Raw genomic sequence first — 238,146 nt, 5'->3', positions numbered from 1 at the left:
TGTTTTTATTCAGGTGAAGTGTGTGCTTCAAGTGTGCACGTGTGGGTCCAAAGAGGCGCAGTCACGTTGACCTGCAACGTGTATGTGCGTTTATGTCGCCTTGCTGCGTGTATAAATGAATACACATGTCGTATCAAATACAACTTTATTAAACATTTTTCCTTTCATTGACATTATTATCAATATCGTAATAAAATTCCTCTAAAACAGGAGAACACCGCTATGTTGTACCAATTGGAGACTTTTACAACTCTAAAATTCTGCATGTTCAACCACAGAACATGATACCAGGAAAAATATATTTTCATATAATCATTTTTGTTTTCATATACTGTATAACTTCTATTTTACCTATAATAAAAAGGCACTTGGAAAAATTAAAATACTGACATAATATCTCACAAATGTGCAAAAAACATAACTTGGAACAGGCCTTGCATGGCCTTAGTCTTATCATTAACCCTTTGTGCAACACTGTGGCACTTCAGTCAATGGCACCCCTTTACAATGACACTGACCTAACTAGCTAACACAAATTTTGCACCCTGGATTTCAGTTCCATTTTTCATAGCATCAAATGAGGGTTACTTTAAAATCTCCAGGAGCAAGTACCGCTTTTATAATATTAACAAGAAAACAACAAAAAAAAAAGACTTTAAATTCAGACATTTTAGCAACCGAGGGTGATGTTTACAACTGTTCTTGGTTTCCAAAATGACTGATGATTGACACTCTACACCAAGAAAGGACATGGCAGCATCCCCCGTATCTGCACACGCTATGAGGGGAACAAAAGTGCAGTTTGTTACAGACTGAGCTCAAAGGGTTAATGGATCATACAGCTTATTTAATATTGAAAAGTTGTGGACCCTGGAAGGATCCGTGTCATACTGTTCAGCTTTCTGCTGCCGTGCTGAGTCTCTGTCCCTGGCTTCGACCTGCAGAGGAGAAACAGACTGACAGGGTGGTGGAGGAGGAGGAAGAGAGCCGCCGCACCTGTGGGTCTCACTGTTGCCACGGAAACCATGTCTAGCCTACTTAACACCTGTTTCTGATGACATCACATCATGAGTCGTCACCTCACAATGAGAAATTCTCTTCAATGCCCAGCCTGAACCCAGAGACAGGCCAGTGGTGTGTGTGTGTGTGCGTGTGTGTGTGTGTGCACAGTGGGCTGTGTCTGACATAATGATGACTAAGAATTACTGAGGCACAAACACAGGTTTGCAGGTCATTTCTGCAGTGAATCCTGGCAGTGCCTGTGGGCAGCCCAACACAGAGCTCGTCCTCAAAAAGAGAGGGTTATATTTATTTTTGTCTACCGTGACTGCTGCTTGTTACTTTGCCTGTTTTTCTACTGGTTTAAAAAAAAAAAAGCACCGGCTTTATGGCCGTGAGGTGGGGGAGTTGAGTCTTTTGGGTTTAATCTGTGAAAAAAGAAAAAAAAACGCTGAGGGCAGGCAGAGTTCAGTGGCCTAGTTTTCTGCAGGCTGGTATGTCTGTGAGTGGCTGCCACATTGAGCCAGTGACTTCAGAGCAGAGAAGGCCGCTAACCGGGTAGGTGGCCAGATGGAGAGCTGCTGCACAGCTATCCTCAGCCTCTTTTCCCCCCCCGCTGGCACACAGCCTCTCATGTCTCCCTATCCCTTGTCCATTCATTTATTCATTCGGCCAATCCGTTCTCTCTCTGCTCTCACTCCTTCCCATCGCTGCCCGCCATTTCACTGTCGGGTGTCACTTCTCTACGGTTTGCCTTTACTGGACGTTGGAAATTAAAATAAGAGCAAAGGAAGCAGAGTTTGCAAATTTAATTTAGTCTTGAAAATCTGGCGCAAGAACACACACTCTCCAAATGGTTCTCAGTATATCAATTAGACTGTCATGGAGGAACGCGGTGTCATTTGAGTCACAGTTTATGGCCTTGGTTTGAGCATACTGTGAGAAGTTAAATCACAGGTTAATTTCTTGTCCCCCGATTGTCTCACTTCAAGGGTTTTGCAGCACTGAACATGTAACCATATCACCAGATCAGTATTTAACAAGAAACAAGATGGAGAGTTATTAAACAGCCGTGCTACCAACTTTGGGAATCTGTACGTGGGCAAAAGCCGTGACTCATGCAATACTTACCTGATTCACCATCTAACTATAGCATATTAGCATGCTAAATCTGCTAATGGGCATTAAACAAAAAGTATACTTAAAGCTGATGGGAATGTCAGAAGTTTTACAGTAATTTGGTCATAAACTTAAGTGTTAAGATTCAACAGGAATGGAACAAGAATATTTTATATTTTTTAGATCCATTCCAATAAAAATTTCACTTAAAAACCTCATTGGTGCACTATGGAAAATTAGGGGATCACCAAAGCAGTAGGATTCATCCTCTGGGCACTATTTCTGTACTGAATTTCCAGTTAATAGTTTGGGAGATATTTCAATCTGGATCAACAGGATGGACCAGCCGTCTACTGAGCCATGCTGCTAGCGTGGATAAAAAAGCAAAATTACCGGACAGAACAAGAAAGAAATTTACATTCAGATTTAACTGAAAAGCACTAGGGAGGGAACCTCTGCCATGGAGCACCACCCGAACCCCAAAACCCTCGTCTTCTCCACAACCCCCTAAAAAGACTCATCCTCGACAGCAGAAAGCCGAGTGCAGAGCAGCCGCCGCAGAACACAAGAAGCAACTTCAACATCAGAAAAAATGTCTCGTCTGAACAACAGCAAAAGAAAAAAAAAAAAAAAGACAACAATATAAAACAGCAATAACTGATTACTTCTAAGACTGGGCAATGGAAAAGTAAGACCACCAGCATAAGCTGAGGGAGAGTGGAGAGGTGGAGGAGTCTCTTGTGTTGGGTGAGGATCCTCCCGTGCTCCTCCACCTGTGGAGACTGCAGTCAACATTATACATGCATCACAAGCCAGGAAGGACCCCACAGCAAAACTGACCCTTGCAAAAAACAAACAAAACAAAAAAAAAAAAAAAAAAAGAAACAAGAGCAAACTAGTTTTTAAAAAACCTTGACTTGGCAGTAACATTTCATAAAACATGTAAGGAATATAGTGTGTGTTAAGTGCATGTTGACTGCTTAATCGAACCATGAGAAAAGTTTTCCCAGAAGTCATATGAGTCTTCTTTTTTTTTGTCTTTTTTTTTGCCCCTTTTGGACAGAGTAAAATGAGGCAGTTTGCAACAGTGTGGCTTCCTAGTCAGTCCAGCTGTATGTGGCATTGAGTGCATCACACCCCCCTCTGTGGCACAATACACACATCACTATTTCCCCTCTTCAGGTATTTTTGGCACAGTATGGGACTCGCTGAACTGGCGACAAAACCCGACGAGACTAAGTGGGGCTTCAGCTGGACAAACAGCTGGTTTTCACAGCTGGCTTTCGGTCGGGTCACCTTCTAAAATACAAGACACTAGTGTTTATCGCCACAGTAGCCCTTTCATACACAAACTGACCGTGTTGATTCGATTACGGGAAAGCAGCTGGACAATCCAGAAGTAGAACAGTGCGGTGCTCTGAAAATGGAAGGCAGGATGTTGTGCATCGTGTCCTGCCAGAGGGGGGAGCCAGACACATCAGTGCCTTAAATTTCACTTGTGTATAAGAGGAAGTGATGATTGGTCATTGTCAGGTGATGTAACACCATTTGTCTGTGTCAAGTCCTCAGTCCTCTCTGTGCTCTAAAAGCCCCTTAGTCTGCACGCCCGGCACACATTCTTGTTGGTCACCGTCCCCAAACTGGGAATAGATTGTCAGAAGTGCTCTCTCCCAGTTTGTGTTACACTGGGGGGGGGAGCTGAGAGGTTAGCAGCAGTTTTGAGGTTTTAATACTATAACCAGTTGACACTATTAAGTGCTGTGTTTAACTGAACTGTCTTAGAGCTGAAACTGCAGCCTGTTCCTGGACAAAACCAAGACAGTTTCGAGTTCACTTGCTTTGGTGTGGCAAGCCCGTCTGAATCATATTAATCACAGCAGCCTGTGAAAAATAGGTTGTAACTTTAAAATCAGCCGTGGAGAATCGTCCTGTTTTCGTGCACGTCGTTTTGCCTAACTGTGAGTGCGTCATTCGGTTTCATGGTGTGTCTATCTCACTGCTAAGCTGGAGGCACACTGTCGATAAAGTACAGTCATATAAATACTTATCAATGAATCGGGACTTTTGTAAGAACACAGAGCACTAAGACTGTCACGTTCGTGGTCCCTGTCCACAGAACCAGCAAACAGGAATGAATAAAGTATAAAATAAAAGAGAGCAAAGAGGAGCCCATTATCAGGCCTTGTGATAGAAATACAGAGCCATACATGGTCCTGAACAGAGTTCTTGGGCCTCAGGTTTAGTTTCCCATCAATGCAAGAGGCTTGCGTTGTATACTTAATTCTTGTGAGGTGTACTGTTAGCTGTTGCTCTGCCGATCGAGGGTTTGATTTGAGTTTCTCTACAGTTTTCACCTTTTCCAACCTCCCTCTGGGTTTGATTGTGCGAGCCAGTCCCTATCACCTTTGACCGCCTGTACCCACACTACGGCGTTCACCCTCCCATCCCGACCCCCTGAGCTCTTCTGGAATGTGTGTGTGTGTGTGTATGTGTGTATGTCTGTGTGTGTGTGTGTGTGTGTGTGTGTGTCAGTTAACCACAGCTGGCTTGAGCACCACAGTGCCTGGAGGGATGACCACCCAGGACATGGGATCATGAGACCCTGTGGAGAGGTTCAGGATCCTTCCCGTCACCTCGTTCTTGGCCTCCTCCTCCCGGCCCTTCTTGGCTTGCTGGCTCTGGGCCCTGCGCTCAGATGAGGCTCCCAGCATGGGCACCATTGGCAGGCCCATGGTCGAGGAGGGGAACGCTGATGAGAGCAGGGGGGACTTGGCCAGGCTCAGCGGGGAGCTGTTGAAGGACAGGATGGGTCCCACGCTGCCTGGAGGTGAGCTGGGGCAACCCAGTGTGCTGAGGTCCAGGGGCCGAGGACTTAGAGGAGACAGTGGCAGGGCACCACCAAGACCCTGCAGAGCATGGCCTCCCAGGAGAGCAGCCGCAGCTCCTGGGATGATAATGTGGGCTGCACTCACATAGGACAGCTCTGAATCCTTCCCCACTTCGCTAGCAAGCCCACCACTTTGACTCCCCTTCAGCAAGGAGCCCACCCCACCTGGTGAGCTGTGCTCCTGAGCCACAAAGTGGCCGTGGGCCTTGATGTGCTTGCGGAGAGAGCTGGGGTCTGTGTAGCGCTTCAGGCAGCCCACCATCTTGCAGTAGTAGGGCTTGTCCACATAGTGTGTGCGTGTGTGCTTGAAGCGGTCGCTGGAGTTGGAGTAACGCTTGTTGCAACCCTCGTAAGGACAAATGTAGGGCTTTTCACCTGCAGTGAGGGGAAATGATCCAGATGTGGAGAATTCATTCACTTATAATTTTAACATACAACGCTTAAGAAAGAACATATCAGCTTTGACGTGCAAAATAAGCATTTTGTTTAAATATAACACCCTGTAAGTCTTTGTGGCAAACACATATTTGTTATTTGTGCTTCATTTCAATGCACCACCGACCTGTGTGTGACCGGTTGTGTATCTTAAGGTTCTCCAGGCGCGAGAAGCTCTTGTTGCAGGTGGGACAGCGGTGAGGCTTCTCGTTAGTGTGGGTGCGGATGTGGATGAGCATCTTGTACCTGCAGCCATAAATTCATCATCACAGCTTCCTCTTGAATCCCCGCCCCCCACACCACCATAATTAATACTGAGATTGTATGATTTTCTCACCTAGCATTGAAACCCCTCCCTTTGCGAGCACAGCCCTCCCAGTGGCAGCAGTACCCAGAATCCTTTTCAGGTTTGACATGGAAGTCATTGACATGATCCACCAGGTCTTGCAGAGAGTCAAAGAGCAGATGGCACTGGAGGAGAGTAAACATTCGACATTTCATTATCTGCTATGAAGATAAAACTTTTTTCATGACACCCTACTTTCTGGGTCCTACCTTCTTCCAGCGACAGGCCAGTTGTTCATCCGCTGAGAGGTCAGGAGAGGCTCTCTTGTCACTCGTCTGGCCAATAAACATGGAGGATGGCAGGTGAAGTCCTGCCCCAGCTCCGATTGGCACAAAGAACTGAAAGGCCTGTGAGATGTGAGAATTCTGGTAAACAAACAGAAAACAGAGATAAAAAGCAACAGGGTTACCGGTACGCTTTAGCTTGTGTGCATGTTTGCTGTGATGTTATTCAAAAGAGAATTGTACGCCTCCGAAAACCTGTCAAGTTGCAGACTCATATAATGTTCATCTTCAGCCTGGCAGCACAGATGATCTACATAACCAGCATAGTTTCAAGGTGGGAACCCAAGATTAGTGTCACCCATTCAGTATATGACATGATGTCACCCAGCTTTAGATGACTGGATGACAAAACAGGTACTGAAGTGAAGCCACTGAGAAAATATTTGATAGAGACAGAAGTCTTTTTTGTCAGTGGAGTACAGAACTGCTGATCTTCATTTTTCCTTTGAAAAATCCACTCTGCTTCTTCTCTTGTAGCCCCCCGCTGTGTGCTACAAAACCTCCCTACATCCCTGAGCTCTGCATGAGTGCTGTTAAGATTCACTGAACCTCAGCTGGGGCTCAAAGAGCTATTGCACCAGCTCACCCACACACACAAAAACACACACACACACACACGGTGTAACTTAACCCAAGCAGAAAACAGACAGGGGTCTTCATGAAAAGTGAAATTGGGAATAAAAGAGTAAGCCCGAGCTGTCTTGTGAGCGTCGGGAAGCACAAATTTAGAAAATTCCTCACAATGTCAGTCTCGTTTTCAGCTGTGTCAGAAATTTGAATGTGACAGATTTCATAAAATGACAGCAATCCCCCCGTGCTGTGGTCCGTCCCTGCATGCAAAACTATGTGAGCTGCTGAGGCTGACAGAACATGTGAGCGTGTGGAGCTGTTCTTCTATAGGAAGTGCTTATTTTCATGTGTGAGAGCGTTATCGAGGGAGGGGCGAAATCACCTCCATGGGAGATAAGGAAAGTGACTATGTGTCTAATGGTGTAGGGGGGCTATTGAGGAATTGGTGGGACGTGAGGCTGCTGAATGGTCCTGGCCTGCGTGTCTCAATTCAGTTGGGAGGGAATTGAATTAGGCGGCGTGAGGTCTGCATGGCTGTACCTTGTCTTAAATCCGATTATACACACAAGCGCACACACGTCATGCCAGTGGGGCCACTGAGTGCAACTTGCACAGACAGGGGCACTTGTTGGGGACACAAGAGATGTTTGATAAGAGCTGCCCCCCCCACCCCCACCCTTTCTCTTTCACAAACAGGCCTCCTGCCTCTTGCATAGCCTGATTCCCTTATGGAGAATGTGACACAGTTCAATGTTGTTCGTGATTTGCTGACCCCAGCAGGCTGAGTCACCCTCAACACTTTCCTGTAGACGGGAAAATGTTGGCCGCTCACTGCTGTGCTGAAACGCAGTGGTTATTCTTTCAACAACTCAGAGGTGAATAGAGAGACACTATGAGAAAACAAGGACAGGTAACAGAGGTATTTGTGTTTAAGCTCAGTCATACTCACCCCTGAGGGGACATAGTTGCCATTGGTCATTTCTGGAGAGCTGGGGGTGTGGCGAGAGGAGGGAGACATGCTCAGGTCCACCACAGGGGGGGTCGGGGTGTCTGTTCGATCATGAGGGACCACCTGCACACCTGAGAAAATGAATACACACCTGTTGAGGTGACCTCTCACCTAGGTGATCTGATACAGGGACACTGGACTTCCTCTGTACCCTCAGTTGGTCTACCTCTTTGGTCCCAACTTAAATATCTCGACTGATAGGTTGATAACGACTGTATCAATGATCGCACAGCGGTCATAGAAATTTTGTACAAATACTCTTGGTTTCTGAGAGGATGAATCTTAAATCAGTGATCTGATGCTTACTATAGTGGCACCATGAGGTTGTCTTTTTGGGTTTTGAGCCAAACTTGACCACTATTGGATGGATTTCCATGAACTTGGCTGCACATGTTCATGTCCTTCTAGTGATCTCTTGTATCTTGCACCACCATCGGGTCAAAATTTCACTTTCACTTTTACTTTTGCTTATGGCTAATGTAATTTCCATTAGCCTCGGCTGTGCTTCAGTCCCCTTCAGTCCTGGTATTATCATCCATCTTGAGTGATCAGATCACAGCTGGACAGCTCAAAGTATAACTATGAAAGCACCCAGGTCGCACTGAGGACACATTTGAGATTCCATCACTGAGACCACATATAGAGATGGTCTGGTCCACATGTGACCACATTCTTTTAGCAGTGTGTACACGAATATGTCCTGGGCCACACTGAAGCAACACCTACTCAGCTGAGGTCCTCCACAAAAAACAAGAAGAGGCCAGAAGAACAGGAAAAATGGTTCACACATTTCCATTTGGTTCACTGTGTTTAAGGCTCTCTTACCTGCCAAAGTAAGCACTACATGTTTGTGAACACGCTGTTTCAACTGCTTTCACCACTGAACTGGTGACCACAACATCCTCAGACTCCCATAAAAAAAAAATCATGCAACCTTGAGAGCTGTTGAGTGAGGAGAATTTGATAAACTTTGCGAAACGGCTACAGTAAATTCTAAATCACTTATGCCTACTTGTAAATGCAATAGAATAAGTTGTTTCTTTCCTTGGCTGTATCAGCCTGTCTGGTCCATGTCTAAAGCGCATTTTCACTGCATTTAGCAGCTGTTTGAACACACTGCGTCAACTAATTCCACTATTTACACTTTATTCATGAAAGGAGCCTAATTTCCACTGCATGGCAAGGCTCAGCTTGACTCAAGAGAGTTTGGGAAATACTACATCAGAGTGCAGGTGATGAGACGACTCTGGCTGATACATGTTGCTCTAGTGATGATTCCCTCTGACAAATCAGTAGTCTGCAGAGTTTTAGCTTCACTTTTCGGTATCAGCTCAGCTCGCTAGGAACCTTGAACAAGGTGATACGAAGAAAAAGACCGGGCACCAGGTGCTGTCCACAACTTTTGCCAATGAAGGCGAACCATGCCATGAAGTGAAAAGGGGTACATGTTGTGTTTTGTTGTTACCCACCTGTGTGTGGAGATGCTGGAGAGGCAGGCTCTATGACTGCGGTACCATCATCCGCCATGCGGAGCTGACGAGCTCGCTTGGGGTGCAGCGGGGAGAGAGGGGGCGAACGCGCTCCTCTGTCCCTCCCATTGGCCCGCCGAGGAAGCTTTAGGTCCAGGGGCTCATCCAAGGACAGCATAGCCGCAACCCGCTGACCTCCCACCTGCACAAACAGTTACAGAGGAGCAGAGTTAAGCTGAGTGGTGCTAATGAAAGATGGCTCATTTTTCATAGAATGAAATGCTGCATTACAGTGTGAAACAGCGACAGACTACAGAGGACAGATTCTCGCACCTGCAATAGTTCCCATGTGAACGTGGTTGAAAGTATCTCACATTCCCCAGTCCCACTGGGTAAGAAATACTCTATAACAATGTTAAACTGGTCACAATCGTAAACCGAAACACTGAGTAAGCCAAAGAAAAATAAACACACACGCATGCACAGAGATCTAAGTGACCCCCTCCTCTTTTTCCACACTGACCTTTACTCACACACTCTTCCTGAGGAATGTCTGCAATCCAATCCAGATGGTCACCCTCCCCGCCAGCCCTGCTTCACCCCACCCCATGGCCAGTCACTGGCCCCTGCACTCTGTCACATCACCCCACAACCCTGGCCACCCCCACCCCCACCGTGTGCACCTTCAGACCCCATGGACCTTTGAGACCCACACACAGGAACCCCCCTAGGCCTTCAGGTCCAGCTGCACCCACTCCATCCACCTCCTCCTTCCTCTAAACACACTGACCTCTGGACCCAGCCTGAGGGTTGTGGGCAGGACGCTTCATCTAGCTGTCATTTTGAGTTCTAGCTGCAGTCTTCCTCTGCCGCCAACACTGACCCAGCGTTCCTGTGTTGAACCGTGCAAGGCAAATTTAGCAAATACCTTCGTTACCAAACACCTAGATGAACCCTGTTGGTCAAGCCTGAGGCACAAGAAACAATCACAAAAGGTTGATAATACACAGAAACAATCATTTTTGAAGAATACACATTCACGCAAGGTGGATCCTTTCGACTCAAATGTAAATAAATAGTGAGACTATTCTTCTTCATCCAGCATGTCCTGATTCACACACACACAGCCAGTGCTAGTACAGTACTGCTGGTTTATAGCCAAGCTCTCCATTCAACACAATGTGTTAAGGTTCACTGCTTCTTCTCACCAGGCTTACACACACACACACACACACCTCCTCAAAGCATTTTCAGTCCACACACACACACACACATAGAGTCGCAGTGTGTCCTATATTCCTGCTTGTGTTCATATAGACCAGCTCCCAGTGTGCATGTTGAGAGTACACCATACACAGACACAGTCATACTTACCAAAACACACACACACACATTAATTATGTGTATAATTATTCAAACTGTAATTTCAACAAATTTACTCTTCCTCCCTCACACACACACGCATGCCGACACACACTTGTAAAAGCCATGGTTGGTAGTGAATGGCGGGCTTTGAGAGCGACTGGCCAGGGGCCACATGAGAAGCCCTTGTGTCTGGGAGGCACGGAGCAGAGAGGTCACCAGGTTCACCAGCCCAGCCAGGGACGACCACTAGCTCTCACACACACACACACACACACACACACACACAAACACAAACACACACACACATACAAACACAGGGGGCGGGAAGGGTACGTACTAAGTCAGCCATAGATAAGAGGATGATGATACACACATGTACCGATCCAACCATAGAAACATACTGTATGCACATGTACACAGGGCGGCATTATGTTATTATCAGCGAGATCTTTATGTGCAGATACACACTCACACACACACACATCCATTCCTTACATCCACATAAAGAATCAATCAAGGATTTGGGTTTTATCTGATCAAAGACCACACTGACAAGCACATGATCCACTGGCCAGTCTTGCTGGGCAGTTTATGTCAAAGATAATTTGAACACAAAGAGCAGGAAAACCCAAAAGAGGTATGCTTTGTGCTAGGAGAAGAGCGTTTACTGGAAAAATGTGGAAATATTAGAACATACATTTATAACACGGTCACCAACAAAAATTAAATGTATCACCACTTCAGGCTTCAAAATTACGCTGGATTTGTACCGAGAGTGAGTGAACCTATCATTTGAGTTTTAACAGCTAAAGTAGGGCCCTCTTGTGTGTCTTTTTTTTACTGTCTAAATAATCAGCCTATCCAGTTACACACATCAAACTCCAAAAAAGAGATTTATCCACATCAGTATTGTAGGTTACACCGTGACACATGCTTAATGGTGGCTTCTGTCAGTTAAACTCAGGCCAGTTGTGTAATGATAAAGGGGGGGCAGGAGGTCACTGGCAGTTGCTCTCATGATCATTTTGACCATAGAGTTGGCCATGTGGGCTAACATTGTTATTAGCTGTAAAAATAAACATGTTTAGATCTGGAAGAGCAGATATGATCTGCACTGAGAATTAGCTGTGGTTAACCCCACATCTCCGCTTCTCTCTCTTTCTTCTGGACTGGGTGGGTATGACTAACTTTCTGTAACTCCTACCACACAGGCTGCCAAGAGTTTTGGCTTCATTGTTTGGCTAAAATAGCAGAAAACCATCTTTCATCCTCCACTCTGAGTGAGTAAAAGCTCTTACCCTGAGGCACAGAACAGGAATCAGTTTAACCTTCCCACAAATCCTACTCTTATCCACTGTGGGGACAAACAGAAAACTGGCCTCCCATCAGTGCTATAATCCATGCTATAAAATGCGATGAGAAACAGATATGGAACTTTTGGATCCATACAACCGTGGAATATAAATCAATTTGGCAGACGCCACAAATCATGTGATCCTACATGTTTCGCTGTGATACCAGCAGAGAGACACTAAAGAGGTCTCCACACACACACAAAAGCTCTTTTCAGGCAGCTATTCCACGTGCAACCCATTACTATACCTCGACAATGGACTGGATAGCTCATCTATTCCAGTTTATTAAGTAGGCCTCCATAGCTACCTGACTCCCGACTGGCCGACTTCTGAAAATGTGCGCTTTTCCTCCACAAGATAAAGAACATTGTGACTATCATACAGCTTGTTGAATTTTGTAGGTGAACTTTACATATTAGACTTGCAACTGCTAATCAATCGAGCAAAATGTCAGCTATTTCAATAACGGACTGAAAATTTTCAGTGTCCTTTTGGATAATCCAATACTCATTGAACTCAGATTTCAATTTAAGCAAAAATGCCAAAAAATCAGTGGTTCCATTCAATAGTAAATTGAATATCTTTGGATTTTGGAGAGATATTTTTAAGATATCACCAAGGATTCCATGGGAACTTAATATGGTCATTTTTCAGTATTTTCTAACATTTTATTGGCCAAAACATTCATCAATTAATCTACAGAATCATCGACCAGTTAACTGATAGAGGAAATAATCGTTAATGTTAGATCCAATACACAACATAATCTTCCAAAATATTTCACAAGATTTAGTTCATCCCCACATATACCTAGGTTTCTAAATTGGGCAACTTAAGCACAAAAGGGCTGAATGAGGAATTGCACTTGAAGCCATTTAAGATTATATTTGTTCTTAAATGCCAGGCATATTTTGAGAGCAAATGGATATTTATAGTATATTTAAAGTCAAATACAGACTGACTTTGAAATTAAAAACGAATAATAACACATTGTGTTTTGTAGTCACTTATTTCTGTATCAACAAAGAACAATGACATTTTGTAAGCAGTGTTTTCCAAAAAAAAGGGAAGTTGACAGATGACTGATCATTTAACTGTGTATGAGGAAACCAGAGACAGCTTGAGACACCACCCTGATGACGGTAAGTTGGCCAAAAGCCTCTGGTGGACAAAGCATGGCACACAGGAGAGGAGTTGTGTTATGGTTTGGCTTTATATGTTTTCTGTTGTGTTTTTCTCCTTGTGCTCTCTCTGTTCCCCCTCCTTCTTCTGTTCTTTTTGCAGAGCTTGTGTGTGGCAGGGGGTGTGGCTGGCTCCTCCGTTTGGCAGCAGAGGCACACCTGAGTTCCATCAGCCTATTCCCTCCACTTTATAAGCCCGGCCTGCACTCCTGCTTGCTGTCAGATTATTCTATGCTCTACTGCTGTATGCTGTTCACCTGTGTTACCTGAACAGAGATTCTCCTGTGTTATGCTGCTGAAGATTTCTCCCTGCCAGCCAGCACCTGCTTTTGTTCTGGATTTTGTTTGTAGAGTGATTAAAAGAACCTTCTGTTCCCACTCACTAGTGTGCACGTCTCTGCTTTGGGGTCCTAGTCTTAAAAGAACTTAACGCGTTAGGTGTTTTGATGGACTCGCACTGCTCTGAATCTCACTGTGTGTGCATTCTCCAAAAACTTCTGGCAAAGAAACGTGACAATCTAAATTCACTTGAAAATCTATTGCATCTTTGAGAAACACAGCAGGTCATACGAAATCTACAACACTGTCTACACCCAAGCCAGTCCACACACGACTAATGTGTTCCCGGTGGAGTCAACAGGCTCGGCTCCTGTTGAATCAGTCCCCACTGCTGGACTTCACCTCAGCCCACCCTCAAGATTTCTTGGTGGGGAAATAGTAGAGACTAGCTGGGAAATGACTCACAGTGTGTGGATCTTGGACTGAAGTTACAGGATCTCGACTACATCCTACCAAGAGCTGTGATCGCTGAGAGGGGGTTTGTGGGAAATGTGAGACAAAGAGAAAGGGTGCCTGAGAGTGATACAGACAAGGAAGGAGCATGGTGTCGTTTGTGTGTGCAATGCCTGCGTGACATGCGAGTTTGTGCGTAAAGCTCAGTGGCGGATGGCTGTGAAGTTTGTGGAAGGGGTGTTGGCTGGCCCCCATGCAGACTTCCTTGCTAAGCCGTGGGGTCGACAGCCTCTCTGAAAGACAGCATTGTCCCTTCTCTGGGCCCTCTCCTCTCTCCCGAGCAAAGTAAACACAAGCTACAGCAGCTGAACGGTGGAGAGAGAGAGAGAGAGAGAGAGAGAGAGAGAGAAGGGAGAGGATGGAAGACCGAAGGGGCCACAGTGAGGATATACAGGGGTGAGGATGAAGGGAGGAGGAAGTGACAGAGGAAGAGAGGCCCTGAAAGAAAGGTTTGTGTGTGTCCTCTTTAGCAACCCCGATCAACTATTCCCCTGGATAACCCTTTCCCACATCCACCCCGTTTAGGACACCGCACAAGTCCCTTTGATGATGTGTGTGTGTGTGTGTGTGCGTGCACACATGGAGGTGAAAACGGGTCGAGGTTGGGGGGCGGGTGTGGGAGTTGGCTGATGGGTGAGGGAGCGCAAGGGGGGCATCAGGTCAAAGAAGGGCTATGGGCTTCAACACCTCCATGCTCTGAGTCTTGGCTCACACGGATCAGCCCTGACCCTTAACGCCGCTCTGACAGATTGATCTCCAGCCTGATCCGATCGGTTCGGTCTGCTGCGGTCTGATGGTGCCGAGACGAGAGCCAACAAAAAGCATCAACGTGTATCAAAAACTGTGCGGTGTAACATCATTATGTTACAGGGTACCAAAATCGGATTGCGTAATATTTTGTTTTTGGTGAGGGTTTTGGAGACTGAGAGAATGTGTGGCCTCCCTCTGAGGCTGGCTGTAACTTAATCTGCCTCCTGCTGTGGCCCTGGGAGGTGGTCTGTAGGAGGTAAGCCATCACTCCCTGAGGCTCTTTGCGCTCTCTTGTTCACTCTCACACAGAATTCAGAGAGAGAGAGAGAAAGAAAGTAGTGGGAACTTCTAGCGACTGATGGTACTGATGTGATTGCGAGTGTGACTATGGAAGTATGTATACAAAAACAGATGTGTTGGAGAGGTAATAACTAACATCTTTCATATCATCACAGTGAACAACTGTTAAAACTTTTGTTTGTGGTCTCAATAGGCCATCCCCTGCTGGCCTGGCCTGGACTAGACTGACCTGGCCTTGTGACCTTTCAAGCAATCGGGGTTGAGCAGAACTCTGACCAATAAACTGGCTTGCCAAATACTATAGGACTTAATTAGCTTATCACAAATTGGCTAATAAGAAACAAAAATTTGCAGTAATGAAATGACAGCCTATGTGTCTCCATTACATAGATTATCCAACTCAGAGCACTGCCAAGTTTATTTTTCAACAGCAAATTGTCTTGCTTGTCACATAGGTTGGTCATTGATCTTTAACGGACCACTTTAAAGACTCCTGATCGCAAATATTTGTTTTTGTAATGCGTTTATGACCAAAAATGACATCCAGATGCCAGATGCTATGACTTCAGAAGATTCACTCGCAATATATCGGTCATGTCAGTGACTCTGAGATTACTAAAACATTATAGTAGATTTTGTTTTGGACTTTGTTGTGAATCAATTTTCAAAATTGCGAACAAATACACAGAAGTAATTCCCTCAAGTACACCCTCTGCACCATTAAATCTCAACATCTGCAACATTGCAGCAGTCACATTTAATGACCTGGAGGTAAATATCTCTGTTTTGTAAATATGCTTCCATTAGCTTTCGTAACTCTGTGGTTTAGCACAGCATAGTCTTGCAGTTGCACCACAGGTCGTGTCTGGACCTGCTGGTTTTTCCATCCACCAGGTGGAACAGCCAGAGTCAAAGGTGACTGACTGAGGTGTGGGTGTGGCGTGAACTCTGACCCCTGGCATTTGGGTTTTACATCTGTAACTGGGCAAATCAGGAATAGACAACCTGTCACGTTTCAAGCAGTTTTAAACACACAGTACTCTGAATAATCGGATTTATATATAACAACCGCATTTCAAAGTAAAGCAATTTCCTTTTTCGGTTTCCTTCATAGCCGGATTTACATGGTGAGATTAATCAGAGAAGTATGCGATGTAGCAAGAGTCACATTTTATCACAGACAATGATAAGGACATGTTAACATCTATTTATTTATATGTTTGATGCTGATTTAGAGACAAAAAGAAAACAGGCCCAAAAATGGTCATTCCTACATTCCCACTTCTGTCATTGCTGACGTTTCTTGAGGTAATATCCAGGAGTGACCCAACCTCCACTGACACATACACACCCGAGCCACAGCCCCCGAGTACGCCCTCCACCCACGAGCCCTGATGGATCACTCAACACGCAAACACACACAGCTGAGAGATTTTTTTTTCCCCTTGCCTCTGTCCTCCTCAGCCAGCCGCCTCCTCAGACAGGAAACCTCAGTTTCCACTCCTCCTCCTCCTCCTCCTATGGGCCTCTCGTTCCCTCTTTCTCTCTCTCTCTCTCTTTATCCCTCTATTCTTTGCTTTTGTTTTTCTTTCTCCTTCACCAACTCTTTCACTTCATTCTTCTCATCCACCTCTCAGTCTTCTCTCACATGCAACTGGCTTTTAATGGTACATTAACTGCCAAATTAGCTGCTCTAGTCACACCATCTCTCCAAGATAAATTGATGTCAAAGAGTTTTCTTTTAGCCTCAGTCTAAACTTCTCTCCTTCCCCTTCCCCCCGCACACCGGATTGTACACAGTATTATGTAATAGCAGCATGCTTGGAGCCATTGGGGAAGGGCTACTGAGGAAAAAGACAGTTGTTGGCGCGCTGAAGTCACGACGGCTGCAAGACAGAGACAGAAGGACACGTGCACTCGCATGCTTCAACACAAGGAGAAATAAGCACAAGAGTGCCACTTGTTCTTTTATGGTTTTAAAACAAGAAAAGGAATCAATCTCCCGCAAGTAAGAGTGTGAGCGTGCAAAATTAAGTAATAATGATGCAAAGGAGAGGAAGGCGCGTGAGACAGGAGAAAAGAAAATGGGAGGGATAGACAGACTGAAGGAGGGAGAGAGTGCAACAGGAAGCTTCTCAGCGAGCTACCGATGGCCTCCAGCCAGAGCGTTCAGACACTGAAGAATTCCAGGCAGAGGGCAGGCAGGGAGGGAAGGTGCCAGGAGGGAGGGAGGGAGGCACAGAACGAGGAGGGCGGGACGCACTTGCGGTTTGTTGTCAAAGGGGACTGCTGCATGAGAAAGGAAGAGCACGCGCTTAAAGTGGTGTCTCTGTTGTTGAACATTAACGTTCAAACCTTCGCTTGAAGAATCGTGCAGTTGCTCTTCCTCATTCTTTTGCTTTTGTTATAAATTTTCGTTTAGTAAATGGGAATTTCATCTGTAAATCCATGCTGTGTTTTGATTTTCAAAAAAAAAATCAATAAGAAGCTGCAGCATAGGCAGACAGTAGGATTCAGTAGGGAAAAGACCTCTGATGGCAACGCAGCAGAGCTGAAACGACGATTAACTGCTCAGTGAATCAGCAGAAAATTCATGGTAAACTCAAATCAACTTTAGAGTCCAAAATCACACATCGCAACACATTGTGTAAAATGGACGACACCACCTTGATTCGAGGGAGGAAAATCCCCAACGAAACCCTTTTTACATGGAAAATAAATGAGAGAAACCAGAGGAGTGGCAGAGGACGAATTCTTCTCAGACAGACATAATATAACATGTACAGACCAACAAAATCACAGAAATAGACTGATTACAATTACAGCATTTCTGATACATGAGCATAATAAAATGACAAAATAGCAATATTTTGCTCTGTTTTATATCATTATAATCCGATATATTTATCTCTCTGCCTCTCCTTTTTTCTCTTTTTACTATTTTCTTTTGCTTTAATTAACTAAAAATTAACTGATTCTGAAAACTACTGTTAGTTGCTGCCCTACGTGCAGCATAGCAGGAATTACTTAAATGTGTTACATCATAGGCTGTCATACATACAGGCTACTGTCAGAAAGCCTTACAGGCCATAAGGCTAAACCCCAGATTATCATGCAATACAGTGACATCTGACCTGACTCTTGGCTCTTGGTGGGGTGGAGATGGAACAATGGATGGATGACAAAGGAGGCATAATCAATATAAGAAAGCGTGCCTTTAACGAATAAGAATCTTCAAATCTACATGCAAACTAAGATTTTGAGATTTGTTTCCCACCCTGTAATTCATTCAGATGGGTGTACCTCAGGGTGCAAATGTCATTAGAAAATCTTTTTGGCAATAAAAGCAACCATACAAAGTTACTTTGACAGAACAGAGGCGGGTTTAAGAGGAGAGAGTAGCTGCACATTGGCATGAGGCTAGGAAACTTCTCCCAAGCTGCAGTCGATTTATTAGACTTCCTAGTAGCTGCTATATGACATGAACATAACGTGATTGAGGGTCCACGTGCAGCAACATGTGTTTTGAGTCTCTGGTTAGCTTTTCTCCCACCTACTCTATTTCACAATCAGATGGGCAACATAAATTTTAATAAACTTGTACAGTTTTAATCTATACAGTAGTATCAGGATCAACGGTAAACACATAATCCCCAGCGGACAATGACTCAGTGTTTAAGCAGTAAACCCAACACTAATGCTTAAGGCACTTCACACAACGGTACTGTAGGCTTTAAAGAGTGGTGAGTAATCTTACAATAACGTGGGGCATTTCACAACATAGCAGTTTCATAGCGCAGCAAAGGGCGGCGGGAACCAATGAACACAGCAGGAGGCCTACCTCCATCTGTGAAAAGAGAAGAGTAAAAGTGTGTGTTTGTCTTTGGACTCAGGAGATTTGATCGACATCCCCACCCTGGCTTATTTTGACCTCCTGCAGTCAGTGAATGCATCCCCTCCAAACCCCTCACTCTGCCATACTTCCACATAAACAAAAACATGTACAGTCTCCCTCAGCTCTATTCCTCAGGCTATCTCCTCTTCCTCTCCTTTATCAACTCCTCTCACATCTCTCTCTCTCTCTCTCTTTCTGCTGCCCCCCCCCTCCTTTTCAGTCCATTCCTGTGGCCTCTCCCCACAGGCAGTGATGCAATCCTCCGACTCCTGCGTGCAATCACAGGGTCTGGAGTCGGCTCACCAGCCAAGCAGGGGCGTCACCGCACCACGCTCAGTAGGAAAGCAACAGAAGAAAAGAGGAGAGGTGGGGGAGAAAAGGAGAAATGAAGCCAATGAGAGAGGAAGAAAAAACAGTCTGAGGTTGTCAGAACTGGTGGTGGGTGAGGAAAAAATACAGCGATAAAAGTTTTACAGTTTGTGCAACAAAGTTTGAGGTAAACATGGTTTCGTTTTATGTTAATGTGGTGAAGAATGTGTGTGTGTGGGGGGGGTGTAGACTACATTGTAAGTTTTCTTAAGGTACTTGGGGAAACTTTTGAATGAATTTGTTTCTGAAGGCCCAAACAACATCAACAACACTTTGTCCTCTCATCTGCCCACAAACCAGCTGTGTCCTTTTTTGCTGCCTTTGCTGGATAGGGTCTGTGTTTCGGAAGTGATGGTTGTTTGCTACTCCCACACTAAATGCTGCCATTCCAGCTGACTCACACCAACATTAGCATTATTCTAATGTCTAGACTGGCAGTTCGAAACTCAAGTTATATTTGTGGTGGTATAACGTTGTCAGCCGTTCTGGCTTTATAGCACTCTCTCTTCAGATCTTGTACTTTTCCACACAAAACTGTCCATTTCTCTATCTTTCCTTGCTGGGGCAGTATAGATGGCATGTGATAGTGCTGTGAGTATATAATGGACATGCAATGGCACACTAAGCTCTGCATGCAAGCAAAGAGTGATCTTATCAAACACAGCACACTAAGGAAAAAGAATTTACTGAACTTTAAAAGGGCCAAGTTTAAAGCGAGTGAGACCTTGGAATAGTTGTGTTTAAATGTGCATGCATGTACACACACGCCACACACACACACACACACACACACAAGCTCGTCCCTGGTTTGCAGATCTCGTAGAGGCAGACCTCCCCTAGAGGCAGCACAATGAGCACAAGGTCAGGTTAGGAATGCAAAGCACTGGCACCTGCCTAAATCTTTAAAATACCAGGTTCACTCAGCACACATGCACACAAACAAAAGGCCACTCCCTAAAAACCGAGTGCCGGATTTAAACCTTAAGAGAAATGACTTCAGCCCAAAATGAAGCACACAGGTGAGCACCCCACCACTTGAGGTTGTATTAAAGTATATCCACCTCGTATATAGCCACAACGGCCTCAAGCTCTTTTCAGGGTTTAACTAAATGTACAAAGCAGCTGCAGTCGAACTCAACAGGAGATGTTAAATTCTGTTAAATTCTCTCACTGGTGAGAACACAGCACCAGTTCTAAGCCACTGGGTAGGAGGGAATGGGAGGAGGTCCAGAAATCCCTCTCTCTTTTCCTCCCCCCCTCTCTCCCACACAGTTACCAGCAAGCTGAGGGCAGATTAATAGGGGTGACATGCGAATGGAAACTGTGGTTCGATAAGCAGCAAACCCAGGCTATATTTCAGCACCAGCTGCTGGGCCAACATGGTCTTTCCTACCAATGACAACTTCAGGAATCAGGGAAGGAAGTATGGAGGCATACAGTAAGTACACATAAACACACAGACTGTACAGCCGCCTATGTAGAGCCATACAGACATGCATACGTGTACACACACACACACACACACACACACTTGTGCACAGCATGCTGGCTGCGTGTTATGGAGTTCAGACCAGTCCAGCGTGCTGTGGTACCGCTCCAGCTTTGGGAGGGGTGCGCCTGTCTCACAGTCATTTCCTGGACGGGAATATTATGGCACCACACGCATGAGAAACAAACCCCTTTCAACTTTACACACTGACCCCAGCTACTTTCACTCGCTTGCAACTCAGTAAGGCAGCAGGACAGAGTGAACTCCCTGGGAAGCAAGTCTCCTTATTCAATAGCCAAAGTAATATGATCCCAACAACAGCTTTATGCAACACGACCTCCGGGAGGCTGGGGGTAAGGCATGAGGTGGGGTGGTGGGCAATCTCTTTATCGCTGTCTGGGGTGGCTGAGGCCTACTGGACGCATCTAAGGGTGTCGTAACTTTCTCTACTTCTTCACCAAAGAATTCCTGAATGGACTGCCTCTCCCAGTCCCAGAGGGCTGGGTGACACCTGTGCACCAGTCATGCTGTACAAGGGGGGGGGGTACACAGAGCCAGATGTGCTCTGGACAGGGAGTGTCTGTGTGAATGAGCGTTAGCTGGCATGTGGGTCTATATGGCTGCATATGTGTGTTTACGTACAGAGAGGAGGAACAGGACAGGGGCTCGGCTTCTTCAACATACTGAAAGGGGAAGAAAACAGGAAGAGGGAGAAATACAAAACAGCAGAGAGCAATTAACAGACAAAGTGACATGTTGGGTGTTTGTGTGAGTGTGTGTGTGTATTGCAAGGACAAACACACACTGCAGGGCAATCAAGGAGTTCCTGCTTCTTTAAATTTGGGCGTGCCCCCCCCATACTGTCTGCTATACCACCATTTGAGCCCTTCTGCCTCCCTCACCAGTGATCTCACATATACTGTATGTGTACACACAAAGCTTGTGTTGTCCTTTCCTTGTGAGGCCATGCCAACTTAACGGCAGCTCTATGTTCTCCCTCTTCACATGGACCGCCTGTTTTCTCTGAGTAACCCTCCACCCCGCGCCCCCTCCCACCGCGGCTGGCAATAAGACAAGGTCAATATGACGGTCTTTTCTCTCGTCTCTTTTTCTCCCTTTATCTCCCTCCCTCTCCTTTTCTCTCTGTATTCCTGTGTTCTAGCTCAACTAAGTGACAGGCTCCACCCTACAGCTTTTATCTTTTGCGGCTCCATCCAAGAGAGAGGAACAGAAAAAGAGAGCAGAGAGACAGATGCAAAGGGACAGATGGAGGGCGACTGAGATGGCGACAGACAGAGTTGAGCATAATGCTGGAAAATGGAGTAGCACTAAACTCTCGATTTTAATTTGTTGGCTCGTCTGATGTGCGCGATCTGTTGGAAACAAGATTCAGAAAGATCTGGAGCTGATTCCTCTTTTCATTTGGCCAAACGCACCGAACAGCTAGAACTAATAAATGTGCTGTGGACAAACACAATCACAGGAAAGAATGAGCCTAAGAGAGGATCTCAATTAGTGCTAAAGGTCAGCACGATACTCATGCTCTCACACACTCCTCTGTCCTGAATCAATACTGACATTTAGAATCAATTTAGAAACAGCCAGACTCACTGTGACTGACAGCAGCGTTTATTGAGACGCAAGCAAACAAGGAGCAAGGACACTGTAATCAACTGGATGCAGTAAGAGAGAGAGACCAGCTATGTTAAGACAGTAGCTGGTCATTACTCAAGATGGACACTGAAAAGTCAATTCTTACAGCTTTCAGTACCCAAATAAAAACAGTGAGGCTGTTTCATAAAAGATCTAACCTCTAACTTAAAACATTTCCAAATTGCACGAGGCTCCCTCATAAGAAGAAGAAAAAAAAAAACAAAAAACAGCCACACTACATATGAATTGAATTAGAGCTGGCAACATCTCCACAACACCACAGAGAAGGTAAACACTTACAGGCCAAACCTTTTTTTTTTCTCTCTTTTGCTGCATGTATAAGATGGAGAATGTCTTATATAATGTAAGCGTCACTTACGAAGCTGGGGGCTCATGGAAAGTGGGAGACGAAAACACGAGGGAGGGACGAAAGGAGAGAGGGAACCGAAGCGGAGTCAAAAGCAAGGAGGAGATGGAGTCCCAGCGAGTCGCGGACGGAGGGGAACGGGGAGGGAGGAGGGGTGTGAAGGGGGCAAAGTCTGGAAGCTAGCTGACAGGACTGGATATGCCCAGACAGGGAAGCCAGGCCCAGACATGAGAGCCTTATTTGAGTTTTAGAAATACCTTACCAGTCTCTCCCTCATTCCCTTCTTTAAAACACACACACACACACACACACACACACATACACACCATCAATCCCTCTCCCCCGGCTCTCCCTTCTCAGCATGTTATTCCTCACCCGCACTTACATGCAGAGCCCCTCTTGTCCGACTCCTCCCTTTCTTTTCTCTTGAAACAAGCAAACACAAACATACATACCTCAGTCATACTGAACTGCCGTAGTGCTGCTGAGGTTATATGAGAGAATTCAGGGTGTTCGCCAAGCAAGTAAATAATAATACAAACCAGCTGTGTCTCCACTTAAACTGCATTGCTGTGAGCATATTACTGTACAGCTCGGAGCTCCTTGAACTGAGCCCACAGAAACCTAAAGGTTCCAACTAGGTCCAAGTTTACGATCATCTATAAGCGAAATATTTTTAAGTATGGTGGTGGAAACTGACCCAAAATGGACTCAACAGGCTTTCCTCTATTCCCTCTGCTCTTTCTCTGACAGCTCCTTTACATTGCTCCTATTCTTTCAAGTCTTGGCTTTATTCTTTCTTAAACTTTTCCTCATCAAGAGCGCCCTGCCCCAGACATGGTCTGCGTACTGTCTGAAGGGCTCTGCAAGCTAAAATTCTCTCACGATAGAAACACTGAGCAGAGAAGGAGCATTAAAGAGAATGAGAAGAGGTAGGGTGGGGTAGCTGGAGTGAGGCACTGAGTTGTCTGTGTTTATTTTGGAAATGCAGGCCTGCAGACTTGCAGCAGAGGAACTGACCCCTAAACTTCAGCATGGCAGATACTCGCAGAAACAGCAAGTCTCCTGTGCTCATTTGGGATGTCCCATGCAGGTGATATTAAAAAGGCGTAGACCATATATTCCCCTGAGGGCACATTTTAACCCTGCCTGGGGACCTGGGAATGGTCTGCTGCAGGAGGAAACAGTGAGGCCGTGAGGTGATTAGTGGTTACAGTTTAACTGCAGAAAAATGCACGGTCCGTGAGCCCAGCCAGCCAGGGAGCAAAGCGGTATGCGCTGGTCTCTTTTGGTTTGCAAGTTGGTGTGAGTCAAGCTCCATATATCCGCTTTGTCTGTTCTTAACGTATGGGTCCAGGAGTCTGGCCGTCACTCTACACAGCCACATCACACTGCAGGACTCCAAAGTATGAATGTGTCACCTCGAGTGCTGCACACATGGCAATGATTAGTGATAAAATATTTTGGTGAAAAAAACAAAAAAAAAACAAAACAGTGTTGGACTGTTAATGATGTCAAAGCTGTGCGAGCCATTTATTGTCAATTTCAAGTTGAACTTTCAGGTGTTGAATCAACCCTGTTTCTACAATTTACTGAGTTAAACTGTTGTTTTCAGGCTTGTGACTCCTGTGATTTCCTCTAATATACGTACATACCAATAAATATCAACAGCAATACAACCAAGAATTGACCCAGTACAGAAAGACAAAATTTATTTCAAAACAAGGAAGTGAAGATGGCAAAAAAAACATGTGAATTGTTAACTTTCACGATAGCAAATTGGTGACACTGTGGCAGAAGAACTGCTTATGAAAGGCAAATCATTCATATTAACACGAGCATTGTGACACATCCCAGTGTTTATGGGGCTGACATATAGACAAATATATTTTTCCAAGAGATTTTAAAAGATTGTATATAAATCTGACCATGAATACCATATTATACACCATGTCCTTGCTCCAGCTCATTTCACTGAAGTGACACATAGCTTCAGCTGGCTACAATCTGCATCTCCTCTGACATTTTAAGCCCAATCAAAGGTCAAGAGCTGGGATGTGCTGCTCCATTCGACGTGACATAACCTAACACTATTCACATTTCAAATGTTGAGCACCCTTAATGGATGAATCACAACACTGTCTGGCTAGAAATCTGATTAGCATTAATTGCTACAGAGTTCTTGTGCACAGAAAGGACACATCTGCCATGGGAATCTAAAATAAAGCAGCTCTTATCCCTGTGAAGATAAATGAAAGTGTGTATCAGGTGCCTTGTTTTCACTGCATGCTGCCTCATTCATTGAACGCCATAATCCTCCCTCCCCTGCTGCTGAGTTGCCTTTCAGCTTGACCGTAATCCCCAGCAGCTATGGAACCCCGCTGTGATATCAATTCAAAAACAAAAAAAATCACACTAGCTCTCCCAGTGTACTTTGTAGCCACTTGCATTTGCCCCCACCCTTTAATGGAAGCAGCCCTCCTCCCCGCTAAACTGCATGAAAAACAAAACTTTCTCTTGTCACCTTGGATTTCAGAGTGTCTTTGTGCTACCATGCTAACAACGCAAGAATCAACTGAAAATACTTCTCTTTATATCAGATGCGGTAAGCTTTATGAGTGTGGTTTAAGGAATTAAGTACAAGTGCACTGCGGGTTCCCAACATCCCTCTACCACATGCCTCGTGGTTGCTCTCTGACGCAGGAATATGCCATTAGGGTCCACCTTTTCCACCATAAAGCAGCTGCCCTCCCTCACACATTGTGGGACCTCGGGGGTATGATGTCACACAGTTGTGGTGTAGAACAAAGTCTCAAAGCACAGGAAAACTGGAGAGGAGAGGTGTCAACCACACCCATGATTTGATGACACAGACCAGCATGGTGGAAAAGCCTTCATGGTGTATCCTCTTGCATACTAACTGCAGCAGATGCAACAAGTTGGTGTCAAGCTCAGACCAAAGCTTAGAGCAAGCTGTCGCTCCATGCAGCTGTCCAAGTATCTGCATCTGGTCAAGCATGCAGTCACAATGAGAAAATGTACTGCAAAAAACGCTACCCACACAAACACACACGCGTATCCCGTAAGCCTGGAATGCCACCGCAGGGATACACAGCTGGACCCCAGCAGACATCTGGCCTTATGGTGGAGCTGAGAACCTTTTCTCTGAAGTGACTAAGTGCTGTTTAAGAGAGGCGTCGCCTGAATAACCAGTGTTGATGGATGCCTCTCCGTCTGACCCCGGCCTGCCCGTCAGATGGATGTTATGGTTGACCTGCGGCTGAACTGATCATCAGCTGATTGGAAAAACAATGCGGGGAGCAGGCTGTGGATGAGAGGAGCACCTGGGCTCACAGTTCAGAGAGGGGTTACAGATTAAATAGCAGGGGCCTGGAAGAGGGAGGGAGGAGAGGGAGTCAAAGTCCTCCCTTTGCACAGAGCCTGTGCGGCCTCTTTCACAGCTCCTCTTCCCCACATACTCTGAGAGAGGTCCAGTGGGCCCATGGCCAGATCTCCTTCAGCCTCATATGATATCTGTGTGACGGTTTCTCTCGTGCACCTATGGGTTACATCGTTTGCACAATACATCACTGGCACTTTGAAAATACAGCCATCCTCTCGTCCAAAATACTACCGCAGCCCCCTGAGTGAGCCTCGACCTGCATTGTGGCCTAATGCTTTTTAATGATCAGGCCTTATTTCACTCCAGCGCAGGGGCTTGTTAGGTCCGCCTTGGCAGGGCTCTGCTCTTTCCCCCGGCATCGTCTAGAACAATGGGCCCATGGGAGGCAGCCAATGGGGAGAAGGTCCATCCCAAACCCAGTCCCAGTGTGCACACAATTAGGCTTAGGGACAGCGGAATTGCTTAATTGGAGGAAAATAGCTCTTTATCCAGGCCTTTCTGCCTGTGCTCATCCTCGCCCTCTGCACTACATGCTTGGCCTCAACTAACTTAGAATTGGGCTAAACAGAAATTATAAAATGGCAAGAAAAAGATGTTACCAGTCCCAGTAATTATGTATTATGTGAACCACACTGAAAAGAGGTATGTGAAGATGTGCACGCCACCGTGACCAGGGACACTTAACACTTTCATGTGAAAAAGTATATCGTAAATCTGAGAATTTCCTGAATTTCTGGTGGGTGTTTACCTCATGCTTAGCCACCTTTTATTTACCAATACATCACTTGCTGAAGTGACCGTCAGCAGTCTGTAGTCCGTGGCAGTCCGTTGAACTCTTTATCAGATGTTGTGACAGAGCATCAGAGAGCTCAGTACAAGCCCAGCGTCTTACACAACAGCTGGCTGGGCTGTGATGTACGCCTCTATTAAAGAACAGGATCTGTGATACTGCTCTAAAAATGCCTCTCAGGGTTGACGTGGTGGGAGAGCAGTTTAATGGAGGAGGCACACACGCGTTAAGGGTCGCTCCCGTGGTGACAGAGTTACCCACACGGTGTCCGCGTAAATGGCACAGACGCCGGCATAAGCACGTCCGCCACGACCGGCCTTGATCATGACAGTGTGGGGAGTCCAGGCTGCAGGATACGGGAGCACCGCTGGAGAGTCTCTGAAAATAGGTCACTACCCGGTTTGAACTCGTGCAATTTCTTACATCGTAGCAGCGCACTCGGGCAAACGTGGACACACATGACAGCAGACACAACATACAGGACTGACATGCAGGGTAGGGTTTGTTCCTGTCTTACCTTACAGGGAAAAAACGCCTCTTGGATATGGCCGAGATATCTCCGACTTGGCCCCCCTCTTCCAGGTGTAAACTTCGCACGCAAAGTCCTACGGCTCAATCGGTGTCGATGTCTAATGACTCCTCGTCAATTTGTCGCTTTTTTTCTTCGATGAAAAAGAAACCTTGAGCTGACACGTCTTGAAAAAAATATTACTAGGTGTCTGGAGAGGCGGTCCGCTCAGAGACCATTGTCAGGATTATTTCTAATCATGGAAAAATCAAACATAGGCTCAAATGCCAGCGTGTGTGACAGCTGGTTGTTTAAATAAAGACTAATCTATGGAATGACAACCTGGTCTGTCGCCGTGGGATGATAATATGCTGCATGTTATCATGCCACTGGAAACCCGTCAAAAAGTGTAAACACCCAGATCCGTAGCCTTAACTGTTCCCCGCTAAGGAAAAAAAAAGAAGACCACTGGTTGTGTTGTGCATCAAAACCGCGTAGGTGATTTCTTCCTAAATTCAAAGCGCATCGCTTAATGGCAACGCTGGTCAAGCGGGGGTTTCCTATGGGTGGTCGTGGTTCTCCTGGCGGGGTGGGAGGGCAGTTCAGACCAGAGGGATGGCACGAAGTGGTGGGTAGGGTAGATAGGGCGGGTTGGCGTCGGGGTGTGGGGTAGAGGGGCGGAGGATCGTCTCCTTCTTCTTCTTCGGTGCTTTTCCAGATGACGAGGTGGGGCTGTTTGCTTTCTTTGCTCGCAGTTATCCCCGCGACTCTTCTGTGTTTTTTTCCCCCCCTCCACCTCCTCTGAGCACTCGAGGACGCGCTGAGTGTTGCTGGTAGTCTCCCCCACGACCGTCTGAAGCGCACAGACAGCCGCCCGGAGACCAGCCAGCCCGTCAGGACCAGCTCAGACTCTGCCAGCTCAGCGCATGCTTACTGCTCCGCCCCTCCACCATGGGCAGTCCCCGGCTCCTCTCCAAACTCTCCCCCTCTTCTCTCGCTCCCTCTCCCTCCCTCGTTCCCTCTGTCTGTCCTCACGGCCCTCTCTCCGCCTCAGCTCCCCTGCATCACCATGCCTTCCTGAGGGATAACTGCCCTCTGTTCCTCGCTTGTTTGTTGTCCTGTTAAATGTTGTCTTCTCGAGAGTTTTGTTGACATATCTGCTCTCAGACTAAAAACCGGTGAAAACAGTGTTATTGAAAAGTCCTGATTTCCAAAAGCCGGTGATTTTACTTCTAATGTATACTTCCACCCTCAGTAATACAACACTGACAGCTATGTACTACACTAACAATAGACACAGGGAAGATTAACGCGTCACTTAAGATAGAACAAAATAAAACAAAACAATAAATAAATTAAAACAGACACTCAAGTTTTCAGTCCCTTTGCTTAAGTCAGAATAGCAATACACACATGTTACAGTTCTATTATTATTATTACAGTTCAGTTAATATTGCTTTGAAAAATTTTCTACACTGCCGGTAATTTAAGCTAAAACAATGTTTACTATTTCACAAACCAAATCCTTGACAGAAACTCCTATTCTGGTTGTCTCTGAGATGTGAGGGACTACAAAGTGCTATAAATTACCAAAGTAACTATGTGTGAACCAATTAGTTGATTAGCCGATTAATCAGTTAATCTATTGGTCATTCAAAAGGAAATTTACGAGGCAAACATTTAGACGAAGTTTTGATAAGACACATAAGAGTCATTTACTGTTTTATGTGATAATAAATGAAACAACTTTGGGTTTTGGACTGTTGGTTGGACTAAACAAAATACTTAAGGCTGTTGCCTTGAGCTTTAGGGAATATTAACAGACGTCCTTTGATTGATTGATTATTTAATAAAATAATCAGCGAAGTCTTGTGCTTCATTGTTTTGCGAGCATCTGGAAATTGAACTTCAGTACAATATTTGAGCAAGTGTATTTTCTTGTCTCTGTCATATATATTTGGCTACATGAAGCTAACATTTAGTGCATTATCTGACCAGGTAATGAATACATGAGACGGGGGGAGGGGAAAAATTATTTATAGACAGCCATTTAGCACATTTAACAGAATTTACTCTGTTGATTTTCTGGTGGTTTCTCCTGTTTCTGTGATTCCCCACAAATAGCAAATGCAAGACTGCATTTGAAAAATAAAAAAAAGATTAGTGAACCAAGTGGTTGAATAATTCAGAAAAAAATGTTTATGCAATGTTAATGGGTTCAATTGAATGTTAGATTTTAAATATTTAATGTTACACAAAATATGAAAGCAAAATGTGAATACAGTTGGGCTGCAGGTTTTAATAGAACTATGTGACTTAAGTATAGAGTCTGAATAACACCAAAATGTACATTACACTTCAATACCACATGCTGTAATTTGGTGAACCTCATAATGTTAACTTTTTGTGGCCACGTGTCATCAAGCATTTAATGCTGTAATGATCATGACAGCGGCAGCATCTCCTCAGGTAGTGATTACTGTAGCTGGCTATTACAAAGGTATCTGCACAGGTGAGGCAAAGATTATTTTACATTTGTCATTGCTGCTTTATTAAATAGTCACAGCTGAAGAGAGAGAACGAGATACGGGAAAGGAAAGGAAAGGAAAGGAAAGGAAAGGAAAGGAAAGGAAAGGGAGGGGAGGGGATGACATGCAGCAGACAATCTGGGCGGGAGATGAACCCGGGCTGCTGTACTGGGATGTCCAAAGGGAGGAACTTTTGAGTCGAATGCCAATAAGCAGCAGGTCTCAGCTTTAACACAGCAACTGCTTTTATAAATTTTCAAGGCAACCAGCCACCAGTTTGACTAGATTGGTGTTGCACTGGTTACAAGACTGCTGTATTTCACTGTGAGGTGTTTCTGATTTGTCCACCCTGTGGCACCCTGTGTTTCAATGTTGCTGGGGTGGACAACGATGCTCCACAAGCCTGTTTGCCTTTTCATCTTGCCACCACTAGAGGGCATAAAGGGGCCTGGCAGAAGATTTAATAAAACCAGGAGATTTTTATTCATTTGTTTGAACTGGTTTTCCAAGCCTTATATTTAAATTCTAAGGGAGCATAATAAATCTGTAGCCACTCAGTATTTCTGAAATAAAGACTATAAGTCTATAAATGTACTTTCTTTCAGTAAAGATACAGATTTTTAATGTGCTTGTTTTATCCATTTAATGTTGTACATTTGTTTTGGAGGATAAATTAATGATGAATTTAATTTAAGGGGTTGAAATATTTCACTTCATTAAAACACAATCTGTATCGAGTGCAGGAACCAAAATAAAGTATTTTCATCTTGCATGCAGTATAAGTAAGTAATAAGTAATAAGTAGTCAAAGCAATCAAATTCATGAAACTGAAGCAGCCTGTATTCATTTTATAACCCAGATGAATTATAATCCACAGTACTGAACACAAAAAAGCAATGGCACAGAAATGATTATATTTTATGTTCTATAGGCCTATTTTACTTTTACATTTAATTCCATTCCATAGATTTGCAAACTGTATAATATAGTTTGTTACATTTAAAAAAAAAAAAAAAAAAGCAAAAGCTTTACACGTGCTCTAGCTTTTTATAAACGAAAATCACTGCCCCGTTTCGTTGTTTTGTTTTTGTTTTTATAAGCACAGCCTACATGAAGGTTAGACCCAGCGTTAAAGATGTTGTTTTGTAAATTCCTGACAACTTAGGGCTGCAGCTGCACCGGGAGGCTATAAGGCACATAACAGCTAACATGTGTATCCACAATACCGCTGAAGCATTTCACATATCCGGGTGCAAAAAAGAAAAAAAAAAAGAAAAAAAAGAAAAAAAAAAAGTCTGCTCGTATTTTCACGACATGCGAGTGGTAAAACACCTGGTGAAACCCTGTGTACTAAATTATATTACTGTTATGTGTCCTTCTGTGCAATCACTGGTACACCTCAAAATGGTGAACAACAACACGCAAGCCCCGCCGCGCTGTGTGTCAGCCAGCAGCCTGTCCCCAAAAGCCCTCCCCGGTGCGCTGTTGCTGTGCAGCTCTGCCAGCCGGTCAGCTGATCCCTCTTGTTCGCTTATCGCAGCTGTTGTGAGTATCCGCCCCATATAGTAGTCCCGCTCTTTATTTACTATATCAGTCTTAGCTGTCAGGGTGCAATTTACATATGGGGTTATTGCTATAATCTTATTGGTAAAAAAAAAAAAAAAATCTCCAGGCGCTGTGATTACCTGTTCACCTCTATTTGGGAATGTTTTAAAAATGTTAATGGATTACAATTACAGGCGCTATTTCCAGAATGTAGCCTGTAGGTCTATGCGATTCATAAAAGGGGGTAAAATATTTTTGATTCATATAATCGACTGGAGGTTTGAATCAACGCTATACCGAACGTTTAATCATTAATCGGCTTTTGGTCGTGATTCCTATTAAAGCCAAATAATATTCTCCTTTTACCTCCACATGTGCGTTTTCCTGTCGGTGGTCTTTCTGCGCTAAATAGCGCTTTGTTTACATGCAGTCTCCCGTCCCTGCGGAAGGAGGCTTTTGGTAGTGCAGTGTGACTCCTACCAGCTGTTTCCCGCCTTGAAAGCCATCCGATCAGCTGCACACACACACACACACACACACACACACACGGTCATGCAGAGAGAAAGCAAAGGGGAGGGAGAGAGAGAGAGAGAGAGAGAGAGAGAGAGAGAGGTAGAGCGCCACACACAACGAGGGAACCCCATCAGCTGGAAGTCGAGTAACATTACAACTCTCAGAAGCCTGAAACTACTACATTACACAGACGAGCGATTCGTATCTTCCTTGAGGATTTAACCTGCGTCGGATCACGGGATTTTTGCTCTCTAGCGTCATTTTTCTTTTATTCTACGGAGACTGCTGTTTTTTTTAGAGGGGGGGGGACCAAACTGGCGAGAGGCGAGCATGGAGTATTTCATGGTACCAGCTCAGAAGGTGCCCTCCTTGCAACATTTCAGGAAAACGGAGAAAGAAGTGATTGGAGGGCTTTGTAGGTATGTATAGGTTACATGCGCCTCATGTGGCACGCTGTTCGTATTATTATTGTTATTATTCTGAAACATCTGTTTGGAGTACACGCTCTTAACAACGGCGCTGAGACAACATGCTTGATCTGATCTGTTATTGTGTACACGACCCACTCACGGGGAGCTGCGGGCATAAATGACCAGAAAACACTGAAATTACATTGCGTCTCAGCAAGTGGGGACTCTGGCTCAGACCACAGCATCCCCGCGGTGATGTTATTTCGCCCATTTGACTGCGAAATTGATGTATTTTGTGGCTAACAAACACAAACCACGTGGTTCCGTGCACACCACGCTGCTACCTCGCTCCAGAGCGCATCCCTGCTCTATTTATCCTCAAATTACCCCCCAGTGTCACCTAAAGGTGCTGTGATTTGCCTAAGAAAAGGGGAAGGTTATACGAGCGAGAGCCATACAATCTGCGGGGGTCTATTTTTGCCGCACACACCGTGCGGGTTGCCGATTTCGCTCAGAGCAATCTGAAGTTATTGTGGGTAGTGCGGCCATGCTTGTGGCTTGTGCTTAAAGTGATGAGGGGGTCTGGCGTTTGTTTCCTGTTTATGGCGCACTGTGCTCGTCTACTCTCAGCGTGAAAATGTGTAACTGCTGTCAAAATCGCCCCCATTCGACGTGGCGAAAGTTTTGGAGGTGTTTCTGTGCGTCTAGTTCGCGCTATCGACTCGCCTCCACTGCGTCTTTTCATCCCGCACCTCTGCCATGCTGCCTGCCGCATTGTTATAATGGCGGAGGACACGAAAAGTCTGTTTGAACCATGGAGGTGGTGTCGGCGACTGTGACGACGGAGGGAGTTTATTTGGTTTATTGGAGATACATGTCTTCCATTGTGTCCGGTTAAGGGACATATGGTGTGAGCGTTGAGGTCAGAAAATTAAAAGTGTCGTTATTAATAAGGGGGTGTGTGTGTTGTGTCGCGGAAGGCCCTTCGATACGTCCGCAGCCCTGTTTGAAGAGGGAGGCGGAGGGATCCACTGCTGTGGCTGCTGCCTGCTGATTGTGACGCGTGCAGTCTGGGAAATGTAGTCCTTTTCTTATCGTTGTTATGATTTTAAATTTCTCAGTACGAGTCAGTAGAGTAGTAAATTACAGAAATTAAAATACACGGCAGAACTTATATGGCTCTATTACATAACTGTAAGTTTTACTGACATGACTTACAATTAAAATCACTGATTCCTATATTTTGAGACGCGATACTGTTATTTTAATACATTATTTAAAAAAAAATGCTCCACAAGCTAGTGGTTAGTTTCTTTTTAGTATGCTGCTTTATTGTTTTGTGTGTAAGTGTCAGTGTCAGAAAAAAGTGTGAAAATGTCTCCTTCACGATTTTCTTGTTTGACCAGCAGTCCAAAACAACAATTACATTTTCTTTCATTTACGACAAGGAAAGCAGCAAATTTTCATATTGTCATTTTCTCATCTAAATCATCTATCAGTTAATAATCAATTAATTGATCGGTTGGTTATTTAGTTGCCTTAAACTCCTGTTGTACGCTTGACCCGTTCTAATTGGGGACCAATCTGTTCCACTGTAGTGGTTTGTGTTTGTGTAAAATGGTGAAGTCCAGGCCCAGCTGGTCATGTTTTGGCAGTGGATGTGTTTGCTGGATGTGTTGCTGCAGTGTTGGTACGTGTGTGAGTGTCTGCACACACTCACACACGCACACGCACACACTCTCACTCACACACTCCTTTTCTCATCTGCGTCTGCACAATTGTTCCCAGTGTTTGCACTGAGGCAGCTGAGTCAGTACAGATAAGAGCTTGGCTAGAGAGGGTCCCAGAGTTACAGAGCTCGATACAGAGGATGCTAGAGGAAGTTCGCTTAGAATTTCCCCTCAGCTGAGTTTCAGCATATGGCATATTGTGTCTTTTCACCACAGTTTGAGGGTGGAAATATTAGCAGACTCAGTGCTGCTCGGCTTGCATTTCAGTGAATAATTCAGCCAGAGTTACCAGCAAAGGAAAAGACATCTCTTGTTTTCTTACCATATTTGTTGCTTGTAAGGCGTCCTGTGAAATGTCAGTTACTGCTTCCGTGGCAGGAAACATTCTCACTCTGTGAGACCTTTCAAAATCACAACTTGGATTGCACAGCATGCATATTAATATGCCCCCTTAACACCTGTTCAGACATGGCAGAAGAGCAGGCTCATAGCACCATTCTGTGTTTGCTCAGAGATGCGTGAGCAAGGTCGATGCAGGGCATTATGAGTTTGAACTCTTTCTCTTTTTTTATTGTTATAACAAGCGCACTGCATTTAACCTGGTATCACAACACTCGGGATGATTTAGATTCGTAAATATATTATTATTGTCCACACAGGAAAGTCATTAAAATGTGCTCTAAATACTTGTGTAAAAACAGGAATGTGTTTTGGTTTGTTCTGCTGTTTTGTCTTGATGTTATGTTAAATAGAGAAATAATTTTGCTGAAACCTCATTACAGTGGAGGTGAATGAAATCCTGACACCAGTGTTGCTTTCAATGACAGTCCATAGACTTTCTTGTCCTTTTTTGCCATTAACCTGCAACGAGATCTTAATCAGCAAGTTAGTTTTTGGTACTCCCAAGAGAATGAAATGAATGATTCAGATGTTGGGGAAATATGGTTGTGTAACATTTTTGGCTCTACGGTAAAGCTACTGCTGAGAATACATGCTTTATTTATTTATTAATACATTTCAATTTCCAACTGATTGCTTTTTTCCCCCTCTAGTCTGGCCAACATTCCTCTGACCCCAGAAACAGCCCGGGACCAAGAGAGGCGAATTCGCAGAGAGATTGCCAACAGCAACGAGCGTCGGCGTATGCAGAGCATCAATGCTGGTTTCCAGTCACTTAAAACGCTCATCCCACACAGTGATGGAGAGAAGCTCAGCAAGGTGGGTCACAAATAGGGATTTGAATTAGGCGATGAGCCTGAGATGGAGCCGTGACGGTCAGAACTCGCTCACCTTCTCAACAAACCTGTAACATTAACTTTTTCTTCTTCTATTTTTTTTTAACCCAGGCTGCCATCCTGCAGCAGACAGCCGAGTACATTTTTACTTTGGAGCAGGAGAAGACACGGCTATTGCAGCAGAACAGTCAGCTCAAACGAATCATACAGGTAAACCACCACCAAACATGAAACCATGAACACAGCCGTTAGCAGGGTTTTCTTTCTTTCTGTGTCATCATTTACAGTCTTCCTGTAGCGCAGATACCCAACTACAGTTTGTTCTCCATAGGAGTTAAGCGGTTCCTCTCCTAAGAGGAGGCGTGCAGAGGAGAAAGATGAAGGGATTGGCTCACCAGACATCCTGGAGGAGGAAAAGACTGAGGACTTGAGGAGGGAGATGATTGAGTTAAGGCAGCAGCTGGAGAAGGAGCGCTCTGTCAGGATGATGCTGGAAGATCAGGTGAGGGCCAACCACAACGTGTAACAGAATGTCAGTTTTGTAGTCCGAAGCTGCACCAGACAAACGCAGTTGCTAACATAGTTCATGAGTTGCTAACTCGCACTTTTATCCCCTGCCCCACGTGGCAGATGCGTTCCCTTGATGCTCAGCTGTACCCAGAGAAACTGAAGGCCATTGCCCAGCAGCTCCAGGATCAGCAGCCAACACAGAGCCTTGGTCATTTGCAGCAGCACAAGCATCTGGAGAGGGACCTCACTCCAGCCCACAGCCCACAGGTGGGAAATATTTGTATGAGAGGCTGACTCACCCATAAACAGTGGAATCCTTTTAGAATTAGGCTCATATGTTGATAAATTTCATGTATGAAATTTAACACAAATAGCGCTTTGTCCTTTTTAGAGCTAAATTTGACCCAGTGCTGCCTCCAGTACTATTAAGGCATGCTGTCAAATAGATGTAAAAAATTAAGCTGTCTATGGATCATGGCTCGATTTTAGAATAACCATTTCAGACAAAACATTTTCAGCTCAGTATAATTTGAAAACAAGTGTTTACTTAGACAGCTGGTAACACCTCCTCTTCCTCCCCTCTGTTTTTTTTTGTCCTGAAACACACCTGAACTAATCTCACAATGTACTGTAAATGTCACACTGACAGTCGCACATGACAGCCTCTTCTGTGTCCGGAGTTAGAGCTGTCAACAGCTAAGACACATTTAAAGAGTGTTAAATGAGCAGCTTACAGATCTCTCTGCTGCGCCCGTCTCCTGTCCTGACAGCCACAGTATCCTGTTTCTGCAGGCCAACCCTAACCGAACATGATGCCAAATCAATTGACTTGTGCGATCTTCCCATCCACTGCTTGTGGCAGCTGAAGGGATGGTAGCGAGAGATGATTGATACGCTTTGGATCAGTCATGTGACACTGACTTCCCATCCAGAGCTGAGCGATATGACCTCAAATCAACATCACTGTAAACTAACGGCTTGTTAATGGTGAATTACTCGAGATCAAAATTCAACTCAAACTCTCCTCATACATCTTGTTTTTTACCACAATGCTGGCAGCATGACAGCTAAAAGCTTAACAAGCTTCAATGTCACATTTTAACTTATATCGATTTCGGTACTTTTAAGTAAAAGGGATTAGTCACGCATCATATCTTCCATCAAAATCAGTGTAGAGAAATTTCACTAAAATGTCAACAACAAGTCCACTTAATAACTTTTTGCAGCTATTTTCATTGCATCTCACTGTTGCAGGATGTTTTCAAGTTTGAGCATTGCTGACATCAGACTTTGAAATGTGGTCAGAAGTGCTGGAAAAAGTTAATAAATGAACGTTGAATGAAGATTTTTTTGTTTCCAAGGTCCAAGAATGAGCTTTGTCTGTGGAATTTTTCTGAGGGAATTTTTGCCCATTCATGCAGTAGAACCTTTGTGAGGTGAAGCACTGATGTTGGATGAAAAAGCCTGGCTCGTAATCTCCGTTCCAGTTCATCCCAAAGGTTTTTGATGGGGTTGAGGTCAGGGTTCTGTGCGGGCCAGTCAAAGTCTTCTACACCAGACTCATTCAGCCATGTCTTTATGGACCTTGTTTTGTGCACTGGGGCACAGTCATGCTGGAATAGAAAAGGGCCTTCCCCAAACTGTTGCCTGGAAGCATAGCATTGTCCAAAATGTCTTGGTATGCTGAAGCATTAAGGTTTCCCATCACTGGAAGTAAGGTGCCCCGCTCAATCCCTGAAAAACGGCCTTATCCCAATACTTTTGTCTATATAGTGTATCTGAGTGTACTTTTAGCATTACTTGAACAGCATTCCTTTACCGTTACAACCTGTCACAGTGTAATGGTCACACAAGAATATCTTGTAATAACTGTGCCTTTCTGTCAGGTTGTGGCCCCGGCTACCCCCCCTGCACCGACGCACCATGCCACGGTCATCGTCCCTGCACCTGTCCAACCTCCCTTGCCCCATCATGTCACTGTGGTAACCATGGGCCCAACATCAGTTATCAACTCAGTGTCCACATCTCGACAGAACCTGGACACCATCGTTCAAGTAAGACTCAGAAAAAGTCAGGGAGTTACGAGGAAAATTGATTTCATATCTGAACACCAGAGGGTGCTGTTGTCGCTAACTTCTTTTACCTCCCATCCTCTTTTCTCCAGGCAATTCAGCACATTGAGGGTACCCAGGGGAAGGGTTGCGTAGGTGAGGAAGAGCAACGGAGGGCGGTCATCGTCACCTCAGGTCGTGTCCTCTCCGATGCGGCGGGCTCAGACACAGCCTCAAACAGCGACGGGCCTGACGACTGTTCACTGCCCTGAAGCTCGCCCCCGACACCTCGCACATCCTTCACTTAACAAACAAACACACACTTACACGCATACAAAAGGCCCAGGCAGATCAGGGCTACAGGAGGCGACAAACCCCCACAGCACTCTTGTTCAGTGGACATTAATAGGGCTGGTAGGCAGATTGAAGCACTCGTTTGTTTTTTGGTTATTTTTTTTCTTCAGTGCAAACTCTTACATGTTGTACCCTGAATAGGTTTACACTTAGACACTCATACTTGCAGTCTCGTCTGCGCCTTTTCTCTGCTTATCTCTAGCCCCCCCCTGCTCACTCGCTCACACAAACACACACACACACTCATATCTGTTTAGTAATCTGTAGAAAAGGTTCACTCTCTGATGTATAAATGCTGTCATACTGGATACTAGAATATCGAATGTCTGCTAAACATCACCATTGCTCACCAGGACTCTTCTTTTTATTTTGTCCCTGAAGCCATGTGACTGAGCCATGACACAGTAGACAAAGTCGATGAAGGGGCCCAGCAGTTTGGCAACCCAGCACCGAAACATTTTCCATTTCAGATGAGCATCCTTTAAATCTCCTTCTCTGAGCTGTTTGGAGAGACACTGAGCCAGCGAGACTGTCTCAAAGTTTCACCTTTTAGGCTCCGTGTTATTTTACTTTACTTATGTTTTGTTTCTTTCTCAGCCAGCTAGTTAATGTGATCGTACTGGAGGGAAGAAAAGGCTTTTTTTCGCATGAAATGAAGCGAAGCTCAGGAGGAGAGCAAGCGCTTATTGCTTCATAACACTTTTTTTTATTTGTTGGTTGGTTTGTTTGTTTGTTTGTTTGTTGGCATTTCTACTGGGCTGGGTTCCCAGTAATCCCACTTATGTATTTGGCATGTTCTTTGTTTTATTCATGGCCTGTCAAAAGAAAAAAAAAAATCAGTGCTTTGATATTTCTTGACACCCTCCTTTTGAATATAGAAGCACCTGGCTTGTTTAATAAGCTAATCTGTGGGCACTCTTGAGTGATCTCCATGTGGTGTGTGCATCCCTTTTTAGCATTTTAAATCAGCAAGGCTCGGTGGTGTCCCAGACTCTGGCAGTCTGCAAAGCACCACTTTTGCCTTGAAACTCATGCGTATGTGCGCACAGCACTCATGCATATAAATATGACTGACATACAATCATTTGTTTGCTTAATCTTAAGGGCTGGCGTTATGCGGCCCTAAACCTTGTAGTTTCTTGTCCAAATGTTGGGACATCTATCAAAGCAGAGTATACTTCAGATATTAGTGAAAGAAAGCCCAGTGAAAGTGATTGAATGTGCCATGGATGTGACTGGGTTGACCACACATGCTCTATGCATTTCCATCATTTGTGTTTTTGTCTTGTTTGGCATACTGTGCCATTTACATGTTTCTGTTTAGATTATACTTTAACTGTGCTTTTGTTTTGCCTGGAACTGTTGGTTGACAGACAGACATTAAGACATGTAGCTGAGAGAGGCAGCAGCTTGCCTTACTAATCGCCCACGGGTGCAGGGAGGCACTGTTTGAAGCCAGCCTTAATGAGGCCCTGGGTTCTGAGAGACGTACCTGAACACTTGATCTGGGCCATTTGGTGGCCGCTGGAATCCTTTCCAAACAGGCTTATAAACACCCAGGGTGTGTTAGTTATATACAGATTCCCAGTTATTTTTTTTCTACTTCGCTTATGTTTATTTTACTATGTTTGCCCCAAAAATGAACAATATACTACTTTCAGTCAAGCGCTCCTGATACACCCCCCCAAAAGTTACATGTAGATTTGCAGCTGATTTGGCCCCTTTTGTATGCACCATTAAAGCCAGATGTAAAGAAGCAAAAAACTACAAGGAAATGTTCACATTCCATTATATTTTACTTTTTTTCTTTACATCAGCCGTGTGTATTTGCAGATTACAGTTACATTTTGGGTTTTTGACTTATCACTGCTATTTTATAATTGTATGTAGTGACAAAGTCATTATTAGAATCCCCTGCATCAGTGCATACATGGAGCTTTGAACTGCTGGACAGATTAAGTGTTCATTTGAACGCACCTCATCTATTACGATTCAATTCATGGAACTGCCCTTTAAAAAATATTGATGTCAGCTGCACTGAAATGAGTGACGTGTCTGTCAAATCAAATCTTGGGACTTTTCACAATACTTAACGCTATTGGAAGGGGATTCCTGGATACTGAAATTGTGCTCTGCTTTTAGCTTTCTGTAGAGCCGTTGGTTTTTACTATGAGTATCTGCATTTGATAGTTTTCTGCTGAATCTCAGAACTGTTTTATTTCCATCTGTGTTTTACACTCTGTTGGGGGAAAGTTACGTGGACATATCAGCTTGTCAGATGAATGGGGTGGGCCTGGGGATCATTGAATGGGTTCGAGATTACAAAGCACTTACTGTACTATACTGGAGTCTGCCTCTTTCTTTTGTGTAAAGAGGCATCTCCTCAGCTGAAGCTCTTGAGGTTATGAGTAAAAACCGCACAGCTGTGTATCCCCTTTTCCTCCATGTTCAGCCCTCCTACATATTGTCCTGTTTGCCCATTTGTTTTGTTTTTTTTGCTTTTGCTTTTATGCTGTCTTTGTTTATCTTTTGTCAGTATCTCTTGTCTCCCTTCACATTTTGCTGCTCCCATCCCTTCTCCCTCACCTTTTGTCTGTTCTCCGTAACTTTTTTTGTGAGACCTGTCGATGCATATGGTCATCAAAAAGCTATTTTGTTTTGTTTTTTTTGTTTGTTTTTTAAGAGAAATGTTTTGGGGATAAAGAGGCTTGTGCCTTTGTAAAGACAGAATAATAAAGTTTGTACTTTGTTTTTTACACATTGTGTCCTGTGGGTGTGTGTGTTGTTATTTTCTTCTGTTTTTGTTTCTTCAAAACAAGTATTTCGCTCTGAAAATCGACTGCAGTATTAACAGTTCACATAACACTAAGAATAACATAACCGGCTGAATTTGCCTCCTCTCCAGCTCAAGCAGTACAGTTGATGCATGAGTTGTTGCTGGGTTTTTGAAGCCCCCTCATCTTCCGCGCTGCAGCTCATTGCTAAATTGAGAACGGCCACCTTCTCTGCAACAGTTAAAATATACACTGGGGAGAGCAGATGGCATCTCTCGCTGTCTTCCTCACAACACATTTATCCATTCCGAAGCTGTTCACCCATCACTTGTTAATTCAGAAATATTTGGGCCTACAGAGTCTCAATCATTCCTAATTTTAATACATTGCAGCAATGACTGTTAATAAGCACAAACAGTTCAGTGTTATTGGTAGTGTGTATTGGCATTTGTGTATGAAATTCTCTGGTGTGATGTGGACCAAGTAGCACACCCCATATCAGGTACACAATATGGACAAAAATATTGGGATTGGGCTGTTTATCAGGGGTTGGGCTTGGTCCCTTCCAGTGTATTTTTTTCTGGTAATGAGGTGTTATCATGACTGGGCAAAGTTTGCATTCTGATCTCAGTATTTCTAAAATCCTGGTTATGGCAGTTAATGCCGGCATTATAGCCATCCTTCCATCCATTTTCTATACTGCTTTGTCCATCAGAGTCACGGGGAGGCCGGAGCCTATCAGAGCTGACTATGGGCAGAGAGGTGGGGTACACCCCGGATTTGTCGCCTACCACAAGGTTTAAATAAAATGCAACTGTGAAGTCAGGATTTGTAGTTTCTTACTCTCTAAAAAGATGTACACTCGCTAAATTTATTAAAATATGCCTCCATGATTCCGTACTAAGGTGCAGAAACATCCCTGCCAGGGCTTGACTTTGATTTTGGTGCAATTTGATGAACTGGCTTGAGGCTTTACAAACCATCATTCATTATTAATCACTGATAGTCATTTATATGCTGTTATTTTCCATTACCAGTGATAACAACATCAAAGCTGCAGCTAACATTTTAAAGGAAAAAGACAGCGACTGATGCCAGCGCTTGTCATCTGTAATTAGCAAATAATTCATGTTCAGCAGAATTCATAAAAGCACATCAAAAGCACAGATTTTCTCGTAAACAAATCATCATGCCTCTTAGCCACATCCCACCATCAGTGAAGTTCCTCTGGGTTAAAGCGGTTTTACGCACCAAAGTGAACATGCTGCATTGTTTGGACACGCTTCCCAACTCATTTGGGATGGACGTGCTTGAGTAAGAAACTCCTGCCATATTTGGGGATTAATTTACAGTTGAGATGTTGATTCCCAAGGAATTGTGAGATTATGTTCAGCACAGTGGGTCTGCTTGAGTGTGATAAAGCAGTAATCCGCCTAGTGTTTAGCTGTGTTAGGGATTCTAGGTTGACTCTGGGGTCTTTACTGTACGTTCCAGACATACTCGCCTCTAAGCTCTCATCCCTCCCTCTCTCTCACACACACTCTCATGATTACTTCCCAACATGGCTGCCAAGTGAGCATTGTATCTTACCTACCAGAATAAAGGGCTGACAGCTCCGTCCAATGCCAGACTCTCATTTACTGCAAATGTCATCTGATCATCATTCTCTGTTTGGCAAAGCGAACGTGGCGGCTGACTGAGTAGGATGCAATTCTTTTTCATCGTTAAATTCACGAAAGTCTGTCTCCTTTTTCAGTGTGTTTGACTGAGGTAACTGTATATTGAAGGAAAACTGAATTTTCACACTTTTAGAGCGAAAAAAAACTCATTCACTTTCTTCCAGAGAGGTAAGTAAATGAGTGCATTTCTCCAAGTGTCCAACTACACGGTGGCCTTGAAAGCCTCACACGCTGCAGTCTAAGAAAACCCATGCAAATAGACAAAACACGCGAAAGCATCCTCAACAATCTGAAAACATATGCCATGCTAACATGTTGAATAAAAATGCTGAAAAGAAAAAGATGAGAAACACAACTAAATACAGAAAAAAACAACAGAAAAACAGAAAACACAATCACATGCAGATGTACAGCTGCAGCGCATTGAGCTCTCATGTCTTCTGTGGATTTTTAACCTGTTTACTTATAATTGATATAATTGCATGTTAAAGGAATTCAACACTCTGGGTGATACTCATATTTACTTTCTTTCTCAGAGTTAGATGAGAAGTTAAAGGAATTATCTTAGCTTAACTTAACGGTTGGGCAGGGCAAGCTGTGGGAAACAGCTGGCCTTGCCCTTTAATTGAATTAATTTGTCCTATTTCTTGTTTGTTTAATTGGTACACAAACAAGAAAACTTGCTTCATATTTACTGAGTGGTATCAGTCTTTAACACTTGGCAAAAAAGCCCCTCTCAGTTTGACTACTTCTTAAACCAGTTTGCCTTTTAACCCTGCATAAAATGTCCTATTCTTAAAAGAGTTAATCCTGTTAAAACATCCATCCATTTCCAGTATCCAAAACACAGGGTACTGGTGAGCAGTTGAGTGATTCAGCACTGGAGCATAGAGGCAGGTCTTACAGCACTGATGCCGAGGCTGAGGCTGCAACCTCTCTAAAAAGGAGAGTCAGCTGCTTGTACACGTTGAGTCCCTGTGGCATGCTATGACTCCTGCAATACCTCAAACACACAGATCTCCAGCCCCTCCACCAGCTGGTCCTCTCGGTGCCCCGCCTCTTCTCCGTGCATGCCCTTTAACCTTCCTGCCTTGGTATATATAGTCTGTGTAACTATCAGAGTTCTCCTGGCAGCCATCATGAAGGGTACAGTCCTGATCTGCTGTTTCCTCTCCCTGCTGCTTTTGCAGGCCACAGCAGGTAAGACCTTTGGTAAGCATTTTGGTCAAACGTCTGGTGGATTCCATTTATTTTGGGTGGTGCGCTGTGGGCACGAGATATGTTTGTGTACGAGCACTGCTGATGAATGAAATAATTATGTGGTCTAAGTTTAGAAGCTGGTTTTAATAATGTTTAATGATGTTTTGCTCTGTTGAACATACAGTGACTCTTCAGAGATTCAAAGGCTGTAATTCAAACTGTTAGAATCATCTGGAATGACCTGTTACATGGCTTCTTGTGTCCACTGTGGGGCCAGTTTGTCTAGCAGTAGCACTAGCTGATCGTGGGGACAGTGGCAGTCATGCCCAGTATAGACAGAGACAGAGACAGAAATGTAACACTGGTCTTTCTTAGCCATCTAGCAGGGCTATATAAAATCTGTCACAGTTTAAAATTAAACTCTTGATAGTCAGTGCAAAATGTCAGTGTTTTTTTTTGTTTTTTGTTTTTTTGACTTTTTAATGTTTAAAATCCAAAACAAACACCACCCCCAAAACACTTTAGATGCATGAGCAAATGTTTTGTCATGCATTTTGTTGACTTTCCGAAGACAAGGACTTGAGGATTATTCAAACTAGAGTTCAGCTTCTTCTATGGACTGACAGCATGTCAGCTGTCCTAACGCATGGCACCAGCTGATGGAAAGTCTTAGTTTAACCAAGGAGAGAACAGCCATGCGGTAGCTTGAATTGACAATTTCTACAACCACAATGATTCATTTTTTTTATTTTTCTAAAACTTTGTTTGGAAGAATAACTCCAGATATTTTCTTTTTGTAACATCTTTTAATGATAATAAGCAGCATCTTAAACTAAATGAATAAGGACAATTCCACAATAAATGTGTTTACATGGCAGTGGAGTTACATGGACTTGGTCATAGTGACAACAGCTTCGCCGAGATTACGCATTCTAAAAATGCGGGCTGGTCTCTGTGTCTGGACTGGAGCTGGTGGCATTACCCTTGTCTGTCACCCTTGTCCGTCCTTGGGGTGGCGTTCATCTCGACAGCCCGGGCCCAGGCCTCCATATTCCAGGCTGCTGTCAGGTGTCTAAGATTGGAAGGCTTCCTGAAACCCAACACTGTTCACTACAGTTCCTCCCTCCCTCTGCTTGTCTCCCCTTCTCTCCTGACTCCTCACCCCTCCCAGCCCCATGCTTCCCTTTAGATACGCTGCACAGCTGCTGTCACTCTGCACTGTCACAATCACAATTTATTCCCAGCAGTTGGCCTTATAGGGACATGCATTCTCCAGGCAGGAGGGGCTGGGCTTTAGTTGCAACTCATACCTTCATAGACCCCTTTTGCAGGCCCATACAGGTGTCTTTTGGTGGCTGCTGTCTATAAATTTACTGCTTGTGCGTATTAGTGTAGTTTTGATTCCAATAACTGCAGGTTATGGTTAATTGTGAGAATCATGAACACTTTGCTGCTCAGTGTGTAATTATCTGTGTTATTGATTGATTCAAATGCTGTCTGGAACTCCACTGAAGTTGATAATTTTGCAGGAAGGGTAATCTTCAAAAGGAATGTAAAATCGATTCACTATCATCTTATCAGAGGTTGTCTAACAGCCTGGGGCTGAGCTGATCTTTAACTCCATAAAAGGACAGACATTAAGGTTATATCCTAACATTGTAGATTTAGATTGTGTGTACATTTTGTGAGAAATACAGCTGAAAGCAGCTGACATGGTGATTTTGATGTTGTGAAATCTTAACTTCATTTCTGTCATGTGAAATTTGAAGCCATTTGATAACATCAGCTCAATTAAGTGATGGATTGTTTTGAATTGCCTAAATTTTGATGTATAGCAGTGGACTCCTCTGTGCACGGCATCGTTAAGCTCTGGTGTAATTGTGTGAACACACCTGCAGTCAAGCCTGTTCCATCTGGACTCTACCTGGAGTGATTTTCAGATATCTGAGTCTGATAATTAAATAAATATTTCCCTTATAGTCCTTTACATGCAGTTGTTAAATATCTTGCCTATTTCATTCCAAAGCAAGGAGCGGAGCAAAGCCTTGTTTTTTGTGCTGAGAATGGGTCAAGTTGTGTTACATGACCAACAGCTCACTTCCCTGCTTGTAGGTCTGACTCTGCTCAGTTATGTAGGAGTAAACACAGGCTGCTATAGTAGCTGTTGGATGATTATACACTTGCAACAAACCCTTCACTCAACTGGTCTTCTAAAGCACTGGCAGACCAAATTTGGACTGAAACTGCTTTCACTATTAATTTCACAATGTCATATGTGGCATTTGAGTGAGAAAAAAAATAGTCCTATACCTATGATGTAATGGCTGGCTTTTTAATATATAAATATATCCCACTCTCTTTAAGGACCTTCATTAGTTCTTCACACCAGTGTGTTTATACTCGAATAGCAATACTATCCTTCTTCGATACAGTAAAAATATCTTTGGCCTCTTCACTTTGCAGAGGGGAGACCTGGAAATTTAAAGGCACCTTGTGATCCCCTCTAATGGTGTGTGGCATGTCTGGGACATCCCTAAACTGGTAGTAGTAGAAGGGACACAGCAGTCATACTCGACTGGTTTACTACACACCCTCCTTAAGACAAGCCCCCCCCCCCCAGGCCCAAGGGCACCTGACGTCCTTCCCTGGCTTTCTAACAGGAGAGCAGGGACAGAGACACCAGATCAACACCTCAGCGTAAGGTGCCTTTGCCAAAGGGCCTTCCTTTGAGTCTGTCATTCAACTTCATGTCTAATTGCCAGTGATACCTTAGAGGATTTACAATCTGGATGTGGCTCACATAAGACAGTCTGTAAGGGCCAGTGGCATGCCTAAAGCCAGTGATGTTTTTGTTTGTATGTTTGTTTTGTGTTTTTACTATGAAACAAGATACAACATATTATTTTCATGTAAAGACTAGGGTTAGGGTGCTTGGAATATATACATTTAAAGGACAGAATAAACAGAGTGTAGATGTAATGAAGCCTGAATCTCAAATTAGAGGAGGGAAATCAATAAAGGATTATTTAATCTTTTTCTATGCTTGTGATTGAACTGTATTTCTTGTGTATGCCTGAGATACAAGAGCAAAGTATTGTGTATAAGACTTGTATCAGTGGTCTTGGTACAGTAGCTGTTACTTGGTTGGCCTGTATGTTACACAATCAACCCCAGAGATGTGGATGTCTCTAAATCTCCACACTGACTAATAGTCAAAGCCTTAAAATAGGAGGCAGTAATTCTGCCCCCTCCTCTGTCCATCTTCTGACCCATTGTGGGTCTATTTTTGACTCTGAGGGAGTACTAGCGCCACAAGCTGTGCCACCTGTTGCCATCCGTGGCCTCTTCTCACCACACTCTGCACAAGCCCAGCTGACCGCTATCACCACTCTAACCCTTGCTAGAGGAAGAATCATGTGCATTTTTATGCACCCCCTCCCCTCCAGCCTTCAGTTAAGGTTGCCTGAATCCTCCCATGCCCAGGATAAATCCTCTGAGTGGGGATTCCAGGCCTGCCACCCTCATCATGTTCACTTTAATTTAATTTACCTCCGCTGTACTGCAAGCGAAACATGATCCTGGGGTTCTACATGTACACAAATACCTAATATATATAGTGTGAATGCACTGTTGACTGCAGATACATTCTAGCACCCTAATTCATGTCCACATAAGAACATAATACACATTAGGGTAATCACTGTTTCGACTACTTTAAATAACATAACGTTCAGGTCAGTATGTAATTTCTGGTACTTTCAACAATACTCGTTGATGTATGTGTTATAACTCGATTTGTCTCTGTTTCATTTGAATTCATTCTCTCTAGCTTTGTATTTTCTTACTGGACAGTGATTGGCTCTGCAGTTTGTGATGTCACAAGCCACAGTGTTACATGTTCATGAGCAACTCAAATTTCAGTTAAATGTGAAGACTTCTCCAGACTCTCTGTATCTGGCGAAAGTGAAGGTGATCTTTAAGGTTGTATGTTTGCACAGAAGTTTGCCACTTACAGTAGCTCACTGACATTCTTTCTGATGATTGAATAGCCTCCACGCAGCGATCTATAGTTGATGCATGACTTGCCCTGGCTTAAATCACTAACATTCCTACTGGATGTGCTGATGCCGCCAGAATGTTTCTCCAAACTGAGGCAGGGTTGTGTGGCAACGGGCTCACTAAGGACACATGGTCTTGGGCGCAGATGTCCGGGGTTCAACTCCTCTGGCGCCTGCAGGGTTAATTTTGAATGCTGATGCAAGGCCCACCCTCCGCAGGCAACACCACCTCTCTGATCTTTGCAGACCTCCGTCCCATGGCCTCCATCAGGGATTGACTGTATTGGGAGGTGTTAACACATTCACAACAGTCAAAGCCCACTCAAGAGGCTGGTGTTAAAAGACACAACCCTTCTGAGTGATGAGTCAAGTTACAGGAGCTTGAGTAAACTTTATGTGTTGCATAGACAGGCCTGGTGCATCCAAACTGAGTCATCCTCAGAGATGTCTGAGAGGTAGCTTCTCTCACACTGACAGGAAATTCAAATCATTTTTAATCCATTGTATCTTGTGTTAAACCTTTACCCAGTGTTTATTAATATGACTTTAATTCCTTTCTCACACAATGGCCCTGTTTACACCTGACATTAACATGCATCTTCATTGTGTCTGTTGTTAAAGCTTCCTGTTGTTTCCGAGAGGACCTTCAGTGTGGCTCGTAACACATTCCCACACACTGCTATGTGGCCCGATCTACCACCACATGTGGGCTGACTGATTGGATATCAGTCGTGCCCTTAATGACTAGCGCAATAACATTTTAGCTTTTCTTGTTTTTGCGCCGTGCTGGTAGCTACATTACACAGGCTTATTTTTAGCAGGTTGACTCAGTGCTGCATTGTTCCTTAACCAGCAGTGTATGTCACTTCTGCCACACTACAACTGCTGGGGTTTTAATCAAAGTGTGAGCCGTATGTCATGGTGGGAGTTCTTTTATGGTCATTACATTGTGGTTTAGCTGTGTTAATGGTACTGAAATGCTCTTTTTGGCTTTCTGTGGTATGATGTTCTATCAAAATATTTGATTATTTCTTGAAAGGACACTTAATATCTCTGAATCAGTCTGCAGACACTTTTATTGACCCGCAGTTCATTGTATTGAATATGAATCTGTGCATACACTCAAAACCCTTACTTCAGATGTATAAACAAGTTTGCTTCAGGCTTACAAACAAACAGGCCCTCAGATGATTACTTGTCATTTGATGCAGTCAGTTTTGGCCAAAGCAACGTGCCATTCTGACTCTTGGCCAGAAACACTAGAAGTCATTGGCCACATGGCCACAGTGGCTGTACTCCAGGTTAGTGTTTGGGATACCATGACTGCACCACCCTCTTTTTCTATGTAGAGAAACAACAATAAAACTAGCCTTCAGAGCACATTAGCACGGTGGCTGAAGAAATCTGCAAATTATCAAAAATTAGGTTACCACAGTTATTATGTAACTTTGATCTAAAAAGTAACATAAATGCACACACTGCAATAGGTAGCATGTGATGAGCAAATATTTGGCAAAATGATCACTTTGATTAGACCGTTTATACCACTGTAAACATAAAAATCTCACTTAAAGATGGTCAGTGCACAGTCAGAAACACCAATCTGTGAAAGTTTGTAAAAATTGTAAAAAGTTTTTGTAAAAAACATGTAAAAATTGCAGATTTTTGACTAAAATTAAGTAGTATTTAAAAAGACTCGGGGCTTTGAAGATACTGAGAGAGGGTTTTGGAGGATTACGTTATGTTGAGTGCTTATAGGCGTTTAGTGTTTCTAACCAGAATCTGTGGCTAACTGAGACAGAACCTTTTTTGTGAGGATTGTTGATATTTATGTAAAAAATGCACAAAGGTAAGTAGCAACACTGATAGGTAGTAGTGTTAGATCGTACTGTTCACCACTATGCAGATGTGTTTATCAACTGTCACATCTGTCGGACAAGAATTGCAATTGTAGCATCATAAAAAAATCTTGTAACTTCCTCCACCTGGTGTGCTGCAACCATAAGTTTTCAATTTCAGTATTGCAAAGTGATGTGGTTTCTTGTCAGTAACCAGTTGAGATCAGAGGACAACAGCATCAACTTTTACACTGTCTGATCCTCTGTGCTCTCGCCCGTAGTCAGCTGGGACAGCCTCCAGCTCCCCCGCGACCCTTTTCTGTATCAGCATGTTTAAAAACAACCAGACCTATGTTACATTAGTGTTGATCTGTTGTGTGCAAACCCAGAGAAATTTATATATTTACTCAGGGTAACAATGCTTTTCAATTGATCATCTTTCAGGGGTTGGTGACTAAATGTAACATCTCTGAATCATGTCAAATTGATTTTCATCTACAATGGTGGCTGCTTGATAATGAAGACAATTCCCATGATCCCTGGCTACTTCACTTCCTGGCTACTACCGTCAAAGTACATCTTTTCATTGTTTTGACTGGCGTCAGAAATTACATACTGTGCATTTAACTGAGGTGCGCTGACGGGAAGTATGCAGATGATGTGTTTATATAACAAGATCAATATTAAGATTATGCCATGTTTGTTACAGAGCCTAATTTACAATTGAGTGACTGCTAATCATCCCTACAGCTGCCATCAGTGTTAATATTTTACTAACATGCTGTAAAATTCCCAAACAGCTCTATTAGGGGAGTGTCTGGTTGCTTGAATACCACGATCCATGACCCCCCCCCCAGAGTATAGAAGTGTGAACCAGGAAGACTTCCCAACTGCTCCTATATATAGCTCATAGCCGTAGCAGGTTTGCCTGAGGCAGGACTGTGTGGGAGGCGTTAGAGGGGGGGCTGCTCTGTGGCCTGGGCACACAAGGACAGTGTGATAAATCTGTGATAGGTGGGTAAATATAGAAGAGAAAAGACAGAGGATTGTCTCATTGTCTCATCAAGTCTATCACTGATGGGAACACTCGGTCCAGCTCTCCTCCCTGTCTCTTATGAAACTGGGGAAGTCTCTCTCTCTCTCTCTCTCCATCTCTATTATCTTTGCTGATATTATAAAGCCCATGGTGATGCCAAACAACGGACTGTTTATTTTCACTGTTTGCTTTCTAAATTAAGAACTGATTGTGCTAACAGCTGTGATCTAAGCAATCTGATATGTTCAAAAGCGGACATGGCACACTGGTGAGCAGATATGTTCTCTCAGATTCTCTCTCTCTCTCTCTCTCTCTCTCTCACACACACACACACACACACACACACACACACACAGATACTCAATAAGGGGACAGTCATTGAAATACCACCTGCAAGTAAGTGTATCAAATGTAATGTATGCACACTGGAAAGCCTAGACAAAGACAGACAGTTTAAAACTGGTGGATTTATGGTGCACACATGGGGTGAAGTCAGGTCTTGTTACTCCCAATGTTGTCATGCTGAAAACATGGAAAGAAAATCATTGAGGCTATGTCTGCGTTTACCTGTACTTTCTCTGTATGTTCATTATACCTGACTATTACACCAACAGAGACTTTAATGACACTGAATTCTAAATACATATACATTAATGTGGAGTTGGTCCCTGTAACAGCAGCTGTAACAGCTTCCACTCTTCTGGGAAGACTTTCCACAAGATTCTGGAGTGTTTCTGTGGGAATTTTTGCTCATTCATGCAGTAGAGCGTTTGTGAATTTGGGAACTGATGTTGGTCCAAAAGGCCTGGCTCACAATCTCCATTCCAGTTCATCCCAAAGGTGTTGGATGGGGTTGAGGTCAGCGCTCTGTGTGGACCAGTCAGGTTCTTCCACACCAAACTCATCCAACCATGTCTTTATGAACTTCGCTTTGTGCACTGAGACACAGTCATACCGGATTAAAAAAGGGCCTTCCCCAAACTGTTGCCACAATGTTGGAAACATGGCATTGCCCCAAATGTCTTGGTATTTTGAAGAATTAAGATTTTCCCTTCACAGTAAGGGGCTGAGCCTAACCCCTGAAAAACAGCCCCTTACTCACCTGAATTCAATAACAAAGAGGTCTGTTCCAATACTTTTGTCCATATCATGTATTCATGCATAATTTGTTTCATTCTTGACGGACATTTTGCAAGCAAATTTTATGAGGTGGCAGGTAGAAGGAAATGAAGACAGCAGAAAAAGAAAGTGGCTGCTGATAAAATTAACAGTCACGACTGGAACATTTGGTCATGAGACAGCTCATATCTGCTATATCTGAATTTGTATTGGAATCCATTGCAAAACTGTGCCCTAGTGTTGATTATCAAGCATCTCTGTGTCACACGTAAATGTTCAGCAGCGGTGATACGTATTGAGCAGCAGGATGTATTGACTGATGTGCAACCAGAAATAGCAGCACTGGGGGCCTCTGTAGCTTAACTTCATTGAACACATTTGACTGGCTGTCATCAACCTCACTGCGAGCTTCGTAATTAAACTGTCACTGGATTTGTTCGCACTAACTCTGGCCACCTGGGTCCACTTCCATCACTGAGTTTGTCAATGTTCTTTTTACAGATGAAGAAGAAGACTTCATCTCCGTCCTCAGAGACAGGTCTCACATTGATGAGACACTGCGACTTGCAACTGAGGAAAAAGCAAGAGACTATGCAGGTGAGGTCAAAGATGATTCAATGGATGTTTTTAGCTAAATTTTCATAATCCTTGAGTTTTTAAGCAACACATAGTCAAGGAAGGTGGTCGGTTTAAGAAACATGTCCTAGAGCAGCGATGCTGAACCAGGGAAGAGGTCACACAACAAAGATAAGGGTTCATAAGATGATTGACAATGCAATCATGGTTACATTAATAAGCAGGCAGGTTTTTGCTCACTGACCTTGTAGAAAGAACAGAGCAACTTAATGTTGGTTCTGAACCCTATCCAACACATATTGATAGGGGAAAAGACTTTGTCAATGTTTATTTCATCATGATTTAAACAAAAACGTTGTCCATTTCCACTTAAAGAGGTCATAAGGCAGACGAATCAGGGATCACAGCAGGCAAAAAATCATTGATATTTCCTCTGCTTCTTCATTGTGGCCTCTCTGTTTAAACATCTCTTTCTTACATCCTTACCATGAGTTACTCTTTTTCATCTTCTCTTCCAGCGGCTCTCGAGAGGTTGCGAAAGATCTACCACACATCCATCAAGCCGATGGAGCAGGCCTACAAGTACAATGAGCTGAGGCAGCACGAGATCTCAGGTATCACAGAGGTTTCAGCCACATCTGCGCTTTGTTCTGATTTGTGGGCTTTCTGATGTTTGGGTTGCTTTGGTGACTGATTTGTTGACTTGTTTGTCACCACACATCATCCTCACACCGTCTACCAACGCACAGGCTAACAGAAGGATTTCATTGTTTGTTATTATTTGCCTTTGGGTTCTCAGTCTTATCATTATATGAAAGTATGGTGGGTGATTTTTTTATTTTTTTATTTAAATTGAGAGGTCATTTGTAGGCTCTTTTAGGCACAGAATTGGCAATGATGTATGTATTCATATTTAGTTTTGAGCCCACACTCAGTTGTTTTTCTAACATATCTTTAGTCCAGCAAAAAGCTGTACTTTATTTGTCTAAACGACTCCGTTCGTGGTACTTTACAATATTTCTTCCCCTTTTTTTCTATTCCAATATTTCCCCAAGACTTTTTGTAATACCCCTTTTTCTTTTCTAAATGACTTTGCACTGTGCATCATTTCTTCACAGTAACACTCTGAGCTGCACATTGAACTGCCAAGAGCAAACTTTCTCCCAGTAAAATAAATCTCGCCCTCTTGTGGCCTTTCAGTCTTGGCATGCATGCAAACTTGTCAAATTCCATTTGCATCATGTCTCTAAATTAACATTTCCAATGTCCATATAGACAAAAAGATTCATCTTATCACCTCAACACAATGGCACACCCTAAATCTATAGACAGCCATGTTTGACACTTTCAGTCAAATATTGGACTAGGTCTCCCAGCCATTTCCTGCACATTGTTACTCTACCACTCCCTGTTTCTTCTAGAAACCTCACATCCTCACTCCTCACTCTCCTCCACCTCCTGTTCCTTTCACTTCTCTGTGTACTCCACCCTCTCCTGTCCATCCCCATCCCCTCCACTCCCCACATCTAACAGCCTACCCCGGACGAACCCTGGGGGACTCAGCCACAGGTGGGTGTGGGCGGGGCTTACCTGTGCATGGCACTGCCTGAAGTGCTCAGCCCCTTCATTTCCCCCTTCATTTGTCCTCACACATTTTGTGAGTCACTTAGGTCGATAGAAATACTGCACTGCTCTCGGTGGGTCAAAATTTTCAAGCATGTTTTACTTTGGGTGATCCCTGCCGTAACATCACTGACTGGGGCATGGTCAAAGTGATCCATGGGTGACAGTGTCAACCCAGAGAGAGCAGGGCAGCAGCAGTTCTATAACTTGTGGTAATCAAGATGGATTTACTATTTCTTGATTTACTTATTCAAAAATGTCAAAATTCCAATGCTGTATTAAAGAATTAAAAGGGAAGAAATGTAAATTTAGACAAAAACAATTGAATAGATCTTAGGCGCGTTTGCTGCTTTGTGTTTGAGCAGCACACTTTGTACACTTTTTACAAAGAAAATGAGCATTACGTTGTCTAGCCAGGATGTAAAATGTGATTTATGGAGGAGGTTGCATGTGCAGCTCTGGCTTTAGCAAAGGACACAGAGGTTTGAGGAGGGGACACTGGTGGGAAAGGGTGGTCAGTGTACAGCTAGGAGTGAACTGACGGACTTTTTGTCATACTTAAATCAGCAATAGCATCAGGGATGGTTATGATTTTTTTTCCCCCCCTTAAAATTATTTTTTTCTTTTGTGGTGATACTTTTTTCCTTCCATTGTTTTTTAAAAAAATGTTCATCTTCTGTTGAATTCATTCAACTTTGGACCTGTAGGCTGTCACAAAACTTTCTTGTTGCCTACCACCCCAACACCGTGTCCACTCACACAACACACATAGCAGTGTGTTATGAGACATACAGCTTGCTCTGAAAGCCACGCCCTGTTCAGTCTCACATTGGAGTAACAGCACTGCTTTATTAATAACTTCCTGTGCTATTAAGCAAGCCTAACAGCTTCAGCACACGTTTCATTTCCTTTCTCAGTCTTACAAAATATTTTGTTCTGTGCTCTGGATTAAGAGTGACAGTGAAAGTGCTTCTTGATGTCTCTCACACTTGAAGTAGTTCATCCCAAAAATATGTTCAGGATACATTTTGAAATGGATTGTTGTTTTGGTAAAAAGAATTTAAAAAAACTTTTATGAGGCACAAAAGGGAAAAGGAGACACAAATACAACTTCTTCTTATCAAAGCTCATCGTAGCTGATAATTTCACAATTTCTTGAATCAGATTTGGGATGAACTCAAGAAGTTTTTATAATCATTAAGCCATCCAGATGAGGTTTTAATCACTGTTGTCTCTCCTTGCCCACCAGATGGAGAGATCACCTCCAAGCCCATGGTGCTCTTCCTGGGACCCTGGAGTGTAGGAAAGTCCTCCATGATCAATTACCTCCTGGGCCTGCAAGACAGCCCCTATCAGCTTTACACAGGTATGTTACCCAGATATTCTTTTCAAATTAGAAACAAACATTGTTCAATGTTATAATGCAGTGGGCAATCATATCTTATTGTTCGTTGTTACAGGAGTGTGTGAGTACAAGAATTTCACTGCAGTTATGATGGCGGGTAGCACCACATAGATTTTGTACATCCATGACACTAGTGAGGCTCAACAGTGATTTCTGGCAAATTTGGTACCAGTGTTCCATTTATTAAAAGCAGCTATAATCAATATTTTTATGTATGACAATGTATTTAATGACAATGTGAAACCAGTGTGACAACATGAAAGTTGTTGTTCCTAGTGATGATCCAATAAATAGCTAAGGCTTGAATCTGCAGCTTTATATGGTTGGCTTTTCAGCTCATTGTCTAGCTGAAAATCCACAACTTTACTGTTTGGGTTCATTCTCATGGCGTTGATTTTGGATGCAGCACAGCAGCACAGAGAGCTAAGAAACAGTGATTATTGGATTTACTTTCATCAGGTGGCTGGAAAACATGAAATTAAAGATGTTGCTCTGTAAATACTGAATGTGTAAAAAAGAAACTGTGTGCTAAATTTGCCATGCCAATTTAAAAGGTGATTTCAATGTTTGGTTCACAACTGGCAAAGAGGGATCCAAAAAATCATGTTATTGCAGATTTAATAACCCAGCTGTCCACACATATCTCTCGTTTCTTTTTCTCTTCTTGACTCTATTCTTGCTAATCTTACCCTTTTGTTTTTCATCAATCTGTCTTTAGGAGCTGAGCCTACTACCTCTGAGTTCACTGTTATTATGCACGGGGAAAAGATCCGCTCTGTTGAGGGTATTGTTATGGCTGCTGACAGCTCAAGGTCCTTCTCTCCGCTGGAGAAGTTTGGCCAAAACTTCCTGGAAAAGCTGATTGGTATCGAGATGCCCCACAAGCTGCTGGAACGTGTGACTTTTGTGGACACACCGGGAATCATTGAGAATCGGAAACAGCAGGAAAGAGGTAAAACAGAGACTTTTACCTTCAGTTTGTTACCTTCAGTTTCAGATACCGCATCTCTGTATTTGGTGGCTTATGTATTCTCTTCTTCCTTCTAGGCTATCCTTTCAATGATGTTTGCCAGTGGTTCATTGACCGTGCTGACCTGATCTTTGTGGTGTTTGACCCCACCAAGCTGGACGTCGGCCTGGAGCTGGAGATGCTCTTCCGACAGTTGAAGGGTCGTGAATCCCAGATCCGCATCATCTTAAACAAGGCTGACAATCTGGCCACCCAGGACTTAATGAGAGTTTATGGAGCACTCTTTTGGAGCTTGGCTCCCCTGATCAATGTAACTGAACCCCCCCGCGTCTATGTCAGCTCCTTCTGGCCGTATGACTACGCACCTGACACCAGCCGTGAGCTCTTCAAGCGAGAGGAGATTTCCCTCCTGGAGGATCTGAACCAGGTGATTGAAAACCGCATGGAAAACAAAATTGCTTTCATCCGCCAGCATGGCATCCGTGTGCGCATCCATGGCCTGCTGGTAGACCGCTATGTCCAGACCTTCAAAGAGAAGATGAGCTTCTTCAGTGACCCTGAATTAGTATTCCAGGAGATTGTGGACGACCCAGACAAGTTCTACATCTTCAAATCCATCCTGGCCAAGACCAATGTCAGCAAGTTTGACCTGCCCAACCGCGATGCTTACCGTGACTTCTTTGGCATCAACCCAGTCACCAACTTCAAGCCCCTGACGGCTCAGTGCTCCTACATGGGGGGCTGTCTGCTGGATAAGATTGAGAGAGCAATCACCAATGAGCTGCCTGCCCTTCTGAGCAGCATTAACTCTGGCAAGCAGCCTGGCCTGTCCTCCTGTGAGGCTACTGGCTGTGGTGAAAAGCCAAAGAATCGCTACCGGAAGAACTGAGGAAAACAAAATAACTTGAGTGGAGGAAGTAAGAAGAGAAGGGTCTTGTGGAAGCCAACCCTGGTTTTGTCAGAATGCCTGTATTGTTGAGGAGACAGAGGAGAGGAGATTAGTGTTTAGTGTTATTTCCTCAGGAGAAAATGGGGAGGTGCATTTTGGGACTTTGGGAATGAGGCAGATAGAGGGTGGGAAGGGTCATTGTTTGATAAGGCAGCTTAAGGACAGAAGTGCTGAAGAAATGAGAATATGCTACTGATGACTGGGTTTTGTTAAAATACACGCCCTCCTCTCTCCCTTGCACAATCACAGTGGACTATCTGGGATTTTGGAAAGTAATGATGTGAAGAAACACAAATGGAAAACAAAGTAAGATAAAATAAAAATTGAAAATCCTGAGACTGAAACAGTCAAATACCAGCTCCCTTGTATGTGAATAAAATGGGAAAAGTGGAAAAAAGAGTTGCAAATTTGTGTTGTAAAATCTTGAGAATTGCATTGCAGAAAGTCAATTCCATAAGCTTCAGAAGCTGTTTTCGAAGTAGCCTTTTTTTTTGTGGGTGCTATACAAAGCCATTGTGTTTGGGTGGTGATCCAAACCTTTTGCTTTTGAGGTAGATAAACATTAACATTGCATGTTAGACATCACATCTTATTTAACAGATGCATGACTTTCCTTTTAACATAAAGCTTAAGCAATATTTCCTCACGTTACTGAAACCAGAACCAATCCTACCATATAATGGATAAGGCCTTTGTTTCTTAGTTTTATACGCTCATCGATCCTGGTTGTTGACAACCTGTGAAACGGGCGCTGTGATGGAAGCAGAGGTCAGGGCTCAAGGGCCAGAGTCTTCTGAGACAGGGAGGATATGTTCATTCTGCTTCACTTCTTAACTGATATTGTTGTTTTTGTTTGTGTCTATAAATTTGCCAATCTTTGGCAGACATTCAATACTGTATTAAGGTTTTTTTTGTCCTTGAATGATAAGCTTCCCAGCCTTTTTAAGCTGACTGACCAGAAAAAATAAGACAAGAAGGATGTGTTTGGATTATAGTTGTCTTTAGCCATTTCTTCTGCAGGTTAGAAAGCTATTTATTGATTTTTCTGTGTAAACTTTCCAAATGGGCATTGAAGTAGGCTTTTGTATGTGTCCTGAACCACCCTGATATATAATTTCACAAACCAGCGCTGCAAGATTATGATAGTGGATTTCTTAGCTTGCAAAAAGTGAGGTGGAGGTAAAGGTGAAATGGAAGACTCGTGAGTTGACCCCTGACCTCTGTGGAAAGAAGGAAATCCCAAATACTAACCTTTACACCCACAACAGTTTTGCAGTTATACTTGTCCTAGCCGCAAGTTCTTATGTATGCCTACCTCAATGAACTATCAGAGTATGGTATGGTAAAAATGTTTAAAATAGTTTGACATTTTGGGAAATAAGCTTATTCGACACTGGACAAACACTTCCTTTCCTCCAGGAAGTCACCGCACCTGGCCAAAAATAATCCAGCACATAACTTCTCCTAAAAGTGCAATGTGTCGCTTTTACTCTGTGGTTTTTGTACAGATTAAGCAAACAGGATATTGCTAATTAGGAAGCTTCAGAGGTGCAGGTAGGTGGACTTTGTTATTTTCAGACAGACTCGGGCAAACTGGTTCCCCCTGTTTCCATTCTAATCTAAGTTAAGTTTACCAGCTACTGGCTCTAGCTGCATATTTACTGACATGAAATTGGTACCAGCCTACCAAAATGTCAAACTACAGCTTAAAACAGAGTCCCAAATCATTAGATAAAGTAAAGTAAGCAGTTATTACTACAGCACCAAAAAGGCACCACTTTACCCACATTCATGGGCAAGTGCACTTCCGGTTCCCTCTCTGTCCTCCATCGCTAGCTCTGTAGCGCAAAAATGTTATTCCCAAATAAAATCTGAAGCATAATGAAAAAGAAAAGAGAGCTAACAAAATGAATCTCACATTTGCTTAATTTTCTGTTTTGTTTCGTTTGTTTGTTGTTTTTTTTTCTTTTGAGTGTGAGCGCTCCACTGGATGTGTGTCATGTTTACACTGCAGATCCAGAATATGCCCACTAGAGAGTGCTGTGTCAAAGTGTAAAAAGTTATACAGACAACTAACACTCATCATGGCAACAGTTTATAGTGGGGTTAAAGCTCGGGCTCAAGACGTTGTGGGGGTTGTGCTTTTGGTATATTTCCGTATCAGTGATTTTACTTTACCTGTGAATTAGATCTGGAATGGATGTGTGTCCCATTAAAGTAGCTTTTGATTCACTTTTTTTGTTTTGGTATGATAAATTAATCTTGGCCCAATTTTGGAAGCTTGATCATCAAGAATAAAGATTTCTGATTGACTAGGTAGCAAAACTTTGTGGTTATTTTTGATAATATTACCAGTCCTAAAGCAGGGATACTCAAACAAGTAACCACAGAGCTTAAATCTTGTACAAAGCTGATTTTCTCTGTCTTTCTCCCTCTGCCATACATATATTGTTACCTATCACAGCTCTGCCTACATCCAAGTCCTTGTTTCTGCTCTCTCTGTTGCACCTTGTTTTCAAGAGTCTCAACACTCTGATGGTTTATTGTCTCACTTTTTGGTTTGAGAGAATAGTTTTATCCTGGAGCTGCAATGCACCAGCAGTTTGTCGTGACTGAAAGTGGGGAGGGGTGTATGTGTGTGTGTGTGTGTGTGTGTGTGTGTGTGTGTGTGTGTGGATAGACTGGGTACATTTTTTTGGGTTGTGAGTGTATGCTGTGTGCTTGTGCTAAAAGTTAACTTAAACACACATGTTTCTCTGTGAGCGTATTTCCACTCATCCTCAAATGTTATTTTGCATAAATTCTGATGAGAAGTTGAACCGTACAAACTTATGACCTCAACAGCCTTTTGTGAATTCATTTGTAAAGATCAGATCTGTACAACAGGATGTTTTCAAGTTTTTAGGTGCATGTAAACAGATATACATGTTTGCATCAACACACACTGCACAGATCTCACTACAATAAGCACATAACATGTGCATGTGCAGTATACAACCACATGCACACAGACATACATGCATATTAAACACTGTAGTGTTTCTGTGTTTTTAGACTTTTTGAAACCTTTTGTACCTGCAGAGCAAATTTCTCTTCTCTATGCAAGCTAATTCTAACTGGTGCTGTCCCCAAATACTCAGCATTATAAATCACACCCTTTTCATTTATCTCAGAAATGACATGTCTTCATTGTTCCCCTACATGCCTGTGGCTTGCAGGAGGACGTGCCTCTGGGAATACTCTTCAACTGTGCAGCCACTGTACTGCAGGGGGCTGCTGTTTAATATTTCTCTCAGGCTGCTCAATAGAGGATGAAAGGTTTCTCCAGGTTCTACTACACTGTGCTGCACATACCGGGGGATTGTCTCATCCCTGAAAAGTCACTTTTTTTTTTTGGAATAATCTCCAGGGTTCTGAAACATTGCAGTGTGCAACGCAGAATTTAGATTGCCTTTATGTGCTGACCTTGTTAACTGAAATATAATGATACCTATTTTCCCTTTTTGCCACCTTTGCTTCTGATATAATCTCAAGGCAGATGGTTACATCCGTCTGAAATTAAGCAGAGCTGATTCTAAATATGAAGGGTACAGTGGTGGAAATGGCAATAAGGTGGAGGGTCCTCATCGTTGAACTGAAGGGGGGGCACTCATTGCGGTCAAAAACAAAGATAGACGTCCCCACCCCTCCCCAAACACGTGCTCGTTACCTTCCTACACCGAGTGCGTGCACGTACCCCGACCCTCCCATCACTATTCAGCCCCTTCTTTCTTTTCCTCCGCTCGCCAAACACAGACAGTGGTGTCAAATCCACGTCAACCACCAAAACGGAAGTACATAGATTTATTTCAAAATAAACTAACTTTATATGTTCACTTTTTTTTTTTTTAGCTTGGGGCTCAAATTGTAGGGGCTTTAGAAGCATCTGGGCCACATAACGAGTAAAGTAGGCTATGTAGCTTGAGTTTTGAGTACAGTAAGGTTTTTAATTGCATGTGGCCTCCCAGATAGCTAATATTAGGCTACTTTCTAGACTTTTACAATGGTGCCTCACATCACTGCTATAGATAAATAGTTAACTCAGCATCTAGATACATAGATTCTGTGCTCAGGTATGTTGACAAATCCCTATGTAGACCAAAAAAGAATGAAATGATTGTAAGGGTTAGTTGGGGTTGTAGCGTGTTTGGCAGTGTAGATTGCACAGTTTAGAAGACACATAAGAACATAGAGGAGATTTCACGTCAGATTATGTCTTCTTTAGTTTCAGTGTAAGGACGCTGAACAAATGGTGTCATTGAAATAAATTACTGTGCAACTAAGTCCAGTCGGTGTGGTTTTATTATGAAAGAAAAGACGGAAATCATTTCGTTCTGTTTTTACGTACTTCACACTTTCTCTCTCTGTTGTCTCTCTCTCTCTCTCTCTCTCTCTCACACACACACACACACACAATTTCCTCGCGGCTGGACGGCTGTCAGCTCACAGAAGATGGTGGCAGCTGGCCACTGCGTTGCCCACAACGCCTGGATAGCGCAAACAACATTTCACGCAGGTGTCGACGCAGCTATCGCGTACAGATAATGCTCAGACAACGGAGATAAGACAGTCTCATTTCTCTGTGGACGATGCAGGGAATGGAAAGGCTGGACGATGCAACACCCTCAATCCATCATATCTGTCCTGGGTTAAAGGAGAATTTATCAAGCGGTATGAAGATATTCCCTTGTGTGTCCCGTGCAATTCAATTAAAGTGTCTGGATCAAGGCAGCACTCTCCTTGACCTGTGGGACTGTTGGTGTGGGGGGCGTGGAGCGGAGGTGGAGACCTTTTAATTAGCCCGACTCTCTTCGGGCTTTCGTCGTCTGCCATTCAGAAGAGGGGCCGAGCTGCCGAGGGCAAACTTCAGAGAAAGGGAAGGAGTGGACGGCTCTCCTTACGCTCTGCTCAAGGCTGGATTTTCTGTTTCCCAGCTGTAACACAGAATCCTGCCAGGAACCGGCGCGGTCGGGATATTTGGACAACTGGATTTTTCCTCGGGCGCACTGTGACGATGAATTTGTGTGTCTGTGGATACCACAACTCTGACCTAAGACTGGTTGGTGCATTGCATGGAGGAGTGTGTTTACACGCGAGTCATTGAGCTCTTGCAATAAGACCTAGACAGTTTATCGAGTATTTTCTGCACGGCGCATCTCATGCATTTGTCTCCTGCCGACCCGTGCACTCGGTCCCCTTTGGGTTTGAAGAAGCAGCGGTGGTGGAGACTCCTGAGTAGAAAGTCAGGAAAGGACGGGGCTCTATCCGCGGAAATACTCGCGATTAGGCCCAGCAACAAGGGACATGTGGGTATAAATAACCTTTTTGATGGAAATCTTTGCGCTCATTTTCCTGTTAACTGGAGCTGATCTGCGCCTTAGAATTAAAAACTTGCCTTTTCATTCAAGACGTCAAACAACAGATCTCGAGTCATAGCAAGCACCGGCGGAGGATGAGTTTTGGATGAAGTTGTGTTCAGACCTGAAAACAAAACCTGGATCCGCAGGCATTATTTCACACTGCCAGTGGAACTGAATGGAAGAAAAGCACATTTTAAGTGAATTTGACATTCCACACTTACGGTAATCACAACTTCTCAAGAATCCCTTTAAAAGCCTTTTTTCCCACCTTTTTGGTGTTTCTTTTTTAACTTTCCCTTTACGCACACATATTTAGTAATTCTCTCCAAATATTTTTCCAATGTGTAAGCAGCTGAGTGGACTTGGACTGGAACAGAGCAGGCAGCAAGTGAACCTTGCAGTCTCATGTGCGTCAAAACAGACGGGAATGTAGAGGAATGCAAGGATTGACGTCAAGAGGTGCAATAATGAACTATTCAAAATCCCTGGAAGGCTTGTTGGTGTTTCTACAGCCACTACACTGCTAACTGGGTGGACTTTTGAGTGAAAAGGTTTTTGTCTGTCCTTTTGTCACTTTTTAAGAGTGCACAGTAATTGCCCTGGTTGTTATATTGTGGCTCCATACTTTGTCTACTTTCTTTACAATAACTGTCCCTTCTGCATAGTCTTTGATTTTGGATATATTTGAAAAGCAACATGGCATCCCCCCAACATCAACAACTACTGCCTCACAGCACAGAAGTGAGCTGTGACTCAAGTGGAAATGGAGGCGTCTCAGTGAGGATTGGCAGTAGTGTCAAACACAAGCATGGAGGTGGGCCGCTGGGTTCAATCGGGGGAGGATTCATTGGTGTATCCAAGCACTGCAAGTACAGCATCTCCTCCAGCTGCAGCTCCGGAGAGTCTGGAGTTAGGAGGCCAGTGGTCAAGAGCTTTCGCACACATAAGAAGATGCCTCAGCTTTTTGAGAGATCTGCTGGTCATTTCTGGGACCCAAAGTTTGACTCTTCAATCCTGGAGGAGGCCTGTAGAGAACGGTGTTTCCCTCAGACACAGCGGCGCTTCCGCTATGTGCTCTTTTACCTGGTTGCCGTTAGTCTCCTCTGGGGTTTATACTTTGCTGCCAACCCTTCCCGCTGTGACAGGACTGCCTTTCTCATTCCCACTGCGTCATTCCTTCTTTTCTGTCTCCTCCTCTTCCTCTTAACTTTTACTAAGCTCTACTCTCGCTGTTACAACCAAGCATCTCTATTGCTCATTTTTACAACTTTCATCCTGACCCTGGCTCCCCAAATCCAGACATCAAGCTTTAGAGACCCGGAGGCTCCCACACCTGCACTCGATGTGGAAGAGTTCAGTGGCATGGGACCCACATACAACCTATCCTATGACAAGCTTGTGGGAGGTAATACCTGGTCCCCCTGCCTTTCTCCTGTAGGCACCTTCTCCCTCTGCATTGAAGTTCTTATGTTGCTATACAGCGTTCTCCATGTTCGCCTCTATGCTTCTGTCCTGCTCGGGCTTCTCTACTCTGTCTTTTTTGAGAGTTTGGGCTGGCTGCACCTGACACAGGTAGGGGATAACTGGACCCTAGCCTCTCAATCAGACTGGGATACATTAAGGTGGCTGGGCCCAGCTAAAGCTCTGCTCCACCTCTGTGCCCACGCCATTGGCATCCACCTATTCATCATGTCTGAGGTGCGGTCACGAAGCACCTTCCTTAAAGTGGGACAAGCTATCATGCATGGCAAAGATCTGGAAGTGGAGAAAGCCTTGAAGGAGCGAATGATCCACTCTGTTATGCCCAGAATCGTGGCTGATGAACTGATGAAGCAGGGAGATGAGGAGATAGGTGATAATTCTGTTAAACGATATTCCACCAGTGGTGCAGCAGCCGCCATCTCAAGCCCTAAAAACAATAAACGCAAGAAAACTTCCATCCCTCGAGGTCAGATCATCTTCAGACCCTTCAACATGAAACGAATGGAGCCAGTCAGCATCCTCTTTGCAGACATTGTGGGCTTCACAAAAATGTCTGCCAACAAATCAGCTCACGCCCTTGTTGGGCTCCTAAATGATTTATTTGGGCGTTTTGATCGACTCTGTGAGCTCACTGGCTGCGAAAAGATCAGTACCCTAGGAGATTGTTATTACTGTGTGGCTGGTTGTCCTGAACCCAGACCAGACCATGCCTATTGCTGCGTCGAGATGGGCCTGGGCATGATTCAGGCTATTGAACAGTTCTGCCAGGAGAAGAGGGAGATGGTGAACATGAGAGTGGGTGTCCATACTGGCACTGTACTGTGTGGTATCCTGGGCATGAAACGCTTCAAGTTTGATGTTTGGTCAAATGATGTCAACCTTGCCAACCTAATGGAGCAGCTGGGAGTAGCTGGGAAGGTCCACCTTTCAGAGGCCACCGCCAACTTCCTGGATGAGCGCTTCCAGTGTGAAAGCGGACAAGTCCTCGAGAGAATAGGACAGAGTGTGGTGGCTGACCAACTCAAAGGTAAGTGCTCAGTGAAAAAAATGAATTGTCAATGACCATGCCAAGTAGAGATGTAGTCAGTGTTGCTGTTTTTCCCCCCCCCAGAGTTATTTCATGTCATAACTCCCTTTTTATTTTGGTTTGCAGTGTGAAAAAGGTAACCTTTTTTTTTTATCAAGGATAATTCAGCTCCAAGGTCAGCAACGGTCTACAAATTGGCTGCAACAATGAGACATGCTGCAGTTGCTCCTCCAGGAACCCACAAATTCCTTTAGACATTTTAAGTGTTTAAGTTCATGCTCCTCTGTCATGCCAAGAGGAGATATTTACTTATGCCAGCATATCAGCAATTCACCCCCTATGTGGATCACAGCAGTGGTGGGGGAGCATTTGCATTGGTCAAGGTCAACTCTGGCTTTTAGCATCATGTATTGCACCCAGCACAGATGGGTTGGCAAGGTTTGGAGTCTGTTATAAGTGTCCTCTGTGGTGCTGGTATTATGTGACTGTATCACAGACAGACGCCATCTTCTTTCCGATTCTTCCCTCCAACCTGTCTCTAACCAGTCTTTGTTCTCTTGTTCGGTTACATTACCTTCCAGATGTCCTCAATGTGTCCCGTTCTCTTAACTTCGCTGTGAACCCCAGGGACTGCTTCACAACTTAATACAACTGTCATCTTCCCTAAAAGAGATTTGCCCGCAGCTTTATCCTCACCTCTCTATCTTGTCCTCTCTTTTACGGTGCCTCTGAACTGCTTGAGCATTGCTTTTATTTGATACATTTATGCAAATCGCCTCAGTGTAACTAAATGTTGCTGTAATGGCTCTTTTCATCATTTAAGGCGTGCTGAGCCATTATCATCCAAGTGAAGTGACAGTGTCTGACTCAGGTATTGCAGGTGGTGTCCATCTGCCCTTTCGCATTAGCATTTCAGGTTTATTTTTGTTTAAATAGATGATGAACATGGTTATTTGAAGGCTGCATGTCTGATTTTGTACAATGCATTGTTTGCATGAACTGGTAATTTACACAAATTAGCAATTCAGGTATAATATTAATAAATTTTGCATCAAGAGGTTTTATGCCTGTGGGACTTTGCACAGATTTACATCATTTTGACCTGGAAATCATTCTTGTGACCTGTGAAGAAACAGTGAGCGAAGGCACCTTCTGCTTACCAGTCTGCCGGAGTGATCAATGGGCTTGCATTTTCCCCTCATCTGTCAGAGATAAATGAGTAACTACCACTCCTGGTCTTGCTCCTCTTTCTTTTTTGTAACATCCACAGTGTCATCACTCCCTTCCTTCTTCTCCCATTTCTCCTGTGCTCCTTTCTTGCCTTCACTCCTCTTCCCCTCCTGAGATTTGTCCTCTCTCACTAAATCTGCTGTGCCAGTCAGGAGAGAGCTGTTCTCCACTGCTCTAAAATTCTCTCCACTGTCTGGCTCAGTCTGTGTTAATCTCTTGGGTAACATTGCAGCTAGGCATGGATCGTGGCTGGGTCTGGTCCCTGTTGCCTAACTCAGAAGTAAATTGTTCTGACCTAGGCACGGTGATCGCTGTGTAGCTGTCTATGTATTTTTGATGACGTTTTTTAGTCAGTGTATGATGTTTCACTTTCTCACAAAGTTTTTGGCTCATGAGTGTTTTTGCAATTAGACTATAGGGTCATCTTTTGTTGTCTCATCCTGTAAGTGTAACAGTTTGAACTTTCTCACTAGAGCTTCCTCCTGTAATTATAAGCTATTTGTGGCTCATTGTTGCAGAGGGTCACATGTGCAACAGCCATGTGTGGTTAGCTGAGTGTTATAACTGCATCCTGTTGGTCCTCAGCCATGACCCGAGTCCTGTGGTTCTAGCAACAAATGGAAATGTGTTGGCTCAGTTTACATCCCAGTGGGCAACTGCTGGTGTTTGATGTTAAGTAAGACAGTTTGACCACCTTGCACTTATCTTTGAGGCTCTGCCTAATGATTAGTTTCATTACTTCTTAATCTCATAGTCGTTTATCTGATGAATTTTTTAATAGTTTAGTCAATGAGGAGTAGTGAAAAAAAGTCTTCAGTGTAACAGTGCAAAGCCCAAAGATATTTTACTTACAGGGATGTAACGAGAGAGAAAATTAGAAAAGCAACAAAATCTCATTTTTGAGAAGCTAGGAACAGTGATATTTGGCATTTTTGCTTGAAAATAATTTAAAGATTTAATCAACATCAAATGTGTTGACATATTGCCTTTTGATCAACTAACTGAATATTTCAGCACATTATTTTAGCATAAAGAATAATTAGTTAATCTGGTAATTATTTTCTCAATTAACTGATGTGAATGTCTGTTACAGATTGGTCAGGCCCCAGCTGTCGGTTAACAATACTGTAAAAAATAAAACGGTAACTAATCCTCACGCTGCAGCTGCTTGAACCAGATGGTAGCAGATTGATTTTATGCTAGTTGACTAATCTAATAAATTCAGCTCTAGTTTCTAACATTCTATTCATGATTAAATGATCAATCAGTTAATTAAAAAAAATGACTGACATGATAATCACAATTCAAAACACAATTCAGCCCATTTGAAGGACACGCTGAGGTGACCTGAACAGAGCACTCTTCCCTTGTGTGTTTGTCTGTATAAAGACACGTGAGGACAGATCTTATTGTGTGGTACGTTTTCCTTACTGGAAATGGGAGCTATATTTGGCTCAGTTTCCCTGAAAAAGACTTGTCTATGTCCTTCCTTTGTGCTTAATGCAGAATGATGGCACCTACCAGATAGTCAGTGTGGCCCTATTATCTCTCTGGTGACGACCGCAGAGATCCAGTGATATTTTTTTTTCTCCTTTTCAACCAGCATTTGTTTCCAGGGAAAATGAAATTGTTTGCTGGGTTTGTGTGTTTAGAATAATGAAAGAATGTGACAAAGATGTGACTGCGTGAAACAGGTGAACATACATAGAATTATCACCTGAATCTGCGTGTCACCTCAGCAGTATGGAGTGAGTGAACAGCCAATCAGAGTGGTTTCTCTAACTGACGGGTCAATTCATCATGCTTGGCTGTTGGAAAGGCCGCCAACACTCAGCGACATTGGTGTTGGCCTTTTATGTCATAGCCCTTATAGAGTCCTGACCTCGTGCTGTTACGTTGTACGTGGGATGACATCCAGAAATGTTCCAATGCAAGTACAAAGAAAAGGCAATGTGTGGAGGGCTTGCTTTAGAGAAATTACCTTTGCATGAGTTGAAACATTGTTCTTCCCTTGATTCTCCTGCTGTGAATCTAGCTGTTGCTCAGGTTAGCTCAATTTAAATGAGTTAAGAAAAAAGGAAAAAAAAAGGTGAAATGACCAGTTGTCTGTCCAGTTTGATTCATTTGAGCATCTGACATCTCTTTCATATAATTGCGCAACCCACTTTTAACTAGTACTCATTATGCACAGGGTTCTTCTCACCCTCAAGGTAAAGCATGTTCTCAGATTCAGTTTGACCTTTTCTAACTTAGCTGCTGAGCAAAGCCGCGCTGTGCAGCTAGGTACAGTATATCCCTTCCCGACCTGCACTCTCCTCTCTTCACCCTGCAGGAGAGCTCTAATAAAGCGAGACTGGGTAATCTCCTTGGCTAACATGATTAATGTTAGTAATTCTCCATCATTATATCTTCCACACTAGCCTGGTGTTATGCCGACTCCAAACATATCAGCTGCCTGCCAGCCAGTTGTTTTTACCACAACGAATGATATTGATTGTCTATAATGAGGCTGTCATGGCTGTGTTTATTTATGATGAGGCAACATGAGAGGTTTTCATGTCATACGGATATCAGAAAGAATCAACCAAAGCCAGGGGCTGCTGTGGCTTTAAGACAGAAGATAATATGTATTCTGGTCCACGAGACGTTAATTTGCTCAAATTCCTTGTCCACCTTTAATTCTTCAGAACAATAATTGATTAGCTCCATTGGAATTGATTCAACCACATAGCAGAACTTAGCTGCAAATAGACCTGGTGATGAATGTCCCGTGTTCATTCACTCTAACCCTATTACTTCATGCTCTGCAGCAGGTATTAGTTATCGGGAGAACCATTTGTGCTTTCGGGAGACTCACATTCATGCACCCATTCACATTCACACATCCCTCCCCTTATCCTTTCAGTGCTATTGTATAGGGATGTACTGTCAGCATATAGTATTTGCCTGAAGCTCTGTTGTGAATTACTTATAATGGGTACTACCTGTGACCTTGACCATGATAGAGGAGGCTGGTTTTGAGGCAGCAATCAAAGATGCAGGGATGGAGTAATGAAAGAGAGAAATAACTAGACAGGGTAAGTAGATGCAGTGCTCTTACGTATGGTCCAATTCGGCCTTCCGGGACTCTTCTGGGACGCTTGGTCCGATGAATGGTTGTACTAAAGAGCAGAACAGCAGCAGCTTTGCCTTTATTAAGCCACTGAGCTCCAGTTTGAATCACAACCAGTGAAAGGGAGCCTGTACACATTTAAGCCTTTGGATTTCACACCTGAAGTGCTGTGTGTGTGTGTGTGTCTGTTTGTGTGCTGTCGGTCTACACACTGCTGTACTTGACAAAAAGTTAAACAGATTGGCTTCTTCACCCTAATATATACACAGCTGTCTTCTCCCCCTGCCAGCTATCAAAATACCTGGCATAATTTTCGTCTAGACTCTTGAGTCCAAATCAGTATGCACACACAGCATTCAGTCCCACTGTAGAAAGACAGGGGTGGTGGGTGGGGGTTTGATACTGAAGTGAAGTGTTCTGAGTGGAGTGGCTTACAGTTAGAAGGGACCAAATAGGAGCAGGCACAGAGGTAGAGCATGGTTAGGCTGTTGGGGTGGTTTATAAATCCAGTGGTAAACAGATCGCGGGATTTCTATTAAGTCTGTGAGGGGAACGTCACTCATCAGAGGCTTGCAAGGTAACGAAATAGCCAGGGGGACTCTAAGGGGCTGTGTTGTATTGCAGTGACCAACCCCTGCCTAGAACACCTTGGCTCTGCATGGTAGATTACTACTCTGCCAATAGAGTGATGGCATAATACATCACACTGCATTGTAGAGTATCGGCCTGTACTGCGTATTATAGTTCAACACAGCATGGCATTGTAGCCCGCAGTAACACAATCTCACCATTAATCATCTTTGGCCTTATCATACAGAGTGAGTCTGCAGAGCCTCAGGATCCCTTGTCATGCTCTGCAAACATGGGCCCATTGTGGCAAGGTTATTGAAGGTCTATGATGTGGTAATTAGCTGGATTTTACAGCTGCAGTCATTTAGGTTATCTGCTGTGTCACGCCGTTACTCAGCAGGATTGAACTACCTGTACTCTTTCAGGTCTGTACAGCAAGCGTAGCGCTTGCTGCTTCAACCCAGCAAGCGATAAAAGATTTGTACTCAGGAGGTGTAATGAGTTTCTGGATCAAGAGCAGAAAAGCAGAAAGCATATTATGCCAAAGGACTGCACAGCCCAGTGAGCTTTCCATTGAACTGATACTGCTGGAGATTTTCCTCTGAACACCTATGTATCCTGTTGTACTCCACTTAATCCTGACAAGTGTCACCGAACCCGGCAAACCTCCCAGTCCCCCTGTAGGGGACAGCTGTCCTATTGGTTCAATGGTGAAGTGTTCTGCCTCTACCTACTCTGACAGAGATGACCCAGGGCGAGGTGGATGAGAGAGCCCGATATCAGCGCCACCACTGTCTGTCTGATAAGGAGCAACACATGCGAGCCTGTAGAACAAACACAGCACGTGTAGCATGTGGCGAAGGACATGCCATCTTTCTGCGTCGTATGCAATCATGTAGGTTCACAAGCAAAGCAAAGTGAAACAGAAAAATTTACTTAATTCAGTATATTAAGTACACACAGAAAATCAGTATCAGTGGCTGTGCAGGATAAAGTCCGGGTGACCTCTTAGCAGTTGGAGATATTCTCTATGGATTTTGATGCTGCTTACAAAACCACCAGCACCACAGTAGAATTGGCATCAGTTGTTAATGACATAATAATGTTGTAAGTCAATCTGTTATCAATAAAAGTAATAACATACTAATGTTGTCATCACAATCAGAATTGGGTTTTATTGACCAAGTCAGCTAGCACAGACAAGAAATTAGTTTCTGGCCGTTGGAGTCCATAAATAAACAATATACAATACACATTGATGTACCATTGTGATATTGTTGCAAACGCACTGTAGACAAAGACATTTTCTTGTGTGTAAATGTGTTTTGAAAGCATCTGCAACATAATTGTCGTCACATTATTGAGCTTGAGTTGGAGCTGTAGTAATTAGCTGATGGATCAAAAAATCGATAGAGAAAATTAATTGCAAGCTAATTAAAGTTTAGTTGTTTCAGAACAAAAAGCACAAAATGTCTTGTAAATTACAGTCAATCCAAAAAAAATAAAAAAAAATCAACATATATATGTCTAATCACATTAAGCCCTGGTCTGAGTTATTAAATATGTTGATTTGATACATCAAGGTGATACTGTTGATTTGGTTGACCTAGTTGTAATAGAGTAATAGAGACTTACTTAAGGCGTGTCACAAATAACCATTTGTTACCCTGGACGTCTCGTATGGTGAAGTGGGAGAGTAATGTGCTTTTGATGCACCACCTTTCAGCTGCGCCATTAACTACCATTAAACTGTTACAGGTGAGCTAATGTAGTGCAGCCAAGCGGTGCTCTGTTGTGTGCAGGTGGTCACATGACAGATATTTACTTTGTCGTTTATGAGTAGTGGAGGATGGTGGTGTTATTGAGCGTAGTGTACATGATGTCTTAGTTATAGGCACTACATTGTTTCCTGTCCTCAAATGACAAAGTGTATTGTTAGCTCACAAAGAGCTTTCCTTGTGGTGACGTGATTTCTCAGAATTGGACTTTTTCACAACTGTAGGGGACAAAGAAAATCTCATCTCTGATATGTTTTAACTTAATGTCAGCATGCCTCAGTGTAGTTTGTAATCATCTTGCTGTTCTCTCCTTCATTGCACACAGCAAGCCAGTCTGTTATCAAACACCGTAGTAGTTTTCACACATCCAACTGCACTGAGATCTGCTTGCATACCCTTCCGCAAACATAGAAAACAAAGAAAAGAAAGCTGAACACAGAAAGCAGAAAACAAGACAGGCAAGTAAAGATAAGAGCTAAATGCTGAGTGAGACAGAAAGATGGATAGAGTTGTTCCTTCAGGTTCGCACTGTTCACGTCTCCACCTGGTTCACAGTCATAACACCATCCTCAGCACAACGCATGGGAAAGAATGTTTTCCCATCTGCAGCAACACACACACATGCACACATACACACATTTACTGACACACACACACACACACACACACTCCAACTCTGCACCCTGGGCCCGCCAAGGCTAATTGCCATGGCAACGGGCCATTGAAAGGGGCGAGGGTCAGGTTGAAACTGGAGACTCTTTTTTGATAGGATTGTTATTCTGACTGGGGAAAAAAGGGGCCAAATTGACTTTATTCAGCTGAAGCTCTGGCTGTCATGTGGTGGTAAAAGCCAAGCGGAGGCCTATATTTGTGTGAGCCCAGCAAGGATAAGCTGAACACGTGCAGCGATGCCTCACCACCGCAGCTCTAAAGGACACCCACACACATAACTTATTCTGACTCTCAAAGATCCGTAAACCTTGACAAAATGAAGGAAATCTGAAAGCATCTCTGTGTGCCTTTCTCTGGCTGTTGCTACCTCACTGTATTTTCGATACTTAGATCTCTAGGTGCAGTGTGAGTTGAGCTGCACATGGGCCTAAGCTTGTTCTCCTTGATGCCTTTCAGATGCTTGGGTGATAAATTGCTATCATGAGTCACTGATGCATCCTCAGCTTTTCTCCTGTGTGATCAAAGGTGCAGAGAATGCCAGCACTTCTTATAACGGACGCACATGAGCTTTTACTGACATTGACAGATGGAGCTCACCGTTGAGGTGACACACACAATAACCCCCTCCCACCTTCCTGTGTACACACATTCGCAGCCACTTTTTGCACTTGTGCAAACTCCCACACATGGAGCCGCACCCTATCCGTGTTCGTGGGACTCGTTGGTGTGCACGTCAGGTGTGTGTGTCTGTGTGGGTCTGCGTAATAAATGGCTGTGTGAATTATGAATGAGGGGAGATGATGGGGAGCCAGTCCACCCTGAAGCCTGCTACTGCACTCAGCCTGCATGGATTAACTGTGTGTGTGTGTGTGTGTGTAATGTACAGTGAAAGTGTGTTTGCCTCCATGATTTTTTTTAATTTGTATCTGTTATAAATGCATGCCTAAATATTTTATTATTAGCAGCACAGGACATGAAGTTAATTTATAGAGGCCAGTTTTATGTTTATATTCACTTTCCTGTTACCTTTTCTGAACCAGTCTGTCTTCTGTATATACAGTATTTATCTGCAGCTATTAATCTTGAATCTTCCTTCTCCCTTACACTTTTTTTCAGTCATTTTAAATCATGTACGATTTGTTGCCAAAGTAACCCAAAATAATCGATGAGAAAAGTCAATGCACAAACAATTAGTCAAATAATTAATTAAACACTTAACAGAGAGAGCTGGTTAAATTTGAGGTTTTGCTTACTTTTGTCTGTCATGCTATCATCAAGCTTTTTTTTTTTAGTTCTGGTTACTGGTACAGGCATACATTGTTAATTGAAAAGACCAGAAATTTGACTGAAAAAAACCTGATATAAATAGATTGATCAATATCTTAATATCTATTATGTTTTGAATTTTGATAACTTATATTATTTTGATATGGATCCCATAAATTAGTCTTTTGCTTTTTGACCAAGAAATGTAAAAATGAGTGGGACATTTTAAAAAATAAAGTTGTCTGTGTTTTAAATTATGTATGAATGTCTTATAACTGATCAGCTGACATATGCACCAATACCGATATGTCTGCCAGAAGGTAATATCAGCTTCAGTGGATGGCTGGTGTTTCTGGGTCCTCCCTCATGTGAACTGAGCTCCCTGCCTCAGGCTCAGCTCCCTCCATTCACTTCAGGGTGGGACAGCCCTCCTGCATCCCCTCAAGCTGTCAGCGGCTCTTCCATCCACTGACTTTATAGCCCCAGGAATCTCCCATGCTGTTATTGCTAAAGGCCATTGCTGACTTATTGCATGTATTTGTGTGTGTATGTGTGCACGCGTGTGCGCGTATGCGTGGATGTGCTAAATAGATGACATATTCCCGGCAGAGGTATTTCCCCATCCTTTTATCGCTTTCAATCTGTCCCCTTTCATGTCACTTCCCCTTCCTGCCTTCCTATCTGTTCTTTCTGTTGTCCTGTACCCTCCATCTTGCTTCTGTCTCATTCAGTAAATGCTGAGTAGGAGTGCTGCCTCTGCTGTTTTGCAAATGACACCTTCATCAACAAACATTACAGCAGCGCTTATCTTAACAGGCTGCATATCAAATTGTTTCCGGTTCTTTCTCTCTGTGCTTGACCGTGAGATTTTAACGAACCTGTCATTCTGCTTTTTTTTAAGCGAACGCAGGTCAGCAGTGCAAACGGCCATCAACATGCATAGAGCATAGTCTTTGTCTTAAGCAGAATACAATTCGGAGATTTCTATGATGAAATCTAAGCTCGTAGTTAGCAACTTCATTTACTCCTGCTGTATCCCTGACTGGCTTTAGATCAGGAGTAGTCAAAGAGAGGCACAGTGCTCAGCAGAAGATCTAGCACTGGCACTAGCATTTTCATCATCAATCCCCACTAAAGATGCCATTAGTCAAAATGTCGAGTAAGCAAAGTATGTGGCATTAAAGCAGAAGAGGATAAGAGCAGTGGAATATGAGAGGGAGGGAGATGTTTGTCTGTGTAGGCTGTTTGCTGTGATCATTTACCCAGAGCCACAAACTCAGTTCACTGTTTAATCAATATGGGGAGTGCTGCTCATAGCTGGGGGTCAATATCATGTCAGGTCGAGATAATTCAGCATGTGATGAAATCAAATGTTGGTTAGAGGCTTGAATGTCACAGAAAATCTGTTTTTTCTTATTTGTTTGAACTACTGACCAGAAATTAATTATAAATTGTTTCCTTTTTTGTGGTAATTTCCTTTTTTTCCTCATCATCATGGAGAAGACCAAAAGGAAAGGGTATAAAGTATCAGAAGTACTCTAATAAAGCATATTTTCTATTTATATGTAGAGATTTTAATGATAGTTTTCAGCTCCCTGAGCTGGAAGTTTTCCTTTGTGGGTATAGATAACGCTCCCATTTCTTGTGCTAAATAAAGCATTTAAAAACTCACTGTTTGATCTGAAAAATACATGGCCTCAGAGCTAGAATTCATCAGTTTTGCAATGCTCATAAAAAGTTGATGTTTTGGAGATTTTGTACTTCTTATCCTGGAGTTTGATGAGTCCTGTCTCAGGATTTCAAGCCGTGTTTCAAGTCAGAAGAGTTGCCGAATTACAGAAGAGTCATGCTGTCACCAATAAGAGGCAGATGAAAATGGAGTGGGGGGGCATTAGCATTCAGAGAAGCATGCAGGGTGCAGAATTTGACAGAGGAGAGAAAGATGGTGTAAAAAGAAAAGAGACGTAAAGTGAGTCTGAGCTTTTGGGTTGATGTCAGCCTATGTGGTGCTGTCTGATGTCAGCTCAGACGCAGAAAGACACGGCGTTACAGTGATTGACAAAACAGTGAGAAAATACAGGCCGCTGAGCACAGGGTGAGGGGGGATTTAAAGATTTTGGAGGGATGTCAACTGTATCTGTTGTTCAGCCAACAGACCATGGCAGCCTGGGACTGTCAAGGATGGAGGCACAGAATACAGAACAGGCACAGATACAAGACAGACACAGCCAAGTGAGAGTTAAAGTCTTTGGAGAGATGTCAAGTGTTTGGTTTTGTGTGAGCCGTGATGGGGCCAGATTGAAACCAAAAAAAAAAAACAGGCCAAATATGGAACTTTTGTTTTTGTCCCACCCCTGTTTACAGCGACGAGAGGGGAAGAGGGACGAGAGAGGGGAAGTATATTGATTGCGACGGGAAGAGTGACCTCAGAGTGGCTTGTTTTGCTGGGACAGGTGTGTTTGTGTGTAAGGAGAGAAGTACTCTGACGTAATTCACCGTTTAGAGACGTGTTTTTGTCCCAAACGCGGGGAGCTAATGTGCTGAGAAAGCCCAGGTGGTGTGCCAGACTTGCTGTTTCTTTTTATGAACTCAGGCTTATGTAACTCAAGAGGTCATCATAGCTTATCTGGAGTCTCTGAGCGTTTGTATGAGTTTAGCTGCACTTCACTGAGTTTGATGTGTACATGGTAGGCATGATTTCTGTTGTATCCAGGCTTTAACACCAATTACAAATGTTTGGTGCTACTTGAAAATGTTTGCTTTGCTTGACTTGACTTGAGATAACCTTACTCCAGCATCATAATATAGTTTAACATGCAGTCAACAGTCAACTTGCGTCCCATTAAATGATACACACACATGCACCACTTCTGACCAGTTGAACCAAACTTTTTTCCCATTTATTGTATAGAATACTTTTCTTTTTTTTGAATCTCAATCATTTACAGCTTGAAAAGCAGTCTTAGGTTGGGGAACCACTTAAGTATGATAACTCAAACAACAATGTGTTTACTTTAAAGTCCAGCTTGCAAATTGAATATTTCCATAAAGTAGTCCTGCTTTCTGATTTGCAGCTTAGCTGACAATGGCCTAATTGAGCCAGGGATATTCAAGGAACAGCTAGCTTGATGGAAACTATAGTATATCAAGTATATCAAAATCTCGTCAGATTGACAAAGCTCTGCTGGTTTATGGTATCATTACATCTCCCAGTCACGCTGTTGTCCTCTTTACGTATGTAGCAAATGGAGCAAACTGTGAGACATCCTCTCCTCTGTATTATTCAGAAGTCTTTTGAAACATCTCCACTCGACATACTCCGACAGAGGAGAGAGTCTGCCCTAATTTGACGTGGCAGATGGGTCTTCTCACCTTCTTACGTGCCCTTCAGTGTCTCAGAAGTAACCTGGGCTCAGCAGAAGTGTTCAGCTAAGGAAAGTCAACACTTCCTTCACTCCTTCCCTCAAGTCCATCCCTAATTCAGGAGACACACGCAAACTCTCTGTCAGTCCTTTACTGTCAGAAATGACAGTGTGAGTCCCTCTGTGAATCCTTATGAAAAATGTATTATGTGTCTTTCATTTTTTCTGACTGAATTGGTTCACTCGCAGATCGCACAATCAAAATTTTTCATTCCACCCACACTAGGAATCAGCTCTTCCTTAGTCCACTCTTTCTCTCCTTGAATTGTTCCCAAAATCTCTGCAATCTCTCCCTCTTATCTCTAACTACTCTCCTCTATGAACCATGCTGCAATAATGAAGTCCTCTTAAACAGCCTGTCATACTGGACAGGTGTCCTCCTGTTCCTCCTGCCCTCTTCCCCCCCCGACAGGGACAGGATGTACAGTGTATCCCAAGACAGGGACGCAGTGGAGGAAGAAGGAGGAGGGGGGCTGCTGGCTGGCAGTGCCAACTGGCATGGAGAGCTGCCCAGCCCAGCAGTGCTAGTTTCTCTGTGCCACCTGCTTCACTGCCCTCCTGCTCCAATACCTGGCCCTGAAAGGCAAACCTGTCATTATTGGAAAGTGTGCGTGTGTGTGTGTGTGTGCTGATCCAAATACACTGCAAACTGTCCTTCTCTTTCCGTTGCCCTCTGTGCTCTCCTGCTTTTAGTAAACCTCAGTGGGGCAGCAGCATTTGCTGCTTAGTCCCACTTGGATTGCAAATGGCTTTTGAAAGGAAAGGTGTTGCTTTTAGATAAAAGACCAAAAAGTTTCATATTTGTGGTCACTGTGCCTGTAGAATTCATATGCTCGTTTTTTCCTTTTATTCACAAAATTTGTCGATTTTTCTTTTATTGTGTTGCATATCCCAAGGGTTTTCTTTTCTTTGAATAACAATGTGGCCTTCAGTGACCCTTCATTGTGTCTTTTTGGGTTCTTTGTTGTATACGGGTAAGTTTAAAGTTGTGCAGCAGCCAGACCTGGTGGTTTGCATTTCAGCTAATTAATTCTCTTGGCTCAGGGCTGATTGAGGGTTATATTAAATTGTCTGATTAGGCCACTGTTGCACCCACATTTTTTGTTTATGTTTTTAAAGTCTGCCCCTCTAAGTATCATGCAAAGAGGAGTTCAGGGGCAGTCATTGTCCCAGAAGAGCTTGTACGTGGTATGAAGAGGTGAGAAGAAGGGAGGCATATAGATGATGTGTTATTTGTTTGCAAAGTGCTTTTTTCAATGTTGCCCTCCTCTGTCCTAAACAAAGGGGCTTGGAGAGGCAGATAATGCGAATGGGCTCTCATGGGAAAAGGTTATCTACTGTTCCCTGTCAGCTGATAGCACAGGACAGGACACTTCAAGTCCCATAACGCCCAGAAGCTTCCACTAATGATGCTCTTCGATTAGTCCAGGGTCATCTGAAATGAAGAGACACCAACACACTCATGTACCTGTATCACAGATCATCAGACACGTGTGCACCAAGTGACCCACGCATAGTCAGACACACACAGCTGCAAATACACAAGAAACATCAATTGGAATACACAACATGAAGTTCCCTGACCTTTTTCCCTACTGCGAGGTCTTTTGAGCCCAGCTGTATTCTGTTGATGTTGGAGCCAGTTGAGGTGGACTGTGGAGCCTGTTGCTGGTTGGGCCAGTTTATCAGAGCCACAATTTACTGCCTGACAACACTGTAATTTCAGCTGCCAAGAGCTTTGGGTCATAAAAGACGAGAGATCGTCTTAGAACGGCCAAGAACAGGCGCCCAAACATCTGCAGACACTTGAACTCATGTCATCCCTTATCCAAACACGCAGATAACATACTGTGCACCTTTGGCAGACCTTGCATTCAATAAATCTTGCTCTTCTATGGCTGTCAGGACATATGAAGTGATTCCCTGAAGCAAGTGGTCTGACCACAAGAGGCAATCAATCTAACCTACATCCTTATTGGATTCCTGTCTTTTAGCACGACCCACGTTTCTCTTCTTGAGTCTGACAAAAGGGGACCGTTGAAATGTCTGAAATCAAGCCAGAAACACATTAATGTTGATATAAGTCAAAGCCTAACATCAAGTGATGGAGAGGGCAGGCCACAGCTGAGCTCCTGCCATCTCCCTCAGCTATCGGCTCACCTCCTTCGCTTTTGAGTTTTATCTTTGAGTTTGTGTTCACTTCTTATCCTGCTTGGTATTCATGTCTGGCATCTTGCTTTTTGGTTGTGTCTTTATTTATTTATTTATTTATTTATTTTACAGTCAGCCATTATTCTTTCATCCATGATTAAATTTTCTCTGCTCTCTCTGCCTTTCACCCTTTCTCTTTAGTAATGTGCGCAATATTTTCTGGCTTGAAAGACTTCATTATCTTTAATAAGCTGTTACAGTGTTGGCGAATAGAGGCTGAATGGTCCACTGATTTCTGTTTAGGTGGATTTGACTTGGTCCCTGTCTTATACAGTTTTAATATTACTCAGCAGGCACCATTTCGTATGAAGCAGATACAGAATTTGCATTAATCGTGAATCTAAATATATTAATAAATACAAGTGTGACTCACACACTTTAGTACTTTCAGTCCAAAATGGACGTGTTTCTTTGACTCAAATGCTTCAATCTGGCTTGCAGAAATCTCAGTGAACAAACAAGAACAAGTCACACCTATACAAATACAGTCATCAGGAAAATGAGACATCGTTTGACATTTCCTTGCTGGCTTACATACATCACTTCAAGATATCTGTGGTACTTACACAGCTGGGCAAAACACTGTGTGTCATGGTGACTCAGTTTTAATTAAGAGATACTGAGGGAGAGATGGAGGGAAAGAGAAAACGAAACGGAGGGAGAAAAGTAACCCTGTTGACCAAAGAGCAGAAGCAGAAGTCCTTGTATGTCATGGTGGGAGGCAGGGGAGAATTTGATTAGCAAACTAATGAAATCAGTCAACGCAGTGTTTGTGCATTGTGTGCGTCTATGTCTGTGACACACAGTCACACTCAAACAATCTCAGAGGCAGTCAAAAACTCCCTTCAGTTTCCTGTTGCCTCTTCTCGATGCTGTGCTATTCTGCATCACTGGTGCAGGGACTTAGTTCTTTGTTACTGCTGTTTACCGCCTTCATTTCCTATCCCTGAATCCTCATCCACCTGGCTATCGACCCAGCTACAGCGAAGCCGTCCATCCACACCTTGTTGTTGTGTTTATGTGTGTTTGACTGGGTGTGTAGGTGGTTGAAGGGGGTGTTTTTTTGTGAGAGTCTCATAATTGCGCTTGTGTTTACATCTGTCTCTTTGTGTGCATGTTTACTTATTTTTTGCCTACTTCTTGTGCTGCTGTTGCAATATTTATCCCGTACGTATTTTGTGTGTATTTGACTGTGTACCCTTGTGTTGTATGCTTGGCCCCTCTGTGTGTGTCAGAGAGTGCAGCCCCAGGGTCGTTCAGCACAGGCGAAGTAGTGGCAGGCCTGTCTGAAACACTTAGGGCAGACAATGCTCAGAGGCCAAGGTTGCAGCTTCACTGACAGTTGAATTATGTGGCTAAGCACACGGTCACAGGTACTTAGCCATGCTGTTGACATACACACACACAGATACCTGTTGATGTGATTGTGGTTTGTGACCACACAGTGCTGCAAGAGAGAAGGGGAGTTCAATCACATTTGCTCGTCATCTGGTCTCACTGGTATAACCATGTTTTCAGCAACAAAAACCAAAGCAGGAAGTGGGCCATATGTCTGCAGTGATTAAGTAGTGATTGAAATTTGCTCTATAAGTGCATCTTGGTGAGCCTGAGAGTGTAAAATATGCAGACTTGCAGGTACATTGGAAAGCAAGTTAAACAACGAAATAAAATCCCGATGTCGCCATGTTTTGTCATTGTCTTAAATAAACTGGCTCATTCAGAAGGCTGCATTTTTTTTGGCACAAACACACACATGTATCTTGTGAGAGTGATGGGAAATTAAAAACATATTAAAAGTAGGAGGATGCAGGTGTTAAAGATATTTTTTGGCCCTGGCCTGTTGTATCTGAAACTGTCTTGTGGTCACGGACACCCCACATCTGCACCTGTAGGATACATGAAAGCCAAATCACAACGCAGAGAAAATAGATTAAGACCAATGTATGGGAAGAGTTTTGGTGCTTTTATACTGCAATGCTTCCTAGGGCTGTGGAGGAGGGGCTTAGGAATTGGTGTGACGAGGAGGTTGCAAAAGAAATGACAGCAGACCAAATGGATCTGTGGACCTTGAGGCTCTTCATGTTTGGCGTCAGTCTCTTTAGAAGTCCTCCTTACTCCTACTCTCTCTGATTCTAGATGAGATGAAAAACGTGTGCATCAAAGATCATATTTATGTATATGTTTATGGAAACAAGAACGACTCATGTGCATGACCTTGGCTTCCCCATCTGTGAGACACTGATATTCACTGCTTCTCGCTTTTCTGAGTTTAGTTTCATGCCAGAAGCTGCTAATGTAATTCACTGAGGGAATTTATCCTGCCGGATACTGAGCCTCTGCTGAGTCCTAAAACAACCACCAATGGCTTCATCCACCCAATTCAGGCCTGTTCCAGTTTCATCTCAGACTAAGATCTGCCAATGACACCCACCTCCCTCTCTCTCTCTCCCTCTCTCTCTCTCTCTCCCTCTCTCTCTCTCTCTCTCTCTCTCTCTCTCTCTCTCTCTCTCTCTCTCTCTCACATGTTTGCGTCTCTCTAGGCCTGAAGACCTACCTAATCTCTGGCAGGAAGGTGGAGCCTCACTCTCACTGTAGCTGCTCTCAGTTGGGGTCAGCTGGCCATGAGCATGCAGATCCTCGGTGCTCCTCCTCCAGGGCGCACACACCTGATGGGGCTCCTTCTGTCTGTACCCTTCCTCCTGACAGTGTTAAGGTGAGGACACACTATATCTCTGCGAAAATTATATGAAACATCAGCAATGTTGTGGAGGAAGTATATATCTGGGATCATTTGTTCTTGCACATTTCTATTGCCCGAGGAATAAAATTGAGCTGCATGTTCTGCTCTTTCAGTCTCTTTGATGTTCATCTTTTTGCTCTCTGTGTATTTTTGTTTATGTGGGTGTATTAGAAGCTTTAATAAATACTTTTTTTTATTTACATTGTTTTCAGTGAAGGAAGTAAAAAAGAGTCATTACCATACTTTTGATTTTTCTTTCATGTAATTACATGATTTGAAACTTGGGGCCTCCGGTGTGGCTCGAGCAACTACATTCATTTTCCTCTTTAGTCATGGTGCGTGCACTCCCATGCATGCCTCCCATTTGTGCAGCACCTAAATTAAATCCTTATTAATAAGAATCTGAGAACAAAACAGTGAGATCTTATTAATTAAGCAATGAGAGGCAGTGTTCTCACCGGCAGCAAGACAACATAATAACTGCCCCTTCATCATATTTCTGCTCATCAGCCCAGAACATGTCCATTCACTGTGTCCTCCTTAGCTCTGCCTTCAAGGGAAATATCTCATTTGCTTCCAAATTGTACCACTAGGGCATGGACTCACCAAATACATTATTAGCTTATAATTACCCTCAAAACCCTGCACCACTATGCTTCATGTTTCACATCAAATAGTCCTCCTTTTTTGTACATGTGTGCCCCATAATTCCTGCACAAGTCTTTCAGCTCTCTACTAGATGAGATTTGTGGGGGGGGGGGGGGGGTGATGATGGGAGGATGATGGGAGTTAGAAGGCTCAGCGGGGGTCCTCAGTATGGTAATGAGCTAACTCAAGCATGGCGACGGGGAGCCCTTCTCAGGTCTCTCTGCCTTCAGCTGATGCCTCTTCCATGTACAGCTTTTCATCTTCTGTGTAGTTCTCACACAATGGCTCACGCTGAAGGACTTTGCTCTGGGATCTTCAGAAAGGCTTAATGACATTAGAATGTGGGATAGGAGTTATAAGGGAGGCATGGTAAATAATGTTTGCATTTTTAATGTAGCATGTGAGGACATAGTATATGCTATCTTTACATTATATATGGGGTGCCTTTTGGCTTCTAAATACACAGTATTTGCATATGTCAGTGTCATTCATAGCACAGCTATCGCACAGAACTCTATCTCACACAATCGCACACACACACTTGATTCTCTTTCAAGAAGATGAGTGGGATGAAAATAAAGACCTTGAGTCCTTGTAGGCCTCCTCTGTACCTCCTGTTTACTCTACATCTCCTTTCCGTTCCTCGGTGCCTTCTGCTGCTGTAGCATCCTATTCATTTCAGTAAGTGTTGTCCTTACTGAAATGAATAAGGTTAAACCGCTAAAATGTGTAAGGTAGGACTTTTGTCTTGTCTTTTTTTTTTTGCTGCAGTCCTGTTAAGATCATAGCTGATGCACGTTTTGCATCTCTGCTTTATCATTTTGATGTCTCCTAAGACTCATAAACTGTGCCGTCTTTTCATGTTTTTCTCTGCTCACGTGGTTCCCTTGATGTCGTCTCTCACTTTATTAATTTGCTTTCTTCTTTCCTGCCCCCATACGTTGCATCTCCCTGTATATTGCCCCCCTCCAAATGCTACCTCCCTGCAGTCTCCATGTCTATCCTGCAGCGTGTCCCTGATACCAGGGGAGGATCAGCTCCTGGAGGAAGGAGCAGTGCACAATGGCTGCCAAGATGACCACAAGACTAACAGCAACAAGGTTAACTTTGTTGTTATGTGAAGCAAACAAATTAGACTTTGAACTGATTGCTTAAGATGATAAATGTTTAATGACTTCTTCAGTCTGAACAAGAGTTTGGCACTATTAATGTGTATATCCTTTATGGTACATTTTATTTCTAGATAAAATATTGGGGCACTGTGATCCAACTGTGGTTACATTTACATGTAGAAATAGAACTCCATGAAACTGGGCCACAGACACATGCTTTTGAATTGCTGTGACTGTAGCTTTATATTTATTTAATATTGCTGACCTGTTTCCAGAGCAAATTTCCATTATCACACCTTCTTTTTTTGGAAATTCAGGTCTTCACTGTCCCCTCTCTTCACATTAGGACTCGTCAAATCTGAAGTGCTCCCCAGTGGTGTCTGCAGGGCGCAGCCCCAAGGCTCTGAATGGCCTGCTCAGTCCTCAGCTGGAAGCCTTGAAAAACAGCCAGACATCACTGTGTGAGATGCTGCAGGAGAAGGAGAAGAAGACGTGGTGTGGAGGAACCATGGGCATGGATCACTCAGCGCTCATCCCCCTTCGTTCCAAGAACTTCAGGGAGAGGAGTGATGCTCACTTTGTGGATGTTATCAAGGAGGACAGGTTAGAATGGGGAACTGAAACAGCGACCGAGTGGTCGCTTTCAGCTTTCAGGCGTCTCCTGTAAACGAGATGCTTCCTCTCAATTGAACTTCCCCTGAATAAATTGCGGTTAAAAAAGAATGACATAAAGACATTAACCAAGTCTAGAACATGTATTTAAACACAGTGGGGAGTTGCCAATTTTAAGTTAGTTGACTGTAACCTGTAAAATCTCCTTTATGCCTGTGACAGCCTTATGAAGGACTATTTCTACAAACCTCCTATAAACAAGCTGAGCCTCACCTTCCTGGAGAAGAGCCTGGAGTCTGCCTACCGGATAAGCTACCAGGAGGAGGTGTGTGTGTGTGTTTGTGCTGTTTTTGTGCTTAACATAAGAGTGCCTGTATGCCGGTGCACTTAATACGTGTACATGCATATGTGCATGTCCATTCATTTCAAACTTTATTCACGAATTCCGTGAGCATATCATAGTTGTCTTTTGGTCTGTCTGTGCGCTGACATCCGTTCAGAGTTTCACAACTGCCGGAGAAAACCAGTGTGTTCATCCCGTCTCTGCCATGTCCATCTCCATCCACCTGTGTTTGTGCACATCTTTCTAAATGTTTGTTTTTTTCTGCGTGTCTGTGTCTTGTCAGGGAAGCCTGTTTTCACTGCATTTTGACCAGACTGGTCAAGACTGCGGCAAAGAGAAATCACTGCAGGACTTCAGAAGTAGTTTTGCATTAGGTTATGATGACCTCTGCTGGTGTAACTTCAGAAGTGTTTTTTTTTTACTGTCATGGCTGCAACTGTTGCTACATCATTAAGTCTAGAGTCTGAGTAATGGAAACCATAATTGGGATAGATTTCAGCAGAGTCTTACTTAAGAAATCACATTTTGGATTATTATCGTTGTTGTTCTTTGCTGGATAATTAATTTCTGACTCCTCCTGAATGGTGAGACTATTTTTGATTATTCATTTGCGCAGCTCCTCCTTGGTTAGTTAAAATAACAAAACAAACAAAGCTTAATTTCTACTTACTTGTATCTTCGGTTATATTCTTTTTGATTGTTTATTTCTGCTTTATTTTTGTCTGGTTTTTCTCTCTCCCTCTCTCATTTCCTCCCAGGTGGAAACCCAAGCAGTAGTGCAGACTTTTGCCAGTCCAACATTCAGTTCTTTCCTGGATATGCTGCTGTGCTGTTCAGTGTTTCTGGCTCTCTCACTGGCCTGTTTCCTTCGACCACTTGTCACCCATGAGAATTTATCCACACCGGCACTCATTCTGACGGCTGTAGTCACCCTGTTGGAGGCTGCGGCTTTGCTGTTTGCTATACGGTGAGATGCTAGATCTTGGTTCTTGGTGTCCTTAGCTCTAAGTATATTTAAGATGTATTCAGACAGTTGGAAAGCAGAGAGAGAGAGAAAGAGAAAGATTGACAAAGTGAAGACAAAGGAGAGAAAATGTTGGTATGATACTTTGAAACTAGGGATTATTAGAAAAAAGGGTCAAGTAAGTGTAAAGTAAGTAAATTATGTTCAGTGACAGATGTACTTTTTTACTCAATGCTGGCTCGCTGATATTAGATCCAGATTCACCCATAAAATCAGCAGGTTTTGTTTACAGACCCTTGGTGTGTCTTTATGTGGTGAGAAACCTTATGAATACAGGCCAACGTGTCAGAAACCATACTATGGAGGTCGGAATCGATCAAATGGGACCCTCAAGTATCAGATAACACTTCATCAATATTGTCTCCTGTGCATCATAGTAACCTGTATATCAATCAGAGCTTCCTGTTTTTTTCCCCCTCCAGCATGGCTTTTTACCTGCACAGTGTGTTGAACTGCACTCGTGCACTGATGAGTGCAATTTCAGGCTGGGTAGCACGTCACCTTATCGGAGCGGTCTTGGTGTCCCTGCCCGCTGTGGCTGTTTTCTCCCATGTCACCTGTGACATGAATCTACCTGTTCAGGTGGGCTCTAAAGTTACAGATTTTTCTTATAACAGTGTTTAGAAATGGATTGTTGATGCTGAATTGCAGATTTTTACTCTCTCTCAAACTGTAAACCCCCTCATGAGTGGGACAACCACTCTCTGACTTCATTATATTCACCGTAGTGATACAATGTGCTATTATATCATACTGTCAGTGTAATTTGATTAATAATCATATGGACTCCTAATTGACTAATGACTCTGTGTCACATATTTTTCCCCAGTTTACCATGTTCATCTGCTGTGCTGTCATCATAGCTATCATTCAGTACTGTAACTTCTGCCAGCTCAGCTACTGGATGCGTTCAGCTCTTGCCACTTTGGTGGGGATAGCACTGCTTGCTTTCCTCTTCAGCTCCCCCTGCAGGTATGACATTATGTAAGAGGCAACGAAAGGAAATAACAGCGTCTCTTGTCCAAAGATTTGACAAGTATGATATGATTACATTGTGTGTTTAATAACAGTGTAGAGATAATGTGATATACAGTACATCGCATAGTGTTAGATACACTTCTAGATGCACCTTATGCATTAATTAGCTCTATTTGTGTTTCTTCTCTTCCAGTGTTGCTAAGAGTCTGTTTTTTTGGTAAGCACAACGATTATTAACGGCATCGTTTGTGTTGTAGTCTGTACCTGCTCATCAACCAGTTAGTTTACTTTTTTGGTAGACTTTTGCTGGTAATCACTCTTGTGTGTTTCTTGCATGCCATGAAATTGAAATTTTGGTCGGGTGCAACCCACCCATACCAAACGCTTCAATCGTTGTTGAGGTTACTTTGAGTTACAGAGGCTCCGAATTTATTTTGCGAATCAAAATATTTATTCTACTCTCCTGTCTTACTATTTTTCTCTCTCTCTCTCTCTCTCTCTCTCTCTCTCTCTCTCTCTCTCTCTCTCTCTCTCTCTCTCTCCCTCTCCTCAAGGTCGGATGGCCAGAACAATAACAGCAACAGCAGCAACAGCTCTATTGTCATGTCTGACAGTACAGCAGACCCAGAACCACAGCCGCATCCACAGGACCTGCTGGGCCCTGAGGCCTGTGTGGCCTATTTTCTGCTCCTCCTCCTGGTCTGGTTCCTTAACCGTGAATTTGAGGTCAGTTATCGCCTGCATTACCATGGCAATGTGGAAGCTGATCAACACCGCATCAAGATCCAAAACATGAGGGACCAGGCCGACTGGCTGCTTCGCAATATCATCCCCATTCATGTTGCTGAGCAGCTAAAGGTCACCCAGAGTTACTCCAAGAACCATGACAATGTGGGAGTAATATTTGCTAGTATTGTTAACTTCAGTGAGTTTTATGAGGAAAGCTACGAGGGAGGCAAAGAGTGCTATCGGGTCCTCAATGAGCTAATTGGAGACTTTGATGAGCTGTTACGGAAGCCTGCCTTCTCAAATATTGAAAAGATCAAGACAATCGGTGCCACGTACATGGCAGCAGCAGGACTCAATACGCAGCAATGTGCAGATGCAGCACATCCTCATGCCCATCTCCGTGCTCTTTTCGAATTTGCCCTGGAAATGATGCGTGTGGTGGACGACTTCAACAAGAACATGTTGGGGTTTGGCTTCAAGCTACGCATTGGATTCAATCACGGGCCTCTAACAGCAGGGGTAATTGGCACCACTAAGCTTCTCTACGATATCTGGGGTGACACAGTCAACATTGCCAGTCGCATGGATACTACAGGTGTGGAGTGTCGTGTCCAGGTCAGCGAGGAGAGCTATTGTGTGCTCAGTGGCATGGATTATGAGTTTGATTACCGTGGTACGGTTAACGTCAAAGGCAAAGGTCAGATGAAGACCTTCCTTTACCCTAAGAGCAGTGACAGTGGCCCTGTGCCTCAGTACCAACTGTCAGTCTCACCAGAGATCCGGGCACAGGTGGATGGTAGCATTGGGCGCTCGCCCACTGATGAAATTGCCAGCATGGTTCCCACGACCAGCGTTAATGCAAGTGGTACCACCACTATTGTACCCAGCACCAGCGCTGGTTCCTCCACTATCACGGGGCTTAGCCATGAGAAAGAGGCAGACCTTCGTGAAAGACGCTCCTCAACAGAGACCTCTCATGCCAGGCGATCTACATCTTACAGTGGCATGACATCGATACCTGTTACCAATCGAGAAGGACCTCCTCCTTCTGCAAATAACAAACAGCTCATCATCTCATCCTCAGTCCAGCAAAATATGCCCCAAAGTTCCACAACTATGTCTCAGAAAGACATAAAGAAGGACAAATGCGAGGATGATTATGACAGTAATGTTGGAGAGTTAACCAGACTGTAAGAATTTGTCAGAGTGGCGCTTTTACTGTAAATCCTCTACCCTTTAAGCTCTTGTTCTTGTCCTTTGGCATTTGTAGAACCACTGTACATTGGGTCCTTACTCCAGGCAGAATCGTGGGAAGAGACCCATATGCCTCTTCTCTGCATTAGCCAGGTATTATCAGTGGAGCGAGCTGGCTGGACAACTAAGTAAGTGTTAGGCAGGAACACACAGAGGAAGATGTGATGACTGACTCTGAACCTACTCTTGCCTGCTACAGTTCCTATCATCACCCATTAACTTACTTGATTATCTGTACACCTTTAATCTTGATTATTTCTTTCATATGTGGTTTAAGTGCCTTTAGATTAGAATAATGTGTAGACTAAGCCTTTTTGAGTAAGGGAAAGATAACATAAAGGGAAAACTGTAAATAAGCATTTTTTTGTAAAAATGCTTTGCTTTTGTTACAATTTTACTTTGTAAACTATGTTTTGCTATGATATTTTGCCTTTTATCAAAGAAGAGCTCAGCGAGCTGAGGTTACACATGGAAAATTTTACAATGTGAGGGGAATCAAAACGTGGATCGAGTTAAGGAAAATAAGATGTTACATCAACATATGTATCAGTAAAATCTGCACTTGAATGCAGTAGAGTCTGTTTCTATGTTTTTCATGAAAACCAGAATACTCTTCATGGAAGGCACAGCAGAGGGTAATCGGTACAGGCAAAGGACGGATGAGGCCAAGCTGCGTGTCGCGTGAGTGTAAGTGCATACAGTGTGTGTGTATGTGTATGTGAGTGTGTGTTTGTATATGTTTGTGTAGTAACAAGAATGCAGGGTTTAATGAGGAGAAGCGGTGATGAGTTACTTGACTGACTTGGTGAAACTGCAGGATGACAAACAGTTTAGGAACGCAGTTGAAAAAAAGAAAACACTCGGTTGTTGCTGATGTGGCAGCTTTTTCTCTGGCCTTGGTTAAAATCTTTGTATTGGCTCAGTACTGGGGCGTGATGGTCTCATCTAAACTTAATCATGCATGCCTGCAACAGCAACATAGACGAGGCTAACTGTTAATAGTGTTTGTGCCCTCTGCCAAGATCCAGGCTCTTATGGGGAAACTCAAGCTGTGATTAGTGTTGATGAGTATTTCAATGGATCCTAAAAGGCATTGCTGTACATGTAGAGTGTCTTAAGCTGTGACTGTAGATTGATTAGAGAAACAACTGCCTAGGTTTGCTATGGATTACACTGTGTGGTAGCTGATAGTGCTTTTAAGACATCGATAATCAAAATGGAATGTCACAAATCAAAGCTAAATGTGTTCTATTGTATTAATTGTTGCACAAAACTTGAACTGCTCACATGAAGCTCCCTTCTCTATGATTTTAAATACATTATTGGATGGAAACAGCTGGACACATTAGCTGCTTCATACTTTCATGACATGGCATGAGACGTCATTGATTTCATACTGATATGTTAGATAATTAACACAAACTGTCTAAACTGTAAATCTCTCTTGCTCTTATATTTTGTCTATGTCACTGTTTTTTATCAAAAAGGATTGTGTGCTCAGAGGCAAAAAAAAAGTTTTTACCATGAACTCCACTTCAGTATTATTATTTTTTTTAATTCAGATAAACAAATGAACCTCATATTTTTTTTTTAATTACTATATCATATTCAGTACTTTTAAATAATAATACCAAACAAGACAAATGTTGCAGAAGAATGAAGAAACAATTTGCCTTCTTTTTTCATGAAAAATTAATTTCAACTGCCACGTCTAACATTTCCTGACAGAAAAAATAATGTAATTTTCTATGTGTGAAACTAGCGGAGCTTGTGCCTTTTAACTCTGAACTTGATTTTCCTCGTATTTTTTTCACAGTTGCTTTAATTCCTTAAGATGCTCAATATTTCTCAAAAGCTGCTGGTATGCATAAGCAGGAGCTTTTGTGCTTGAAATCACAATTGATTTTGTTGTCATGAAATTTTAACTGTGCCTTGTCTCACTAAATACATAACTAACCAAACACATTCAACATTAATTGGCCTTATGACAGTTTTTTGGATTCCTTTTTGTTTGGCATTGCATGGTATTTATTGCTCAGAAAGAGTTGTTTTAAATGCAGTAACAAAGAGTTTCATTTCATTTCATTGATTTGAAAAGGGAAATGACGCTTATGAGCACACAATCCTTGTACCAGTCAAAAATTTGTTTTATTTATGCTACAGTAAAGGGATGCTTAGAATGTTGTCGTTGTTATCCAAGGTTAAGTGCTGAATAGATGTTATGATATTTAAGTGTCAGGTGTAGCATATAAGCTTCACCCTCCACCCCATAGTTCTGATAAGCTCTTTTCAATAATGTGTTTTTTCATTATCAATTTTTCTGGATTAGTATTATATGTGGTAGAAACAGGAACAATGAGATAGAGGTTTAAATTTACACTTATAATTGTTTTTCTTTTTCCTCGTTTGTTTTACTGCAAACGTGAGCTTAAATGTCGAGTTCATTTGATTTATCAACATGTAAGTGACATTCTGAACCAGCAGAATGACACACTGAGAAAATTATGATGCCAAAGAGTGTCATTGCCGTCTTTGTGTGTTATATTGTATCGCCTCCTTAATTTGCAGACTGTGTTGTGCACATCCAAGAAAGCTCATTTATATTCACTGTTTAAACACATTTGCACAAGTCACTCACTTTTTATGTACAGTATGCCTTTATATTGTATCTGAGCATTTTCTATTATTTATATAAGCGCATGTACTAGAGTATTAAATAGTCTTAAGAACTGGTTAATTTTAATAAAGTTGGAACAATACTTAGGTGTTCCGCTCGCCTGCATGTGCGTTAAAAATGTACGAGTGTTTGTAATTCTGTGCGGTTGTGTGTGTTTTTGAAGGGATCCTCTAATCTCAGCAGGAATGTCACAATGACATTTTTAGTCCCCTTAATCATCTCAAAAAGTATGACATGCTATGACAGTAAGGCTTCAATTAACACGGATTTCCCTTTTATTTTCTAATTTAAACCGCCCAAACAAATCGGGTGAGACACTACTATAGGTATAGGCAGTACATCAGTAGCCTGCTATAGCCAAGTGTTCATGAATTATTGCTTTCTTTGAAAATGTTTTTGCATATATAGCACGCTAATAGGTATGCAAGTGAAGGCTAAAATTGAATAAAGTCAGTTGCTGGGAAATGCTGTCTGGTTGAATTTGTATAGGACATCTGGCTCTGTTTTTGCCAGGGGTGGATTGTAACTAAGTAGATGTCAAATACTGTTCTTAAACACCTTTCAGATATTTCTTCTTTGAGTTTTTCTGTTTTATACTGTATATTTTATGCAGTTTTACTTGATTTCCTTACTGTGTGACATTATGTAAAACATATAAAACATGCTATTGGTTATACTACTCAGTATAACAGAAAGTTTAAATTAATTTCACCGCACATCAGCTACAACATTAAATGCTGCAATACATGCTGAAGCAGTAATTATAATCTAATGATATATACAAAATAAAAGAGTTATGCGGCATAATGAGTACTTTTACTTTGAATAATTTATGGGCGTGTGCTCTAATTAGTTGTAATTCTACTTAAGTAAGCTTTTGGAATGAACTTTCACAGTTGCAGTTTTTCAGTGATTACTATATTTGCTCTCATAAGGATCTAAATTGTTCTACCATTAGTATTTACTGGTACTCACAGTTTATCAAGAGAAATGAGACTTGGCGTATTGTTGGCTTGTATAATGCTTAAATCCTAAATACTTACTTGTTGGTAACTTTGACTGAATGTGATGTGAGATTAATAAAGTGATATGATATTTTTTTTACACTTAAGGAAAAGTAGCAAATTATACTTGAGCAAAAGTACAAATTGTTAGCAAAATGTAAAATCTCAAAGGTAAAACTGCTCATAATGCAGAATGGCTTCCATGTCAACATAACATCATAAATAAATTAAAGTAAAACATGCAGCCAGTTTTACTACTTTATATACTATTAGATAGTTGAATATATAACACTCTGACTGACATTTAACAAGTTGATTATACAACCTCTATGCAATTTTTTATCTTGTAAAATAACTTTAGCTGTCAAATGAACAATATTCTGAAATGTAATGGAGTAGATGTATTAAGTTACATAAATGACAATATTTAAGTACAAGTTGCCAACCTTTAAACTGTTTTTAGGAACAATACTTCCTACGTTAGCCTGTACAGTGCATTATTTTTTCGCTAACATGAGTTGTTTTTTTTCTATTTATAGTAGAGACTGCGATGTTTGTGTTTGTAAAGTCTGAAGCAGGTAGCACATAGTAAATTTCTTTATGAAGGGGGTGGTTATTCCTCCCCTAGAGGCAACTTCACGTACATCCACATGACGCACGGTGGGACACAGGTTTACGTCAGGGCGTCATAGCGCGACGCCTCCCCCTCCTCCCCCCTCAGTCTAGCTGGGAAGAAAAAAAACTTTTTTTTGTATCGGAGGAATCAACAGCCGCCATCTTGACGCGGCTCAGAGTCAGGATTTCGGGCAGAGCATTAATTTTAAAAACCGATCGGGGCTATCCAGACTGGGCTTTAACGGCTTTTTTCGTGTAGAAAATCGAAGTGTTAGTCCTTCCGATGAGAATTAATGCAAACATGTGAGGGTTAAATGGGTTTTTATCGTCTCGAAAGCCCACTGTATATTTGATTTCCCTTTTAGAGAGCGCTGCTTCTCGCCGTATCTCCGTCCCGATACGCTGTATTTACCGGGAGACAGCGACGAGAAAAATAATCCACTTCATAGAAAATATTTTTTGAATTTTGCTCTTTTTATTTAAGCCCGAGATAGATTTTATGGCTGCTCGTTTCGACTGCGAAAAAAATGATTCTCTACCGACGTGAAACCGGCGATCTGCGGGGAAAGGGATTCGCGTACGCCTTTTGTAATATTTTATGATTTAGTTTTATTTATTTTTCTTGAACTGAAATAATTTTTGGACGTAATTATTAAGGTTAATTATGTGGGTGTTGGGTGTTGGATTATCATGGGGTGATCTTCGGCGGCGAAGCGTGGCGCTGTTGCCTTACTTTTGAAGCCTTTTTCTTCAGGCAGCGTTTCGCCAGTCTGCCAGTCCAGAGAAAAACTGTTAAATTGTCTCTTTACGCTTAACGTTAGGAAAAGTTACCATTTATTACGAGCCAGAAGTCGACAAGTTGGACTGATCCTGTTGTTATTTTCCTGCATCGTCATCCATTCACAAAATTTACCGACCAGGATGGCTGACAATCTGCTGGATGTCGGACCCCCCACTGCAAAGCGACCTAAACTGAATTCACCTCTCTCAGGATCCGATGGCCCAGGTAAGCACAGGACACAGTTTCTTTTCAACATAACTTACTGACAAAGACCATGTGTTAAATTCAAATGATAAACGAGAACATTGCACAGTGTTTTGAGGCCGGATGCATCCACCAAAGAGCTACGGTAAAGTAAATCAATCGGCTACTTCAGTGGTCCTGTGCAAACAGAACGGGAAAACTGTACATCAGGTCACTGTACGATTGTTTGACAAATTCTACAATAAGTGTAAAAAATACCCTGACTGCTTCTTGGTCTCTCAGCTTTTCAGCCTTTAAGGATTAAATTAAGTTAAATAACATAATGGTGCTTTGCTAACTCAACATCTCTGAGATGCAGTTTAATGAAATGTCAAAATAAATCTGAAAAGGTCTCTGTTTCCTTTTTTTTTTTTTTTTGCCGCTCATGGCAACTTTATGGACGGGTGCTACCTTTAATGACACCTGTACATTAGCTTGGAGTTGATTTGGATTTAGTGTCTTACTCATTTACCCTTCAGCAATGCAGGCTCTTGACAGCCACAAGCACCCGCGTTGTCTGATAAAAAGATAATCTCTCTCACCACTAGGCCAGTCTGCCTCTGTAAGTTCAGGCCCTCATTCATTCAGCAAATTGCTTGAATGATCCATGTCCAAAGTTATGTGGGAAAATATACTGCAAGATTACATGTGTTTTGACCCTACATCCAACTTCTCTAAGAGCGAATATTAGAAACTAGCTCTGAGGTCTGAGTCTTCACCAGTTCAACATGCAGAGCAACTTTTGCTAGATTACTTGGAGCAGTTCCTACTTTTTAAAATGGAAGTGACTTTTTTAAGTAGCTTACATATTTTGTGGCCAGCACATTGTATACTTACTTAAATTAGCAGCTGATGGCATGCCACCATCTCACATACAAGTTTTCATTTCTTTGTTGTGTTTATAGGTGAACAAGCGGTGAATTGGTATTTGTCATAATGGCGCTCTCGATCAGTTGATTGGAGTGTGCAACGAAAAGACTTTTTATCTGTTAAACTGAAGGTATCATGTGTTTTAAAAATATCTTAAGTTTTCCAGTCATCAAGAAATGGGAGCTGCTACTGATGGACAAGATTAATTTAATACACTTTAATAATAATTTGATGATTGTGGCACCAGATCTTCACATTGCAGTGTCTCCAAAACCAACTGTTACAACAAGGCTCAGCTAGAGAGAGTGGAAGCAAAATAAATTTTTAAGTAAAGTTGATTTATTTAGCGGACATTCAACCTGTTTTACAATCAAAAGAAAAATAAGGTAAACTGCAAAGGAAAGGACCCGTGGGTGCTCTTCAATTCAACAAAGAATAAAATCAAAAGAGGACTCTATCTGAAACCAAAGCCCAAAAGAAAAAAAAAATTCCTCACTGTCCCCATTAACTCAAGATAACAAAAAACAGCAGCAGCACCCCTAAACCTAGTGTGTCTATTTAAAGGAATCTTACCTAGCTGTTTAAACAGTCTAGTTTTGAACCTAAACTTTGGCCCAGACCTTGCAGCGCTGCTCGGGTGTCAAGCTCTATTGAATATGAGAAAACTAAGTTACACAAATCTAGAAACACAGTGGACGTCAACCCCCACTGGCAGGTGATGCAGCTTTTCGTAATCAGGCTCCTCAGAAGTCCAGCTATAGGCGATTTTAGTTATTTCACTCTGTCGGCAAGGTCTTGCTCCCAATGCACCAGTCCAGATCCACGGCCACAGTTCATTGGAATAAGGAGGGACCCAACCAGGCAGGCAGGCACACACTTCTTCTAAAACACACTCAGATGTTATTGCACACAAGGGGCGGGAGGTGAAATGGTGAGCCAAGCCTATGGCCGCAACACCCCTCCCCTAAAATACAAACTGAATAGGTTTTGTAACCTAAGATGTTACGAAACCACTCACAAACATTCTCTAAGACTATATTCTAGACAGGGCGTCTGCTAGCGCATTCTCTTTATTATGGCAAATTTCCAAGTTATAGTCTTGTATGATTAAAGCCCATCGCATGAGTCTTTGGATCTGGTTGTATATTCAAGACTGGAAAACGTGCTGGTTGTGGTCACTAAAAACTACGACGGGGCAAGAACTGGGGCCGACATATACTTCAAAGTGTTGGACTTCTTCAAACGTAAAAATATGAAGGTGTGCGATTTACAATGAAAGGACATTTTACTTTTTCAAACTTGAATGGAACTTTTGGCATCTGTTTGTCTCAGAGAGTCCTGTCCTATCACATCTGAACTGATTGGATAGTGACTCTTACTTGAAGGAAGGAAAACTGCTAATATTGTCTGAAAAGTGAGAGGACTCTGCAGATACATGGACCTAAGAAGGGATTCAGTTCATCTCAGGGGAAGGCAGAGAATGGAGGAGTGTTTCTTGGCTTTCGTCATGCTTAAAAGCTAGTAGTAAAATACCTTTTCTAATACTTTATTAGCTGCTCAGTCAAGCATCCATCCTGCAACAATTCCCTTCTTGGCACATTCTAGTAGTTTGTGCATATACTTCCTGTGCACTGAACATAGCTCTGTTAGTGTTTTTTGTGGTGGGGAAAAACTTTTGGTTTTGCAAGACAGCAGTTCCATCAGCTCCCATCATATAGAGAGGACATAAAGACTGGTGAAGTTGCTCTGTTTCAGTTGCAGTGGAGATGTGAAACATCTGTCTGCCATTTACAATCAGCTGAGAGATGTGAAGTTGTTTTTCAAATTGGTCTGACTTCTCTGAGTACCTGCATTTTCTGTCTGACTGACAGTCCTCGCTCTTTAGCCAAGGCTGCTCATTTTCTCAGAGGATGACAGAAGCTTTTGCTGGGCAGTAAAGAAGTCCAATTGAGACTGCTCCCTTACTGCTGCCAAAAGCCCTTTCTGTCTCAGTTGACCCACACAGACACATTCAGTAAAACATTGCACAGTGTCTCTTGTAGACCTGCTCTCTTTGAAGTCCTGGATGTAACTCAGGTTCTTTAAGTACACTGAGAAGATTTTAAATGCCTGGGTGCAGGTGGGAGGATACGCACAGTCCCCCCCCCCCCCGAACTGAAAAAGACCTAATTGGCTCACCTATTGTACATTTTTCATGTGCACTTGGTGTCCTTGAATTGTTGAAGTGTTCTCAATGGATGACACGAATTAGTTAATCTGTGTACAACATAAATTTAGAAAGTGAATACAAGTCATTTTTTCAGTTTCATTGAGGAGAATAAAATAAATTCAGAGAGGTTTTTTTTTCCAGAGTAAAATATTTCAGTGCCATACATGTGCCATGATGACATTTAAATTTCAAAGTTAGCTGCTGGAATTCAGTTGCTTCAGAGATTCAGCTCATCATGTTTGGTTATGATGTGTGTTATAAAGGAGTATTATTACAATATACGCCAAAGGGTTTGGCTTACTGAGTCGTGTTTATTTGTAAAGCCTTTCTGTTATTGGTTAGTCTGATAGATAGCAAAGGCGTCTCACCTTGGCCACATCCAATCCACTGCATACTGAATTGTCACTCACAGTCCCAGATTAGCAGCCTATCTTTCATGTTTATGTTAATATGTGACCAAATTTTATGGTGCTCTAGTCTTGTGTCAGTATGTGTTTCCACCTCTGGCCAGAGGCAAGCGTAAGGCTTGTTTTCATTTGTAATTCGTAGTGTGTAGGTGTGTCAGTGCTAAAAGTAAGAGAAGGGCAGCCACTCTCCAACCCTTGAGCCCACCTTGCGGATTTTCCTCTTCCCCTGTCTGGCCAGTGTACAGAATCACTCAAACCCTGGGTGAGCATTAATCAGCAACGTTAGCACTAGTACTCCGTGAGCCACAGTCATGTGTTAAAATGTTGCCTCTCTCCAGTGTGGTAGAGCATTTGCAGAGAGTACAATGAATCTGCTGGATAATGTCTCAGCTGAATTGAAACTGCACAACTGTGGTTGACACTTAATGCCAGCCAGTCAGCCACCCTAAACAGTTCTGCCCCTGCACCCTGACCCTTTTCCTCTCTGTGTGCTAAACCTTTGTATCACACACACACACACAATATGCTCATGTCCTCTGAAACAATACTATGAGCTTCTTCATTTATATCTCAGTATCTGTTTGCAAGAGCTGAATAAAAGTATTTTTTGCCCTCTCTGATCATGTAGTGTTTTTTTCTTGTCATTTTTTGCAGAGTGGCTGTGGTTTTCATAAACACTGCGCAGCAAATGGCTGCAGCCCCAGCTTTACAAGTTTAGCACGCCACTAATTTTACACATCTTGAACTCATCACAGCTCTTCTTATAAAGCACCATATTAAAGATTTTACAAATGTAGTGCCAGTCAAATGGGTGAAAAACAGCCAAGCACCGTGTTTCTTCATTTTTTAAATGTGTTTTTCTTCATCCGTTTTGTTTTTTGCAAATCCTGCCAGTTGGATTAAAAAACGCAATCTATTCAGAACTGACCAGTTCCTGTTCCTGTTCCTTGTACTAAGGTGTCCCACGTGTATGTTGTATGTTTTTAACCTCCTAAAAGCATTTTGTATAACTAAAGTAGATGCACGCCAGCTGGGGACAAAGCACTAAACAATAGCTGCTAAGGCAGATAATGCTGAAAACAAACTCAGTCATCACCAGGTTGTCAAAAAGTTCTCAATCCACAGACACAGCACATAAGCAATGGAAAACCAGCAAAATGTCGTCCCTCTTCTTCCGACTGATGTGCAACCACACTTTGCTCTACAGCCACCACCTAGTGAAACGTGGGAGGAGAAAGTGTTGCTTTCATTTAAACCTCTGCTAATTATGTTATTTTATACAGCTAAGATATAATTTAATTGTTCTCATTGACCTATATTGCTGTTGTCAGCTCTCGACAACTGTGCAATACGAGTAAATACTGATTTGATTAAGGCTCATAAATACCAACTCTTAAGCAAATGGCTAATCCTGTATTTCTGCATTGAGACGTTTAATGCTGTCTATACAACCAACATCAGTTACAGCACCTGTGCTGTGTGATTTGCTGCATTGCTACACAAAACAAGTAATCAAAACTGAAGTCAACATAAATCTTTCTTGTACATATTTGTGCTGCACAGCAATGTGTCTCTAACACCAGGAGATCCGCTACAGACCCATTTTAGCCTGTTTGAGGGGGAGACAGGGACTCTTTAGGGGAAATAGCAAGTAGACGCTGTATGCCATATAGTGTTAGACGTCATCTGAAAGCTGGGAACCTAAGGTTTCATTTCGGATGCAGCTCATTGTGCTGAGCAAATTTTTCTTGTCATAAACATTCTGTTTTGTTCAGTTGCTTACTCGCTATGATATAAGTGTACCATGGCCATTGGTCTGTCAGTGTCTTGTAGCCGCTTCCAGGACTATGACTTTGTGCATGACGAGAGTGAAATACAACTATTTATGGGAACACTGTTTATAAATGCAGCTTGGGAAAGATAACAAACATGCATTCATATGTTTATGAGATTCTGGACTAATGCAAGATAGAAAGCAATGGACTGACAATGAATGTTGACTGTAACTTCAAGCAGTGTTTTCCACTAGCTCATACCATGTCCAGCTGGGTGAAGGTGGTAGCCAGCTGGCGATTGGAGGGAATAAGTCAGAAACACAGCCTCAGATTGGTCAGCAGACTCAGCCAAGGCAACATGGGATTGCCAGTGGATGACTAACGACCGTGCTAGTAATGACAACAGTTTTCAACTTGAAAATGTATGAATATTCACAAAAGACATTCAGTGTTTGATTTTTCATTATGGGTTATGTGTCAAAAACACTGTGATTTAAGGCCAGATTAGTAAGAGATATGATTGCGCTGCAGCTCTTGTTGAAACAGCTAATCTTGGCTTCTAGGCTGAAAGAAAGTAAGTCTCTCACCGGCAGCTTTCCAGAGATATTTATGTTAGTAACGTTTGGTCATATACAAAAACGTTGACACCAGAGTCAACTTTTGTAATGTTTAGTATGTCAGATTTTCACACACAGGTAAGGTGGAAAGGCTCTGCCTCAGTGAGAGCATGTGGTTTCTTTTCAGGTTCTATCTTTTTTTAAAAATGTTGTTCTTGTTAAAGATAGTGAAAGGCTGTTCTTAAGTAGTAGTGACATGAATACCAGTATCAACACCTTTTTTCCCCAATATGCCAGCGGAACCAAACCTTCACAGGCAACTTCACATATTCAGCGTGTACTGAAAAAGATGTGCACTAATTACTATCCCCTTGCACAGCGCACCGAATTTTTTTTCCTCTTTTGGGAGAGAAAGAAGGGGAGCATCTTTTTTTTTTTTTTTTTTCCATCTCCATCCCATTTCTCTTACTGGTAAAGTAGCATCAGTCTGCTGCACAGCCTGTTATTATCTCCCTGACTGAAGAGTCTAATTGAAGATTTTCATGTGGCTGCTGAAAAGCTTTGGGTGAATTACAGCTGGCTGCAGCAGTGTCCTCTTCAGGTTAGAATAGTGTGACTCGAGTGATGGGATTTTCTGGTTAGTGGATGCTTCCGCTGCCACTACCTGGTGTGTGATTTCTTGCAACTGCATATGGTCATCATAATCTTGTTGTATAATAAGCAAATTCAAATCATCCTCTCAGCCATTTAAAAAGACTCACAATGCTGAGGGCACTTTTTCTCCCTCAGCTTTTTGACTCTGCTGTATTCTCTCCCCCCTGAAATTTGTGCAGTCTTAGACCTGTAGCTGAATAGGGCTCAGGCAAGGAACAGGTGCTTGCTCTCAACTGTGCACTGTCCATATCTCTTGCTGTAATTCTTGGACTTTTTCCTTTAATCTTGTGCACTGAAAGCTCAGACATTTTGTTTTAAGCCTGTAGCTTAAATATTTAAGCTTCCAGTAATTGCTGTCATATTTCATTGATAAACATTTTGTATTTTTCTCCAACCGTAATAACCCAGAGGGCCGCAGACACTGAGCTAGGCATGTGTGTGAGCGTGGTTGTTGTGCTAGTAGAAATCTTTATAGGCTGGCACAGGCACACTCGCACCTTCACGTGACTGACCTTGGCATAGACGTTGTTTGGACTATAACCTTTATTAATGTTCTGTTTTCTATACTTTCTGTGTGTGTTGACACAGAAAATAACCTATCACTGAATGTTGTTTTTTTTCTCCCTGTCGACTCAATGAACAGGAAACTTAACATATCACTGGATGTTCTCTGCTTTATGTCCTTTGGTGCACAAAAGGGCAATTCCATGTAACTGTAGGCCTTCAACTTAAACCAGTGTTGGCTGAGGTCTATGTAGTTGGTCATCTGTATTGCTTTGTAACTGATTAATCATATAATAGTGATAATTGTGTAAACCATCTAATGAATACCTTAGTTTCTTTGTACGTGTTCTGTTGTTGTTTGTTAAAGGAGGTGAGTCTGTGATGATGCCTAATGCTTATTTCTCTTTCTCTCTCTCTTGTCTTTTATTTAGATCTTGTGTCTCTGTTTGACCTGGAAAATGACCTTCCAGATGAGCTCATTCCTAATGGAGACTTGGGAATGGGAATGTCCTCCAACGGTGGTCCAAGTGGAGGAGGTCCTGGTCTCGGCTCCGTTGTCCCTGATGCAGCTGCTAAACACAAGCAGTTGTCTGAGCTCCTGCGGCCGGGAAGCTCCTCCATCTTGGGAGGTGGCCCCCAACAGGGGGGCATGGTGGGAAACCAGTTAGGTGCTGTTCTTGGTAAAAGTCCACTGGGGCAGGGCTCTACCAATCACCAGTCTCCTCATGCCCAGAAAGGAGGTGTAGCTTCTGGACAAGGCAATGGAAACGCAGGCATGGGCTTCAACCAGGCTATGGTGAACAGTGGCCAGGGTCATCCTGTCATGGGCCAGCCAGGACAAGTGATGAATGGGGCTCTGGGACCGGCAGGGCGGGGTAGACCTGGCCTGCAGTATCAAGGCCAAGTCATGCAGGGGGCACAAGGACCTGGTGTTGGAGGCAGTGTCCTGGCAGAGACACTCACACAAGGAGGGCCACAGTTGGGTGCACACAATGCGTTGAATGCTCAGCAAGCTGGAAACATGAATAAGGTGAGGTTCAAAATTCAGCCTCAATTCATTCCCACAGATAACCAGTTCGCATACAACTTAAATTACTATAGTTTAAGTCAGATTTGAATTTCAGGGTTATTTGCTAACAGTTGAAATGACTTGTTACACAAAAACAACAGCATATGATCCTTTTGTTGTTGTCAAGCAAATGTACCTTAAGGACAGTATTTCAGTTTCTTTTCATTTCATTTAAGAATATGATATGCTTGCTCACTCGTCACCAATTGTCCCCCTGTTCAGTTGTATTGATGTTTCTAAATTATCGGTCTGCTTGAGGAAGCGACCAGTTGTCTAGTGCATTGATCTCTGAAACTGAAACAAATGTCTTTACATCACATTGAGGTACTGGGACTGTGTTTCAGAGGAGACAAGGGAAGATGAGGACACAGATTTGAACCTGGTAGTGAGAAGTGTGTAAATGTTAGCTTGTGGAAAGAAGCTATGGCATAAATGACAGAATATGGCACATGTCGTATTTACCTTGCTTGGCTGCCATCAGCAAAAAATGCTGCCAGAATGCGGGAGAGCGATGTGTCCGCTTTTATCCTCAGAGCAGGAGAGATGTAGCTGGCTTCACTATTACTTTGAAAGAAAGAACATACTGTTTGTATTAATGCTGAAATGATACAGCACATTCATTTGGCTAGAGTTTAAGTTTTGACATGGCCAAAAAATCTGATGCTTATTCTGGTACTTCTTTTTTCTTTCCCAGTTTTTCCTACCTTTGTTCCTGTGGCCAAATTGCCTTTTCAGTTTGATTTTTCTCCACCCTTTTTCATCAGTTTAGGTTTTCCAGTGTTAATGCTCTACATTAATGATAGTAAAGAGAAAAGGGCTGTTGGATTAATTTGGAACAGGGAGAAGAGATATTTGCATGCATGGCAGGTAGATTGTGTAGCTGCCTGAATCCTTACTTGATTGGCTGCTGGCTTGCAGACAATAGACTCTCATTATTAATTATTGGTAATTTCTTTCTTTCTTTTTTTGTCTTTGCTTATATTGGCCAAGATAAGTACTAAGAATGTAAGGGATAGAGTTGTGTAAGTTTTGACAATAGCCTGTCAAGGAAAGATGGCTTCACAGTTCGATTGTCACCATATGTTGGGTGGGAAAGTGTGATTAATATTATATATTATATAAAATATACAGTGAAAGGTTTTGCTATGAATGTAACACTACCTCTTTTGGTCTTTCAAATATAGCCAACAATTTGTGCAAGAACACATTTAAATGTGGGGCAAATTGTTACTTAATTTACTTCATGGTACTAAAATCTGTTTAACCACTAATACCACAGGTGCCATGTAACACCATAAAACAAAATCTTATGTAGCACAGGGTGCATGTATGTAGGGGATGAGCCCTCTTTATCCAGCTATCATACAGTATAATTAGGACAAATGAAATGCTATATGAAATATTCAAATTTAAATTAAACATTAAAACGTTAAAACTTTGGTTGAAATGCATATGTTCTATTTTCTCAAGCCCTTCTAAAAATTGAGGACTGCAGGTTTGTGTGTCTGCCTGTGGGTGGGGCTGAACTATGCATGCTGGGCTTTTATGTTAACATTTTTGACTGTGCACAGTCAAACTGTGGTCCACTGGTTTATGTTTCTGTTACAAGTTCAACCATGCTGAGTTGTGACGGTTCCATCACCAGAGTAGGGTCTTAAAAGACCTGGCCAGCCTCCACATGGGATGCAGTAACATCTTGCCACCCATAACAACACCCCTTGCTCCACCCACCTCAAACGAGTTGAAAGAATCAACTCATGCAGCTGAGCAGAGAGAAAGATTCTTCTCTCGTTTATTCAAGCTCTTAGTACTTTTTGTAGCTTCTAAGTGAGTGTATGGTTTGAAGGTTAATTTCTCTCCTGTGCTCCTTTTTGTACGTGCTTTATGTTTCATCATGTTCGCTGTACAACTGTCCCAAATGGGCAAGTGAGTTCCTAGATTTACTAGCCCGAGGTGGCATTTTTCTTACTTTGGGTAATTAGACAATCCTTATTGTGGTGTCCTGGTTCTTAAAAATGTTGTTGTCTGATAATTTACTGTCAGCTCCTCCTGTCGTTGTAAAGGAGAAATTCAAAAGTGACACCAAAAGGTAAACTATATAAGGGCGGTAATCTACCACCTTTACCTTTCTTCAACATTAACATGTTACGACCACATTAATGCATCAATAATTATATTGTAGTAACATGCATTATTCTGAAATATGCCATTCTGCTTGACTAGTATTTTTACTCTTTAACTAAAAGTATATTTTGATTCCAATAATTTAGTGGTTTCAGTAAAAATTTAAATGCGTGACTTTCACTTGTAACAGAGCAAATCTACACTGTGGTATTGCTACTGTTACTTAATTACAATATCTGAGTACTTCCACTTCTGATCTCAGATGTTTTTTTGATGCTCCCTGTTTCTCTTTGCTTCCTTCTCCACCATTTATCACTTATTTCTTTATTTCACCTCTCTCACAGCTATTTCCTTCTTGTCAACTGTTCGTTTTTCTTCTTTCTCTCTCTCCCTCTCTCTCTTTCTCTCTGGCATATATGCCGTCTCTCATCTCTCCCTTGATAATGGAGCTGTAAATCTTGTTTAGAGAGGCTGGTTTGTGTGTTGTCGGGGTGGGGAGGCTGTGTAGAGATGGAGAAACAGAAGAAGACAGGACGAGAAGAGAAGGAAGCATTGGAGGCTTCCTCTACGACAATACAGTCCTCTAGCCTGGCGACGCTCCTTTGTAATAAGTGCAGATCATCAAGTAAGAGAACCCTTGTGGGCGAGGAGGCCGTGCTCGTGTGTGAACGGGAGGGAGGCATCAGGCAAGCATCTGTGTGTTTCTGTGCTGAGGAGGGGGAGGGGCAGGCAGCAGCGCAGTGCTCTGCTCAGCTGTTGAGCAAGCTGGTCTTTCACTCCGTGTGTCTCCTCCCGTTTCTCTCTTTCTCTGGGCTGGGCTTCCTCTGTCTGTCTGAGTGCTACCGGCAGTGGGGAAACCTCTGCAAAGCAAAGCAGATTGCTGCTTTGGCCAGCATGGGGAAGCCAGGCAAAGGCAGCATACAGATGCCTGCCAAGGGCCATTTGAGAATAAATGAGGAAAAAAGGACTTATTAACGCCAAACAAGATATCTCACTATTTCTTTTCCAGAGCCAATTATGAAAAAATTACAGATCTCTAGATATTTTTGTAGGGATTTGGCAATTCATTTTATGATTAGTCACAGATGAAAACAATTGAAAATGTTTGGGGACTAAAACAAAGAGTTGTGCATCATGTTTGGTTTTGTTTGTCGGATTTTGCAACAGTGATTGCATCACTTAAGTTTTAACGGGGTGTAATGGTTTGTGTATTCATGCCGAACCATCACAGTGAGTGAGCTAGCATGTGTTCTGAGGTTGGCACAAAAAGCTGATTGATCTATGACACCTTTAAATCCTTTGTTAAGGAACAGTTTGGGTTCCTAGTCAGCTACAGCAGCAACAAAGAGAGTTTTGGATTGTTGTCTCTCTTCTGTAAATGAAAAGAATCTTTTCCTTCTGCTTCTGGAGTGTTTTTTCCCTTGATGTCGCACTGGACTGTGACTCCTACACCCCAACTATGAACTTAACTGTGACTTCTGTGTACCGTTACACTCTTCCATATACAAAACCATTAAGAGCAAAGGTAAAAGATAAATCTGTTGTGATGGTATGCTGCGCAGTATGGAAATTTTCTGACCGCAATATGTCTTGATTGTCCACTACAGATGGGGATGTCAGGAGCTCCATTTGGCCAGCAGTACGGTCAGGCTGGGGTGCAGCAGATGGGGGCAGCGGGGGTCAATGGCCAGCAGCTCCAGAACAAGGCAGCCCTTTCCAACAACCTGCCCCAATTCCCTGCAGAGCTGAAGGGAGCTGGGAGTGTGCCAAATATGGTGAGTGTCACTTGGATCTTTGGGGGGAAAAAAGTCTCACCCCAATTCTTTTACACACTCCCAGTGTGCATGTTCTTTTTTCAACAAAATCTGGGCAATGTTTCTCCTTTAAACTTACTTTATACCTCATCCCTGCTGTCATAAGCACAAAGTCTGCAGCCATTTAAGTATACGCATTAACTTCACTCCTGTATTTGTGCTTTCATAAGGAGAGTTGTCATAAAGACACTCTCCTTAAAGAAACATTGACATGCTACCACAAAGGACTCTTTGTTTCCTTTTGTACTGTGTCAAGTGATAGAATTAAAGCAAACACATATCCACACACAGTTTAAACAGAATACTGCTTGGTGTAAATACTTGGTACATAGAGGAGTAGTTTAGATTTTGATTTGGCTGTTATCCTTGTGTAATCTTAAGGTACGGTTTCTGTCCAAACTGCCCAAAATGTTCTCTCATCTCTAACCTCCTCCATTACATTTATTGGTTTCAGTTTTTGATTTGTACATAAAATCATCAAAGTCTGATACATTGCTACACCTAACCTGTCTTTGAATGGCCACTTTTGTGCAGGTCCAGATGCAGCAGCAGCAGGTAGCCTCGGTGGGCATGGTCCCCGGGGGTGGTGGTGTGTCAGCCGGCCCGACGGCCGACCCTGAGAAGCGCAAACTCATTCAGCAGCAGCTGGTCCTGTTGCTCCACGCACACAAGTGCCAGCGGCGGGAGCAGGCCAACGGGGAGGTGAGGGCCTGCACGCTGCCTCACTGCCGCACCATGAAGAACGTCCTCAACCACATGACCCACTGCCAGGCTGGAAAGTCCTGCCAGGGTGAGCACTCTCAAATTAAAATCTTGCTTGAATCCAAATATTAAACATCTGTCTGATTCCTCTTTGAGGGTGTTCATCTGCACACTTGTGACCACAAGGTGTAAAATAGATATATTAGTATGCTATTTGGAAATTGCCACTCATCTGAGCTGTTATGTTACAAGTTAACCTTCTGTCTGTTAATCACTGCAAGAATAGGACAAACAGTGGCCCTAGTTAGAATTTGCACTGTGAGAGCCTTTGCTGTGTGGAGTTCTGTTGGCTTTCCCGACCACAAGAAGTACGCAGTTAAAGGTGTTGATCATTTGTTGTAGATTCAAGTTTACCCAAAAAAGGACAAAGCTCCTATCACCTTCAACTCTTTTTATAACCAGCCAGCATTGTCCTTGGCAAAATTTCCTGTTGATCTCCATGTGGCTGACTACTAGTGATGGAAGTTTCATGAACACCGAACAACCACATTTCTTTGCTGTTAACCTACAAGGCAGATGGTGTGAGAGATGTTATTATGACGATTTTTTTAAAAACTGCTTTCCTGTCTTTATTTTACCGCAGGTATTAAAGTACCAGCAAGATGCTGATGTACTGTTTGTTACGCTCACTTATGTTTCATTGTTGTACGTAACGCAAAGCAGTAAGCCCTTGTGTTTTAATGCTTAAATAGAGCCACTCTGACCCCTTGACCTGCTAAGCCCCTAATGCCCCAGTGACCGACAACATCAGCAAACACGAATTTAATCTTGTTCAAACCTGATGTCATAATGATTGTACTCCATTTCCTCGTCGGCCCTGGAGGCTCGCAGCTCTGCTGTGAGTAGTGAGGTTACCCCTGGTAGATGAATTTTGTACTCTGACATTTATACTATTTATGTCCTTCAAGTAAGTGCGAAGATGCATTTGTGGTTGTACAACTTGTTGCTTTTACATAGCTATTTGTATATTACTGTTGCAGCCAAGACTTTTTTTCAGTCCTGTATTTGAAATTGACAATATGCTGGGTTAAATCACTTTGTATAGCCATTTCACAGTGTCTTTTTTAATTCATTCAGTGATTTTACTTGTGGGATGTGTCAGATATTACTGAATTACTTGTCACCATAACTCTTAATTAATCTATGTATCCCTTTCTCTTTTATTTGTCCCCAGTGGCTCACTGTGCATCATCTAGACAGATCATCTCCCACTGGAAGAACTGTACGCGGCACGACTGTCCAGTTTGCCTGCCTTTGAAGAATGCTAGTGACAAGAGGAACCAGCAACGTGAGTAACGACAGCAGCTTCCTTCGTCTCGTATGCTTTTACGTATTCATATAAAAATGCACGTGGGTTAAGTTAATAGAGAGCAAAGAATTCTGAATGGATGCTTCCATTTTTCTACTGTGGTCATTTTGGGGGGGAAAAAAACTAACTGTGAGACCAAATCTGTTATGCCTCATAAGCTGTGAAGCAAGACAGTTGTCACTCAGCAGCAAGGCTCAATTCAGTGTATGTGTATTCATGTGTGTGCGTGCGTGTGTGTGTGTGGTATGAAGTGGTGCCACCTGCAGGTTGTGTTTCCCTGCCACAGTTCTGTGCTGGCTCGTGTTTCTGTGAGAGCTCAAACAGTGAGAGGATTCCTCTAGAAAGGCTGGGCGTGTAATGTGACACCCAGGGGAGGCGCTCTGTGGCTCTGCTCTGAGTGGGGCGTGGGCTTGGGACAGCATGGACTCTGATTGGTTAAAATGGCCTCTGACAGATTTAAATCCCCCACAGAGGCAGCATGCTCCCTGTCTGCAATCAACTCAGCAGGGAGCAGTGCAGGGATTTTAGATGGTGAACTGCTCAAACACATGTTGTGTTCGCACAAGTTAAAATTTTTTCTTCCTTACACAGAAAAATTTATAATATTTAATTCATTTTTGTTTGTTTTAATGCATCATGTTTAAACAGTTTTTTATTTTTATACTGATTTTATATATGTTTTCATGTTTAAAAAATAGAAAACATACAGAAAACCATAAGCAGTTGTTACTTTTAGTTATTACCTGTTATTAATTATGGCTGCAGTTATTGATTAATTATTAATCGAGTATTCTTCTGACTATTTCCTGGAATAATCGGTTAAGAATTTATTTTGCTCATTAAAGAAAGAAAACCAATAAAGCAAATAAGGCAGGTCTCTTGAAATGAACAGCTAATAGTTTCCTTTAGGAAAAAAACACATTTATTGCTTAAATTGCATGCAATAATGTCTGTTAATACTGAGACTGTCTAGTACACTCAAGTCTTACATTCATTTATATACTTTATGGTCATGAGAATTTTGGCTTATGTACATTTATTTGCTTTGTTGAATAGTTGCTCTTCAACAGAACAAATAACTGCAAGCTTTACCTGCTGTATTGTAGCATTTTAGGCTCAAGCTGATGTTTTCCTTTCTGGAGTTTTAAGCATCACTGTGAGGTGTGTGTGTGTGAGAGAGAGACCATGAGAGGCATTTTGCAAATTTCAAAAGCTTCAGTGCAAAGAATTTTTTACGTCATTGAGTTTTAGCCATGGACTTACTCCTGGAATTGTTTCATCCCAAGTATTTATTACTTTCTTTCATTTATTTTTCATGTTTTTTATTCATATTCGTATTCTACCCCCAGCCATGCTAGGTTCACCTGGTGCTGGCCTGCAGAACGCCATCAGTACCGTGGGTCCTGGTCAGCCCAGTGCCACAGCCATCAACAGTGCTGCCACGCACATAGACCCCAGCTCAATGCAGAGGGCCTATGCTGCCCTTGGCCTTCCGTATGGGAACCAGTCCCCTGCTCAGGTTCAGGGGCAGGGCCCCACTCAACAGAACCCCCAGGGCCCTCAGCACCAGCAGCTACGAAATATGAACCCACTAGGTATGGTTTAAATAAGACTTCATAACCATTTTTAGAGGATCATGTACTAGTGATAACAATAGTATGTATCTGCTGCTAAGCCATTTTCTTGTAAACTTTTGAAAATAACAATGAATGTTTATCAGGCACTAATCAGATGAACCAGATGGCGGGAGGCATTGGTGTCCCCTCTTCAGACCAGACTGGCATGCACTCAGACTCGTCTCTACCATCTACACTCAACAAGTGAGCATTTTCTTCCTTAGTTCATCGCTCAAAACAAGGCCCTTGGTGTCAAGGTGCACCCAATATTTTTAACATTTTTAATGCCATCCCTAAGACATGTATGCTACAGTCAGTTTCTTCTTATAAATGACGATCTAATGTGATGTAGCTGCCTTTTAATTCATTGCCTGAGAGTTCAGAATCAGATTTCCTTTATTTAGGATAGTTAGTCCTATGGTTTCTCATTTGGTCTTGTCAACCAAGTCACCATCCAGAGCATCTTCTGTTGACAGATAATCATTCACGAACTGAGTATTTTCTCTTTCCATTGGCTTCTTTTTAAATACAATGTGAATTTTTTTTCTTGGAGGACAGAAATATTTTATAACAATGTAAATTACAAATTATGTTTATATTTTGTTATTTTTTTGTGAAACTGAACTTAAAGTAATAGTTTCTTTGCCTCTGTCTTACAGTCAGCTGATGCCAGATGGGTCAGTAGCTGGAGGCATGGGAAACCTGCCCACTGCCTCCCCACTCTCTGCCACAGGGGTCAGGAAGGCCTGGCATGAACACGTCACTCAGGACCTGCGCAACCACCTGGTGCACAAACTGTAAGTGCAACAGTGAAACAGATGCATTATGATTACTTAATCCTGTGATATATAAGCAAGCAGAGCTTGATGTGCTTGCTTGATCGCTGATTTTGTATTTTTCTGCTGCTTCTCTTCAGTGTACAAGCCATATTCCCCACCCCAGACCCTGCAGCACTGAAGGACCGGCGAATGGAGAACCTCGTGGCATATGCACGCAAGGTTGAGGGTGATATGTACGAGTCAGCCAACAGCAGGGTAACTAATAAAATACACGTCTTCTGTTTTTCTTACCATCATTACTACCTGTCTTCTCGGTCAGAGAATTTTAAGTGTGTTTTGAAGCTGAGAATCTGCACAAAATTTCGTTATGCTTGCATCATGACAATAAAGACTCTTGAATCTTGAATCTTTTAACCAACGCAAGAGACCAAGAAACACGTTCGTTATTCTTTTTTAAAATGTCTTGTCTTTCTTTTGTTTCTCCTCATCCTAGGATGAGTATTATCATTTCCTGGCTGAGAAAATCTACAAAATCCAGAAGGAACTGGAAGAGAAGAGGCGCTCACGGCTCCAGAAACAGCCTGGCATGGTGGGCACGACTGGGCCTCAGCAAACTGGTATGGCTCAGGCCAATGCTATGGGCCCAGGACAGGCTGTCCGACCTCCAAGTTAGTAACTGTCTACACTCTGACAAAACAGTCAAGTGGAAATAGCTTAAAGATTTACTTCATATAACTATTCTGCAGTTTTGGTACGAGAACAAAACATTTTTGTAATTGCTTGCAGCATGTAAATGAACACTTCTATATCCTCTCTTCTCTTAGATGGACCGGTGCCTATGCCCAACATGCCAAATCAGATAATGAACCGTATGCAGGTGCCCCAAGGTATGTGTTTGTTCTATTCTGTGCATATATATCCTCTTTTGACAAACCTTACTTCTGAAGTTTGCTAATGTATTGACATTTGTGCTGTATGTTTAAACTGAGCTGGGTCAATGCCTCTGCCAAGCCCAGTGTGACATGGAATATTAAATTACAACCCCCAAGTCTAATAAACAGGTAAACAGTTGTGTGTGTATCTGCTCCCACAGGAATCAATCAGTTTAACCCAATGGCGATGCAGAATGCGCAGATGTCTCAGGCACCCATGGGAGCACGTGCTCCCTCCCCCATGAACCACCCTCAGCAGATGAGCATGAGCTCTGTCCCAACGGTTAGATTTTTATTCTCTGTCTCCCCAATTTGTTTTTTTCTGTCTCTTGAACAGTCATTTCTCTGAGCCTGTCAGTTTCTCCCTTTTTAAAACTTAACTCTTCTGGGGGAGCTAGTTTGTTCGCTTCCTTCTCCATGTGTCTCCCTCACTCTCAGACATTTTCCTACAGTTTTTCACTCCTTTTGACTCAGAAATGACCCACTGTTTTTGACTCACTGTTCATTTTTTTTAGTCTTTTGACATTTTGACATTAAAGCATGCATCACTATGGAATGTGCTGCCTGTGTTGACACAGGCCCTGCTCTTTTCGTGAGCCAGTTGTCTGGCTGAGTGATTTATAGTGTTCCTTAGTCTTCCCTCCCTGCCTTTAGATCAGTGCTGAATCAAAACGTGACGGACCCATTTAAAAGCTGTTGTAGCAATAGCCTCCATTCAATTAATTAATTTTACTTGGCAGATGTTGAGACCTGTAGTAATAATGATTTTTCTGTTTCATCTCTCTTCTCTTTTTACAGATGGGCCTGTCCCCATCACGGATGCCTCAGACTCAAGGAATGATGGGTAGTCATACTAATAATATGGTAGCTCAGCCAGCCAACCAGGGCCAGTTTCTGCCACAAGGCCAGTTCAATGCAGCCGCAGGTGGAGCAATGAATGTGAACGTAGGCTTGGGCCAACCCATAACACAGGCTTCTGTCACACAGGTGAGAAGACTTGTGCTGTGCTCAGAGAAATACTGATTTTGTAGGCTTCTGGTGTTTTGGTTTTTCTATCTGAACTTGACCTTATGGGTGTCATCGTGTGGGCTGCTATATGAATAGAGCGTATTGATATGCTGACTGTGCATCTGCTCTTTGTTCCAGCAGTCACAGAACTCTAACCTCCCTCTGAATGCGCTTGGATCCCTTGGCTCCCAGCTGCCTTGTGGCCCTGCAGCTCAACCCACCCTGCGGGCCACCCCCCCACCCAATACCTCTACCAGCCTGCAGCCTCAGCAGCAACTGCAGCAGCACCATGCTTCTGCACAGGCTCAGGTGCCACCGCAGCCCCCCACCCCAGCATCGACAGGTGGGCCCTCCTCCACCCCAACCCACCTTCCCAGTAGCCTCCCTGGCCCGCCCTCAGCCATGGGCACACCCCCTGACCCATCCCTGCCTCTCACGCCTGTGCAGCCGCAGACAGAACCCGCCAACCAGATGCAGCAGCCCACCTCAGTGCAGGCACAGCACCCCAGCACACCGGTGAGATACTAGTTCTTACAGAAAAGTCGCAGCAGCGCTCTAACATTGCTTACGCCTTTGCCAGCCGCTGTTCAAGTTTTTGACCAAACAATCTTTAAGGAAAAGGGAATAAATTTGTTCAGAGGAAATTTGACATGAAGCTGCTGAAGCACACTGAAAACATTCTCTGCTGCTTTTTATTCCTCCAAGTGAGGAAATTTCTCATAATCCAGTCAACCTTCAAATACATTGTTTTAAGCACTTTAGGATCCATCCATCACTTAAGTTAACATAAAGAAATTAAATTTTCAAAGTTGTTATACTCGCAATGAAGACATGCTATTTAATTGATGCATTGAGTGACCACGTAAGAAAAAATTTCATCTTACAAAGCCAGCCTGATAAACTTGGTCAGCTTGTGCCACATTTAGAATCTCTGCAGGAAGTGAAAGCTAGCTTGGCTATGTTTTCATAGCCTAGCCCTTAAGATGAGCTTGACCTTTGCCTGCACTGCAACTTCAGCTCAGAATGGATGTTTCAAATGTAGCGTCATTTGCTCGGCACGATTAAGTAAGTGGGATCATTGTAAATACAGACGACTTGTGTTCATTCGCGCACATCGTTTAGCAAGATGACTGACTGCCACGTGATGTTCTTAATTTGAGGAAAACATTCTTAAAGTCAGTTGAGCATTTGTATGATGTGTGGTCAGTTATTGTTAACAAATATAAACTTTCTAAAGTAAAAACATTGGCTCATTGCAAAAATGAGCCTCAAGGTGCACTCTGGTACATAAACAAATGGCACTACACCTCCATAGAGCATCAACAATGCAGTGCGATAAACAGTGCTTGGTTTGCTTATAAGTCTGTTTAACTGTATTGATACATTCTGATCTCCCTCGTGTCTTCAAAGTTGTCCCAGGCAGCAGCGAGTATAGATAACAGAGTGCCCACACCAGCCTCTGTGGCTGAGCTGAGTTCCCAGCAGGCCCTGCCAGATATGAATGGCACTGAAGCCAAGCCTGAAGTAAAAGATGATGATGATGATGATGACAGCAACTCTGGGAAGAAGCAGATGGACATAAAAATGGAGGTATGTTCTTGATTTTAGAAGATAATACTGTAATCTGTAATTAAGAAAGGCATTTGATGTTTCATCCCTTGGTTACTGTTGGAAACTCCATTCACCACAGCCAGTCAGTTCTACTAACATTTATTTCTAGAAAAGTAAATCTGACTTTGGCTTTTTGATGGTTTTCTAAGTCGGCACTGGAAGATAGTTGATTGACCCTGGTTTGTCTTTGTGTAGCCGGATGATGAAACCAAACCTCCACTGGTGAAAAAGGAGGAACCAGATGCAGCAGAGCCAAAGCAAGAACCGATGGAGACTGAGGAGAAGAAGCCGGAGATGAAGACAGAACCCAAAGAGGAGGAGGAAAATGGGACCAACAGCACATCAGCATCCTCCAATGCTCAGAACCGTAAAAAAAGTAGGAACATTTATATGAAGTGTGTAACAATATATTATGGTATAGTATTTTGTTATGAAAGCTATTGTGGAGTTCCAAAAATCCCATTATTGATTTGATCATATTATATAATCATATCATCACAGTAATTTCGTCTCACATTGCACTAAAATCCATTCAAGAAGAGTTAAGTCTATGTCTCTGTACAGTTAAATAGGCTTATTATAGTGCATTTGTATGTTTTACTTAAAAGTAAAGTATAAAGTCGTGCACTTGCAGACATCAATATGCTGTTTGTTTTTGGTCTCTTCTAACGGAATCATGATCTGTTCAGTTTTCAAGCCAGAGGAGTTGAAACAAGCTCTAAAACCAACGCTTGAGGCCCTCTACAGGCAAGACCCAGAATCACTGCCCTTCAGACAACCTGTAGACCCCATGCTACTGGGTATCCCTGTGAGTGTTCACAATTTTGCACGCACACACCCCTTAATTCAAATACTACAAGACCCACAGAAAATACTTAATAATAATAAAAATAATAATTTCTCTCAATTTCTCCTTCCTGCTGCACAGGACTACTTTGAAATTGTGAAGAATCCCATTGACTTGTCCACCATCCAGCACAAGCTGTACACGGGTCAGTACCAGGAGCCATGGGAGTACGTGGACGATGTGTGGCTCATGTTCAACAATGCCTGGTTATACAATCGGAAAACATCTCGCGTCTACAAGTACTGCACCAAACTCGCAGAAGTGTTTGAAGCTGAGATTGATCCTGTCATGCAGCGCCTGGGCTACTGCTGCGGCAGGAAGGTGAGATTATATGGGATGGGAACGAAGCACAAAAACTCTTGAGTGATCTGCTGCTGATTGTCATTGGTTGATGTTGGATATTAGCTCGTCCCGTTGCCCCCCCCTCCGACAAAATCCTTAGCCAAACAGGCTGCAAAAAGTGTCTGAATTGAGCGCTGACCACATTGGAGCACGGTTTCTCATGCTGTTACTATAATTACAATCGGTGGCTTCCAGCTGCTCAGTGCAAAGCTGCTGAAGTGAAATGTGAAGATTGCGAAATAATCCAAACAAAGTGTTAGTGGTCCATCTATCCCCTCAGTCATGAATAGGTTGCAGATATATTGCACTGGTTAAAGAGGGCACAGAAAATCAATACTAGATCGGCACAAGGAGAGCTAGTTAGCTGTAATCTGATAGTGAGCAGCAGAGTTCAAATGCAGCTAACAGCTAATAGCTTTTCTGTGTAGTGTTAAATAGTCAACTGCTGTTTAATGTGACAACACAACAAATGTAATGAAGTATTTCAGCTGCATACACTTTTGAAGTAAAAGTACTTTGAAGTTGGAGTTAAAGAAATTTTGCCCAGAGTCTACATTTTACCAAATGTCTGTCAGAGATGAAAGTAACCACATACAAGCAGTGACTGAGTGTTGACTTCAGGGCACAAAGACTTCAGAAATATACAAGATCTGAGACTTCATTTTTCATTTTTTCATTTTGCTACTTAAAGATAACTTATCATTTTGTCTAAAACTTTTGAGTTGAAAATAGTAAATAAAAATATATACTTCCTCAACTCTTAATATTGAGGGGTTTTTTTGCATTTAATAACAACTCCAGATGATAATGAAAGTGATCTTCGTCATCAGTCGAAGTTCTGCCCCAAAAACCCTCATCGGCGTGCACTTTCTTGTCAGTTCACATTTCTGTTTATCAGTATGTGGCTTTCAAGTTGAGTATAATCTTATTGAAACAATGATATGGATTGTTAAAGACTGTCTGATGTTTCCACAGTATGAGTTCTCACCCCAGACGCTGTGTTGCTATGGCAAACAGTTGTGTACCATCTCCAGGGATGGCACCTACTACAGCTACCAGAACAGGTAAAAAAACAAAAACAAATGTATGCTGAGTTTGTGGAGTGGCAGAGATGGGTTTAAAAATGTTACATGATCATCATTCCTTTATAGGAGTGTTACAGATGCCATTAAAAATTGCATATTGTGGCTTTATGTTGTTTGTTGAGATGTCCAACCACCACCAAAGCAGCTCCCCCTGCTGTGCAGAATCTGCCACTGCAAACCCAGTGTCATTCCAATGCAACACCGTTAAGTTATTGCACATACTCACTACTAAATGCTGTGAGGTTTACCAACTTGGAACTCAAGAATTCCTACACAAAGTCAGTGTTTAAGATAATTTAATGCATTCCTTACACAGTACAAGAAGTTCTAAGCAAGTTTTTTTTTATTTTACCAAATCTTGAACTGAATGCTCAAAGTATTATAACTGAAATACCATCGATGTCAGTCAGATTAGTTTAGTCATGTAACATTTTTTTTTCCTACAAGACCTGCATATCTGTATTTGCATTATCACTCATCCTGTCTTTCCTGGCATGACTACATGATTCCTTCATCACCTCATAATGCATGTTGCTTATTTTAGGAATGACTGTAGTGTTGTTGTTTTTCATATTTCAGCATGCAGTTAGATGGTGTGGTGTTGACATAAAATAGCTTCTGTTCAAAAAAATTCACTTGTTGACATTCATTAGAGTAGCATTTTAGCATGTTACCCCCATTTCTGTTCCAGTTTGAGTGAGAATAACTGAATCACGATCATTTCAACTGTGACTAACCTGTACCTCTGCCTGTGTGTGTATGTGTGTGTGTGTGTTTGTGTCCTTCCGTCTGTCCACTGCCCATGCTCTGTCCTCGGTTGTTGCATTCTGCCGCCTGTGCGCCGGTTTGCCTGTGCTGCTACTGTGTGTGCTGGCTGCAGTTCACCCAAATATGGCCTTATTGCCGACAGGTATCACTTCTGTGAGAAGTGTTTCAACGAGATCCAGGGCAACAGTGTGACCCTGGGGGACGACCCGGCGCAGCCACAGACGTAAGTTACCGGGGACTGATGGTGGACCACCACCTGATGATCATCTTTGGTCCATTTTCTCTCTTGGACATCATTTTGTGAAAAGGAGTTTCAAACATGTTAGCCAGCATGAACATGGCTGTCTCTTTATCTGTTTTCCGTGCAGCATGATATCAAAAGAGCAGTTTGAAAAGAAGAAAAATGACATGTTGGACGCTGAACCGTGAGTACCATCTGAACTGTGACTTCAATTTGACTCTTATTTACTCTTCACTACTTTTTTTTCAAAGAAAGCGCAGAAAAAAACCCCCAGATGTTTTTCATTGCAGGTTTGTTGAATGTCAAGACTGTGGACGAAAGATGCATCAGATCTGTGTGCTGCACTATGAGGTCATTTGGCCTACAGGGTAGGTTGAGCTGTGGCTGTTGGACAACTAACTAACTATTTATTTATTTGTACAGGCCATGTTTGACCCTAACAGAATTAACCCAAAATGAAGTTGTACTTGTCAGTTATTGTGTGTTGACTCTGATCTGTGTGATCTTTCTTCTTCTAGCTTTATCTGTGACAACTGTCTAAAGAAGTCTGGCAAAACAAGAAAAAAGAACAAGTTTTCAGCCAAAAGTAAGTTGCCTGTATTAAACAGTGGTACCATTTGGTTTAGTGTTCCTTCATTTAATCATGTTAGTTTGTTGTAAAACTTGAATTAAGATGAAGTGTTTCTGTTCATAAAGGGTTGCAGTCTACAAAGTTGGGGTCATATATTGAGGACAGAGTGAATAAGTACTTGAAAAGGCAGAACCACCCAGAGGCCGGTGAGGTGTTTGTGCGAGTGGTGGCCAGCTCTGACAAAACTGTGGAGATTAAGCCTGGCATGAAGTCTAGGTAAGGTTCTCACCCGCTGATAAAGTGTGACTCTCTAACAACATAACAACAATAATAACAACATTTTCATTGTGTGGTTGCTTTTTTACCGCAAGTCCAGCTGGGAACTCACCACATACCAGTTAAGAACTAATAGGAACAGAACAGGAGAGATGTTGGGGATTATTCAAATGTTTTTTAAGAAAATGTGTGCATTCATTGTTGTTTATTTGATGTGTTAACCTTTTGATAATATATGCCACAGTCTTCAGAATCACATCTGGTAAATTGGATGTTTAAACTAAAATGATGAATTGAAAACATCAGCAGAACTTGCCATCAGTAGAAATGCTGCTGCTGTTTAAAAAACTTTGCAGTTTGTAAAGTTACTTCTGCTTCTCCACAGGTTTGTGGACTCAGGTGAGATGGTGGAGAGCTTCCCTTACAGAACCAAAGCACTTTTTGCGTTTGAGGAAATAGACGGGGTGGACGTTTGTTTCTTCGGCATGCACGTCCAGGAGTATGGCTCAGAGTGCCCCTTCCCAAATACCAGGTAAAACTACAGCAGGAACATTTTATTTCTTTTCTTTTATTTGTGTATTTCCCTTTTGATTAAATCTTCCACATTTGCTTTGCAGACGGGTTTACATATCATACCTCGACAGTATTCACTTCTTCAAACCACGTTTGCTAAGGACTGCAGTGTACCATGAGATCTTAATAGGCTACCTGGAGTATGTGAAGAAACTGGGGTGAGTTGATTGGCTTAGTTTTACACAGTGTCGTGTTTTACACCTTTTCAGCTAATAGTGTAGTTTATAGTTTTCTGCTTAGTGGCTGATGAGTCTTGTGGCCCTCAGGTATGTAACAGGTCACATCTGGGCCTGCCCACCCAGTGAAGGAGATGACTACATTTTCCACTGCCACCCTCCTGACCAGAAAATCCCCAAGCCCAAGAGGCTCCAAGAGTGGTACAGAAAGATGCTGGACAAGGCTTTTGCTGAGAGGATCCTGCACGATTACAAGGTCAGAAAAAAAAACAGCTCTGGTTCACTGGTTGTGGTTAGATGTCAGCTGATTTCCATATTACCGTACTAATTTGAATTATTAAAAAAAACAACAACAACATACATAAATATATACATGACAAGTTATAATACTGATTTATTTTGGAATAATGTTATGTATATTATGTTGCTAATTACCGTTAACTATATACTGGTGTTTTTAACTTTGTGTTGCTTCTTTTTAAAACTGCATCTTAATGATAATAGTCCTGCAATACCACAGTTCTCTCATGCCATTTTTAACACCAAATTCAGTGTGTATGTGCAGGTAAGCTCAATTCAAAAAAAAAAAAAAAAAAAAAAAAAAAATCAGCACCGTGCTGTTGCCTTTTTTCTGAATGTTTGATCATCATTAATGTGCTAGACAACAGTGAACAGTAGAAAGCAGCAGATCACAGAACTTATCAGTATTCGAGTATAAATTTTGTCTGCACACCAAAGTCTTAATATGTTTCAAATCAGTTTTTGTCTCGCTGACAAATGGTATTTGTTGGCTGTTGTGTCCAGTCCACAAGTCTGCTGCATAGGGTTGGCTCCCCCTTGTGTTTGCTACAGAGTATTATGAAAATAGTGAAAGCAAAAACTACAATACTAACTACTTTAGACAATGTATAGATAATCAGTTAAGCTTATCTTTACATTATGTGCTAGTAGGATTGCTTTTTTTTTTAATGTCCACGTCAGTGGCGACCTTATCTCACATTTAAATTTGTCATTAAAAGCTTTAAAGCTCTTAACCCTTGACTGATGAAAGTATTGTGTGTCTGTGTTCAGGACATTTTCAAGCAGGCAACAGAAGACAGGCTGACCAGTGCCAATGAGCTGCCGTACTTTGAGGGTGACTTTTGGCCTAATGTACTGGAGGAGAGCATCAAGGAGCTCGAGCAGGAGGAGGAGGAGAGGAAGAAGGAGGAGAACACGGCCTCCTCTGAGACGACAGACGTGAGTGAAATGGATAGGTGGATTGAGGATTTTGAAATGGGTTTTAGGAATGCTCTTGTTATGCCAAAATCAACAGCCTGTGCTTAGGCCCGTGTTTCACCCCAGATTTTTATCATCCTCAAGTCCTCATTGTCCGACATTGTTTAACCACTCATCTTAATTGCATAACCTCATCTTGTTGTGCAATCTCTGCCTCCCTGAACATTCATGTCCATCTATTTCAAGGGAGCCCACGCTGACAGCAAGAATGCCAAAAAGAAGAATAACAAGAAAACCAACAAAAACAAAAGCAGCGTCAGTCGAGCCAATAAGAAAAAGCCTGGGATGCCGAATGTAGCCAATGATCTGTCCCAGAAGCTCTATGCCACAATGGAGAAGCATAAGGAGGTGGGAAACACAACTAACTATAACAGATTTTTTTGCAGTTCATTCCTGATAACAATAAATGGCATTCCACACAGCACTGCAGCAGGTATAGAAGGATGAACTGAGAGGTGGGAGTTTGTTGTTACTTTGACTGTGCTTAACACACTTTTCCCTCCTGTCTATTACTAGGTGTTTTTTGTTATCCACCTCCATGCTGGGCCAGTCATTAACACCCTTCCACCTATCGTGGACCCCGACCCTTTGTTGTCCTGTGACTTGATGGATGGCCGCGATGCCTTTCTGACTCTGGCCAGGGACAAGCACTGGGAGTTCAGCTCGCTGAGGAGGTGCAAATGGAGCACGATGTGTATGTTGGTGGAGCTGCACAACCAGGGTCAAGACCGCTTTGTGTACACTTGCAACGAGTGCAAGCACCATGTGGAGACTCGCTGGCACTGTACCGTCTGTGAGGTAGGAAATTGTTGCGCTTTACAGATATGCGTTGAAATCTGTGTCTGGGCCTGTACTGCATTTAAAGTTTGAGTTAACCTTACTGTGGTCTTCCTCATTTATCATCAGGACTTCGACCTATGCATTAACTGCTACAACTCTAAGGGCCATGAGCACCAGATGGTGAAGTGGGGCCTGGGTTTAGACGACGACAGCAACGGCCAGGGTGGAGAGGCCTCCAAGAGCCCACAGGAGAGCCGACGTCTCAGCATCCAACGCTGCATCCAGTCCCTGGTGCACGCCTGCCAGTGCCGCAATGCCAACTGCTCTTTGCCCTCATGCCAGAAGATGAAGAGGGTGGTTCAGCACACCAAGGGCTGCAAGCGCAAGACCAATGGTGGCTGTCCTGTGTGCAAGCAGCTCATCGCTTTGTGTTGTTATCACGCCAAGCACTGTCAGGAGAACAAGTGTCCTGTTCCCTTCTGTCTCAACATCAAGCACAAACTCCGTCAGCAGCAGCTGCAGCACAGGCTCCAGCAGGCTCAAATGATGCGTCGCAGAATGGCCACCATGGCTGGCAGGGGTATACCCATGCCATCTCCACCTACCTCAGCTGCCCCCGACACCCCCAACTCTGTGCAACAACCTAATACTCCCCAGACCCCTCAGCCCATGTCCAACCAGCCCCAACAACAGCAGCCACCAAACCCTGCCAGTATTGCCCAGGGCTTCCCAAACAATGGCCGCAGCAGTCAACCCCCAACACCAGTGCCGCAGGGTAAACCAGGTCCTCAGTCATCTCCTCTCCATCAGCAGCAGTCACCTCTGCCTAACATGCCACACCAACAGCAACCTCAGACTCAGCCACCACCTCCACTGCCGCAGCAACAGCAGCAGCAGCAGCAGCCATTACTGGCAGCCCTGAAGGTGGCCAGACAGATCGAGATGGTAGCCAAGGCTAAGCAACAGCAGAATTACCCCATGAATGGGGTGCCTATGAACCACCCACGAATGATGGGACCCATGCAGGGCCAGATGCAGATGATGCAGGGGCCACGGGGCCCCCAAGTGATGCAGGCTATGCAGCAGGGCCAGTGGGCACCAGGGATGCAGAATCCAATGCAGAATCCACAGGCACATCAGCCACAGGTCCCTCCACAACAAGGCCCTATGGCCCCTCAGCAGGCTCAGGGAACCCCCATGCCCCAGCAAGGCCAGCTCATGCAGAGACCCATGATGCCCCAGCAACAGGGTCTCCAAATGCCTGGGGTTATGCCTTCCCAGGGGACCTCACAGCAGGGCATGACACCCCAGCAGCATAACATGCCACGGGGAATACCTGGCAACATTGCTCCGAGCGCCCTGCAGGAATTATTGCGCACCCTCAAATCTCCCAGCTCTCCTCAGCAGCAGCAGCAGGTCCTCAACATCCTGAAGTCTAACCCCCACCTCATGGCCGCTTTCATTAAACAGAGGACAGCCAAGTACCAGGCAAACCAGCCGCAGCAGCAGCAGCAGCAGACGCAGCAGCAGAACCCTCAGGCCATGCTGGGATCCCAGGCAGGAATGCAGGCCATTGCAGCAATGGCAAACCAGGTGCAGAGGCCAGGGATGGTGCCTCAGCAGCAACCTCCCCAGCAGGCAGGGTCCCAGGGAATGGCAACAATTGGTCCCCAAGGCCAGATGATGAATACTACTCAAAACGGCAATCCCCAACTCTACCGCAGACAGCAGATGCTCAGGATGCAGCAGATGCAGCAGCAGGGAGGCATGCCTCAGGGCCACGGTCAGTTCCCCCAGCAGCAGCCAGGGAGCTATTCTCAGCTCCGTATGCAGCAGCAAATGGCTATGCAAGGAGGTGGGGGGCCCATGGGACAGCTCCCTCCCACAACCCAAATGGGCCAACCAGGCATGGGCATGGATGGGCCCCAGAACCTCCTCCAGCAGCGCATACTGCAGCAGCAACAGCAGCAGCAGATGTTAAAGCAGCAGATGGGTTCTCCAGCGCAAGCTAACTCGATGAGTCCGCAACCTCACATGCTCCAAGGCCAAGCCCAGGGAGGAGCTCACTTACCTGGCCAGACAATGGCAAACGCCCTGGGAAACCAAGTACGCTCCCCAGCGCCAGTGCAATCGCCTCGTCCGCCCTCGCAGCAGCCCCCGCATTCAAGTCCCTCCCCACGGATACAGCCTCAGCCGTCACCTCAGCACAACGCCCTCCATTCCAGCTCTCCCCACCCCAGCCTGGGAGGACCCATGTCAGCCTCCATGGATCAGGGGCACATGGGAACACCGGAGCAGAGTGCCATGCTACCGCAGCTTAACACACCAAACAGAGGGTTGAGTAACGACATGGGTTTGGTGGGTGACACGACAGGAGACACGCTGGAGAAATTTGTTGAAGGATTGTAGCATTTTGTGACAGAGGAAAGGCCTTGTTCTGTTTTCAGCTGAGAAATTTTTGTACTTGCTGATGTTTAAAAAAAACAAAAACAAAAAAAAAAACTAACTAAAAGAAATTCAAACAAATGTGAGGCCTACAGACTGTGAACTTACTTTCCTTGAACCAAGGGGACTGCTTTTTCTTCCAACACACAGAGTGATTTAATAATTGCTGTTGAAAAGAAGACAACAAAGACACAAAGAATATATTTTTGGTTCAGATCAGTCGTGCAAGAATTTGCCCTGGTCATTGTGTTGTTTTTAATTTGTTTTTTCATTTGTTATGCTCTGGTATTGACTTTTGTAACAAAACTTCTCAAAACAAAAAATACTTCATTTTATTATTCTTTTTTTTTATTTTGTACCTTTGCAAATTAATATCGTATTTGTGTTGAGAAGACTGTAAAATTACTTGTCTGGGAATTTTTCGCCAGGTTTCACCTCTTGCTCAGTTTCTCGGTTCCTGGCTAATTTATTCTAATATGCCATTTTTCAAAAGGACTGCCTTTGGGAAAGCCTTAATTTCTTTCCTGTTTGCAGAGTCTATGGGAGATTAATGTATTTGTATAGATCTAGGAACTATTGCACACACCCAAACACAAAACGCAGGTGTAAAGTGCAACCTGCGTCGAAGCTTGTTAATGTTCACAGGTGCCGGAATGTTCTTTTTACTGGCTTGGACCCAGAAACTGTCTTGCAAATAATTGCTTTGTCTCTCCCTCAGACTGAAGAAATTCTCATTAAATCCTGAACCTCTTTTGCCTGTGGTGGGATCTGAACTTGTTTGACTGCTGATTTGTGTTCTGAGAGAGTTTTGTGCATCATTTTTCTCTCTTGCATTAAACTTGAATTGATTATGAACTGTTCTCTAATGTAAATCATGCAGCTAGACAGTACTGTAAATATGCAGAAAATAAGAATGAAATAACTGTACAAACTGGTTCAAATGGCTCATTTCGTACTTATATAACATATTGTTAAATAAACCTGTGTGCCACAGACTTTGCTTCCATATCTCCTGTTTGTAGAGAACTCTTGTTGTACGTACTATTACATCGCAAGTTATTTTATATCATTAATCTGCAGATTATAATTTTCTCAATTGCTAAATGCATCAGTTAATACATAAAACATGAATGAAAAGCGTCCGTTACAATGTCGTAGAGCCCAAGATGATATCTTCTTTTTGCTTTGGTTAAAATGACGAAAACCAAATGATTGTGTGTACTAGTCAAGTCAAGGAGAAGGTCAAACTTTTCCCATTTGGGAGCTGGACCCATCAAATTTTCTGCTTTGAAAATTACTCTAACGATTGGGTATTAATTTAGATGGACGATTTATCTGTAATTATCAACTAAAATTACTATTGTTAATGCTGGTCCCCTGAAACTCAATCGATCAATCTAGATCGCGACTTATCATTTTATTTTTTTTTGTTTCCTCTCATATCATAGCTAAGTAGTTACTACTTGATCGTGAAATTAAGAAGTGAGATTAACCCATGTCAGATAATTAAGGAGGCTAAGCAAAAAGGGAGTAGTTAGTAGGGATTTTAGTACATATGAACGAAATGAAACCGACTTTCCTTTCTCGTCAGGCGGTGATGTGGCGGTCGTGCTGACGTCATTACAAGGCGCAGGCTCGGGTCCTGTTTGTGCCACCGTCGTTGCGCGTGTGTCTCACGGTCAGTCGACCTGCCTTGTTCTGCTCGTAGCTCCCTGTCTGTCACCATGTCCCGTTGTCTTGCGCTGGCTCGGTTCGCTCTCGCTTCCTCTCAGCGGGCCAACTCACGGCTGATGTCATGTGCACGAGGACTGAGCAGCCGGACTGTCTCGCGCTCCGTCACTGGGGGTAAGTGAGTTAGCCTAACCGGCTAGCTGACAGCCTCAAGATCACAGTCGTGCAAGCTCTGCCGCAACTGAGTGCTTCCCCAGCCAGCCTGCCGTTCAGAAACACGAGCCGATGTGTTGGCCCGACAGCTCGCTTAGAACCCACATAACAGCTAGAGAGAGACGTAAATCAATGGGTTTCCTCACAGGACTCTCATCAGACTGACTGGCAATGTCAAATGTTTTTTTATTTTATATAACATATTAAGTTTATCATATGATATATAGTGTTATTAAATCAAAACAAAACAGATTGTTGCAATACGGTTGTGCAATTCATAAATGAACAATAGTCATGAATATGTGTTGCAAGAGTTACTGGTTGCTGTAATAACTTTTGTGAACTAACTTGTGAAAGGATCCTTTCTCTCAAACATGGCAAGAACAAAACAGGCATCCATTTTGTTTGCAGTCTCTCATTTTATATTACAGACGTTTGGGGTTTAGTTAAGCCTGCTTCTGTAAGGCATCAGGAATGTCAGTGCCACGGCTTCACTGTGAAGCAGATCCACCAGGTGACTTTTCCTTGTCATCAGACTTGCAGGTTGGGCAGCAGCAGAGGTGGAGCAGCCGGCCCACGGTGTGGAGCTCCCAGCGGCCGTGCCTCGGCTTCAGCCAGCAGTCTTACTACAGCACCCAGGAGGCGGAGAAAGAACCTGAAGAGGAGCCTCTGCACAACATCATCAGTGACACAGAGTCTGTGCAAGGTGCTGTTACAGACATAATCCTGTTTGAACGTCACACAGCCTCCCATTGGATAGATTTAAAGACGTGTTTCCTCCTCTGACTCATGCAGGTAGTTTGTCCAAGCATGAATTCCAGGCTGAGACAAAGAAACTGCTGGACATTGTTGCGAGGTCCTTGTACTCAGAGAAAGAGGTGAGAAGGTTTTTGTGTGCAGGAGAGAGAAGAGTCTGCAGCTTCACTGTACTGGCCTTTTGACTCGTAACTGTTCTCTGGTTGATTGGCTGGCTTTCCAACATCTCAACAGGTGTTCATCAGGGAGCTGATCTCCAACGGCAGTGACGCTCTGGAAAAACTGCGTCACAAACTGATCACAGCAGGTGGGGAAACGGCTCAGATGGAGATCCACCTGCAGACTGATGGCGCCAAGGGCACCTTCACCATTCAGGTATGACTGTGTAAGGTGTGCATGACTTAAGGACTTAAGGTTAAAGTTAAACGTAGGAAACAAAAAAAGCGGAAGAACAGACAGAAAGTTGGACACAAAATTGTAGAAAAAAAGAATCGCAACGTACAGTGGAGCAAATTTAAAAACAAACCAAAAAAGAAAACCAAACTAAGAAGCGGCTCATCACTTGTTTGGGGGTCCTGAGTGGACCAGCAGCGTCCTGGTCCCAGTAAAAACTTGAATGAAAGCCATAAACCGATATCATCATTGCTTCTTTCGTCGATCATCCCACAACGACTTCCTTCCCTCCGCGGTCACGCAGGATTTTCAATAGAAATGTACAAAACGTCCCAGTTTGTAAGAAGCGAGGAACGGCCAGGTTACTGCGGTGAAAAAGGGGACTTATGGTGGACTCTGCTCCTGCTCTGCTTTGAGATGGGTGAATATTACACAACAAGCTTTGATGGGTCGTTTGAGTTTCTTGGATTCTCTGCCCTCTTAACAGGACACAGGGGTCGGGATGAACCAGGAGGAGCTGGTGGCCAACCTGGGGACTATCGCCCGCTCCGGTTCAAAGGTGACCGTTTTGTATTTTCATCCACACACTCAACCAGCATGTTGATACACAATAAATAATCTTAAATATTTCATCCGTTTGTATAATTCTGTCGCTACAATTGTCTCTTCCCGTGCTGCAGGCGTTTCTGGACGCCCTGCAGAACCAGGCGGAGGCCAGCAGTACAATCATTGGTCAGTTCGGGGTGGGATTCTACTCCGCCTTTATGGTTTCCGACCGTGTCGACGTCTACTCCCGCTCCGCTGAGCCCGGCGCACCCGGATACAAGTGGTCCTCAGACGGGTGAGGGGTGGGGGATGGGCTGGGGATGAGAAATGAGAAATATCTTGTGATTCCAGTGCATAGGTACATCTGTGAAGTGACTATAACCAAATGTTGTCTTCCTCAGCTCCGGCGTGTTCGAGATCGCCGAAGCCACCGGCGTTCAGCAGGGAACAAAGATCGTGTTGCACCTCAAGGACGACTGCAAAGAATTTTCCTCTGAGGACAGAGTTAAAGGTATAACTGCCGGTGCCGCTTCAACTGTGGCGGCTACGACCGCACGCGTGATTGCGTCACTGCCTGCGATGACGAGCTGTTGTATCTCTTTCAGAGGTTGTAACGAAGTACAGCAACTTCGTCAGCTTCCCCATCTTCCTGAACGGACGGAGGCTCAACACTCTGCAGGTGAGCCTCTATGACTCTCGAAACATCACGGACGAACTCCCCTCTTGAGTTCCTTTTCGCAACACATTGTCACAATTTAGGTGGAATATTTTCAACATTTAGGATAAATTCCCCAACAAGTGACGTTCTAAACACTTCATTATTGCTAAAACTGTTCCCTTGTTGTGTGTGTAGGTGTAGGCTTTTTGACTTTGTTATGCAGTCTTTGAGTTGAAGAATAAATCTGGAGTATGCCATCACTGTAATAACATTACTTTGACCTTTTGTGGGATATTTTGGTCTCTCTTTGTCTCGCATCAGGCCTTGTGGATGATGGAGCCTAAGGAGATCAGTGACTGGCAGCACGAAGAGTTTTACCGCTACGTCGCCCAGTCCTACGACAAGCCCCGCTACACGCTTCACTACCGCGCCGACGCCCCGCTCAACATCCGAAGCATCTTTTACGTCCCTGACGCGGTGAGGAGCTCAGTGCTGGGTGTTTTTGGTTCAGGTGTGATGTGTTTTCATACACACACACACCTGGTGTTGACACTTCAAACTTTATTTAACTGAAGTTTTGGTGCCTGGCTCAAAACCAAAAGTTTCTTTTTGTATTTCCCCTGGTTGCCCAAGAAGATCACATTATGTAATTCTCTCCTCTAAAAAAAATATATATTTTTTTTGATGTGTCGACAGAAGCCGAGCATGTTCGATGTGAGCAGGGAGATGGGCTCCAGCGTGGCTCTGTACAGCAGGAAGGTCCTGATCCAGACCAAAGCGACTGACATTCTGCCCAAGTGGCTGCGCTTCCTTCGAGGTCTGGATGCTCCCGAGTGCCTCCGCCTGCTGTGTGTTGTTACTTTGAAGGGAACAATAGTGTTCATTTTTTAGTGCTGAGCTAAACATTGTGTGTGTGTGTGTGTGTGTAGGTGTGGTGGACAGCGAGGACATCCCATTGAATCTGAGCAGAGAGCTGCTGCAGGAGAGCGTCCTCATCAGGTACGACAGCCTCCAAAATGTACATTTCTAAGAATGTTTACAGTCTGTTTTCTCATTAAGTCACCATGCATTTCTCAAGTCTCTTGTCAGTACTCCATTAATGATCCACTGATTCATTTTTGCACTCTCTCCTTTGGCTTCAGGAAGCTCCGTGACGTTTTGCAGCAGAGGGTGATCCGCTTCCTGCTGGACCAGAGCAAGAAGGACCCCGAGAAGTACAGCAAGTTCTTTGAGGACTACGGCCTCTTCATGAGGGAGGGCATCGTCACCACCCAGGAACAAGATGTCAAGGTGACTCCTTCTCAATTTTCATAACAGTGTTAGAATGTTTGCTTTGTTGAAAGCAGCAGAAATATGGCACCTTGAGTGTGGCGTCACCCTTCGTGCTGTCTTCGTACAGGAGGATATTGCAAAGCTGCTGAGGTTCGAGTCCTCTGCTCTGCCGGTTGGCCAGCAGACCAGCCTGATGGAGTACGCCTCCCGCATGAAGGCCGGAACACGCAACATCTACTACCTGTGCGCCCCCAATCGCCATCTGGCAGAGCACTCCCCCTACTATGAGGCCATGAAACAGAAAGACATGGAGGTGAGAAGGGCGCTTACGATGACATCTGCAACCCTAAAAGAACCGAATCCAAGTCCAGTCAGAGGTTTGGATGGTCCTGGTCTGATTGCTTAGTCTGCATCCGAGTTCAAATGACAGCTTTCACATCAGTCTAAACAAACTAATTCAGTCGGGGATATTTTATACAAACTCCAAATTTTCTTTACAGAGAAAACCTGAGCTACTCAGAGCCGTGAACGTTTACGTCCTGTAATTGCTGTTGTCTGCAGTAGAAAAACTTCATGCGCGTCTCTGCAGGTGCTGTTCTGCTACGAGCAGTTCGATGAGCTCACCCTGCTCCACCTCCGTGAGTTTGACAAGAAGAAGCTGATCTCAGTTGAGACCGACATCGTGGTGGATCACTACAAGGAGGAGAAGTTTGAAGACAGCAAGCCCGGTCTGCTCCCCTCCCACCACACACACACACACACACACACACACACCCCTCTGCAGCCTGATCAGTGTGTCATGTCTGCACTGCTGACTCTCCTGTTTTATCTCCTCCTCCTCCTCCTCTTCAGCCTCGGAGCGTCTGACACAGGAGCAGGCCGACGACCTTATATCCTGGATGAAGAATGCTTTGGGCCCCCGAGTCGCCAACATTAAGGTAAAAATGATAATGAGATTAAGAATAATAAAAAATAATACATTTTATTTATGGGCACCTTTCTTGACTCAAGGTCACCGTACAGTTAAAAGCTACACAGTAAAATACAATGTAAAAAAAACCAATTAAGATATATAAACATTGGACAGTAGTGGCAATATGAACCGCCTGCGTCATCCGTACAGACATCTGTTCAGCCCCCTACGCTCATGGAGAGTAGGAAAGCCTGAAAAGATGAGTTTTGAGTTGGGATTTAAAATGTGGCAGTGAGTTGATGTTATGGAGGTCAGAGGGAAGTGACTTCCATAGTAAAGTAGTGAGGCGAGCAGAGGGGACAGTGACGAGGATCTGAGGGTGTGTGCAGATATGGAGATGTGGAGGAGGTTAGCGAGGTTATGAATGGCCTTGTACGCGAGTAATAATATTTTGGAATCGATGTGATACGTGATTGGAAGTTTAAACTGAACGGAACTTAAACTGAACTTTTAAACTGTTTAGTTTAAGGAAAGTGCAGGTGAACCCGGATTTTATTTCACAGAGGCAGTCGGTAAGGGATGAAGGAGGGAGGGTGGAGTCAGGTTTTGTGGAGATGTAGAGCTGGGTGTCATCCGAGTAGCAGTGAAAGTGTGTGTGGCATTTCTGGAAATGTGACCAATCTCAGCTTCGCAGGATGGTTTCTGGTTCTACTCAAGGCCTCAGTTTTCAGTCTTGAATTAACTGGGCTGAAAAACATCTTAAATGTCACTGTAATGCATGGTTTGTTTTTTTTTTTGTCCCCTCACATCTGTCCCCCAGCTGACTCCTCGGCTGGACACCCACCCAGCTATGATCACAGTGCTGGAGATGGGTGCTGCACGCCACTTCCTGCGCACCCAGCAGCTGGCCCGCACCGCTGAGGAGAGAGCTCAGATACTGCAGCCCACACTGGAGATCAATGCAGGGTGAGAGAGGAGTGTGTGTGTGTGTAATGGATTTTATTAGAATGACTGTTTAAGTTGATGTGCGTTTGTGTCCAGCTCTCACTCTAATTCTTTGTTGTTGTTGTTGTTTTTTTAAATCTGATAGACACGATCTGATCAAGAAGCTACAGGCACTGAAGGACTCAAACTCTGAACTGGCTGGACTGCTGCTGGAGCAGGTACTGTGGCTCAGATCAGTCAAAACTCCCTCCTTGTTTATTTGTTGTCTCTTTAAATTCAGGTTAAAGTTTTTTGTTTTTTTTTTTCCAGTTTTTGCACAGATGTTTCACATTAAAAGCATTTCTGCAGCTCGAACACATAATCCCTCCAGTTTATATTAGGCTTTTAATTTGAAACATCTGCAGGACGGTTTGAGCTATCAACAGCAGAAGAGGAGATTGAAACTAAGGGGTGAAAGAAAGCTTAGAAAGAGACAGTGTCTTTGTTGTTTAAAGTGCATCACGATTCATACATTTTTCTCTGTGTGTATTCTGCAGATCTATGACAACGCCATGATTGCAGCGGGCCTCAACGACGATCCCCGCCCGATGATTTCCCGTCTGAACGATCTGCTGACTAAAGCTCTGGAGAAGCACTGAGAGTCCCTCGCGGACATGAACGTTGCAGACTGAGTCACAGTGGGCCTATAGACTGAAGCTGAAGGGCCTACAGAGGTGGAGATCTGCAGTTTGGGAACAGAAGGACAGGTCTTTGTTCATCTGAAGCCATAAAATCACACGTCTTTCCCTCTCTGAACTACTTCATTCCCCCTCATGGAGAGCACACAAAGATTTAAGAAACTCAGATGGACTGAGGACTGCTGGAAGCTTCTCTGTAAACTCTTTTTGTTGAGCTGTGTTTCAAATGGTGTCGATACTCCGAGAATGTGTGCCATTAAGATGGCGGTCATTGAGGTTGTGGCTGACTTTCACGCTTTTTCATGTAAAAGTTCCCCATCTTGTTTTCAAGACCACACAAAAAAAAATACACTTTCAGGCTCAATGTCATCCACATCGGTGAATAATCTGAATGTGAAACCAGCCACAAACGAAGAGGAACAACAGGAAAAAGTGAGTGAGAAGCATAAAAAAAATATGGCCAAAATGTTCTCAAATACCAAGTGTAACCACAGCTAAAGACACATGAAGTCTTGTCTAAAGTGTGCTTTAGATCTTTGAAATGGACTGAAGAGACAGATCACAGTTCAGTTAGACTAAAAGGCCTCGGTGCTTAAAGAGGGATTTTATGTTCCACCTTCTGTTTGTAATTTCCCTTCAGAATTTCTCATCTTTTCATCCACATTATTTTTATAGTTTATAAGAAACTGAAAATCTGGACTGTGGGTCAAATCAGAAAAACTGTTTCATTATTTGTATCCTGTAGATGCTGCAAACATAACTTGTCAACTATCATATGTGAATTCTCAACAGGTTTCTTTGGTATTAAAGTAGCAGGTAACCTAAAACGCATCCAAAATACTGCATAAGCATTCATGGAGCTGTTTGTGTTCTGTGTGTATTACCAACAAGGTAAATAACCTCTTCTTGTGAAAATTAAAACCATGCAAATACCGAACTTCTTAAACAATTTTACTGCATTACAACACAACATCTCTGTTGTGTAGTAACATGAAAGAAGCGTCAACTTCAAGGTGATGTCCTCCAGTGTCCTCCAATGGCACACTGGGTACCGAGAGGCGGATGGGTTGCCGAGTTCAAGTGAAGTCATTCTCTGTGGTTTCCATGTTAGCGTCCCAGCGCTGTCCATCCATCTGAATCACAGTTTGACCCCGTCACACACCCTGCACAGGTTTCCTCGCTTCTGTGATCCATCCTGTTTCAGGTCTCACTCTCGTGACTGTCCGTCAAAATCAGCAAATCCCAGATGAGTGTCAGGACAGCTTGTCTATATTGGCCAGGAAACGTTGGGCCCACCATTCGTCCAGATCTATGGGGACAAAGTCTGGAAACAAAGGGAAGACAGGAATTAAAAAGATTAAAAGACTGTTGGTGTGAGGTCGTAAATGTTGCTGCAATATGTAATAATAATATTAATATTCTATGCTTGTCATTAACAGACACATTAAAGACATGAAAGGGCAAAATCAGTTACAAATAACTATTGGTTTTATGTTTTTATCAACCTAAAAGAACCATTTCTGTATTTTTTTTAACACTTTAATCTTTTTTGATTGTTACATTTTGACAGTTTTGATCGGAAGTCTTATTATGGTATTGCGTATAACGCGGCGCTAACTGGAACAAACGAGTATGTTTATCATAGGTTATCACTGCCCTCCAGCGGTCACAATGAAGAACTGCAACACAATGTTAAATTTGTGGCTACCAAACTCGTCTTCCATTTCTAATTTCAATCGTTAATACCCAAATGTAAAAGAACTCGGTACTACATCTGCAAACGATAGTATCATCAGTTTTGATGACAATTACGTTAATTAACAGCCAAACGCTTCCTCGTGTGGAGACCGCTGTAACTGCTAGCACCATCGATATTTTGACAAAAAAGAAGTCAAACTGAGGCGCAAACTAACAGAAATGGCCAATAATACATATTTGCTTTGACCTCTAACGGGGAAAAGTACAGAGAAAATCGACACGCAATAACATAACATAAATTAAGTCCAAACTTTTCAAGTGCGTAAGCCCTCTAGTGGTCGCACTGAGAAACTGCAACGCTGTCAAGTTGGTGAAAATGCAGCCGAAATGTTTCAAAATAAGGTGAACAGTAAATCATGAAACAGTAATGTTCATTGTTACGCAAAACACTAACATTATTAGTTTGAGCAAGACTGCTGACATTTGACTGACATCCCTGTATTTGACTTACTATAAAGCTAAAATTACAGAATGAATAAATGGATGACTGAATGAAGTGACACAAACTGGTCATTCAGTGTATTTGTCAGGCAGGTAAAAACGGATATCTTGAAACAACCGTTTGCCACATTGGGTTTGATTTCAGTGCTGGCTGTAGCATGATTTCAATTATTATACCACATGGGAATCACTTCTTGATTTTTCCCCCGAGCGCTCCATGTATTGTATGTTGTGTAATCTGAGCTGAAAAATTCCTATCAGCTTGGTTGGCAAAAAAGTATAAAACCTAACATAGTATTTCTAAAGTTGGTACATCTAATCTTGGGACCGGCCTGTGACCTCTGCTAACTTCCTTCCAGCTGGAAGGATCAGAAGCCGATTCGCTAATCCTTAGTTGGCTGGTTGTCATAAACCGATACAAACTACTGTTAAGGATACAAGCGGCTGCAGGCCTGTGAGCTGTTATCACAATGAGAATAAAACAGAACAAAAATAATAAGATGTCACCATAATTCAAATAACAATTGCAGGAAAGCCTTTGCCAAATCACAAATCCAGTACACCTTGCAATGAATGCCCTGAAAACGTGAGCGGCTTGATGGATGATGGGGTAGCATGAAGAGAAGGACGAGAAGCGGTACTCACTGTCCATTTGTGTGCTGGGAGTGGCTTCTTTATAGTGGACTGCTCCCTGGGCCTCCTCTGGCCCCTGCCTGGGCCCCTGCTCCTGCTGCAGCACCTCCTGCCAGGCTAAAAACACAATGACTCAGTAAACACTTCTACTCATCTGCTCATAAGCTTCTATGTAAAATGATTACATCAAAGTAGATCGAGACAATATTAATCAGCATGTATAGTATTTTTGACACTCTGTTATTCAGTAAACTCATTTTGGTAGGCTCCATGTTCTGAAATGTGAGAATTTCAGATTTTTTTTCTTGTCCTGATAGGATAGTTTTGGGGATTTACAGACAAGACAAAACATTTGAATGCATCATAGTGATGGAGCCGAACCAGGATTCAACTCCGATGCATTTGTGGTGGTGCTGGCTTCTTGTATTGTAAGAAAGTTACATCAGAATAATATTAATGATAATCTGAACCTAAAGGACACGCCATTAAGAATGCAACAAGTAGGAAACAGCGAATGTCCTCGTGTTTCCAAGTTAAAAAAGTCCTACACCCCAGTGTCACACCCACTGGGTCAAACGTAAAGTCCACAAGGGCAACTGCTTCAAAGGCCTGCCACTCCTGGCAAACGTTTGTATTTCAAATAACGCAGCATGCGGACTGCACACAGGAACTACGCCTGACTTTATCTCTGGTAGCTGCCTCTCAGTCATGACTTTCAGAAAACTTAAATAAGTTTGTAGCCTGTATTTCAGAGAAAAGAGAGTGAATCAACCCTAAACAGTGTGTGTGTGTGTGTGTGTGTGTGTGTGTGTGTGTGTGGTGGGGGGTGGGGGGGGGGGGTTGTCCTCTTTATGTCCTTGTCCACTTAACAACAAGGTCACTGAAGTTGTTTATGAGCTGCTGTGGCTGAGCTTCAATGCCAGCGACTAACAGGGCACACACAAAGTGAGCACAGCCAAAAGAAGACTGAATGAGCCCACGTAATGCGCAAAGAGAGACTTCAAGACCGGGCCGCCCCGTCAAGACCGATCCGGAGTCAACTACATCCTTCATCCTGTCAGATTCTTTGTCGCGTTCTCCTCAAAGCTCAAGCAACGACACTCAAAAATGCAGCCAACTCACGGCTGGTCACGAGGAGTGTGTTGTGTGGGTGTGAGAACATTTCTCTGCTAGGTGCCTATCATGGCTATCAGTGTCAGAGCAGCTGTGTGGGTGAGGCCTGAGGGGGGTGGAGGAAGAGGAGGAGGCTGGTTAGGAGTTTTTAACCACACGGCTGGCAGTAAAACAATGTTACTCACAAAACAGCTGGCTACGGATGGGTGTCTGGATACAGCCAGACAATGAAAAGCATTGTCTCTCATGTTTCCAGTCAGACAGTCCGTTCATTTCCTTACCTTCATAGACAAACTTGACGTTTTCCTCGTGCGCAGGAGTGAAGCTCTCTTCCTGCTGGTCGTCTGCAGGGAGTGTCGGTGCAGGGTGATGGTACTTCTTACCATTGAGACGGTTGAAAACTATCTTGGGTGCAGGGAGGCTGACGGGTATAAGAAGAAAAGAAAACAGCAAGTCACAAATCAGTCCCATGTTTCCCAAAGCGTCCGCCGTTTGGGCCAAAACTCAGACTGCAACAGCTGAATGAAGGCCCATGTGCCACCTCGCCTTCCCACAAGGTCACGACTTGAATTCAAAGGCGTGAAAACAGCCCAGCAGGGCAGAGGGAGCCTTTGGGGGAAGCCACCTGCACCGATGGCCAAACCTTGGCCAACCCAAGCCAAGTTAGTGTGATCTCAGAATGAAAAAAGCATCACACACACAGAGAACACTTACACAGGCGAAGTCCAGGACGTTTGCTTATGCTTGAAGTCGTTGATTTTGTTGTCAAGCTGCTGAGTTGGCCCTAAAAATAAGAGGAGCGTTCACATGTTGTTTGAATACAAACACTGGTGGATCTCTGGAAGAGTGTGTGTGTGTGTCTGAGAGAGAGTGTGTGTGTGTGTATTCTCACCTGTCCGTCGCTGGGTGACCAGTTTGCTTGGTCCTCTTGTAATTGTGTACATCATGCGCACGAAAAGCCGCCTGTAAACTTTGAGTTTGGCACTTTCGGGCGGTAAGTCCAGCCGGAGCAGCAGAAGCATGTGGTGCGGGCCTACTTGGAAAGGCAACACATTCCCCACTCAAAGGTGTGCGGCAAAAAAAAATCGTGCGAAATGTTGTCAGCCGCAGAGAGTCGGTTTGAAGCCGACGCAGAGCCGCCGAGCTCACAAGAGGCACGTGCAACCTAACCTCTCAGAGAGCCGTGAACCGTGCGCCGCGCTCCTCCTCCTCCTCCTCCTCCTCCTCTCCGCGTAAAACCAAGCAGCCGGGGCACATCCCCCCTCCCTCCTTTTCACCTGCCTTTTCTGCTGCTGGGTCGAGACAGTTGCTGAGGTGTCCTGCACTGCCACAATGTCACATAACCTGTACAGGCGGCCGTCATTCATAAGACATCGCACGCACGCCGTCAAAGCGCACCACTTCTCCACGTCCCCACACGCCTCCCTCGGCGCTTTAAAGAGACAGCGTCCCGGCACAGGAAGAGACCGGTGACAACCGAGGGGCTCAAAGACCACTGAGGTCCCTGGACCGTGAAGGATTTGAGTGATCATTATTATTATTCGTATTATTCCCCTATTAAAAAGGAATAATTAAAGCAAATTATTACAGAAATGTTCAGTGAAGTTTGACCTGTTTGACCCCCTCATACTTAATGTTAGTTTAATGTGACCTAACCTAAACTAATAAAATGTCCCTCGGATGAGTTCAGCCTGTGTTGAATGAGAATTTATGTAGTGAGAGTCTTCAGTCTGTGCCTGCATGAGGCCCATATGATCCCAACGTCTCTGTTTATACAACACACACACACACACAAAAGCCAGTTGGTGGCCATAAACAAACTGAAAACTGTCATTTCCTAATACTTAAAAAAATTTATTAGCTTACAATTTTCACTTAAAAGATAATATTGACTCATATCAGTTTGGCAAACTGGATTTACATTGTAAAGATTTATTTCAGCCCGTATTGACGACCCTGTCGGTCCTGTTATCCTTAACACTGAAAGAAAAGAGACATTTTCCCAAATCTCAGTTAACCTTCTTAAAGCTGATTCTGTCCTTCTCCATAGTCAGTCATCTTTACATGTGTTCAGACAAAAATAATTAAGTTACATTAAAATAAGATGAAGGGTGACGAATGATGAATTAGTAAGTTATATTCCTCCGATTATGTAGGTAGATCACCTTTTCAGACACTATAACTGAAAAGTTCATTAATTAATTAAGTTAATAAATGGAATAAATTACAGGTTTTACAAATATTTTCATAGGTGGGTGGTATTTTTAATTAAATTCTTCTGTCTACAGCCATGTGCACAAACACGGTTGTCCTTATCTGTTGACTCATAAAGATTGTGTTACAGAAATTTGAAATCGGTCTCGAATAACAAACCCTGAACACCTGCTCAGGTTCAGTGGTGCATTCACTGTCCCTCCTCTGGAGTCTGGAGGACGCAGGCAGATATTAATATCTTATCTTATTAGTATCGTGTGAGTGTGTGTATTTGTATAACTTACTGACAGAAGGCAGGCGCCTCTATGATCATCACGTCAAACTGGAGAAAGCTAACAAGAGATCCGTCCATTTTTCTACAAACGTCACAATAGCAGGCACTGATAAGCTGCTCGTGTGTCTAACGTTGCGGCCACTGATGTCTCATCGAAGGTGCATCAAAGCTTCAGAAAGATCAGCGCAGAAGGTAGAAAAGATCTTGAAAGTGGTGTAATCCTAATCCCTGGTCCAGGAGAACTGGAGGTATTGCTGCTGGTAGTAGGATGTGAATCCTGAAGTGTACAGCTGAATCTTCATGGTGTCATGTGTTGGATTTAAAGGAAAATGACCCGTATGCCAGCTACAGGTGTACGTGTTCTCACCTTAAATAAGTTTTTCTATGACGCCTGGGTTGTTTGCTTGCCACTACAGATTTAGTTAGCACCAAAGTTCTAGCTTCTACCTTCTAATTAACTTCATCTACGTATTTAAGGATTTTATGTTCTTTGAAAGGACATGGAACTGAGAAATGTGGTAACTGCAGTAATTATCTTTCGTCTCACCATTTGTTCATCAGGAAGCTGTAAAAACTGTGTGTGTTCATTCAGTCATAAGAATCACAGTCTTCCAGCAGACTGTCGGTGATGTAGCCAATCTTCAGCAGGTTTTGGTAGTAGACTTTCTCCACAGCCGTGTTAACGGTCCAGCCCAACACCTCCACGCCTCGCTCTGCCCAGTACTGAATGTAGTCCCTGAGTGAGAGGAGGAAGGAAATACAATACAGCTCAGTCAATAAGGAACAAGACCCACAGCCAGACGAACATTTTTGGTTGCAGACAATTCTGTGACCCTTCAGATTCATGTTGGGAGCCGTTGAGAGGTTTTGCAACTTTGCGGCTCTAAAGGTTTCAGCAATGTGCTGAAACACGTGTTGCTGCTTGGGAGGCAGTTTTGTATTTTGCCGTCGTTTCAAGCTTTTACTCAGGCAACAACAAGCATCGTTTCACAACAAAATAATCATGAATGAAACACATGCTGCCTTGTGAGTGTAAAACATACAATACAGTGACCTTAATGTCGCCTAAGCCCAGCGAACTACACACAGCTCTGTGGTCAATCAGAATGATTACAGAATTTAATTTCACCTACAGCGAGATAAAGTCTTTATGCACAAGGATGGCGGATACGCCACAGAGCTTCCACAGAATGTGGTGGTGGGCCCAGTCCAGCAAGACATCCAGAACCCCCGTCCACATCTGACCCCATGTCGACAGGGTCCGAGGAGTGCCATCGCTGAAGCGGCTCAGTCTCCACGGCCTGTGTTTGAGAGCCGTGACCACGTTGGGGTCAGTCTGACGCATCTGTGGACCAGACAACAGGTTACTGTCTCTCCAGTTAGAAACTCAGTCCATCCATCCATCCATTTTCTATACCACTTATCCGTCAGGGTCGCGGGGGAGCTGGAGCCTATCCCAGCTGACTACGGGCGAGAGGCGGGATACACCCTGGACTGGTCGCCAGTCAATCGCAGGGCCAACACACAAAGACAGACAACCACACACTCTCACACTCACACCTAGGGGCAATTTAGAGTAGCCAATTAACCTAATGTGCATGTTTTTGGTATTGTGGGAGGAAGCCGGAGTACCTGGAGAAAACCCACGCAGGCACAGGGAGAACATGCAAACTCCGCATATAGAAACTCAGTCACACACACACACACACACATATATATATATATATATATATATATTTTACCTTGTAAATGACTTTGGGTTCAAAGGAGGAGACAATGCTGGAGTTGTAAAGGACAGGGAACTTCTTGTATATCTCATGAAGCACAAAAGCAGCCTGGAGGGAGGAAAACTTATTCCATTAAAACAGGAGATTTCATTTCACTTAACTATCTGATAATAAACAGGCTTCATTCAAGATATTACTGAAATATTAGAGAGTGAACTACTGCACTAAGCGTTTCTGCAGGTCACAGCCGGCTAACATCATTATTCCAACAGTGCATGTGTCAGTGGTGTGAGAAAAAGCCTTTTTGAACGTCAGGTCATGTCAGTGTATTCAGCACCTTATCAGGCTGCCCTTTGACGTCAAAGAAGATGGTCAGCTGGAGTCTGATGCATTCCTCCACTGCCTCCTGCAGAGACGGGACCTTCTCTCCACTGAATTTGTCCCTGCAAGTGAAAGAAACTGCTACAGGGTTTTTAAGGCAAAACTGAGGTAACGTTCCTGTGATATAACACTTTTATGCTCTGGATCTGTTTGTCTTGCTCCCGTATTTTAAGTCCTAAAATTTCCAATCAAGAACATACTTATTCCCAACACACTGCGCTTAGTTTTTATTATTATTATTATTATTATTATTGAAGCACTGAATCACTTGGCTAAAATGAGGGCTCAATAGGGAGCGTACTTCAGCCTGTGACGAACAGAAGCATCCAGTCTTCTAAGATGGACAAACTGCATCTTGCCGACTGGTCCTGAGCCGTTGGTGGTGCGGTCCAGCGTCTCATCGTGCATCAGTACGGGCACTCCATCAGCTGTGAAACTCAGGTCCAGCTCCACTCCATTTGCCCCATTCCTACTGGCCTAAAGCAGAAGATCAAGGGGGTGGGGCAGAAACTTACTGACAGGCGGCAAATTGTTCAACAGGAGAAAATGAGCCCACATGCATAAGACATTGTGAGTCGCTGCTATTATTTAACAGTGAGGAGATAACCTCTCTGCGGACAGAGTGTCTGTTCTCCAGTGCTACAGACACATTTTAAATACACTATGTGTAACATGAAAGATGAAGGGTAGAGACAACCAATGCATTATCATTCAATCATTTGGTGTGTTGATTTTGAGTTGTTTCTAGGCCACACGGAGTTAACCAACTGAAAGCAAGCGGCTCCAATTTTACACACAGTTTGAGCCTTTTAAAGAAAAAAGAAATCTTAACAACATGGACTCCTGCCCATGTGTGACTGGCAGTCACTGGTACTGGACCAGCGTTGGCGTATTACACGAGACAAACTGACTGGTGACTCAGCCTCAAGGTGTGTATTTTTGTATTCATGTGTCGTTTTTAATGTTTGCTGTTGAAAATGTTGAGCTCGGAAGTCAAGTCAAATTTCCTCATGGAAAGATTAAAGTATCTGTCTGTCTATCTTATTCTATTCCTGATATACTCAGTCGTATACATAATCATCTAAAATTGGCTTCACATTGATGATTTGACTTTTACTTATGATGGGAGCACTTTTAGACTGTTTTATTGCTACCTTTATCCAAATGAAGGATGTAAGTAGATCCTCCGCCACCTTTAGCTGGAAATAAAGGACTGAGTGACTGAGGCTGAAAAATCCACCACATTTTGCACAGATATTGGTCTTAGCCAGTGATCTGTAATACCAAAGGTAAGGCTCAGCACCAGCAGTACAGGAAGGGGCTGAACAAAAGCATCTTAGAATAAAAGCAACTCATCCAGGTGTGAGGGAACTGGGCAGGTGACAGGTATGATCAGGAGGATTTTTGGTAAGAGCACGATGACTAATGTGCATGATAGATGGTGCAAACACAGCTAACCTTCAATGGGCCTGTGTAAAAAAAAAAAAAATACAGAAACAGCGAGGAGATGATTTAAAATTCCACGAGTGACTGCAGATTATCATGAAGATTCATTCATTTTTCAAGGCCGCTGACAAATGCCCTGTTAGCTTCTGACCATTCAGGATGTTGGCTCCGCTTTCACTGCAAAATCACTGGGAAGTCACGACATGCAACGCTTCAGCCATTACTGCTATCAGTGTAGTTATTATCACGCCAGAAACCTTCCTAATATCCCTTTAAGGACTCCTTTGAACCCGCAGTGGTCTAGAGTCCTACAGACATGAAGTAATCATTTCTACATTGCATTTTGGCTCCACGGTGCACATCTCAGTATTTTCATCTGGCCAGATGTCTGATGCCTGCATGTCACCTCTCTGATCGCTGCCAAGGTGTTCTCGGGAGCGTCGTGGCTACCTCCGCGGTGCGCCACCACCGGGACGCCGCCTGACGGAGTCCTGGGCCGAAGGACGCGGCCGGCCTGCTCCACCGGCACCGGAGAAAACCGGAACATCACCATGAAGACGTAGAGGAATGCGGTGAGGAGGGAGGCCCCCGTGGCGCTCCTCGTCCCCAACATCACCAGCAGAAAGACCGACGAGAAACACACCACCTCATCTCCGATCTGCAGCATGATGAACGCAGGACGGGATGCTTGTGTCGCGATCGGACCGGAGGACGAATGAATCGTTTAGATTAAAGACGCCATGGACGGAGATCAGCCGTCAGCAGGCGGGTGACTGGACTACCATGGTGGAGGGTCAGACACACGCAACGCGACCGTGAAGCAGCCTCACTTCGTGACTGTGCAGAGGGTGGATGGGAGGCTGGAGGAGAGGCAGCGTCCCCGCTATATCGTCAATGTCAAGTTGGAGTGTATAAACATGAAAATAAACAGCATCAAGATAAAAATGAAAACATCCAGCATACTCACATTTGTTAAAATACAGCTTATAGACGTGCTTTAGGACAACATTGCTGTCTTGGTTGTCAGTTTTTACAGGATCTGCTATGATCACATACAGCATTCAAAGTTGGTATGAGATTCATGTTTATTTTCATATGATTTGTATTTGCACGAATAAAGCTTTTGTCTTTTGTTTCTTTTTTTCATACGAACAATGAAAAAAAACAACAAAAAACTTTTACTTTAAAGACAAAAATCCCCATAATCTTTCGGAGGCAGACTGGGAGGCTGCCAGTCTCGGCACAGGGACGATGGACATAGAGAGCTTATGAGTGTGTCACTAAAACATTCAAACATTTAAACAACTGCAGTGCATCAAAAAAATACTTCTTCTCGTTGAAAACAAACATTAGAAGCAAAGAAACACAATAAAACTGAGCGCAGAAAACCTGCTCTTGAACAAATGGTAAAGGAGACATTGTGCATTAAAAAGGCACATTGAAAAAGTTCACTTAAAAAATAATTAAAAAATCAGTCATCTACTCACCCACATTAGGGTCAGAACCTAAACATAACATCTGAGTTTCATTTTCAGGAGAATAAGTCCTTCACTGATCAGCACTCAACATCCAGCGAGCAGTTTAAGGTGAGAGGGTTCTTGGACTTAAGGTACAAACGTCCCGTCACTCAGGACACTCTGCTGTGGACTCTGTGGACAGTGAGCTGATGTGCTGCAGCAGCCGGTCGCAGTACAGAGGACTCCGCTGCTTGTCTCTTACCGCCTCCGCCTCCCTCTTCAGAAGTGCCGGGTGGACCGAGCTGCCTTTCTTCAGGACCTCTGGACAAATACACACAACGGATATGAAACCAAACCCAAAGAAGAGACAACAATGAGACAAGGTATCGAAACGTGCACTATGTCTGCTTCCATTGCCTTTCTTCTTCTTCTTCTTCCATGTTGGTTTTGACAGTCACTCGGGTTCATTTGCCTCCACGGCACATGTAGAGGGTGGAGGAGTTTCTCTACCACTTAAATGTGTTTTTCTCAAACTAAGGCAAACCCAAGTTCAGTGCAGATCTTGAACAAAGTTTTAAGTTTCTTACCTGGTGCACAGGCAGATGGTACTCCCTCCTGACACCAGCAGATGGCAGTGGTGAACTACACTACAGCAACTCTGCAACTGACACACTGTATGTGCAAGTGCCCTTTCATTCCACTGGGAGGTGATAACTCTCCGTCCTCCTCTCTTAGTTCCCACACCTTTTGCTGATTTTCAGAGGCGTATTGAATTACTTTAAATGCTGTCAATGGGCAAATGCTTCGGAAACCACAACTCAAAAGTGCAGCTTCAGCGGTGACGAGCCGTCACTTTGGATGAGTTGGCTCATGTAAACTCATCATCTGATACCCGCCTTTGTTCTTCAAGAGGATGGAGGGGATTTTTAGCCTTTGTGTATCCTGTACTCAGCTGGGACGGAGGTGGGGTGGTGGGACTTTGGATTAAAAGGAGAACAATGATGACTTGTGAGCACTGAGTTATAGCCGTGCCAACAGTGAGCAGGTAGCAGCCGTGCTGCCAGGATGGTGGGATTATCAAGGTGGAGGACTAAAGTGAGGAAAGGGGGTTGTCCGTCATGCTGTCAGGACATGCTGCAGACATCAAGCCACTTAACAGATATGCGTTTGAAATCCAAGGAGCATAAGAATGGGATCAAGTATTAAAAGGGAAAAAAAAGAGATACAGAAGAAGAAAGAGAGCGGGGAGACTTCAAACGGAGCGGCGCACGAGAGTGAAGAATGCTTCCAGATTTGTGGCGCAGGCGGTTATGGTTGCTGTCAGATACAGACGATCACTCAGCAGGATGTGAGGTCATCTCATTTCCCAAAGAAACGCCGAGCTGTCTTTAGATCTACTGTACTACATGGGGATCACAGTTTGAAGGACTTGTGTGTCATGTAGGTATGCTGACACACTCTCTAAAACTGGTAGAAGCCAATCATGTTTAATGAAAAAGGCTGGCGGTATTCTGTATTGTTGTTACGGTCAACGAATTCTACAAAAAAAAACATCCGAACCAACGGTGCATTGATTTCCCCTGATCGTCAGCCCCAAATCCATCTGTGCCTACTGAGGCCATAAATCTTCAAAAACTGGTCACAAATACATGGTTTCATTAGAAAATCACTGCGTAAAGCAGCAGGATGGTGTGTGTGTGTGGGATCGAATCACAATAAACCACAGAGATCACGTTTGTTCATAATGAAAGAACATGCCACCCAGCGCATCAGTGTGGTTAACCGATGCACTGTGGAGTAAGATACACCAGGCTTTGGTGAACAGATAAATGTTGTTAGGATAATAAATTCAGTGTTGGCTTTAGTCTGTTAACGGGATTTGTCAACAATAAGAAAAACTAGTCTCAGTTTTGGTGCGTATCTAATTGCCAGAGAGCGAGTCAAAGATAAATCACATAAATCATCCAGCGTGGCCTGAGGGAGCAAAGAAATTCTCAAAAGCGATCCCTTTCATGTTTAAACTGGAACATACAGAATTACAGTTTAATTTTTCAAAGAGAATCTTGAACTGCAAGAAGTACTGACATCCCAGTACTGACTGCAAAGTTCATTTCCGTGTGTTCTGCCTTCTGCATGCAATTTACAGACACCTGATAACCCGTGGCATAAACAAAAAAATGCTTGTTGTCCTTTGGAAGGCTTTCAAAAGATAGCTAGAATACATGGTATGGAAGCTATTGCTGCATCTGGTGAGTGTGCGAATTACTTGCCCTGCTTTTTACCCCACCCCCCTTGCCTCTATGACTCGCTGTATGAAGATGAGAGATCCTGTAGCGAGGCCTCTCGCTGCTGGCTAAGGCATCAGCGCTCACCTGTGTCCTGTCAGAAGTAATGACAGCTAACATCCATGAGAGTGGGAGAGAGTGAAAGTCCAGAAGGGCTGAGCCTGGGTTACACACACCAGGAAAGGACACTTAGACTTTCCTCTGCTTCTTCGATAAACACAGCCGTGAAGCTACGGGCTGTCACAGAAAATGCTGGGTATGAGAGGAGGAAATCAGACGGGCAGATAAAAGATGGAGGGATTATGTGAGATGGGTGTGAGGGCAGATGTGGAAAGGTGGGGAAGGAGAAAGGGGGTGCACATGTGGTTGCCATTATGAGATCGTTCTGTGTTGGGAGGGGGGGGTTGCCACACAAACATCTCAGTGTGCGCTAGGTGCACTGGCAGGGGGAGAGATTCAGATATTAGGGCTCACATATCAATCTGTGAAGTGAATCTCTCAGGTGGGTGTTTATCCATGTGTGGACCTTGTGCTGCTTCTAGCCCAGTGGGGGGTGGGGGGTGGAAATGAAGGATAGCGGAGAGCTTTTGAAATCAAAGACAGGGGGAATCTGCTGGCAATGTGCCAGACAATAATGTAGTGTTTGATAGAGGATACGCCCTAATTCTTCTCATCCCTCTGTGAGTGTCTTGGACACAGCAGGCTCGTCTGCAGATCATCAAAGTTCACCAAAGGCTCTGCTTTCACTGTCATCTCGCATTCACCATCACCATCTGTACCATCAGCTGTTTATCACATTGTCATTATTATCAAACATCAGCAGGGCATGTGCATATTACGCCCTCACTATCACCAAGCTACAAACACTCAGGTTCAAACACCCCACCCAGTCTCACCGAGCACTTGGTCCTGCACCGAGCTCTCGGGGTCATCCAGGTGCAGGAGGAGATGCTGGAAGAGGAACTGCAGATGAGGAGCGCAGAGCTCAGCGTTGTAGTCTTTGGTCAGGCAGGACAGCCACAGCCCGAGGGCCTGGAGGGCAACGCTGCGCACCTCCTCGCTGCTGTCGTCGAGCCTCTTCAGCAGCTCTGTGGAGTAAAGACACCCACACACAAAACACTAATACACAGCCCAACCCGAATGGACGAATGGAGCAGGCTACAAGTGACAGCCAAACATTAAACAGGTGTTTAGTCACACCTTTGACAAGTGATACAACATCAACAGCACAGTGGAACGAGAAAATTAATATAATTTAATTTTAAATATAAATAAAATTCATTATGAAAAAGATTTTTTTAAAAAGTGGTTAAATTCAAGGTAGTTTTTCTTCCCGTCTTTATTAAAAATAAGTGATCAAAAATGATCTGTGATTATTAATCAATCAACTGAAGTTTTCCAGCTACATTTTCCAGCCCTAAAACATTTACTTTCAGCGACAGCTGACGTTACAAATTAAGGAACTGTTTCACTCATAACCAGAATGCTACACTACTTTGTTAGATGCTCTAGATGTTAGATGCATAATTGCCACATAGTTACATAAAATTAGTTGCAAAGAACAATGCAAACAAATATGAATGTGGGTGTTCTTTATTTACCGGGGTAGATCTTGTTGAGGGCGTCGGGGTGCAGACTGCTTCCTACGAGTTTGAGTACGGTGGACAGGGAACGACAAGCTAGCAGCCTGGCCATCTGAGAGTCTTCGTCCAGAGCCGACAACACCAGGGGACTCAGTTTCTCCTCCAGACACATCAGCTGCACAACGGAAACAAACGTTAAATGACAAGCTCAAAGTTTGCCAACGTGTTTTAATACAACTCAACTCAAAGGAGACAACTGTCTGTAGTTTATCATAAAAGATTCCAGAAAGGTGCTTTTGTGTAGTCAAGTTTCCACGATGGGGAAATATCACTTGAAGCATGACAAATTCACATCAGGTCTGGATCAGTTTGTACAGACAAGAAGACTGATGTTTTCATCGCACCAACAGACGAGAAACAGAGGAAATGGACAAACAAGGTGAGGCTGAGCGCACCAAGCCACAAGCCAAGAGGTGATGGCTAAAACCTCTGTTGTGCCGTCTGTTTGCTATCGAAATCACACAGGAGAAGTAGTAAAAAAAAATAAAATAGTAATAATAAAAAAAAGAAGTGAGAGGACAAGGGGAGAGGGAGGGAAGAGAGACAGAAAGAGGAGAAAAATCTGGCAGAGATGTGATCCGGCATTACATCAGTGACAATATGAGGGTGCCAAGTGTAACTGGAGCAGCTAATTGTTTTCACAGGGAGTCAAGAGGAAACAATGTCCTTCTAAATGAAAGGCTGTTTGATTTGCCCGTGGAAATACACACGAACCTCTCTTTTGTTATACGCTTCAGGACATTTTGTTTATTTCATCTCCACTGTAACCTAATTCTGGAACCCAAACTCAGAGGGGTAACAGAGTCCTATTTAGTCACCTCTTTTCCAGGTTTTCTACTCTTTGGAAGACATTTGGGTGCCATTAGATAGTAAAAGTTTGATCACACACACCTACACCCACGCTCATACTGTCCCCCAGCTGTTTGCTTTTCCTTATAGTTAAAGATGTGTGAAAAGAGGAGGCCGGTTTCAACTGGTCACTCTGCACACGCGACGGCAAACGCAGCCAGATGTGCGTGTGCGTGTGAGCACACATACTGTAACTGGCCGCATGCTGCAACAGGCAGGTGCAAGGGCATGTCCCGGTAACAGTTCCTCCCTATAACAAGGGCCCAGAACAGTGGAGGCATTCTTCCTCAGGGACAAAGGTATGTGAACCCGCTTGCCCCCGCGTACACCTGCTACCTGATGTGGCCAACTCTTTCAGCCAAGGAGAGAAAGATGGCTGATGAGAGATTTTCCTAAATGGCCTTATGGGACCGTCTATTTTGCAGAGAAATGGACAAAACAGAGAATTTGAAGTGAACGTCAACTCCTGGTGGGTTTGAAAGAATGCACTACCACATCTTTTCCTTTACAGCTGAGTCAATAAGAAGTGTTTCCGCAGTTTGGAGATCAGGAGTTCGTACTACTGGACACCTCTCATATCCGGTGTTCGCTTCCAGCGTTTATGAGTCCCTCTGCGGAGGTATAAATCGATGTAACTAATGTGTGTCGTATCTTGCCTTTGTGCAGGCAGATGGATTTGTCAGTGTCATCCCTGCAGTGCATGTGTGTTTTATGTGTATGTACCTGTCCAGGTGAGACGGCCCCTCCATGCAGCAGGGCCAGCAGGCAGCTGAGGGCCGAGGTGCGGACGGCAGCGGCAGTACGGCCCGCCTGCCACACCAGGTTAGGAAGCACGATGTCGTAAAGGAACTTCTCTGACTCATCACGGAAATGCCTGGAAAGAAGCACAGGAGGAAAAAAAAATACATAGACGAAATGGGAGCAGAGGAAGACAATTCTATTGCAGGCGATTTGCATTTCTAAACAACTCTAAACATTGCCCAATTAGAGGATAAGTGAATGATGATGGCTGTTGGGAAAGCAACTAAAAAACAATGGCTATAATGTAGTCATTTTCTCACACTTTTTCAGAGGTGGCGAGGAATACAACATCTGGGTTCCTGTCCCTTCTTGCTTTTCCACGCTAGCTTAGGCCCTTTGACATCCTCTCACACACTACCAAACTCCACCAGCTCTGGTAGCTGCCTCCAGCCCCTGGCTGTTCAGCTGGTGTCACGATGAACTTGTCATGATGTTTAGCAAAGTGTGTTGTACTGCCTGGGTGCCAGTAGGGGGCGGTGGTGTGCCACTCAAATAGGCACGACTGCCCTGCTGCATTAGCTCAGTTTTTTTCATCTCGACAGGTGTTGAAAGCTCATCATGAGTGCCACCAGGAGATGGAAAGATGTATTTCCACATGACAGGGATGATGTCCAAAGGAAAGAAGAGTGGGATTTGAGCTTTCACTGGTGTTTCTGTGCAAACACACGCACAAACTGCCAGGGAATTCTGACTGTACACCTCATGGGTCTCTACACAGTGGAAACGTTTGTGTTTCTTCAGTGGTCACAAAGCTGCTGCAGAGCGAACAACACACACACACTCCCTCTCTCATAGTGCAACACAGCAGAACATCTACAGCTTAATAAGTAATGAAGTTTGTCGTCAAGTAGGATGGGGGAGTAATTCTTGTAACATAGATTATCAGATTCCTCAAAATTGGTTTATGATCTTAAAAGGTACTTGTTCGGCACACTTCTGTTTTTAAACTAAATTGTTTAAGTTTGCATTTGACACATGTAAAGAATCTGGTCTCATGTTAGTATGTGGTAACACTATAATACATTTCATTCCTTTGAACATCAGTTCGGTTATTGGATCTTTTGGCACATATTTGCTGAATTTCAATTATATTATCCATTCATTCCTCAAGTTGAAAAATCGTGTTTTTTCTCAAAACTGATTACAGAATTTGTCAAAACACTGAGGTGAAATCTTCTGTTATACATAATCATATTGTCCTGTGTCTACATTATTGACAGGTCTCATAGAACATTTGAAGGGTTTAGAACATTTCTGACACAGGGGAAACACATTTGAAATGGCAGGAAGATGTCATCCCTTAGCTAGCATAGCAATTTTTGTTTTATGTCTTGAAAACTGAAATTAAAGCCTAAAGCCGTTTGCATCTCCCTTCTAAGTGGCACATGGTTTCAGCCTGCCACATCCAGGATGAACTTTCATTTCTTTCACATCACCTTCTACTTAAATTTCATATCCAGCTTTTTAATCACAGCGCCTAAATCCACATGAAACAAAACATTATGTGTGTGTGTGTGTGTGGGGGGGATGAAAGGCACTTATACGTACACAAACTTACTTTTCCTTTCTGCTTGTTCTATGATGGAGCTGTCATTATGTCATTTTGGTTGTAGAACAAAGAGAAGAGGTTTTCTCTATGACTATCATTGTCCTCTTGATGACATTTAGTGTGTGTGTGTGTGTGTGTGTGTGTGTGTGTGGGCTACAATCTGCTGAGCAAAGATCGGGCCATAAATCATGAATGGAGGGATGTCATTAGCATGAATGGAAATATTATGGCAGACAGCACAGCTCCACATACTGTGAGTTAAGCATTTGGTTTGAAACCTTATGAAGGTGTAACATGATTTCTGTCTCCTGATGGTCCTGTGATTACCGGAGATACAGCTGAGGAATGAGAGAACCAGTTAGCAGCACAGGTGGCCGTGCTGGGAGTGGCCGAGCAGACAGAGGCTTCTTTTGTCTAATATTTACATTTAAGGATAAAATAATCTGATTTAAGCCGAGAGCAAAGTTCTGATTTCTACGTTTTTGGCAAAAGGTGGCAGAATATTTTGGCTTAAGAACACTTCTTGTTTGTGCAACATTTCTCAACAATATAAGATTATTATTTCATCTTGTATTCCTTACACTGCTGCCAAGCCCACGCCAAAGGTACTTTCAACATCTCAATGCACAAAGATTACTCTTATATTAACCAGTGGAAACACCTACCAACCTTATGAACCTTCTGACTGTGGGGCTAGGGTTAGTTACACGCAGCACAGACATCTCCATGGATGAAGTTTGTCTGTGGGATCGACAGCAGCAGCTGTTGTGATGGCTGGGACCCGGAGCGGGCCTCAGGCTTAATGCATTCCCTCAGATTAGCTCTGGGTGCGGGGCTGAAGGCTGCACAGCTGAGGGCTCAAAAAGGGGACCGTGGAAGGTTGAGGGGGAGGTGGGTGGCTGAGAGGAAGCGCCCACAAACTGGAGCTCCTCTCTGGGTGTCATCCATATATCCTATCCTTCCTCATTTATCAATCAATAACCATTCATTATTAACAACTGAGGGGTTTGCATGCTGGGAAGTGGTTAACTAATCTGAGTTGGTCTCTTTGGGAGTATCAGTGGGATCAAATCAAATGAGAGTCCTTGTGGTGAGTTTTCTCATTTCTGAAGTATGATAAACTGTATCACACCTGGCGCACACCGCTATCGTCTACCACATGACGCTGCCTGAGTCAACCACAAGTCCTACAAAAGCTGATGTGGTTATAATGACTTCATGGAAGCACACCAGTGTGTTTGTGTGTGTGTGTGTTTGTTGCTCATTATTGTCTCTTGTGGGTGCGGTATTAATTTGCAGAATCAAAGTCTAAGAATATGAAGCTAATAACAATGACGTGGAAAACTCAGATTCGACAAACCCAAACAACTGACTGAGCGTAGCACAAAATGCAACATCATGCCCTGTTACAATGGTGGAACATTAACCTGCAATTAGCAGTAAATCATTAAATAGCTTCTCTTTGACAGAAACAGAAACAATTCCTTTTTAATTCCTTCTTCTTTCACAGATTATTAGTTTCATGTTTACTGGGTTGGCGAAGGTGTGTACAGCGTGTGTGTGTGTGTGTGTGTGTGTTCCTCTCACCCCTGGGAATCCAGTGTGTTGGTTGCATCCAGTAGCAACTTAGCAAGCATTGTGAAGATGCTCATCCTCATCTCTGGGTCTTTGTCTGGCTGGAGGGAGCAGCGAAGCAGGGGCATCAGCTGGTTCATAAACTCCCCAATCACTGGACCTATAGCACACACAAACACACTGGATGTTACATTGTTCCAAAATGTTTTGATAAGTCTTTTGTTCTCATACTGTATAGTTCACAGGGGAGATATAGACAACATATGTGGGGAGGAAAGTCTTCATTAGGACACCAGTTGCCCCTACTACTGCAATATGACAACGTTGTGATTAAACCTAACGTGTTCAGAATGACACAATACAGTTTATGATCTTCAGCGTCACTTTAGAAGTCCTCTGAATTACACCACATTGCTGGGATGACGAAATGATGACATGACTTGAATTCAGTCTGCAACCCTCATTTTTAGCCTGACCACTAAATACTAAACCTATCCTTATAAACACTACCTCCCTTTTTTTTTTTGTAGCGAGAACACACTTTGTTTTATGCATTTTTTTCATTCCTCTTTGGCTGGACTGACTGTCAAATGACAAACAAGAAAAGGCCCACACAGACTTGAGACTTCTTTTCATGTTTAGCAATGACCAGAGGGTTCGAGTTATTGAAACCTCAGTGTACTGGTGAGACAGTGACACAGAGCTCAGAGGAAATAAGACATAAAAAAGGTCTCTGAGAGTCTGTTACAGGAAAAATGAGAAACTCACAGTCCAAGTATTCCCAGTCACACTCATGTCCACACACACCCACTAACAGTCTGACTGCATGTTTACAGAGCTATATATAGTAATCTGTGTGCGCTTGTGTGTGTGGAATGAATGATAAGTGTCCATGCCCTATTTGAACAGACACGAGAGGAGACAGAGGAAATCCTGAGACTGCCTGAGGGTGGAGGTCATCGTCATGAAGAGATATGGGAAAAACAGAGACAGAGAAACCTATTTCACCCAGTGTGTGATTCAAAGATTTTGTCACTTAACCAATGTTGTCTGGAGGTCACTGGACACCGAGTAAGTTCAGAGACATTTTCATGCCAACTGAAGAACAAAAGACTGCCAGCAGGATATGAGAGGGCAATAATTATTCCTGTCCTCGACAAACACAGCCAGAGTGTGCGAAGAGCTGATGAGCAAGCGAAATGACCAATTCTCAGTTGTCAAATTAACTACCGTCAATTGTTCAACAGAGGACCAATTTCCCTGAATCATGTGCACATCAAACACAGCAGCCACACGCAGTCTGTTTGGCTGCCCGTCCACACACACACACACACACATACACACAGCTTCAAAGTAGCCTTGATCCAGGGGAAGGTCAAGAGCAGGCGGCTGTGGTGTCGTTTGATGTAGTGACCTGCGTGGAGATCACTGAGTGGACTTAGAATGGACTGGTCAGTTATCCGTGGGAGTGTGTGTGAGAGTCTGTGTGTGTGTGTGTGTGTTGTGGAGGATTAGAGGGGCACCCAGCTCCTCAGTCAATTACAAAGCGAGGGGTGGGATGGAGAGAGAGATGGAGATGAAAGTGTGGCACACTCAGAGGTGCTGATGATGGAGGATTATATGGTATAGAGGGAAGTAAAGTGAAGTCTCAGCACCAAAGACAGGGTCACAGCTTTTTAACCCACTGCAATACACACACACAAGCACAGACTAACCCCTCTAGTCAAATCAGACACACTGGCTGACTGACAAATGGAGACAAAGACGGGGATTAACAAAAGTCAGAAAGCCACCTGGTGCTAATGACAGTCTTTTTCTGTGTGGGTGTGCTTGACCATGAGTTTCTCTGTGTGGGAAATGACATATCTAAAAAAAAAATATATATTCCTCTGCATTTCTCAGTGATGGTCACTGATGGGCATCCATCTTGGGCAACAACAATGGAACAGTGTGCATCCACTGGGGCGTCAAGCAATACATCATATTAATTTTAACCTTTAACAGTGCATCATTTGACAGCCCTCATATCCATCAAGTGGTGCTGACAATTCCTCCAACCACCACTGACACACGTCCAACTTCTGATGCCCGTCTGGCTCATGGAAGCAGTGATTTTACAAGTGCAGGTACCAGAAAATGACAGACTACAAAAAATTTCAATAAACCATTCGGATCCATTGTACAAGTGACAGACTCTACTGCTGCTTTGACAGCTGCTGGATTTGATGTGCTGCCTCGATGACAGATCATGTGCGAACAGGACAAACAGCCTGACGCTTGAAATATGATGTAACGTGAGTCTGAACAAGTCGAAGAAAGAATGGCTTCACAAACCACGCTATGAAGTAATGTGTTTAATAAAATATGCTACACATTATCACCAACCTGCTGGGGTGAAATGGACCCAAACATGTTCAAACTGATGACTGATGTAGTGATTTTTCTCATCATTAACAGGTCAGTTTGACAGATCAATTCCTCAAAAAATCTTTCCGTATTTCTTTGACCATTAGTGTGTCTCTATATGTGCAAACTTCAGCACCTGCTGTATAATTTGGCAGGGTCTTGTGCACATTCAGGCTTCACTTCTCACCTGATTGCATGACTATGATATGCAGCTGGAGTCTCTGCGGGGAGTAACTGGACCAGGTGTTGACAGAGGCAGACAGCCAGTCCAGCAGCTGGCCCATATGTTGTCTATAGAGCTCCATCACCGGGTCCAGGCCCTGCACCTTACACAAGAGCTGTACGCTCTCCAAGGCCTGAGGGAGAGAGGAATCGGTAGAACAAACTGATGTCAACACATGTTAAACTTGCAATCTTTTTAACAATTTATTCAAGAAGGAGGAAAAAAAAGCACTGAGACAGAGAGACAGCAAGAGCTGGTGTGAAAAAGTGATAACAGAGCAGAGGATATTGTGCTCAAGTTCAACAATGACAGCTGTTTTGTCGTAATTTCAGGAATTTTTCTGGTCATGCTCACACAGGAGGCACAAAACACATCATGTGTAACCATGGGAAGAACAAATCTGCAGACATGACACGGTCTTACACATAAAATCACTTAGAAACAAAAACCCCAACAGATACACAGGATGTCACAAAGGCACAGGAACCGACAGAAACACACACAGACATACACATGCGCACACACACACACACACACACACCAATAAAGCTGAGCTGGGAGGAAAGGGCAGGAATGAGAGATAGGAGAGTAAATAATTAGCTGACTCTTTAGGGCAGGGGAACGGACCTTAGGGGCACTTCATAGTTCCTTTCATAGTCCCTCAGGGATGGACGGGGACAGAGACAATGTCTGAGTCACAGATCAGCCGCTTCAGAGGAGAGCTAGACAACCCTGAGCTGTCCACTGATGGGAAAGACGTGCCCCTTTTCTGGGAAAGCAAGTAATGCTCTTCCTCTGGGTCCGGGAATGCCTGAGGCCATTCTCACCCTCCCTCTCTGTTTCTTAATCCATCCATTCCTTCTCATCTCTTCTCTAACACTGTTCCCTACACCGATGCAGACATACATACACATGCTCTCTCTCTCTCTCTCACACATACACACACACACATACACACTGGTGGCCCATGTGGTGTCTGGTAAGCAGTGGAGCCAAGTCCTTCCCGATCCTCTCCCTGTCATTAACCTCCTACAGCGTCGAGAAGTTAGGCGACACGCTGGCCTCAGACACTGCTGGCTTGTCACTGCCCTTATTTGTCCCTTTGCATTTGGAAAATGACCACAATATGGAAGCTTGTTACTTGAAAACAAGTTATTGGCTATTGTGAAGGCATTACAGAGCCACAGAGGCTGATGACACACACCTGCTAAGAAACAAATCATCTCTTCCTATCTGTTTTTGTCCTCAATTCCTGTCTGTCTTCCTTTATCTCCACCTTTCACCCGCCTCCTTTCACCCAGGACTGGATGTAAAGTTCCACTCCAAAGGTGCAATTTCAGCTCCCCTGGCTAAGTGGGTAATTATACTGTAGGCCATGCCCACTTTGAACTCGTACAAATGCTCACATACCTCGAATAGCTCTGCTACTTCATAAAACCCGCTTACCTTTCTAATAAAGAAGGACATAAAAACTCAAATTGAAGGGGAAAAAATGTTTTGTTTTGTTTTTTTTTTTAAAAAAACAAACGAAAACATGCTGTTTCAAAGTAGAAATTGAAGAATTACACAAGTGAGGTGATATGCTGGTTTGCTCACATGGAACAGGAAAAAAGTGCCAGCAGAGCTGCAGATGTAACTGGTAGTGCATTTTGATACTTTTCTCACCTTTTCGCTGAGATGAGGCTCGGTGGAGAGGCTCTGGACAGTGACCAACACCTGCAGCAGCTGCAAGCTGACTGAGCCACAGTCTGACTCACACTGACACAGCAGCACGTCCACACAAGTCAGTAACTGCTGCAAGTACATAACCTGGAAAAAAAAACGGAGAAGTCTCATAAGACTGTCATGTCTGGTTTATTACAAATGTGAGCCCTGAGAAAGGGATTCGTCTTGAATGTTCGCCCTGTCTACCAGTGAACCCCATTGCACTTCAGTCCTCACAGTCTCCTTTCTTTGCTCTGCTCTCTGTTCCCCTTCTCTTCCCATGCACAATCCACAATAACTCAGAGTGAGAACTTTCCATTCTACACATGAGCATATGTGTGAGATTGCTGTCACTTGTCAGCCAGTGTTGTGGTGAGCTCATGTTTAGACAAAGACCTGCGGCTCAGGCTAATGTCTGTGCCATCACTGGGATCACGACCTCTTTTCCTGTTTTCTCGCAGCCTGTCATTAAGGCTGTATGGTGGAGATGGAAGGTGTAAGTGTGTGTGAGCAAGAGCGTGCGTGTTTTTGTATGTGGAGGGTTGAGAGTGGGTGAAGCACCCCCCAGGTGTTTGCTTTGGTCTGCTGATGAGGAGTTGGGGACTCGAATGCATGTGAGCAGGAAACACTCAATGCGACCTCCTCATACGCTCCCTTCATTCAAAACACTCACCGGGTTGACTGAAAAATACCAGAACTATATCACTAGAGGGCGCACTATCTTTTCACAAATTTGGGCAGCCATTGTGCACCACAGCTTGGCATTAATCTGAAAAGAAAACACATGTTAAGCTGAGTAAAGATGCTCAGGGCTTGTGAGGAGGAAGGAGAGACAAGGACTTCCATTCTACGATATTCACAAGCAAATGCATCTTGAGTCCAGCTTGCTGGTTTAATGTACAAACACATTTTCTGGATGCAGTCTGATGCTAAACTAAACTTCCATGCAGCCCTGAACAACCATGACTGAATGTAAGAACTTCATTTCTTCAGCTGACCACACTCAGAACACTCACCCACTACACTGTGCATTCTTGTTTGAATGTGCTCCCACAGCCACTGACAGAGGAAATCCCTGCCTTTGATCGAGCCATTCGCTGACACGTAAAGACAGCAGGAGCTTCAGGCTGGCAGTAGTGGAAATAACGTGACAAACGGCGGCAGACGCACACACTCATTAGCGTACAAGTACACGGATGCACATATTATACATGCCCAGAAAACAACCATTAGGGCTGGACGAGTGAGAGAAAGAGGGACAGCGGAAAAAGTGGTGTAGTGTAATGACTAGGTGGACACCTGGAGCCATGGAGACACACCTGGTTTCATTGGCCTGGGCACGCTCCAGGGGCCTCGTTACACGGCGTGTGTGCATCTGTCCACCACTGGATGCATCAATTACACACACATGGCTACACTTTAAGGAGTCATACCAGGCAATGGATTCCTATCCAGTGGGAAAGCCCACCCCACAAAGCTACTGATGTTGCTATGGCAACAAGAAAACAAACACTGGCGGTGCATGGGACATCAACTCTTCGTACTCAGGTAAAGTTTGCTATCCTGCCTTTCCTCTCCTCTCTTTATCTGTCATTCAGAGGAGCAGCGGGTAGTATGCAGTAGTCATTTATAACAATGGGCAGGCATTCGGGAGACATGCTGACGTATGGTAGCACGTTTGTGTATGTTCAAGTGCAGAAGTTTCTTCTTGAATAACATGAAAAGACCTGGGGCCTTTTTTTTTTGCCCCCGTTCTCCTGCTGATCTCTTACTCTGGGTTGTTACCAAGTCTGGTTGTAAATATGTCTGCTAATTCATGGTCAGGCCCCAACTTTATGCCTTTCTTCTTCTCTTTTGGAACTATCTTAACCGATTTACTCCAGACCCTGCAGATGTTGATGTTGATGCAGCTGTCACCATGGCGAACCACAACACAGCGACACTTAGATGTGTAAGGTGTGTGGTTGTGATGGCGGGAATTCGTTAATCCTCTGTGGAATACCCCTTTAAAAATAAACCTGTGTGTGATTCATTATGAAACACCCCATATACACTACACAAGGTGCCTCAGAACACGGTGGCTTCTCTAACCACCGGCTCGTCTTTCATTTTCCTTAAAACCCTTGACATCATTTTCACTTTAGGACCAATATTTTTATTTTTCGCCAAGCATCTGTCGTTTATTTTTGTAAGCTGTCTTTTTTCCCAACTGAAATAAAGAAAAGAAAACAGGGACTTGAAAGAGTCGGTGAGGTTAAGTCGTGCACAAGTATCATATATCACTATCCAGATCTTCAGCATGTTCCCTGAACTCCCCACGGGGCCCTCTAGTTCCCCCTACCTCTGTTCACTTTGAAGATATTTATATTTCATTTCCTAACAGGCTTCATTTTGTCCAAGTCAAACTTCACTTTTTCTTTCTATCCGTCTTTGGTTCAAGTGGCACATAACTCTCTCAAGCTGGATCCAAACGCAAATATCTTTGAACTTCTTAAGATGCCTTGCTCTGAAAAAGTAAAATAAAATATGAGTCTGCTATTTGTCTTCGTTGTTTGTGCGTCTGCAGGTAATGAAACCATTATCAAATATAAGTAAATCAGTCCCACGTGAAGGAACTAAGGGCTTACCAACGTGTTGGAGTGAGAAACTGTGTGGTAATAATCTGGGTCAGGATTTCAGCACTAAGAGAAAGAGGGATGCAGGTGCTCCTGTCTCCCATGGTGTTATTTACAGCTACGCAGTGATCGGGCCCTGCTCCCTGCTATGAACCCTGCCTGTTGTCAAAGAATGTTGCAGGTGCTTTGTCTGGGTGAGCTCTTCAATCACATCGCTCTGTGCTCTGACCTCAGAAACAGAGAGAATGTCAGAAGAAGATAGATAGAGACACAGACCAAGAGGAAACAGAGGTCTGCCTCCATCTGCACGACAATGTGCGACCGGCCCGTCCTGTTAGTTCTCTCTCTGGTTGACCCCTGCCGGATAACCACGAGGGAGGACAGAAGGGGGTCAGTTTCCCCTCTCCATTTATCACTGGCCTTGACCAGGAAGGCTTTGAAATTTTAGGGATTCTTTTATAGCCGAACCACAGTCTGGTGCCGAGACCTTACACACGGCCATAAAAAAAACAAAGGCTGTGCATTGCCTCGTGTGCCCAGAGGGGTCAGAGTAGCCATGCAGAGGTCACGTGAAATTAGTAAACTTTTGTTATTATTATCTTAGGGAGTAAATTCTTGCAGGCCTTACTGGCAGGGGGGTGGGGTCATGGGTATAGGTGAGTCACTGTTGCGGCAGGATCAGAAAATAGCTCTCTGCCAGACAACTGTTATTTTGATTCTGAAAGGGAAACATATTTGGTGCAAGAGGACAGGAAGCGAGGAAGAGTCTGCTCTGGACTTGATGGGATTTTTCCAAAGGCAGACTGTTATTTGCAGAGTAACTCAAAGGGGGTTTTTGTTTTTTTCACTTGCAGCGTTGTGGGAAAACAGTTCACAGTTGCGTGTGAGCGGAGTCATTTTGATCATAGACTTGAAATGTTAGATTTCAAAAACACATCATGGCCAGGCTGTCACTTTAGCAAGGTCTGCATTTTAGAGAATACAGTGAACCCACTGAACTCCCCATGTACAGTAGTGCTATTGAAGACTCTTCAACTAAAGCCCTTTCAAGAGATGTGGCATCTTATCACGAAATGTATTTCCATAAGGGACACATTAGGCTAGAAATATACATTATGAATGCTGCACTGTCACTGCCAAATGTAGAAGTTTTTGGGTACACAGGGAGGGCCGAAAATGATCTATGAAACTGCCAAGATCACCTAACAAGACTGGAAAAGAAAAACAGCTGGTGCACACAGATTAGGCAGGAAAATCAGGACATGGTAACCTATGAGGGAAGAGAAAACCTGGCAAACATGTCATCAAAACAAGTCCGACTATAACGTTTTAATTTAAACAGCATATCCTTCCTGTTCCACAGTAAAACTTCAGAGGTTCTGCTACCCCATCAAAGCTACTCCATTAGCAACGGTAAAAGAGTGCGGCTGTACTGGGTGTGAATGGAATAGATGGCAAAGAGCAGTAATTCTCAGGTAGTGTTAAAGTTAAAAATAAAATCAACCACAACCAAAGCATCTCTCTGCTGACCTGTTGATATTCCTGGCAGACGTCGGGCCTGGCCAGTGTGTTTGCGATCTGTTCGAGATGTGGTTTCAGGAGGGGCTTGGGGCAGCCTCCCAGCACTGCAGCCAGCACCATGAGAGGGGCCCAGGGGTGAGAGGAAGAGTAAGGGGTTGTCACGTGATCCAGCAGCAGCTCGAGGAAGACGGCAGGAGGGACAAAGGTCCCCAACAGTTTAGCAGCTGCCAAACACTAGAAGCGGGTATGGAGAGAGAGAGAGAGAGAGAGAGGAAGAGAGACACAGAGACACGAAGGAGTGTGAAAGAGGATGAGAAAACAGGAATTGGATTTTTTTTTTTTTGTTAAATCTGCTGCACATCAAAGATCTACAGAATCCTCCAATGTAAACAGGTGCATCCCCAGTCCTTGAGTCCTGTTTGGCTCAGTCTACTTTAAGGACAGTCACTAAAAATGCAGACTCAAAGCTCAACAGATGTGTCCTGAGATTATTCCATTTGGTAATAACAGATATATCATAAAAAAAAAAATCTACTATGTCTTTGCTCAGGTCGAGCATTACTAAATGCCACCCTCAATCCGAAAAAGGAAACACAGTACAACAACATCTTGCTAATCTCATGACTAAGCTCTCTGGGACTCACATTGCTGACCACATCCCTCTCTGTGTCGGTGCAGGCCCGGTAGAGGGTGGCCAGGAGAGGCTGCAGATGCTGGGTGCTGTGGTCCTCGCTGTGGAGCAGCAGCACAGACAGCAGCTGAGAGGTCCTCACCCGTGTGGGCACCAGCCAGTCGGTCACGTCATGGGTGATGGCCGGCACCAGCCTGCCCAGGTTTCTCACCACAAGCTCTCTGCAGCCCAGCCCTGGACGCTCCACTGGAGGAGAAAATGAAGGATATTTGACTCTGCATGCTCTTATACTGTCAGACATCAGTTTGTGACGTTCAGAAAGTCAGTTTATCTCAGCCTACCTACATCTCATTCAGTTAGTGAATCAAGTGAATTACTTTGTTTTCTAGAATGACTACGAACAGTGTTGATTTTTAAGAAAAGCATCTGAATAACATCAAGTATATCTAGCAACTGTCTAGCACCTTGTTTATGAAAAATTAACTGCATATTTTCTGACTCCATTACATCTGTGTGTGGTCTATTTAACTGCAAATTATGAACTTTTGTTATCTATATTCTAACAAACTATCTGAACATTAAGAAATAGCCTTTATAGAACAGTAAATATCACTGATCAACAGGTTTTCATAAACCTGCTGACTTGGGTGTTCACATTTTTCACTCTTTACAATTAAGATTTCCCCACAAGGGACTTGTCAGAGCAAGTGAAACACATTCTAATATAGCCCTCTACATTTCAAATCCAGCATCACCCCCCCTTTCTCTGCCCCACCTTATTCTCCTACTCCTATAGGCACACTAATACCAGACGAAGAGAGGACTAAAGAAATATATAGATAAATCAGAGAAAAACACAAGGACAAGACAAAACAAGCCCCATTCTGGTCGTCTTTCACTGTCTGACTGTGACCTCTTCACACTGGGACGCCCAGCAGATTTATGATTGCAAGAAAAGAAAGACAAAAGAGGGAGAGAGAGAGAGAGAGAGAGAGAGAGAGACGGAGGGAGAGAGAGAGAGAGAGAGCGAGAGAGAGAGGGAGGGAGAGAGAGAGAGAGAGACCCTTCCCCTTCTATCCTTTCCTGTCCCCAGGCAGAGCCCATATTCATTCACACTGTAGATGAATATGGACAATTTGACCACAAAACAAAGTCTAAGAACTGAACCCCTGACACACACACACATGCACTCTTAGCCTGGCTCTGTACGCAAGCCATGATGACAATGTTCAGGTTCACCCTCATTCCTGGTGCTCCAGGCAGACACTTATCTTTCCAAGCCAGTGCCTGCCCTGAAAATGAAGCTGTCAAATACAACATCATTTTTACTGTATATTTATACATTCCACATCTGGAATACCGACAGATGATTTAATACGTCAACGCAGCAGGGAGGGTCTGTGTGTGTGTGTGTGTGTGTGTGTGTGTGTGTTCTATTGTAACACTTCAGACACAGCTCAGCTGAATTTCAGCTGAATTAACTTTACGGTAAGATAAGCCAATAACGTAAGCTTACAGGATGTAAGAAAATCTGAGCTGATAGTTTGAGCTTAAGATTCATCCGTCCAAGTTTATTTCACCAGGAAAACAGGTCTGTGTAGATGGTCTGGTCGTTTCAATCAACATACAGATTCTTCCACACCACTTTGCTGAAAAGTCAGTGGATCGACAACGGATGGTAATAAAAGTATTAGCTTTTGTTGTAAATATTGTGGTAGCTGTGGCTGAGCTGGTAGCTCCTGATGTTTAGGCCAGTGCCTTGCATTGTACCTTGCTGTCACTGGCGTGTGAATAGGTCATTGAGAGGCAACTTGTTAAGCATTATGGATAAAAACACTCAATAAAAGCACTTTATAAATGCTGTAGACATCAACACTGACATTCATTTGATAAAAGTATTGCATATTACTCTATAACACTGGCTGATTTCCCTTTAGGCCACTATGCCCCCTAAAGAATGAACTGGATACTTGTGATGTGACTAGGTTTGTTTTAAACCAAAGGGATAAAACAAAACTAATGTTTCCTAATTGCTGCAAATCACTCATACATACCAGAAGGTGCCAACAAATTGAGAAAATTTAAGAATTACCTTTTTAAGACCTTTAAGCACAAGACTGACAGGATAATGAGGAGAATAAACCACGTGAACTGACCTCCTGCTGGGTAGAATGGAGGTGGGCTGAGGAGAAAGTCCATCTTGTCCTTAATGTCTTCCTCATTCTCCTTCTCCCACTGGGCACCTACCTGCTTCCATAAATCAGCTGCTAGAAGCCTAAAGAAGAATGATATCATCAATACAATATTACATCAAGAATTTAGGATGTACAGTATGTTGCAGATATTGAGGTGATTTCCTGAGGTGTCTTTCCTCTCTTGTGAGATGCTTGTAAAATATTAGTATACAAACTTGTAGAATATATATATCATTGCATTACACTATATTATGAAGTAAAGAGTGGAGTATGACAATGTCCACTTGTACCGTATTTCTGGGATCTCGTCATTGATGCTGCTCAACAGGAGTGGAATGAATTTGTGGAAATAAGAGTAACGGTCTCTCATGTGAAGCAGCCAATCGCCAACAACAACAGTCACAGCTTTTCTCACCTGGAACAAAAGGGGGCAAGACAGAAAGAGCAGAATTGAGCAGGGAATTGAGTTTCCCTCATGAGGTAAAGTCTTGGTTTCTTGAAATGCAGGGACAACACGCTTTGATTTTGAAGACAAGCATGTAACAACACACAGGAGGTTTGACAGTAGTTTAAACTGAACCTGTGGCGAGTCATCAAACAGCCTCTGTGCTAGGTGAGAGAGCACGTCATCCACGTTTTTCCCAGTGCTATGCTGAATGACTGCCCCGGTGGCTTCAATGACAGACACTCGTACCCGGGAGTGCTGATGAGCAATTGTCTGCATGAGAGGCTTGACCAAACTCTCAGCCTGCATGTGAAAGTGCTCTGAAGAGAAAGAAGTAGAATGAATTACAGCCCATTCGGATCAGTTACTGTGCACATTAATATACTTATTAAGATGTGAGACTGAATACGTCCTGGGATTTTAGTTACCATAACATTATAATTTTGCTTAGTTTCTGTGGTTTCAAAGGCTGACTCACAGTCCAGCACTTAGTGAGTGTAGTTCTGCAATTCTACCTTAATGTATTTTAGCCACTTAAATGGAAGTGCAGAGGTACACCAAACAGCAGCTGGAAAGCGAGCTATTCTATGGCAAACATGTTCGCGTGCTTCGAAACCATGGCAACAGACTTCACCACCAACAAAAAAGTTTTCACGCACCTGGTATGCATTTTGCCAAGTTTACGGTGCATTTGCAGCTTTCTCTTTTGACATCTGGGAATGGGTCGACGATGGTTTTCTGCAGTATGTTTATCATTTCGTTCAGATACGGCGCTAAATGCTTCCCGCACACCTCCAAAGTCAGAGTCAACATCTCCACGGCCGATAGCCGAAGCTCCTCAGCTGGTTCCAGTATCTCTTTCTCCCCGAGCCTCTGAGCCAGACAGGGCACGAGATAAGGCAGCGACTCCTCCGGTTTGGGGACACAACGAATGAACTCTGTTATTGTCGTTATCGCGGTTTCTCTGCATCTTTCCATCGGGTCTGACAGACATTTGAGGAGAGGCTTGAGGAGGGCAGAGAAAACCTCCTGTAAGACGTTGCTGGAAAGTCCTTTATCTACAGTCTCCCTCTTGATTAGCTCAAGAGCCCGTTTTCTTGTCGACTTGTTGTCTTCGTTTAGACAGTTTAAATATCGAGCGAGTCCTCTCAAAACTTCAGAGGCAGCATGCTCGTCGCCAGCCGCCATCGCTGCCATCTTGACTGTCGTTATGGAAACCTGCAGCTGCACGACAAACAAAGGGCTGCTTTACGATAGCTTCCTATTCAAAATCTCAAACTTTATTCAAATTCACAACTTTCCCGCTTGTATCAAGACATCTCCCATTAAATAGTGAGAATGTTCCCATTTGGGTTAACAAATCAACCCTTGGTGACTTTACACCATAAAAATAGGAAATGATTTTTTTTTTAATTACCTAGTTGCAATTATAAATAATGATTATTAGGATTAAAACACGGTACAACATACACACTATTATAGGATTATTAGTGATTTCGTATGCCTCTCTGGCATCTAAACAAACAAACAAACAAAAAAAAGAAAAAAGTTTGAAGGTCTTTAAACCCCAAAGTATATGGTGTGCTGTTTGTAATAATGTGATTGACATTACGTCCCAGATCTGAGTATGAACCACAAAAGCAAGATATTCAACTGACTGAGAGGCCTTCAGGTAGTTCCTGTGTTACTTGGGGGCGGACTTTAGCTTAATAAAACTCTAGGTTTAAGACTTTTATTGCTTCGAGTAGTATACTGTATAGAATATAGTACATGGTTAAATATGCATATTATATGCAGATTCTCACTTTGTACAATTCACACACAGTACATACAATACATGAATTGCACGACCCTACTGGCTGGTTTCTGTGGTTAAAGGTAAAATATAATCAAGATGCTATATGTATTCTAACATGTCACCTGTGTATACGCACAGAGTGGATAAAAGGTGATCTACGTGTATTTTACACTTTGGACTTGAATTTTACACTGGGAAATGTACTGGGAAATCAAATTTAGAAGCTTAACAGACGAACAGGCCTAAATAAAATATTAAAACTCCAAAACAGTTTTAAAGAGGTCTCGACAGAAATTTGTGAGGGTCTTCATGACTTTGACGTACTTCGGGACGTATTTGTTGCCCTGCGTCAAATATGTCAGTTCAAGGGTTTCTCTTTAAATAACATTAAGCACAGTCTTCTACAGATAAAAACCCACTCGTTCAATAACACTGCCATGCACCCAACACCTTCATTTCTTTAAAGGGTAGGTGTTTCCTTTTAAGATCTTTTCCACCTGCAAAAGCGCTGGCGCGTGCTCGCTGCTCCTGGCCTCGAGAGAGAGCCGCTGCGGTCGAGAAGATGACAGATTGACGTCATCGGGACTGACGCAGAGCGAACCGAGATAGCACAGAGGCAGAGCAGCAGCAGCAGCAGCATCCCGTCTAACTAACGGCACCTCACCAATCTCTCACCGCCAGCGAGGTGTTTTCTCACTGAGCATCCTCGAAAAATAACGGTAGGGACACCAGCCCGAGCACCGACTGGGTCGTTTTTTTATGTACACAAAATGACGATTTAGATCAGGCCCTTGACAGCGTTTCCGTCGAAGTAATTCCCCTTCGTTGTGGTATGGTTTTATTGTAAGGTTAGCCAAAGCTAGCTGGGTTAGCTGTCTAATACACCCGAACAGGTGCTGAGCTCCATCTCTAGCTCAACTGTAAACATGGCAAAAATGTCAAATGTGGGCACTAGCTTGCTGTTTGCTGTGACGAAGCTGTATTAGGCAGATGTCATGCCCCGAAGTCATATCTGAATTTTGAATTATTATGCAGTTAAAAAAAAAACTATATCGCAGACGTGATTTCCTTTTGAGGAAGTGATACAGGGTTGTTAACAGTTAGCTACACCTGCTCAGCATCCTGGCTTGCTATGAGATATACTGTTGTTATTTGACAGATCTGTAGTCTGACATTATCACAACCGTTGTCAGTTGTCATGCACTGCTATGTAATTTGCTGTGCCTCCACCTGTTTAAGTGTTTACTTTCACAGTTAACATTATACTCATTAAATCACCAGTTTCCAAAACGTTCATGTTCAGTCGTCTTCATGCACAAAGAAACATAATAAGGGCGTACATGGCAGTGCATAGTGATGCATCAGGTGTGTACCCTTATTAAATGTAAGCGTGAAATACCGTTCACGGGCTCATTGTGTCATGTTCCCACAACTGAAGATACAGGTAAACAGGTATGCACATTTGTTCAGGTACTCTGGTATAAGTATATGTGTATTATAACATTGGTATAAATATCACTTTATAGTACTTTTCTAACAGTCAACTGAGCAAATGTTGGTAGATAAAACAGCCAGACAAGAGTGTTTATTTTGGATAAATCAGCTTAATAAATACCTCACAAATTAAGGTATTTAATCACAAGATAATTAAAATTCAAGATTACCATAAAGCAGACATGCTCATTGATAAACACCATCGTCCATAAGGGCCAAGTATACCCACATATGTTAAATGGATGATGTAAACAGAAAATCTTGCTTGACCTTTGACTAATATTGTCTTGTGGTGTGTATTGTCTTATCGTCCAACTCTATAACCTATTTACCCACTTTGTTATGGGTATTTACAGAATTATCGATCTTATCTCAACTAAGGGGTAACACACACTTGCAACAATTACCTACATCGTATGTTGCCTGCTGAGAGTGCTAACAACAGTGCAGGAAACATAAGCAACAGAGAATGTTGCTTATGTGAAAATGTTTACTCATCTCCTTCCTGTGATCTACCTCTCCTCCGTACTCTTTCTGGCATTGAATTTTGCCGTTCCTTTTTGTTTTCTTCTTCTCTACACTGCTCCCCTCTCTCCTCTGCTTTCCCTCCCCTCCTCTCATGATCCACCCTATTTTCTCCCACTGCTACAGAGATAAAAGATAAGATGGCCACCTCCTCCTCCACTCTGGAAGAAGACGAGAGTTTGAAGGGCTGTGAAATTTTTGTGCAGAAGCACAACATCCAGCAGATCCTCAAAGAGTGCATTGTGAACCTCTGCATTGCTAAGCCTGAGCGTCCTATGAAGTTCCTGCGGGAGCATTTTGAAAAGCTGGAGAAGGTTGGTGACTACAACATTTTTTGTTTGTATGGCTTGGGTCTCTTGGTGTGACTCTTTTTGTTTCTGAAATATTGTGTGAGCTAGAAGCTGTTCATTATAATATACTTTTAACCTCAATATGATATGTGAAATGACTGTTCATTACAGTATGTGCCGGTTATCAAATATTTTATTTTTTTGTTAACAGCCTATGTAATGATATAGTTTGTAAATTAGATGAATAGTCATTACAGGTTGAATTACAAGGTGGAATGTTGTTTTGTTTTATTTATTTGTTACATCGTGTTCTCTCAGCTGATATTTGTACCACCATCACATCTATGAGCTGAAAAAGAACATCCCAGCTCAGTGTTGTGCTCCAAAAACACACCGTTCCCAAACTGTTATAATAGGGCTTTCATTTTTCATCCTATAATAGGAGAATCCATTTGGGACTGTGAGAGGAGCACCCATAAAAGGCCAGTGTCCTGTTTGCAGGCTCGGGGAACAGACTCGTTTCTATCTGTCTGTCTGTGAGCAGAGACAAAGCTGCAAAGAGGAAAGTGGGCTTTTGCAAGAAACAGGGACAATCTCTGTAGCACATTCCCTGTGAACCACAAAAAATTTGGTTACTGGGAGTGTGTGTGTTTTTTGGCTCTTATTTCAGCCAATATGGTGGCTCCGGCTGGCACCTCAACAGCAGCTGCTTTACATGAACGTTGACTCCTGCTGTATTTGTTGGCTGATTTTGAGCTAAATAACGTGGAATCTACTTGGGGGCACATCGTACTGTAGATTTAAGCAAATGCAGCCAAACTTGTCAGGCTTTTTTCAGCCTTTTATGTCAATACCTTTAAATTGTTGTTGTGGCTAATATACAAGTTAAGTTGTCTCAAAAATAGAGTATGCCTCAAATGACCCTAAACTAAAGTTTTTTTCCTATGATTTGGCTTTGATAAAGCAGAGAGGCAGATGGGTAGTTTGCCCATGAGTGGATCATAAGATTTGTTTGTTTAAACAATGGGCTCTACTCTTACACTTCTGTTACAAATAGGCCATAAAGGTGTGTGAGCTGAAGCTTCGGGCTCGGTGTTGGCCTGAGGAGAGTTTAGACCTTGTTAAGAAGTCTCTAACAAGAGAAGTGATTGTAAAGTGACCTCAGATATAGCAGGGCTGAAGTTCTCCATGCTGACGCCTGGAGGAAGCTCTCCATCCTTGCTGCAGTGACGTGTGTGTTTGTGTATGTGTGTGTGTGTTGTTGTTGTTCTTGTGAGAATCATCTGATTTGATTAGTTTTGAACGTGACAAGTGTATTTTCTATTCTACCTATTTTTCTTTTTTTTCTTTCAAAAATCAAAGACTTCATTGTGTTAATATAAGTTATGCCTGTGTGCTCAAGTAAATTATACTTATTCATGTATCATTCATCCCCCCTCATATTCATTAACTCTTATATACAACAGTATTCTGCAGCTACAACATATTAAGCCTATGTTTAAGAACAAAGCATACAAGCTTAGGGTCAAGGTCAGGCTATTTGTCCTAATATGTCCTACACACTTGTTCTTGTGTTTGCATCTGTTGCTGTCAGAATCTGGAGCAGTAGCCCTCACAGAGCTCTGTGGCCAAGGAGACAGAGCGTTGAAATGAGCGCAGCGTTGATAATGGAGCTACTGCTGCTGTTAGTGGGGACTGTAATGCTGCATAGTGAGAGAGGCACAGTGAATACTAATGGATGAGACAGAGCCCAGCAGAAGCATACAGCAGCATGTTGAATATGATTCATCATCATCTGTAGAATGACATACTGCACACTTTCCTTATGTGTATCTCATGTCAGAAACAAATGAGCCTCAAAGGGTGTCTATTGTACCAATATCCTTTATATTTTGAAAATGTGTTGTAGGAAAAACAGGTTTACAGTTTATGATGTCCATGTGCTAATGTTCTTACTGAGAAGGGAAGATGAAAGTGAATTAATATGTGAGGATTTAGTACAAGGAAGCCAGCATAAATAAATAGGCTGTAGTGCAGTCTCTTTTCTTTAAGCTGAGTGTGCAGAGGGACCAGTGCAGTTCGTCTAATTGGATAAAGAAGAAGGCTAAATAAGTGGTTATTGGTGGAATATAGTATTGCATAACATAACAATGCAACATACCCCAGTCTCTGCTGTACTTATCCATCACATGTTGTGCAATAAGTTAATGTATGTAGCTAAACTTTCCTGCTCTGCTCAGTCTTGCTGCCTGTGGTGCTGCAGCTATAATTTCATGCAAGCACCACACTGTCACCATGACTGTTGCCTGATTATAGTGTCCTTTGAGGGAGGCACAAACACCCCTCACCCCTCAGTCTCCCCCTCTCTCTGGAGCAAACATCAAGCATAATCTGACTGCTTACATGATTACAAAACTAGCTCCAGCTCCACGTATTTCTTGTTTGCATGACATTAAAATTTGTTTTGATTATCCTGAGAAAATGGTATTTGAGGCTTCAGTGAAATTCCCCCAATCAAGAGGACACACAGGGAAGATGCATCCTACACCAGTAATTACTTCACTGTATAAATTCGTAATATCTGTGGAATTGTTGTTACAATTTGGTGCAGTGTTAGGGCTAATTAAAGTATCTCTGTTTTTTGACTGCCAAAGCAGGCACCTTATTCATATGTGCTAATGTATTGCTTAAGGCGCAGGGCTTGAAAAGCTAAAGTAGGTAGAATATGTAGAAGTAGGTAGAAAAAAAAAACTGCAGGCTTTCAGCCCTCTGAAGTCCACAGTTGCCCAAAGCCAATCCACTCAAGCCCTCCACATCCATGGTTGTGTTGTGAGGTCAGTCATTCGTGGAATTGAAACAGGCCATGTGTGTTTTTTGTGGTGTCCCAGTTTTTTAAGAAGCTTACTGTGTCCCTTTCACCCCGCACAGGGTAAATTTGAGAACAATATTTGGTTCAGCAAGCCGTGTCCTTTTAATCTGGCTTTCATCTTCTTATTTTTACATTTTTGTATTGTTATTCCCAAGCTTTTTCTGTGCTCTCTTGCCAAATTATCCATCTCAGTATCTTAAAATCTTTTGTTTCTCAGTGGAAAAAAACTGCCAGTAGAGGAGGACAATTATCAAAACTGGATTTTAAGTATTTTTTTGATTCAAGGTGTCAGGCCTTGTGTCTGACCCTGCCAGTCTTTCAGAGGAGGAAATTTTGGCACTCAACCCAAAGAGATAAACTTTTGTCATCACATTTTTTTCTGGACATCACCCTCCATGTTTGTCTGTGTTTCTCTTTCTTCTCTGTCAGCCATTTCGTCAGCACCCGTCGCCCACTAGAGGCGGTAACCTAGGCAACAGTAGAGGATAGATAGACTGTAGTCTATCTACTATTCAATGAGCCCCTTTATTCATAAAGTTAGTTCTGTCTCTCCTCTCGTCTTCGGGTTTTGCCAATTAGATCACCAGAGTATTCTTTCTCTCCATTTCCCGGACCTATCTTCATTTCATATCTGCACAGGATCGGTTTCATACAGCATTCACAGTCTTATCTGGAAAATCTCTGTCTGTCTCTTCACCATCCGCGCTCACAGTCTTCTTCTTTGATGTTAGGTTGTTTATCGCATATTCAAACTTCACCCTGACTTTCTTTATTTCTTTCCTCCTTTGTTTCGATTCAGCATCTCTTTCCTGCTCATACACTCACACACGCAGGAAAACATCACAGGCTAAGTCATCAGTCTGACTAGTTTGGTTTTAACTTTTGTTTCTTCCTAATAACATGTCTTTGGTCCTCAGCTGACGTTGTGAATGGGAAAATAACAGGCGTCTCACTCCCTTTCATCCTGCCTATTTATGCACGGTAATGATGCCTTTGATCTATACAACATTAGCTTCAGATGGTTGTTCTCATCTGCCCGTCTCTATCAGCTCAGCTTCGGGTGGAATTGCGAAAGTGAGCTTTAATTTTTGGCACACTACAGTGTATAAAGGCGCCATTTCTTAGTTTTTAAAGTATTCTGACAAGATTATCTTTTGACAGATGTTTCTTATTTGTTAGCGTACTCAAGACTATTATTTACTGTAAGTTTGTGGCATAACTGTTTGGTTTACAGTGGAATATCTGTAATTAGCAGTTTGTTAGAGTTTGTTTTGTAGCAGTACAAAAGCTTGTTGTAGAAGATTATAGCTCATGAACAGCAGGGTTATTGAAACAGTGACGAACAAAGAGTGTATTTCTGATACACAAGGTTTATTGTTGCAATCCTTTTTGACACGGTCATGTGCATAATTGAACATTCCCACAGAAGTCTATTTTAGACGGTGAAATGAATGCTACACTAACCCAGAAATGGTCATGTTTTTGGTCATTACAGATCTGTTCAACACGCAGTGGCATCTAAAAGTGCCAGGACTGAAAGTACGAGTGTGGATATGTTGCACAGTAATAACAAGTGGACATCTGCTGCCGCAGATGTTTTGTTGAGTTAGGCACAAGACTCAAAAGTGTCTCAGAGCCAATGTGTCCGGATTTGTTGGCCACATTCATCAAAGTTAACTTGCAAAGATTTGAACTTTGCTTGAGATTCTTGTCTCTTTTCTGTGGGAGTTTTCTATCAAAAATTTACCTTCCCCTGTCTCTCTCTCGCTCTCATTCTATGACTTTCCGTGTGAGAACATATCTGATGACTTCATATGCTTTTCTCTCCTCATCCTGTGATTTTTCACCACATACAACACTTTGATCTGTACACGGCATACCACCTGCACTGGGGACCAAATGTTCATGACAGCCGTCACTCCTCAACTCCATCTGTATGCATGCAGTGCTTGTACGTGACTGCATGCCTTGGCACTGCTCTATAATTTCAAATTGAAACTTGCAATTGCAATCGCTGCTTTGCTTTTGGGGTACCCCATTAATTTCAGTGAACAGGTTTAGCAGCTTACAGGACTTTTTCAAGGTCCTGTTTTTCCTTTGCAATTTCAGTCAGGTTTTGTTTATTTTCTGCTGAATTTTGAAAATACAAAGCACTAATAGTGTGGTCTGTGGATGATCCTAAGCAGTCTGAACACTGCTGCTGACTTATTCAGATTTATAAATAATATAATATAATAAAACTAAAACTGCATCTGCATGGTTACCATAGTATTTTTTGTCAAAATACATTTTGGGTGAACTGACCCTTAAATATTTGCATTCACCACTGCATTCACATGTACCAATGTTTGGTCAACATTTGTACGAGTGCGTCTGTTTGTGGTCGTGTTTGTGTGATTAGCAGAGTGCTTCTTGTGTTCTTTAGGCTCACAGGGCTGTCATAAGATTGTGTCACGTGCTTCGCTTGTGGCTTCTTACAATTTCTCCCTTATCCCTCTCATCCTTCATCTTGTCTGCCCCCTTTCTTTCTTCAATGGCCACGTCCGTGCAGGTTTTGTCCCATTCACTTTTCCTCCCCTTCATTTGTCTTGTCACTAGTGTTAGGTCTTTCATGGTTTCCGTTCTTTACAGTCTCCATTTCTCCATCCCATGCTGGAACTAAAGAAAAGACTTTCCCATTTCAGCATCCGTTCATTTTAAACGAAATTTTTTAACGCTTTAAATTAATTTGACACAATCTATAAATTCTCAAGCTCATATGTAGTTACAGAAGTGCTTGCCTTTAGGTAAAGCGCTGCTCTTAGTTGTACCCCTGTCAGAAACAACAGCAGAATCAGAGCATATACTGTGCTTCCTGTAATATCATAAAGCATGTCAAGTAAAACAAATGTAATCCTGCTGCATCAACTCTGGCTGTGAAAGCTCCCATCACACCGCATTATGGGTGAGTTGCTCAGACTGTCTGTCAGTCTATCAGTCAGTCAGCCCCTGTCTCCCTGTCCACTGTAAGATGAGAAGCCTTTCTGTGCTGCCAACCATTCAGCTGTCAGCAGGATCTATCATAACAAATCCGCCGTCTCTTTAAAGGCCTCTGATTGACAATTTGTCATGAGGGTTTGGTTGTTTGTTGAGCCCGCTGAGAGCATTGGAGGAGAATTAGTTGTAGGTTTGGATTATCTCGCCTTTCTTCTGCCTTTGCTTTTGTTTATTTCACTTTGTCCCTGCCTTCCTCTTGCTCTGCTTTATGACTGTTCAGCTCAGTCTACTCATCTGTGTGTGTGTGTATTGATACGGCATATTAGCAGCACAATATGCACCACATGCAAGAGTTTTAAAATTTTTGTAACACAGTGTAATTAGTGCCTCCGGCCTCTGTTTGTCATCGCCATGCTGGGAGCAGGGTGTTCTGTCAAACCAGCCTGGGTGCATGCAGTGACCCGGTCCTAAACCTCCTACCTGGCCCACCCAGGGGCCCCCACAGGTACAACGGACCCTGGCCCCCTGTTTCCCTGGTGGTCCTTCTTTGTCCTCACTCATCTACCCGTTGCATCCCTTCACCCTCCCAAACTAATCTGTGTTGGAGAAAAAGAAAAGGTGTCAGGTGTACAGCACTAACACATAAAAGAGACTGAGACAGTTATATATGGATACAATTTTATGTAAAGAAACCTTACAGGATTTGAGCTAAAGTTGTTTGCCTGAGCATTTAACCAGTGTTATATCCAGATGCAGCATTGGGAAAGCAAGCAGCATTACTTGTTATAGTAGATTCCCTAAAAAGTTTAGGCCTGTTACTATATAACAGTTATTGCCATCATAAATTAATCATAAGATTATTTTCGTGATTAATCAGGTTTTAACTGTTTTTATTGCAATACCAGAAAATATTGAAAAGTGCTCATTACAATTCTGCAAAGACCAAACTGGCATATTCAGTTTACAGTTTGTTTTGGCAAACCAGCACTCCAACATTGTGATTAATATTTCAAACTAAAGAAAGTGACAGATATTCACATTTGAGAAGCTGGAACCTGGAAGTTAATCATCATTTGACTGATGAACTCAGAGTTATCTCTGAAGTGTTCCCTTTCAGTTTTGATTTATAGGCCACACTTTACAGTCTTGACAGATGCGAAACTTCACCTTGTAGATCAGCTGAAAATAGTCAGAGACCTTAACCATCAGTAGTGAAAGAACTCCCACTGACATCCTGTAAGTATGAGAAAACTGTGCCTTCGGTGTAAGGAGCAGTGTTAGGTGTCTGAAAAAACATGCTTTGAGTCTTTGGCCGTCAGCTCTCTGTAGCTGCCTACATAGTGTCACAACTGTTTAAATTAGAGTCAACAAGACTTGATTGTAGTATAAGGGTAGAACTGTTTGATAACTGCTGAAATATTGTATTGTACCTGAGAGTACCTGAGACTGTATTGTACCTGAGACTTACCATTGCCATAGCAAGGCACATGTGTATGTGTGTGTGTGAGAGAGAGAGAGAGAGTAAATGTAATTTCATAGCCAGGAGGTCAGCCCTACATGTGCGCACAGGCCTAATACTGCGTAAAACTTTCTGTCCATTGTGGTGCTGTAAAGGGTTTTTAGCTTCACTGGTGGATCAGCTCACCATGCTTCATTACCTTTGTGTGTGTGTGCATGCACACTGCATGCATATATTTGCGCGGTACTTTGTTTTTGGTTCACTTGCATGCTTTCAGCCCTGGCAGTGGAGAGTGACAGGGCTACCTAATGTAACCACTTCTAGATGTTTTCTTTTCTCTGACTATTATCAGAAATGAACTTCATGGAAGAATAGATATTTTGATGGATTTGAGTTTTAAGCCCGCTGATTCCCCTCTGATGGGTTTAATGATTTTGTACTGAGCATGATGGATGGTTGGCTCGATTAATATTAGTTAGTCATAGCTATTAGGTTGTGAGTTAGTCATAACTTTTGTTCCTCTCTCCTTGATGCAAATTGGCTCAGGGAATGAACAAAACAGGAAAGGACCATTTTAATATGACTCATCATCCATAAATGAGCTAAAACTAGTTAAATAACAGTGACTTTCAATTGAGCAGGTGTACATGGGATTGAATGTCTGTGTTCTTTTGTCTGTGTCTTCATTTTTTGACTGCTAATTTCCGACCCACACGCATGATGAAAAGCTCACTTTTTTACTGAGCTTCTGTGTCTTGCTTATGCATATGTCCTCTGTCTCCTCTCCTGCCCTCTCCCTCTCTGGCATCCAGCCGCCGCTGATGACGCAGGGAGGGCAGAGAAGAGAACGGGGGAAAGAGGGCAGAGATTACAGAATAGAGAATATATTGGTAAAAAAAATAGATGCTTTTTTGCTTTTGGAAAGCATAGCCATGATAATAATAAATGGCACTGCCTCAACCTGCCAAGCCTGTTTGTTGACATATAAAAGCTAAAGCATGAAGAAGTTTCCCTCAGCTGCTGGTAAAGACACACTGCAGCTGTTCTCAGCTCACCTTGAACTAATGAAGTCTAATAGCATCAGTTATTTGTACTGCACATGTTTCCTGTGACCCTCTGTTTGAGCTAGAACGGCATGCGGACTTGTTGAAGCCTAACTTGATGCCTGACCCTCTGACCTAAGAGGACAGAGTGAGGGATTGGAGATCGGCATGGAATGAGAAAGACACTGCATGGTACAGTCCCGTGTCTGGCACACACGAGAAATGTATGGGACGATGATCTATGCTTATGGTAGCATTTGGAGCCGTTCGCTGGTGAAAAACACACACACACACGCACACATGCCATTTGGTGAGAGCAGAAGTCCGTATAGAGGCAAGTGACGTTTTCCCCTCTGTAAAGTGAATCACTGTGGATGTGTGAGTGTGACAGGTCACAGCAACAATCTGTCAACATGCGTCAGAACTGGTGTGTTTGAATGTAGGTACTGGGGTACTTATGCTGCTGCTGCTTCCTGCTCAGACTCACCACCAACCAATGAGGATGCTCACTGTACCCAGTTGTCATAGAGACGGGTGGGGTGGGGGGGGGGCAAACGAAGCCCGCTCCTTGCGCCACCTGATTGTGTGCGTGCGTGAGAGAGGGTGGGGGGGGCGACAGAGAGAAAGAGAGAGAGAGAGAGAGGCTGGATAGCAGAGACAGAGAGTTGCGCAGCAGCGATGGAGAGACAGGCTTTTTGCTGTGATCAGTGTTTTCATCTGTAGTCTTGTTATTTAGCTGCTGTGTCGTGGGGATTGCAGACATTTTGCCACTCTCATTCACTCTCACTCTCTCTCTGCTTACTTACACATACACACACACACACACTTCAAATCTGTGTGTGCACACACAACACATATACACAGCGTTCGCTGTGCTAGCATGGCAGGATGTTGCTACGATGTGACGTGGGTGTCAGGTGTGTATGAGACGGGGATCCATGTGTGTTGATTCCTATGCGCACTCACGCTTTGCCTTGATGCCCGGTGCCGCTGACAGGCTGAGGGACACACAGCAGGCCTGCCCAGGGCCCCTCCATGCCATGGTAAATACCTCTGCTAACAAACTCCTGTAGTCTGTAGTTAGTAGGATGTAACACTGTGTTTGTCATTAAAGCATGTGATGTTTTGCTGTGAGGTGATGCTTGGTACTAGATTGAGTGAGTGTGTGTGAGAATTTAAGTGAACATTTGTAGTTGTTCTTGACGGCAACATGTTGAACTGAATTGTTGGTGAGGAGAGAAAGACTGATTTTCAGTGCTTGAAAGAAAGGCAAGCATTTTGTTTGTTTTGGCTTTGCCCTCACTGTCTGTAGAGAGTGTAGCACGTTACCTGACTGCAGACCTTACAGCCTTGATTACGCTGGAGTGTGTGAGCTTTCCTCTTCCCCTGCAGTCTACCCTTGCATGTGTTTGTGAGATATTGTGTGTGTGTGTGTGTGTGTGTGTATATGCATTGATGCTGCTCTTTGGCTCTCTACCTTCCCTCTTCTCCTCCTGCTGGCTGTCTTCCCTCAGGCAGTGACTCTGCGTAAGCAAAAATTGTCTTTGTAGGTTCTCAGTCATCAAGACAACCGGATTTCTTTTAGGTTGGTGAAGACATTTCATCTCTCATCTGAAAGGCTTCATCAGAACTAAAGAAACTTAGCGAAAAAGAATTCGGTTGCCTTCTCTTCTCTTCTAACACTTTAATAAGCAAGAATTGTGTGTGTGTGTGTGTGTGTGTGTGTGCATTATGAAATTGTTTTGAATAGAGGATGAGCAAAGGATTACACAATAACCTCAGGATGTAATGAGCCAGAGAGAGACAAGATTGTGACAAAAAGAATGGGTGAAAGGATTCCAGCTCAATAGATCAGTGAAAGTGCATGCAGATGAATGCCTTCTAGACAGCTGTCTATATGACTGCTGTTTTGTATCATCACAGCAGCTCTGTATTTCTGTTCCAATCCCCATTACATTATGCTGCTGGGATGATTGAAAGAGACTGAGAAACAATTTGTGGAGAAGTGCTGAGTTCTGAGGTCTGGATTTGACAGTTCTGTTTGTCTCAGTTTTCAAGTAATATGACATGATGTCTCCTCACTATCTCCACATCAGTCTCTCTTCCTCTCCCCCCCCTTTGCAATGAGCAGAGAAAAGTAGCAGCAGGTTCTGCTGCCTGTTCAAGGTACTTAGTAATGACTGTGATCCCAGTTGCTCAGGTTTTCTTTCCTTCTCACCTCTCCAGTGTTGCAGAGAGAAAAAGTTGCTTCACTACATTTAAAAGAAAGTGCTGGTGCTTGAATTCTACAGTGCAGTCCAAAATTAAGAGATGAACAAACACTTTTTCCTTAATTGATTGCTGTCCTGGGAAATGATCAATAATTAATTAAATATTCAAAGATTTTAGAATACAAACAGGTTTAAATGAGTTGCCTTTGCACAACCAAAAGAAAATTAAAATCATCGAAAAAATTTAAATCATAAATGTCATCATCAAAACAATAAACTAGGACAAGAGTGAACAAGTTTTCTGTCATACAACACAAAGAAAAGCAAGAAATCAGAAGTCATTGTACATCCATGTGTTCATCCCATTCTCATGAATGTAATAACTCAGGAATCCAGTGAGGGAATTTCTTGGCACAACTGGCCACTTGGACTCAAGAATGTATTAATTAGATTTTGGAGGTCAAAGGTCAAGGCCACTGTGACCTCACCAGACACCATAACTCAAAAATTCTTATGCTAATTAGGACAAAGTTTCACAAAAAGCTAATAGGATAACATGATAATGTGAGGACATTTTATATGCAAAAGGTCAAAGGTCAGCTTCACTGTGACATCATAATGTTCCCCAAAAACACGTTTCTGTCCATCACTCAGCCCCATAACTCGGGAACAGAAGGGGAGATTGTGTGAGGAGGTCACATGTGGTCAGATACTGAAATGGTGACACTAATCTTGGGTGCCCACCTTTAAACTGTGCCAAGTTGAAGACGTGTGTGAAGCATCCACATTATAAAATTTGTAGCTTCTTTGCAACGACATCCAGCATGTGACCACATCTCAGTTAGTTACTACGTATATACAGTCTGGACAGACGTGTGTCAACCGCAACTTGACTTACAACCGCGAGGCACTAATTTGACTTCTGTTTATTTCTGTATGTGCAGTAAAGCAGCAAACAGATGCAATCTTTACCGTGTGGTGAATAACACGCCTGTCAATGGAATCCCCACTGTGCTATTAGACACACTAATGCACTCAGGAAAATAATAGTAATAACACACAGTGCCAACAGGGGCACACCAGTCATTATACTTATAGCAGTGGTCACACTACCCTTGTCACACAGCACTCTCATATATTAACAACCCTACAGTGGTTTTATTGGGTACTTATGCTAATGTGTTAATCAAGTGTGCATTCAATAATTCATCACCTGCAGAGTGTTCAGTAGTTGAAACAACAGCCAGCCAGAGGCATCCTGTCTGCCTTTGATATCTTTATTCCTTGTTTTTCATTATCTGAGAGGAGGAGAGTACCTGTCTGAGCCTTCTCTGTACGTGTGCAAGCCTGCAGAAATTAATATTTGATGGCTTTTACTTAATACCGTAGCAGCCAGGTGGACAGACAGCGTGCAGTCAGGAGTGGGACATTTACACTGTGTTTTCACTGAGGTTTAATTACACTTCATTTATGTCACCTGACCTGGTTAAGAATTCACATGACGCTTGAAGGTTGCTTGTAGAGGTTCGTCAGCCTGTCTTCATGTGATCGTTTGTGAGGCAAAAGAATAACAGTTGCCTTCAGACGATCTTTCTGCGAAGCTATAATTGTATGCTTGTCCTTCTGACAGTCTCGTCTCTTCTCTTGTTTTTACAGGAGGAATGCAAGCAGATCATGGCACGACAGAAATCTAACAGCCAGTCAGACTCACATGATGATGAGGTTTCTCCCCCACCGCCCAACCCTGTTGTCAAGGCCCGGCGCCGCAGGGGAGGGGTCAGTGCCGAGGTCTACACTGAAGAGGATGCTGTCAGCTACGTGCGCAAGGTCAGCTACAGAGGATGGATGTGTACGCAAAAACATTTATGCACAGACACAAACAGGCACACACGGCTAGTGCGTGACTGTTGCGTATGCTTGTAATGACAATCTCGGATTTTAACAAATTTAAAATACAGTGTAGTTTTATCACAAGCATCAAATAGATATCAAGGTTGATTGCTGTTTATTTGTTGGACGCAGAGCTGTTGTTCGATTAACACCCACTTAAGAGCATAAATGCAGACAGATTCATCAGAACAACGTGACAGTTGGAAGGGAGGCGAACTGTGCAAATTTGTTAAAGCAGTTAATGAACTGACTTGGACACATCACTGAATTTATTTGCAGCAAAACACACAGTTTGTGAGTCAGCAGCTGAGCTGATGTTCAGAGCAGATGTTGAGATTGGACTCTGTGACAGACTCCCAACTGGGTTTTACAGATATTTGATCATCATGAAATTTAAAAGATGTGCTGCACAGAGCAACTGTTGTTGTTCATGCCAGTTTTATTTTCTTTGCTCTGACTGAGATAAACTACAGTATTAACTAGAAATAATCTGGAAATAATCTGTGGTAATTGACTTATTTAGATGTCTAGTGGCTTGTTGTTTTTTTTATACATTTTATTTTGTACATAAACACACTGATTTACACACATTCTAAGAGTGAATTAAGATTTTTTTTGTTGATGTGTTTATACTTGAGTGTGCTTGACATCTCTGGTTTGTAAGACAGCATGACAGACAATATGGTTTAGTGGTAAAGGGAAAGAGACGCCATGTAACGTTGTGTTTTCTCATCATTTTCTCATCAGCAAGACGGCTGTTAGAGTTATTTATTGTTATTGTTTAACCTGTTGTGTTTATTCCATAATTTAATGTAGGAAACAATGCACTTTTGCCAAAAACCAAATTCACCTTTACTCCTCATCACCATGCTGTAATCCATCTGCAATCCATGGACACAGGAGTATGCAGTCAGTGTGTATGTGTGTGTGTGTGTGTGTCAGCTGTGTGCACACACCCACATGCGTTTGGCATCTAAGGCTCTGAGGTCTCTATCAGATGCTGGCGTCATGCGTCATGGCAACAGGCCTGCCCCCATCTGCAGTCTCATTTTTTTCCTTGTCCCTCACTCAAACACACACACACACACAACAACGACAACTTACACAAGCAATGCCTCTCACAGCCACGTCAGCCGAATGTGAAAAAGAAATGAATTCATGTGATTATCCATCACAACAGACCTTCAAGCGAAATTGAATTAAAATTGAATTACAACATTATTGCTTTAGAATGAGAGACAATTTCGTCTAGCCTTGATGTATACCGAGGTCACACACACACACACACGTTCAGTCAGGGGCTATGTGCCGATATCTTCTTGCATCGTCAGTTCCATTAATGTCTCCGCTGTGGAAATCAGCAGCCGTTGAACAGAACACAATCAATTAGCTAACCCTTGTCGTCAGATTAAAAGGAGCTTTGCTGTGAAGTGCTGTGAGTCTTAACGAATCGTGAGGCCTGTTGGTCCAACCTGGAGATCACATTAACAGAAGGAATTGCAGGCTTGGCATCAGCCTGATGGAAGCTTTCTTGAGCTCTTCATGAGGTGGGAACAAAATGCACATCGACTCAGATATTTCATCCAACTTTAAAGGCTTCTTTTGGCATCAAGTGACAAGCTCACAGCTAACATCATAGCATATGTAATGCTGCTGAAGAAAAATAATATGGATATTACAGATGGGGGCAAATGCTTATATACCAACAGAATTTGATTGACCGCTTCTCATAACTTGCTCATAGGCAAAGCTGAAGCAGAAATCTATCTTTTCCCATGTGGCTTCACCCCAACTTTTTATTTGCTTGGCTAGGACAGAATATGTTAAAGTTACCATGCCAAGTTACTGTGGAAAGGACAAACTCTGAATCATAATTTTGAGTGATTCAAAAGCTGGTAATAAGCTGGATGCCTTGACATTTAATGATCCCCTGGGTGACACTGAGCTGGGATCTTGTGGAGGAAGACTGAGGCGGCTGACCTAAAATCTGAATCTGAGAATTACTTGTATTGCCGAGCTCCTCTGCGTGGACATGTCCACCTCAAAATCTGGCCAGACCATCCTCTTTCTCTTTATGTCCACTGAGGCCAGGCTCGTATACTGCAGATAGATAGAAGTTTTGGTACTTTTTAATTTTATATGTGATGTGGTTGTGTGTGTTTCTGTGTGCATATTGTGCACAGTGCAACGTGGTCGTCTTCATGTGGAGACATCTGTTGCTTTAACGTAATTACAGCTTAGCCCCTCCTCTCCCTCACCAAAAGAGACAAAACACATACACACACAGACACACTCCTCTCCTTCTTCAAGATATTCTGTATTAAATAAACTTTGGTTTGGCGTCTTTTTCTTCTTCTCTGTTTTTCTTACTTTCTGCCTCTCTCACCTTGTGGTAATTCAGAAGTGATGCTCATTTATAAGTACAGAGTTCTGTGGCTTTGTTGTGGCTACAGACTTTGCCATTTCCTTTCCTTGGACACACACACACACACACACACACACAAATATACACACACACACACACACACACGCATACACGCACTCATACACACACACCACAGACTCTGGGACATGAAAATGCATGTTTTATGAATGAATTCAGGCCTCTTGTGAATTTTTAAAAGCTGTGTGACATTTTGAGTGTAATCCCTGAACAGATGGGCTTTCCCAAAAATACACAGACACACATGTGGGATATTCCTTTCAGAGTTTGCCAAAACGCAGCTCTTTAATTACTCAATTTAGTCTGATTTTAAAGTCAGGCCTATTAGGCATTTTTGCTGGTTTGTTTCATGTGTCCACCTGCATAGTTTAGGTGTAGTTGCACTTTACTTGACTGTAATGATATTACTGCTTTGTCTACACAGGTGATCCCAAAGGACTACAAGACCATGACCGCTTTGGCCAAGGCAATTTCCAAGAATGTGCTCTTTGCTCACCTGGACGACAATGAGAGAAGGTACGAAACATTTTTGACCCCACTGACTTTTTAATAGGTTTGCACAACATCCAGTGTGATGCCGGTGATCCAAATGTGTGTGTGGACTATGAGTGCGTGTTTGTAAGCTGATAAAATCATGAACAGGCCATTGTTCCAGTGGAGTGTATTGCCCTCGTGGCCACTGTGTGCCAGTGTTGCCTGCTTTGGGAGACACCGGCAGAGCGAGAAGGAGGGGTGAACATGGACAGATGTGGCAGAAGAAGAGGGGTATGCAGCGAAGGGTGGGTAAGGGGGCAACTGGATATGTCTGTGTGTGTTGTTGCCTTGCGTTGTGTTGTTAGTTGTCATGGTAACTTGTGTGCACGTCAGTATCACGTTGTGTATTGGGCGGTGGCGCTAAAAAATTAACGATTTTCCATAGCCGTCTTAAAGAGAGAGGGATGCCAAGTTCCCTCCATCCCTGCCTTCCTTTTTCTTACCATCTGCTCCTATTCATTGTTCTTTCACATTCCTCCTCCCATCAACCATCCTCGCCCCATCCTTCCATCTGTCCCAGATCTCCAGTGATGGCTGGGTCTGGCTCTGACAGGGGAGGTGGGTGTTGTGGGAAAGACTCTCAGGTGGCTGGCGGTCCCGCCCGCCAGCCGGGAATAGTGTTTCATTGGCGGGGAGAATCCATTATGCCCCATGAAGAGGAAAACACCGGAGCCTTCCTGTTAGCTAAAGCCTCCATGTACCAAACCCAAAACATACTTTTTCCAGTCTTTCGTCAGCTGACAATTTACTCCCTCGGTACAGGCACGCAGGCCTCTGATTGCATGTCAGTGCCTCTGAAGCAGCCCTGAGCAAAGTACAACATGTGACAGGTCCGGGCGGCCTGAAAAACCATGCACTTAGGTGGCTGATGTGGCAGACTGGAGTTACACCACAAAAATATATGGCAGTAGACCATAAACCATCAGATCTTAATGTACTCAAAGGCCTTTTGGCATGCCAAGCTATGTAATAGCATCGTCATCAGCGCCTGAAACCATGCATCATGTTGAATTTATTCAACTGGCTGTCATGTTTGCTGTCTCGCTACACGCAGTAAGCATCGAACATTAATGCTGTGCACACAGGAATTTGTTGTTGTGGGATTTGTGGGTGAATAGGCAACTGGCAGTGCCGAAGGTTGTTAGCTAGTGAAAACCTTGTCTGATTTGCTAAAATGTGCAGTGACATGGCAGGTGGTTGGCTCTGGTTTCCTCTAATTCACTGTTCGGCTCTCTCTGTCATTCTTATGGTCTCCCTCTTTTAGCTCTTTTCTGTTCTTCCTCACTCTTCACTTCCAGCTGATGATGCTGGACGGCTGGCTGGCTGGTGGCTCAGTCACATTGCGGTTATGTTGCGGTCGTTGTGCCTGGAGTCCCTACCGACAGTAGTGTATTGATGTATGGCCAATGTGGTCCTCCAGCATTAATGAGAAACTGCACACAGCGAGCAACAGACCTTTGCACACGGCTTGTTTTGCTTAGAGTACACTGCGAGCTCTTATTGCCTTTTTTCAGCACAAAACTTTCCTGAAAAGGCTCATCAATGACTTCTGTTCGTCCCAAATATTGGTAACCTTCTATAGTAGAGTACATCCTTGCTACTAAAAGCAGCAAAATCGAGAATGAAGCCAGCATTAGCTTCACAGTAATCATTTTTGCTTGTTGATGCCTTCTGTCAGTGGCATTGATGAAGTCACAGTATAAAGTACATTGGCTTCTTCAGATGTCCCAGAACTGCCAAGGACTGACGCACATTAACAGATGGGAGTCTGACAGCACTGTTCTCTCACTCTGTCTCTGCCTTTGACTCCCTATGTGTCTTATCTCGCTGCTCTTGTTTTGTTCGTTTTCGCACATGTGGTCTCATTGGGTGAGAAGGGCGTGACAGTTGACCGTAGAACATTGCTCCGGGTATATGTGTTGTGTTTAAGACCAAGTTGATGGGTCAGTGCATGGTTACATTCAAAAGCTGCCTCTGACCAGTTACCCTTGACTGTATGTTGGCGTCAGCAAATATTTTTTTAGATATCTTTTGTTCAAGAAAGGCCTCCAAACGACCACAGAAAAAGCTAATTTTGGGAGCTGTGCATGTAAGACAGAATGAGAAAAAAACAGAGGTCTGATAGTTACGCATGTGTCAAGGAAACATGTTGTGCGATTAGTCACTCGGCAGTTATGTAAGCCGAACACCGCACGATTTGTTCCCCCATTAGCACTATATTATGCTATCATCCCCTTCAGTAATGAGCAAGATTGAAAACAATGAAGCCCTCTTTGTTTCTCTGCTCTCACCAGTGCTCTCCTTTATCTCTAATCACATTTTTCTTTGTAGCCCCCTCTCTTTTGTTTGCCTTATCCTCTCTCACCCTGTCTTTATAATCTGTCTCATCTTCTTAAGTTACTTATTTTGACCAGGAATCCAGGGAGACTGTACTGGCTCTGGAAGCAGTGCATTTTTACTGGTCTTGACACAGGTTGATAAGACTCCTTTTTCTTCTACTTCCTACTTTCTGTTTTCTAATTTTGAAATTGTATTTACTTCTTCATCACTCATATAATATACGGTGTTTTGGCCTGTCTATGTGCGATTTAATTTTAATGACTGCCAATTAATTATTATTATTAATTATTCATATTCTGCTTTGTAAATGTTTGCTATATCAGCTTCTGTTGTCAGCAATGTTAAAATGTCAAGGTTTACGTGTGAGCATTCAGTCATCAGAGGGGCATTCAGTGGAAAAAGCAACAGAAAAGGCATCTGTTTTCCCTACAAACTAAGCATACAGATTACGTTGTTATTTTTACTCTGCTGATGTTGTTCTACCTAAGCTTAGGTAAAGTTATGAGACAGAGAAGATAATAAAAAAGAAGATAAAAAAAGGTAAGAAAGACGTGGCACTGCCTCTCTTTCTGCTACTTCGTGCTACTTCATCCTTGTTTACAGTCAGCTTTCAATGTGGTGATTAGTTCAGCAAATATAGTTTTATGTGAACATGCATCAGCCTAAAGTTTTTAGTCCTTCCTTTACTGAAAGAGACAAAGTTGTGGAAAGGTTTAGGAGAACAAATGCATTGAACCCCTTTTCTGGTACAAGGGTGAGGCAGACAAACCAGACACAGAAATACCATCACCACTACAAAGGATGACAGGGGATTACATTATCATGAGAAACACACACACTCACTCCCACACACATGCACGCGCGCACACACACACACACACACACACACACACACACACACACGGACATTCTCAAGTACTTGTCAGACTGCGTTCCCAGTGAGGCTGCTCCAGCTGGGAGCGTGGAGTCTTTGATTAACACACCATTCCATATGTCAAACTTTATGGTTTCAAAGTTTCTGAGCTCCACCAGCCTTGTGTGTGTGTGTGTGTGTGTGTGTGTGTGTAGTCCATCTTTCCTCAGCTGCTTGGAAGTGAAACTCAAACACATTTGGCCTTCCAGATTTGAACTAAACACTGTTTTTGTTATTAAAAGGCAGGTGGGAAAGCTGAGGAGCTTACAGGGATAAAGAGATCAAAGCATATACTTCTTGTAGTTGCAGTATTTAAAATATCGACCATTCAGATTTTTTCTTCGAGACACAAATATGCATTGCACCAGTGTAAACATAGTGCAAAGTTAGGAATATTGTGTGTATCTAAGCAAAAAGGACATTTTCTAGGTATACACAACATGAGGGAATAGCATGCACTGTGCCATCAGGGGACAGTATCTCTGTTTGTGTAAAACTTTGACCTTGGCTACTTTCTGAACTGACGTCTGAAGCTCTGCTATGGTGTAGCTCCCAGCAGGCCACCGGGTGGACCCTTCAATTTGCCCCCCATTAGCTGCCGTAATGACCTCATTATGATATCCCCACACAAATAGACACAAGTACACAAGATAAGGTGAGAACAGGTGCACTGAGCCTGCTTTGCTAACACCGGAATCAATCCACCTGTCTCAGTACTGTAAACCATACAGTTGTCGTTATCATAATGACTGAAACTATTATGTTACCATCTGGATGCCTGATTATTCTGTTTTGGTTTCAGCTACGTAACACCACTTGGATGAAAGTTTTCAGACCAAAGATTTTGATAAGAAAATGTTGGGACTGATAACAGAAGTAATCAGGTCGTGCTGCTTTGTACCAATTTGGATATCAGTCCTCGGCTAAGCAGAGGCACACAGACTTGTGTGTGCATAAGTATGCACATCGTCTGTTTGTCCAGGTGCACCCTCAGATGAGATTTGTTCGCCTATCTCCCTTCTACTTCCCCCTGTTAAATGCCCATTGAGAATCATTCTTTAAGTATGTTCAACAGAAGCGCTATCACCTGTTTAAACACGCACTCTTTTAGTTCCTACTGTAATAGTGTTTCTTATCTTACTTCCTACTGAAGTGATATGAAATGTAGACCCTACACGTGTTAATCTTGGCCTGTCTTTGTCAGTTTTTATGTGCACCTGGATTAATAACCTTGATGATTTCCGTCTTTGTTTATGTATGAGTGCAACAATGGAAGGCAAGGAAGGGACGGACACAAGAACAGTTCTTTGAGGTGACCTTTAGAGAGGGATCGATTGCAAAAGAAAAGGCCTCTGGGAAATCTGTTGCAGGCGTAATTATATTTCCCTCAACTCAAACAAAACCCACACAAATAGGCACATATATATGCTCATCAAGTTCTCTTCTCCTTTCCGCCTGTATCAGTCTAATGCCTTCATACCACAAAACACTCTCCTGGGGAAAGTATAGACACAAGAAGCCCTGCTGTCTTTATAACCACATAAATAGTCTGGCAGACATGAGGAAACCCTGTTTATCCCATTCCTTGAGCTGCCTTGGCAGAGTTTGTGATACTTTAAAATAACATTGCCATCTGGTAACAGGAGTTGTTAAATCTTTTAAGGTCAGGACCCAGCTGTAAATCAAGCAAATACAGTACTTTATCTTTGATACGTACAGAAGCAGACAGTAACCCAGACGTAAACCAATTTGATATCATTCCAGAGGAAGCAAAATCAGTACAATTTTGCAGTTAAAATGTTATAGCAAAGGATACAATGGGGGAAAGGACTGGAAGGAGGTGGTGCTTACCTCATCCTGCCTGCTTTAAACCTCTAATTAACAAGCAGAGTAATGAGTTGATGAAGTGACCGATCAGTTGACCTCTGACCCCTAAACCCTGACCTCTGCACCTTTTTCGCTAGTCCCTGCTGATGGACAGGGAACATCTGTAGTGTACTGGCACTCTTTGTCTGTGTGTGTGTGTGTGAGTGTTCGAAGCAGTGCAAAAACAACAACAAATAAATCCGTGATCAACAGAAAACATAAATAAACAAACAGTAGAGAAGCAAAAGACCCCAAAACTGCCCAAGAGAGATGTTTTTTGTCTCTTGTTCCAGTGGAAGTTTATTTAAGGCCTTTATGAAGTGACAAAACAACATCAGATAAACACAGCTCTCACCGTTTCATCTTACAGCTCACTCATTTGAAGCAGGCTCTGTATCCAGTAGATGAGGAACATGAGCTCTGTGCTCCGCTCAGTAGGTTAATATTTGGTCACAACTACAGCTGTTTCTAAAATGAATAAAAAATTTTGACAAAGCACACAGCCACAGCTGCACACTACCTCAATCTTCATCGACATCCGCATGTATACAGCGACACTCAATGTGTGCTGTTACCACACAGCAGCCCCTAGGGGGTGTTTTTGCCACACAAAGATATCACAGATATGAACGGTCTCTTGAGTCATTGCTTCTGTTTGTCCTAGGAAGAAACAAATAAATACAAACAAGTAAATACATTCAAAACTATTGTGGTCCTGTGGGCATACATACACCAACACTTTGTTTTAGGTGACTCCCTGCTGACAGTCCTTCCTGTCAGTGTGCAATGCAGGGGAAAACAGGATGTCAAGGCACTGAATGGCACTGGATGGCTGCTTGTCTCTTTTTCTTGTGATACTGGAATGACTATTAAGGAAGTATCCTGTAGTCTCAGTAGTGTGTGTGTGTGTGAGTGTGTGTTGGCTTTTCCCATCAGTCAGATGACCTGTTTTTTTGTGTGTTCAGGTAGAAGGCTAATGAGGATGTTTGGATTTGTATTTTATGGTGTGCTATGCAATAACAACACAAACAAATTAGCAGGTTTCTGTTGTGTGTTGTTTAGTCTATTTGTTTGCGCGTGTGTTTGTGTTTCCTGTCTTACTGATTCCTTCATTGACTCTCTGTGTGTTCTCATTCCTGTTCTTCCTGAGAGCCTGGTGGTCTTCTTTTCCCCCTTTTCAGAATTCACTACTTTCTCTCACTTTTTCTCTTCCTGTCTTTCTCCCTCTCTCACTCACTGCAGAGACTCATTCACATCTACATCTACACTCACGTCCAGTCCCTCCCCCACATTCATGTGTAGTCTTCTCTTTCTATCCCCTGCATGGCTTTGTGCAGCAGTCACAATGCCAGGGGCCAGGCGATGAGGTCATTCTCCACGGGAGAGCTGCAGGCCTGACTGAACCTCGACCATCCCCACCACCATCCAGCTCACAGAGGACTAACAGACCGGCGGTCTCACCTCCCCCAGCACGATGCATCTTTTACTCAGCTCAGACAACATCATCTCTCCACCCATTCAAACCACAGGGCAAGCAGGCAAACATATCATTTGTCGGAAGTTCATATTAGCCAGGCTGCATGCTTACAAGCTGTTGCAGAAAAACACACTCATACATCCACATTGATGAGTGCACGCATGTATGCACATACACACAGTCACACACACACACACACTCAGACACAGATACATAGCTGGAAACTTTTGTCCTCTCTCATACCCTCTGCTGTGTTTCAACCTGTCCCCTGCTGCCTCTTCCGCCCCCTGTCATTTTTCTCCGTACTTTGCTCCAACCCTTTTCTCCACGCAGTTCTTTGAAAGTAGTGAGTCATGTAGTAATGTTTGAGTCCTTTAAGAATGTTGCATTCTCTCCAAAGTGTACCCCAGAGTCTGTGCAGGACAGTTTTCCAGCTTACTATGATTCATCCTTGCCTTTTCAGCTGCTTTTGCTATCAATATGTGTGCGTGTATATGTCTCTGTGTTTTTGCATATGTGTGTAGACCTATTTTCCTGATCATGTATGTGTGTGCAGAGACTGCACATGCAAGACTGATGCACAAAGAAAGTGGTGTGTTTGTATGCATGTGCAGTGCATTCTCTCAAAAAGGAGAGAAACTGACCTTTTTTTTGGATGCTTGCTTTGGGGAGCTGTAGGGAATCACATCAGTCTCACCTCAATAGCTCATAACATAAATCTTTCTCAGAAACACTAAAAGTGAAAGTCAAGAGAGTAAAGGAGAGAAGGATATTAAAAATCAGTGTTAACACTTTTAAGCTGAAACATGTGTGCTCTGAGATTGTAGACAGTGTTACGTTTCATTTCATGTGAATGAATATGTATGGTAAATGTGCACATGGGCATGACAGTGACTTCCTAGCCAGTGTTTGCCCCTGCTGTGAGGACATGATGTTCCTGCAACTCTTCAGTGCCTTTATAGCTCCACCAGGTCCAAAGTACAACCCACACACTGACCACAGCACATTAGCCGAGGACAGAACAGCCCAGCGCCCTACAGAATAGCCTGGGTCGGCCCATGGCCTCCTATTGTATACATCCCCTCTGCTTTGTCTATGCTACTGTGATAGGTTCCAGTGCACAGGCACAGACAACAGTCTTGTTATAGCATGTTAATTCTCCCATGACCTCCTTGTTGGTTTGTGGGTGTCACTCTGGTTGAGTTTTATTTAGATTAGGGGTGCTCAGCCTATTTCCATGCTCGATAACTTGTTACGAGCTTGTGTTAGAGAATTGAGGCCATCATAGGGCAATTTGGCTTTTCATATGATTACTGTAGACTAATGCTGTTATCCAGTTATTTATAGTACATACAGTGACTCAACTGTCAATGGAGCCGCATGATTAATTGCATTTAAATTGCTATTTTGATTAATATCTGAATGAAAACTTCACACAAGACAATGATCCTGCTGTATTTAGTTTGGCAGGGGCGTTTACTCCTTCTCGCCAAGCCCTTCATGATTAACAATGCAACAGCAGAAACTAAAACAAATTTAATATATGAATGAGAGAGATGGAGAGAGATGAAGGAGTACAACAGGGAAAAACCATACATATGTCCATGACAGGAGGGTTTTTCCTCAAATAATTTCAAGAAAAGACAGAGCACTTCACTGATCATAAAAAAGAATAAAGGTCACTGCATTTCTTGTTAATTATAGGTGTTATTTGTAACGAATAGGCTGAGAAATCTGCTCCAGATCTTTTATTGATATCAGTAAATTTTATGTGTCATTTTTTGTTTTACCAGCAATTAAAACCTCCAGGTTAAAAAAAAAATCATTTGGTATTCACTCCCACTTTTTCATGAATTCATTGTGTTCAACGCCTAAGACATGACCTATGCTCTTTGTTTGTGTTCTGCTTTGTCTTCTGTGGTGTGATGGTGTGATGGTGTGATAGCATGCCAAAGAAGTCTAACTCTTCCTCTTAAGATGTTCCATCAGAGAGGAAACTCACTCACTTGTTTGGATGAGCCTCTCAAAACTTGCTTTGGTTTTAAAATGAAGTTGAATTCCTGAACTGTGTTGAAATGTGCTTCAGACTTCTGTCTTGCTGCAAAAACTCAGCCATTAAAGTAGTTTCAGCATCATAACAGAAGTCTTATACCGCTCACATACCTGAAAATCTCAAGACACAAGGGTAAAGAGAAGCAGTATATTTGTTGCAATTTTTTTTCCAGGGAAATATGAATGAAATTTGAAAGCCGTAAAGCCGTTTCTGAGCGAGAAAATTGCTCATTGTATCCAGCGAGTTGCTTCGTGTTGCTGTTACGGTGAAATGAAGTTTCCAGTTAGCAAATGGCTGATGTTAGGATATTTCATGGTGTTAGCACATTATAAAAGAGGTGTTAGTTGGTTGCTCAACACTGTTCAGGGTTGCTGGCCGTGTGTCTGATGAAGCTGTCTGTTTACAGCAGGGAAGGCCTTACGTCAGTCAGATGTCAGCTATTGAATGTCAGCTATTCCTCTCCCCTCTGTGCACCCAGTGCACGTATTACCTCACTGCCCAGAGCCCTGCTTGATGAGCTTTACATACACACACACACACACACACACACACACGAGTACAGTGTATCCCTCTTCCTCAGGTCCCGGGGCTTTTTCTGTGTTTTCCCTGTATAAATGTATGTGCTTGTGAGCGTGCATGTATAATATGTTGTGTTATGTAAATACTTCTCAGGTTTAAACCCCAACAAAAGACAGTTTGTGTCTCGATCTGCTTCTCAAATGGTTATCTTGTTCTTGAGCTGCAAGGTGGGAATTTTGAGGGGGGGGGGGGGCATGCCCGCAGGACAGCGGCATGTCTTGTGATGTTTAGTGACTTGTCAGGATGTGTACGTGTGTGTGTGTGTGTGTGTGTGTGTGAGAGAGAGAGAGAGAGAGAGAGAGAGAGAAAGTGAGAAGGAGAAAGAGGAATAATCCTTGCCACCTACACAAAATGTATAGGCTTGTTTTAGCTGCCTATGATATATTTGTGTGCATTTAGTAAAAAGATTTCTATACTATCTTTACATGACAGGTGAGGAAGAGAATATCTCACCCTCGCTATCTGTCAACCTCTGTCTCTCTGTCTCTTTCCTTCATTCCAGTCGCACGTCCCCTGGAGACACATCAGAAAGTTTGAGGCTTAGGCCTGTCAGCGCCTGAGCCAAACTGACCCTTTTCCCTTCTAAGTGGAGGAAGAGCTTGGTTTTTCCCGCCTTCGGGGAAACAAACAATGGAATGGGCATTAGGAAAGTGTGAAAATGCACAAGTAATAAAAGTGCTATAACAAAACGAGTTGTCAGATGAAAAAAAATTAAGTAAAATTAGTCAACAGCATAGCAATCTAATGTGCGAAAGGAAAAAGAAAGAAAAGGAGAGGAAAGCTGGGGATGTACTGCAGGGTTGGACATGTTTGTGATGTTTCGACTCTGACATCATGGCTGCATCAGCAGGTGGTGTGTGCTGGATGTTCAGGTAGGCCTGTAAAACGGCCTTGTCACGCTGAATACAATCAGCAGTCTGAAAGCAGGGGAGCAGGGAACCTTGATCCATGTTGCCAGAAGCTGAATGTGTGAGTCAGACATTATTTCCCTTTTCTTTAACGATACAGGAGAGAGGGAGGGAATACAATAGATGTGGACCTGCTTTGCCTGGAAGATTATTCAAATGTTCACTGCAGTAACATCAAAGATCCCGATGCAGCATACTGTATATTTACAGTCAGGTTACTGTTAAATTTTGATGTTTGCCCTGCACCCTGTAACACACCCTTCTTTCTCCTCACATCCTCCTATCACCAGCTTGCTTTCTTACTCTTTTCCTCCTCAGACTCGTTCTTTCTTCCACTGCCATAAAACTCTGGCTCTCACCTCCCTGATGCCAACCTGAATATGTGTGTTGGGAAGTGTTCCAAGCAGTAGTCACAGCAGAGTTATGAGGTTATGTGGACAACCTCTGAATCATTATCACTGCCGCTGTTAAAACTAATGGCAGCTGTTGTAAATATGCCATTTTAGGCTACGTGCAAGTGGGTGTGAACAAAGTGTTCATTAAGCTCGGCCTGGTAGAAGGCCTAAGCTGTCTGGTATTCACTGCATCAGCTTCTCAACAGCACTATGCTCGTCCCAGTAAAATCTCTCTCTTTTTATTTCTGTTCTACTGTCTTTCGCTGTCTTTATTTCCACTTTTCCTCCCCTATAAAGAAACTACCAAGCCTGTCCTATCCACTGCCATGCCAGCCACACAGCGGTGTAAGAAAAGCACTGGGGTCCAGGATGGGCACAGTGAGGAGGAGGAGGTGATAAGGGCATATTGCCCTCTTGTGAAGTTAGCATTGGCAGACTAGTAGGGTCCAAGGTGCCAGTGCCAGGTCAGTGGAAATTCAGTCTGATATTTTATCTTAGGGCTACTGCTTCAATTAGGCTCAAAGGTTTCAGGAAAACGATTCTGTGGCAGTGAGTCTTTTCTCCATACTGGCCCTTCTGCCCTGAATAGTATTGTTTGCTTGAATGACTGGCAGTGTTTGTTTGTTTGTTTGTTTGTTTTGGAGGTGGGTGCTGAACTCTATACTTTTAAGGGTACTGACCGAATTACATTGCGTCTACTGAGTTCTGATTCACAATAGATCAGAATCAGTGGCAAATGTTGTTACGTGAAAGAGTATCTGAGAAGGAAACAGACACTTTTCAAAACTCTTACTAGCAGCAGCTCTAGTTGGAGGCACAGCTGTAAAGTACATCCTTAGACTTTGCTCTGATTGCAGACAAATCAGATTTGCTCTCAAATCAAATCTTTAAGACTGTAGTCTGCAAGTGATCAGACAGGATAGATTGGAGTCTCTTAACAGCAGCAAACAAACAGGTAGATCCTCGTTATATCTGATTATCTTCCATCCATCCATTTTCTATACCGCTTATCCGTCAGGGTCATGGGAGGGGGGACTGGAGCCTATCCCAGCTGACCACGGGCAAGAGGCGGGGTACACCCTGGACTGTACACCAGTCAATCGTAGGGCTGACACACAAAGACAGACAACCACACACTCTCACACTCACACCTAGGGGCAATTTAGAGTAGCCAATTAACCTAATGTGCATTTTTGGTATTGTGGGAGGAAGCCGGAGTACCCGGAGAAAACCCACGCAGACACAGGCCCAGACCGGGATTCGAGCAATCTGAAACCCTCTTGTTATGAAGTGGCAGTGCTAAGCACTGCTGGTCTTCTGAGGCTACAGTATGTGAGCTGTCCTCTCCCTGCTGCATTTAACAAATGCACAAATGTGCCACTTAATCTGTGACCTTTGATTCTAACTTTCTAACTAAAAAATAGTTAAGCTATTCACCAAAATAAGTGACTGAATAAACTCATATTTTGCTGAGAATGAATCGTGACATATCAAGCGTGCAAAGTGTAGTCTGGCTTTTGCAAGGTCATCACAGTCATAACACTTAAATGTGCAGATTAGACCAAATAGATGCATTTTCTTTCAATTATCAAGGAAAAACTTGCACTCAGGGAAATTAGAAAATCTAAAGTATGACGTTCGGCTGTCTTTCTCTCCAACTGCTTGTCTGTATCTTAGGTGGTCTGATCATTGCAGTCCGTATGAATGACGTGGTTTGCTTCAGCAGGTTTTAGCAGCAGTGTACAGGTCACACAGATCACCAGACCCTGCCCTCAGGTGCTTTGGCACTGCATATTGAGACACACACATCTAAATTTTTAGGCCACAGGATGCCTGCAACTTTACACCCCTTATAAACCCAAAAGGTCCAGGTGTGTGGGTTTAACACGGTGTGCTCCCTGCACTCTGTTGGTTTTAAATACAACTTCCAACATTTAATCGCACAGCTTACTCTAAGTAGACCTCTTTAGACCTCCACGTATACAAACTTAAGCCCCCATTAGATCTTTGAGAAAGAAATATCAGACCAAAGCACTCTTATATTCTGTTACGAATTTAAAAGGTGTTCAGTGTGCAATAGGCCATAGCAAAGTAATAACACCAAGTGTGTTTTGGAGCTTATGATGTTTATCAGACATGGAGTTTGAGAGCCTGGAGGACCAAAGCCAAGGGCAGATTTGGTTAAAAGGCGAACTGAGTTTTTAAAAAAGTGAGGGTTCTCTTTCTCCTCGCCTTTCTCTTCTCTCTTCCTATTTCATTGACCATCTCTAAGTGGTCAGTGCCAGCAGTCGTAAACCGTTATGTCTGCCTGCAAACCTCCAGGGCCAACTCAGTGCCTCATCGTTGCCTGTACATTCATTATAGGCCAGCTCACATCAGTCCCAACAAATACTAGGACCTTGTAAAATCATTCAATAGTAAGCTCAACCTAGCGTATTTTAAAAGAGGAGCAGAGGTAGCAGAATGCTTAAAAATAACAGTTTGTAGTTTTGTATATTCTCTTCTTTCTATCTCAGGAGTTTCAGTGTTACGCATCTGAATTTATGTTGTGCAAGAAGAACTTATGCATACTGTAGCACACTGTAGATTTTTGTGGTGTGTTTAGTCAGCAACATTAGTCAGCCTCCAGTTTAAAACTAGTCCAGATCATCCATAAGAAATTAATCACTGTATTACCAAAATTAGTTTACCAGAAACAATCCATCATCAACCTGCCCTCAAGTCCCAAAATACGTGAATGCACATTAATTATTTTCTCAGAGATGTGCCTGGTTAAATCATTAAGCATAAGCATTTAAAAACAGATTAAAAGAAATAAAATTAAAATAAATATTCTCTTTATTTGGCGCCTGCTGCCATCATTTCTTTAACTGCTGTATTATGAAGTATCTTACCCGGTTCTGTTATTCAAAATCTCCACGGGACAGCAGTTCAAATCTAGACTAAATAAGACACAACACGCACCACTCTTGGAGTTTGGAGTCCAATTGAAAAAAATGGGCAGAAGCTGGCATGGCCCAGTCCCTCCATTTTTCACCCGGTCTCTAGGGAGAGACAGTGCGCGTGCCAAAAGCTTTCATGTCATAAATATCCTCCCTAAATGCTTCAGCACTTTATAATTATCTAACTTTCATCTCCCCCTTTTTCTCTCTCTCACTGTCTCATACCACTGCCTGTTGTCAGTGGTGTGTATCCGTCTGCATGTGAGTGCACCAGTGTGTGAATGTGCTTATGTGTGCATAGCGGTTTATGTAGTTAGAAAACAAACCTCAGTGTGTCCACACTAACAGAGCTCAAGAGGGAGTGAGGTGGTAGTTGCATGTGGTTGTGCTCAATTTTAAACTCTGGACATTAAACTGTACATCACTTAGTCAGCCTCATAAAACTGTTTTCAATCTTACTGTGATATAACCATAATGAGTCACAAAACAAGCTTGTAAATGATATTGTTAACCTCCATCATCAGTGAAAATCTAATTCATGGTTTTATGCTTTTTTTGTGAGTTTGCCTGTGCTTTACAGGTTATGCTGACTAATCACAACTCTTCACCTAACAACCAAACAAAAGGCAGCTCTGTTGTACATGATACTCACAGCAACCTACCACATCCAGGGAAACTTGTTGAGAATGTGCACAGTGCATTTTTGCAGCCCTCCCAGAGATTTTAATTCTGGGTAGTACAGTAGGTTGCAGCATTCCCAAGTCCCTGACAGCAGGAATATCAACGGGGATAGCACAGTCAGGCAGCTGTTCTGGTGTCAGTTTTTTGTTGAAATTTGGGTCTCCAGGTAAAGGATGATCACCATGTCACACTGCTGTCTTTCTTAGGTGGAAAAACTGACATATATTTGGTGTCCTCAGGTCATTGCTTGTATCATGGAGTTGTGTAGACTTGCAAAACAAAGACTATTGTTCTGATTTGCCAGAATCAACAGGCTGTATTACTGTTAACTGTGCTAGCCAAACTTAATCCTTCAAGCACTTAAGGCATGAACACTGTGCCAGCCAAATCAGTGGCACATCACTGCCAAGCCAAGACACAACTTGGAGAGCTGGGAAGTTCCCATATGCGGTGCAGTTGTTGATTGTTTTGGTTATTGCAAAACCTCTTCCACCCAGACGACTGAGCATCCTGGATGGGTTCCCCAGTAAGGGCTTGTGTAACTCAACATTCTGCGGCCCATTAACAAACACAAAGACATGGCAGCACGCTGCACTGTTAAAGAGCCCTTTGGTGTTAATGGCATAATGGTAGTGCGGTGTGTTGAGGCAGTAATGTAAGAGATAAGATGTCTGCTGCTGAACAAATAAACAGCTGTGCTGCAGTAGAGAAGGATGGAGAAGAAAGAGGAGGGAAGAGAAGAGGTGAGCAAGAAAGACTGTCAAACACCAGCTAGGAAGAGCAACAAGAAATCCAGCTACAACAAGCAGCCCTGATTTTATTCCATTAATGACTGAAATCCCCTAAGCCAACCGCATTTTTATGGATGTTTGAGAACAATAGTCGGCTGTTGCTGTGTTGTGTGTGTAAACTTTTCCTATCATTCCCACGCACACATACATGCAAGATTCTCATTGTGTTGTACAACCCGAGGCGGCAGCTGGATTTTAGTATGGCTAGGTTAATCTGACTAGCATTTTCTTCTTTGCAAAAGCACATAGTTCCACAATGAGCACAACACAGTGCAATGGAAGAGTTACTCAAAGGTGTCTCTTCTTTCTGACTGCTTCCATTTTGCTGTTAATTCTACCCATGACTGCGTCATTGTCTTTCTTGAACTTGACGCTGCTGTTTCACTGCTCTGATAGCAGATAATGCCATTATCACTAGCTGCTACATTCTGCACCATAAACAAACACATACACTGGAAATGCACTGTAATGTGATGTCATCTGGACAGGAACTGCTTGTGTTTGCACAAGGGAATAGATGTCAGCAGGATAGTATGAAAGTAATTAACAATTGGACATCCACATGATGCACTTTTGCATTTTTTTAGTATGTCTTCTTACATGCACATGTGCCAGTAAGAGTGTGTGCGTGTGAAGGCACTTAGGCTGCAGGGATCTCCACATATCTCAACCATGACAGAAGCTTTGTCTCCCTCCCTAGGGTGGAGGTGAACTTCCTAGCCCCTTCGGAGTCTGCGGGGTCTCTCTGTCTCTCTTCCTCTTTCTGTCTGTCTCTGTCAGAACAGCACATCCATTGTTAGGGGGGAGAACAGGGGGGGTGCTCTGCCTTTTCATAAGGTCAGAGGGGCTACAGGTAGCGGAAAAGACAAGATTAATCACTTCATCTGGGACAGGCAGGGAGGGGGGGCGATAGACCAAGAGATGAGAGAAATAGGTGGGGCAGAGGCAGAATTAGAGGGAAGAAAGGGGTAATTGAGAGGGGAGAGGAAGAGAAAAAGTTATCGAGAAGAGACAGGGAGGAAGTTGGGGATGAAGAAAGGGAAAGAGGGACAGGTAGAGACAAGGGGAAGCAATTACTTGCATAAGTGTCTTTGTTATGCTTACCGATGCATTCAGAGAGAGGCAGGGCATGGAAAGAGAGAGGTGGTCAAGGGTAATTACCTAAATGCAGGTTTGCTTGCTTTTGATCCTCCCGCTATGACTATGCGCCTCAGTCATGAACATCCTACTCAGTTGCACGATGCATCATCGTCGTCGTCGTCAACACCGTCATCATCACCACTACGAAAGGGCTGACAATGAAGTATATCCTATCCTGAATCACAAAGCATTTAAATATGTTTTTATATAATTTTAGCACCATCTAAGATATGACAAAAGGTAATGACTTACATATGCTGATTTTCCCTCTCTATTTTTTATACTCAAATTTCTCCTCTAGCCTAGGTAATTTTCATAAACCACACATTATTAGTAATACGTGACCTGAAGACGACTCCCCCAGAACTCGCTGAATAAACGGACTCCATGCCGAGCGCAGGTGGTCACAGATGTGAGGAGAGTTGAGGGCACTCCTGCAGATGTTGCTCTGACTAATCACCATCAAAGCATTTGTGTCATATGAGAGTGCCAGTCCGCGTGTTTTCGTGTGCTTTAATATGTGTGTGAGTGTGTTGACATGCACAACCGTGTGTGTGTGTGCCGACTGCATGCATAATACCACGAGCACCGGTGTGTGTCTGTGCATCTTTTAGCCTGTGTGTGTACACTTCAAAGAGTGAGTGTGTTTCTTTTACACATGCGTGTGCACTGTGTGTCCTGGATAATGTGTGAGTCAGTGGCCAGCTGCATTGCACAGGGCCTACCTGTGGGTGTAGCTGGCCCAAATCCACCTTCTTAAGCCTGCTTTTTATTCAGTGTCACATAAACAAATACCAGCAGGGTCTGTTCACTTCCAAAATACTCAATAACATCCTCAGATCTTTCTTCAACATCTGGTGAACCGCAGTTTTTGTTTTTTTTTGTTGTTTTTTTTTAACCAGGGAGGTTCATGTAAAGCAACACTTGTATGTTTGTAGTTTGCGGCAAGGTGTGTTGTGTCATGTAAACCTTTTCATTTCTGAGTACTGTCACGAGCGCAGACATACACAACACCCACACATTATTTTGTAGAAACCTGCATGTTTTCATAGGCAATATATACTCAAACACAGGCAGACCGGTGCAAACATTCAGTGACATACACACATAACTGTGTACGGGCTCAAACTTGCCCCACATTCACTCAGTAGATCTTGTATGTCTTTGATATGCCTGACCCTCTTTTATTGTTTTTTCTATGTTTCTCCATAAGGTGGTATGTAACTGTTTAGATAGATAAATATACCCTGAAGGGGAGAGATGAGCAGAGAGAAGGAGGAGAGGAAGGATAATGAAGTTCTCTCTTGTCCTAACACATCTCAGCAGTGGGACTTTAATCAGCTAAGGCTTAATGCATTTAAACAGCCCGATTAGGAAAGTCTAACAGGCGCTTTCCCTACTTGGCTGAAACAGAAATTAAGTGCTTAGGCACAGCTATCATTTTGTTTGTTTTCTCACCCTCTCTTTCGAAAGATACACTCAGAGATAGCGCCTTTGATTGCGTGCTGAAACAACGGGGCTAATATGATATAAAGGGGGAGAGAAAGCGTACACCTGTAGTAACTGATAAGTAGTAATAATGGCATTTTCAAAAAATACGAAAAGTTGTATTTGTTTTGAATCCGATGATGAACGAAGCCGATGGATTTGTTGGACAATGTTCTCACTAAATGCTTTAGTTTTTGGGTTTGTTTTAAACGATGACTTTAACTGAGGAGAGTGGGTGTTTGTTTGGAGGTGGATGATGATGAAGAAATCAGTTGTGTATGCACTTCGGTGTGTGTGTGTGTGTGTTGGGGTCATCCCTTCTGAGCGATGGCTGTTGAACCTCTTCACAGAGCTTACGGACACAGTGTTACTCTGTGTTTTCCATCATGCCGCTCTAAACTCTTCTGTGTGTTTTGCATGTTAGTGTGTGTGTGAAAAACAATTCTGAAAAACTGTGAGGTGATGCATCATAATAGCAGGCCTGTTGGTAATCTCTGTCTTCTTTTTCTTCTCCCTTTCTCCTCTTCCTTCTCTGTCTCTTTCTCCTTCAGTGACATATTTGATGCCATGTTCCCAGTCACCCACATTGCAGGGGAAACAGTCATCCAGCAAGGTATGTATAAATGTTTTGCTGATGAATGTGTGTAGTTACAATCAGTCATTTGTAAGCTGTATATCACAGTTTGGCTCTCATTAATTAATAATCCTATGAAATTGGGATGTTATAGTTGATCATTCTAATCATAGATTTGCAGAACACTGTGGATAGATATTAAAAAATATATTGATATTGATAGATTAGATTAAAGGAAAGGTTCTGACAGCTCTGATGTTTTGAGTTAGATTATCTTGTATAAATGTGATTCTCGTAGCCAATTAAGGGAAGGTGCAAGGGAAACAATTAATATACTATTGTCACTGATGAACTTCAACAACTTAGGCCCCTGTTTTAGTTATGCAGGTGCAATGGCGCAAAGTGGAACATCTTGGGTGCACAAACTTTGTGGGCATATCAAAGTGCATAAGGGCTGGGTGAAGGTGAATATAGATCAGATTGTGTGTTGAGTGATAAGTACTCTCTCAGCTAGTCACATCACTGCTCTCCTAGCTCTGAAACAGGGAAGACATTGAAAAACGGAGCACCACCATATCATGTTGTTGTCTGGATGGTGCAGGACGGCACAACCTGAACACATGCAGTTGTGCTTGTTGCTGCACTATCACAAAATAGGGCTTGTCATACAAAATGCCACTGCTCACATTCTCTTTGCTCCACTCATACGTTTCCCCACTCTAGACCAGATGTCAGGTCTTGCTCCTCTGCCTAACCACCATTAAAGCCTTCATTGTAGACCTGGACGTTGAAGGGACACGGAACTTAGCAGGACCAGAGTACATTTTTCCATTAACACCCTCCCTACACACACACACGCACACTCCTATCAAACACAGACTCAGACATGTTGAATCACACATTTAAAACACAGACAATACCCGTTTTCAGATAATACTGTGTTCACAGGTTACACTTGTGGACAGACAGACTTTCAGTAAAGGTTCTGGGACATGCAGTTGCTCAGTCTTTCCCACCTACTCTTTAGACAGCTTTCCATAGTCTATCAGTCCTAATTTGGTGATAATAAGTCTAGCTAACTTTGCAGGGCCCCCAGTTCCAGACAGTCCATTGTTATATATACTACAGAATGTGGTATATGGTATATACAGCGCTGATGTCACTGCTAATGTCTGGACTACTGTACAGCTTCAAAAAACCCACGCCTGCCACAGGCCAATCATACACTATTTAGAAACAGTTAGGAGTTATCGACTCTGTAGCTCGAGTGGTGTTTAAACAAGGGGAGAATTTACTCTATCATAACATGCAAAGCAGAGTACAGATATGCTTTCTTTGTAATCAGTTGTCTAATGTGATGCATCAAGTTAATTTAATCTCCTGTTTCTGAAATATATCCAGTTGTGCAGATGCAATTGGTTCTTGAAAAATCAAATTCCACCATGACACTAGTTTTGACACTTAGCTAATTATATTTAGCTTAATGGTGCACCAGCTTTGTGGGCACAACACAACTTCGAGGCCAAGGATGTAACCAAGGATGTTTTTCTTTTGAGCAAAGCCAAAGAACCTAAACTGTGTGTACGACAATTAGCTCATGTTGAAACAAGGCCACACTGAGTACACCAGCCTGCCTGCTTGCCTGTTCGTGTGTGTGTGTGTGTGTGTGTGTGTGTGTGTGTGTGTGTCTTTGTGCATGTTCTGGTCAAATATTTGCCTGCGCTCTCAGCCACAGGGGGAATTGGAAAGCTGCAGAACAAAGACTTGAGCACCAAAGTGATAAAAGACAGGAAGAGTAGAAGAAAAGAAAGACAGAACGAGAGGGAATTGAAAGAGAGATAGATGAGATGAAAGAGAGGGAGGTAGAGGAACAGAGAGGGACATAGGAGCGGGCCAGGTTGCAGCAGGTTGTGTGTGTGTGTGTGTGTGTGTGTCTGGGACAAACCATCAGACAGACAAGGAGCGTTTTGTGTGACAAATAGAGCTATATGATTAACGAGCACTCTCCACTCAGTATTAATTAGCCGTGTGAACTCCTGTGAACTTTACACACAGGGCGCCGTCAACCTTGCAACTCTTAAGGTCAGCATATACACACAAGAATGCATTTACACATGCACACTTGGTTCCTACAAAATGCACACACATGCATACTTGTGTCATGTATACTCATGCATCATCACCCACTTGTAACCTCTGAATGGAGTTGCTTTTATATCTTATTGTAAGTGGTAGCTGCAGGGAGTGTGCTTGTGTACAAGGCCGTCAGTCCTTTTTAATAACTTCCCTTGAGCCCTATGTAATGGATAGCATAATTAAAGAAACACTTCACCATTTTTCAGCCTTATCTCCAGACTGCATGCTTTTAACGAACATCAACCAACCAGATGTCATAGCAAGGTTTAAAGTTCACTTTGAAAGAACAGCGAGCTTCTGTCAGTTACACAACAAAGATCCGATCAGCAGACCAGACAACATTTTGAGATGCCAGCTTTGCACACATAATGGCTACTCATCAATTGGTTGCAGCTGATATAGGAAACACAAAAGTGGAAATAACTTTTGAACTCAGTGAAGCTCATATGGTATATTCTCATGGCGAGTTGCATCTTTGTTGAGTCTGAGATGTCCTGAAATGCCCACTGTCCACAGCATAAACCCCGTCTGTCTTTTCTGCTGGTGCACCCTTTGGCCTAACTTGAAATATACTCCAGCTTGTAGCCCCTCAAAAATGTCACATTTAATCTACACTTTTGTATTTTGTAAGGATTAAACAAGCCAAAATTTGTCAGGAGGATTTAGAGGTGTTAGTAGATTTAGATATGGTAGATAGAGATATTGGCAAGCCCGGTGAATAATGCATTTGGGAGGAGGCAGCTGCATCTCTGATGTTGGGTCTGTCCTTAAGCTTAAGCTTTTAGAGGCATTGAATGTATAAAACATAATAGCAAGTCAAGTAATAAAGAGCTATTTTTTTGAGAAGAAGGGATGGAAGTTAGCAGACACGAAGACTGTGGGAAAATATGTGCCTTTGTGTGTTTATGTACAAATTTCAAGGTAGACAAATCCCAACAATTTCTCAACTTATTTTTGTTCCCAAGCTCAAAGAAAGTGGCATTCCAAGTGTTTGACAAATGATTTTAATCTTTTAATGCACCCATTTTTATTTTTATGGTTTAAAAATCCACCTTTGAGAACTTAAGCAGGAAGAGGTAGTAATCGGAAGAATAAGCTTTCCTGTTGGCTCCAGACACTTTTTTTTTCCATCTCTCTCACGAATCCCTGTGTTTCTCCTCTTTCCTTCCCTCCAGGCGATGAAGGGGACAACTTCTATGTGATTGACCAAGGTGAAGTGGACGTAAGTGGCAAACATGGAGACACAAGCACACACAACAGCCGTCATTCGTGTTCTCTTCAGAGTAGTTTACTTCATTCAGTTAAATTGACACAAGCAAAGCATTACAAATAAAGGGGATTCCAGTATGCAGCATACAGGTGGGTAGGTCATAAGAAGGATTATGACTCACAGGGAAAACACTGCCTTCTCCACTCATGTTGAGACAATGTTTCGTCCTAACAATGGACAGGTTGTATTGGATTGCCCCCATGTTTTGTGCTCTTCAAAGTTCGGTTCCACTTTGATGACAATCTGAACATGGCGCAATGGAGCCGCTGTGAAGGCAACCGAACTGAGGACCTCTTTTGTCTTTGCAAGTCTGACACAGAGCGATAGAGTTAAGTGGAGAGATAAAACAGGAGCTGATGGAAAGTTACACAGGAAGTGACCTTATCGGTTTACAGCGGTGAAGATGGAGACAGAGGGGTTAGAAGAGAGAGGCAGGTTGGTAAGCTTGGCTGAGCGTACCTGAGAGATGGAAGTGTATAAATACTGAGATGGTGCCTTGATAGAAAACCTCGCATAAACAAACTCTTACCTAACATTGTTGCATTGACTTGCGTTGTTTCAAATGTTGACTTGTCAAATGTGATTTGAGATAAGTAATGAAAGCTAGCTGTATGCACGCCCTGCCCTATATTCAGACTTTGTAGACTATGTAGGAAATTCAGTAAGAGAAAAAGCAGAGAATAACTCCCCCTTGATTAAATGTCCCAAACTTTATTACTTACCTTTTATTCCTCTTTTTCTTTCCATGATTTCCCCCAATATTTGTCATCAGCTGTCACCAGGGTTAAGTAGACTCGCGTATGGTCTGACATTCATGCTACATGGTACACCACAAAGGAAATTAAAGATTTCATTCCAAAATCTAAGGTGTTTTTTGCCGCGCGGCATAGGGGTGCAGTGGTTGGCACTGTCGCCTCATAGCAAGAGGGTTCCAGGTTCGAATCCCGGTCTGGGCCCTTCTATGCGGAGTTTGCATGTTCTCCCTGTGCCTGCGTAGGTTTTCTCCGGGTACTCCGGCTTCCTCCCACAATACCAAAAACATGCACATTAGGTTAATTGGCTACTCTAAATTGCCCCTAGGTGTGAGTGTGAGAGTGTGTGGTTGTCTGTCTTTGTGTGTTGGCCCTGCGACTGACTGGCGACCAGTCCAGGGTGAACCCCGCCTCTCGCCCGTGGTCAGCTGGGATAGGCTCCAGCTCCCCCGCGACCCTGACGGATAAGCAGTATAGAAAATGGATGGATGGATGGATGGTTCACTTCACCCTATAATGTAGTTGTACTCTTCTGCTGGGCACCCATAACTGTCAGCTGGTGTTTAAAAAGTTAATAAATAATAAAACAAATATAATTCAATACACAAATACTATACCTTAATAAAGTCGTAAAAGATTCTTATATCTGCTCACACCTACATTGTAATAAATTCAAATCGAGGGATGAATTAAGTGTTATTTGGTATATTTCTGGTATATTTGGTGCTGGTTATATATGACAGTTTGTTAGCAAAAGTCTTAAGATACTTCACTGAAGTGCTTGTAGCTTAATGAAAGCAGTCATTTTGTGTGAGGGAAGGCTTTTTATTATTAGAGCAGATATGGCATTTGTTAATGAATTTAACTGATTGCTGCCAAATAGACAACAAACAGAGACAGTCCCTCTGTCACAGACACTTACACAGCTCATGGCCCTGCACAGAGCCACACATTCCAAGTCAGAGACAAATACACAGCAACACTGCCTGCTCGTCCCAGCTTCTAGTACTGTTGATTTGTTGCTTCTTAATTGCCACCAGACACACACACACAGAGTTTACTGTGAAAATTGTGACAGCTGGAAGACAGCATATATTGTTCAAGACTTGAATTATTTCAGTCTTTTTCATCATGAACTCCATTTTACCTTCTGCGCAGTGCTGACTCGATGCAGTGCAAGTGTTTCCAATTTCAGTCTGTGTGGACCATCTTTTCTGCAAGTCTTTTCTCAAGCTTTACAGTGGCATACCTGATTCAGTTAGGAGGTAATGCCCTCAAAAAAAAGTTATGTCGGGAGATAGTTGGGGACTTGAACCAAAGACTGTGAAGTGAAAATAATATTACCTGTAAGTTCTGATGAAATACTTTCACAACACTCTTGTGGTTGTTCTTCCAATCTTGACGTAACCATAGCCAGTACTCTTCATCTCTTTGAACCCACCACGGTTTATGGTGAATGATGAGTCGCTGTGGTCTACTCTGAGCTTTGGATAATGGCTTGCAACAATTCTGGCAATTCATCGCCACCAACAGGATAAACCCTCCCTCCCTCCTCCTTTCCTTCTGTGTTATTAAGTCAAAAGGATAGTGGATAGTGTGTCGACAGGTGAAACCGTAACGGCCCCAGAGACAACCTGAATGAGTCTCAATGAGTTTGTATTGTCTGTAGAGCTGTAGTGGCTGGTCTAAATAGAGCTGTGCATGTGCGTGCATGTGGACTGAGGTGAACAAGCATGTGAGTGCCTATATGTGTTTTAGATCCAGGACTAGACCCACAAAGTCTGCCACAGCTTTCTGTCCTCCGTCACATCCAAATCAAAGGAAGACAGGACAGAGGAAAACAAAAGGGATGGATGGACAGATAGGGGGATAGAGGACCTTTTAGAGCATCTCATTTGAGGGCTTAGTGTGGATCAAAAGCTTAGGGACAAGCCTTGTGAGCATATCAATCAGCCCGGAAACTGAGGAGAGGGAGGAGAACGATTGAGGAAAGGGGTCTTGGGATGAGTAGAGAAGTTGAAATGGCAGAAAACCCTCCACCCCAAAATTCCTCACAGTTTAGCTTGCAATGATTGACATTCTTTAGAAGCATTTAAGCTCATAATAATAACCTCGTCCATCATCGTTTCTTGTTCAATCTGCAGGTGTATGTGAATGGGGAGTGGGTGACCAGTATTGGAGAAGGAGGCAGTTTTGGAGAGCTGGCCCTGATCTATGGGACTCCCAGAGCTGCCACTGTAAAGGCCAAAACTGATCTTAAACTGTGGGGCATTGACCGAGACAGCTACCGCCGCATCCTCATGGTAAGAACTTCAACAACACGTAGTATTTCGTTATTGAGTGTGTATCATGTCATTTGTGTGCATGTGTGTCCTTGTATGCGTGTATGAGAGGAATAAGAAATCAGCTCCATATTGCTACTAGGGGTTGTCTGCTGTTAAATGGTAAAGAATATGTATAATGGCACATATAGCACATCCTGTTCTCAGAGAACAGGCTGCTACATGTAAGCAATGGGATAGCAAAATTGAGGTTGCATTATGTCCAATTATGAAACTGAAACCTGCACCACAGATTGAATGGAAAAGACATAAAGTTCTTTTTCCTTTCATATTTAGCGATGCAGTTTTCTTCGCACTGTTGCCTACCTAAAAATGAGACACCAATTAAACACCACTGGGTAACATTAATGTGAAGGCTGAATACTCAAATAGAAATACAATTCATCTTGTGACTCTAAAACATGTTTAATCAAAGTTTAATCAAGTTTAATCCACTAAAGAATTATTATTCATTTTACAAATTCATGTATATTACACAATTAAACAGGCACAACAATCATTTTCTCACTATGAAGTAACCAGGAGCACAAACGCTAACACTTTACGCTTCTATTATTCAGCAGGAAATATGCTCCAGTTTGTAGAGCTTTTATATTTTACTGTTCAAATGTGAAGTATAAAACATCACACTCTCTCTCCTTCTCTCTCTCTCTCTCTCACACACACACACACACACGTTACAGCACTGCACAGAAATAGTCCAAGTTTGATGTACTCTCAATAAAAATGGACTGTATTAGCCTCTCTGCACTCTTATCATCTGTAGTCCCTCACTTAAACAATATTTTCTCCCACTCAACCACTTAAGACTCCTTAAACACTTAAAACAGTTGCTTTCGCTTTTATACTCAAATTGCACCAGCTCCTGCATTCACACAAAACCTGCCTCCGCCGCCGGGTGTATCCTCCCCCTGTTAATGTCTCTCATAGTCTGTTGCTAGACGAAGAAAGTGGAAAGAGGGAAAAAAGGGAGGGCTGTGGAAGAGAGCGAGGGTCAGTGTTAATGCCTCTACACATACTTCCAGCTCCAGGAGCTTATCTAGCAGGAATGTCTAAATGTTTAAACTGGAAACACAAGGTGCTCTGCCCTAGCTGTCATACAGATTCACATACACACACCCACACAGCCACACACGTTTTGGGTGCTGTTGGAAATGCTAGTTACGGTTTGAATGTGTGTGTGTGTGTGTGAGAGAGGGATGGAGAGAGAGAGAATCTCAATGCTTGACTTAATGCTTCCTCAAATGTTCCAAACACCCAGCATAAATTAGATAGCCTCCAATTAACCTTCCAAACATCCATGTGCATCTAAGTCTTCGTCAGCCGTGAAACTTCTGCTCTGTGTAGACGGAAGAGGGTCTGTGTTTGGACCTTTCAGCTCAGTGTAAAGTTGGCACTGGCCTGCCCAGCACTCATGTCACCTCTTAAGCACATAGTTTAACTGAGGGCACAGTTTGCCCTGGTAACCTTTCTTTGAGAGGACTCTCTCTCTCTCTCTCTCTCTCTCTCTCTCTCTCTTCTGCCTCTCTCTGGCTCTCATTCCTTCGTTCCTTCCAGCGGCAGCAGCAGGAGGGGAGACAGGGTGAAGCAGAATTCAATTATGCGAACCTGTAGTTAATTATTGCTGTCAGTGATTTGTAAAGCTGTTTTTATAAAGTGTGGTATTCTGGCAGCTTCTTAAGCCAACACAATGAGCGTTCTCTGTGTGTGTTTGTGTGTTTCTCTGTAAAATTTTGCTGAGTTCCCATGTCTGCAGTTAGTTAGTTAAGCGCTCAGGAAGGTGTGCTGCCGCTGCCTTCAGATTTGCTGTTTGCACATCTGCTTTTCTGCCGAATCTTCAAATGGTCAAATTAAAAACGTGGCACAATATTTTTAGATTTGTGCAATTCCAGTCGAGTAACCAAGTTGACATATTTGTATCAATTGTATTTCAAGAAACATCATCTCAAGCAACTGTATCTTTGGCTGGCTGAATAAATTTTGTTTTTGATTGATGTCAGTGATGAGTGTAATTTTGTTGATTAAATTAGGTTCATAAACATTTCATTTCATTTCTTCTCATTTTTTATTGAATTGTTCAGTTCAGTACAGCTGAATCACTTTATCACCAAAAAATGGATCGTGACAGCAAACTGATTAATTAATTAAATTAATCTTATCAGTTATTTGATTAAGCAAAAATGACAAATATGTTCTGGTTCCAGCCACCCAGATGTGAAGATTTCCTGCTGTTCTGTGTTTTATATTATTGCAAATTGAATATCTTTGAGGTTTTGACTGTTAGTTGGACAAAACAAGACTCTCAGAACCTCTAACTTTTTATCCCTTTAGCCTGTCCTGTAAATCCCCACTCAAAGGCAAAAAAGAAGCATAGACATGTCATCATCAGCATCGTCAGAACTGGCAGATTCAGCCACTGAGCATACTGATAACACAGTGTCAGTAATCTTGCCAAGTAAGATCAGAGCCGGGGCAGCCCCTCACCACCACTGTCATCTCCCCTACGAGTGCATTTAGTAAACAATGTAACATCATTCCCTGTGATAAAGTGAAGTGAAGTACACTCCCTGCATTGTGTAGCCACCAGTCAGACAATACCCACCTTGTTGTGTCATCTTGGTATTTAAACATGCACAGCTACAGACTAAGCCATTAACAAACTGACATACCACTGTCAACAAACAGAACACAAGACAAAAGGAGACGAGGGGGAAATGATACCAAGAGATGAGGAGGGGAGGGGTAGGTGTATGCATTTTGCATTGGACAGAGATGAAGGTGATGGGGATGTGGCGTAAGGTACGGTTGGTTTAGTCTGGCTTCGCTCCACACCTCAAATCTTTGATGATTCTACCTCAAAGACAGTGAGCAGACACAGAGGCTGGTTCATCTTTAACCACGGGAGGAGCGGACACATTAGGGCCAACAGGGGAGTTTTCTACATGAAACATGTGTTCAGGCCCTCCCAAGTAGACAGGAATGATAAGGACTGATGCAGATAAAAAAGAATGCAAAGAGAGAAGAAAAAAAAGATGTGCACCAGAAACATAAATGATGACTTCAGAAATCAGAAACTTTTAAAAAAAAAAAAATTTCCACTTGGTCCTACTGTAAACCCCTATGTTGGTGACATTTCTCTGGCCCACCCGGCCCTTCTTACACCAGTGGCATAAATCAGACCTGCTGTAAATTGTAATGTTATGTATGCAGGGTAAGCCTTTAAGCTCGACAAGCCTGGCTGAGGAGCTCTATGGGGAGGCTATAAAATCAAGAGACCAACTTAACATCTCTGTAATAGGCAGTGCATGTGTGTGTGTAAGATTGTGTTAGAGGTAGAGTATACATGTGTGTTCATTTGTATGTGCTTGCTTAATGAGCATGAAGTTTCGTCTCTGCAGAGACAGCAACGAAACATAAGTGGCAGAACTAAAAACAGACTGCATGCTCTGCACACACACACACACACACACACACACACACACACACTCGTTGCAGGCTAGAATTCCTTTAATCAAGTTGTTTACGATTTTGAGTTTGACGTTAGCTCACTTGGGAACATTTTCTCCCCTTTTAAGACAAAATGTGAAATTATATGAAATTAGAGGCAGCAGCGGGACTCAGGCACTTATGCACTAAAGACACCCCAAGCCTCAATATATCATTTCCATATGCAGAGGCAGACACGGGGTGGACAAGATTGTCTCTCCTCACTCTCTTTGTTTCTCTTATGTTCCCGCTCTCTCTATGCAATGAAGGAGGGGGGGGAAAAAAAGGAGAAATAGAGTTGAGGGAAGGGGGTCCAGACTTGTCAGGAAGCACCTGATGTTCATGGCAGAGGCAGAGAGGGGGAAAGTCCCCAGCCTGGTGGGTGGGGTGGGCCACACACACAGACACACATGCGATGAACATTACCAAACAAGTCATACATACCTCTATAAGCATGACCCCGTGAACTTCGTACTGTGTATGGCGACACAATTAATCATATATTGTCCTGCAGTGCAGATGTAATTTTGAATACGTCCATTATTCATAGTCTTGAAATTTGGCAGCTTTTGAGCCTTAAAGACCAATTTTGGCATATAAAGCACTTCTTTTACACGTGACCAGTGAATGGGCAACATGCACCTTTTTTGGCCAAGCAAAAGTTACAGTAAAAAACCGTGAGCGCAAATGAGAACAAAAGAAACGGACGACGTATCGTAAAATAGAACAAGACAAGGGCGACAAAACTTTTCACACTGAATGTCAGTGTGAACTCCATGTTTCAGCTCCAAAACACGGATCATTGTCTGTTATTTAGTGATGCATTCAATTTTAGCTCTCTGACAACAAACAGGTAGTTTTTCTAAGAGTCTGTTTTAGTAGCAAGTCTCCAAAGTAGTAATTACTTGAATTTGTTTAGAGTAAAGCCACCGTAAGAGCTTTAGTTGCGATTGTTTCTACAGTTTTTTTTACTGATAGATACAGTGTAATAACTCAGTTCATTTTCTGGAAACCAAGACATTACAATAATAACATTTTTCAAAATAATACAAAAAGAGAATTTTTACGATAAACGCAGAGAGAGTGTGTCTCATGGCGAATGTCTCTCATTTTTTGTCTTACAGGGCAGCACACTGAGGAAGAGAAAGATGTATGAAGAGTTCCTCAGCAAGGTCTCCATCCTTGGTAAGTGTGTGAATATATAACAAGAAGTATCACATAATGAAGATGTTCGAGGGCTTCCTTTAGGTCCTTTACTGTTTATGTCTGCGTTTGTGAATGCAGCTTAGTCTAGGGTGTGTTTTCACGTGCGTGCCGTGTTACGCGTTCACTTTTAACACCAGGTCAGAGAGTCCAGAGGGTAGGCAGTTAAATCTGGCGAGTGCAGCATATACTGTAGATTAGCCCACATAAACACAGGCGCACGTTGTCACACAAGGCCCATAGCTGAGTGAGGTCTGTGTGTACACCTCTAATCTTCTCGCGCTGTTCATGCTAAAGCCAGTCTGCAATGTCTCTGTGTGGACAATTAAAGAATGGAGAGTTAAGCTAAGCCTCTCTTTTTCTACTGGAATTTGGGTAACACCAGCCCACACAGGCCATTGAGTGTGGAGGAACGGCGAATGAGATTCATTCAGACTTTCAAAACGAGTTGCAATTGGAACTGACGTCTCATCCCCTTCCACTTGATCGTGTGTGTGTGGTGTATAGAGTAAGGCCATGCCCCCTGTACAGAGTTATTAGCTGGCTGAGTAAACACATACACTCAATTCAGGTCTTAGGAGAACATCCCTGCAAGATCCACTCTCTTTTCATTCACCTCCTTTCTTATCCCTTTTTTTACAGCCTTGTCGTGGCCTGAATTCAAGCGCCCGCCTCCCTCTTCCAAGTGCTTTTACTCTCCTCATTCCTCTTTCTGCCCTTCTGCTTCTTTGAATTGGAGGAGGGGTAGGAGGCGGGGGTGTTTTTGTTTGTCTTTGATTTTTGAGATAGCCACGAAATTGGGTACAAACCCTTGATGTTGAGGAGTGAAGGGGAAAAAAAACAACATGTTCTTTGTCGCATGCACACGGAAGCCTTCAACATCCCAGCGGTCCTCACTTCCCTGCTATGTATGTGTGCAGCAAGGTGATACAAGTAGGTGCAGGCTCTGTGAAGCGTGAAATGTAGGTTCTTTAGTCGGCACATTTGTGTATCGTGTTACATGCCGAGCTGTTAAGGATCACTACTATAGGATCTGCTGCCTTTAGTTTGCAGCCAGACAGAGGACATCCATCTGGGGCCAGCAGACACCACGGCCCCACCGGAGGGGACACTGGACACCTCCAACCGACCAGACTTCACTTTAGTTAATCCTAAATACATACACATTTACACACACGCATGCACGCATGCACGCACACACACATAGTCACATAGGGATCGGTTACTGATCACATCAGGAGACAATAGTCTCAGACACAGAGATTCTGCTGTAGTTTACACCTCTAACTCATGTCTCAGTCAAATCAAAACACTGAGTCACCCTTTTATCTAGACAAAGCTAAAGATGAGGAGTGTTTTCACTCAAGATAAATAACATCCCCCACTGTTACAGCAACAACAAGCTGAATTGTCAAAGAGGGATGAGCTCATTTGGGCCTTCCATGTGGAGGTATTTAGGTGTTAGTGGATCCTCTTTCTGTAAATATCAACTGTTTTGAGTTGATCAAATCTCCTTGGGTTGGAACATTTTCCCAAAGAGGATGTATGACCATATGTGTTTTTGGTTTCTGTGTGAATACCGACAGCTTCTAGAAATATCCCGGGCTAACCATGTCACTGTATGTGTGGTTGGACAGTCAGAAAGACAGCTGTCGCCACTGGCTGTCAGGATCGACATAAAAAGTGAAAAAGATAGAACCCATCAAACATTTTGGCCAGACACGTTTACAAATGTGTCCACCCATGGGAATTTTAAAATGTGCTTAGAGATAAATATCCTTTCCAAGGATTCATAGTTGCTTATCACTGAATTTATTATTATTGTGGATTCCATTTAAATTAATTTAATCTTAATCTTATTGTCCTTGGAGTGGGCCTGAAGTCATGTTGTACAGTAACAGCAAAAGAAGCATAAGTATACTAGTAAATCTGAATTTGAACAGAGCAGCACACCAAATGCTTTGCATGTATCTCAGCCGCTTGAACAAACATTATTCTATTGGCATGTGCCAGACTTTATATTTATTTTATTACACTTTGCGCTGTAAGTATATCCTGTCCATTTGAACAAGAGAAAAATCTCATCTCTTTTTCAAGGAGCACTTAATGCAATGCAACATATGTAATGAAATTTGAGGCACTTGCGAGATAATTGCAGCTTTTGGGTTGTATCAACATGGTTGGATGCATTGTAAATCATTTTGGATAAAAGTGTCAGCTGAATGAATGTGATTTAATAATGTCACAAGCACAGGGACAGCTCTCTGTCACCAAACCCAGAAGCAGCAGAGCTGAAGTCTTCCAGATTTAGGGGTTAGTTTCAAGGTGTTTTAGCTCCACGAGGCTCCATGAGAGGAGGGGGGGGCAGGGGGATCTGAGATGTAACGGTCACCGATGAAAGACTGGATTAGCCTATCATTCCCAACCGGCTCACTGGACTTGAGCGAAAGGCATCCTTTCAGACCAAACAAACACATATAAGTTTGTGCAATTACTTTTGCTTTTACTGATCTGTATCTATTTTTTTCCATTCACAGAGTCTTTGGATAAGTGGGAACGTCTGACGGTGGCCGATGCTCTGGAGCCCGTTCAGTTTGAGGATGGAGAGAAGATAGTGGTGCAAGGAGAACCTGGTGATGACTTCTTCATTATTACAGAGGTAAGGTGTTTGGGACAACCTCTGTGTGTGTGTGTGTGTGTGTGTGTGTGTGAGAGAGAGAGAGAGAGAGAGAGAATTGTGCTGTTTTACTGCTTTGACAGGCCTTGTAGAAAAGGTAGCCATAGAACAAGAAAGACATGATGTGTGCTAACATTCTTTCACTGTGCCAGTTGACATATGGGGCCCAAGATTATGTGTTTGTCATCAGGTGGGGGACTCAGGTGGCTGATATGCATTTCATCATGCAGAGACGTTGGTGGGCTCTTTGAGGTCGGAACTGATCCCAGTTCATTACCACCAGGAGACGAACTGCCCAGTGGTGTTCCCTAGCCCCTGTCCACAGTCATGACCCCCCCCAAGACACACACACACGTGCGCACACACACACACACACTGCAGGCTTTGTGGAGCAGGGGCCCCTGGTGCAGCTTCATGAAGGGCCCCCTGCCTGTCGTCCTAACACAATTTTGATTAACTCCATACTCACATAGCCTTCACCAGGGTCAAGTCAAGAGGGTCCTCTCTAGAGGGGGCAGAGGCACAATCTGCTGTGGTTTTTGTCCTTCCCTTCTTTCTCCTCTCATTCTCTGAATTACTTGAAGGTTGGTCTCTCTCTGTCATTCACTGTGTCTATGTTATTCTAGGTCCTGCAGTAGTCCTTGTGAGCACTGCATTGGTTACATTGTGTGGGAGTGGTTAGGTTTAGGTAAGCCAGAGGAGGATGTTATCAAAGGTGCAGAGTGATGTGTCGCTCATTATCCCTCTTTTGGCCCTCTCTCTCTCTCTCTCTCTCTCTCTCTCTCGCTCCCCATGTGCCCCTCCAGGGCCACACTCCTACCTTCCATCCTTCTTTCATTCACTGTCTTTGTCACTGAGTTATGCCTCTCTTCGAACACAAACTTCACCAAAGATTTGTTTTCTCTTGTTTAGGCCCTGATCCAGCACATTAAATTTGAAATATAACAATAAGGTTAAAGATCTGACTTTGAGTTTGAGTTGATGCCAGTTACATCCACACAGGGTGAACAGTACAGCACTTGTGGGACCACTATTTAATGTATAACTGACAATAAATCCAACTTAGTACAGTCTTTTCTTTCTGTAAGCAAGACTGAAGATGAAACAAAGTGAAAAGCCACTGAGGCAAACAGAAATTGAAGTCCTGGAAGATGTGTTTGCAGGAAGTCATTGATTGCAAAGGATTTATATATAAATTTCCTAAAAAACATTCTTAACCATCATTAGATTCATATTAAAGTAGAACATATTACATACATATTATGTAACATTTGCTGAATAGGAAAAAGGATAAATGTTTAAACATAGTGTAACAGTAGTACAAGTACAGAAGAATCATAAATCCAGGGAACTGACAAAAAAAACATCTGTCTACATTTTGCAAACATTAGCCATGAATTGCCCCTGGAGGGACAAATAAAGTACCGAATCAAACTGAATCAAACTGAATCAAATCCTTCGAACATGAGTTTGACTAAGCAGAGAATGTACCCTAAGTAGGGTTTAGGACTCAAATATAACAATTACTGCAGCAATGCACGACTCATCGGTATGAGAATGGTACATCCACAAAAGGAGAGGAGCCAAAATATGCAAAGGAATCTTTGGGGATTGTTGGATGGAGAGGTGGAGCAGAACGGGAGGAAGGAAGAGAGACAAGGATGGAGTCTCAAGCAAGCAAGCAAGCATTCAGCTCATTCCGGTTTGTCGTCTGGCTGGCTCTGTCTGAGTGTGTTACAGTGTGTCACTCTAAGGCCTTTTAAAACAGGCAGGGTGCATCCACACACATCATTGAGAAGACGGGCAACTATCCAACTTTCATTAAAAAGCATGTTTTGCAACGCTCCTGCTTCCTCTTTAATTCCATCATGCAGCAGTAGTGCGTCTCTCTCTTTAATCCCGCTCTCCTTCCTGTCTTTCCTCTAAGCCCCCTCTCTCTCTCTCTCTCTCACTCTTTTTCCATCCCTCATGCAGACTTTCCCAGAGCAGGGTGGACTGTGGTGGAATGTGCGTTGCTGACTTTCACACGGGGTCAGGAGACCCAGCCTCCCGGGAGGGAGACGAAAAGGGAGAGAAGGATGAGTCAAAGAGGGCAGGGTGGGACATACAGGGAGAGAGCTGGTGATTTGAAAGTGACCACAAATAAGGCGGTAGTGAAGTAAGATCGCAACTTTCTCCCGTTGCCAGCTTCTTTTTTTTCCTGCATGTGCACCCTTTTAGTTCTGTAGATTAAGTTGAGATGTCTGCGCTTTCCTCAGATAAAACCTCCTCACTCTCCCCGCCTCCCTATTCCTCCGGCTCTTCTCACTCTTTTGTTATTTCTGCGGTTTTGGAGCATGAGCCGAAGACAAACCCCACAATCACTAATTACATGCTGCTGATGGGGAGGATTAACAAAAGGGAGCCATAGAGACATCACTTTCTTTGCCTGCCGGGAGGAACGGGGCCTAATCAAAAGTGACGTGTTTACATTTTTTTTTTCTCGCACAGTACAAACAAGCCTTTACAGAGCTCCGGGGCCGTGAAGACTCAGCCTCACCTTCCCTCGCATCCCCTCCTTCTTCTCTTCCCTCCATTTCCTCCCTTCTTCAGGACTTATGTCCCGGCTCACCCAGCGCTTTTTCTCCTTCATGCTGGTACACTCAACCTCAGCACCCTGTCATCTGTGGTCTCACCGCTGCCACCTTAAATGTTGCACATGAAAAGAGGGAGATGGAGGGATAAGGGAGCTTGGTGAACATCAAGGAGACAGATGTCAGTGAGAGTTTTGAATCGTGGTGTTGAAAAGAAAAAAGTATATTGGGTCTGCTGCTTCTTACTGTGGTTACATTCTTTGACTTGTAAAACTCGTAACCTTTTAGCAGCGGTCGGACAGTCTTCATTTGCAAGTCACAAGTAAATTCCCTTTCAGACTTTCGCCTCTTTCATTTACACATTACGATGTTACATTTCCATAACACTCAACATATCACAAGTCTCCCGTGAGTGTCGTCAGATTAACTCGGCGACTACAGAAGCACAACATTAAAGACAGATTAACGTCATGTTTTGTTGACCCGATTAGGCCGCTCATTTTTTCATATTTCATGTTTCATCATGCATTGTAAACATGAAATGAAATCTTCAGCTGTCCTCTTTTCAAAACAGTGACCCAACCCAAATCAGCTGTGTATTTGCTGTCTTGGACACACCCCATTCCTCCTGAAAATAAATGACTTGAATCATTCAGTGAGTGAGCTTTTCCCCGCGAGCTTTCTTGCAAATGTCTGAGAGCACAACAGAACTGAGAAACGAAGGGATCATTTCGGAAAGTGATTCAGTTCAGTTTGTTCACCTAACAGAGTTGTGCTTTTGCGGACACAGCACTAACTCGTGCCTGTTAACCATTGGATGAAAAGTCAGTGAAATCAGGTGAGGGTCGTTCATCCCTTCTGCTGAGGCATTCGCTCTCACCTCCTCCCATCATCAGTCCAAACACTAGCTCATCGTGTTATCCCACGTTTGTCCTTTGGCCCCAAACATAAGTAATCACACTGTGGGGATCTAAAGGGTCCCTGTGGGTCACACAGAAGAGAAATCCTCTGTGGGTTGTCTGCATTATATCGCCTTTTACTGTAACCTGTGCATATGTCCTGAAATTCAATTTAGCTAATGGACTTTAACACCACTTTTATAGAGTGAAGATCAATGCAGTTAATGAATTAAGTCATTTTTGTCTGTGCGTGTGCATGCATGCATGCATGCATGTGTGTGTGTGTGTGTGTGTATTGGCATTTGAGTGAGGAGGTGCAGATGCTGTGAGTGCTGGGTGGCCTTGTGAACGGGCTACTCAGGATATCACATCTTCCTGCCTCCATCTTTGCTCGCGCCTGTTGTTGATCCAACAGCTGTCACTTCCTACTTGAAAGACGCTACATTTTGGCACATGACCACATGCCGACACTCTCTGTTCTGCATGTGGTTATGATTAGCTGTGTTTGTTTAGCCATTGGGCAATAAAACTTAGTAGAGATGATCTCTGTCTGCTGCCTCACACTTATTCCACTGTCCTCACTTTGTTTCACTTGCAGCGTGTTTACTGTTCATTCATTCAAACCTTCCTTTTGTTATCCTTCCTCTTGTCATCGCCTGTCCCACGCACCCCTGTGTTGGGCAGCATGGAGAGAAGGATCTGTAGTGTTTATAAAAGAAATATCTGTGGAGCAGAGCGCTCGCCCAGGGGTGGTACAGTACGCGATGGTTATCTGGACCACACCGACTGAGGCCTGTTCACGAATGAACTGCTGTATTTGATGGTGCTGCACTGTCTCACTTTCTTTGTTTGGACATGAATGGAAAGGAGAGGAATCAACTGGTTGTAAACACTGGAGCTACAACGCGCCTCCTCCCATTCACATCTCCCCCTGTTTTATCCCACTTTCACACTCAGCTGCTTGTTCAGTGCTGTGCAGTGAGGTTCAGTAGAAGTGGTCATGGGAGATGGTGCCTATGAAGTGGTGTAATTTTATGGGATTTCATTTCTTCGGTCGCCTACCTGCCTACCTAGGAAGCTACCTGCAGGCCTCCAGCCTTCAGCCTCGTGCTCAGGCATGTTCAGATAAACATCCCAGGCGATCATTTCGGCCACTCATCTTGGCTAATCTTTAATCAGTGGGACTAATCAGAGAAATTTCATGCAGTACACAAGCGATTGTGAGTTTTACCACAGACTTCATCATCTGTCAAGTTTGTCCAATTAAGCTAAACCCTCCTAAAAGCACACATAATTACACACAGTTTCCGAGTAACACTCAGCAATAATTCACTCTGGCACTGATCAAATATTGTCATTATAGAAGCTTGTGGTTTATCTTTAATACAGCAGATTTAAGATTGCAGGGAGTAATTGTCACCTTTACAGAAGCATGCATAGTCAACATCAAGGAAGGTTCTGATAAAACTCATGAGTCAGAGGGTAACCCACTCGACGGTGTAATTCACCCTGCTGAATCACGTGTCTGGTGGTTATAACATGGCAGTGTGGTCAAGTCAGGCAGTCAAGTATTCCTTGGAGGTCATCCTTCACAGGTTGTATGCCCCTCTTTACTCGCACGGTATCCCCCACTTTTACACAGTTCATTTCAAGCTCACACTCAGTCAAGTCGTACACTTATCCCTTTCACTGAAATACAGTCTCACCTTTGTATGCCTGCAGTAAAGAGTTGGCAGTTTTGGGGTTCTCATTAAAGCTCATTATATTCATATTTAGCATTATTAGCCTGGTCAGCAGAAGGAGCAGAGAGAGCAGAGACGGATTAGGGACGCAGAGAGAGCGCTGGAACAGTCAGGTCTGTTTTACTGACGTGGTCCAAGACAAGTTGGGAGGTCCCCCTACTGTTTTTTATTTCTATCTGTTCCCACTTACAGTACAGCTGAATACATGCAAATGTATAGACATTAATAACACATATTCTAACTCTGTTAAATGTGCACACTCCAAACGTATACTCCATCACACACACACTCAAATTTGGTGGCTCATAGGGGAAGATATATTCAGATATATTCAAAAATTTGCTCATTCACACAGAACAGCTGCAAGGTACAATGTGAACTGTTATGATCTGTTGGGCAAAGTGAACGGAAATCAGATTTCCTCTGTTATTCTTTTTAGATGACTCACACACACACACACACACACACACACACACACACACACACACACCCATACAGACACACAACAGCAACCAGTGGGTGATGGTAATATGCGTAGCGTTGCTGGTCACAGAGTCCAGTCAGTCTGTCCAGCAGACATCAGCTGTTGATTTTCTCACTGTATGTGTATGTGTACATGCATTTGCGTGCGAGTTTGCATGTTTCAGTGTGCATCCATCTGTCTGTATTCCTTGTTATTGTTGCCTGGTTGTGTGTGTGTGTTGAAAATGTGGGTAAGCAACATGTAAGTGTGTTAGTGTTTTTGGGATCATTTGGGGACACAGTATTGGAACTGGAGTCTTGGACAATACAGTTGTTTCCATTTTGTGGGTGAATGCTGATAAAGGGGATTATTATTCAGTTGAGCCTCTAACAGACTTAGAAGTTTGTATTTATTACACCCTGGAGGACATAAAGCAGAACCAATCAGAATTTGTATCGCGTACTCCGTTGGAATATGTGAGTATGCATCGTTTTGTGTTTCTGCTCATACGCGTACCAAAGAGCAGGTGTCCGTCCCACAGAAAAGTAGGCTAAATCCCGTGCACCTGTGTTCTTATGAAGCAAAGGAATTTCTCCTCAGCCTAATCCTCCTGACGGTTTTCAGCCCCTTGCTAAATAACTCCTCCTTTTCTTTCCCTTTCCCCTTCTCCACCAACACCCCCTCCTCCTTTTATTTCTACCTCTCTCTCTCTCTCTCTCTCTCTTCATCCTATTTTTTCTCTTGTCTTTGTCATTACTTTCTTTCCTCCAACTCTCTTTCTTTCCTGTTCTCTCTCCAGGGAATAGCCTCTGTTCTGCAGCGCAGGTCTGACAATGAGGAGTATGTGGAGGTTGGACGCCTCGGACCCTCTGACTACTTTGGTGAGTGGCTCTTGGCTAAGGAAGCCTTTTACTTTCCCAGTTTGGCACAATGCACACACACAAAAAAAGCTGGCAAAACAATAACTGGTTTCATATTACGCCTGTTATTTAGCATTAGCAATGTAAATTGTCCAAGGAGAAACACAAAAATAGCAACTGTGGCATGTCACATAGCTGAAGCAGAGTGGGGGTTTCTGGCATCTACCAAGGTGTACGGTGAAGGGAAAAAGGTCTACAAAGACCAAAATTTCAGCAACACTTAGTAGTGTATAAAACAACTTTATTGTTAGAAAAGGGGTTTTGACTTGTGGCCTTCACCAGGGTCATCACAATTGCAACACAACCTATTGTAAACATATAAATAGGGTGAAGGTGAAAAAGATGTACTCAATGTATGAAGTACACATGACTACATCTGGATTGATTTGAGGGAGCTCTTTAAGGAAAGTTAAGAATTAAGCTGTTTTTAATGAAGGAAGTGGGTACAAAGTCTTTAACGTGGTAGTCTACAAAGCTTGATTTACTCTCTGTTAGGCTTCCAATTCCGGAAACAGTGGACCCACTGGGTGATTAATTGGGGATTTTGTGAATTTTAAGTAAAATGTTTAAGGTTTTCAAAGGAAACTCATTTAGCAAAAATGGTGACCCGTTTGGGGAAATATCACCCTCAAGAAAACCCTCTTCAGTTAACATTCACAACCCTTTCTTGGCAGAATGAATAGCATATGTCAGTTTAAAGTTGGACTGCGCTCATATCTTCTTTATGGATGAATCTGGCATCTGGTCTCCGCTTTTCTACGCCCTTACACACTTTGTGCTGTTATTAGCTGTGGGCTGCACACCCACTGCCCAAAGATTGACACCAGAAACATCTTGAACAAAGCACAATAAGAAAACACTGCCAGAAGGCAGGGTCCCTGCAGATAGAGACACCCTCCTAGACAAACTTCCAGTGAGAGGGATTGTTTTCATAGGAGCCTAGTGTTGTTGTTTTTAGGAAAATCCTCATTTTGTCTTTAAGGTACACACATGGACACAAATGTCATTTGCAGATTTGGGATGACATCCCAGCTGATCGTCCTCTCTTCCTCCTCCAGGTGAAATCGCCCTGCTGTTGAACCGTCCCAGGGCAGCCACCGTAGTCGCTCGTGGTCCTCTCAAATGCGTGAAGCTGGACAGGCCCCGCTTTGAGCGCGTGCTGGGACCCTGCTCAGAGATCCTGAAGAGGAACATCCAGAGATACAACAGCTTCATCTCCCTCACCGTGTGACAGGTCGGCCCCTCCGGGCTCCACCAGCAGGGGTGGGCAACATCAGCATCGGAGTTTTGGTCCGGGGGTGGGAAGAGGTGAGGATGCTGGGTAAAGGACATGGGTTTTACATCCACAACAACAGGGCGCTTATTTCCTACCGTTTTTTTTTTTTCCCCTTTTTGCGCATTTCTTTCTTTTCTCATATCTTGTGCACTTTGACTTGACCTGTGCTGTCACGTAGCTTTATGTCAAAAACATGTAGGAGTGTAAGAATCTGAACAAGAACGGAGATCATTCAACTTTAAATGAGTCACGTATGCAGTGCGTCAGCTGTATATGATGCATGCTTCTAGACTGTACTTAAGAAGGGTACGGATGAATTCAGGAACTAAGAAGGAAGTGAAGTCATGTTTACGTACAGCGGGAGGAAGTGAGTACACATTTCTTTGCTCGCTGGCTGTGGTTTGCCTTTTTTTCACTTCAGGATGTGCGTGGTGTCATTTCTAGGTCAAATCAGACCTGCACTACACACACACACACACACTGCTGTTTCCTAAAGCATAGATATATATAGAGGTAGGAAGAAAAATAAAGTTTCTGTCATTCATTTTTAGTGCTTCTTCAGTGTGCTTTGACTGCTTTTATCAGTTAGGGGATCATTACAGGCAGTGATATGTTGAGTTCAGATTTTGTGTGGTGTGTGCCAGCCAAATTAACCGAGTTTCCTTTCTTTTTTTCGTTTTTCTATTTTCTTGTTTGTTTGTTTGTTTTTTTCTCTCCGTGCCCGATATAACCTGAAACGGTTTAGTCAGATCTGTGAGCTATGGTATTCCAAAGGCGCAGTCGTGTTATCAGTCCAGTCCGCGTACACACAAACAGAGTCTGAAACACACTGACGTGAAACACACAACCCTACTGTATATGCTTACACTGTCTCAGGACTATGTCAGTTTTCAACACACACACACACACGCACATATCCACATCTTACCTGATGCTTTTTTAACCTCGTTTTGTTTCTGTTTTATTGCTAGCCCAAGCTTTTGCACCACTTAAGAGTTTGTACTGTTGAGTCAATACAGAAGTTTGCTGTTTTTAAAACATCACTTATATGTTATAAATATATAGAAGAAAGAGGTAGAAAATATATACTTGTGTTGTTTTTCTTTGATCTACTGTGATCTGTCGAAGTTGCACAACAGACCCAACAACTGATGTTGTATAAAATGGGACCTCAAGAAAATAATCTTTCTGTATTCTCTCTCTCTCTCTCTCTCTCTCTCTCTCTCTGTATCTCTTTCTTTCAATTATGAAACCATCTTGAGCAAATAAAGATAAGCTTCTGAAATCCCCTTGAGTCGTTATTTTCTCTTGATCATCCCCCTTTTGTGTGTGTGAGAAGGTAACTCCTTTTCACTTTTTTCCCCCCAACGTTTATCCCAACTTCTGGCACCCTGCGCACCTTTCCTAAATGGATTCTCTCTCTTTCCCTTTATCTCCTCTCATTGCTCACATCCTAAATACCCTAAATATAATATCTCTATTAATCTCCTGTTTCTTTCTTTAAAGGTCAAACTGTCCTCTTCAATCACACTTTTTACAATTCTTCCTAAAGGCACCTCCTTTTCTCTCCTGTCCTCCCTCCACTTTCCTCGGCTCTCCATCCTTCTCACATTAAGCCAAGTGTCAGTCATCCGTCAGTCTGAGATGTCTGAAAGTCTCAAAGCTCCTCCCAGCCAGTTTACACCGCAGTGGACCAAAGCCTCCACAGCTTTGACACATTCCTCTTCATCTTAATGCCCACTAAATCAACTAAAGAATGTGCCCCGACTCACCAACAATGAGTTTAGTACCCTCCTCTCCACACAGGCCAACACATGCAACTTCATCACTTTGACAATACATACTAACACATATGAACTCCCAGACACTCAAGTGTGGCGTTTGTAGCCTATAATGAAATAAGTATTGCTCTTCCATTTGCAAGTCTTTGCAGGTTCCTGCACAAAAACACAAGTCCACTCATGGCAGTTAACAATGAATAACATGAATGCTCCAACTTGGAGGTCGTGCATGACTCCTCTTTCTCCTCATGATCATGCTTACTGGTACTGCTACGTTGTCACTTGGTTGCAGACCACACTGACAGTTATGCGGTTTGACATCATTATTTTCACACCAATGACTATTGCAGGAAGTCAAATGTTCTCAGTCTTTTTGTGAATTTCAGTTTCATCCTTCCTGATGCTTTGAGGCTCCTCAAGTTTGGGTTGCACATCATTCTAAAGATACAGCTCGAGAAAAAGGTCATTCTTCTATTCTAATCTTGAATTTCTATCTATCTATCTATCTATCTATCATTCTCAAGGACAGATTCCTTTTAAAATTGTATACAATTTTATATGATTGGAAGTTCCAGAAAAAGCTATTAAGTGGACCTTTTGCTCTGTTTGACTATGTTTGGGAAAGACCCTGTTCACCCCTCCTGGCAGGTAACATAAGTTGGATCAGATTGAAAACACCTGTGTTTTGTTTTTTTGTTTTGTGTGTGTGTGTGTGTTTTCCAGAGCACCTGATTAGGCAGGGCCATTACTGGGCCATCCTGGGTGGGCCAGTTGAGGACAAAACTTGAAACTGTTGCATGAGCAGCAAGATGAGGCCTTGATGGCATGGCACTCTGCCACTGTTAAAATGCTCACACCCACTTACACACTCTCTTTTACCAACCTTTAATTTAGGCTTTGTCTTTGGGTCCTGTATGCTTTCAAAGTCCCATAATCTATCGTATAGCTTGTTAACTCATGAAATTAATACAGACCTGCTTTCTGTGGGATACATTATCCCTCTGACCAATTGTAGTGGGTTTTAATTCAGCAAACAGAAGTGGTCCAGGAGAGGTGAAAAGCAGACATAGCAGGGATTCAGGGGGATGAATAATCCCAACTCTACCACCATCCCTTCTGCACCTACTATCCTTTTTTTGGCTCTTCTACAACTCTCAGTTACTCCCACACAGTAAGACCTGGTGCTTTTTGTTGTCCAAACAGACAAGAGGCCAGGCTCCGTGAGGTGGTGGGGAGGAGTGGAAGGAGGAGACAGAGGGGATGCAGAGGATAAAGATGGAGGAGGCGATGAACATGCAGGAAGAGGAAGAGAAAGAAGAATGTGATTTTTAAGCACACTCCTGAGTGGAGTGCAGCCCACTGAGAGATCATTTTAAAGCATTTATCCCAGCATGGGAATGTTTTGCCTCCTTGTTTATGGGATGGCTTCTTAAATGCATCCCAAGTTGTATATAACGATTGCCAAAAATTTACAAGATCAGATGGCTGGGAGTGATTTGGTATGTGTGGGTCTGCATGCTTGCATGTGTATTAGTTGCATCCCATAACCAGACACAGCCACCCATGGTCTCTTGAGAGGATGTTTTATTTGGTGCTGCACATTTAGATCTGGCACAGAGAGAGTAGCCCGTGGGTGTACGACCCTCACCCCCACTCCCTCTTTCTCCCTGATTCTCTCTCTTTTGTTTCCTGTCCTCTTCTGCTGCGCTCCCATAGCAGCCATCTCTGCTTCCCTCTATCCTCTTGTCTGTGGCGATCCAAGCTAATTAATATGTCAGCCAACACTAGACTGCAGCCTCTATTGATTCACCCTGCCTTCTCCCTCCTCCCAGTCAACTCAAAAATCCCAATCAGCTGTGCCAGCCTTTGATACGCAGCTCTTTTCTTGTCTAGATATACTAGGAGTGGCGACCTGACTTTTCCAGAGTTCAGCCTCGCTGGGTTGAAGCTCTCAGTCCAGGGGCATCTCATCTCTGCCTGGTCCCCACTTCTGCTGCTCTGACTCTGAGCTCTAATTGTGACCTTCTCGTGTCAAAGGTCATCACCCAGGCCTGGTCACAGGTGATTGAGCAATATTTAGGCTGATGGGATTGAAAGGTTAGGGATGAGAGGGGGTGTCGAGCCAGGTCAGAGGGAGAGGGAGAGTCAAAAATTGGGTCAGGGGATCATCACAAGGTCCGGCTCAATCAAACAGCAGCCCTTCTACATTGTGATGACAAATAACTTGGTGGTCAGTTCTGGCCTTATTGCCTTATTTATTCCACAGATTGTTCTTCCTTGTCAAAACCTGGTGCCTACATTACACACAGTACAACCTGACCGCAGACAGTTCAAATGGAGATTTGGCTTTGTTATGCTAGTAGCAGCCAATGTAGCTTTGAGCTGCTAGTTTTAAGTAGAGAGAAGAGGGCTACAGAGATTAGCAAAGTGACTTCTCTCTAATCCAGGCCCCCAGACCCCTTTTTCATTTTTAAACTTGCAATGGCATGACTTGGGGAAATTTATCAAATTTTGCGCAGCTCCCTCTGGAGTCACAAACCGTCATCACATTAGTGCTCACTAACACCTGTAAACAGACGGGGACGGGTAAATCAGCGTAGTTCCCCTTCAACAAGGCAACTAACTGAAAAAGTAACACCAACCCTTAATAACTGGAGTGATTTACTTCGATTTGCTTTGTGCTCTTCCTTCCTGTCCGCAGTAGGACACAACCGACTGCCTCAGAGAAAAGAAAGAAAGAGAGAAAGCACGAAATGAACAAGGGGATACGATACAATCTGTTTGTTTTTCTACTTTTCTTTCCCAAGCTTGTTATCGTTCCTCATTTCCTGCCGGACGACAAGTAAATAATTCACATGTATACATTTACCAACACTGAGATCAGGCCTCCCTGACTCGCCTCAATTTTGGACTCAGTTTCAAAGCTATTCCCCAGCCAACGGAGCCTTGGTGACTCGCCTCTAAACGACGTGTAGAGAAAACAAACAAAAGCCTTAATGTTCTCCTAGTATTCCGCAAGGAAAAAAATGTGTCAGTAGCATTTTTCTGAGTGAGATATTCTGTTATGCACATGACTCTGCAATCTCCTGCCCACGTTGATCTCAACACAGCACAATCCATCTCTTCACTTAGACTCTGACTTCACTCCCCAGGGAGGCAGCTCAGCAATTGCCTCAATTGTTCCTTTTTGTCAGTGCCTCCTACTCTCTGAGGAATTGTTAGAGTGCAGATCATAAAAGTAGTCGAACTCTGTTCTAATCACATTATGAAGATGAAGGAATGCAATGAGTGAGAAGTTCCCATTGGACTGTTCGGGAAATGGTCTCAAAAGCCTACTCAGATAATGTAAAAATCTTTGGCTTTCAGACATCTGAGATGATTTGATCCAGACTCTTAAAAGATTTCTGCACTTAAAGCAGCTCATGTTTCGAATTCGGTTGACAGCTTTTGACATGCGATGCTCCAAGCAGGACTGGGTGTATTGACATTCTTTGATATCTGAATAAGATTTGGCATCTTCCCCAGGAATGAACATGTTGTCAAGGTCTATTAGATGTGGGTCTACCCTCGCATCCCAGAGGATTCCCCTCATCCCCAAAGCACATCCACTCATTGCCAGTGTGCAAGGTCACAAGGGAAGGGCTGTCAAGTATCTCCTGATTATTGGCCCACCCTAGATAGCCACAACCTCCAGCCCCTCTTTCAGGACCCCCGCCAAATCCCTGCAACATCCCATCTGCACCCGGCACAGTGCCCCTGGGCTGAGGCCGTGGCTGGGGAGCAGAGTCCACAGGGATGACCCAACCTTCCCTAAACCCTGCAGGAATGTGTGGATTTGAGTGAGTGCTGTAACCAGAGAGCACTCTCTCCTGTCTTTAAGCCCATAATGGAGTCACTTCCTGTTGATAATCAGTTTGTTGTGATCTCCCTCTGCCTTGGGATTTTGACACTTGGTCTTGAGTCCAAGGAGAGAAGAAGTTCCAAGAGGTCTTATCATAGTTCTGGTCTGTGTCCCATAATGACAGAGTAAGCTGGCACCAAAGGACTGAGGAACCAAAAAAAAAGTTATTTTTCTAATTAAAAAAAAAAAGTCCTACATCCTGCAGCAGATCACAAATTAGTTCAATGCTTGTGAAGAGTGCCAGTGTGCCATTTGTCCATACAAGGCATTGATACCTTGACATCAAACAAGTATGGAGATCTCAGGGCTTCTGTTAATGTCAGCAGACTGGGATGCGTCCCACCTCTGGGTGACATCTCTGTTTAAATTGTGTCGCCTTTCTGTCACTTTTTCATCAAATAAAGGCAAGAATACCAGGAAAAAAGGAAGGCTTTTTTTCTAATTCAGTTCTTATCTTTTTTCCCTCTGTCTTTCTCTGTCTCTCTCTCTCACTTGCTGACATACATCCCTCAGTGCAGAATCTGGTGTTGCTTTTATGGCCTCCAATAACAACAACAACAATAAAAGAGGCAAAAAATCTGCTGTAATTATTTTTAAAAGCAGCTATAGTCCTGCTTCCAGAGGACCTAGCTGGGAGCCCTCGTTGGGGTAGGGGGCTCACATTAACCACTGTTAATAGTTACCATGATGCGTGCGAAACAGCATCACGGTACGGCCTATAAACTGGGACGGGCTTCTCTCCTGGAGGTTAAGTGTTTTCATGGCTCGGAAAGGTGTGGTTGCTATAGGAATGGTGCTGTGTTGAGGAAAATCTCAAACACAATTCGGCGTCCTGTTCTGTCTTAGTTTACCTAAGGCAATACTGGACCCTGGGGCTGACAGCGCAGGTCAAAGCAGTGATTGACCAGTGCACCAAAGTAGATTCTCTGACTGGCCTTAACCACTCTTTAATCCAAGGGTTTTCTTCTAGTGGTATCCTTTCCACCAAGTATTGTAACCCTTCTCGGACTCCTCACGCCGACTCTGCTCCTCCCAGGTCTTTCCCCCTTCATCTCCTCTGCTGATAGCTAATGTCGCTCAAGTCAAGCAGAGAAATCTCTCCTTAATCCCCAGTGCAGAGCCCTGCCCCCTCCCACATTCGCAGCACCACCACCATCATCAAGGCCACCACTAGTTTCCTCATCTCATCATCACACCATCAGCAGGGCAGCCTATGGCTAGTGAAAGACAAGGGGAGAAGGAAGAGTAAATAATCAAGAGAAAGCTCTCAACTGACATGCCAATTGGTGTTATTATGAGCTTATAGGCTCTTGATACCTTTCTGAGGACAGCTTTGTGTGCTCCCTCTGTGAGCTGAACTTGTCTGCCCTGTAGAGATATAAAGTTAACTTGTATCAGACCTGTGAGTGATCCGTTTTGCTAACAATATGTTTTTTAATATGTTTTTCAAATGAGGCTCTCTCATGGACCCAACATCTACTTTTTGACTCTTGATTTTACTTTCTCGTTGTTTGTTTGGATGACTTTTATCTGCCAGTCAAAGCCATTTCTTTCCACTTACCATTCATACATAATCCCATAAACTCTTATATGTTTATTATGAGGGTGTCCCTGTATATGTTTCATTCTTTAATGTCTTTGTTTTAGGCCCAGATTCGTGTAAGGCAATACTAGTCAGTTATTTTCCCACTGGCAGCAACAGAAAGCTTACATTTGTGCCACTATAATGTCTGGGCTCTACACATAGACCTCGAATTTTCCTCTACCCCCTTGAGACTGCAGCGAGACAGGGCAGCTCTGTCTCCCCCTGTCTTTTCCACGTCTTCATGTTCCGCCTTTGATGTCCCCCTGCCAAGAGTCTGATTTGTGGTTCAGCCATGTCCTCCCCTCCTAGCCTCCGAACCCACACAACATGGGGACGCCGTGTTAGTTCCCAGAGTTTTAGGGGGAAGTGGGGAGAAGAAAGGAGGGAGGGAGCTTGGGTCAGACCACCACAGAGCAGGGGAGACCCCTGTCTTCCTCCTTGCCGGTTCCCACTGCTCCCAACACGACACACACATGTTGAAAAGGTCAGGTCTTGATAGACAACAGAGCACCGGCAATTATGCTGCTATTTCTCAGTGGCTGGAAGTCCCCTGTTTTCTGTGCGAGTGTGTGTGGAGAAAGAGAGAGTGTTTTTTTTTTCTTTTTTCTGTTCATAGAGAATAAAGAGGCAGTGTTTTAAGGGGAAAAGGAGCTGGGACAGGGGAAACGGGGAACTGCATGTAAGGACTTGTGCCTGAATTGCTTCATGTCTGTCTGTCTGTCCATTTGTGGAAACTGGAGAACGCACAGAAGAGAGTGCAGGTGTGTAAGTGTTATTGCGTGTTATTCAGTGTGATTTCCACATCTACAGTCTAGTGCAAGAGGGAGTGCTTCTGTGGATCTGTTCATAGTCGAACTACAAGTCTGATTATGTATTTCTAAATGGGATTTCCTCTCAACATCAGGAGCTGAGGCCTTCTGTTTGGTGCTTCTTCCAAACTGTTGTGGTCGGAGGCTGTGGTCAGGAGTCCGTCTCTGACCTAAACAACAGGGTCAAACCCTGCAACCTGCAGAAACTGGATGATGAGGCTGCAAGGAACGTACAGAAACCCAAACACATGCTTGAATGTGTTTCAGTGTGTTCCAAGTATTTTATTTCTTCTTCACACCTATTTGTAGCATTTTAAGGAAGACATCATTTGATACTTACTTGCTATTCATTTTTGTTGTACATTAATGTTCATATAGGGGTAACAGACTTGTTTAAGTGGTAGGGCATTTAAAACAAGGGTGTACAATTGTCTGTTTGCGGAGTTTAAACTACATTTGGGCTCTCTTGCATGTGCACTGGAGCTCATGCATCAACCACCTGGACTTGCATGATCCTGAACAGAAGCACCAAACAGTTTGAACATACTGTAGATGGAGAAAGATCTGGAGCAGGGTTTTCATTACCCCAGCAATTACAGTAACCCATACCATCATATAATAGTTTCCACATCCCTGAAAATAAACACTGAACAACTTTGTTGTTGGAAATGTTTTTTCCTACTTGTACAAAGCTAATACATAGGAAGCTTACATTTTAGCACAACAGAGCCTCAGATATATCCTATTAAATAGCTCTTGAAATATTATGAGGCAATACAGACCTAAGTCACTCACTGCTTAGCCATGCTAATGTTAGTTAGTTAACATTAGTTTAGTCAGCCAAAGCTGTGATAGCAGAATGGAATTATGCTGGGCTACAAAAATTGTGCCAATTACTCTCCATGGCATTACCTGACTGAGCACCAGCAGTAGCTGATGGTCTCACTTTATGATAGCATTACAATTATGTTATCTTATCATCAACAACACTGAATGAATTATTCATCATTCATGATCAGGCATCAGGCATGACACACACACACTTCCTCCTTGAACCCTTCCTGAGAGTCCCTGTCACCTTGATCTTCTCCCTGCTCACCGGTTCAAACACAATCTCCTCCTGCTATTGGCTTCCCTGTCACAGGCTGGCTCCTCATCCTGCTCCTCTGCCTGACAGTGACTGGATTTTGGAGAGCAGCTTCTCCACACCCCGATCTTATTTTCTTCTTACTTATCTTGACAATTGACAAAGACGCCTTCTTCTTCCACAGAGGTTTGGCCCTGAGCCACGGCATCTGACATGAGTAGTGTTACCAGATGGGAAAAGTTAAACTATCATACCAGAGGCATAAAATGATTGTATTTTGAGGAAAGCTATTGTACACGAGTCATACTCACAAGAACAAATAGGCGAAATACCGAAGTACAGCATACCTTAGTGAGAACATTTAAGCTCCACCTCTGAGTTGCTTCAAATGAACATGAGTTGGGGGACTAACAGCTGTGCTCACAAGAGAAGTTCCTCACCGTAGTCTACGCCAAGTATGACTGGCTGGGAAGAGGTCACATGAGAAGAGGTACAGAAACACAGATGTAGAATCGATATTTTGTTCTCCAGATAATTTTTTTTTCCCAAAAGACAGTTGGGTTGGCCCAAATGACAGCCCACTGGGAAAGTGCCCAGTTTGCCACATGGCTTTCCAGCCCTGTTTCTAAGGATGGCTTTCATGGAGGAGTGAAAAAGTGAAGGCAGAGTTATGACAAGAGGAGACCACAGTTTGACGGATCTGAAGATCTCACAGAGAGGACACTGCAGTCCCTGGACAACTAAAGTGAGCTCCTATAATGTATTAAGTGTTTCATCTGGAATTTTGCCTTGCATACCTTGGACCACCAGCTCTGTGCATGTGGCATAATTTTTTTGGATTCCAGAGATGGACTTGACTACACAGTTGAGATTTATGAAAGCGCAGTTGGGAATTGTGCCTCATGAATGCTTGCACACCTATAGTACCTTAAAGGAAAAGGGGTCCAGAGAGGTACTGGAAGGCCCCATAGAGCACTTCATTCAGGTTGCTATGCATGTTAGAGAGATGAAGAAGGCCTGTAAATGGTTGCCAGTAATCGTTCCTATAAAAAAGCAACTGTGTCTAGGATCACTTCTAAGTTGTGAATGTGGCTGCTGTTCTTGGCCTTGGTCCACTGCTTAATATTCAAGTGAACAAGCGGTAAGAATGTGTGTTTGAGTCTTTTTTGTCAGTGTGTGTGTGTGTGCTGTGCAGCTGCTTGTTTATGTGTGAAGAGGTTGCCCGGGATATGCACTCTGCTCTGGATATTTTCCAAGTCCAATCTATATCGCTACCAGCCCCTGGAATGTACCTTTGCTCCTGGGAAATTTCACCTGAATTACTGTGTGTGTGTGTGTGTGTGTGTGTGTGTGTGTGTCTACATGAGCAACCCAACCATAAATGTTACCGCTCTTCCTAATGGGCTTATTACAAGACACAAGCTCGTGTCAAATAACACACAGCTCCACACTAAAACCATCAAAACACAACCCACTAATGGAATCGACTTTGTCATCATAGAGACGCTGATGAGCTGGTGAGGGTTTTAGTTAGAGGAACCTGATTCTACCCTGAGGAGGAGGGAGGAGTTCACTCTGTAGTCTGCAGAGGACTTGCTCTTTGTGTCCATGACTCATGCGTGCTCATGATATGGCTGGGTGTTGCTGGGGGAGACACCAGGTTAGGATCTGTGTTTGTTTCTCTGTTGCAAGGCAATCTACTCCGTAATGCACTCTGTATTTGACATGATGAGGTGTCATAGAACGGGGATGCCCAGTGGAAAATATGCATAACTTTCATTGGAAAGGAAATACAGCAATTGCACATATTATAACCTTTGTAAACACACAGCTATCAGCATGCTGAGTTTCTATTGTCAGCCTTGCTATCTTTTTATGGCTCCCCTGCAGACTGAAGTGTGAGATCCTTTACTTTCTTCGCACGCTCAGAGTTCAGCTGCACTGGGATCAAGTTGAGATTGTATTATGGACGATAATGTGTGTGTTATAACACTTACTATACTAAGATAGCAAGTCTTTTGCTTTGAGCGTACCCAGTAGGTGTCAGGACTGAATCATACTATGGAAGATAATATCACAGAAAAGAAGAATTTTTTTACGCACATTTGTACAGTGGTGAAAGACATATACCACTGTGAAAATACTTCACTACAAGGCCTGCCTTCGAAACATTAATTATGTAGAAGAATGTATGTGTAAGATAAGATAATCCTTTATTAGTCCCATTACTGGGAACTTACATATAGTATAATAAAATTTACTAAATGTATCATTATACTTCTCATTATTCAGAACTATCATCAGTGTTTTACTATTTAATGTTACTGGTACATTAGTGTGTGTGTGTGTTTTTTTAAACATCCTCACTTCATCAGAAACATCCACAAATTGTGAGTGACATGCGGTTTTCACCAAACAGGAAGGATATGAAATATTGTAATCTGAAAATAAACTGAAGCTGTCAAGACAAATGTAGTGAAGCAAGAAGTACAATATTTGCTTCTGAGCTGTATGAAGTCGCATGAGATGGAAATACTCAAGTAAAGTAGCTCATAAGTGCAGTGAATATTCTTAGTTACATTCCATCCCTGCACTTATTTCACTGAGCATGAAAGGGCTGACCTCACACGGACTTCATTAGCTTAGGGGTAATGATTAAATTACATATCCATCATGCTTTGCCTTCTTTCTTTCCATCATCTTACTTAAAACCTAATCTTTGAACTCAACATTCTTTCTCCTTAATCTTTATTAGTTTATCTTGAGTATGTTAAAAAAAATACCTTCAGTTTGCATAAAAGTAAATTCTTGGGATGTGAAAGTAAATTTTTCCTGTCCTGATATTTTAGGGTCCTGGTGAAAAAGATCACACTATCCTTACCATTGAAGACAGTCTTCATTCAAAGGAACACTCTGGTCCCCCAAAAGCAATGCAACTCATACCCACCACATTCCTCGAAAATTTCACGCCCTTTTTCTTACGTTTCTCTCACTGTGAACTATGTGTGGCTTGGGTGGAGGAGGGGGGGGGGGAATCATCACTTCACTCAGAGAACGTCCTCTCTGCAGTGTCTTTATGGCTAGATTTACTGTGCACCAGCAACTATAAAACCATTTAATGGGGTTTATGTTGTTAGGTACACAGACCTCAGTTGCCAGTAAACATGTTGCCTAATAGCAAACGCTGAAAGGAAAGAGAGAGACAGAAATTCCTGTTATTTTGATTTCGTCTTCTCCCCCTAAAATGTCAGTGCAATGACTGTTTTCTCTTTTTTGCTCAGTTGAGTCTGGCTCTTCCTTTCCTTTTTTCCTCACCACTTCAACCACCCTCTCCTCCTCACATGTGCATCGCTACTGTGTCTCAAGCCCAAGTTTGAGTTCACGTTCTCTCCATAATCGCCTGTCTTAAAGCAACGTTTGTACGCACGGTGGACACACTAAAGTGAAAGGAAAAGAGAGAATGACGGCAACGCATCACCCTCACCTGCTAGTTTTTCCTTTTACTCACTCATTCACCCTACCAGTTTCCCCACTGTGATGCGAAGCGTACACCTATCAGAAACATGACTCATGCATAGCGGTGAGAGTGCACATCCATACACACACAGTGCGTCTGTTGCATATTATTAACCTGACGATGATGAACCCGCCTGTCACTGGCTGGTGTAAGTCATTTTGCCATAGCATCACGGCCTTTAACGTGCAGAGTTACTCATGCAGTGTTAAAATGAGGAATGAATCATTTGTGTAGTGCAGTAATTTTTCATAGGAGCAACATGTGAGATAAATTACTCTAGCAGGGGGACATTTACTATAAGAAGCATTACATTTTACAGCACTGGTACCATCCTAACATGAACTTCATGGGCTTATTAAAATAGTTGGATGAATTACTCCACCAGCTGCTGCAGGGCTTTCTCCATGCAGTGTTCCCAGCCACAACACCCTCAGGCTGGCCTCGTGCTCTGCGATGCAGCTGAATGGACAAGGTGTAGGGCAGACCACCTGGATGGCTGACCTATGGCTCCCTGCTGATTGTCACCTCTGGCTGGTAATGTGTGTGCACGCTGTCTGCGTCTCTGCTCCTGTAGGTATGTCTCGTTTATCAGGCCCTCGGGCTCTTCTCCCAGACCTCCCAGCACAGCAGCAGCACAGCCTCCAGTTTCCTCGCGACAAGTTAAAACCAGTCTGTTGTTAACCTGCTGCAGAGTAGTCGCTTCCTGTGTCTCAAAATCATTTCCACTCGCAGGTGTTAATTGGTCGACACAGTGTTTGATCATTTTCATCATCTATGTCATCATCCCGATGCTTTTGCTTGCTTTTTTGATAAATTTCCAGGCTTTTTTTTCTCACATTTGTCTTTGTGCCAATTGGTACTAAATGTCCAGATATAATGAATGTCTTTCTGCCGTAAATTCAAATGACAAAGAGAGTTTGTGTTACTATCCCATCATCATGTGACATCATGAGCCACCACCATCATCACCACCATGATAATGATCATCATCATTTTAACATTTTTGTCTACTTTGTTCATATTTCATTTCGCCCTGAAAATTCCTATATCATTCTGAGGGGTTTAAAATACATTTAATTATTGACCTCTTCTACTCCTAATATGTCCTTCAGTCACAGCACTATTTTTCAACAATAAGGAGTCCTCATCAGCATCTTCATCCTCATCCTTTTTGTCTCAGCCAGTCCACAGTTATTGGTTATATTTGCACCCTCTCCCATCAGTGATAATCAATATCGATTACAGCTTGAATCTCTGAATGGGCACACACACACACACACACACACACACACATACACAGGGGCTGAGGGAGGAGGAGGGGGGGCATGCTCTTGAGTCTTAAGTCATCCAATCAGCCAACCAGCTCCCCTTACTGAATAGATGCATGATCACCGAAAATGCGAGGGGAGGCGCAACGGGCACTGAGCTGCTGGCTCTCTATATCCAGCGGCTCAGAAGCGCTCTGACTCCATTCACTTCAGAGTCTCACACAGCTAAGGACCTGTGCAGTCTGCTGCAAGACAGGCTCTGGATAGCACAACACGGACAACTGCCTTGTGGTTTTCTGAGAGGATTTTCTCGTTTGGATTATGTTCTTTTAGGGCTATTAAATACTATCTTAGACAAATAGTGGTGCGTCTTACTTCTGACTAATTCTGAACAGACTGATAAATATATCAGTAAACTGGGCTGAAGTTTGAATGCTATTTGTTAGATGGTGAAGGACAAGTGCAGTGCGCGTCAGACTTGTCCCTTGGGATTGTCCCACTTGCGCCTGAGGAGCTATGCCGAGCTGCCGCACAGGGTTTGTTCAAGAGGACGCAGTCCAGTGTGAATAACGAGAGTCAACTTCCAGCCTCTTCAGCATTTCACTGTTACAAGCAAGCGCAGCAGAGCCCGCTGAGCAGCTCTGACACCCAGGTTTCTCTCCCCGAGGGGATGGTTGTGGATCCTGTGGGGCCAGGAGCGATTCTGCGGCTCCTACAGAATAGCACCTTTTTCTTGTACGGGGTTAACTCTAAATTAAAGGGAGATGAGAGCCTCACTTTGTTTCCTGCTGTGGACGACGTACCTGCTGCTGGTCACCTCTGAGGTAAAGTCACCAGGACTCCGCACGGCCACAGGGTTGCTGTGGTTGGATACACTGGTGTCCTTCTGGTTCCGTGTCATACACACCGTGGTGCGGGCTTTTATTTCTCTGAGGGTGCAAAGTTCCCACAGGGCGCGCATTTTCCCCAACATCTACACACACACACACACGCCGCAACTTGATGCTCGAGGAAAGAAAACTACATCGCTCTAAGTTTTGATTTAAACTCTGTAATTAGGCCAGGCGATAGGATTATAAGCGCATAATTTGAAGCAATTCCT

General features: G+C 43.2%; 11 protein-coding genes across 26 annotated transcripts in view; 7 read left to right on the top strand and 4 right to left on the bottom strand.

The window, feature by feature from the left end:
- Positions 1–3,799: 3,799 nt before the first annotated feature.
- glis2b (GLIS family zinc finger 2b) lies at positions 3,800–28,442 on the bottom strand. 2 transcript variants are annotated; one of them, XM_046414776.1, is made up of 7 exons: positions 27,345–28,442; positions 9,119–9,320; positions 7,590–7,720; positions 5,996–6,133; positions 5,778–5,911; positions 5,568–5,686; positions 3,800–5,380 (listed from the first exon to the last, which is right to left on the bottom strand). In XM_046414776.1, the coding sequence occupies exons 2-7, from the start codon at positions 9,294–9,296 to the stop codon at positions 4,647–4,649; spliced, it is 1,434 nt and encodes a 477-aa protein (XP_046270732.1). In that variant the 5' UTR covers positions 9,297–9,320; positions 27,345–28,442; the 3' UTR covers positions 3,800–4,646. The 2 variants fall into 2 exon arrangements, with proteins under 2 accessions (XP_046270732.1, XP_046270731.1); XM_046414775.1 differs by having other exon boundaries at positions 5,996–6,151; positions 27,345–28,440.
- A 3,562-nt stretch (positions 28,443–32,004) lies between these two features.
- Positions 32,005–40,976, top strand: tfap4 (transcription factor AP-4 (activating enhancer binding protein 4)). Of its 4 annotated transcripts, none has more exons than XM_046414778.1 (7): positions 32,005–32,340; positions 35,114–35,279; positions 35,408–35,506; positions 35,628–35,798; positions 35,948–36,073; positions 37,693–37,860; positions 37,971–40,976. In XM_046414778.1, the coding sequence occupies exons 1-7, from the start codon at positions 32,252–32,254 to the stop codon at positions 38,127–38,129; spliced, it is 978 nt and encodes a 325-aa protein (XP_046270734.1). In that variant the 5' UTR covers positions 32,005–32,251; the 3' UTR covers positions 38,130–40,976. The 4 variants fall into 4 exon arrangements, with proteins under 4 accessions (XP_046270734.1, XP_046270733.1, XP_046270737.1 ...); XM_046414777.1 differs by having other exon boundaries at positions 32,009–32,340; positions 35,927–36,073; XM_046414781.1 differs by lacking the exon at positions 32,005–32,340 and adding an exon at positions 32,393–32,737 and having other exon boundaries at positions 35,927–36,073.
- A 2,781-nt stretch (positions 40,977–43,757) lies between these two features.
- On the top strand, positions 43,758–59,751 carry srl (sarcalumenin). 3 transcript variants are annotated; one of them, XM_046416145.1, is made up of 7 exons: positions 43,758–43,864; positions 52,417–52,512; positions 53,010–53,105; positions 54,025–54,060; positions 55,364–55,480; positions 56,238–56,471; positions 56,567–59,751. In XM_046416145.1, the coding sequence occupies exons 1-7, from the start codon at positions 43,804–43,806 to the stop codon at positions 57,376–57,378; spliced, it is 1,452 nt and encodes a 483-aa protein (XP_046272101.1). In that variant the 5' UTR covers positions 43,758–43,803; the 3' UTR covers positions 57,379–59,751. The 3 variants fall into 3 exon arrangements, with proteins under 3 accessions (XP_046272101.1, XP_046272103.1, XP_046272102.1); XM_046416147.1 differs by lacking the exon at positions 54,025–54,060; XM_046416146.1 differs by lacking the exon at positions 54,025–54,060 and having other exon boundaries at positions 43,804–43,876.
- Positions 59,752–63,467: 3,716 nt separating this feature from the next.
- On the top strand, positions 63,468–92,189 carry LOC124073723 (adenylate cyclase type 9-like). Of its 3 annotated transcripts, XR_006845716.1 has the most exons (11): positions 63,468–65,346; positions 82,148–82,320; positions 83,985–84,095; positions 84,454–84,710; positions 84,942–85,044; positions 85,821–86,029; positions 86,509–86,668; positions 86,916–87,058; positions 87,258–87,281; positions 87,619–89,175; positions 89,654–92,189. XR_006845716.1 is itself a non-coding variant. In XM_046416141.1 (10 exons), the coding sequence occupies exons 1-10, from the start codon at positions 63,534–63,536 to the stop codon at positions 88,985–88,987; spliced, it is 4,362 nt and encodes a 1,453-aa protein (XP_046272097.1). In that variant the 5' UTR covers positions 63,468–63,533; the 3' UTR covers positions 88,988–92,189. The 3 variants fall into 3 exon arrangements, 2 of the variants coding, with proteins under 2 accessions (XP_046272097.1, XP_046272098.1); XM_046416141.1 differs by having other exon boundaries at positions 87,619–92,189; XM_046416142.1 differs by lacking the exon at positions 87,258–87,281 and having other exon boundaries at positions 87,619–92,189.
- A 1,275-nt stretch (positions 92,190–93,464) lies between these two features.
- crebbpb (CREB binding protein b) lies at positions 93,465–124,744 on the top strand. Of its 4 annotated transcripts, none has more exons than XM_046416140.1 (31): positions 93,465–94,349; positions 101,775–102,373; positions 106,144–106,311; positions 106,885–107,140; positions 108,287–108,400; positions 109,771–110,016; positions 110,142–110,241; positions 110,697–110,834; positions 110,954–111,071; positions 111,310–111,484; positions 111,641–111,703; positions 111,910–112,031; positions 112,547–112,735; positions 112,898–113,272; positions 114,167–114,346; positions 114,563–114,743; positions 115,057–115,175; positions 115,296–115,535; positions 116,532–116,620; positions 117,552–117,632; positions 117,778–117,834; positions 117,941–118,018; positions 118,169–118,236; positions 118,347–118,497; positions 118,883–119,029; positions 119,115–119,228; positions 119,337–119,502; positions 120,318–120,485; positions 120,711–120,872; positions 121,041–121,322; positions 121,431–124,744. In XM_046416140.1, exons 1-31 carry the CDS (start codon positions 94,265–94,267, stop codon positions 123,711–123,713), a joined length of 7,314 nt encoding a protein of 2,437 aa, XP_046272096.1. In that variant the 5' UTR covers positions 93,465–94,264; the 3' UTR covers positions 123,714–124,744. The 4 variants fall into 4 exon arrangements, with proteins under 4 accessions (XP_046272096.1, XP_046272094.1, XP_046272095.1 ...); XM_046416138.1 differs by having other exon boundaries at positions 117,522–117,632; XM_046416139.1 differs by having other exon boundaries at positions 112,895–113,272.
- A 607-nt stretch (positions 124,745–125,351) lies between these two features.
- Positions 125,352–132,644, top strand: trap1 (TNF receptor-associated protein 1). The gene is made up of 18 exons (XM_046415571.1): positions 125,352–125,594; positions 126,169–126,339; positions 126,429–126,511; positions 126,624–126,764; positions 127,270–127,341; positions 127,463–127,623; positions 127,730–127,839; positions 127,934–128,007; positions 128,308–128,463; positions 128,683–128,803; positions 128,916–128,985; positions 129,129–129,276; positions 129,386–129,571; positions 129,848–129,986; positions 130,111–130,196; positions 130,992–131,137; positions 131,262–131,334; positions 131,653–132,644. The coding sequence occupies exons 1-18, from the start codon at positions 125,474–125,476 to the stop codon at positions 131,752–131,754; spliced, it is 2,160 nt and encodes a 719-aa protein (XP_046271527.1). The 5' UTR covers positions 125,352–125,473; the 3' UTR covers positions 131,755–132,644.
- A 79-nt stretch (positions 132,645–132,723) lies between these two features.
- Positions 132,724–137,136, bottom strand: LOC124073402 (MAPK regulated corepressor interacting protein 2-like). The gene is made up of 5 exons (XM_046415573.1): positions 136,631–137,136; positions 136,453–136,522; positions 136,020–136,159; positions 134,638–134,742; positions 132,724–133,117 (listed from the first exon to the last, which is right to left on the bottom strand). Exons 1-5 carry the CDS (start codon positions 136,758–136,760, stop codon positions 133,047–133,049), a joined length of 516 nt encoding a protein of 171 aa, XP_046271529.1. The 5' UTR covers positions 136,761–137,136; the 3' UTR covers positions 132,724–133,046.
- Positions 137,137–137,369: 233 nt separating this feature from the next.
- LOC124073440 (glycerophosphodiester phosphodiesterase 1-like) lies at positions 137,370–142,712 on the bottom strand. The gene is made up of 6 exons (XM_046415653.1): positions 142,187–142,712; positions 140,636–140,811; positions 140,291–140,396; positions 139,969–140,061; positions 139,360–139,571; positions 137,370–138,962 (listed from the first exon to the last, which is right to left on the bottom strand). Exons 1-6 carry the CDS (start codon positions 142,445–142,447, stop codon positions 138,815–138,817), a joined length of 996 nt encoding a protein of 331 aa, XP_046271609.1. The 5' UTR covers positions 142,448–142,712; the 3' UTR covers positions 137,370–138,814.
- Positions 142,713–142,847: 135 nt separating this feature from the next.
- LOC124073438 (dynein axonemal assembly factor 5-like) lies at positions 142,848–164,916 on the bottom strand. The gene is made up of 13 exons (XM_046415652.1): positions 164,339–164,916; positions 163,815–163,999; positions 163,525–163,649; positions 163,196–163,314; positions 161,053–161,285; positions 160,418–160,642; positions 156,234–156,377; positions 154,533–154,701; positions 151,952–152,099; positions 148,738–148,888; positions 147,124–147,280; positions 146,419–146,610; positions 142,848–143,558 (listed from the first exon to the last, which is right to left on the bottom strand). Exons 1-13 carry the CDS (start codon positions 164,874–164,876, stop codon positions 143,404–143,406), a joined length of 2,541 nt encoding a protein of 846 aa, XP_046271608.1. The 5' UTR covers positions 164,877–164,916; the 3' UTR covers positions 142,848–143,403.
- A 1,076-nt stretch (positions 164,917–165,992) lies between these two features.
- prkar1b (protein kinase, cAMP-dependent, regulatory, type I, beta) lies at positions 165,993–224,381 on the top strand. Of its 3 annotated transcripts, XM_046415541.1 has the most exons (11): positions 165,997–166,196; positions 167,623–167,810; positions 180,000–180,170; positions 183,101–183,192; positions 201,335–201,396; positions 204,669–204,715; positions 207,660–207,818; positions 212,468–212,528; positions 215,084–215,205; positions 221,700–221,781; positions 222,879–224,381. In XM_046415541.1, the coding sequence occupies exons 2-11, from the start codon at positions 167,637–167,639 to the stop codon at positions 223,049–223,051; spliced, it is 1,143 nt and encodes a 380-aa protein (XP_046271497.1). In that variant the 5' UTR covers positions 165,997–166,196; positions 167,623–167,636; the 3' UTR covers positions 223,052–224,381. The 3 variants fall into 3 exon arrangements, with proteins under 3 accessions (XP_046271499.1, XP_046271497.1, XP_046271498.1); XM_046415543.1 differs by lacking the exons at positions 221,700–221,781; positions 222,879–224,381 and adding an exon at positions 215,414–218,932 and having other exon boundaries at positions 165,993–166,196; XM_046415542.1 differs by lacking the exons at positions 165,997–166,196; positions 167,623–167,810 and adding an exon at positions 176,816–177,176.
- Positions 224,382–237,234: 12,853 nt separating this feature from the next.
- pdgfab (platelet-derived growth factor alpha polypeptide b) overlaps positions 237,235–238,146 on the top strand; it is a 20,161-nt gene continuing 19,249 nt past the window's right edge. For all 3 annotated transcript variants that reach the window (XR_006845692.1, XR_006845691.1, XM_046415918.1), the window contains exon 1: positions 237,235–237,868. Coding sequence is in view for 1 of the 3 variants with exons in the window: in XM_046415918.1 (XP_046271874.1) it covers positions 237,809–237,868 (60 nt within the window). In the remaining 2 variants the exon portion in view is untranslated. The remainder of the gene's footprint in view (positions 237,869–238,146) is intronic.

Source organism: Scatophagus argus, chromosome 16 (genome assembly GCF_020382885.2).
Source record: "Scatophagus argus isolate fScaArg1 chromosome 16, fScaArg1.pri, whole genome shotgun sequence".
Taxonomy (NCBI): domain Eukaryota; kingdom Metazoa; phylum Chordata; class Actinopteri; family Scatophagidae; genus Scatophagus; species Scatophagus argus.
This window is presented reverse-complemented; position numbering and strand designations above follow the sequence as displayed.

Bases quoted from the DNA above. Each gene is read 5' to 3' on its own strand.
- srl (XM_046416145.1), top strand. From the start codon at position 43,804: ATGAAGGGTACAGTCCTGATCTGCTGTTTCCTCTCCCTGCTGCTTTTG. The intron at 55,481-56,237 runs GTATGTTACCCA...ATCTGTCTTTAG, and splicing joins CCCCTATCAGCTTTACACAG to GAGCTGAGCCTACTACCTCT. The intron at 56,472-56,566 runs GTAAAACAGAGA...TCTTCCTTCTAG, and splicing joins TCGGAAACAGCAGGAAAGAG to GCTATCCTTTCAATGATGTT.
- LOC124073723 (XM_046416141.1), top strand. From the start codon at position 63,534: ATGGCATCCCCCCAACATCAACAACTACTGCCTCACAGCACAGAAGTG. The intron at 82,321-83,984 runs GTGAGGACACAC...ACCTCCCTGCAG, and splicing joins TTCCTCCTGACAGTGTTAAG to TCTCCATGTCTATCCTGCAG. The intron at 86,669-86,915 runs GTGGGCTCTAAA...ATTTTTCCCCAG, and splicing joins ACATGAATCTACCTGTTCAG to TTTACCATGTTCATCTGCTG.
- LOC124073402 (XM_046415573.1), bottom strand. From the start codon at position 136,760: ATGCTTCTGCTGCTCCGGCTGGACTTACCGCCCGAAAGTGCCAAACTC. The intron at 136,160-136,452 runs GTAAGTGTTCTC...TATACCCGTCAG, and splicing joins ACGTCCTGGACTTCGCCTGT to CCTCCCTGCACCCAAGATAG. The intron at 133,118-134,637 runs GTGAGTACCGCT...CTTTGTTTCCAG, and splicing joins TCCCAGCACACAAATGGACA to ACTTTGTCCCCATAGATCTG.
- tfap4 (XM_046414777.1), top strand. From the start codon at position 32,252: ATGGAGTATTTCATGGTACCAGCTCAGAAGGTGCCCTCCTTGCAACAT. The intron at 35,280-35,407 runs GTGGGTCACAAA...TTTTTAACCCAG, and splicing joins ATGGAGAGAAGCTCAGCAAG to GCTGCCATCCTGCAGCAGAC. The intron at 37,861-37,970 runs GTAAGACTCAGA...TCTTTTCTCCAG, and splicing joins ACCTGGACACCATCGTTCAA to GCAATTCAGCACATTGAGGG.
- trap1 (XM_046415571.1), top strand. From the start codon at position 125,474: ATGTCCCGTTGTCTTGCGCTGGCTCGGTTCGCTCTCGCTTCCTCTCAG. The intron at 126,765-127,269 runs GTATGACTGTGT...CCCTCTTAACAG, and splicing joins AGGGCACCTTCACCATTCAG to GACACAGGGGTCGGGATGAA. The intron at 127,840-127,933 runs GTATAACTGCCG...TATCTCTTTCAG, and splicing joins CTCTGAGGACAGAGTTAAAG to AGGTTGTAACGAAGTACAGC.
- crebbpb (XM_046416137.1), top strand. From the start codon at position 94,265: ATGGCTGACAATCTGCTGGATGTCGGACCCCCCACTGCAAAGCGACCT. The intron at 108,401-109,770 runs GTGAGTAACGAC...TTCTACCCCCAG, and splicing joins TGACAAGAGGAACCAGCAAC to CCATGCTAGGTTCACCTGGT. The intron at 113,273-114,166 runs GTGAGATACTAG...GTGTCTTCAAAG, and splicing joins CACAGCACCCCAGCACACCG to TTGTCCCAGGCAGCAGCGAG.
- glis2b (XM_046414775.1), bottom strand. From the start codon at position 9,296: ATGCTGTCCTTGGATGAGCCCCTGGACCTAAAGCTTCCTCGGCGGGCC. The intron at 6,152-7,589 runs GTGAGTATGACT...TTTGTTTACCAG, and splicing joins GCAACTATGTCCCCTCAGGG to AATTCTCACATCTCACAGGC. The intron at 5,912-5,995 runs GTAGGACCCAGA...ACTCTCCTCCAG, and splicing joins TGGCCTGTCGCTGGAAGAAG to TGCCATCTGCTCTTTGACTC.
- LOC124073438 (XM_046415652.1), bottom strand. From the start codon at position 164,876: ATGGCAGCGATGGCGGCTGGCGACGAGCATGCTGCCTCTGAAGTTTTG. The intron at 148,889-151,951 runs GTGAGAGGAACA...GCTTCTTTCCAG, and splicing joins AACACACTGGATTCCCAGGG to GCATTTCCGTGATGAGTCAG. The intron at 143,559-146,418 runs GTGAGACTGGGT...GTATTTGTCCAG, and splicing joins GGTGCAGGACCAAGTGCTCG to AGGTCCTGAAGAAAGGCAGC.
- LOC124073440 (XM_046415653.1), bottom strand. From the start codon at position 142,447: ATGCTGCAGATCGGAGATGAGGTGGTGTGTTTCTCGTCGGTCTTTCTG. The intron at 140,812-142,186 runs GTGACATGCAGG...CTTCTGCTTTAG, and splicing joins CCTTGGCAGCGATCAGAGAG to GCCAGTAGGAATGGGGCAAA. The intron at 139,572-139,968 runs GTAAAATATATA...TCTGGTCCACAG, and splicing joins AACCCAAAGTCATTTACAAG to ATGCGTCAGACTGACCCCAA.
- prkar1b (XM_046415541.1), top strand. From the start codon at position 167,637: ATGGCCACCTCCTCCTCCACTCTGGAAGAAGACGAGAGTTTGAAGGGC. The intron at 167,811-179,999 runs GTTGGTGACTAC...TTGTTTTTACAG, and splicing joins ATTTTGAAAAGCTGGAGAAG to GAGGAATGCAAGCAGATCAT. The intron at 212,529-215,083 runs GTAAGTGTGTGA...TTCCATTCACAG, and splicing joins CAGCAAGGTCTCCATCCTTG to AGTCTTTGGATAAGTGGGAA.